This window comes from Cuculus canorus, chromosome 12 (assembly GCF_017976375.1).
Source record: "Cuculus canorus isolate bCucCan1 chromosome 12, bCucCan1.pri, whole genome shotgun sequence".
Taxonomy (NCBI): domain Eukaryota; kingdom Metazoa; phylum Chordata; class Aves; order Cuculiformes; family Cuculidae; genus Cuculus; species Cuculus canorus.
In genome coordinates, this window is record NC_071412.1 from 10,074,885 (window position 1) to 10,363,242 (window position 288,358).

Below are 288,358 nucleotides of genomic sequence, written 5' to 3' on the forward strand. Positions count from 1 at the left end.
AAATTGAAAAGTACTTCTAGGTCACCGAAAAATGAAATCATGCAGACAGTTGCTCCACAGGTGAGTGGGCATTAGTTAATGCCAGACAGGGAGGAGACCTACAGGCAAAATCATTCCTCTGCTCCCGTGTCACACAAATACTGTAACGTTGGGTGCTCTGGGGCTGCCTAAAGCAATCTGGCCCTGGAACCTCTTGTCCCGGTTCCCTGGCTGCACTGCTCTGTCCTACAGTTCTTCCACAGGATCCTTTCCCAGCTCTCAAAGGGAGGGCTGCCACAGCATGGCAGGGAAAGAGCTGCACAGAAGAGCTGCTAAATTTGCCCAGTTGCCCTACGGCGTGCAGATCAATGATCCACTTGCCATTGGGAGTGTCCCTAGGAGTCTTGTGCCTGCTCCTAGTCCCCTTCTCCTCCAGCCAAGAAGTGCTGGGAGATGCATTAAGGGAAGTGCAGAGTACCCACATGCCACAGCAGATTCCCAGTCCTAAACCTGTTCAGGATATCTAGAGTCCCTCCTTAAATAGATGCTGTAAGTTCAAACCTAGCCCCGACCATCTAAAACAAAGGAAAGACAGCAGACATTCTCACTTGTGAATTTTCATGTGCCGGCAGAGGAGCGAGCATAGATTTCATAGAAATAAGAGTTTGTTACGCTTCCTTGAATAATCCACTCTTGTCAACAGAGGTTGCTAACAGAGGCTCTGCCTGGGCATTTGGATGGAAATTAATGCATTGAGGAGACAAAGCCTTGTGCATTTTGCAGACATGACACTAGCTCAGTGAATGGAAATGATACATCGAGTTTTATTATAAAAGATTCTTGGTAGATATGTTTACTAAATTGCTTGCTTGCCAGAAATGCTGAAGTTTTCACTGCTATTTTCCTTCTAGCTTGCTGTATCACATATCTCTAGGGCTTCAGATGGAGCATCTCCCCATACACTGTAGTTTTTAGGCTTTTACCTCCCCTCCATGGCATGATCTTAATAAGCATCACCTTTGAGACCCATAGGCATCAGCAGATATGAAATTTCCAATCTGCCCAGCTCTGGGATTCATTGCATTAAGATATTTTCACTCCAAGTTTCTGGTCTATCCAGATTCCTTTACATTATCTTTCTGGTTTCCCTGGTGTTTGTGATCCCTTTCAACTTCCTGTCACTTTTGAGAATGCCTGTCATCGTTTTGTTCAGTCCTTCTGTAGTCATCAATAAAAATGTCAGAAAAGACCAAAGACCTGATCTCTGTGATGCTCTAATAAACATAATTCTATAACATAATAACTCCCTGTTTAGTATTCCTCATTGTCTGCAGGCGCTTAGCTGTGATTCGGTCCATGGACTATTGCATTCAGATCATCCAAAGAGCTAAATTTTATTATTTGATATCAAATGCTTTGCCAAATCCAAACATGCTCACAGATTTTTAAGAACAGAAAGAAGCATGAGAATATCAAATCTGCTCCTTTCAATCCTCAGTTCAGCATGCTAGCGGGTATAACTATAGCATCTCTTCCAGGATGTCTGGAGTTGAATACCCCATGAGATGGGAAATCAAATACTTTGCTTCATTAATCACACATATTCCTTTTTTTTTTTTGCTTCAAATAACTTATTGTTAAATTAAATCAGGCATTACCTTCTAGACATTGTTTTTGTGTCTTTTTTCTCTACACTAAAGATTGTCTAGTACCCCATTGTTTCTCACTATGCTTATTGATGTTTCATGCAGTGATCTTTTGGGGCTTATTCTTTTCCTTACTAACACTGCTCCTGATTCTGCAAACTCTGCCTTTTATATAAACCTGTGTGTAGAAGTCAGTCAGTTTCTGTGATGAGGAGGATCTGCTTTCATAGGGTGATTTGCAGACTTTGAACTAGAGTTTCTAATTCTATCCATAAACAGACACCCGTCAATTCTGGGAAGGCTCTCTTTCCTGCATATCTTGCTATCACTCACTTGTGAGTCTCCTGATACATTTTATTTTTCATCTTTTCATAGATAACTCATTTTCAATCATTTAAAACCTTAGGTAAGGTTTGAAACTATATTTAAACAATGGTCCTGATTCTCTACTTACTCAAACGTGGGCAAATGCAGAGTAACTGCTTTGAAGTCAGCGATGGAAAACAGGTATAAATGTCAGGGGAGACAGACACAATCTCTTTTTGATATCTCTGCAGCAGGTCATGCAGAAATAGCATCCCAAACAATATCTATGACCAGCTGTTCATCCTGTGCCCCCAGTCATTCTCGACACACCTCAGATCCCATCTCCCAGCTGACAAGAAAACCAACTAATCCAAAAAATGAAATTACCTAATTTTCTTCCCCATTATCTGAGGCTCATAATAGAAATGTGAAACGACCTGCTGTATTTCAGCAGCAAAACCGAAGATGCTCGTTGATTCTCAGGTCTCAATTCTCACTACATCATATTTCCATTTGCAAAGGTCAAGGTCAAGCCTGGTGGGGCTTTTTGTTCAGGAAAAGCTCCCTACAGATTAAATGGGATTCTTTCAGAATAAAAGAGGCAAGGAGGAGGAAAAGGAAAGAAAGAGCCACAGGATTTATTAAATGGAAAAAGTCTGCTTCTCAGGTAGTATAATTGAGGGTAGTTCTACCGACTTACACCACCTGAAGACTGGGAGCATCCCGTGTCTGTGCTTCACTGCCTCACCCCATGAATTGTGGCCAGGATGATCTAAGGCTTCACTTTGTCTTTTCATTTCAGCCAACAAGGGCTGTGCAGTGCCTTTCCTGTGGGAAGGACAGTCACTCACCTGCCATAATGTGGATTTGGGGATTCCCCAGAGCCATCGGTGGAGGAGAGACAGGCAGCTCTCTCCTCACACTGGTACCTGTGATGAATAGTAATCCCCTAGACAGGCAGTCAAGGGGAGGGAGAGATAGTTAAACATTTTCTTTACTTGCTCAACCTCTGAGTCCAAATAGATGGGTGTCTAAGTCTGGGCTTCAGCATGAGAGCTGTAAATAAGGACCTGTAAGCTGTCTTAAGCTTGTAAATCTCCCCACCATCCTGAGAAATCAACTGACGTCGTCAGTCAGATCTGCCACTTCATTACAATCATTATTCAGGGTCAAAAGGAAACTACAGCGCAGCCCACAGAGCTCAGACCTTGCAGAGCAAACAGAAAGCAGGGCAAGCACTGCACCTACAAGGAGTCCGTGGACCTGGTACCACAGCCATGGCAGATAGCAGAGCTGAGATCCTTCCTCTCCTGGGCTGCGGCGTTAGATGAACGTGGCTGCCAGCCGGCTGCAATGCTGAGCCCTGGTACTGAGGTTGCCAAGGAAGCAAAGTCACAGGATCTCCCCCACGACCATCTGCACTGTCTCCTAAAGCATCAAATATGTCAAGAAGATTTCTCCCCTGGGCCATCATCTAGACACTCGCCAGTGTGTTTGACTTGCATGGTAGTGAAATGTCACAAAGTTAAATGAATTATTCCACAGCAGGTGAAAAAGCTCCTCTCTGAGCTCAGTGTCACAGCAGCGGGAAATTATTTTGTTCTCAGTTTTGGGTTTCACAGGGTCAGAAAAGTCCATGTTTTTATATCTGAGTACCAGAGCTCTACCCCCTTGTCACCGTGCCCCAGGCTATGAACACAGGCCAAGGCATGTTTGCCAGGGCCCTGCATCAGCTTTTCATAACGTGTTGCTCTCAGACCAGCTTCCCTGGCTGCGTGGCTTCCCATGCACAGCACTGCTTCAAAGGCATGCAGGTGAGGGACGGTACAGGACCTGCCTACAGTTTAGTGGCGGCAGCAGCCACCCCTGGCCACCCTTTCACAGCAGAGGCTGCAGGGGGACTGTGGAAGGGCAGGTTTCCTGGAAAAAGTGAAGCCTGGGGGCTGAAACAGATGAGGTTCTGCGGAGTAAGTCAGGCAGGCAGGAGCACTGATCCACATCTTGCACTATGAAGCTTGGGAACAGCACATCAGGGGGCTTTTTTGAGGGAGAGAGGCCAAATCCCAGCTGGCAAGTTACATTCAGATAGTTGGAGTGATGAATGGGATGTGATTCATGCAGCAAATGTGATCCTGTGATGGAAATCATTTTGCTGGAGAACTGATGATGCTCAGCATAGGTCAGTTTATCTCTCAAGGTTCCCTGTCCCTCTGCTGTAGATCCAGATGCAGAGACCGTAGCTCACCCTTCACTGGCCCCAAGCATCACTCAGGAGTGACTCAAGGCATCTGCAGGGTGTTGGCTCTACTGGAAGGATGGAAGGTTGTCCAGATCCATTGGTGGGCAGCTGAGAGTTGCTTGGGAGCTTCAGGAGCGAGCCTGAAAACAGCTTTGCAGCCCCCACCAGAAAGCTGCCCACAGCTGTAGGGAGGCTGCAATGACTTTATGGCACAGTCTATGAAGCAGATTGTGAGGGAGCAAAAGAGAGTAGAAAAAGGTGGTTCCTGATTCAGGCTGGAAATAGGGGTGGAAGTTGCGATAGGGAAAGTCCTTGGTGAGGAACAACAGGAGGAATGAAAGCTAGAGACTTCTGTGCTATGATGTGAAAAGGTATTTGGAAGTCTAGGGGTAAGATAGTCCCTTTAAGCTCCTACTTCATTCTGTATCGGGGGCAGTCAAGAAACAATATGAGAACAATTATATGACCAGGGGACAGGGCTGCAGTTCTCAATGAATAAGAGGTTAATTCTAAGCAATATTGTAACCTTCTTTTCCCATGTTCAGGACCATCTTGTGGAACATTTGGGGATACCAGAAAGAAATTTTCCTCCTCATTGGAAGCACCATTGCCGTGCAATGCAGGCAGGCTGGGGAGAGCCACGGAGCCGCATGTGGTGGAAGAACAATGCCAACCTGCCTCAGAGATTGGTGCTGCTCCAAGCTTTCTCTCCTGCTATATTTCAAGAGGTTTTTAGTAACTCCTGGGTCCTCTTAAAACAGATTGTCTGATTCTTGGCAGTATATTTTGAGCGCCCAATTTGTTTCATGGCACAGAAGCATTTGTGGACCATGATGTTTCTATGTCAACACACGCTTAAGGAGGTAATTTTTTCAGCAGAAGTGGCAGGTGTTAGAATCCAGATCAGAGCTCTCTCTACATCATTATTTTTAGTAGAGGACTTTTTTAATAAGACATGTTGATATGTTTTCTCTATGTGGGATTAAAAGCACTTTAGGCTCATGCACGGAATTTTGCTTTATAAATCTGTGGGAGTGCAGATTTTCTCCACTCTTGTCCACTCTTGTTATATTGCCTTTGTGGAATGGGAATAATAAACCTTGTCTGCCTCCTGAAGGGGCAGAGAATTAACTCTTTGAAGTTTGTAAGACCATATATATGCCTTGCTATTATTAAAGTTACTACTACTCGGGGCTTTTAAACAGCTGCCACATTTCACTTCAGTGGAGGTTGCCTTGAACTGGTAGGTAAAGTGAACACAGTATATCAGGGTGTTGTGCTAAAAAGAAGCTTTAGGATCTGTTAGGTTGAAAGGCACTATATAAATATGAGTTATTTGTAGAAATGGTTTTTATAACCCTATCATTCTTCTCTGGTGTATCTCTTAATCTAAGAGTTTCCGTACCCTTTATGGATGCTTAACAAGACTATATTAAGCTTCAAGCCTCTTCAGTGCACATATTTTATGTTCACATTGAGTCAATGCAGTGAAGACAGATCCATTTTTTCACACAGCTCACACAGCAGGTCAGTGATGGACCTGACCAGCCTGCTTTGATAATGACCTTCTGCACAGAAAATGGCAAGAGAAATGCGATAGCTTTAGGAAGAGATAGCCTCTTAATGCTGCCATGTTTTTGGAAGATCTGCCGTGTCTTTCTATCCTTGCAGCTTTTCTAGGAATAGCTGAAGACCAACAGTCTCATTAACAAATGTAGGCTCCCGCTAAGTGGTTTTGGATGACAGGCACAAGGGCCGGGCTCTGAGCCTGGTGTATCAGTGTTTGATCTGCATACATCTGTTCCCATACCTTTCATAAATACTGGGAAGAGGGAAATAAGTGAAAGCCTGTGTTCCAATTAATGCAGTTAAGGAGACACAATGGGTAAATTGTACAAACTGAGAAACTAAGGCAATGAGCTGGTACCTCAGGCAATTCTATAATCGGAGTTCCAGACTTCTGGTTGCTGGAAGATGTAGGATTTAGACCCAGATAAGCAGTTCTTGAAAGAAGATGCTGAGGACTTCACTACATCTAGTCCCTACATTTCTACACTGAGAACCTTTTGAATCTGCCTTGAATCTTTGTCAATGGAGCAAACCCTTTTTTTTTTAATCTTTGATTTGGTATTTTCACTTGAGGAAGACAGTATCCAATTTTGACCCATGATACCTCATCAGTGCAGAACAACGCTGATGAACAGAAGCTGTTTCAGCCTTGTAACTCCCCCTGAGCTTTCAAAGCCACAGAGTGACAACAGGGCAGTGCAGCTTTCTGGCTTCTGTGCAGGGGAAGTCTCTTCTCGTCATGTCCTCAAGACATTGTGTATGGGAAGGCTGCAGTGTGTTAATGTTGAGTAGAGGAAAGCCAAGAGTTTAGTCACTTGATTTTTCCGGTGTCAAGCTTAGACCAAGCTCTGTAAGGCAACAGAGGCCCACAGCACTTCTCTACACAGAAGGTTACAGGGAAGTTCATAGAATCATAGAATCATAGAATCATAGAATAGTTAGGATTGGAAGGGACCTTAAAGATCATCTAGCCCCAACCCCCCTGCCATGGGCAGGGACATCCCACTAGATCAGGCTTGGTGACCCATCCTTCTCCAAGGGAAGCTTCCAGCTCCTAGTGCTGGAACATGGTCTACATGCACTGTCTGTCAGGGGATAGAAAGGGCCAGAGTCCTTCAAGTCATCCCTGCAATCTGCTTTCAGGCCTCCCAACTTTATCTTTATCCTTCTAACACTTTAAAACGAGCAAACATTAGGTTTCCTGTGTGGTTGTTAATGAAGCCCATGTCCTTGGCCATAACAGACAGTAAATTTGTCTGGTGTTAACTCCAGTAACTCAACAGGTGCGTGCAAGCCACAAATTGGTATGTGCAAGGGAGACGTTGCGGGGAATGGACTCTAAACTCTCTTGCTGGGAAGGTGCAAAGCAGGCAGTCACCAGAGCAGGGTGCTGCCCACAAAAGGCAAGCTGCCAGTGGGGTTGCGGGTCCTCTCCTGCTGGCTGTCCTTGCCTTGCAGGCTCATTCTGACTTGCCATGGAAGGTGCCATCCTGCCCATTTCTTCTTTCTCCTGAGTGGGAACAGCACAGCACAGGGAGCAGGATGCTGCTGACAAACAGGATTATGTTTTGATCCCTCAGCCTTGGCCTGAAGGGACCTTATCTATGGCCAAGGGCAGGGCTCAGTTAATGACTCAGTTTAATCATGGAGAGCTTTTTATTTCACCCGTGCAGTCTCTGCTGACTGCTAAGTTAAACATCAAGCAGCTGCAGACCAGCTAACTCCTGAATTGCAGCCGTAGCCACCATTTCTTACATGATGCCTAGGTCTGAGAAAGTGTTTTAGCACTGAATGGTTCTTCATCCTACAACTGCTTCCCAGGAGCCCAAGACATTCACTCCTTTCTCCTTCTGTTGTGCCTACTAAAACTTTTCCCACTGTGCTAGCTCACAACTGCTACATGCTACATCCGCTGCCTGTAAAGGAGAAACTGCTTGAGGCAGGAAAAACTGTGAGCCTGCTTGGTCTGTGGAATGATACACCCATCCCTCACAAACCCAGACAGCTTCAGGGCATGAACGGTCTGATGAGCCTCTTCCCTTGTCTGGGAGAACGGCTATTGCTTTCAAATTTATTATCTGTGCAGCGGAAGGCTGTACCAACACACCCCTTATCCTCCTGCAAGCAGCAGTGGGCACATTTATAGGGGGGTGCAGGGGTATGTGCTCCCCACTATGGGTCAGGATAAGGACCCAGGTATCTAAGTTCCTGTGTGCTTCCATGCTGTCCAGGTCCCTTCACTAGTGTCTTTGCCAAGTATCTATTGATTTCAGACACACTGAACACAGACCCTTAAATGCATTTGCTGCTTTGTGCCTTCAAAGTACTCAACAAGCATTACCTAATTAATCCTTCTTGCGAGGCCTGTAAAATAGGTAAATATTATTCTTGCTCTGGAGCCAGAGAAGTGAAAACAAGAAGATACATGGCTTCAACAAGCCAGCCCAGAAAATTTTGTTAAGGCCAGTAGTGAAGACTCCTGACGGTTGATGGCAGTCATCATTTGTGCTGCCATAGGCACACATCTGTGTGGCATCCTCTTCTAGAGGTATTAACAATACAGACCTCATTCATCACCGTGGTGATATGCTGAGATGCAGCTCAAATTCTGATTTCTAGCCCTGTAACCCACATGGGTTTCACCAAGCACAGAGTTGCCAGAAGGGACAAAGTGAAGTGTGGCCCCAGTTCCCAGCATCGGTGTATTAGATGCTCAGCTCTCTATGCTTAGTTGCATTTACAGGTGTCATATGAGTTAGAAAACAAAATACTGTGAGATAGCCTCCTCTTCTACAGCCATTTCATTTACAGCTGCCGAATGAATTGATTTTGAAGAGGCATCTGAATTTAGGATGTTTCTTCCCAACAAATCATTGCATTCCCAGAGAGCTGAACTGCTGAGGCATGAGGGCATCCTAGATTTGAAAAATAAAGCAGTTTCTATTGCTGTTCTCAGTTTGAGCTAAAATTTCCCTATAAAGAATATGTTACTGCAAACACTGTGGGTGGAAATTATTTGCCTTACTTTTTTGAATAACATAAACCTTAAAAAGAAAAAAACACAGCCCAAGAGCTTGACATCATTTTGCCCAGTTTGATGATCAAATGTGCTTTTGTTCTTTCTGCTGCTCCTGTTGTTTTACATGGAGAAGACTTTGGTAAACAGAGAGCAAGGCTGCCCAGGCAGCAGCAGAGAAGGGGATTAAGCTCCAGGAGTGAATCACAGACGATACCTGGAGGTGACATGTTTTGTACTTAACATTTCATTAGCTCCCACAACACTCTCTAGCTGACGCCTGTTCGTTAGCCACATACATCCCAACCCAATTGCCCATGTAACTCTGCAAGGGATCCTATCACTTTATCCCAATAGTGCCGCATGCAAAGCAGGAAAGCTCCAGATTTCAAGCTAGCCTCTCTGTAGGAGATATAATTAGGGAGCCTGGTCCATCAATATTTCACCACATCTCTACTTCACAAGGGAATGGGCTGTGGGATGTTTCTCTGTAGCTCATGTGCTTCTCAAACTTGTTTCCTTGACAACTCTTTAGTTTAAACAAAGATTATTTTGGAACTGGAGCTGTCAAAAACCCTAGCAGCTCCAGGAAGTTTTCTTGTTAAAGTATGTTGGCTCGGCAGCACCATCTTCTGTTCTGCCCTTTAAACAGCCTTAGATGTCACACTTAAAAATGAGTGTGTGCGCCTTGGTTAGCTTGGGGCAAAAGAACAGTTTGAATAATATTGAGTTAATGTTTTCCATGCTGGAAGTCGAAATCATTAAATGGATATAGCACAAGAGATTGGGAGTGGGAGACCAGCTCTGGAGAGCAACTGGGAGGCCACAGGTCTGCAGCAGGGACAAGTACACCCTGGCCAGAGTGGCATCAGGCAACCGTAGCCAAGTAGCTCCAATACAAGTGGTTTCCCAGATGAGATCCCTTCCCTTTGGTGATTGTACTCTGACTGTGGGATTTTTCAAGGGCCATGACTCCCTACTGCAGTGGCTTTGTTGGGGTGGGGACTCACTGCCTGCTCTGCACAATTCATTTTGAGTGTTTGCTGAGCCCTGCTTTCCCCAGATTTTTACTGTTGGGTTTGCTGGGCTTTGAGGTAAAGAAGTTCCTCCTTGCCGGAAAGGTTGCTTACGGTTGCTGTTTGGTCATGCTGCATAAATGCAAGGTTCCACTCAGTGAAGATCCAAGGACAGAAAAGGGGACAGGAAGAGGGCAGAGGGAGAAGGACTCAAAGGATCCAAGGCAGTCTGGGAAGTTCTCATAGGATGGCAACACCCCAGAAATTACCAGAGAAGCTTTTCCTTGTCCCACTGTTCCACAGTACATTGGGATTCATGCAGAGATCTGTGGCATGAAGGTTAAATTAGGAGGGCGGCTACACTAATTTCTTCTATATTCTTCTGGCTAACTGCTGTCTCCTCTCTATGTCCTGCAAATATTCTCTGGGCTGGCAGCTCATCTCCTTTACCTGCCGAAACAGCTCTGCTTCTTCAGCCCATCATACAGACAACTGCCCTATGTTTCCCTATAGTGTGTGTGTGTGAGAAAGACAAAGAATATCTGTATTTACTTTTTACTTTAGAATAATGTTGCAAGTCCTAAGTAATTAATATCTGAGCAGCTCAGATCCTTGTGTAGCAATCATCACACAAGAGAAAAGTGTTCTTATGAAAAATACAACAAAGACATTAAATCTAAAACATAGCAGCTTTCTTGTAAGAGGCACTCCGTGGCAGGATTCCGCAACACAGCAATCAGTCTCGCTTTAATATACAGACCAGCATCGTGTAAGAAATACTTGGAAAGCAGCCACAGCTTTCACAGCAGCTGCTGCTACATTTTTGTCAGGATTAAGTTCAATTCAATTATAGAAAGGCTTGTGATCACCTGCTAGGAGGTTTTCAGCAGTCCAGGAGTCAGAGGGTGCATGTACAACTATATTTAAATACCAAATGTGTAGCGGACTCTGGCACCATCCCATATGCAAAGCACTCTGCAGACATCCTTAATTAAGTGTTTAAGCATAGATTCCTTCTTCCTTTATCACTTGATATGAACAGAAATTTTTAAAGATCCACGTAAATGCTAATTTAATTTGGAGACAATTTCAAGGAATTGAGGAGCCTGAACAAAATGGACATCATGCCGTGCATCCCTTTGTTACTGCTGCATTGCTCAGGCTATGCCAGAAGAGGGCTAAACATTGTACTTTTCTGTGCTGCTTCACACAATGAAACCATGAAATGTGCTGTCCCTGTCTAAGTGCATAGATGCCAAGGCAAGCCTCAAAAAAAAAGGGAGAATTTTATTTTGCACAGAGGTTGTTGGACAACACAGCCAGTGAAAAGGCTGAGAAACACATGTGGAAACCTTCAGGCCCCCACGCAACCTCATAAGGAGAAGAAGAGGACTGGAAGCTGGGACAGAAAATGAATATCCAAGAAGTGATCTATGTTAGAAGGATGCACAGTTTCACATGGCCCTTCTGCCAATGACTGACAACAAAGATCTCTTCCACGGTGTAGCTGGGCCACAGCAGACAGAGCCTGGTTGGCTGCAGTGTGAAAGAGAAGAGGCTTATGGGGACTCATCAGAGTTTTAATTGTGAGTTTTGCATAGTTCTTGCAGTCTGTGCCATTTTCCTCCCTGCTCCAACTCAGGTACAACCACAAATTCAGACCTTTGGAGATCCCCAAGTCTAATCATACTCTGCCCTTCTGCTCCCTTGTCTGTGGGAGGTTTGCAGAATTAGCAGCAGATGGTCACACAAGAAATACCAGTATCCCTGTCTGACCGCAGGAGAAGGCAGGTATGAAGAAGGGAAGCCATTCACCTCCTGCTTCACCTCCTGCTCCCAGTCTGGCATCAATACGGGATGTCACATTGCAGGGATGGCAAGCAAGGTCACCACTGATGCTCCCCCTTCCTGCCATACCTCTCTTGTCATCATCAGAGCCCACAACAGCTGTGAAGGCAAAAAATGGACAGAAAACAAAGAGGCCAGAGGAAAACAGTTCAGGCAGAAGGGAAACGTTCCAGGGCAGCAACAGCTAGGGTGTGGCAGCTGTGGGAAGTAACTTCTGATGAGAAGGTTAGGTACCTCATCTTCTAATGGCGAGGCTGCCAGGTAAGTCACAGGTATCAACTGACCCAGGGAATGATGTGGCTTTATTGCCCTTTTAAAAACAGATTAGGAAATGGCTAATGCCAGTTTTTAAAAAGTGTCAGAACAACAGAAGCTTCCTAGCACTATCCAAAGTGCTGCCAGAAGGTTGTTCTCAAAGGAATTAATTTTATCTAATTAAATATCTCCACAGAGCTCTTCAAGTATCAAACCAAAACATCAACAAACAGCACTTTGCAGACTAATCAGAATCACACTGGAGACTGGCATCGTGTGCTGAAGTGTTAACAGATGGAGTGGATGGTCACAATGGAAGAGTGGGAAGACAAACCTTTTCCACTTCTGCCCCAAATGACGCGCTTCATCCCCCATCTCAGCTTACCCATCTGTTAAATGAACAGAAAATACTTCCTGTAGCATGTATTTACCCAGAGGGCAAGCTAGCTGTGGTCATGGACCAATGCAGCAGAGGCTTCAAGGGAGCTGAGAGCTTTGGGGTTTTTGGATGAGCTGGTGTAGCAGCCCTGGTGGGATCCGGAGGATCACTGCACTGCACTACAGCAACAAGACTCACATTGCTTGCAAACTCTGAACATTCAGGCCTATCAGAAGCCAGCTCCCACGCCTCTCCTTTTTGTTCAACATTGCAGCAGAGGTGAATGGGAGGGTTGAGCTGCAACCTGGAGGCAGAAGGCTGCTGCCAATCCTGTCCTGGAGCATCTTCTTCTTGCATTACTAATTCACACCAAAAAATCAAGCATTTTTGCTTTCAGCTTGATTCAGTTACTGTCACTGTGTCCTTTTTAAGTCCCTAGGAAGTGGAACCTTGTGTTACAGCCAGCTCTGTTGCTGCCCCCAAATTGTTATTCTTATCTCCTCCTCTTTATTGAAGTGTTTACATGCATGGCCATGTTTTGGCAAGCTGGAGAGATTTCTGACACTTGGAAAATAGAGCTTTTTAAAATATTTTTTTACTTTAACACCTGCCATTTTAGAAAACCTGGACTATTCATTTCAAATCAGGTTAAATGAGAAAAAAAAAAAAGTGGGAAATAGCGAAGTCCTCAAAAAAGTAAAAATAGCTAGTTGAAATTGCTGGTGCGGGATGGCATGTGGTATAATACAGCCTTTCAGTGCAGGCTCAATTATTTCTCAAACTGTTCTGAAAAGCACACTGCTTTGCTACCTATTGAGCCTATTAATAGGAGACATTTCTACATAGTGCAGACTCTGGATGAGATTCGACGTGGTGGCCTCCTGATGCCTCTGGAAAGTCCTCCCTGAGTCAGCTGCTGCAATTTGCAGTGCAAACGTGGTGCCTCAGCTGAGCACAGGATCAACTGCCTGCCAGACAGGGCATCTCACCCTCTTTAAGACTCTCAGATTACTGATCCCTTGCAGCAGACAATAAAATTATCCTAGGATAGTGGAATTTTGGCTTTTTTTTAGTGGAGTGACTGTGATGGATGCGTTGTACCACCATGCCCTCAACCAAACCAGCAGCAGTTTTGTTCAGGCTCCAGAGGAGGTAAATGCCTGCCCACAGCCAGGCACCACAGTGAACACTGATAAGGAGCCTCACATGCAGTTTGATTATGAGTCAACCCCTTTTTTTCCCATAGATATAACAGCCAAAGTGAGCCTCCTTCGTGTTCTCCCTTCTGGGCAGCGAGGCTGCTTGGCAATGGTCTCCCTTCACGCTGGGACCTCTCTCAAGGGTGAATCTTGAGGCAATGAGATCTTTTACCAAATGCAAGTCGCTGGCAAGCCCCATTTGAGTCCTCCTTGGGTGGCAGCTGGACTGCACGACCAGGCAACTCTTCTCTTTAACAGATTAGCTGTTTAGCCTAAGTGAGACTTTGAATTGAATACATCGCTTAGACTTAGAATATTGTGTGATTTGGTATGCTGTTTGCTTAGCTTTCTTAGCAGGAGCAGCCAGCCTTGTTCTGAATCACTAGGCCACAAGCTGGGAATTTCCAGTTAAAAACTTTCCCAGCGTGTATAACCTGTTCAATCAAAATGGGGCCGCCACATTCAACAAAAAACAGGAAAATACTGAGGCTTCAAGGGTACAGATCATTCACACAAGGCGCACAAAGACAAGGTAACAACCTGTCTGAAAGACAGTGAAGGAATCCAAGGAGAAAGGAGAAGTGCCCAGATCCGAATATGATCTGGACCCAACCATCATGTGATGGGGAGGTAAATCGTCAGCCCTTCTCTGTGGAGTCAACCATTCTGTTGTAGCTTTCCACTAAATTATTTATTTTATGAAACCCGATGCCTGAGAGTCTGCTTCATGAAACCTGAATCTAGACTTTGGAGTGAACTGACACCTGACAGCGGCTGGAAGAACATCAACATGGGAGGGGAGTGCAGTGGAGATGCAAGATGAGACTTGGAAATTTTAGCTAAGTGACACAGGGAATTAGGTGTACACGTATAATTCTTTGGTTATTAACACATATAACCTGATTTTCTCTCACATATTTCCTTCATGCAGGAAGCAAGTGTGACCTTATCATCAAACTCTATTAAGTCATGCTTTTATTTAAATAGGAGCTTTATGTTAAATAACTTGTTTGTGACAGTGGCAGACCCTCAGCTGAATTGTTTGCATGCTGGATGATTTCATTGACAGAGTTAATCTTGCTGCAGTAGGAGAGAAAAGCCAAAAAATGACCTTTCATTTTATAAAGCCATCGCAAACAATAAAGGAGATTAACATAAATTACCAGTGCTGTGTATCTATATCCATTTAAAATTTTCAATTTATAGCATTTCAGGTAGCCATCGGCCTTATCCCCAGAAATGCTGGATAACAGCAAGTCTCCCAAGGGTGGATAGGGGCTAACAACGATTTTCAGCAGGAGAGGGAGCTCTTTCTGCACCAGCTGCTGGGGAACCGCCGCTTGCTCCAGGCAGAAAAGGATGGCACGGGAAAAGCTCTCTCACCAGTTTATTCTTTATGTGTTTCCTCATATGTTTGTAAGAACTTCACAGGCTATTTACCTGCAGTGATTTGGCTTTATATATATAGGAATTCCCTGTTTATAAATCTAGTAGTAAAACAAGCTTCCATGGAGAAGGAGAGGAGAGGAGAGGAGAGGAGAGGAGAGGAGAGGAGAGGAGAGGAGAGGAGAGGAGAGGAGAGGAGAGGAGAGGAGAGGAGAGGAGAGGAGAGGAGAGGAGAGGAGAGGAGAGGAGAGGAGAGGAGAGGAGAGGAGAGGAGAGGAGAGGAGAGGAGAGGAGAGGAGAGGAGAGGAGAGGAGAACTAAATGATTCATTTCTTTGGCTCGGTTTTGTGCATTTACAATGGACACAATCCTTGTTATCTGAACCGGAGGGCTCAAACAGCTGGGGCGGTTTCCTTGTTCAGAGCTCCTGGCCCAGATCTTGGTCAGTCTTTTGAGCATTACACAGTGTTTCTTGCTGTGCCATAACCCCTCATTTCTCACTTTCAGTAAATCATTTCTCACTTTTCGGCCTGCACCGCTCTCCCGCTCTCCCTTCAGCCGCCCAGCACCCAAGCTTAGGGATGCGGGTGTCAGCCCTGTTCAGCCCCACCAGAGCTGCTCTTGGGCTCCATCCCGCACGCTCCAGAGAACAAAGCGCTCCTTTTTCTCCTCCGGGGCTTCTCCTTGGATTTCTAGGCGGGGTTCCCGCCGCTCCAGTGACCCCCGGCGCTGCAGCAGGGCTCGGGCCGCGGGGCCACCAGGTGGCAGCAGCCGGTTGGCGGCGGGGCCGGCGGCTCCGGAGCCCGCGGCAGCCCCGCCAGGGAAAGGGGCTGTTCCAGCAGCCCTCGCTGTGCCCCGCGGTGCCACGAGCCTCAGAAAGGGCGGCTGAGGGCACCGGGGGGGTTTGCCTAGAGAAAAAGAGGCTGAGGGGAGACCTTATCACGGTCTGCAACTGCCTGAGAGGAGGTTGTAGCGAGGGCGGTGCTGGTCTGTTCTCCCAAGTCATAGGATGAAAGGGAATGGCCTCAAGTTGTGCCAGGAGAGGCCCAGGTTGGACATGGAGAACTGTTTCTTCCCTGAAAGGCTTATGGGGAACTGGAACAGGCTGCCCAGGGAGGCGTTGGAGTCACCATACGATTTAGTAGTGGACAGGTACAGCTGGGCTTGATGATCTCAAAGGTCTTTTCCAACCTGGCGATTCTATCAGTCTGTGATTCTATGACTCCTCGCTGCTCTTGCAGAGTGGTAAAATAGGTCTCTCCTACCTCTGTCCTCTGGACCTGTGGAAGCTTAGCTGTATTTTCTCTCCTATTTCATGCCTCATTTCACCCTGTCCATTTGAATATCAGATGTAGTTTCATTCCCCTGGCTTAGCAAGCATGGCAGATCAGCAGCCCTTTCACTTGACTTCCTAATTACTTCCCTTCCTCTCCCTCCCATTCTTTGCAATAGGAATGTCTTAACTCATATGTGAGAATTTCTTTCCAATTTACTGCTATGGACAAAGCGGTACGTGGCAAAGACGTGTTTCATTTTGCACATTGTGTTGGTTTTGGCAGGATATCAGATCTGAGCTCTCCCTGCATGTATGCAGGTCTATACTAGGTGTTTATGCAATACTGTGGTTGGTGCTAGACAGAAAGCACTGCCAGACAAGTACGCATTCTTTTTCTCCTTTTTTTTTCCAAGGGCTTTATCTTCAGCTCAGAACAGTAGGGATTTAAGTCTGCTGGTATCAATTTGATTAAGAACATGGAACATTTTTCATTATTTCTCTTTTTTATTTCTTCTCTGTTGAGATTATCTCAAGCACCAGGAAATTATGCAACCAAAATGACTGTATAACTCATAATTGCAACAACTCATAACTGCAACAGCCTTTGGAGTCAGCTTATGCCTGATTGCTGAAATAGTTTTGTTTACTGATAGAATATTCTTGTATTTAAAGAAGAAAGCCTATGGTACATACCCTTCAAGGCATCAGTTATGTTTCAGACTTATAAACAGATGAGAAAGACCACTGCATTTGTTCCGTTCCTTAGCCTAGGAGAGCCAAATTCACCTCAGCTTTGGTCACAAAATTCTTGTCACAGTAACACTATTTCAGGACTGATTTAATGTCTCTCTATTTCATAGTTCCTTCCATAAGGCACACAGGGGACCTCAACATTTCACAGTGACAACAGGACTGTGATGTGGACCTGCCTGTGCAAATGTCCCTCAGCCAGTAGCAGATAAGAGTCCTGGGGCCAGAGCAGTCTCAGCCCCACCTACAAGAAGGAAATGGGGTCAGTACACCATGTCGTAACCGGTTCCTGGCAAACCTCCCTCTGGAGAGGTCCACCAGGTTCCAAAAGTGCATGTACAAGACCTGCAATTATGCATAAAGGTGGTCTAGTTAAGAGACACCACACATCTTATCATTGGCCAGGCTCCAAACACGTGTGGAGCAGCACCACGTTGCCTGCCTGCCTTTCACTTTAATGGTAGGTTTAACAGAAACTGGACTAGCAGGGATGGAAATTGATGCAAATCTCCCAGCAGGTCTGGTCTCATTAGGTACATATTTAGGAGGAATAAATTCCAGCACTGAGCCAAACCACAGCATTAGAGGTGAAGTTAGAGTCCCCAAGAAACCCAGTGTCCTCTGAGCACTGCTTTAATCTCTTGCCTACCTTTGGTATTTACATTCATTACAGGTTTTTTGTTTACCCAGCATAACGTGTCATGCTTCCCAGTGGAGCTCAGATTTTAAGTCAGGTGCAAGTCATGGCAAAGCTTTACCAAATGACCTGCTGCACTGTGCTTCATGACATAGGGACAACTTCAGTTCCTTAGTGGAAGAGAAGAAACCCTGATACCACCACTGCTGGCATTTACTGGTACGGCCATGCTAACAGCAGGATGCGGGGATAAGGCTGTGATGCTCATTTTTGACCCAGCCTTCTGAGGGCCCTTCCTAACTTCCAGTGCCCTTGTGATGGAAGACATCAGCCAAAATACCAGTTACCCCTTACAGGTGCTCTCTGGGGTGTTAGAATGGCATTACGTATGTCTGGAATATGCATCCTCTACCAACTTCCTCCAGATTTACACCATAAAGCAGACAACTGGGACATGTTTCTCCATAAGCAGGAAGTAAAGCCTCATTTCCTGTAATTTGTGTCCTGTATTACTAGACTCCACTGCAAAAAAAAAAATCCCCTCCCATGTCTCCTGTCACACCCACACCAAGCACACAGTGTGTGATGATATGTACACTAATTAGCAGGCTAAAATGCACGTGCAGGCTGGCCAGGCAGCTGCCGCTGAGTGGGATGGCAGATGGCCGTGTTCGCAGACTTCCTACCCCAAGCTCAAGTGTTTGGAGGTCAGATGGGGGAAGGGGTTTGCAGTAGACACATAGAAACTTCTTTGCTTCTTCTACATATGGTTGGATTCAGCAAAGGAGCTTGAAGTATTGTAGGAGGCACTGTCATGTCATGCAGCACAGCATTCCCATAAGAAAGCAGGATATCGGGGCTGGGAGGGGCTGTGCTACTCTCTCATCTGACTCCACAAAATCTCTACTTTCTGCATCTCCTAAACATCCTCAGCAAGTCTGGGCTTGCAGATGTCTTCGCACCAGAACAAGCTCCTGTTGGCTGGAGCCTGCAGAAGTTTCCAAACTTTCCCTTTTCTGGGGTAACACAGCAATACATCCTGGGGTTAGAAAATGTATAAAATTTGAAACCAGAAGTAGAGCAACTTTGTTATAAGAGCGAGGTTTGGTAGGATCCCTCCTATAATACGTCTTCCTATAGTTCCTCTACATGTACCTGCCCCCCAAGGAAGTCAGAGCTCACTCTGGCATTAAGCCAATACAGAGTAAGCTGTAGGGTCTTTCTCTTCCTGGGCTGATTTCACAGAGCGCTCGGTGTGTGCTGGCTTAGGAGAGAAGAACCAGTCAAACTGAGAGCTGTGGCACTACAGGCCTGTTTTGGGGTCAACATGCACCAAGCCAAGTCTTTGGTGCTGCTGGTAGGAGGCACCTTGCACTCCTCTGTCCCAGTCCCCCATTCCCACTCCCTTTGTGCTGGCCCTTGTGCTCAGGAAACTGATCCAGCTGAAAAGTAGATGAAAAAAAGGAAAAGGGTGGAGTTTGACTCTAGATTAATTCACCAGTCTGGCTGATGGCATGACCACTCAATAGCAAGCATCTCCTCAAGAGAAGGGGCCGCTTTCTCCCTGAGCAGCAGCTGATACAGAAGCCAGTTATTAAAAACACAGGCTGAAGCTGTAGCCAGATGAACATCTTCCATAGACACATGCGCTGGTGCCAAGAGCAATCTTGCTTTCCTCCAGCCCAGCCGCACTTTCCCAACACCACAGTGCCCCTGCTTTGTGCCGAAGGGTAGTTTCAGCCAGATCTGAGCTGGCTGGAAGCTCCTGGTTAGTTGTCAGCTAAATTAGTTCCCTGACCCAACATCCTGGGTGGCCGCACATGGCTGAGGATGGTGAGGACATCCGTCTCTCCATTCAACACTACCATGGATTTGTGCCCAATTAAAATGACAATTAATTGTGCCCTTCATTAGTAGGATTGACAATGGCAACTTTTAATCAAGCATTTGGCTTGCAGAAGAAGTGGAGGTGGGAAGGGATCACTTCTCCATTTACCACATAAATGCTTTGAAAAAATAAACTAAAAAAAATTCCCCATGAGTAATTTCAGTGTGATTTTACAGCTAGATTTTAAAATTCAGGGTTTAGGCATGGGAGGAACAAAATATATTTTAAATCCTCACTTTCTCTTCCCAGTCAGATGAATTTTAGTACAGATCAAGTTAAGGTGGTGACTGTTTTCCATGTTAGCTCTTGAATGCTTCTGCCAGAACTGGATTTTTACGTCCCATTTATAACGGGGCTGGAGCTGGGGAAAGGTGCTGTAATGGAAGCACTGACACCACATCAGCACAAGGCAGCCCTGCTAATGATGCCTGTGAAGTTGGAGGAGCCAACTTGGCAGCTTATATGGGGCCAAGCCTGATAGAAAGGCTCTTTGAAAATGACTTACTGCTCTAAAAATAAACACAGAAAGACTAAACTTCTTTGCACTGAATAGGTGGCAAAATTGCTGTTGGCTGTATTGGAGTCCCAGGACATTGTTCAGGGCTTCCCCAGCCAGTGCTGCCCCAGGACAGGGTTAATTGCATGAGGTGTGGTGGGAATTGTTTGGTGTAATTTATTAACACTCTTTGTCTGAAATGGGAGGTAGCTGAAGGAGAGAGTTAAAACAAGCTAAGCAGGAATAGCCTTGTGGCCTTGTGGAGGGTAGAGGTATGACTAAACATGTCTTATCTCGTCTCTGTGGGACTGAAAGAGGAGAGCTGCTGGCCACCAAGTGTCCTCCCAGCCCCACAACCCAGCTTTCTGGGGTTGTGCTGGGCTGGTGAGGTCCAGCTCTAGGCTTCCTCACATATTTTTCTTGACTGTGATCCGTTTTGCTTATGTGAAGTGGAAACACAATCCTGGGCAGAAGAACAAAGGCTGAGCGCTTTAAGCCACCATACTGTGGTCTTCAAGGAGTTTCTGATTACTTTCTTGGAGGAGACACCTTTCTCTTTTCTCCCGTTGAAACACGTTGTGCCACAAACCACAGGGCAAACGGTCAGCAGAGCAAACCAACTGCAGGTGTAGGCAGCAACTGCTCTGCTCGGTGCAGGGCACACAGACGCAGAAAAGAAGTTGCTATTTAACACCATGTGAAAGCACTTCAGCTGGGGACACCACCATTTATCTTGATTTTTCAAGAAACCAAGCCCAAAGCCGAGTTTTGAGCAGAGTTGAACTCAGTCATTTGTGGTGAGAACTGTGCAAAACTCAGGAAGTTCTAAGGCTCACTGAAGCAGAAAAGCCTGTTCAAATCATAAAATCTGAAGGGAAATATAAGGGAGCCTGGGGCTTTTACCAAGAAATTATTCTTTTTACATACTAAGAGTTCTCCTTGGCAACGCACCAGTATTTAAGCAGGGAGGTGACACCTAGCACAAGAAACACAAGGAAAGCTGGGGAGTGGGAGAGCAAGGGGTGCACTGCAACAGCTGGGAAAATTAAATCAGAATACGTATTTCAAGTAGACTTCTAAGACTTGGAGAAGTGTAGCGGCTACTTGAAAGCAGGCTATGAACAGAGATTTTAAACTAAAAACATATTAAGGTGAAAAGCCCCAATGTAGCTGTGCTCAGTGAGGCCCCTGTCACGGTGCAGCACATCCCTATCGCAGTGCACTGCCTTGATTTGGAAAGCGTATTTATTTAGTGGTGGCCAGTGTCTCTGTTTACCTATTCCCCTCTGACAACAGTGTCCACTGTGTGGTTGCATTAGTAAAGCTAGAAACCTAACAAAGCCGGGACATCTTTGCATTCACTCCCTGTGTGTATTTACTGAGCTTGAAACCTTTTGCTTTCTTTGTCTTAGACCACACAGACTTGGAAATGCAGTAGAAAATTCCAGCAATTCCCTCCAGCAGAGCAGAGGCTGCCATGTGGGCAGGTCCATGAATGACCACCAGTCCTCTCCACCACCGGATGTCTTCATGTAATTCCAGACTCAGATCAAGATAAAGTTTCACCTGGAATGCACATTTGCAGTTCTTCCAGGGAGTCTCTATAGGAAGCCTTGTGTGCTGCTGAAGGGTTTAATTTCATTTCTCTGTACAGCTTGTAAAAGGCTCTTGGAAACCAGATCTTTGCATTTCACTTGAGTTCACTTATCTGCCAAAAGCTGTTTCAAGTTACTCTTTCCAAGCCATGTTAAATGAATCCTTAGGTAAGAAAGAGGTAGCAACAACAAGTACTGTATACCTTTGTTGAGAAGTCACCGCTTCTAATTATATTCCCTATTTATAAGCTTTAATATCGAGGACTACAAAATGAGGTCAACCTCTATTAAATGTAATGACTTTCCCTGCGGAGCTTGCAATGAAATCAGCTTCACAACAAAGGTTTCTATTTAAGGAGGTGGGGGGAGTTTCTGTTACAAAGAAGTCCCCTAACTGGGTGCAGGGGCTTTATTTTAATTTGCTAGCTACAACAAAATGAAAAGATTTTGAATGAGACTTTAACCAGTGCTTATCTGAGAAAAACAGATCAGAGAAGATGAATTAAAACAGGAAGACGGGCAAGAGCAAAAGCCACGTTGCTGCAGGAGTTGACCTAGAACCAGTCTAGGCAAGCAGCACTTTAAGTTGCCGGGAGCCCCAGAGAGGCCAGAGAGCACAGCTATATCCTTTAAGCAAATCAGGGCCATCATGAGCCACAGCTGGATGCACTGAGCAAAAAAGGTAATAGATAAGGAGCAGGTTTGTCTTTCTGTTTTTGCTGCAGGCTAGACGTAGTTGGTTCATCCTAGGTGCTCTAAGGAACAGTTGGTCTGTTCCTTGAGATGAAATTAAACTTGCAATAGATCTAGGAGCTAATTTTAATCCCTGCAAAGGGTGCTGTTTGTGCATCAGTGCTGTGACCCTCTGGCTGGGCTGCTCTTGTGGCCCTGTGCTGGTCAGGCAGATGTTGCCCTGCCCAACCGGTAAGTCTGCAACTCTCTGATTTTCAGGTAAAAGTGCAGTAGCTTGAATGGGCTGTCTGGTGTTATGGTAGCAGTTTGTGTGGTTCTTTAGCTTGATATTTTAAGCTAGGTAGGCACTCTGCTGTTTTAAGAAGTTCTCTCTTACACTAGAAACTGGAGGTAAACACAGCTATAACTTTTAAAAATTACTGCTGCCCCAAGAGTAGTCTAACAACTGGCAGAGTAAGTTTGCTTTTTCTTTAAAAGCGTTTTTTCTTCCTACAGCCTTACAGGCAGGAAGTTTGCCAGGCAGTTGTTAAAACATTATGCCTGCCAAGTGTAAAAGGATTATTTTGGCATAGGCTCTCAGCTAATATAAACTGCACTGCATTCAGGTCGCCATGTTTGAGGCTGTGTTGAGAGCGGTTTTAGGAAGGCGGCTGCTGGCTTGTTCACCTCCTGCCTCTGGCTGCTAGGCTCTTCCCCCCCATCACTGCACTGCTTAGCTCCCTGCTTTCCATTTTTCATCACTGCAGTCAGTTGAAATATCATGCAAATGATATCTGCCTTTATTAACGACCCAGCACGCTGGTGATGCGCTGCAGCCTTTCTTGCAGGAAACAAAAAATTACCCTGGGGTGCGCTGGGAAGCAGGATGCAGACCAACCCTCTCCACCAATGGAGGTTCTCGCCCTTTAAGAAAAAGTCTGCAGTAATTTTCCATTACCCTGCACAGTCTTGTCTACGTGGAAAGAATTGTTTGTGGAGGCTGGAGCATTACGGGTGAGACGCAAGCCCCGATCGGGCTGCCGTTGCTTGGCTACGCGCTCGGCATGCCGGCAGCACGCCAGGCTCCTGGGAAGCACCTTTGTTCCCGAGAAGGGATTTGAGTTGTATTTTCATGCCGAAGGCAGGGGACAAATGCTGCTTTTCTCAAGCAGCCTGGCAGAACTGGGGTTTCCAAGTGGCACGAGCCAGCCAAACTACTCAGTAATAATAATGTGTTCAAGACTCATCTCCTGTGATGGTTTCTCTGCCTTTCTGCAAGCAAATGTCTTATAAGCGTTGTTTGTTTGCTGTTGCACTGATCAAAATAATCACTTAATCAAGGCAGTGTGTTGAATCAGGGAGAAGTAATGTCAGCAAAATCTGCCCCTGCTTCTGTTGTTTCCATCTACTAAACTAGACAGTTACTTGTTGTTCTGCAAGTTGATAAACAGATTCTTTTTTTAATGTGAGCTCTGGAGTCCCGATGGGCGAGTCTGTGCTCTGGTCCACTGAGGGTTTTCTGAAATGCCTGAAATATTTCAAATGCCAACAGCAGAATCTGCAGCAGCATGGAGGGAGGGTTGGCTTTGCGTGCTTTCCCTGCTTGCTGGGGCTAGGCTTCAAGTACGGCAGCAGCATGAGTCCATCAAGCACTTTCATTATGTCTTGGGCATGCCTTCAGCCCCAGAATAGCTTATTTTATTTGCATGAGGCTTGATACTTCCATTAGTAAACAGCTTTATGTTTCTCTGCTAGCAGCCTGCATTGTCAAGGACTCTCCCTGCACCAGCAGCCAAACCTACACTGATAACTGTTAAGCAAACAAATCAATCTTAGGTAAAGCTGCCATTTGCTTTCTGCAGCAGCTCCAGGTGTGCTATGCAGCTGGAGAAATGAATGAACTAGTCATTTTGGGGTGTTGGGTTACCACTGGAAAGCTAAGACTTGGAAAACTTGCTATAAGGTGGAACACAGAGTGTCAATCTTAATTTTGTTTCGCGGAGTATGGAGCCACAGGGGAATTCTGTGCTCATAATCTGGCATCCTGCATTTCGCAGATGAAAGAACCTCACCCAGCAAAGCCCTAGCACAACTACAGAGGGGACCACCTACCCAGCCCCACTCCTTGGAGGGCTCCATATGAATCATGGCTTTCCCTGGGTACAGGTACAGCCACATCTGAAGCCCTCCCTGTAGCCCCATCACCCAGCAATGTTTACCTCCTAACCACAACCTCTCTGAGGTTTATGCTTTAAAGATGTGGCTTCCTGGAGTTTCTCCAGAAAATTAGCAATGTTTTCTGCTTTCTGTGCTCCTTTTTTGATCCTATTTCCTCATATTCAGCCTCTCTACCACCACCTCCTCGTCATCATCCCTGCTGCTGATGGTGGCACTGCTGCCACTCAGCAGCTCAGCTGATGCCCCTGCTATCTGGGGACCTGCACAGCACATCCCTTGTCCCAAAGTGCCACGCAGGAAGGGTGGAGCTGGACATTTTTAGCAGCTTGGCTGTATGCTGCGTTTTGCCTGGGACATACTTGTCCCTCATCAGTGAAGTCTGCCTTGTATGTTGGGGATGACAGAGCAGATATTTAGGATGATGAGTTTCCGTATCCCTAGGTCCAACTTCCTCATGCGAATAACTTTATGGTTAGAAACAACCCCTTATCCACCTCACACACCACTTGGCTCTGTTCAGTTAACTTGTTGACTTCTCTTGCATTGTCTAAAAACAAAAATTAAAAAAAAAAACAAAACAAACAAAACCAACCAAACTCAACTCAACTACTGCCCCTTAGCAGTTTTAGAAAACCTTGGTATCTGAGACAGATGAATTTGGCCCTCAAAAAGCAATTGCTATTAGTAGTCTTTTTCCTTTTAATTGTGTTTTCGGATGTGAAAAGCAGAACTTCTCAAATCTTGAATCTTTTCAAGAAGGCGAGTTAATACAGTGGCTTGCGAGGGAGGATTCCTTCCTGAAATACATTTGGCCCTGTGCTGTTTTTGTTCCAACGTGCTACTGCCACGGTTTGCCTTCACTTGGGATTTGCTCTGCTGAGGATCGGGTCTGCCAGGAGGAGGGTTTGCCTCCCTTCTTTGAGCAGTTAGGAATGTGGGTGAGTCACTGCCTTGTTAGAGGAATGAAAGCTTCCATCCTAGTTTCTTATACCTTTGTTTGCTTTTAGAACTGCAGTGTTGTTGAAGGTAATTCGCACTCCTGGGGTTTCTCTGTGGCTCAGTCTTAACATCTGGTTTCATATTTTGTATTTCCTTCTGAAAAGCACATGAGACTACGTCTTTTAGAAATCCATACCATCCAGCAGACTTTGACATCAGAGCAGGCAAAATCACTTCTGTCCCCAGTGAACAAGGCTCCTTTGCAGTACAAGTGCTGCAGCAGAAATTTTTCAGGGTGTAGTTCTTCTACAGCAAAGCTGCTAATTAAAATAGTGGTGATTTCCAAATACAAAATTAGAACAGTCTTTGGGGACAATTTGTTTCAGGAAGGCAAGAAAAGCAGAGAAGGAGAGAATGTGTAGAGGAGGCACAAAATCCAGCAAAACTTGCTAACTTTTCTAGCTTTCAACTGCTTGGTTAAGCTTAAGGACCTCTGGCCATTTTGAGAATGAATTATCTGATTTTAAAGATTTTTAATACTTCATATGATATTAGTCCCTTTGAAAATAAGGTTGTTGCTGTATATGAATGCTTAAATATGAGCTTAGGTTCTTTCTTTCATGTTTGCAGACTGAAAAAAGGAGGTATTAAAAGACGCTTCATACATGCACTGTGCTGTTTTCCATTCCTGCAATTTGACATCTAAAATTGATCTTTCTTCCTTATATAATAGATAGCTTTAATTTTGGGGGTTGTTTTTTTTTTTTTTTTGCACTTTAAGTCTGCCAGTTATTCCCAAATGCTCATAATTTATATTTATTCCACAGCAAGCATGTGACTCATGTGACTGCATAATTATATCAAAATGAATTTGGGTTCCTTTAGTTGAAAAATGTTCCAGGGCTACAGATACGATTTGAATGCATGATAAGCTTTGAGTATTGAGATTACATTAAAAAGTACCTACAAAATCCTATGGATTAAGGTCATGCATGAGATATTTAGTTCTCCCTCCTGTGAGGTTCCATTGCTAGATGTAGTCTGTTTCCACTTACTTTTTAAAATGAGAAAGCTTGAAAAATTGACCAGATTCTGTCAAATTTGCTTTGCTGCTAAAGGAGCTGGAGGTGTTGAAGAAATAGGGAACTGTGAGGAAAGGAAGAAGCCACAATCAGGAGGGTCAAAATCCCTGCTGGCTCACAGCTTGAAAGCAAGGAAAGCCACTAAGATGAATTATTCTGACGGAATACGATCCACTGGAGAATTAACTATATCGGAAGGGGCAGCTCTTCTCCCTCTTTGCTACTGATTGCAGTAGTGCTCAAGGCTGTTGGGACCAATGTTTCATTTTGCTGGGCCAAAGAATCTATGTCCTTACAAGTAACAGACGCAAGATGAGAATGGGAGACGTGGGGAAAAGAAAGGAGATGGTCGGGGAAGCACCTTGGCCCTATGGAAATTTAGCCACAGGGTTTCCCCCCCCCTCCAAGGAAGATACGTGGTCATACAATATGCCACAGTTAACAGCCTTGACCTGATGGAAGGTAAAATTGGGATGGCTCACTATTGGCCAGCCAGTCTCTGAGACACTGAAGACCACTGCTCACCTCTAAATCTGCTAGAAGCAGGGTTTTTTTTTTCTTTTATAGCACTCACCATTCTTCTTGAATTTGCTCTGAGATCACCATTTTTTTTCCTAAGCTATTGAAAAATCATCTGATGGCAATAGCTTGCAATAATCAAATCTGATGTACAAATATAGTTTATCCTTATGCAGAACAAACCACACTGTTTTCAACAGTTATGTATTGATCGGCTGCATGCACTCCCTCTCAAAATAACCTGTGGATGTAAACCCTGTTGCAGACATGGTTAGTCTCTTCTGTCCTTCATGATGCCTATAACTAGGGCACTGCTTTTGCCTGACTGCATGTCCCAAGGGAGCCTGGTGGTGTTTGTGCAAACCTGATTGGGCTGAGAAAGGGGTGGAGAAATGCAGTTCTCTACCCAGGATATATTTAGTGAATCCAGCTGTGGGAGGCAACAGCAACAAGAGAGCTCTTGTACTGCCAGAGCTCTGACAGCTCACATGCCCAAGAAATCTATTTTCTTAGCAATACATTTTCCCCCCTCTAGAGTATTTTTAATTTGAATGTAAAGTTATACATTAATGTAGTCAGAATTCTTCCTGGAGCTTAGAAGTGAGATGTGTTATGGTGCAGCCTTGCTATAGCCGTTCAAGGGGAGCAGCAGGTACCTTCCACATGCAGTGGACCTTCTCTGTGGCAAGGAGGGAAATGTGACTTGCATTTTCATCCATTATAGAGGCTAGTGGAGTAGGAATACACCTTTCATGTATGCTGCAGCACTTGCCTGGGCTGGAAGCAGCCCTGCAGCACTAGTACAGCACCTCCCAGGCAAATAAACTCTGCTTCTTGCTGAAGCTGATGAACTGGGGTGGAGAATCTGCTTTTGGTATGCCAGGATGCTTCATTGTGCTGTGCAAACTCTGCTGGTCTTCCTGGCATCTCTGAAATTCTGGAATTAAAAAAAAGCACAAAAATAGGTTTACCGACCTTCTTGGTCAAATGGGAGCATAGTACTGTTGCTCTGCATTAGGAGTAATTTGTCTGTACTCCCTGTACATGTTCAGACTTGCCCCTGGAGGAAAAAAAACAAGGCTGGGAATTACCCATGCATTTTCTTCCCTGGCCTGTTCAGCAGCTCACAAGCCACGGGCTAGTTTTTCTCTTCTGGTCTTATTCTAATGTAGTTAAGGTCTTAGAAAATTTAAGACTGGTTCAGGGAGGTCCAAATCATGTTTCGTGTCCGGGCATAGCCCAGGTGTGATGAAAACACGTGTGTGTAGAGGGAGACAGACTATGCCATTGCTTTCTTGGAGTTTGCCCCTCTTTACTGCATTTTCCTTGTCTAGAGCAGTGCTGCTGGGAGAGGCTGCGATGCCACAGCCAGGTCCCTCTGTCAGGGCAGTACCCTGACCCTTCCCACTCCACAGCGGGCACTGTGGATTTGCTGTCCCATGGCAGGGACTTGTACCCATTCAAAAATCTGCATCAGAAGTGATGCTTTTGTAGGTGGCTCTCATTGTTCCACCACATAATTCCAGAAATGCATCCAGCTTCTATTAAAATTGTGCTGTGTAGGAGTTTGGGCTGTGGTTGTCCTGCCTTTGCTCATTGCAACCTGAGAGAGTTTCGATAGTCAGTTCGTATATTGCAAATACATACTGAACTGTAGAAAAATGCATCTGCGAACAAATCTGCACTGAACTCAGTGCCCTGGGTACCCATGCAGTCTTTTGTGTCCTTAATCCCAACAGCCTGTGCCTGAGACTTGATGTTTTTTCAGCAGTTAAATGGTTAACCTCAGGACTAATTGGCTCTGAGAGCTCCAGCCCTTTGCAACAGATTATTGGCATGCTGGTAAGAGCAGCTCCCTTCCTTCCCTTCCCCCATCATTATAAAAACATGTACTGTAGCGAGAAACCAAATACCACATGGCGCCCTACGCGGAGCCCATCAGTGCTCCAGTTCAGTTTTTTTAGCACAAAAGTCCCTTTATATTTGGGAAGCGGAGGGAGAAAATTCTGGAAAAGTAAGATCACGGTGATAGCGGCTGGATCGGCAGATTTCTGTGCCCTGTGGTCCAGAGCCCAGGCTGCAGCATCCTCTCGCCCCACGCCATCGTGGGGAAGAGTCGCGAGTGTCTCTGAAAGCCGAAGCAGATGGGAAAGGCTGCTCTGTGCAGTCCCCATCACTTCTCTGTTAGGTTACGACTTTGCGGAGGGCTCTCAGGGAGTCCCTGAGGGGCTGAACGTAAAGAGAGAAAAATGAAAGCAAAAACCAAAAAAGTTTGGTTTCCTGTGTGTTTTCAGCCTGCAGAGGCAATCGCCATTTTGTGAAGCAGCATTATTGCGGCAGGAGGAGACATGTTGTGTTCAGGGACTTTGTACTTTAAAGGCTTTCTTCTTCATTATAATAAAGTTTATTCACTCCACTTTCACCCTCTTTCATCCAAAGGCTTTAATTTTTAAACTGAGGGCAAAACCAAAATGGCAATAAGAAAAAAAAAAAACAAACAGGAAAACAGACAAAGTTCTGCATGTTTGTGTCACAGTGTACAGCCCAAATTGGGCATCTCTCCAGGAGACCTCAGCAATTCTAGAGGTGTAATGTTGTTCCAGGAATGTCACCAAGCCCCTTAGCGAGGATAACCAAGATGATAATGCTGCTGAGCTCCCAGCATTGTGGAAGCATAGCTCGAGTGTTCAGGGAAAAGGTAGTATTTGAGGTCTGTTTTAAACAGAGTGTGTGATTATGTAAAAAGATGTCTGGCTGCACACACGATACCTTTTTGACTTGAATGGGCTGACTTGTCTTCCAGGTATTGAGACACTAGTTTTGATCTAAAAATCACAAACTACTGCTAGTGCTGCAAAACTGCTCACTTGATCAAAAGAGAAAATACCAATCGTGGCAGGAGTGAGGTCAGATAGAATCCCTTTCAGTGCAAAACTCTTAGACCAAGCAACAGCATTTCCATCAAGGACATTCAGTATTGGAGTTTACTTTCTCTGCTTTGAGATCTTTCACTTGCAAAGCATGTTGTAAGGCTTGTTTGTTTAACGAGCCTCTGGGAAAGGTAGTGTTAATGCTGGCAGTTGGGAATACAAGCGATATTGTTGCATTTGATTTTGGTTTCATATCATTATTTTCTTGTTTCAGATTGGAGAAAAGCTGCTTATTTATTTTTCATGTAGCTGTATTTTTATCCTGGCCTCTTAAGGAGGCAGGGCTTCTGAACTCATCCTGTTAGAGGCATTGAGCTTTTGATCTGATGTTCAGTTTGAACAAATTTCAGTTTCAGAGTTTCTGCACTTTGGGGTAGGCTTGCATGTTATAGAAGCAAATAGTGTTTCCACTAAAGAAAGAACTACAAAATGGATTTAAAGGCTGTCTTTTCTGCTTTCTTTGCTGACCAAGCAATCGGCATCTATAAGCCGGTTGACTGGTCAATAATGTATAGCTCAGAAATGTCACAGTCTCTGCCTGAATACGGTGCAGGAACGGGGATGCTGGAGCAATGCACTGCTAGTTGGGCATATGGGCTGTTGACTTTAAAGATAGCAGGCCTCAATATTTTAGCAGCTTGCAAAACACTTGATAAATTCTAACCATGATATTCAAATCCAAATTAGGATTTCAAAAAGTTCTAGTCATTTTAAAACCAAAAGCAAGTCAGCTTCCTCCACTTCAGCTACAGTTCAATTTTGCAAGGTCTTTGATCTCCTTGCTCTGGGTCTAAGAGAGTCTCTCCTTTTCGAGTCTGTCACATCTAAGAGAAGATTTCTCTGAGACAATGACTCCTTCATTATAGAAAAGCATTGTAGAGAAACCTTTTTGCTACCTCAAGATCATTATTTTCCTGATTGCCCTTTTGTAATCTGCTAAGGTTACATTAAATTTGTAGTGAAATATAACTTCAATGCAATGTGCACTGATGAGCAGCGATACCTATAGCGCATAGGTCTATTATGCACATCTTTGATTTGTTCGGATAAGACTATGCATTATAGCAACAATATAAACTAATTTTCATACATAAAAATTACTTTTACAGGATATAATAATATGCCTCTCTGAATCTCTTAATTGGGTTATATTTTCTCCTATGATTAATTCCATTTTATTAACATTACTTGTGAGTAGAATTTTTGCATTTCAGTAATTGTTCTTAAACTGCATTTTTTGTTCCAATTTTCATGATCTTTAGTGTATGTGTTTTATATATGTATATGTAAAAAACTAATCCTTTATTAGCCTTTTGAACAGAACAGTTTTCATTCATGCAGCAGAAGTACTGTCCCTGAATATTCATTATCAGCACCTGATATGGTAGCCAGGAGCACAATATCTTAATAAGTGGAGTTTAAGGTAGGGGAAGCCAGTTATTAAAGTCCCAGTGTTTCATTTTTCTTCATGTTGTGATTCTGAATTATTCAAGCACTTGACTGTCGCCTACAAACTCATGCTCCACACATTTTTTTCGCTCCAAATTGTTCTATGGTCTCCATTATCTCACATGGTAGGTCGGAGTGCTTAATACCAGCAACGTGTATGGCTTGTTCCAAGAAAATTTTGGAGTTTCCCAATCAAATGCATTTTATTTTGACCTATTTGATTCTACTTAACTCTAATATTTGGTATTTTGATAACCAATGTTCTGATGTATAAAAGTTTTTAAAGGTATACTGAAGGAGATGAGTAAGAGGTAAAGTACCTAGTACAATTTATATTATTCCTTTAGCCATCATTAATAAAAACAGGGAAGAAAAAGAAATGTTGAGGGGAAATACAAAGAATAATGGTGCAATTATGCCTGCATGTGCAAAACTATGTGCTTGTTTCCACTCTTGAAATTTGCAGACCTCTGCTTTATGTTCTCTTTTGCTTCTATGGACAAGGTTAGTTCATGGCAGTTATGTTTTCCAAGTATTGACATACATGTTCCTTCCTAAATTCACTTCATATGTTTCCAAATCCTTAGGATAACATTCCACTTAGACACACCAAGAAAAACCTGGAGTGATTCCACTGACCTAAACGCCATCACTCAGAGCTGAATTAAAGGCACAGGCACATAACTTAAGACCCATATATTTGGAGTAACTTCAGTAAGAGATCAAAATCCCAGAGTTTGCTATTAATTTCTAGACCTTAAAACAAGACACATTGTAGAGAGTTTCTTTTTAAATCCACTACTAAATCTTGAAGCAAACAAGTCATCTTTTGGGCATGTAGAACCTTGTTTGCACCTTCTGCTGGGTAAAATGGCAATGCAAGTTGCAGTCAGATTTTTAAAAAAGCGATCAAGCACTGTAGATGTCCTGCCCGAGATGTTTTGTGTTCCCTCTGCTGCTTTAATTGTTCAAAAAGCCTTTGACCTCATTTTGCAACAGAACCCTACTGATGGTGTTTTAATGGGTTGCTTGCATCTTCTCACCAGCTCACCTTCTATGGCTACTCTTTGACTAAATATAAAAAAAAAATTACACTGTGAATGTTTTCAAGCTGAGACAAGATTACCGCCATTGATGGCTTTGTCAGAGAAAGTATATTTGTTTCAGGATGCAAATCCATTGCTCGCAATAAGTTAAAAGTGCTAATTCTGGAGTTTAGATAGATGACATGCCTGATGGGCACAAACCTGCTTGTAGTCCTTAGGCTGATGAGCTCTCCTAGCTGGATAAAGCTCTGGCAGGAGCCAGTTTATAGTGAATCAACTGTAGGAAGAAAATGAAAAAGTTCATGGAAAATATCAGTCTGACACAGAAGGTATTTCTGTTCAGGTGACATTCTAATTCAAGTGTGTCCCTGACACAGCATCACTACATAAAACTGATTGGAGTCCACATATAACCAGTGTTGATAAATATGAAAAAGTTTTTTTTCAGCTACAAAAATAAGGGGCCTTCTCTTTTATGTATATGGTGCATTACAGCAGAGTGATTCAGTGCTTTGTCAGACTGTCTATAACATAAAAATTGTATATGCTCGTAACATTTCAGAAAAAAGCAACGGCTTCTTTTCACTGCATGTGGCAATTTGCTTGATAATGCATCATTTTGTCAACTATTATATAGCAATCAATAAAATAACCCTACAGTGCTACCTGCACACAAGAGACAAGAATGAAGATCGTTATGGAAACAGGCTTGAAACTTGCTTGAAATAAAAATCCCAGTTCTATACTTGTGGTTTTGGAGGCCTGGGTTGGTTTTCCTTTTCATTCTAGAGTAGCTGCAATTCATCTTGTTCAATTTGAGAGAAATTCATCGTGTTTGGAAGGCCCTGTGCCTCCAGCCCTCCAAGGAGACTTACTAAGAACGTATGCTTGTTGTTATGCTCATCATCTACACTTTCCTGAGTCTCCCCTAGAACTCAAATGGAGGTTTAGTCGAAAATAAGAATTAGAGCTTATTGTCTGTGTGTGGGAGGGGCGCTGTCCTTCATTTTGATGTGTAAACACGCATTTGTGCAAAGTCAGTTTTCCCTTTTCTGATCATATTCCTCAAATGCTTAAGCAGTTATGCTTTACTGGCTTATGTTTACAGCAAATAAATTTCAAGGAGAGACAGATGAATGTCTTTGGGAAATGAACTTTAAATTTGAACAAGGAAGTAATCAGGCTAGAATTTCAATCTATCAGAGTTAAAAAAAAAAACAAACACAAATTACTATTAATTTCACTGTCTAGATCTTCTAAAAATGTTTTTTCCCTGCTACTTTTAAAATCCAAATATTTTGAAGATTTTGCTTAGAAATTATAAAATGTCTTCTTCTGACTATTTGCGTACCAATTTTGCGGTATATTGGAAGCAGAAAGAACAATACCTTTATTTTGAAACATAAGATCGGCACTCTTCATCTTGCCGAATAAAATGGTGAACATCTCCCAGCTCAGCAGAACGCTCCTATAGCTCTGCAGACCATATTTACTGCCAGAATGTTATGATAAATAACACTGTTTGCAACTTCTACCATTTAAACAGACAAACCCTACCAATATGTCTAATCTTCATGTTTCCAGCCCTGCAAGTTTCCAAGCAGCAAACTTTTTCAGGAGAGAGAAATGAAAGCATGTAAGTCAATTCACAGAACCTGCTTTGGCTTTCTGTAGCTATAGATATTAAAGTTCCTGGGAAAGTGAACCTTAGCGTCTTAACTTGCTTTCCAAGGTGACTTCAGTAACAGGCAGAGTTGCATTGTCCTTTTTCATGTAAGGAGGCATGTATTTGGGGAAATTCTAGTGTCTAGGTAGGTACAGTCAAAATGGTCAATCAGTATTTTTTCTACCCTGTCTCAGTCCTCTTATAAAAGTTTGTCAAGCCAAGCAGAATAGTTTGTTATCCAAAAGCCAACCTTAAAAATGCAGATAACTTCGTACACGTAGCAGGGTTTTAAAAAAGGAGAAAAGAAACTTATGCTTTCAAGTTCTAGTGGCTTACTCTAAGAAGCAACTAAATGTATTATTAATCAACCACCCACATTTTTTAAGTTCAAAATATTTTACAGTTTTAAACTGTCATAAGTTTTCCTCAAAATAAGGGCTACTGTACCTTTCCCACTTTCCTTATACCTCTAAGACTGCTGTTTAAGGCAATCGCTGTGTGTGAGATATTGACCAAATGCAGTGAGTGTACCTGGACTGAGATGGTTGCCGTTTCTTACAGTTAAGACGGCAACAAGGGATAATTTGAAGATGATATGTAATAATAAAAAAGAGCTCCAAGTTAAAACCTCCTTAAGAAAAGTGGACTTGATTTCTCAAGAAAAATATAGGTATGCTCCTTAGTCAAGCTAATATTAAACACAGTAATTAATCCTCTAGCTAGACAACAGTTACTGGTCTCTTATTTGCATTTTTTTAAACAGGAACTCATACAAAACCAAAATAGTGAGTTGGGTAAGTTGTTCAGGAGCTCTTGGATCTAAAATTTGAGCTCAGACCACGAGATAATGCATACAGAAACAATACTGACTTTTTGATGCATTGTGACCAGCAAGTTAAAAATTTGCAGTTAAATCTCTCAAAAGATACCGGTTCCATGTCTTGCTTCCATTATGTTCTTATGCTTTTTATTGATAACATTATTTTTTTTGAAAACGGGAATAAAAAGAGCTGGATCTTGGCTAAAAGGGCTTAATTTTGAATAAGCTGAAAAAGCACTGGAGTTTGGCTTAGCAGACTGAAAGATTTTTTTTTTTACCATATGTTTATGACACATAAGAATTTGTTTCTAATTATTCTTGGTAATAAATCTTTTTCTTGCTGCTCACAAGGTTCGTTGTTCTCAACGTGAGCACTGAAAAAGTGCTAGCAAAGCTACCATATTAACATAATCTTAGTTTTCAGTGTTAAACCCTAGAAACAAAAAGGGCATATATAAAAGTTCACTCTGTGTAGATGTGTTTGCAATTATTCATTACGGGCTGGAACAAAAGTCTGGATTTGAATTCCAGTTCCAGACCCAGAGCAGAATGAATAGCATGAGCTGATTGCAATAACTGGTTTTTATGCTTGCTGCTGCTGTTGATATTGCTTAGCTTGTGACAGCAGCAAAAGGCTTTAGCTAGGATCAATATCCCACAATCTTCTCCACCACTCACGCAGGGAATTTGGTTCCATGCTTAGGAGAACTTCGTCTTTATTTATATTTCTCTCTGTTGATGTTACTCTGTCACTGCTATGAGAAGTCCACAGATGACAGCAGTGCAGGCATAGCCCTACTCTTACAGCGTATTTGTGCATGCTGCTCCAAAATCCCAAGTTTGAAGAAGCATGATAGGAGGTAATTTTTATCTGCCTGTACAATTACTGATTTTAATAGTGCATTCCTAAGGAAGGAAACAGAAGGGGGGAAAAAAAAATTAAACAGATAATTTGTTTTAATAAAATAAAAGAAGCGGGAAGATTTATGTTAGACGTAAGGAAGAAATTCTTCATGATGAGGGTGTTGAGGCAATGGAACAGGTTGCCCAGAGAAGTTGTGGATGCCCCAGTCCTGGAAGTCTTCAAGACCAGGTTGAATGAGACATTGAGCAACCTGATCCAGTGGGAGGTGTCCCTGCCCATGGCAGGGGGGTTGGAACTGGATGAGCTTTAAGGTCCCTTCCAACTCAAACTACTCTATGATATTACAGGTTACATACTAAAATAGAAAATAGGACTATATTCAGGACAAAGTAACAATTTCTGTGAACACCTAGTTTGGAGGAAGTTAAATGTCTACCACAGAGCAGCTTGCTGTGTTCAAAGGGCATTTGATATCCTGTTTTCAAAATAATAGAAACTGTTATGTTTGGCTTAGGGCCTAGAAAATTGCTACTGACTCTCCTGAAAAGTGATAGAGTTTTGGTTGAAGAAAAGTTTGGTGATATGGAGTGTCTCAGTCTTATTTACACTCTTATTGTTAAGCTACAATACTTAGCCTTTTTTGTCAAATATTGGTGTAGGTTTGCTGGCTTTTACTTAATTTTTGTGTCTTGGAAGAGCTGTGCACCTACATTTGCACCTATTGTATTGTGAAGGACAATCTTTTGGTTTCCTCTAGTGCAGAGGACATGTTGGGGCAGGCATGGAAGGGATGATGCTTCCCTGTGAAATTACAGTGTGCTTTTGCATGTTGTCCCTAAGGGATAGTAACAATCTTCATGGGAGCTGGGGGGAAGGAAAAAAGATTGTAAAAGAAAATAGTTTGGGTGAGTACCAGAAAGCGAGGTTGTGTGTCTTTGTCTGGAATTCTAGCTGCAGATGCTGTCTCAGAAAATAGTTCCCAAATTAGTAATGGAAGCATTAAGTTGTCTCATTATTATCAGACATGTGGTTCATAAAACATGGCTGAAGTATTTGGTCTAATGATACACAAAGCAAGAAAGTATGCCATCTGAAAGAGAGAAAGAAACTGTTTGGAGGAATTTGCAGTCGTGTAGAACTCCTGAATTTAGAAGAGGGGAAAAAAATAGGGTAACTGCAGACACAGTAGAAATGAGAATTTTATGTGTTTGGGTTTTTTTATGCAGAGCTGACCATGGGAGATGAAATATGAAAAAGAAGACTAGCACTGTTCTATTGTTTGATTAGGAAAGAAGAATGCAAACAGATAAGACCGTTACACTATGTGAACAGCAAAGTTTTCTGGTGAGTGCTATGGCTCTGTAGAGAGAGAAAGTGCTTACGTTCATATGTGTACAACTCACTTGAAGCCAAGAAACAAGAGATAATGGATACTTGTGTGAGCTTTTTTGGAGCTGCTTTAGGTCTTGGTGTCCAGCAAGCAAAAGAACAGCATTGCACAGATCTAATGAGGACATTAGACTTCCAGTAGTTTTTTTTGTTACACCTAGAAGCAACACATGAAGAAACTTTCAAAAACATTTCTGTCTGTAAATATACATGAATATTTTTTTCAAAGAGGAATAGTAGTCTATTATACTAGACAATGTAGTATTATTAGAGAGAATCAAATATGTTTGAGCATACAGGCTAGATTTTGTTCAGTTACAATCCCCAAACTCTTCTGGCTGGAATCATACTACTCTTACAAAATGCAGTTATATCTTCTATGTACTTATCTCTTCTCCCTTTCATGTGGTTATTGGAATTGATCACACTTCATGTATTTTTTCATGAGATGTCCTTGTATTCTGAGAAGAAATAATAGAAAGGCCGGAAATTTTAACTGAACTGCTCATCTTGGTCCTTGCTGTGAAATCATACCTGTCGGAATTGGCTGAAAATACGGAAATAAGTAGAAGAGCTTTTGCTGCACCTTACTTTTGTCTAGTTTCTGCCTTGTCCTTGGTTGCCTTTCCCTTTTCTTCACTACTGGTAGTTTTCTGAGGAGGACAGCATCTGCGTTCTGTCCATGCAAACACCTTTACATACAGTTACACAATTTCCACTGAGAGCGAGAGGATTAGCCTTTGCAAGAATCCTAATGGGAATGAAGTTGCAGAACAGGCTTTTTGCTCTCCATAGTCTCCATAGACCAGAACTTCATATTACTTTTGTACGTAGGGGGGGAAATGCCTTATGCCTTTTCCAGTGGGATGCAGTATCTACTGTTTTGCCCCACCATGGATTCCTTGGCTGGAGGCTCCCTTGCTGTGGTACCTTTAGGGAGGCCATCACCATCCATTCTTTGAAGATGGTAACCACCTTCTCAAGCCAGTAGATATGCATTCTTCCCCTGCTGTCCTATACAGGGAGGTCAGCTTTCTGGGTATTTTTAAAGGAAATTCATTTCTCTGTTCAACGTCATTTCTCTGCAGGGGCATCAGTGAGTGATTGCTTTCAGCTGGCCAGCTGCTTCTGGCTTTTCCAAAGGGCCTAGCTCAGGAGGGCTGCTAAAACCTAACTGCGTGATTTCAAGTGCTGGGTTTGCTCCCAAGTCTTTCCATAATAGTTTTAAGCGTTGTTAGTTTAATTGCTGCTATAACTACCCACGGTATTAGTCTGAAAAAGGAAGAATGGGCTATCCTTTTCTCAGCTTTTAAGTAAGCTGTGCAAATAAAAGGAGAAAAGCATGCACATCATTCAAAGTGACTGCTGAATTCAGTGAATACTAATTAATGCTGTTTTGTCCCATTTGCTGGGTGTGCCTCTTGCAGAGGAATATTGTACCTGACTGGCTTGGGGGCAGGTGTTTATGAGAGAGACCAAGAATGTGGCGGATGCCCCTTTGCTCATAGCTGAAGTGGTTTCCATGGCAGTAGTCAAAATAGGAGACAGGGGCCTGGTGAGGCTGGCATACGAGACTGTTTCTATGGTGTTGGCTAAAAAAATACCTGATACCTAGTTTTATTTGGGTGCCTGTAGTGTTTTTGAGAGATACTAATGAAGGCTGGGATAGATGCTGCAGGTGATGCTGTCGCTTTGGTTCTTTCCACCAGTGGCGTTTAGGAGCAGGTCGAGAGTGTGCAATGCAGAGCTGGGTTCTACTCAGGTCAAGAGAGCACCACTCGCTGCGATGAGGGGCCAGGCTGGGCTAGGGAGAACAGAGGCACTTGCTGCATGTATGGCTGTGTAGGGTGTGATAGTCATAGAAGAAGTAGTTACTATTACAAAAAGAGAATATTTTGATTTGAGCTAGAGTGAAGTTTCATCTAAGTAATTGTATTTTTTTAAAGTTAGACACTTTAATAAGTGTCTGATAGCACATGTTGTTTTTTCCAACCAGTGTTTTCCCAGACACTGTTCATTCTTTGGAGATGATAACGTCTTGTGTTAAACATGGTCTGTGCTGAACAGATGAGTGGTCTTCTGTAATCACCTCTGTTTGCAGTCTCTCCCCATCTCAAATACAGTGTCAGAGAACTGGCTCCAAAGCTCCGAATTAGCAAGAGATTTAACTGCTGTGAAATTCATAATAACATTTTTAGTCCAGAGGAGGGCTACACAGATGATCAGAGGGCTGGAGCACCTCCCATATGAGGACAGGCTGAGAGAGTTGGGTTTGTTTAGCCTTGAGAAGAGAAGGCCCTGAGGAGATCTTATAGCGACCTTCCAGTACCTGAAGGGGCTACAGAAAAGCTGGAGAGGGGCTGTTCACAAAGGCTTGTGGGGATAGGATGAGGAGAAATGGGTATAAACTGGAGTGGGGCAGACTTAAGCTAGACACAGGGAAGAATTTCTTCACCATGAGGGTGGTGAAGCGCTGGCACAGGTTGCCCAGGGAAGTCGTGGCTGCCTCATCCCTGGAGGTGTTCAAGGCCAGGTTGGATGGGGCCTTGGGCAGCCTGGGCTGGTGGGATGTCCCTGCCCATGGCAGGGGGGTGGAACTGGATGGGCTTTAGGGTCCCTTCCAACCCAAACTATTCTGAGTCTATGAAATTTCCTCCTTGGAAAGTAATAGAATATACAAAAGTTTTCTGGGAAAATTTATCCATATGGATGTAAGTGTGAAATCCATCCTGTCCCAGCTCTGGTCTGGCTGCATACGAATGGTAGAGATTGCTCCCCTGCGTTGCCCAGCCCTGATAAAAGGTGCTTGCGTTCTATAACTCCAAAATGAGTTTATTTGCCGGCAATTTCGGTGTCAATAGCAAACTGGACCATTAGGTGAGCGGGTTTTACAGCCCGAGTTAGCAGAACCCATGCAGGTTGGCGAGGGCGCCCCGGACAGCGGGAGGTTGCTGAAGGCGCCAAGCGCAGGCGGCGCTGAGACCCAGCGGGGTCACGGCTGAGATGAGGCGGGGCGGAGCCGAAGCGGCCGCGGCCAGCGGGGCCCTGCGGGGAGGCTCCTTCGGGCGGGGCGGGGCGGTGGCCAATGGGGATCGGCCGGCGCCGCTCGCCAATGCTCGGCGGCGGGGGATCGGCGGCCAATGGGAGGCGGGGAGGGCGCGGCGCGGCCAATGGGAACGGTGCGCGCCCTCAGGGCTGGAGGGGAGGGCGCGGCGTGGCCAATGGGGAGCGGCGCCGAGCGCGCGCGCAGCCGAGGGACTGGGGGGGGGGGGGCGCGCTCGCTCCGCGCGCTGTAGGCAGGGGGGCAGGGTCGCGGGCCCGCCCCTTCCTCGCCGCAGTGAGTAGCGAGCGGGCGGCCATGTTGTGCGGGGGGGGAGGGGAGGAAGGAGTTGAGAGGAGACGGCAGAGACTCCCTCACACACACGGCACAAGATGGCCGGGGAAGCAGCCGCAGCTGCCGCCGGGCTCCCGCCCGCCGTCCCCGCCGCTCGGAGCGGGGAGGGCCGGCGAGCCGCTCCCCCTCCTCCCCGCGCTCCCAGTGCCGCTGTCGGGGGTCCGAGCAAGGGCCGGCGCTCCGGGGGCTCCGCGGCGCGGAGGGCGGCGAGCCGGGAGCGGGGCGGGCGATGGCGCCGGGCGATGGCGGCGCGGGGCTGCGCGGGCTGCTCCGCCGCGGGCAGGGCGCGGAGGGGAGCGGCGCCCCCGCCTCGGCGCTCCCGCCGCCCGCCGAGGGGCTGCTCGTCGCCGGGTAAGTGCCGGGGTCCCTTCGCTTCTCATTGTCCTTTGTCCTTGGGAGGAAAAACAAAATGTCCTTGGAGCCGGGAGGGGGAGGGGGCGCCCGCCTCTCCCTGCCCCCCTCTCCCCCCCCCGCCGCTCCCTGAGGGCGCCCAGAGGGATCCCCTCTCGCCTCCGGGACCCCGTTGGGGCGCGGGGGGCGGCGGTGCCGCGGCTCCGGGGCTCCGCAGCCCGTGCAGCCGCCATGGGGCAGCGGCGGGCGGGCTCCCCCAATGCAGCAGAGCGGGGGGGGCTGCGGAGCTGTTCCCCTCCGGTGCAGCGGGCGAGGAGGGCATCTGCAAACCAGCCCGCAACTCCAATGCAGCAGTGTGGGGGGGGGGGAGATGTGGGCTGTACGACATCATCTGTTAAATGTTTAGCCCCGAGCCCGTAGCTGTTTAAAGAGCGTTTGTTGCCCTTGCAGCTCGCAGGGGGATATGTTTTCCTAGTTTGAAAGGACAAAGACGCCATGTCCTTTTCTCTTAAAAATAAAACTTGGTCTTTTTTTTGTAGGGTGTTGGCTTTTAACTCTTTCTAAACCAGTTTAAAAAAAACCAAACCCATAGGCTGCGGATGAGACAGCTCAGTATTTTACTGAAACAATAGATAGAAATTTACTTCGCTTAAAAAACGGTAGCTGAGGTGCAGAACTTTAAAGAGAACTCTTAAGAATTACGTGCACTATGATTTTGCAATTAAAACGGCGATACCAAAACTTACAAGCTAAAAAAAAATAAAGCTCGGTCATGCCAAGTCTACAGTTTAAAGTTGGCAAAATACTGCGGTTGTGATTTAGACGACACTACGACAAGAAAAGGTAGTTACTTAAATTTGAATTACGTGATAGCGAAACGGGTTAGTGTGTGACATTAAAAGCTTTTAAAAAGCGTTTGGTGTCAGTTTTGGGTTTAGTATTCAGTTTATGCGTTTTTCAGGAAGCTTGCAGTTATTTTTGTTCACATAGCATTTTTATCGTTTCGATGGTTAATAATTTAGAAGTTCTACAACACCTATTGCATGACTTTCTAAAATGCAAGTTTAAATTAAATGCCCGATGTTTGTTTTGCGTTGGCTCGCATTCAGGAGTTACCAGTTTAAGGGTAAAATTGTAATTCGGAATGTTTAAAAAGTCACTGTAGTAGAGCTAGAGGGGAATGTTAAGAACTTTAGCTTTAATTGAAGATCGTGTATAGCCATATTTGTTGGATTTGTTTTGTGTGCACTTGCACAGAATTATAAAACCCTGATTTTAAATATTGCAATTGGAGGTAAAGCTACATTTTTCAATACTTTGTGAATACAAATTCGTCATTTCCACAGTGAAAGCTGGCTTTTTTTTTTTTTAAATGCAAATACAAGTTTCAGCAACCATTGGACTTCTATCACCTTTATGTAAAGTGTTTGGTATCTTTTATATTAGATTTGGATTATGGTGGTTTTATAACCCCACCGACGGTTCTGCAGTGTAGAACAGGTTCTGACATACACACTTTGCTGAAAAGAAAGTTCTAGCTTTAGGTGGGTGTCTGCTGTATCTTTCTTCTTTTAATATATTAAGGGGTAGCTTTTTAAATAGCTTTGACTTGTTTCTTTCAGCTACTGAAAATAACAGCTAAGTGTCTCTAAGAATTAAGAGCAATTTATTTTCAATGTGTTTTATTTAATAGTTATACATTGTTGATATATATGTAAAAGGTGTAGGAATTTTAATTTTTATATAGACATCTTTTAATGTAACATTAAAATGTGATTTTTTTTTTAAATTGCCAACATTTACAGAATGATTCGACTTATTTTAGAGTATGTAAATAGTGGTGATAAATAAAACTGCTGCAAAATAAAATGTTAAGCCTTTTAACAAAAGCAGAAAAAAGTTGGCTAAAGGTAGTGCAAATATGGTGTTCCTTGTGTTAAAGAGTGTAGTTTGGGATCTGATTAAAGGTTAAAGAAGCTGAAGGTTTTAAACTGTATTTTAAAGAGCAAAAATGATACCTTTTTGGGGGAGATCAAGTCACTTATGACTTAAAACTCAGAGAAGCTGATGACAGAAGCCATTTTAAAATCAGTTTGCTCTCACTAGAGGTTTTATTTAATTTTGCATAGCCTTCTTCTAAAGACTTTAATGTGGAAAAAAGTGCAAGGACTGAGAGATATTGTGTGATATCTTACTCTTAAGAAAAAAATTTAATTGGCTAGACATTTGATCTTCAAGTTGTTCAAAGTTAAAGTAATGGAGGATGAGCAGATTGCAGTTATTCATGCAAAAATATAGATCACGCATGTTGTATGTCAGTCACTCTTCTTCTCCAATGTTTTCCTTGAGCCAAGTATGTACAGCTACCCGTACTTTTATTTTTAGAGTTGAGTTGTAAAGATACTGTTACTGCTATCATAAGTTTTTCCTAACTTAATAATTACCTGAAAATCAGTAAATTTCAAACATCTGACTTGTTCTGAGGCTGTAATGCAAAATGCTGAAAATTTCTGTACTTCCTCTTTTTTAGGTAAAATTCCATGAACAATACTTTATTTCCTGACTGGCTTCCAGAAGAATCGTTGATACCTTATTTTCTTAGGTAAGAGTGGTTATAGCTTGTGGCAATATGTTCATTTCCCTGTTGTTTTTTTTTTATCTCGGGATTTGCTTTTTTTCTTCTGTGCAGACAGGGAAAAAATACCATTTTTAAATTGGAGGGATTGCGTTTTATAAATTACCTGGACTTTCTAAAAGCTGGTTTTTTGCAGATATATGGGTAGATTGTTTTACAATACTGTGACGTTTATGCTACTACTTCTGAATAAATTTTAGTTTACTAAAGCTATTCAGTAAGTGGGTAGGTTTTTTGTGTCTATACATGCACATATATGTTGTATTTGGTGGAAAATGGCAGTGTTTTCATATAAACCCAAAAGTTTCGTATGTCCCATTTCACAGTGAAAAAGCATTGAACTTCCAAAATTATTTGGCTTTTGTACTAACTGAGTTTGTAGCGTTAGCCCTTGGGGAATTTGTATATAGCTGTGATAACCCGAGACTTCAGGTGTTCATATAAAAGGAGATTTTGGGGGCCTGTATGTCTTTTTTTGGCAACCTGAGTGCTAATGCTTAGCAAGGGTAGAATATGACATTTTTATACTGTAGGTGGATTTTTTTTTTAATTGTAAGACACCTAAAGTGTTTTGAACTTTAAAATGGTGGGTAAAATCTATACGAACCCTTGTTTTCAGACAAACCTGGTTGTGTTTTTTTTTCTTTAAAGGCCATTACTGGATATTGTCCTTACTTGGAAAGGCTGATGGCTGGTTGGGTAAAAGACCTTGAGCAAAATTGTGTCCTGTGCCTACCAGGTATGTTACACTGTGTCAGTTTTTTGTCTTCTTTAATTATCCTGGAAGTAATTTTTTTTTTTTTTTAAAGCAAAATAAACATTTACAATTTAAGATACAATATTTTACTTTGTTGAATTTTATTTCAAGTTTGGGTGTATTTGCAAACTGTTCTTGTGTACTAAATACAATAACGGTAATCTCTCTTTACACATCATCTAAGATTTTTATGGTCACTCTTAAATAAGACTTTAAAATTACCATGTCAACACGTTGTAAAATAACGCTGTGTTTATGAAGATTGCCATCTCTACCAAGGACTTTCAGTCTAATTGCTCTTCAGAAATTATCTTCCTTCAATTCAAGGTATTGGTTCATTAGCAATTGGCACAAGCCTTTCCTTTCAAATAATTTGTTTTTATACAATAAACTTAGCAATTCTCTCTTCAGTTTAATCTTTACTCTAAAAGCCTAAACATGCACCCAGTCCTTGTGAAGTATCTTGCTGTCCATCTTGCAGCATAAACAAATAAGCTTTCTAATGTTAGATTATTATATTTCTTTTACACCTGAAGTTCTTCAGTTGGAGACAGAATAACATGTTGGATTGGAGTCATGCTTTCACCATTGTGTAATTAAAAGTTGGGGATCTTGTTTGCCTGTCTTAACTGGTTCGTTTTCACAGCTTACCATGCTAATATGCTTCAATACATATTCAGGACCTCAAAGCGTAAGGCATCTTGATGAAGATATGTGTTTTGGGAGTCTCAAAAATACTCTTGATAATTCACTTTTAAAAATTACATAATCAATCATGACAACTTAAGAATAGAGATCTTATGAACCTCTACCTGATTACAGCACTTCTCTTTGACTTGGATGAAGGCTTCAGCCTGTTCATATAAGAGAACTTATGCACTGGTTTTGCATAAGCTTTTTAAAAATGTCTGTTTAGATTCTAATAAACCTTTATCTGCAGTAAGTCGCTGCTAGACAGAATTCATATAATATTTAGAGATGATAGATAGGCTGTATATCATGGATGTCCTGCAACAAAACACAGCTAACCAACAAGGTTATTAGGTATTTTCTAGAACTTGTACCTGTCTGATGTGAAGTTTGAGAATTACAAGTTTGTGTTAGAAATGATCTGGTACCTTGAGAAGAATGGCAGAATGTATTTGAAACCCTGTGTGCATTTTCAACTTGGAGGATCAAAACCACGAGATTTTGAACAATCTATTATGACACAGGCAAGACTAGCCTCAGTCACTCAAGTCCAATAGTAATGATGGGACTGAACTTGTCAAACTGAAGACTTATATTCCTAATGTCTAAGGCTGTAACTTTTAATTGTCCCGCTCTTAAAAAAAATAACCCCAGTGCTTAAGAGTAGGTGTCAGCTTGAGTGACCTGAGCATTTTATGATGAATATGAAATTGAGCTCTTCCATTTCAGTGTTCTTACGTATTCGCTGTATTGTCATGATACTGTTTGTGGTGAATAGATAGTATAATAAAAATTGTTTTAAATGTCCCTCATTACTTTTCTGAGCTCTTTGGAGCTGCCTTTTATTGCAAGAACATGTTTTCATCTAGTAAATGGCAGTTTGATCTTTTGGTTAGGTAGACCTCAGTAGGCTAGATGCACACTGCTGGGAACTTGAGGAAAGTTTTAAGTTTGTGACCACCCTATGACATGCTAATGAGGATTGTCAAGGTCAGAAGAGTGGTCTCTGGTTGAGTCTTAACTTTTTTAGCAGCGGAAGCTTTTCTTCTGTCGTCATTATAAAGCCATGTTAAGAATTCTCTTAGACTTGATTTGTGGCATTGACAGCTTATGTGGAAAAACTTTGGTGTGGTAATATATGTCGTCTTTGCTAAAATACTTTTATTAAGAGAAAGAATCTGTTGTCAGGTAAATAGTTCTGGACCATCTGGCCTCACCTCATGCTGTAAAAGATGATAAGCTTTCCTCATTTTTAGAGCTAGCAGTGCCAGGCTTTTGGCAGAAGTCAAGGACCTGTGATTCAAGGCGTGTTTTATGTGGCGTAGGCCATGCTGTACTTATGACATCTCATTCTATAAATTAAAATTAAAAATAAATACAAGCCACAATTATGTCTAGCTGAAAAAAAAGTAAATCCATGCATTTATTTTTAAACCGGACATAGATTTATTTAATTACACAGGACTAGAACAATTACAATAAATACAAGTGTTAATCTGAAAGGCTAATTTTTTTAAGCTGAAAGTTGTATTTGTGAGCTTTATAGTTTATGGCTTTTAGCCTAAGCCTTCAGCTTTTGTGGTGCATTCTGTATTTTAGAAGTGAATTTGTTTTGGATATTAAAATTTGAATACTCAAAATACAGTGGTATATTTTATAAAGATAAAAAAATGATCACTTGTGATCTTATGAATGAAATGTAATACGTTCCTATGATCTCGGTATATTTTTTTAAAACTCGCTGTTTGGTTCATCCGTTCACTTCAGAGTAGAGCATTCTTACTACTACCAAGTGATACCATCCTGACAGATAAAATTCCTTTTGCAAAGTTTTGTTAATGTCAGAAGAATGCATTCTGGTTGAGTCTTAACTTTTTCAGTAGAGGAAATTATTCGTTAGTGACGATACAAAGCCATGTATCCTCATTAAAGCATCTGTGAAATCACCGTAACTGGATGATAACTCCAAAGTTAGAGAACAGGAACCAACTTGAATGCAGATTATTTATGTTCAGCTGTGCTGGAAATATTAAAAATGGCTGAGAGCTCTAAGCTGAAAAATCTTTAAACCGTTAACTGTACCTAGTCCTCATATATTAAATTGTAATTTCCAGCTGACTTTGAGTGAAATGGTACGTACAGGACAGGAGGTTTAAAGGGCCTTACACTGACATGACTGATAGATGCCTCTTGGATGATCAAAGTCCAGCAACCATGTTGTGTTTCCTCTACAACGTGCCCATCCACCATTTTAGAAGTGCTTCAGTTTTGAGCTTCCATTTACTAACAGCTGTTGGACCACACTTGAAATACATGTTTTCAGCCTCTAAATTTCATGTTCGTTTGGATGTTCTACATGTTTCTGCAAATTTACTACTGTAATTTTTTATTATTCCCCTTTCTAAAGGGATCTTTTTTCATTTTAATAATTTCAAGTAAATTGTATCAACAAAGAAATTGATTGTGTTCATCACAGCTTTTGTTCTTTATACACATCTGAGTTGCTATGAATTTGAAGAGAATTTAAAAGATTGTAGAAAACTATGCACTGTGTGATATCACTCAATAGATTCATTAATTTTTACATATTTGAGGCTATACTCTGATATACATAGATTCTGAGAGATGAGAGAGAAGCAGTTGAAATTTACAGTAAAAAGGGAGGGGAGTTTGAAAGTCTTATTTTAATTTTACTACTTCTGCTTAAAGTGATTTCTGTTAAATGTTCATTGATGCAGGTTGCCAATAAGCATTTTGAGTTTTAAAGTTTGGCCTTGCTGTATGCAGATAACTTTGATGTACAGCATAGATAACTTGTTCCATACTGAAGTGTTAAATTTTACTGCATCTAGTTAATACCACTTCTTAGTAAAATAAGTAATTTAATTACTTTTATGAGAAGGGCAGATCAGTTAGTGTCAGCATGCTTTTACTTGATGCTCAGCTGATAATTTTAAAAATTTTCAAAAAAGAAATTTTTCTTCTTTTTGCTGCTTTTGTTTCTCAAGGAATTTCCATACAGGAATGAGTCTGAATCTCTTGGGTGGTTTGCATAGGTTCTTTTGATAACAGGTTGCCTAGTGGTACTTCAGGCTTATAAAATGTCTTTTGCACTTTATGCTGTGATCTGCTGGCAATGGTTTTTTGGGTTTTTTTTTTTGTCATTTGAGGATAGGGCTTTTGTAATAGTCTTAGGCTAGTGCTCTGATTTTTATTTTTTAATTTGTTTTTAATACAAGCGTTTAATATATAATTTTCCCTACAGATGTGTTGAGGAAATTGATTTACTCACTGTAAGCAATATAACTACTCTTGGTTGAAGCACTGGTAAGTTGTTATTCCTAATAACTTTTACTTTTTAGCTTTAAAAAAGCCCCAATGAGCACAAATGGTTGTAATGTTTAACTCGCTGAAGTTTTTGACTGAATATGTCCTGAAGTTCTTTAAAGTGTGTCTGTGTGCACGTATGTGTTTCTAGAAGGCTCTGTTAGAAGGATCACAGAAGCATTTTTGCTGAGCTCTTAGGAAATGAAACTATGCTTGCATAGTACTCTCAACATGTCTCGCTGGAGAACAGCTTTTTTATCTAACTGTAGTTCTTTGGTCTTCTGCTTCTGTGATTTGACTTCATATTTCATTGAGGATTATTTAATAGGTTTGCTTGTTCAGAAGGGTTTGATGCACAAATGTCTGTTGCTGCAGAGAATTGCTACATACAATTTGGATAACAAATGGTGTAGAAAGCGTAGCAGGAAGAACTTGTCTTGCAAACATCTTATTGTTGTCCTTTCATGCTTCTATCTTTGAGCAGACAGTAACTGTCTTCTCTTCTATGATTGTTCTGTTTCTGTTCTTCATTCATAAAGCTTCATCTTCATGGAAAATGATATGTAATGTTGATATAGTTTCCTATATTACACTGCTAGCTGGTAGACTTCATTTAGGAACCATTCCCCATACAGCCAAAATGCAAATTTGGCATGCCTGAGTAGAAAAATTTTTTCAGTTCTATACTGGATGAATACAGGGATAGGATTTTCTCCAGTTTCCTTTACTAGTAGGAATTTGGTCTTGATGACCTCTTGTCTGTAGTATGGTCTGTGACACTCTTGGGAGTTGTCTCTAGAAGGACCCAAGTCCTTTTGTCTTCCTGTCTGCTTAAAATTCAGACTTACTGAGTCTACATTTTTGATTAGGGATTCTGTTGGATTTTGTGTACATGAATTAACTTCATTTAGTGTAAAGCTCTATCTGTAGAACTATGCTTCAGAATATATGCTTTTCTTTAAAAGAGACAGTTTCTTGGAAACAGTTCTTTTAGTATGACATGATACCTGATTGAGCAATGCCTTCTTTAGACCGCAGACAGATTGAGAAACTGTTGTTCCAAGATGTAAAAATACTCTTTCATTTCAGTGGATAGACAATAGTGATTTTAACTCATCGGTGGCCATGTATGTTAGTAGAGACCTTCAGTAACCATACCTACCTGCTACAAGATTCCATCTATGCTGGCTCAGGTGCTAGAAAAGCAGCTACTCCCTGTTCTGTACTCCCCGGTCCCATGCTTTCTTGTGATCTGCTCACATGATCTGGAGACAAAGGCAGAGTGCTTTTGAAAGGAAGGAATGTGTGAGGCTAGAGGTGCAAACCTCACTAGGCTGTGTTGTTGTGGTCATGTGCTGCTCTTTGGTGTGTTTCATTTTGAACCATTTTTATCATTCTGTTTTCCATTGCGAAGCAAAACAATAGAATTCATGAACTTTGATGAATTCAGCTCTAAGCGGTGTGTACATTTGCTCGCTTTTGGTGATCTTTGATTAGTGTTTCATCTCTTCTACTACTGTGTTCTGTAAGTTGCATTTGTTCTTTCAGAAGTCTTAAGCTGTTTTCCCCACTGCAGGTATCTGCAGAACTCTCTTTCTTGCTGTGTTAGAAGTAAATGTTGTTCCTTCCAGCTGTTCCTCAGAACTCTTATGCTGTCCACTGTTGCCTTTTTTTCCCTGGTCACTTGCTACACTCTCTAAACATGTAACTTATGTTCCATTTCTATATTAATCTTTATCTGTTTCCTGCATCTTTCTTTGTGCATTTTTTTCCAGTTTTCTTTTTCCCTGATTGGATTGTTGTCAGATTTGGTTTCTTGAACAGGAATTTGGCTTTTTCGTTACACACTGAGCAATTCTTCCATCCTTTTCTGTTTTCTTATCTTTATCTAGAGGAAGGAGTGAATGTGAAACTTTTAATTGACTTGGAAACAATTGTCTTCTAAAGAATTTGCTTCAAAATCCATTTGTGAAAACATCCACATGAATGGATCTTAATCCATCCACATGTATGGATCTTAATCTAGTATTGCACTCTCTGTTTAATGTAGATAATGTCCAGTTGAAGCACTGATTTTTCATTATTTTTTTAATAGAAGGAGTAAAATAATTCAGAACACCAGGAACTGTATTCAAGTTGGCATGCTTTGCTTAATGCGATGAAATATGTTATTTAAAAATAACACCCACAGAAGAGTGCATCTGTTAATGAAATCATGGCTTACCTGAGATTAATATCTAAATCTGGGAACCCTGGCGAACAGACTTTCTTAGCTAAAACAACCTGATTCTACATGAGTTCTGCTTTTACCACTGTGCTTACTGAGCGCTTTATAGAGGTAAAAGTGGATTTAAGACTGTCCAGAGTACTTAGTTACTTTTGAAGATCGGAGGGAATGTAATTATTGACTCTGGATGTCAATATGGGGTACATCTGCTTTTTCCTCTAGTGTAAAAAACTAGAAACGTCTCTTTGAGAATTAAATATTACTTTAACAAAATTGAAAGTGTAGAACTTCAGGTTTATTCTCTCAGAACCTCATTCTGTCCATTCAGCTCCATCTGTTGGGAGTGAATTCCCTTCACTTAGCAGTATGTCACTTTGGGATTTAAGTTTAAACCTCAGTGTGAGAGGTTTCACTGGAAAACTTTGCAACTGTTTTGGTGTCTTTTGGCTTGGGCTGATGTGTGGGTGTTCCTTGTGTTGTCGTTGGCCTTCAGTCTCATGCTTAAAGAAATGCAAGGCTTTGATAAACATAAAATTGCCAGAGCCATGGTTTTGATCATGAGGGATGTCTTTTTGCTGTGGCCTTTTAATAGGTGGAGCAAAAATACAGGACTTACAGGAAAAAAAAAAAAAGAGAAAAATATGTAAACTCATGTTTTTTGAAACTGTTGCCTTAAACTCTTAGTGATGAACCATTGCTGTCTGTTGATGTGAAATGTCAATGTTACCAGTGTTTTGAAGGAAACTTTGAAAGTGTTACATGATTACCCAGGTGCTTTATTTTATTTATCAGGATGTGTTTGGAAACAAACGCAGTAAGGAGTGGATAACAAAGCTTGCAAAATGGGATGCTGCCTAGCTGATGTTAGGAAAGGCATTTAGTGTTGGTGTCATCTAGCAAAAAATTGGGTTATTCAATGGCTACTGTAAGCGTAGGATCGCTGCACATCTCTTAGTGGAGGAGTATATTTTTGCAACATTATTGGATCTTATTAGTAAAATATGCCTTAATACATAAGTAAACAAGTGCTGTGAAATCTTGTAAAACAAATGTAGATTTCACATCAAAAAAAGTGTACAGATTGCTGTTAATATTTTGGCCATTATTGTGGGATCTTTTTGATGGATGAATAACTTATAGAACAAGGGCTGTTGTAGCACATTCTTAATTATAATACATCATCAGTTCTGCTTACTGCTAATTATTCTACAAGGTCAAGAGAAGAGTTGAAGATGTATGTGGCAGGGTTACTCGTGAGGTTTTTTGTTCAACCAAACATAGGTGAACCTAAGAGGGAAACTAGCCCTTAAATTGCTTTTGGCAGATCTCATTAGTGTCTAAGGCAGAAGGCAAACCCAACTGAAAAGGGCCTTTCAAGGTTGACTAATACATGGCTGAATTACATTTTTGAGAGGTGGGGAAAGCTGATGCCGGTAATTAAATTTACTTATGTTAGGTTCCTTACAATAACTATTTCTAAAAATAAAAATTACTTTAAAGGTCATATTCATGGGATTTCCAGTGCATTCATGTTGGTACTTCTGACTGTGACAATAGTGGACAACTTTGTGGTGGTTTTTCATATTTTGGTACTTCACTCAAGGCATTAGCATTAAAAAATTCAAAATTTTAATTTATCTTCAAATGCCTCAATGGATTTGCAATCAGGCTGGTATATACCAATAAGGACTAAAAACCCTAAACCAAAACGAAGCCCAAACCTGTTTCTTCAGTTTAGTGCAGGCAGGGGGAAAGTGTTGCAAAATATTTAATTCCAGTCTTAATTGAGGATGAGTTGAGTGCTTGAAACACAGAATTTCTACGAACTTGAATGTTCAGTTTCTGGTTCTGAAAATAAGATGATCCCATGATTGCATACTATTACGATTGCTCACGTTCACAATGCAAAGTAAAGTGAATTACCAGATCATGCATTCCACTTCTGTGTGCTGTACTTGTTTTCCATTGTATTTAAAACAAGGAAGTCTGTAGAGGAACATAAAACAGGACATATGGGCTGTTATGACGAGTCAGACTGAGGCTTGTTGCGCTGGTTCCATTGCTGTTTGCTTTGCTGTAACTGGTTATTTTGCAATGGGAGTGGGGAAAATAGAGTAATAAGGCAGAGACCACTAGATGGCTCCACTGTTTTTTGCTGTGCTGTGGGCAATTCCTGCATCACTTCTGAGAATCTGCCTGGGATCATCAGGGATACAATTTAGCGGTGGAGTTGGTTTTCAGACTAAAATGAGGTTAAAGCGATACACATTCAAAAGAATAAATTGACATTGGAGTGCAAATATGCAAAACTATGAAGACTTTTTAAAACTTTTTTTTTGAATGTCAGTCTCTTCTGCAATTAGCATTGGTTTAAAATGGTATTTTTAATACTTAGTAACTTCCTGTACTTGATTTTTGCACTTTAGGAGGAGGAATAGTGGGGTTTTTTTAAGTGCATGAGCTTATATTTCTTGGAAGAAAACTGTAGTGATGGGGGTATTTGGTTTGTATTAATCCATGTGAACTGATGAGTTTGGTTTGCTATTCAACTGTGGGCTTGGTTGCTGTTGTGTGAGAAGTTGCAGTATAGGTCAGGAGTAGTATGGTGGCCTTGCTAAAGGCAACTAGCATAACTTGTTACCATTTTCATCTGACTTCTGACATGTCCTTTCCCACCAGTAACTAAACCAGTCATTCGGTTTGCTTGTACATGTGTGTTTGCTGTTGCTCTGTATGCCTTTCATGAGCTGGAAAACTGGGTTAGGATGGTGGAATCTCTTGTCTCCAGTCACTATCTGTATACAGGAAACCAGTTTTCATGCCTGTTCCATTAGCTTTGATGGATCTATGTCTTTGAGGAAAGGAGCATGGACAGTAGTTAAAAAATTTGACTTATTATAATCTTGGTTTTCCACTAATCAGTATCAGCTTTAGTAGATCAGTCCATCTCATAAAGATGATTGCCAGGACAAACATCTCCAATTCCCCACAACTGATTTCTCTAGTGTTTCATGGAGCCTGAAAGGATTCTTGAACTTTTAATTGTTCTTTCCCTACTTCTTTGTAGTTTTGATTAAAGTTTATATTTTTAACACTTGAACTGATGATTTGACATCGTTTGTGATAAAAGTAGATGTTCTGGAGTGTGTAATAAGGAATTAAGTATCAGTTATATATTTGTACTATTTTCAAGGTACAGTAGTTGAATGTCTTAGTTTAAAGATGTGATCTATATTCCAACAGCATTTTTCTTTTAATTTTCCATAAAGAATCCAATCAGATGAAGAGTGTCAAAAGGAGTCTACGAATGAGACACCAAGATGGCAGTTCCACTGTTGATTGAGAGTTTGAGCAAATGGACTAATGCATGAGTGCTGTGATGTGTCTGTCCAAGAAAAGGATGTTAAAACATGGACTCTCGTGTTACTAAACCAGAGAAGATCTGGGTTGTGATCATCTTATCAAAGTGGACTTTGCACTTGAAATAATCAGGGGACTGTATAAGTGTCTATCCAGTGATGGATCTGTTGAGGACTGGGCTGCAAAATTTTACTTTTGGGTCTTATATTCCTAACAGGCAAATTCATTTGGTAAGAGATCTGTTGCTATTGCCTTTGGAGAAAATGTAATTTTTTTGAAGTGACTTAATAAAAGGTTTTGGTTTCTTTCACACTTTGTGTTTGTCCTTTCTGGCTGAATATTTCTTTGTGTTGATATTGAAGTGGGTTACATTTTTGGTTGCTGTTAAAGTGAGAAATACTTCAGCTGCTAAGCACTAAAGGCAAGGTAATATTTTGTGCTCTACTTTACTTAAAATGTGGTTTTCATTTGCAAATTATCTTCGCTTTACCATGACTGCCAGTGAATTTTATTCACTTTTGTTTTTAATTCAGGTGCCTAATGTTAGGGTTCTTTCAGTACTTGACTTATTGTCAGGGTATTTCTGCTGAACTTTCTGAAGTTATTTTAAGAGGAATTGATACCAGCTGAAGGCTGGGCAAATGTGACAATAAAGGAGTACCTGAATTGTTTTGTGTAACTTTTTGAGGTATGCTGCTTTAGTCGTATATGACTACAGAAGCTTTTCAATACATTTCCTGGACAACATGCTTTCTAAAGAGTCTATTGTGTCTTAAAATTGTTCTGCACAAGTGTCCAGTCTGTTTCACTGCTATTTAATGTGGGCTTTGCTGTGTGATACTGTACCATGTATTTGATGCAAAAAAGTGGGGTTATTCTTGATATTGCCACAGATGACATGTTAACCTTTACAAATTAATTTTAAAATTGATCTAATGTTCAAGAAACAAGTGTCTTTCAAGTTTTGTGAGGATCGAACAGTTAAACTGTAGCCACCTCCGTGTGTGTGTTTCACCTGAAATCCCTAGATGTCTGTTTTATGCTGGAGGGCCAAGATGACAAACCTGGTGCTGGGATAACCTAGGTGTTTTCTTTTGGAATCAAAATACAAACAAAACCAAAGCCCACTGTGTGTTTAACCGTTTGACTTTCCTAGATTTCTCTGTAAATATCCGTTTTTACTGTGGTGTATTGTTCATACTTGTTTAATCCAGCTGTTTTGGTGATACATGGTTGCTCAAGTTTGGTTTTGCCATGTGTTGTATGGTGCAGTTGGATACTGGTATGAACCTCAACGGGGATCCCTGTTCAGATTAATCAATTTCCTTAGTGTGGTCCAGAATTGCTTGGAATGGTCTTGCATTGTGTTTTTAGTAATTGTACTTTAGGTACAAGGGATCTGCTGTAAATAATCGCTAAGCTGAAATTCTTTAAAATGGGCTGTGGCAACAGAGCGTATCCACTCAAACCTCTTGATGTGGGAAGGTGATAGGTTGTTGGAGGATGTGAATGACCAGTGTGTGGAGGAGTTGATGGAGACTACCATGTTTCTACTGATAGAAGCCAATGTTTTCACACTGTTGGGATGCTGTGCCATGGATGTCCCTATGGAAGCCCAAACTAGCCCATTGCCCTGGGCCAATCCCCTAGTGTCTGATTTTGCTGTCTTGTGATGCTTACGGATAGATTTCCAAGATGTCCTTGTGCGTTGAGGAGTCTGTTGATTGTGGGAGGACAGCTGTTAGCCAGAGTATCAGAGGCTGGACAATGCTTGGGTCACCTCCATTTCCTCTGTGATACATCCTCTCAATACTAGGATGTTACACTTGAGATGTTGCTTGATTTCTAATTCTACAGATTGGCTATCATATGGCTTTAAAGTTCAGTTGTCATGCTAAAATCTGGTTTTGAGTGTCAATGGGTTAAGAATGGGCTTTCAAAGTGACCATTTTAATGGTGCCAGACTTATTTTACAGTAGTGCTGTTGCCTCACTGATGAAAATAGTGTAAGCTGTTGGATATTTGTTGTTGGGGAGAACCACTAGGGAGGCGCTGTGGAGCTGGAGGGGGCTCTCAGCAATGTGGAGCATTCTTCAGAGTGCCCAATGCCTGTGTCCCAAGCCTCATGTGCACGTGTTGGCTCATGAATGTTGGAGCTGTTGTCTGGGGATACTGCCCCTTAGTTGAAAAAAAAGCTACCCCTTGGGTGGGGTAACCCCCAAGTTGGATTGTTGCTGGCTGCATGGCTGTTAGCTCCACTTCCATTCTTTCAAAATGGCTTGTAACAGCACCACTTCCTGTCCAGGGAGGAAGTAATTTTAGCCCAGGCACTGAAATATTTAGCAAATCTTTAAAACAAAAGGCACAAATTCCATTTCTTTCTGGTTTCAAAAGGGTGCCTGAGCCACATGGGGTTAAGGAGCCCCTTCAGCTGGGGTAGTTGGAAGGAGCCAGGGCTGTAGGGGTAGCAGGCACCCTTTAGGTGGAGGCTATCTCTTTTTTTGGTAGAAATGAAGGGGTGGGTCTATGGTACATCACCTGAGTTGTGGGGTAAATGTAGAGAGTGTCAATCAAAGGCAGAGCTCAGAGCTGGGAAGGAGCTCTAGATGGCGGCTGTGCCTTAGAGAGAGCGCGCTCAGCTCCGTGCCTTCCCCAACACTTTACGCAACTTTCCCTAACTTTCGGGCAGCCTCAGGGGGCCCCCACAGCCCCTTGCCTCTCCTAGGCACTGATCGGGGGCCGAGTGGACCTTTTTCGGGCAGAAAAGCAGCTTTTGAGGGCTCCCTTTTCGTGCCTTGCTGGAAAGAAGAAGCCGTGGAGAGAGCCCAGGTCGTTGTTTTTCCAGCTTAGAAGCCATGGCGTACCTCCATTTTTGTGCGCTCTCCTAATGAGCTTTTTCCCCCGGACATTTTTGTACTAATTATTGCTTCTTTTGCTTTATCGGCAGCATATTTTTGGGATTAGAATATATATTTTTTTTCATTCTTTGAAATTTGTATTTTATCATTATAACTGTAAATATTTTGGATCTAATGTTTTTCCACTACCTGAAACTAACATCGACTTGGTCCTGGCGGCGGTGCATGGATCAGGTAGGTGAGCAATTAATAGTAATAATTTTTAGATTTCTGCCGTTTTGAGTACTTTGATTTTCGACCGATTTGAGCTGTATTGGGATGACGCAATAAGATACAGAGATTATTTGCATCCAGTGTTACTTTGGGAAAGTTTGCAGGATGCTCCTCTGCTGTATTTATTCACTGATTTTTCTTCTAAAAACGATTATTTGTTTTAAATCTCCGTTTTGCCGTGTTGATCAGTGTTGTGTATTGTTATAACAATCTCATTGCAGCGTCAGGACTTTGTTCCTGATAATGAAAGCCAGTGAAACGAACTGGGACCTTACCTTTCTTTCAACTTTTGACAGTAAATACCTGGGCACAGGACTTCAAAGCAAACAGACACCCCTGACCCCCTCTTAATATTTAAGAATAAAAAGATGATGAGAAATAAGGACAAAAGCCAAGGAGAGGAGGGTTCAGTCCACAGCAATGCATCGAGGTATGATCTATCAACTTTCTTTTTTTTTTTTTTGTAAAACCTGTGAATAGCCTGCTTACTTTGACAGCCTTGGTTTACTGTCAGTGCTCAATACAAAACATTTTACTGATTTTGCTTCCTTTTTAAGGAATGACCTTGAGATTGTTAGCATGCCACACCCTGATTTTTTTTGGTAGCAATTTCTGAAAGTTGTGTTGTGACTTAAGGGCCCATGTCATAGTCAAAAGGTACTGTACCTCTATTCAGGGGAGCCCTTTCCTCTTTACTACGTTTTTCTAGCTTTTGAATTTAAGTTTTCAGGTTTTTTGTGCTGTGAAAAATGACCTTGTCGGTTTAGCCATTGCTGCATTGCACCATTTTACATACAAGGCAAATTTTTCTTTGAAGATTCTCAGAAGTCTAAACTTTAACTGAGGGCCATACAGAAGCCTGGTGTAGTAGTAAATTATAGTAAATAGACAGAAGAAAAAGTTACATGAATGAAAAAAAGCTCATTTTAAAATATAAACTGGAAAGTGCCTGTTTGTCTGATACCCCTTACTTCAAATTTTATTTAGGCTTGTTGAACTTTGGTTCTGTTTAGGTATTTTAGAATATTTTTATACAATTTAACCAGACTTTCTCCTGCTGGTGATAGCATTTCGTATCATAAAAAATACACTGGGTCTGTTACTAAGAGGCTTCAAATGCTTTGCTTGTGTGTTTAATGTATGTTTGCTTGGAGTGTTTTTATTTATTTTTGTTGAGTAATGAGATTCTTTACAGATTTTTATGAACTTAACCTTGATGTGGGAAAAGTATGAAATACTGGAAATGTTTGTTTGTGAGGAATGCAGAAGTATAATTACTGGAATTGCTCATTTTGTATTTGAAGGGTCTGCTTTTTCAAAAATCTGAAATTAAACAATATGCATTTTTGTTTTCTGGTTTGTAAATACACTTGAGTTTTGCATTTTGTTAATTTTAATGGAATCATGGCCTGTTTCTCTTTCTCTGGTTTTGTCTACAGTAATTTTTAACCAACATTAATAAAAAAGAATTCTTAACTGTCTGTTGTATCACACGTGCTCCATGTGATGTTTGCAGGTGTTTGAATAGTATTCTTGATGTCCAGAATTTAACCTTCCTTAAACACAGAAACTTGAAATACTGTGGGTATATATATATTATGAAATGACTGTAACCTAGCGTAAACTCAGATGGTATTCTGAATATATTAAAAATGCAGTCAAAATTTTAAATCCTAAAATGGATATGGCTAAATTTGTTTAATTTGAAATTATTATGAACTGAATTAGCCTCAGGGACTGTTGAAGCATTACCATATAGCACCTATACAGAACCTTTATAATAATGCTGTTTAAAAACACATCAGACTTTCAAACCGTGTTCTCTTTCAATTACTGTAAATACTGCACACAAAATATTGCTTGAAGTCAATTTTAAAACAAAATTACTTACGATTCAGGTTATTTAATTCCTTATGCTTTTTTAAAGTACAGATTATCAGCAAGAGCAATAACAGGTATACTTTGTTCAGGAAATATAAATTGAGGTATTTTGTCGGTGTTAGAAATGCTGTGTTAAAGAGCAGATGAAATTGGAGACACATAGCAGTAGTTGCACAGGAAGAAGACCTTTGGGGTTTTTGTCCTTAGGGGTATTGTATTTGCATAGTGTCTCATATGTGCTTCTGATGTTTTCATTGAAAGGTTATTTCATGAAATTGATCAGTTGATTTACATGTAAAGGCTGTTGTGTGAGGTTACCCTTCTCCCCCTTCCCAGTTTGTTCTCAAAATAAACTTTCTGTGGGTAACATCCACTCACCTGAAGTGTGGGAACAATCAAGCACAGGATATTTGTAAGTTAGCCCTGTTGAGCTTATTTTTGAGCTGTGAGTCAGCTGAATGTTGTAAAATGGGCTTCACTTCCTGAGGTTGACTTGAAGTTGTAGGGGAAATGATTTCTAGGAAGTAAAGCCACCACTTTTCTTTACTGTAGCCCAGAAGTGTTCTGATGTCTGCACTTCATGTGCTACTGGCCTGCTTTCTCCCCAGTTATGAGACCAACCTGGCATCCATGGAGATACATGAAGTCCTGTTTCAGGAACCCTGGTGGGAGACCTGGGTGATGGGGATGGGTGGAAAGGGTAGATATGGTTGGTGCCCATCACCTGGGCTGGAGAAGCAAAAACAGTGGACTAGAGAAAAGTGTTAAAGCAGAAGAAAATGCAATTCATGTACCACCATAGTGTGACTAACTGGGGACTATATGGAATTCACTCCTGTCTTTCCAGTCTGAAGGAAGTGCAAGGGTATATGCTGAATAAACAAAAATACCTGAGAATTGTCCCCAAACAGATGGTTATCCTTGGAGGAGGGAAATGGTGTTAACTCTTCACAGTGTGTAAGCTGAGGGGTGTACTCTAGCCTGTCTAGAGGAACAGCAACACCTGTCCTTTGTGTATTGACAGTAGAGATTTCCAAACTTCAAGTTGATTGATTTCATGCAACTTTCTCCACCTAGGATAAAAGTTGAGATGCTGCAGCTACTGGTGACCACCACCTCTGTATCTGGGACTTGCATTAAATATTTGAAACGAACCCTGAGATATTTTCTAGCATCTTCTATGCTGCCTTTCCAAAAGGCAGGTGGTGCCAGAGGGTGCATCCATGGTGTCACCCTCTTGGGAACCTCAGAGGTGAGAGGCAGGCTGGGCACCCCCTGAAGTTCAGGAGTGAGTTTTGTAGGGAAGTAACATGTGGTGGATACATTGTTCCTCTACCTGCATATGTTGCAGTTGCTCTTGCACCTCCTAAATACCCCAGTGTGGGAATGGTTTTTTGATACAGAAGCTGCAGGGCTGAACAAAACCCTTGCGTCTGTATCCAACTCTTGCATTTGCTAATACTAAAACACTGGGGGTTTGGGGAATAAAAAAGACTGTGGTGGGTTAGAGCTCAGCCTGTTTTTTGTTCAGAGAGCTGGCAGTCTGAGGTCTGAAATGGCGTGGTTTTGCTCAGCAGCCACCCTACAGAGGCAGAGCGCTCTGCAGCATGTGCTGCAGCCTCCACAGAGCAGAACACGCTCCTTTTGCCTGGCAGCCATTTTATGAAGATGTAGTTACATGTGAAAGGGGACTGGGGAGGGGAGGGAGGAGGGAAACGAAGACATTAAACAAAAATTGCCCTCCCTTGCTGTTGCTGAAGGCAGAGGGCATCACTTTATCGTTTCGGTAGGGCTCAGGAATCCCCAGTTCACTGTGAAAGAAGAGGAGAAGGCTACACTGCCTGGCATTTTGGTGCGGGTCCAGTTCAGTCACAAAATGGCTGTTCCTTTGTGCCGCATAGCTGACAGACATACTGCATTGCACTGTGTGTACTCTAAAAACAGCAGGAAGTTGCTGGTGGGGAGTTCAAAGGCCATCTTGTGCTCGCTGGGGACGGCGATTGGCTGCGCTCGCCTGGTAACAGTGGACGGCAGTGGCGGCTGGTGCGGAGGCAGAGCTTTGCCTGCGCATCATGGCTGCGCATGCCGCACCGCCTCTCCCGTGCCTGCCTCGGCACCCCCATCCTGGGCTGCACTGGGCTATACTGGGCTATACTGGGAGCATGGCTGTGGAGTGCACAGCCGCTGCCTTCTTTTCTCGCTTCATCTCAACTGGTGGGCGCAGGCATTTTTTGTTCTTTTTTTTTTTTTTTTTTAATAGTGCAGGCTATTTTGAGAAGTGACTTGAAAAGGAGCATGGTTATTTTTGGTGTGGCTTTTTTCTCTTTCTTTTTTTAACTTTGAAAGGAAATGCAGAACATCGTAGTATTCCTGGAACATCTTTTTTTACAGCATTATGGCTTTCAGCATCCTTAAATCACTAAAACTCACTCTCGCTTTTACTGCGCATTTTGCAACTGATTTTCTTTGAGCTGAGTGCGAACATTAAACACATTTATTAAAATGCCTCCAAGTGCGTGTTTCAGGTTTTCATCCAGGCTGAAGGGTATTTATTTAGCTGTTGTGGCCATCGTGTATGTACAGTCTTTCGATTTCATTTGCACTGTTTTATTCTTTAACAAGGAGGTTTTTTTCTCTTTTTTTAAGCTTTAACCCTTTATGAGATTGTCCGGAAGGTTTTTTTGAAAAGGGAAATGCTGGACCAGTGCAGAATGTGCAAGGAATTAATATGAATAATGATGTAATCTGTGTGCAGCACAAAGGAGAATGTCTTTCTTATTTTGCTTTGTTACTTCTGTTTCACGTTCCTTTCAAGAAAGAAATTTCTCATCTAATTAGGAATGCATAATTCGGAGACTTTAAACTTCTCTATTTCCTGTTCTGAGATCGTTGCCAGGAGTTGATAGAATATACACAGAGCTATAAAAACGATTCACGAATTGCAAGAAGCTACGTTTAGCTGAAATTTAATCTCTTCTGGATTGTTCTCTTTAGTTAAGCTAATTAATGAATTTGTACGTATTCTTTAAATGCATGGCCATTTTGCTTAACAAAATGGGAAAAGAAGGAATCAAGAGCTCACCTGAGTAATTCTGTAACCCTGCAAAAATGCTCCTGCACACAGCTTGTACAGCTTGTGCTGCCAGGGCGTTGCTGTGCTTGTGTGCACGTGCATGCACGCATGCTCCCTCAGCACTCCTTCCTAAGCGTGTTAGTGTCTTCAGCCAAGGGGAGCTGACGTGGCTGAGGTTGTAGATTAGAGCCTGTTCGTCTTTCTGTTGGATTGATGTTTCACCTGCTGTACTTGGAGGGCAACAGTTGCCCTTATCTCTGCACCTTCCCCCATTTCCTGTCTGAGCTGAAGCTGAAGTCTCCCACCGCTTGCGGAGAAATAATTTCCTGTGCTGCAGGGTGATACCCGGATCAGCCATAGGGGCTGGCATTTGTGAGAACATGGATCTTGTGTGTGTCTTGGAAGCAGTGTGGCTGTCCACATATGAGCTACAATAAGTGTTTTGTGTTAAAACAAACGTTTCCACTTAGCTTCATGTTAGACCTTTCAGAGGGCTCCAAGGGAGGGCCAGGAAAGCAGTGCTGCTTAATCTCTCCAACTCGATATAGTGAGAAACCAATTCCCATCTTTGTTTTCACGTTTCACCCCTCTTCACAGAAAGCTGTTCATACGATTAGCAGGTTACTGAGTTGTTAAGCCTGTCTTGGAGGAATTTTTGTACTGGCAAGTTTAGACTTAGCCCTGCCAGTTTTAAGGAGCAGATGAGGGTAGCGGCTGCAGATGAAGTGAGACTGGCCTTGTGGTTCAGGAACTGTGAACAGGTGTGTAGGGACTGAACTGAAACTTCTGATGCCATGGCCTTGCTGCTTTTGAACTTGAGAGCTAAAGTAAACGTGCTTTGGGTGGGTTTGGCAGCTTATGCTGAAATTGCATCTCCTGATACATAACCTGGAGGTGTATATATCAACTGTACTTTGTTTCATGTTGCAGACAACAGTTCCAGCAGAAATTGCAATGTTAAATTAGGCTGTTAAATTCTGAAGAAAAATTCTTTCTGAGAAGAGCTTCTGAATCTTTCATTGTCCCTAGCTGAAATCCAGCTCAGGGAGATGGTGATAATGGATGGAGAAAGATTCTGTTCTGCATTCTTTCTCCTCTCCTCTCCTTCAAGGAATGTAAATACAAACAGAATAGCACTCAGGGAGGGGATGGCCTGAATTTCTGTGTTTGGATATAAGCAGCCTTCTAGCAAAGGATGTACTGTTCTCCTGACATGATGTCTTAGATAAATTTTTCTAGTGTGTTTTTATTAAAAGAAGTGTGCTGAAGTGCCATTTGAAGATGTTTTTTCAACAGGTGGTGTGTGCTTGTGAAGTCTGCCTTTACATCTTCTAAAGGATCCTGGAAATGAAAGCAAAAAAGACTAAATGAAAAATTTGTATCTCTTGACTTGTAATGAAGCCTTTATAAGCCTGTCATGCTGTTAATGCCTCCCTTTCTTGGAGCAGGGAGTCTCTTTTGGATATAATAAAAAGCAAAATGATGATGCATCTTTCCTAATGTGCAGTTGCTTTTATTACATCACTGCTTGTGCAGCACTGCTGCTGAATTATAATTTTTGATAGGCAATTTGCTTTGTATTTACCTGTGGGCTGAGATACATGCTGTAGTATAGGCGTATTTCTGGCCTTGACTTCTAAGGTTAAAAAAAAGTAAAAAGTTTGAAATGGTGGTCTCAGGTTCCCTTCTCTTGTGCTGGTAATGCTTGCCAGGGCCTCTGTAGAGGATGCTTGCCAGGCGCCGGGTTCTTCACGGATGGGATGCTGAATACTTCATTGCTCACCAGCCTTTATCCCGGCTATGAACAAGCGTGCTGCATTGTCAAGAATCCATTGACTTCAGGACACCTGGCCTCCCTAAGAAAAAGTTGTCTCCTAACCATTTGATTCTTTCAAGTTTTATTGATAGTTATAGATGACTTAATAGAATTGCTAATGTATTGATTATAGGAGTCATTTGCATCTCTTTCCTGGTCAGGAACCTCTGCTTTTAACTATGGAGCTGCCACAGCTGAGGGCTTTGAATGCTGTCTGTAAAACGGAGGCTTAATGAGGAGCCTTAAATCTCTTGGTTAAAAACAGCCTTTAACAGTCACTTGGGATAAAACCCTCAGGCCAGGCTCCCCTTTTCTGAACAGTAGGTCATCTGGAACCAGAAAGGAATTTGTGCACCTTCATATTATTGGTAATGATTTGAGGTCCTAAATTTCCATGTTACTGCATTTCTTTAATCAGTTAGATCTTAAAAGAAGTTTGCTGATGTTAAGGGATAAAATCCCCACCCTTTCTGTACTGTTTTAAACCAAAATTGCATGTGTGCCCTCCAGCTGCCCCTGTGTATCTACAAGGCCTTTGCAGAAAGGGGGATGCTGTCTGTGTGCAGCATTCCCTTTGTGCAGCCTGGCTCTAGCCTGGCTGTCCTCTGCTGTGACAAAGCAGAAACTGGCTGGCATGGGCAGTTAGTTAACCCCTGCCTGCTCTCTGAGCCTCATGGGGAGGTCTGTGTTCCTGGGCTTCTTTGGGTGCCTGCCTGTGAGGAGGGTCCCGGTGGTGGGTGCTGTCCGGAGCGAGCCTGGGACCTTTCATGGATGGTGGATGTGGAGCACTTGAAACACTCTGCCTTCTGAGAGGGGGGCAAGCCCTTTTCAAACCCTGAGAACCGCAGTTGTCCTTCATTTTCTGTGCAGGGAAGGATGCTGCCTCTGGAGATTCTCAATGGCGCTCTTTAATCAAGCAGACAGGTTTTGACTCCTTTTGTCCCTGTGCAGGATTTTTTTTAATTCTTTTTCTTTTCCCACTAAATATCCCAAGCATTTTCAGCCTCTGGCTCAAAGATCAGAGAGCGAACCAGCTCTCCCAGTCATGAATGAACTGCTTGCTTTGCTTGCTTATGCGAGCATAATGTGGTGTCTTTGTAGTGGAGAAAAAAAAAAAAAAGTGCTTCTGAAAAGCACTCTTCATTCAAGATAGCCCAGTGTTCTTCCAGTGAGCTGCAGCAGAGCAGCGAGGGATAAATTTAGCTCCCTGTATACTCAGGATTGCCTTGCCTTTGGTGTTTGGGAGTCCTGTGCTGGGTCAAGTAGCCATGCCCAGGATGTGTGTAAAGATTTTCCTCTGCCTCCTCCACTTCCCCTCCTTTGAGCCAGCTGGAAATCCAGCACAACCCAATTCAGATGGTTATTTAGATAGGATACCTGCTGAGTCCATAATTCCTCTGTTATTACAGTAGGACCGTGGCCCTATTGTGACTGGTGCTATGTAAATGTCATTAACGCCCATCTTCTGCCAGCAAGGTTTGCAGTCACATGAAGAAAATGTGTATATTCTCCATGGTAACGCTTCTTACTTAGCTATTTAAGACAAAAAACAGCTAAGGGTCACAAAATGGGGTTGGGGGAATATTATTCTGGGTTTTGAAGGACACATTTGTTATCTGGCAGGGGCAACTCTGTAACCTTGGGAGTGTTTGTTGTGCTCCTTGAAAGCCTGCTTAGTGTTGGCCAAATTACATTGTAAGTATTCAAGTCTTACTTCCAAACAGTAGGGAGAGCCTGGCTGTGTTTAGTATATTCCAGTTTAAATTCCTGCTTTGAGACAAATCACTGTTAGAATTACATACTGTGCGTGGGTATAGATAGTAGAGTAGCAGGAATATTTTTCTTCCTTCTTCCCCTCCCGTTGGGAGAAGGGCAAGCACCACTCACTCTTCAATAGACTTTCAGAATAAAAGGAAGCACAAAAATCCAGGAATGAGTTTGTCTTCAGAGACTTCACAATGAGTGTCATTCACGCAGCTCTCCTGTAGGCTGTGTACTGTCTGCGTGGCCTTGGCTATGCTTACTTAGAGCATTTGCTCATGTGTTTTTTCCAAGGCAAGTGATAGATCCCATGAAGTTCTTCTCAGTCCTCTGTGGTCCATGCATTAGCCTCTCTTCATCAAATGTTTTTTGCATCATCTATGGCCAGAACCAGTCTTGTGGTGTTATCTGTGACTTGTTTAGCCTAGAAGTGAAATTTACTGTGGTTTGGTGTGTTTTTATGGCTACTGTGTGACTTTGGTGCATGATTTTATTTGCCGTATATGTAGTCATTTCATGTATGATTACATAGGGAGCATCAAATTTATAGATCAGATATTCAAAGGAAATATTAAACAGTGACACAGTGTCCAGCAGGGTGAGTGTGTTAGCAGCTGCTCTGATTTGGCACTGTGTTTTGCATGTACAACAGTTTGCACGTAGGCCACTTCAGAAAGACACGCCTGTTTAAATAGTGTTGGATTTGTGGCCTCTACTGGCTTTGCTGAGCTTTTCTTTGGACTAAATCTGGAGCCAATGCCTTTGGTGGGTGAGTGAGGCTGGCAGCTGGCCTGAAAAGCTGTAGGACCCCACCCCAAGTTGTAGAACAGGACCCCACTTCTGTAAGTGCAGTTTGCCATGGCAATGGAATGATTGGGCTGTGCTCAGACAGCTGGCTTGGCTTTTCCAGAGAGGAGTGTTGTGGACCCAGTGGTGGCCACGTGGAGTGGCTGGCTGGCTTGCTGCTATTCCCAAACTGGGGTCTTACTTGCCCCTTTTCTCCCCTGCAGCTCCTCTATGCTGCCAAGCACAGCGTATCTCCAGGGTCTCTGTAAAGGCTTGGCCCTGATTTTAGTCTCGTCAAGCTGGCAGAGACCTATTTTGTTGATTCTCTTGGCTAGTCTTCTGGTACGTTAGCAAGTTTAGGGCTCCAGCAGCCCAGTTGGTGCTGGCCATAAGGACAGGGTGAGTGCTGGGAACATGAGCTGTAGTGTGAGGGTGGGTGAGAGAGCTGAGGGGCTGTCTCGCAGCTTTGGTCTCTCCGTGGCAGTGGCTGAGATGTGGGCAGGCACCTGGGTGTCAGTTATCCACAGGGCAAGTGCAGCTGTGTGCAACAGCGCATAAGGTATGTTTGCTGAAGTGGAACAATAAACTTGGCTTCTGATATTACCCAGTCCCTGATATTATCCAGCCGTGGGATACTTGGCAAAAATCTTCTTGAGCTTGCACAGAGTGGTTTTACTGGTGCTGAGTCCCTGCTGAGCTTGTGAAGCCCAGTGGAACATGGTTTGGATTCAAACTTGTTTAGATTCAAAATGTTAACAATGATTTTAAAGCTAGGAGGAGCTTGGCTTGTGGGAGGGTCTTGGGTCATTAATCCTCCCTTACCCCACTGGCTGTATTCAAGTTCTGTCCCTTAAAAGCCAAATTTTAAAGTCAGGAGCGGAATGGTTGCTGTTATAGCTTATAAAATATTTTCTTGCTGTTAACAAAGACGATCCTCTATAAAATGAAGTAATATGTGAGATATTAAACGCTGAGGCTGGAGGCTTCGGGTAGGCTATAATTGCCTTGTAAACTTAGATGCCTGATTGTAAAGGGTCTTATCACTGCTGTTCAGCTACTTATTTCTTGGAAGGAACATGTCCTTCTTGGTAAGGGGTGATTTGGTTTTCTTGCCTCTCAAGTCAGGAGTGGGCTCTTAATTAAAACAGAATTATAGCCTGAAGTATTTCTTAGAAACCAAGGAACATATTTGGCTAAGTTTTAGCAGATCTTGTTTTTTGTAGGAGTTTAGGAGTTTCTCACTTGAAGGAAGTTACCAGCAGTCCAACTGTAGCTTTCTTGATGTTCCCGGTTGTACAGTTGTTTCTCTGCTGTATTTGGAGGGGGATGGACTGTTTGAATTGTGATTTTTGCAACAATTAATTACAGCTTATCCCTCACTTTTATTTTAATTGAAAGTAGGTCTTATCTAGATGTTTGCTTAGGGAAGCTAAAGCAGGGCATGTTCCAAAAATAGCTGCTGAAAAGAGGGCTTAAATATCCAGTTATGTACAGTGTAAAGCTTGACTTGACATTCAGTGTTGCTAAACCTTTATACTCTTTCGGCAGGTAGAAATGTTTCCTGAATGTCTCTACGATAGTTAGAAGGGATTCTTTTATGGAATTAGCCTTTTCTGTTCTCTTTTTTTATTCTGTCAGTGTGGAAATAAAGACAAGCACATATCCTTTTGCCTTGATAACAAAGTGTTTCAAAAGGACGTACCACATCTCATCTACAGTTCTTTCCTTAGCAGGCCAAGCACATGCATACCTGTTCTTGTAGAAGTGTGTGTCATGTCTGTATCACTAGAGAAATCTCCCTCTTTTCATATTACTAGTTCCCATCTTGAAAATAAAGCATTATAGTGTCCAGATGATGTTGTGTATAAATCACGTGAATTATGGCTATCGATGAGCAGAGAGTCCTTGAATTAACACAAGCCCTTGAGAAACAGAGCTCCAGAGTGAGAGGAGGCCAGTCGCTAGTGTTCTGCCTTTAAACAAATACTGCCAAAGCTGTCTGGCTTCAGTCTAGCCTGGGTTATTATAGTATCTTCCAGCTATTGCTAGTAAATTAATGTAAAAAATCGTCTTCCTCTTTTGTAAGTCCCCGTGGAACATGGGATGCCAACATGACTCAAACAGAGCCTGCTGTTGGCACTTTGCGTCGTGCCAGTAGAGGTTTGGATGCCTCCAGATCCCATTCTTTCTTGGAGGTCAGGTCCCTATAACTGTAGGAGGCTCTGTGGGATGGTGTCCTGCTGAGCCCTGTCTGTGGAAACCATCTGTCCATAGAACTGCTGGAGCGTTGTTTCCTTGAGTGGTGTGGCAATGTTTCCTAATAAATTCCCTTGGTTTTCTTGAAAAAACCCTGAAAATTCTTGAACAGACAAGTTTCATCACTTGCTTTAGGCAGACTGGGTTGCAAAGGGATGTGGTTGAGTCGGACATTGGGGGCAGATGTCAGCAGATCTGTGGATGTGCTCAAAGAGAAACCAGGCAGAGAGCTGCAGGCGAGCAGGGAGAGATGGGGTGGATGGTGCTGGCCATGGGGCAAAGCAGGAGAGCACAGGAACAGAAGGCTGTGGCGGAGAAAGGGGGACTGGAAATTGCAGAAAACATAGAGGAATAGACAGGCTGTGTCAGGGTGTAACGAGCAGGCTATGCGGAGCTGTGCCTTTGGTTGTCATCGACAGGAATGGGACAGGCAGGAGCAATTGGGTGGCCTGGAAAGGTCATAGTTTGGCTTGATTTTCAAGCCTTGGAAAGTCTGGGAGTCATAGCGTACCCCCATCTCCTTCAAAACCAAGCTGGGACAGTGAAACCAGTGACTGTCAGTGGCAGTTCTCTCTCTGCTTCATGCTGAAAAAGCTGTGTTTCTGTTACTTCAGCCTTAGAAATCCTCGGGCACCACTGTTCCTTTTTTCCCCACACGTGCTACGCTCTTCCATTTTAGGACTTGCAGACAGACTCGAAGAGGCAGCCACCACTGTAACAAAATCACAAGATGGTGGGAGAGGGATGGCTGTAAAATGTCGGCTGAAGCCTGGCTGAACGCCCTGTGCCGGAGGGATTTCTGGAGCAAGTTCCCGCAGCGCTCGGCTGCCGCCCTCTGCCCGCTCCCTGGGAGACAGCTGGGAGCTGAGCTGCTGTGCGGGAAGGCCAGAGCCACTCTGCTGATGCATGAGCTGCTGGGCTCAGATTCCATAGGTGTTTGAAGAATGAGAGTGGGGAAGTTATTTCTGTGGTGTAAGTCTGTTTGCATTGGACATAGTAATGAATAGTAGCTGACTCTAATGATCTTGTCTCTTTAGCGTGCGTTGGTTTCTGTAGAATTTGCTGTAACTGTACCTGTGCTTTTGCCTTTTTGTCTTGGTTTTACTTCTCAAACTGAATTCTGAGGAGAGCCTTCGATGTATCTTGTTACTTTTCTGGTTTTGTACAAAAGCAGAAAAATAAAAATTATGATTTCTCTTTGCAAAGTTTTCCTGTCTCTTCTTTCCATGAAGTTATATCTGCAGCGTGCCCTTAAATATTACAAAGCTGTGTAGCTGCAGATCAGGAGCTGGCTTGGAAAGAGATGGTTCAAACAGTTTGCAGTCTCGTTATTGCTGCAGTGCATTTTGGTTTGCAACAGAGTGGGATTTGTAATGTTGCCTTACTGGCATGTATGTTGTATGTGGTAATATATTTTGTATTTTATTTAATTGGGTTTTAAGTTAAAAATAGACGTTGGAGTGATTGGGCAAAAGTATTTGAGTATTTCAGACACCTAAAATAGTTTGACCTCTCTTTGTTTTGTTGAGAAGCCTGCATTTAAGTGAATATTCTGTATATAAACCCATTTGAAGGTAAAGGAAAAAAAGAGATAAATATGCATATTTGATGTTTGACTCCTCTGTTATTGGATGCTTGAGAAGTGCAGTCTGTACAGCATTGATGCAGTCCTTTACACAGGAACTCCCCCAGCCACGTGCCTGCATAAGCCCCTTTCTGCTTCTCTGGCACTGAATTTGTTCTTTTTGCAAGAAAAATATTTACTATAATATATAATATGCATATTTGGTACTGTCCTCTTTCAGAAATTGGATGTCTGATTTTTGAACCACTGGCCATACCAGGGTGTAGTAGAGAGCCATGCCAGAGCAGCTGCTTATGCTTAATATAGCTTGCTTCCTTAGAGCAGCCCAAAATGCTCCCTGGAGGACCTGTGCTGCTGGTATTGTTAAGGCTTCTCTTTGCCTTACCACCACTCTTTTTGTTTTGGCTGATGAGCAGGAGATACTGTACAATGACATGGAGCCTGCAGTCTTGCCCATGTGTTCAGTGCCGGTCCTGGGAAAGAGTTGCATCTGCTTCAACATGCCCGTTTGGGACTGTGTTTTATTTAGGCCCTTTCAAGCCTATCATTGTAGCTTGGATATGGCTCGGGTTTACTCACAGCAAATTTCAAAGCTGTGACAGTACAGTTAAAATGTAATCTCTTCTTTCTCTACCATCAGTCACTCGGCATCCGAAGAAGCCTCTGGCTCTGACTCTGCAAGCCAATCTGAAAGTGAGCAGGGCAGCGAGCAGGGCAGCGAGTCAAACAGCAGCTCGGAGTCCTCTGAAAGTCAGTCTGAATCTGAAAGTGAATCAACGGGTTCAAAATCCCAGCAGACCCCTCCTGAAACCAAAGAAAAACCGGCCTCTAAGAAGGAAAGGATAGCAGATGTTAAAAAGGTATTGCCCCTACTGCTCTGCGTAGCTTTGTACCCACCACAAAAAGGCAGACAGCAGGACCTTCAGAAAGCTGTCTTCAACTTCCCTGCTACTTTGCACGTTGACCAAATAGCCTCCGACCTCTGGTGTCCACACATCACTCACTGGATGTTTGATCTGTGTGTTTGTGCCCTGCTGGTGTCATCCTTGTGAGCAGGAGCTTGTGTTTACTGGGACAGCCCTTTGGGCACAAAATAGGCAGTGATGGAGCTGACTGCTGCGAATGAGGGGCAGGCACCTGTCATCAATATGTGACCCTGTTATTTCATCCTCTCCCTTCTGTCTTTCCACTTCCCTCCTGTCTCTCCTCTCCCTCAGATATAGTAAAGCTTTCCCATGTGAGAATGCTTGTCTAGCATTTTGGCCTCTTTGGTTTTTTTCCATCACTGTCTTCCTCTTTGAAATATGTAAAAAAAAGTACCTTTTTTCCTCCCCTTTTTTTTTTTTTTTTTTTATATTACTTATTATGTCCAGAGCAGTGGTTCTTTATTATGTTATTTTCTGCAGATTCTCAGCTGCCATTTAGCAATCCCCTCCCTCAAATAGCCAGGTTTGCCCTCCACCTGCTGCTGCACTGGAGGAAAAGGGATTGTAGGTGTCTAATGCATGTGATATCCCTCTAGTTGGGAAGCATCTACCCAGTGCAGAAGCTGTGCCTTCGGTACCTGCTTTACCAGAGAGATGGAGACACCTGAGTAACACAGTGTAGTGCGAGTTGGGAAAGAGGAGCCCACATACCCATTGGATACAGGAACTTGGAGAACTGAGTTTACTTGGGGGGAGGAAAATCAGTTTAGGTCAGGTTTTTGTATGTTTTGTTGGTTTGTAGTGTGTAACTATCCTGTTGTGGTTTGTACTTTGTGCAGCTTTCTCATGAGAGTGTGCTTTATGCAGAGAGTTGCTCTGTATGTAAAGACTAAGAAGGAAGGGCAGTGCTTTCTGCCTGTGCTTCCCATGTACTTGCAAGGATTTTGTTACCACCTTCTCCCTCTCACAAATCTCCAGGCTGTCAGCTCAGACTGTCTAAATCTCCCATATTCGAATGGGCAAGGAAGGATACATTTATAAGGCAGTTGCGGTAATGCTATATTCAAATTTCTTTTTTATTGTTGATAAGTGGTGACTGAGGGAAGTTTTCGTTTCCTCTGTGGGTTTCTAAGAGCATATCCCTGACAATAATCATTAAAGTTATCCTATGAGATAGTGCATCCACGTACAGGGCGATAATTAGCACGGATGAAATATAAAAATTCAGGGCATCCTCTAGTAAGAAAGCCTTTACTTTCCTTAATTTCTCTGTTGATGGGTGTTTTCCTTAGCTAGGTCTAACCTGGGCATGTTGATACCTGTTCTACTTGAATAACCAATGCAATTAATTATCATATTATTGTTTATTTTGTATTTCTGTCTAGATACACCCATGAAGGTGAGGTTAATTTGCATTAGGTGCAATTTAGATTTGTCACGGGATTCAATCCCTCTTCCAAAAATCTGTGCCGTTTAAAAGATGAAAAGATGAGTTCTTCAAAGGGTTTGGGGAGTGTTTCAGTTTTTCTTTCATGTGAATTTATCTCTCTGTACTTGCATGCCTGGCAGATATACACCTTTGCAATCTGTCTGTTGTGGTGTTATCCTATTGCTCCTTTAACAGTAGCAGAAAAATTGCCAGGCTGCAGCCTCGTATTCATCATTCTGTCAATCCCACATCGCTGCTGCATCTGGCAGTGCGATTTGATTTCCTTTTCCTGCCGGTGGCTTGCAGAGACATTTGAAGACCGGAGGGGATAGAAAGGCAAGAGAATGAATAGTTTTAGAAAACTGTAAGAGGATAAGCAGTGCTGAGGGAGAGAGGCGTTGTTGGTGTAGGTGTTTGAAAGCTGTGTTGGTGGTTTGTATGTGCCCCGTAAATCCTCTGGTGTCCTGTGTCACCAGCTCAGCTCTGCTTTCATATGCCTTGGGGCATCAGTTCTTGTCTCCCCCTTCTGTCCATCCGACAAGAACAAAATGCATGCTGTTGTACACACTGTATTAAGCTGTTTAGGGCTTGGTTGAAACAAATAGAGCACACCCATTCCCAGTAGTTGACTCTGTACATCCATATGTCCTGTGCTGCCAAACTCATTTGCATCAATGCATTCGGGAGAAGAGCCAGCAGTCCTGCCATCTTGCCTTGCCAAAGACAGGGTGCCCTGGTCAATTTGCCATCCAGGCTGGGACACAGAATTCACTTTTGAAGTTGCTGCTGGTGATGTCTCTCTCATCACTGGGCTTGTCAGCTAGCTGGTGGGGTTTTCCCTAGGGAAGGGAATTGTGATGGAAGCTGTTAGTGACAGTGAGTTGTCCCTTTGAGTTGGTAGGTCCATTCATTCCATGTGCAAGGTGTTGCCTCCTTCAGCACTGCTTGCAGAGGCTGGCTGAACACTGTCCTTCAGCCTGAGTGAGCTGGAGAGTAATTTGTGCTCTGGTGAAAATATGGCTCACTATAAAGAGAATACTGAGATAAAATATGCTGCTTTAGAGTGTTACCAAATACCCCAAAGAGTAATAATCCTTTTCAGCCAGTGTTTTTAAAGTGTCCATCTACTGGTTGCTGATTCCCTAATGGTTTTATGTTGATTGTTTTTAAAAAAACATTCACCATCAACCTTCTCTAAAGTGTCAGAAATAATTGGGGTGAAGCAGGCCTTCTCATGGTCTGTTTATTTTGCAGATGTGGGAAGAATATCCTGATGTTTATGGGGTTAGGAGGTCAAACCGAAGCAGACAAGAACCGTCACGATTTAATATAAAAGATGAGGTAAGAAAACAATAAAAAAAAAAAAAAGAATGAGGGATTCCTGAACATATAAACCCAAACAAACACAAAGAGCAAAGGCAAGTCTCATCTGCATTGCCTTGTAAACATGGATTCCTAGCCTGGTGCATGGATGCTGGAGCTCACAGTTAAGGTCCCAGCCCTGCAGTTGGATCCACTTAGCCTGAGACCTCTGGAGTCAGTGGGACGCTGCATGGATCTGATTGCTGGAATAGGGTGTAACGCAAGACGTGCTCTGCTGTAGAAATGTCTTGGAGCAAATGAATCTGTGTTAAAATAACAAAACCAAGCCAGAACACAACACAAATCCAAACAGGAATAAAGGAAACTTCCCAGAAGCACCTCACAACAAAACAGTCGTTGTTGCCCATCCCGGAATGGATCACGCTGATAAATGCATTTGTGTGTGTTGTTCAGCTCTGTGAAACATCACTGTTCTTTGGTTGAATACTGGGGAGTCTTTTATGCTTCAGTTGGAGGCGACAGTGGTCAGAGCCTGGCAGACAAACCTTCTGATTGTTCCTTTTACAGAACACTGGGTTTTTTTCTGTAGGAGTTAGCTGCCACCTTCATTTGCATCTAACAAGGTTTCTACATTGCAGGTCTTCAGGAAGGTTGAATAGCTATAAGCAGACAGGAACCCATAGAGAGACTTAAGTCAAAAGTAAAGCTTGGGGCTTAGAGCTAGGTACAGAACTATGCAATTGGAAATCTATAGATAAATAACCAGATTTTCAGCAGAGAGAAGCCTAGTCATGCTCTCTGACGATCAGGCTATTTGTGCTTCGCTGTCAAAATGCACATTAGGATACTCAAGAGGTCTGAGTTCCATGGCAAACACAGGTCTTTAGCTCCTTGCTCTGGTGTGTTATCATAGAGCCTTGCGGCATCTGCAGTGCCACCCCTAGCCCCGGAGACTCCTGTGCTGGATGTCCCACATAGCAGCAAGTTAGGGAGGGGTTTGGGGCATATCATTGACTTAGCTTTTGTTTTCCTTTTCAAGTTCGACAAAGCCCAGGCTCGCTGGGCACCTCTCTGTGCGATGCCCTGGCATGCACTGTGCTGGCGATGTCACACCCACCACAGACCTCCTCTGCAGCCCCGAGTGTCCTGTTTGGGGCTCAGGTAAGTCCCGTCTTTTTTTGTTTTACAATATTACGTGGTTTTGCAAATGTTGTTTTCTTTTTCAATATCTTTATTTCTGACTACTTAAGGTATGATCAATTTTTTTAAAAAAATCCAAGATATAAAAACTTTGCTATACCACAAAATATTGTAAAAAACAAAAAAAAAAAGTCCTCTGAATGACTCCACTGCCACATTCGTGAAATGGAAAGTGAAAATTGACAAAATTGGACTACCCCCTTTCCCCTTCTCTCCTAAAGCAACACTGACTGGTCCCCATAGGGCAACTCCCATCTGCAGCAGAGTCTGATGGAGGGTGTGACATGTCAGGAGCACAGTGCTGGCACCTTGTGAAGAGCAGGAAGAGATGGAAAGTCTTGCTTTTGGAAGACCTAAATGCCACAAGAGAGGAAATAGCATAGCTGGAGCCTGCATGGTGCTGAGCACTCCTTGCTGCTGCTGGAGCTGGCAGAAACCCAAGGCACTTGAAACCTCTTAAGATTGCTTTTTACCTTTACAGGGATAAACCTGTCGCCAATGACCTGCTCTTGTCGCTTGCTGCTTGGGACTTCCAGCACAGTGTCTAGGAGCTCTTAATTGCCTTCTTCCTTAGCGCTCCTCTGCAGTGTTAGCAAACAGCATCACCCAGGCAGCGTGTCAGGCTCAGAGCACAGAACAAGAATCAGCCATCACAACTCCCTGCGTGCTGTCCCGTGACTCGCCCTACTCCAGGGAGCTGGCGCGGTGGTGGTAGAGTTTTTGGGGCACTGTTCAATCACTAGTCTATCCTATGAGACCAGCAGTTTGGGCAGGGTTATTTCTGTGTTAGAAATGTTTGCCTTCTCGGAGCTGCCTGGAGGTCACCGGGCACGTTGTGTAGGTCTCTGAGCTGCAGTCAGAGATGGTGATAACGTACAATCGATACCAAGGTGTAGGCTGAAATATCAGGAAGCGAAAGTGCAGTTTTGCATGGGGCTACAGAGCTGCTCAGAGAACTACAGCTGTCTCCAGGAATAAGAGCACATATGAATATTTCAGTAAAAACAGTACTCGTCCACACGTTTTCTTTGCAGTTAATAAATCGCCTTCAGGGGAACTGAGAAGTGCCAAGCCAGGTGCCTTTCAGAGTATTCTGGGGCAGTCGAGAAACAAATGTGCCTAAACCAGACACAATCTTTTCATTATAAAAATGATGGTTTGAGATTGGAGTTAGTAATAAATGGCATGGTGCATCTCCTCTGCGAGTCATGCATCAGAGATGTTCCCTAAATACACATGGTTTTATTATTGGAAAAAAAATTCTGCTTATTTACATTTTCATTAACGCTTTGCCTCACCTCTTTGCTGAAAGTTCAAATGCTGCCAGTATCACTCGGAGAGAGATGTTCTGCAGACATGAGAAAACCAAACTGTCAAGCTGAGATTCTCCAGCTTTTTTGGAGCTAGGCTTCTGTTAAGCCCAAAATAAGCAAATCTGCACTTTTACTTTAGTCTTAAATATTTCTTGCCTCTGTTTAAGTCAGTCTTCATCTCTCCTAGTAGGCATCAGGGACCCACCTGGACCATGGCAATGGTCTTGAGTCTTCGTTTCTCCTGCTCTGGGCTAGCGGCGAGGACACTCATGGGCAGTCTGAGGGACCAGAACTTTAAAGCTGCTACTGCGTTGTTCTGCTTGGTGCTACATACACAGCATCATTACGTTTTGTACAGCACTGTTCCATGGCAAAATACTGCATATTTAATCTAGTAAAAGTGTGTGTGCCTTAAGTACCAGGAGAAAGAAGGAATAAATTAGATAGGAGGCATCAGCGAGGCATGGAGAGGGAAGGCTGATCCCTCCAGCTGGAGGTGGGGAAAGCAAATTGTAAGAGACCAGTTCTTAGTCCAGTTGGAGGTAGTGGTGCCGGAATAATGTTTATAGTGTTTGGTAGGGGACAGGGCAACTAGGGACTGTGAGTCATCTTTCTCCTTGGTCAGAGCAGCAGCACTCTGGGGGGAGGCAGCCTGAGCCCAGCAGAGTTTGCCAGTGCTGGTACTCAAGCTCTGAGTGACAATGTGCCACCAGCTTCTTTTGCTGGGCTAACAAACGCCCTTGTGGGACTGGAGACAGATTTTGTCAGCTTCACTTGTGTCATTCAGGGAGGTGACGTTATTAAAATCAGAGTTGCACGTGATTTTCCAGCCAGTCTGCTTCCTGATGAGGGTGAGTGGCAGACAGGACATCAGGTGTCCACTCAGAACCTGATGTGCCCCCAACTCTCTGGTTATCATCTGCGTTCCCTTAACTGAGGAGTTTACATCAACCAGAGTCTGTGCGTTGATTTTGGTAACGAAAGAGTTATAAGCACAAGGTCTGTCAGTGCTGCAGAGTCCAGGGCAAATGTACACATCTCACCCGTGGGCTGATGTGAGCAATTCAGTGTAGAATTTTGCAGCCAGGTCCTGAAATATGGATCTAAGTGGCATTAAGAGGTTGCTAATGTGCTTGATCTTTTTTTTTTAAATGTTATTATTTATGTATAAAATGTTAGAAGGTAGTTTTCAGCCAGCGACTGGAACCTGGAAGGTCTGGATTAGGATGCCAGGAGGAGCTGGTGAGAAGGAGGCAACGGGCTGGTGGTAGGTGAGGGAGCTGGGAGGAAAGGCTGAGTCTCCCGTGGCTGTGAGAGGCACAGTACTTCCTGCACTCGTGCAGGGAGGATGTGGGAGCACGAGGCAGGCAGATGACTCAGGCTGGGGATGGGCTGTGTCAGAGGAGATAGAGCTGGGCTTGACGACATGCATTCAAAAAAGACAATGGTGTCTTTGAAATTGAAAAACGTAACTGAAGGCAGCTGAATTGCAGTCACAAGTTAAGTTTTCCAAGGTGGAAAGAGGTGAGGAAAAGACATGTCATTGAGAGATGAGCATCAGCTTTGTAGAGACAGCAACAGAGTAGGGGAACAGTAGAGGCATTAAGAGTTAGGAAAGTGGACACTAGAAACTTGAAAAACAGGATTTTGGCAAAGAAGTGGGATTCAAAGAGCCAAAGGTTGTATTTGTTTTCCTCTAAATCTGATCTTCTCTGACACAGAGTGGAATAATTCACCTCTCTTTACTTGTGGTTTGCTAAAAAGCAGCAAAAAGCAAACGTGTTCAGGGGCCAACTCTTGAAAAACATCCTAAAATTGGAATGGCAAAGCAGCGTGCTTCAGAAAGCAGAGAAGAGATTAAAAGGGAAAAACTGAGGACTTTTAAACTTTGCTAAGTCGAAACTGAAATCTGTGGAATGCTTGGCTTATGTTGCAAGGGTAGGTGGGGCTCTCTGTGGTGTTTGCCAGTCACTGCTTCCTGGATGCTTGGTCTATGAGACGGGGTTTTCGTGCAGGGCTGTAAAACAGATGGACAAACATGTGCATGGTAAGATACAGTGCAAAAGGTTTTACTGTTTCACATGTAAATCTGAGAGCAGACCACAGTGAAATTCAGCAAAGCTCTTTGTCTAAATTGCTATCCAGTATTTCAGTATATTTTAATGGAAACACTGATGCAAGTGAGAAGGCAATTTCTGTTGGTGAAGGGGAAGCTGGAAAACAGAAATAAAGGATGCAGAAGGAAAGCAAGAGATGTGGGCCATGGCTCTCTAGAGCCTCAGGATTTTCATGTCATAGCTTCACCATTTCATGAAATTCATGTGTGAACAGCTCTTGATTTTAAGCTTTGTTAGCTGTAGCCAGCAGGATGGTGAATGTACCAGGATATGCAAACTGTGGTAGAAACTGAAGTGGTGGATAGACATTATCTGGAGCTGATGCTGAATACTGCAGCAAAAAGAAGTAAGTCCGTAGAGCAAGCAGCCTTGGAGGTTACTGCTGTCATTTTAATACCGGTTTAGAAATTTCTAAATAGTTTCTTTGCTTTTCTCCCTGACAATTTGTGTTTTCTGGAGCAAGTGTATAAGGTGGAATCATCTGTTGGTTGAGGGGTGCTATTTAGGGCTGACTAAGTTTTACAAAGATGGGATTGTGTACAACCTGCCTAAAGATTTGGGGTTTTTATTTTTAGCAATTTCCGTCTGTAGGAGTGAACGAATCCCACATTTAAAATAGTACATCAAGTAGTTAGAATATCTCCAGATATATTTAGCCAGCAAGACTTCACTGGTGGAGACTGGAGGATTAGGAGGAAGGAATGCAGCAGGGCATGGCTCTGACCTACTCAGGTACTCAATGACTCAGGAAAGCAAGGACACTTGTGATGAGAATATTATCTTTTTATAAGAATTTCCTTCCTTATAGGAAGTTCCCCTGATGGAGGCAGAAATCATAATGCATTTGTGTGGCTGCAAAAGTTTCTACAATCACAGAAACTAAGCCTGAATGCCCCCAAATATTGCAGTATTCCTGTTGAAATGGCAAGTATGGGTGCTCATGGAAGTACATTCAACCACTACACTTTCAGTTAAAAGCCTTGTAAAATACCTGAGCCTCAGCACTGGGGCAGGCCCTGAAAGTGCTGTCCAGAAAGCACAAAATCACACTGCTGCCTAATCCTTGAGCATCAGGCAGGAGTGATGCTCACCTTGCATCGTCAGCAGAAGCAGCAGCAGCTGAGCTGCCCTCTTTCTCTCTCTCAGTCTCTCTCTCTCTCTCTCTCTCTGGGCTGCCGGGCAGTGCAAGATTTTATGGGTTAAATTCACTCTGTGGTTTTGTAATACTCTGGGTATCGCGCACGCTGCAGGTCTGCCTGGCCACTGCCACTGCTGCGAGGGCATCTGCCGGGTACTGGAGGTTGATGCTGAGGGGTAGGTGGATCACAGCCTTGTGCATTCTGAGCTCGAGGAAGAAATGTTGTAGTAGAGCTCTCTAGCCTTTCTGCAGAGTTGCGTTCTTCACGCTGAGAGCACGACATTAACCTTGCAGCTGAGGAAGCTGACTGCTCTTTTGCAGCCCCTTGCACCAAAGCATCCTTCCAGCGCTGCAATGAAAGAGCAGATGGGCTGTGTTCGAGCTCAGACTGTGTGCATGTGTTACAGTTGTGTCCTTGAGGAGACAGTCCAGAGTGAAACCTACAACCTGATTTTCTTTCTTTTCAATTAAAGGCAAGTAGTGAATCTGAAAATGAGAGCCCAAAAAGAAGAGGCCAGAAGCAAGTGAAAAGACTGTAAGTTTCTAGGGAAAGGGTTTTGAATGATGGTACTTTGTCTTGTTTCATCTTTCAGAATAGTAGTATTGGATTGTTTTATAAGTGTTGTCAACATGGAGAGCTTGTAAAGTAAAATATTTAGTATTTACAGTAATAACATTTTGGATGACTAAAATTGAAGCATGAATATGGATCTACAGATGGATGCAGTTTCCTAGCTTTTCTTTTGTTGATGTTTTCCCTCTTTGCCTGTGGTGGAGTCTGAGCAAGTCAGGTTTGCTTTCTGTTGTCAGTCTTTCACTTCTCCATCAAGTTACTTATTCTGCTTCAGTTTAATCCCTGCTGCTCTCCCCTTTTTGATAAATGGACAATGAAATGCCTAGTTAGTATCATCTTTTATCTTCATAACCCACTCCTTCAACAAAAGACCTTTCACAGAGGATGTTTTGGATGTCTGATTGCCATAAACAGGTTCACTTACAGTCATGTTTTATTGCCTTTTCCAACTAATAAGTTCCTCTTGGTTTTTCCAAACGCTAAAGTGAACTGAAGGGAAATACAAGTTGCCTGATTGAGAAAACTTAAACATAGCCACATGATCGAGCTCCCTTTCTCCTGTTTCATGTCTTTTACTTTCTCATTTTTGTACACACCAACACAGAAAAGGGGGGAGGTAATAAAGCATAGGGGAATAATTCCCGTGGACTCCCTATATGCCTCTTGGAGAGAAGAGGGGCTCCTTCAAAGGGTATTTTGGAGCTGCAGCTTTGCTCTGAATTGCCCACAGATAAACCGCTGCCTACCACTAGCGGTATGGAGTGATTTGGCTTCATGCTTGGAGATTTTAATTGCCTCAATTTAGATGGCAGGAGACTTTTTGCTTCATTTTCCAGGCTACAAGGATATCATGTAACTGTATGTGTTGTGGCTTATACTCCATAGGTGAAAGTGAGAATTTCTCCTAAGTTTTTTTCAGCTCACTTCAGAAATGCAGAAATGGAAAAGAAATATAAATAAATGGAAGCACTTGCCCACCCAGTTGTAAGAAGTACAGCTCTGCCACAAGCAACATTGTAGTATGTGTTAAGAGCCACTCACTCAAGATATACTGTCACTACTTGAACTAAAACCTAGGTGACTGAGGCCTCTTCCTAAAAGCAGAGAATCACACCATGAAATCCCTATGCATTTCACTGAACAACCAAGAGTGTGGTTTTAAACCTTTTCTTGTACTTACAGCCTGCTAGTATTAACCTTGGTGGCTTAGATGCCTGCTTAGCTGAGTATTTGTGTTGAAATATGACTGCCCTTTGTGACTTACCTTTCTGACCATAGAAATAAATGGAAAAGAGAGATTTCTGGTGAAGAAGAGGATGAAGATGGGGGGGATCAAGGCACCAGTGGAGAGAGTGAGCCTGAACCGAAGAAAATTAAAGCAAGAAGACCTGTCCAAAGGAGGTAAGGAGTGGTTGTTTCAGTCTGTCTCTTTTTCTGTATATATATCTTTTGTACCTCTGCTGGGGGTGAGGAGAAAATCTCTATTTGTTGCTAAAGAATATTTTGGGGATTTTTTTTCTGCAGTGCCTACTAAACCTAGGACCTAGTTACTCTGTCATCTACCCATTTCATGCTCCTGTGAGGGATGCAGTGGTTTCCAGGGTAGTGAGAACAGACCAAATCCCTAAGAATCTAATACTTGAGATTCATGCTTTCTTGAAGACTTATTAAAATGAGTGTTTATGTAAACCACACTGTATTATAGCTTTCTATTAATTCTTATTTTAGAACAGTGGCCAAAACCAGTATTAAAAAGCCTCACAAACCCCAGCGTGGGAAGAAGAAAAAGAAACCGGACTCATCTGAAGATGATGATGATGATGATGATGATGAGACCCCCAAGAGACAAACTCGACGAAGAGCGGCCAAAAATGTCAGGTATCAAGAAGTGTGGGGTTGCTTGATGATGAAAGCTGTCAGGCTGGGGATGAAGGGACACTCCACATTCCTTGCCCTAAGCACTGATCCCCTGTGTGATCCTGCAGAGACTGTCTCCTCTGCCCTGCAGATATTCTTTGGCTGAGATGTGGGTTTTTTGACAGGTTCATGCTGTGAATATCTGACTTCTCTTTGCCTTATTTTGCCATCTCTAGGGGAGGGAATATTTACCAGTCTCTCTTAGAGAAATGTGAGGAGGTTTGCATAATGTTTCTAAAGCACTCTCAGATGAGATTAAGAATTGCAAATAGATCAAAATGAGTAAGAGGGAGCAGCTGTGCTGGACTGGACCACTTGTCTGAGAGTGGCTGATAAGTAATGCCTTGGGACAGAGCGCTGAGACATGGTGGAGGTGAAGTGTTCTCCATTCCCCAATATACCTTCTCACCTTTTGGCATTCCTAATAAGGGACTTGCAAAGAGGCAATATTTTTGAATAATATTCTGAATAATATTTTTTGGTGGTTAAGTGGTCATCGAAGATGAGAAGTGTAGTCCCTAGGGCATTGTAGGCACCCGTGCAGCCTTTCAATTGGAGCTTCCATTGTTAAACATAAAATAATCTTTCACTAGATAGAGGAGACTTCCTCTGTTGATGGGTTTGCTTCTGCTGCAGGGATTGTTCCACCTTGTTATGAAGCATCTGGTGTTGGCCATGGTCAGAAAAACTATATGGACAAGATAGAGTATTAGTCTGATACAGTGTAGCTGTCTGAGTGTCTCAGGGAAAAATACTGAGTGGCTAACTTAGGAAATGTGTGTGCTGAACATGCACTGAACCCCAAGATAAATTCTGGAGAAGCCTTGCTCCAGTCCGTGCCATTCTGTGTGTTAGTGGACTGTGAAGAGTCAAGGGATTTTATCAATTTGGTTTTGATCTTGTTCAGTTACAAAGAAGATGATGATTTTGAGACGGATTCTGATGACTTGATAGAGATGACTGGGGAAGGAGTTGATGAACAACAAGACAACAGTGAAACTATTGAGAAAGTCTTGGACATCAGGATTGGGAAAAAAGGAGGTGCGTAGTTCTGGTGAAAGTGTTTATTTCTAATGTCAGTTTTGCACTCATGGTTTCTCTTGAGTTTTTGCTGCTTCAAAGTGAAGACAAGGATTGTTTCAGTGCTCTTCTCTGTGCCTCTTGTTTATGTCTTCTAGCAGCTTTTGTAAAATCTAGTATTAAAAACCCTAAAATGTCAGGTTTATGTGCTTGGCAGCTTTCATTTAGCGTGCACACATTTTAAAGATGCAGTCACTGTTCTGCAATTCTTGTTTTTCTCTTCTTTGAAATATAAAATAGGTCTTCCAGTAGAGTCAGTTTTCATAGTTCCATTGACAAAGCCATAATGAAAATAAAGCCCATGTTTTGTTCTCATAGCCTTTCTAAACTGTTTTTGTAAAACTGAATTGTCGTGAACATTTTCAAGAGACCTTTGAATTACACTTAAAGAAAAAGCATTTACGATAGAGAGATTTAAAAAGATTCCGTTGTTTGGAAAACTTTTGTGTGCCTGTCTTATTGGGTTGCAGAATCTGTAGGATATTCTTTGTGCTGTCACAAAAGATGTATTAGAAGAATAACTTTCTGCTCTAATGCAGTTCACGTCCAGTGCTTGATAACAAAGGTACCAACCATGGCCTGATTTCTTTTGCAGCCACTGGTGCTTCCACCACAGTGTATGCAACCGAAGCCAACGGCAATCCAAGTGCTGACTTTGATCCTGAAAAGGATGAAGGAGAAGTTCAGTACCTGATCAAATGGAAAGGCTGGTCATACATCCATAGCACATGGGAGAGTGAAGAGTCCCTGCAGCAGCAGAAAGTGAAGGGCCTGAAAAAGCTGGAAAACTTCAAGAAAAAAGAGGAGGAGATCAAGCAATGGTATGGTTTCCTTCAACCAGTGATTTGTCCTTGGGCTGATCTTTTTTTAGCCAGAGGTGTGTGGAGTCATGACTGAAAACATTTGATTTCTTCTTGCAAGTGATGTTTCATCCAAAGCAACTGGTTTTGGTGCACAACACACGTCTTTCTTTGCCTACTGGTTTTGAGGCTGATTCTTGCAGCAGAATAACGCATCAGCAGGGAGACAGTGTGAACATCTATGACATTTGCTGCTCTGTAATGATTTATAATTATAGGAAGCTTTAAGAAATGTGTCAGCTAAGCATTAATCTGCTTCAGTGACCCGTCTGAATGACAGAACCATATAGGAAAGTAGAATTTCTACATATGGCCTCCATGGGCATTATAACAGAAGCATTATAGTGTTTTTTTGTTTTGGTTTTTTTTTTTCTCTAGGCTGGGCAAGGTATCACCTGAAGATGTAGAATATTTCAACTGCCAACAAGAGCTCGCTTCAGAGCTGAACAAACAATATCAAATAGTGGAGAGAGTAATTGGTAAGTGAACCCATTTTTGTAAAGGGGTGGAGACAGACGTGGGAACTGTAATCTTGAGCAAGAGCAGAATGAGTGTACAGCTCTCTTGTCTTCCATGATCTCCAGTATCTCTGGAGATAAAAAAAAGGTGTTAAGTATATTTCAGTGTGTGAAATTCAGAGATTTGAACACTGGAAATCCAGATTTACAGATTTGTATTTACAAGCAATACAAATCAATCACCCTCATTGCCTGGAGTATGGGATGATACACTAGTTTCCAAGGGAATGCTGAAGGTGCTGTTGCTGAAGTTCTTTGACTTCAGCCCTTTGGATGCAAGGTGTTTGTATCCAAAGCAGCAGTAGAGGCCTGGCTTTTGTGAGGACTGTTTTCCATGACGTGGTTGAGGATGTGGTCAGGCTGCAAGGTAGCTCAGGGGTTAGATTTTCATGATTACTTACTAAAAATAAAACCAGGGCTTAGCGAGTGCTTAGTATCACAGTCATGCCAGTCAGAGGTGCCAGCATCCAGTTGCTTTGGGAACTGGCTAGGGGAGCTGTCGAACGTACAATTCCTATAAAAACGCCTGTGACAGCGTGCCTGCTCTGCTCCCTCTGCTGGCTGCCAGCACTCTAAACCCTTCCTTCCCTTCTGTCTCCAAACACAGCTGTGAAGACCAGCAAGACTGCGACAGGGCATTCAGATTTCCCAGGTAAAGGTGCATTTTTGGTCCCTCTAAACCTTTTTTACTAGCTGAGACCTGTCTTGTGGTTGTATGGGTGGTTCAGACTGCCCCTGTGAACCACACTTGTGGTTCAGCCACAGAACCACAGCTGCTGAGCTTTGGGCCTGTTTGCATATTTTGCAGCAAGCAGTCGCAAAACATCCTCGAATGACCCCGAATACCTGTGTAAGTGGATGGGGCTGCCCTACGCTGAGTGCAGCTGGGAAGATGAGACTCTGATAAGCAAGAAATTTCAGCACTGCATTGACAGCTTCAACAACCGTAACAACTCAAAAACAATTCCTACCCGGGACTGCAAGGTTTGCTTCCTTCACTTCTGTTTTATTGCTCCGTTTGTCCAGGCTGGGTGGTGACACAAGCAGTGGGAATGTGAAGTTTTGACAGGATAAATGTCAGAGAACCTTTTCCCATCCATCCACTACAATTTGAATGATTGTTTGCAGTTATTGTCTTGTACTTTAGGCAGTGTTATGAACCCCTTTTGGTTTAATTTACTCCATGCACAGTGAGAACGTTACATCATTCTGGGGACTGGTAGGATTAATTAATCCTTGCAGAGTGCTTCCTCCTCAGAAGGAACTGCTGCGGAAGTACAAAGTTTTAATATCAGTTGAATGAAAAAACAGCACACCTGGGAAAAGAGAAAAATGCAAGATGCTGATATAGTGGAGGAGAGGGACAGAGATAATGGGAGAAAAGATAATAGGACAAAAAAGGAAGTGGAGCCTGTTCCATCTAGTGTGTATTATGTATAGCTTACTGCACTCTTGGGGCACACTCATGGCCCTGGTCCTCAGAACCAGAGGAAAGCAGGCAAAGCATAACACTATGGAGTGTTTTTCTGAACTGCAGATGTAAACACTAGCTAGATAAATGTGGATAGACTTCAGCCAATGAACAGATACAAGTTCACTGCTGCATTTTCAACCTTTGTCCTTTTCTTCAGTGGGCTTAGAGTGTCTTCTTTTCCAGGTATTGAAGCAGAGACCGAGGTTTGTTGCCTTGAAGAAACAGCCTTCTTACATTGGCAGTGAGAACCTGGAGCTGCGAGATTACCAGCTGGAGGGCCTTAACTGGCTTGCTCACTCGTGGTGCAAGTATGTGCAGATGCTATGTGACGTTCATTTTGTCTCCTGATTTTTGTCCCAGTAGGATCTGGCCCTCTTGTTTTCAAGTGAGGTTTTACCAATCCTGCTTCTGCAGCCTGAAGGATTTCAAATGTTACCATGCCCAGCTGCATTGCAGACACCGCAAGCAGGAACTATCTAGAGCATGAACTTAAGAAACCTTGTGCGAAAACAAAAACCAATTTCCCTGTCTGGGCCTGTTCAAACGCTGGACTTGGCTGCTGTGTGAACCTAGTGCATATCAGCCATTTTTTTCCATTGCCCTAACTGAAAAAAAGGTTTCTGGCTCAGCGTGCATATATGCTTGTTGAAGTCTTTGAGAAATGTCCTTCTAAAATTAGGTCATTGGCTCCCCTTTTCCTTTGTCATTGCTTGCCAGTTTGGAGTGGTCATAGTCTGGTCCTTTTTTGCGAGTTATTGTGCCACGTACAGTCTGTATGTCTCTGGGGTCCACTTGAAAGTGTTCAGATAAATGTTTTTGCACTGCCCCCTTTCTGTCCTTGTCATGGATTGCTATTCAATGCTAGAGCACAGTAAATTAGTAGAAGCGAAAACATGTACTCAGACAGGATTTATGTTTGTTCTCTTCCTTTTCAGGAACAACAGTGTGATCCTGGCTGATGAAATGGGCCTGGGCAAAACAATTCAGACAATATCGTTCCTATCATACCTCTTCCATCAGCACCAGCTTTATGGCCCTTTCCTGGTGGTGGTGCCCTTGTCCACGCTCACCTCATGGCAGAGAGAGTTTGAAGTGTGGGCACCTGAGATAAATGTGGTGGTTTACATTGGAGACCTCATGAGCAGGAATATGGTGTGTAATCGGAAATCAAAGAGTGTGAGGTTGGGTAGAAATGCTGAGTGCAAAGCAACAGCTTCTGTGTAACACGTGTGGCACACATTCTGCTGGAGAGGCGGGCGGATAATACTGGCAGTACTGAAGGCAGCTAGAGCTGGTGTAGCTGAGTGCTTGGGTGTAATTCGCTGCTGCAGGAAATTTTTTACCTTATTTCCCTTCTTAGAGTGAGCACAGGAATACTGGCTTCTCTCACAGGGTTTGGAAACCACTACTGCACTGGTCTGAAATGTGCTTCAGTAAGGAATATAGAGTGAAAAAGTGCTTGCTTACTATGTTCTGAATTATTAAGATGACGAACACAAATATTTTGAGTCAATAAGGAGATGGTATATTTATTTGGCGGAGGAGGGTAATGTCACAACAGCAAATTGTTTGGCCTTATTTTGTTACCTGGGCGAGGGTAGCTGAACCATGTGTGCATTCCATGGACACACTGAGCTTGTCAAATGGCACCTTGAACAAAAGGGTTTTGGACTTAGTTGAAGTTTCTGGCTTATAGCTACACTAATATAATGATTGTTAACTCTTTCCTTTTGGTAACATTCCTTGAATTTAACATTTGTCTCCTCTCACAGATACGTGAATATGAGTGGATCCACTCTCAGTCTAAAAGGTTGAAATTCAATGCACTTATCACAACATACGAGATCCTTCTCAAGGATAAGGTGAGTAATGGTCCAAGGATGTTCTTTAGACTTTCTCTCACTTGCAAAGGGGGAAGCCAGCCCCCAGCTAGTGAGTTTCACCTCTTTCCTCTGTGATGGTAGAAAACATGTAGCTACTGTTTGCTTTTGCTTGTAGAAGGAGTGTAGGACACCCTTATAGCATCTTCACTCTTGTATTGCACAGTTGTTTTATTATTTTTATTTTTAAGACACCAGGCAGACCATTAGCTGGATTATACCTGGTTTAATTTAGGCTAGTTAAGAGTTCAAAACATTACACTGAACTGCTGGCCACAGTTCTAACAGTATCTGGATTTTTACATTTAAGTGAAATCTGTCTGCTGAGCGCTCATCAGCCCTGTTAATGCATCACTGAGTCCTAGCAGAAAAAGCTTAATACTAAGATCCCCCCACCAAAAAAAGTCAAAATTCTTAGGTTACCTTAACTTCGTAGGTTTGTTCGTCTGCTCTCCTGCTGCCTCTTTGGTAGGACTAGTGCTACAGCAGGGCCCGAGGGCATGAAGAAAGGGAGTAGGGTGCTGGAGGAGGACTATACTTTCTGGGTAAAGCGAAAGTGGGTTAAAATAGGTATGCTCGCCAAAAGACTATTCACTGTAGCAGGAGTGCTATACAGCGTGGTTAATTTTCACGTTTCCTTTCTGGGGAGGCAAAACTACTAGTGCAGGCGTCTTGGTACCAAGGTTTTGTTAACAAGAAACTCTTTTGAGCCCAACTCCTCTGTTGGTGGGTCCAGCACCAGGGATTAGGCAGTTCATCCCGAGAAGCACATGCTGCAGTGTGTTCTGCCCATGGAGAGTGACATCTGCAAGGTGGTGGGGCGTGTCTGACTTAGCATCTCCTTGGGGCCTATTTTTCTTTATTCTTTTCCTCCAGGCTGTTTTGGGAAGTATTAACTGGGCCTTTCTAGGCGTGGATGAAGCCCATCGGTTGAAAAATGATGACTCTTTGCTGTACAAAACATTGATTGATTTCAAGTCAAACCACAGGCTGCTGATCACTGGCACTCCACTTCAAAATTCTCTCAAAGAGCTCTGGTCTCTACTGCATTTCATCATGCCGGAGAAGTAAGTCTTCTTTTGGTCCTTCAGAAAATACCTCTATATCCATTCTTTTCTGTTAAATAGACTCGAGAGAGTGCAGAATGACTGAAATCCTTGAATTAAATCCCTGAATTGAACTCTGTGGAGTTAGAGCAATGAAAGCGGAACGAACATTGGTGGGGAAAATCAGAGGTTAAATGACTAACACAAAAAGTATTTCTGGCAACAAACTGAATGGGGAAACCTAATCCATATTTTTCAATGTCTGCTGTCTTTGAGCCATCTCTCAAAACCTAAACTTGTTTTAAGCAACCATCTCAGCTATTTCTGAGCTTTCCAGTACACTGTGGTTCAGCCACCCCCGCCAACCGTTTTATTGCAGTCTCTAGGAGTATTGCTCAAGGACACTGCTGTCTAGCCAATTGTTCGTGTGTCTGCATTATTACTAATGTGTTACTCTCTTGAAGATAAAATCGGCTAAGACAAGCAAGCCCCCAAACTCACCAAAATTATGTTTGATTTCACAAGGAACTGTTCCCCAGGTCTTCTGCTGGATCACAGCAAGAGTGAAGGAAAGATTTGAAGTCTCCTAAACGGAGAAGAGGAACAGATCTCCTAGTTTTAAAGGAGCTGCTGAAGGAAGCAGCAATCTAAAAAAGCTTTCAGAGCAGTGTAAAACATAGTCCAGTTGTCACAGCCCTGCCCTAGGGGAGGGCACTGTGGAAAGCTCAGAAACTGCTGCCAGGTAAATGCCAGCAGGAGACAGCAGAGCAGAATACTGGAAATCTTTGGGATTTTGAGACCTGGGAGCTGTCAGTGTGGAGCTCGAAGATAAGATTTTAGGAAGGCACCTGAGATGTTCTAGCTTTACTATCAGTCTGTTTAGTTAGCCAGAGTGGAGTGAACCTTTTATCTTCCACTGTATCTCCATCAAAATTGATGATTCTCTGTCTTGTTGTGCAGGGGGAGCGTGTATGGTAGATAATGTTTGGTGTGATAAGACAAGAGGTACTCTGACTCCTCTTTGCTCCTCATTTCTGTTGCTAGATTTGAATTCTGGGAAGATTTTGAAGAGGATCATGGAAAAGGTAGAGAGAATGGCTACCAGAGCCTTCACAAAGTCCTGGAGCCATTTCTTCTACGCAGAGTGAAGAAGGATGTGGAGAAATCTTTGCCAGCCAAAGTGGAGCAGATCCTCCGCGTGGAAATGTCTGCTTTGCAGAAACAGTATTACAAGTGCGTCGTTTATTATGTTAGCAGGAGTGCCGGTAGAAATGGGCACATCTATCTATGTGCCTTGGGAATATCTTTCTGTGTACTTTGTCCTTCAGAATGCAACGTGGCAGCCATCACATTTAGCAGCAGGGGCTTTTTTTTGTGGGAGGGGAGGAATAGAGCACCCCACAAAATTGTGATACTGCTTAATATTAAACAATAATAATATTAAAAGGGAGGTATCAAGATTTCTAGTGAGGAAACAGCAGTATCCTGTAGAAGTGAAGAGAGATGGAGGGAGGGAAGTAGACTGATGCCTGAACAAGATGACCCTGAAGATTTTATTCCTCCCAGGCTCCAACATGCCCAGTCTGCACTGTGAAACAATTTGGACTTTTTATTTTCCTACCTGCAGGTGGATTTTGACAAGAAACTACAAAGCTCTTTCAAAGGGAACTAGAGGGAGCACATCTGGTTTCCTGAACATTGTGATGGAGTTGAAAAAGTGCTGCAACCACTGCTACCTTATCAAACCACCTGAGGAAAATGAGAGAGAGAATGGCATTGAGACACTGCAGGTGAATTTGGTCTTTGGTTACTGTTGTTTTTCCTTAACATTCTCCTTTCTTTGATCCCCCCACCAAGATAGGATCTGGTAAAGTTAGCTTCTGTTGTTTCTTCATTAGAAACAGTCCTCACAGCTGAGCCACTGAATCTTCTGCCCTCCCCTTCCACTGTAGGCAATGGTTTGTGGCCATCTAGAGTGGGAGGTGCGTGCAGTGTAAGATTTGTCTTGGATGATTCATTTTTTCTGTGGCCTCTGCTGTGTAAATCCAAGTTATTTGATTAGGGGCCTATGGGGGAAGCATGACGCCAAAAGAACCAGATCTCTTCATGTCTCTGTGTAGTATACATAAGGGTAAGGTTGGGAAGTATCAGGTGGAATGACGGTTACTTCTTCAGTCTCTTGTCAGGAGCAGTGGAAAGCTAATTCTCTTGGACAAGCTGCTAACCAGGCTGCGGGAGAGAGGCAACAGAGTGCTGATCTTCTCCCAGATGGTGAGGATGCTGGACATCTTGGCAGAGTATCTGACTATCAAACACTACCCTTTTCAGGTGAGAAACATCAGCATGGAAAACAATGGGGTTCGCTTGAAAATTCAAGAAAATGCAGAGGGAGCCTGGGCATTGGGAGTCAGTTGAGTTTCCCTGAGGTTGGTGTCTGGAATTTCAGGTTACACTTACTGAAACACACTGGAGGGAACTGGGAAGTCCCTTCATTTCAGTGCAGCCCCATCTCTGCAAAACACCTCCTCTGACAGGCCCCTGCTTTGGTCTTTGTCCTGTGATAAACCCTGAGGAGAGAGGATAGCAAACACGCAGAGACCCTGGCTGGCAGCCTGTAATGGGAGCTGCAGTGTCACCCGCTGTGTGACCAGTGCCTGCGTATACCCCGCCCTGGCCCTCGCAACACAGCAGGCTAAGGCAGCACAGTTATTTTTAATTGGTAGTTATTTTTAATGATTAAATGCTGCAGGCAGGGAAGGGGGCTGTAGGGCTCTCAGACTAGGGTGCAGCAATTCTAGGCTCCTTTACCTTCTTTCTTTTATTATTACTGTTGATTTTTCCAGCGCTTGGACGGCTCAATCAAAGGGGAGATCCGAAAGCAGGCATTGGACCACTTCAACGCTGACGGCTCTGAGGTACTGCAACTGGGGCTGTCCTGCCTTAGGAGGGTCCGAGTGGGCTGCCCGAGCTGCAGGTGTTCATGGCTGAGATGCAGGTTGTGACTACCAAGAGGGGATTAATTTAGTTAATTTCTTTTTACAGAACCTCAGATACTTTGAAAGGCATAGATACAGCTAGTTTTGTAGCTAGCCATGTTACTTATTTTAAATCTCAAACCTCCAAAGAACAGAACTGCACATCACATCTCCAGAAAATCCCAAAGAGGCTGGGAAGAGCCAGAACTTATCAATTCTTTCCCCATGATCTGGAGAATGAGATGGTTGCTAAATGATTCCTCTAGCCTGAAACTTGTTTTGGATATGAAATGGCAGAGGCAAAAGGGAGATTATTAGTGTCGGCAGGCATAGAGTCTGATGTTGACGGTGAAAGTCTCCAGCGTAATAGGAGAGGGCATCTCAAGCCTCTCGTCTGGGCTTGCTGACTCACAGTGACTGGTGCAAGGCACTTGTTTTGTGCCAATCAGTCCAGCTGCGAGAAATAACTTTCCTCGCTCCGGAAGCTTGGACTGGAGGGGGATTTTGGCTGACACAGGAGATACAGCTAGATGGTACTTTGTTGTTGTGGGAAAGTTAACAAATAAAAATGAGGAGACAGCAGTGCAGGTGGAAAAGGAATGCCCATAAAAACTGCTTTTTCCCTTCTCTTGGGGGAATCCATGGCAGATCAGGCATCCTGGCTGTAACCTGGCATCCCGTGCCCTTGGGCAGCAACTCAAACAATCTGTGTTAGTTGCTGATCTCACCCCCAGCACGCTTCAGGCAACAAAAAGCACTGTGTTTGCCTGCTGGATTAGTAGGAGTTTGATGCCAGTGTGGTCTGGCCTTCAAAAACAACTCCAAGGTGCCCTTGTCCTGAGCTGTTTGCGTTGCTCTCCCATAATGATGCATGATGCCTTCTGAGCCCTTCCTGGAACAGCACCCCTTTCACCCCTGCCAGCACTGCCTCACCTTGTGCCTCAACTTACAGACCAGTGGTACTTAGCCCTGTGTGAGTAGAATGTGGACCAAAATCCTTTTTTAGCTTAAAGAAGCACAATTGCAACAGAGCCTTCCTGCTATTTCCTTGCATATCTTTGATATTATTGCTATTTTATGTCCACAGTTACAGGTTAACTCATGGATGCTTTTTTTTTTTTGCCCCTAAGGACTTCTGTTTCTTGTTGTCAACACGAGCTGGAGGGCTGGGAATTAATTTGGCCTCTGCTGATACTGTTGTTATCTTTGACTCGGACTGGAACCCTCAAAATGATCTTCAGGCTCAGGCTCGGGCTCACCGGATTGGACAAAAGAAGCAGGTCAGAAAAGTAACCTGGATCATTTACTTTGTGGCTTCAGTGTGTGTATCTAAATGAAATCCCACCTCACCAGAGCTTCTGAAAACATGGTCTTTTTGCACCTAGTCCTGAAGAAAGTACTGCCAATCCAAAGGAAGCTCAGTTAAAAGCCAGGAAACAAAAATTCAACCCATATTTGCCAGATCTTTCTGTTAGCTTTGGCTTCTGGGATGGTTCAGAACCAAGAACCCAAACAGGGGTATTGCAGTTCACAGCCATGTGAAGTCTATTCTTTCTTGCCCTGAAAAACTTAGACGGTAGACATCCATCTTTACTAGGGTTTCATTAGATATATGAAAAATTTGATGCTAGTTTTGACTTAGAGTGGTTGTTTCAGAAGATTTTTACTCTGTGCTCAGGCACACAACAAGATCTGTGTTAAAGAGCCTGATTTTAACAGATTCCCCTTAAGAACGTGCTTGTTTTTCTTATAAAAAACTGCATCTGTATATGAAAAGACAATGTCAGCACCCTTGTCTCCTGCAAAACAATTGAATGGTGTATCAGTGTGTCAGCAGATCATGTTCAGGTCTAGGAAATAGCTCTGTTCTTTTTTTGCCCTTCAGGTGAATATTTACCGCCTGGTCACAAAGGGTACAGTAGAGGAGGAGATCATTGAAAGGGCCAAGAAGAAAATGGTGCTGGATCACTTGGTAATCCAGCGTATGGACACTACTGGCCGGACTGTTCTGGACAACAACTCCGGGCGATCTAAGTAAGTGATTGTGTCAGGAGGTAGAGATGTCTGGTACAGCATATGGCATAACCAGCTTCACCTGTTGTTATTTCCCCAGCATGTGTTTGATAGGGTACAGGGCAGTAGGCTAATAAAAAATGGAAGCTTCCACTGATTTGTCTTATGCAGCTGTTGACTTGGACACATAGGATAAAGGCGACCAGAAATAAAAAACTAGTTTTAACGCATTACCTATTTTTCCTTCTGTCTTCCTCACAGAGATCATCCTGGTCTGAGTGAACCTGGTGGTGGTGGAACAGCTGCACTTTTGGCAGCAACCTCAGATTCTCCCCGTTTTCCCTGAGTAGATAGAGCTTGTCCCGCTTATGGTGGTTGTCTTGCTAGAGTAGGAAAGAGAATGAATAAAAAAGCTTTTTATACTTACTGATGGGTAGAAAAATGACTTCTTGCTTTAATTAGGGAAAACTTTGGTATGGTTTTGTGCTATAGCAATGCTGACTTAACAGCTCAGAACACATTTTCTTTTTTGTTTCTTCTTGCAGCTCAAATCCTTTCAACAAAGAGGAGCTAACAGCTATTCTGAAGTTTGGAGCTGAAGATCTCTTCAAGGAACTTGAAGGGGAAGAGTCAGAGCCTCAGGTAGTTTGAAAATGAAATCACTTATCTGTTTGTAGTCTTTTACAGGTATGAATGGGGGTTCATGTGTGTTTGCACCCTCTTTGTACTTGTCATGTACATGAGAGCAGATTGGTAAATAGGGTATGTGTGAGTCCAGAAATCTGAAGGAAGAGAGTTCTGGGACTTGGGGGATCAGGGACTGAGAAGAGCCTTATTGTTGGGGGTTAAATAGTAATGGGCACCAAGAGAGTCCCCTGGTTCCTGAGGATTCGTTAGCTAGTTATATAGCACAGTCAGCTGAAAGCTTCTCTCCCTGCCTTCTCTGAGCACTGCTTCAGGATCCTTTTTCATTTGTTCCCATAGAAAGGCAGGAGCCAGAACAGCGAGGTTAAACAGGTCACTCTCTCCTGACTCAGCGCAGCATTGCTTGACAGTTTAGTATCAAGTGGTTTGACCAGTTCACTGAACAGCCTGAGCAGCAGGGCTTCCCCTGAGGGAAACAGTCCACAGTTAATACACCTCGCTGTCTGGAAGTTTTCCCTGCTGCTAGCCTTGATATTCCTTTTCTTCTGTCCTGTCACCCTTATTTATTCTCTTTTGTACCACTTGAGATAGTTCATCCCTGCCCGTGAAGACACCCTGCAGATATTTGCACTTTATTTAGCTTGTATCGGCACAGTGTGTATTTAGCTATTGCACCCCACGAGTCTGTTCTCAGAGCCTCTTACTCCCTGCTGTGCTTGGCACCCTCCGCTTTATTAGTCTTCCTTTCTGACTGGTAGGAGATGGACATTGATGAGATTTTGCGTCTGGCTGAAACACGAGAGAATGAAGTGTCCACCAGTGCCACCGACGAGCTCCTCTCCCAGTTCAAGGTATGGACTCCTCGTCTCTGTGTGGGGTGCGGGAATGTGGCTCCCCACATCTTGCCATGGTGGTAGATCAGTAACAGACAGGACAAATCAGGCCTGATGAGAGGAGGAGACCTGTACAAGACAATGTGCTGAGGGGTTGTCAGGGTGTGGTAGCAGGGGAGATGTGTAGGTGTGGATTTCATTTCAAATAAGAGGTTTTGAAGGCTGTGAATGAAATGCAGAATTTACCAAATTTGGAAACAAAACGGATAACTTACAAAGGCTCAGCAGTACTTCTTAAACTGCACGTACTTCCTCGAAAGCTGTTAGCCCAAAGATGTGGCAAGGAACCAGGAATGTAGAAACATAGGGATCAATTATAAAGTACTTATGGAAATGTTGGCAAAACTCCTGTGGGGAAGGAGTTGAGGCTTAGCAGACAGCTCTGAGGTATTTCTGCCAGGGAAGGGAATTTCTAAAAGTGTTTCTTTGCTTATAAAAGGTGGCCAACTTTGCAACCATGGAGGAGGAAGAGACAGAGCTGGATGAGCGGTCCCAGAAGGACTGGGACGATATCATTCCAGAAGAACAGAGGAAAAAGGTGGAGGAGGAAGAAAGGCAGAAAGAATTGGAGGAAATCTACATGCTGCCTCGAATCCGGAGCTCAACGAAAAAGGTACTGCCCGTCTCAAGGACCCGACAGGCAGGAGGCAAGAGTTGGCAGAGGCAATGCTCAAGGGAAGCCTTCTTGCCATCTGAGTGTTTCCCTCCCTTGAAGTTGGTTACGAGTAAAGCACAGAGGTAGCACGTTTACATCTTCTTGGCATCTTGCATTGAGCCCATGGTTTGTAATGCAATGTGAGGGCCTGTACTAGATTTGGTACCATTCATTTTGTCTTATTGGGCAAAACAAAGTGAACCTGTAGTAAGCACAGGGAAAAGTTTCCAACTGTATAATGCAAATTTTACTGCAATTTATGCCATTTTCTGGATGTTTCTTTTCCTTGGGCTCTCTAGCAAACTGAGCTGCTCTTGCCTAAATGTGGCTTTTGCAGGCAAAGGGATGACATCTTCCCAATCCAATAGAAAGCAGGCAGCGCAAGGAATTTCTGCAGGGATATGGGACTTTAAGGGGTTATGACCTGTTCTCTGAGAAGGGAAACATTAGAGTGAGAACTAGAGAGAAGGATAACTCATTATGGATGGTTCCAGATTAATTTCTGAGGTGTCTTGGTTTTCAGAACAGCCTAAGGGTCTGTGACACAAAACCACAGTAATCAATGTGGATTAATGTATTGTATACCTAAGTAAAATGTAATTTTGAAACTGCTGGCTAGAAGGCTGTGAAGGGAGGATGACCACCAGAGTCTTAGCTAGCTGAAAACTGCAAGGGTGTACAGCTTCTCTGAATTGATTAGATGAGCTTCTGCATCTTCAGGAAGAGATATTGAGATATTTTACAATCTGCATGTGAAATAGTGCCAGTGTGCGGGAGGGACAGAAAAGGTTGGCAGATGAGCAGCTGTTAACTGTACTGCTTTTTTTCTGGTACATACAGGCTCAGACAAATGACAGTGAATCAGATGCAGAAACTAAGAGAAGGCTTCAGAGATCATCTGGATCTGAAAGTGAGACCGATGATACCGATGATGAGAAGAGACCAAAGCGCAGGGGGCGTCCTCGGAGTGTTAGAAAAGATACTGTTGAAGGATTTACTGATGCAGAAATCAGGAGGTCAGTGCTGAGCACAAGGGACGGTTCAAAAAACAAATATAGAATTCTCATGCAGGTGAAGAAAACCCCAAATTAATCCAGGAGGTGTTCAGCTGTAAGCATGTCAGTGATATAAATAATAGAGCTGGTTTACTGGACCAGCTTCCGCACCTTTTTATAATTGAGTTTGCTCCCAGCTGGTGACCTTAACCTTCAGATCTATGCAAAATGGACTAGATTGTCTTTAGTCAGGCTGCAGTGAAACTGGTATCTTCCTAAAATTAATTCTTGTTTTTAACTGCCTTTCCTGGGACAAGGGAATTGAGCTAGTTCCATATTACATGTGAGGTCTTAAGTACCATGAAATACGCAGCTGGAAAAGCTGAGGACTCTGGCCTTCCTGACATTTTTCTGGCATTAGTCCTGCTGATTTAAGCTTAAGTGAAAGGCAGGCTCTAGCAAAATAATCCCATGAAAAGCACTGGTCCAGTTGATCCCAGTGTTTATTACCCTTTTCTGCACTATGTCTCTGAAGTCAGCTAGGGGCTGAATTCTGGAACATTATTTTCTCACGTCTTCTAACTCTTGAGCCTTTCCCAAAGATCTTTGTCCTATGACTCTGCCTAGATGTTCAGCCAAAGATGGAAGAGAGGCAATTGTGAGTTTTCCTTGACTCTCTCTCTGTCTCTTGAGTTGATGTAATTTTAAACAGGAGGTGATCAGACTTTTTGGATTGTGGTAGCTGCCCCGTACCCAGCCTGAAACCATAGATAAGGTGTTGTGATGTGCAAAGTAGCAGCCGTTTGGGTTATAGTGATTATAGCAGAAAGAGGCTGAAAGAGCACAAAATGAAAAAAAAAGGGGGAAAAAAATAACTCGTTTAAAAAGTAATCTCTAATTGAAGCCATTGGGTCTACTCTCAGCACAAGGCGCTGCTCAGTTGCAGCAACAGTATCTGACTCTTGCTCTGAAGTTGTGTGTTAGCCACAGCAGTGATTTACACAATAAAAATATGACATAAAAATAAATAGCAATCCTTGTCTGCGGACCCCTGTGATGGATTGCACCACGTCTGGCTCTTCTGTGATGGTTGTTACAGTTACAGCCTGAGCATTAAAAAATTACTAATGACACTGATTTAATGCCTCTTTTCTCCTTGGAAAAATGAAGTTAATAATTACCAACATGGTCTGAGCCAATGCTTTCTTTCAGTTTTTTTTACGCTACAGCTATGACTCTCCTCTTTTTTTCCTCATCCAACATTCATAATAATGTTGTGTTCTTCTCCAGTTGAGGTCACAAAACTCTTTGTGGGGGTTAATGGATTAGGTTTCCCAGTCCTGAGTGATGCTTAGCTAATCAGTGTGGAATGTAAAGTTGATAAATATGGCAGGCTGTAATTAATATATTTAAGTGTATATGTGATATTGGACCTACTTTTGCTGGCAGTTGGTTTAGTTTCTGGTTTCTTTTTTTTTTTTCCTTAGGTTTATCAAGGCTTACAAAAAATTTGGGCTGCCTCTTGAACGGTAAGTCCCAACCTGGCCCTGCTCCAGAGGGTTATCACGAAGGGAACGTGGTGTTTCTAAGCACAGCCATACACACACTGCTCTGGGTGTTTGATACAACCTCCGCGGACAGCACAAAGCCTTGCTGTCGTGTGATCAGTAACCCAAGCACTGCCATACATTCCTTCATGTCTCCAATGATAGGCACTGATGACTGCTGGCCAAAAAGCAGTCTGAGCAGTAGTGGCGCCGGGCTGTACACAGCATCATCCTGCTGGCAGAGTCTGGCCCTTGGGGCATTTCCCCTCTGCCTAGAAAGGAGGGGGAGCAGCTGCCTCAACAGCAAGTGCTTGCCAAGCTTCTCTGTACATATTAGTTTCAAGAGTAAATTTGGAGCATCTTGCTCTTGCTGCCATATCCCTCTTGAAGGGGAGTGGGGAGAGGCACACACCGTCCTCTAGCATGTGTTTGTAGAGCCTTGCACAAGTTTTGTACCCCAACATAAATGAGGGAGGAAGGGAGATGGGCACATGTACTGTGTCTGGAATGCTGTAGCCCTTGCTGAGGTCTAAGAGCTGAGGCAGGGGTCCTTGCATGGATTGCATAAGAAATGACTGGGGTTTTTTTCAGTTGATTGTATTCTTCTGTTGTGAAACACAAGGCTCGTGTGTAGGTCTTGATGTTACTAACTTCAGCAAGGCAAGAGAAACAGCAGATGGCAGCTTTTGACCATCAAATGGAGTTAATATATGGAATTGGGAAGGCATGAAGGAATACTGGCCAATCACAGATCGTGCTTGTTGTTCCCAAGATAGACAGTTCTCACCTTTGCTTTAATACTAAAAAATCTGAAGGACTGGATTCCGGTATACTACATCTACACTATACTACAGCTGTTAGACCTAATAAAAGACTAGAACTGTGTTTTTCCTGCACAAACTGGGCTTGTGCAGATTTCGTACATTCATACACAGACAGCATTGACTGCTAAAAGCTATGAAGCAATTGCTCAGGATGTGACTGATATGCTGTATCAAATACAAAACTTGCAATTCTTTTTTCCCCCTTTCCCAGACTGGAGTGTATTGCCCGGGATGCTGAGCTGGTGGATAAGTCCGTGGCAGATCTGAAGAGGTTAGGAGAACTCATCCACAATAGCTGTGTGTCAGCAATGCAAGAATACGAGGAGCAGCTGAAAGAAAATCCAGGAGAAGGTAAGCAAGAGTGTTATGTGCTGCTACTGTGTTTTTGGGAGTGTTTAATGGAGCAGATGAGAGAACCGTTCCCTTGCTGGACAGAGAGACATGCTACACTGCAACTTAAAAGCAAAGAACAAGCACGCACTTAAACCATCCCATCTCTGCCAGGCAGCTCTCACCAACAGAGAGAAACCCCTGAGTCCTATGTTCAGACTGAAAGTGCCATTTGTGTCTGTTGGCTTCAGCTAAACATGATTTTTCTTGGGGAGAGTATGAAGTCGTCAGCTTCTTTAATGCTGGACCACAAGGCAGAACAGATCATATTTTAACTGCTCCTTGGATTGAGAATCAGCTGGTGCTGTGTACTGCATGGTAAAGCTGGATCTACAATTAGCACTTCCCAGAGCTGGCATCATTACCCATTCTCTGTAAGACTGTTCTGTGCTGTTGATTTGGAGATACAGTGGGTAGACCTTTTTTCACAGAGGCACTTCTTTCTGTAAGAGTTCGCTTAGGTGCTGTGTTTTATTATTGAGCAGGGAAAGGACCTGGAAAAAGGAGAGGTCCTACTATCAAGATCTCCGGTGTTCAAGTGAACGTGAAATCCATCATCCAGCATGAAGAGGAGTTTGAAATGCTGCACAAATCCATTCCTGCTGACCCAGAAGAAAGGAAAAAGTGAGTTTGGCTAAGTAGGCAATGCAGAAAGAGGCTCAGTGAATTTGGATTTTGTAGTGGAAAAAGAATAGCCTAGATATATGGATTTGCTTTATCTTCTGCAGCATTAAAAGTAGCTCTTGTTTGAAATGCCTTTAGGTACCGCCTGACATGCCGTGTCAAAGCTGCCCATTTTGATGTAGACTGGGGAGTGGAGGAGGATTCTCGCTTGTTAGTGGGAATTTACGAGCATGGTTATGGAAACTGGGAGCTAATTAAAACAGATCCAGAACTGAAGTTATCTGATAAGGTAGGTTGCTTTGCATGTTACTTGCATTGGGTCCTTTGCAGTGTTCATAGAGAACATGTTTGATTTACTCCAGAAACAGCAGTTTATGTTTGTAACTGCTCCAATAATAATAATAATAATAGTAATAATAATAATAGTAATAATGAAGAAAACAGTGACCTCTGTGGAATGTTGCAAGCTTGATGGAAAGCAGAGTTGTGTTATTTGATTGGCAGTAAATTTTCTCTGAACAGTACCATATGAACCACACTGAAACGACTCAGGAAGAAAATGGTAATGCTGACATGTGTGGTTATACGCACATTATAGAGGGTGCATTGCATAATCGTGACTTGATATTTCCTTGAGCATCTCACAAGAAGCTGAGTCTGAATTTCTGCGTGGAAATAATTTGCCACAGATTTGACACTGTTTATGTCAAGACTGGTCTGTGTTAGCTTTGAGGGTGTAGTTCCATGATTGGCTATGGCTACAAAGCCAGCTGGAGAGCCTCAATCTAGTTCTTCTGTTCCTCAGTCATTCCCATAAGAACTGTTTATGGGATTAATATTGAAATGGTCCAGGTTAAAAATAAGCCACCATCCATTTTGTCAGCACAATGGAAGGAGAGTGAACTGCAACACAGGGGTGAGGAACATCGAGAATCTCTAAACCAGCTTTGCTGCCAATGTGCGACACTCCCATGACATCCCCACTAGTGTTTTTAGCAGAGATCAGACTGTGGCTGAGAGCCCTCCTGTATGAAGTTCAGAGTGGTGTTTTAGTATGGAAACAGCTGCCTGAGACATGCCATCTAATTTCCAATGAAGTATGAAGGTAACCTCGTTGGCAAGCTAAGATACTTACTCCACAAACTGGCACCTTGCAGCCTTGTTTTTCACTAAAAAAAAAAAATAATCTGTTTTATTGCTGTAGCAACGTCTCAGGTTACCAGAGGGGGCCAGCCTGCTGTGGCAAGGCTGTCACAAACAAATCTGATGTGTCTAAGAGAGTAGACTCAGTTTTGCAACTCAAGGTCCCAAGCATTGTTTGCAAAGGTTTTTTTTCTTCTTTTTGCACACTTCCAAGGAAGATCATAGATAATCTAAAGAGCTGCCTTGAGGTCCTTTCACTTCTGCAATAGGCCAAGGGGAGGGATGTTTGCTAGGAGCTTCACTTTTGGTTAGACAGGGAGAGTCTGTGGGAGCTGGAAGAAAACTTATTTTCCCCAGAAGGTGTAGCATCTCCAATCCTTTGCTAGGCCTGGAAGGACTGCTGCTACTGTGTATCTCTTTTGTCAAGGTTTGGTAGGTTCATGCGGGTGTATTTTTTTTTTTGTCTTTTTTATCAAAGATCCTACCTGTTGAGACAGATAAGAAACCTCAGGGAAAACAGCTCCAGACCCGTGTTGATTATCTACTGAAACTGCTGAAGAAAGATCTGGACAAGAAAGAAAACATGAAAGATGGGGAAGAGGTGAGATGTAGCTGCTTGATTCTTAGGGTTTCAGGATGAGTGGTTGGTTGATGGCAGGAGACAGCCTGTGTTTCCAGGTCACTCAACTTCATCTTCTTGAAAGAATATGGACTGGTCTGTTGTCTGTTTGCATTGTGATACTAAAATTATAATTACTAAGAGGCAAGTAATTATTACACTAACTGAAGGACTCAGGCTCATCAGGTTTCCTGCCACCCTGCAAGACCTGAAGCTATTTGTGAGATCTTTAGGAGATGGAGTCTGTCCTCGGGAAGTAGCTGTAGCTATTTTCTTGCCTTGACTTGTTCTGTGTTTTCACCAGGGTAAGTTAAAGAAGAGGAAACCACGAGTAAAGAAAGAGAATAAGGCTCCCAAAATCAAAGATGAACATGGGAATGAACTCTCCTCTCCTCGGCACTCAGACAACCAGTCAGAAGAAGGTGAAGTCAAGGTGAGTCAGCTTGGTAGAGAGCAGCTTTTCCAGGTTTCTTTGAGTGATATTGTTACTGAAGAAACTCACCTTGAGAAGCACCCCTAGCAAATGCTCTGTTGAGTCAGGGAGAGCTACAGAGTGCATTCCCGTAAGAGAATGGCAAACTCGCAAAAACATATATACAGCTGTTGGGGTGAAACAAGGACCTTTCCCACCCACTCATTTAGATTAGTGCTTTAAATGTTTTGGGGGATGCTGGAATGGCCACACACATCCACATATTGACTTGAAGGAAAAACCTTGTCTCAGGAAAAAGTGTGTTGCCCTTATAAAGGAAGGAAGAATTGTTTCCCTCTCCTTTTCAGTATGTCAGCCAGTGGAGAAGCTGGAGTTTACCAAGGTCATGCCGTTGCTTAGAAAACCTTCTGCCTTTGAGCGGTTTGGCCTGTAGTCTAAGGGTTTTTGTTCATGTGCTGATTAGTGTCTACCTTAGGGGCTGAGCGTTCTCTACCGCAGCTGGCACAGGAAAGCAGTGCTTATCTACAGTTTGACAGCTAGTTACAGGTTGGGGCTCATCTATTTTCTTATACCTTTTTGTCAAGTGTTGGGTGGGTGGATTGCAGCTGGTCAAGCAGGGGTCGTTCTCTGGTTAAAGAGATGTGAGGGCAAATTTGAATGGACCTCAAAAAATACCTGTGTTTCAAGAATGTAAGTTTTATGCAAAGAAGTGTACATGAGTTGAGGGACTAAAGTTTTGTGCTGTAACTGATTTTTCTAGGAGGATGGCTTGGAAAAGAGCCCAGTGAAAAAGAAACAGAAGAAGAAAGAGAACAAAGAGAACAAGGAAAAACAGACTTCCACTAAAAAAGAAAAGGAAAGCGATAAAGAGAAAAAGAAGACAAAAGACAAGAAAGAAAAGGTATGTGGTACTCTCAGGAGCAGTTTAAGAGATAGGAAAGTCTCTGGGCAGAAGGCAAGCTATGAAACTTATGATTTGTTAAAGGCCCTGTGTGAAGAGACATCAATGAGGCACTGTGGATTGCGGTGGTACTTCTTTTTTAACCCTCCTAAATACTTCTTGTGAAGAATTGTGACAAAAAGTGGAAAAGGCAATCTACCCTAAAGCTTGATGAAATGTGAGCAAAAAGGAAGAGATATTGTCAGACTGCTTTTAAAATATAGCTGTCCCTGTGACAGCAGTATGGCTGAATAGCTTTATGTTAAGGAAGAAAAGAGGAAGAGCCTGGAGCACTCAGAATGAAGTTCCATTTAGCTGTCATTTATCATAGGGTTGACAGCTCCTTGTCTGTATTTCCCTCTAATTTAAATTCACCCCAAGTAATCCAAGTCTCCACCCTCTCAAGACCGTGATTTGTCCTTATGGCTGTTGAGGACTCACCAGAATGAGTATTTCAACATCAACAGTGTTCTGTGGACTAAAATGTCCCTTGGCTTTTGGGTACAACTGCCTTGAGGCTGGCTTCTAATTGGAAAGAGGGTAAAAGCTTCCATAATAATAAGCTGATGTACCTGTCCAAGGAACAGGTATGTACTGTATGCCCAGTGTGTTTTGACACTGAGGTCATAAGTACAAACCGAGAAGTTTTGCAGCATTCGTGGGGGAAAGTTTGCTTTCCAGTGAGTTTTGGTGTGACTGACTCTAAAGAACTTTGACTGCAGATGAGTAGAAATTACACTAACAGGCCACGATTTGAAGTTGCTTTCCAGATGGTCTGAGGACTAGTGATATCACATGAAGTCTCGGCTCATCATAGATATGAGACTGCTCTGAGTGTTGTCCTTTGCAATATATTCTTTAGCTTAAGCTCTCTTCCAAGTCTTCAACATTGATTTTCCCTCCGAGAGTATGACTATGGTATTCAAGTCCCAAATGTTGGCTCGGATTTCTCTCTACTCCCTCAGGGATGATGTAAAGCTGAACAGCGGCATTGCAGCTAAACAGTTTGAGATCTTGGGAGGAAAGTTGTAGGAGTGGTGCCCAGGGTTTAACAACTGCTAGTAACAATAGCATTGCAAACAAAGTAATAATAGTGTTGCTAACAAAGGTTGTTAGTTGGATCACTTAGGATTCTGCAGTCTGGCTCATCATCTGATGTGTGTCATTTGTCCTTATAAAGCCTAAAGGTGGTGAAGCCAAATCTGGAAGTAAAGGGAGGAGATCGCAAGGTCCCGTCCACATTACAGCAGGGAGTGAACCAATCCCCATTGGAGAAGATGAGGATGACGATCTGGACCAAGAAACATTCAGCGTAGTGAGTATTTTCCTTGGGAGATGGGAGGGCAGTGGCAGAGAGCCCCGCGAGGCAACCAAGGTTTGCTGACATGTCATCCAAGGATTTGTTTCAGGTATTCATGTTGAGCTCTCTCCTAATGCCCCACGGTGATTTCCTCTGGTCAATCTGAGACCATGGCAGAACAGCCCTGTGTGACATTGTCCACCTGCTGCCTCTGTGCCTACCAGCTGGCTGCTGTAAATGGCACTTCAGCTGAAAGAAACTTCAAAGCTCTTTCAGCTTCTGATTCTCACCAAGTAATTGTGCTGTTAAAGGGTTCAGATAGCTCTCTTCAAAATTCAGCCTTGCATGAGTGCGTGTGTTCATCTTGTTCTGCCAGGGGTGCCAGCCAGGGCAGAGGAGGGCAGCATGTCAACAGAGCATGAAGAAGGGCTTTCTTCTTCAGCTGATAAATTCCCACTGCTCATCTGACAGGCATGGGCTACAGAAAACCATGCAGCCTTATGTAGCAGTCTCTCCTGTAGAAGCCAAGGAGCCATTGGGGCTCTTCCAAGTGGGGAAGTACAGGAGAGCTCTGAGGGTGACCTTGTATGGCTGTAGGAGGTGCAGAGTTGTCTGAGCTGTAGGCACTTCTCTAGTTGTATAAATGCTCTTGCAGCAAACACAGCTTCAAGGCTTTTAAAAGTAGCCTTCAGCAAAAAGTCATTATGGCAGTCTCTCCATGGCCTAACTTGCCCAGGGAAATGCTGAAATATCACTTTTTAAAAACAGTTCCCTAAGTTCAAGTCTTTGTATTCACTGCAGGTCCTGTGTTATTTTTGTGTGTTTTTTTCTTTAACGTTCCCTCTGTGGTGCATGAAAGGTCCAGTCAGGCAGTAGAAACCTGTCTGATTTACTCTCTGTGCACAAAGTTGATGTGCGCAGCTGAAAAAGTTAGTGCTTTCATCTCGTGACTTCCAGTTTTGATGAAAGTGATAGATTAAAGTGACCATGGATGGGGATGGACAGGGAGGCTATTGAGTGAGCACTCATTCAGCTGGGGCTGTTGGCTCAGCAATTCATTGCTTGGTTACGCTTTCCCGCTGGCCGTGGGATCAGTGCAGGAGCTGACCGTGTACAATTACGGTTTTCAAAGCAAACTGCTCCTCTCTGTAATGGGGTGCAGTGAAGATGGGGAGAGTTTTGTCTCTTCCTGATTATTTCCTCCAGCATGTCTAACAAATCACTATTTTCATAGATGATTTCTCCTTGCCTAGTGGTCAGATAAATCTAATAAGTCATGCTAATGAGCTTCTTCCTTCTCTGTCTGATTGACAAGGGAACAGTGTAGAGCCTTGTGCCAAATGATTTGCTTTCTCTGCTCTCTGTTGCTTTCTCAAGTGCAAGGAAAGGATGAGACCCGTGAAAAAAGCACTGAAGCAACTTGATAAACCTGATAAGGGACTAACGGTTCAAGAACAGCTGGAGCATACACGAAACTGCCTGCTAAAAATTGGGGACCGCATCTCCGAGTGCCTTAAAGCCTACAGTGACCAGGATCTTATCAAACTGTGGAGAAGGTGAGGGACAGTTTTGTTTCCTTTGAATGGTCTGTGATATTTAAAAATGATAGGGGCTGCTGGATTTTATGTGGATGGGTGTGCTGTTTGTCTCTTCTTTATCATAGTTTTGGAAGAGGAATCTTGCATTCCTCAGCCCACTCAGTCATGACCAGTCTCAGAGGGTTTTGTGTACAGGTTGTGCTGCTTTCATTTAAACTGATCTCAGACCTACTTTAGATAAACCAGTGCAAACCTCTTTATTTTGCTTTGAAGCTCTTCCTTCCAGCTCTCTTGTTTGTCCTGTCCTTAGCTGGATTGGGACTGTTTTCCAGAAAGAGTAGAACTGATTTTATGTTGATTTGAAAGCAGATGGTAGTTAAACTGCTGATATAGCAATTAACAGGAAATGTTCATGTCCTTCTAGGAACCTTTGGATATTTGTGTCAAAATTCACAGAATTTGATGCCAGAAAACTACACAAACTCTACAAGATGGCTCATAAGAAGAGATCGCAGGAAGAAGAGGTGAGATCTGAAGTTCCTTCCCTCCCTGCTGTCTCTAAAGCTTCTTGCACTTGAAGTGTCAATGCTTTCTGCCTCTTCTCATGGGCTTCCTTTATTGTTGTTGGTGGTCTGTGGTATTCTTAACATGTAAACAGTCCTGGTTGTATTTGCCTCCACTTTCCTCTCACTGAACAACACTGATCACTTTGTCTTGGCTGTTCTAACCAAGAAAAAGCATTGCTTGATGTGGCACATAGTGCTGAGTTGACCTTTAGGGTGAAAAGCTTGTGAGCGCTGTGCGGTAGGTTGTAGGAGCAGAGCCATGTGAAGCAGAACTGCACCTGTCCTTCACCACACTTGTACCGTTGCCATTCATACCATTCTTGGGCACAGCTGATTCACAAAGCCCTCACGAAGAGGTCAGTGGCCCACAGCATGGATATTCTCCAGACGAATCTAGAGCCTGACGGACAAAGCAGTTGTTCACATAGTCTGAGTGTTTTGGTAGAAAAGCAGTTGAGCTGTAACCTTCTCTTCAACTTTGTAGGAACAAAAAAAGAAGGAGGACATGTCTAGCATGAAGAAGCCATTCCGCCCAGAGCCTTCAGGCTCCAGCCGCGATTCAGTGATGTCCCAGTCTCACATGCCTCACAATCCTCACTCCCAGAAGATGCATCTGCCTCCTTCCCATGCCCAGCAGCAGATGCATGGGCACCCACGGGACAACTATGGCCATCCAAACAAAAGACATTTCAGCAACACAGGTGAGTGCTGGCAAGCCAGGAGAAACCATCCCTTCTAACGTAACAGACAAAATTTGGACACAGATCTTTATGGGGCTTGTGGCTGGTCAGGTTTAAAGGTGAGGGGATGGAACACATATTATCACTGTGCTTATTGCTGAACTGGAAAACATGATGATATAGTGATGAAAAGAGTATTAAAAACAGGACAGAATAAGATTTGCTAGAATGATGATAAAGAAGTTTAAATAAAATTGGGCCCGCATAGTTTAGAAAATAAAAGGGATACAGCAGATTTCTTTTGAGAACTTGGCAAAGTGTAGTGGGCTCGAACTAAAGTGTGAAAGACACTTACCGGTGCTTTCCTCACTGCAGACCGAGGAGAATGGCAGAGGGATCGAAAGTTCAACTACGGTGGCAACAGCAACCAGATGTGGGGTGGGGAGCGACATCACCAGTATGAGCAGCACTGGTACAAGGACCATCACTATGGGGATCGGCGATCTCGTGGAGACCCTCACCGGAGCTCTGGAAACTACAGACCAAATAACCTCTCCCGCAAGAGACCCTATGAACAGTACAACAGTGACCGAGACCACAGAGGCCACCGAGATTATTATGACAGGTAATTACCTTTCATCTCAGGAAGGCTGGGAGGAGTTTGCAATGATGCTGCCAGCCACGGTGGCCAGGCTTTCCTTGGGAACTGATTTCCATTTGTTTTCTCTTTGCAGACACCACCATGATTCCAAGCGTCGACGATCTGATGAGTTCAGACCTCAGAACTACCACCAGCAGGATTTCCGACGGATGTCTGATCACCGACCACCCATGGGATACCATGGCCAAGGACCTTCGGACCACTACCGGTCCTTCCACACGGACAAATCGGGAGATTACAAACAGCCTCTCCCTCCACCTCACCCTGGAGTGTCAGACCCTCGCTCGCCCCCCTCTCAGAAATCCCCCCACGATTCCAAGTCACCTCTTGATCACAGATCACCTCTGGATAGGTCATTAGAACAGAAAAACAATCCAGACTATAACTGGAACATTAGGAAAGCATAAAAGTGACAGAGACGGGGAAAGCGCACGTCTGAAATACTTGGTTTGATGCAACAGCAGCTGGTTTCTCCAAGCCAGCAACCAGAAACTCTGAACATGCTGCTACCGTTGTGCTGGGTCAAGGAGGATTTTGGAGGAGCAGGTGGAGGAAGATTTTTCCCTAACTTTTGGTTCTACTTTGGGTTCCCATTTCCTTTCCTCTGTTCTGCTATTGAACGTTGGAACCAACCTTGCTGCCTCATTCTTTGTGTTGTTTTTGTTTTCCCCAGTCCAATGGACCCAAGGGAATTTTCCCCAGCCAGTGTTTCCCCAAACTGAGAAGGCAGATCAATGCTGCTTAGGATTGTGCAGAAGGCTGTGTGCCTCCTCTGACTCGATGTAACATGACAGATGCTGCTTTGGGATTGGGGATAAATTGGTTGGGCTGCGCTTTGTGTGTAACCAGCACAGGGCAATGAGATTAAGTATTCAAGGAGGGACAGGAAAGTCCTTCAGTAGCCAAGCATGGTTGAAAAAGGGACTCGACATCCCTGCAGAGTGACTCCAAAGGAGTTGGAGCCATACTGGTGACAATCCATTGCTTTTCTGGCTGTATTATCATTTCTTATGTCTTTATCCATTTCAAGAAACAGGCTCTGCTTTGAGTGCTGTTGTGTCCCCTGCAGCAGAAGAGGTGCAGGGCATCCTCGTCCCACCTCAGGGCTGGAACTGGTAAATCGTGACTCCAGGAGGCTTTGGGATATGAAAGGGTTTGAGGGGAGAGGCAGACTTCCTTAGTAAAGGCCAGTAGGAAAAGAATTGGGGTGTAAACACTATTTCCCAGTGGACAGAGCTCAGGAATTTGTAACAAAACTCTTCAGAGCTAGGCAGCTTGTATGGTCAGGAACATATAGATGTTGTCTGGGAGCTGCAAGGTTAAAAGATGGCTTGGGCATCTGGGGATCCTGAAGCTCCTAATCCCCCTGCCACTGAGGTGCTCCAGTCTTTGGGCAAGTTATTTTCCACTGTGTTTTAACAAACAGTGATCACAAACCTTTACTGCAACTGAAGGATAAGGAGTAGTAGAGCAGAGTTAAATAGGAATCCAAAGGACTGATCACTGTTCAGCAAATGGTCACCTTCCTGCCACCCTTCCGGCAGTCAGCAGTAGCTCCAAATTGCTAAAAGTATCTGCATGGGATGACCACCTGTCTGCCTAAATTGGAAATGTGCCTGGGGACTTAGCACCTAAGTGAGCAGGAAGAGAATGAGGAATTCATTCAAGGGTCCTTAAAAATCCTGGGAACAAATGTCTTAAGAGCCCAGCATGGCAGAGGGAAAAGAGGAATCTGCAGCCCAGCTCAGTGGGCTTCAGAGCAAGCACTCCACCGCATATGAGCATATGATGCAGAACAGTGTCTAGCCTGGAGACTGGTGTGGTGAGAGGGGTTGCACACAGACTGCTGGCTGGAAGTAGCTCGGGTGATTATTTTTCAGGTCTTAGATCTTTGTTTATAGAGTGACATCCTGGAGCCCACAAAGCTCTCCCAACAGTCGGGCTGCGCAGAGCATGGTGTCTGGGGATGTGTCACCTCCTGGAGCTCAGTATTAAAGACCAGGCTGTTCCAGACTTTTTTTTTTTTTTTTGGTGGGAGACAGAAGCTGAGCCTCATATTAAGCTGCCAGCATCTGACCCTAATAAGCTGTGATGTCCTTTCCCCAAAAGACTGAGAGGAGATGGCTGTTCAGGGCTGGCTTCCTGACTCCAGCCAGTGCCTTGGAAGGCGCGCATAAACCGACACTATTGCCCCCATGTCTCCCTCGATGCATCCCTTGAAAACTGCTACCTTCACTCACTCCTTTCTGAGCCTGCTGCTGTAATGGGACACGGAAGTATTTTCCTCTCCTTTTTATTTTGCAAGATTTCCACCAAATGCAGGGCAGTTTTGCTTCCTTAGGGGCACTGTACTGCCCCAAGAAAGTGTTACCCTTGTGTTACCTGCGAGGGAGGAGGTGAAGGCAAGTCTTCCACAGCCCCCTTGAAGCTGCCAGGTGATGGGAGGTGTTAGGATAGCACGTTTCCGCGGTGTTTCTCACTAAGCTGTGATTGCAGACGTGCTTGCTGTGGGATTCAACAAAGAGGTCCTTTCTTTTCAGAGGTATTAGCTTTTAATGTGAAAATGGAAGAATCCTCAGAGGGGCAGAGAATTGCTCTTTTTGTTCACCAAGCGGTGCTGTCGTGATGGGAAGTTCGTGCCATACACTTGTAGCAAAAGGCAATTCTGGCCAGACCAGTGTTAGGGTTGGTGCAGGAAAATGTTGAACCCCAGCAAGAGGCATTTTCTGTGACCATACTTGGGGGGGTTCTGCTTGTCCCACATTCCAGGTGTGAGGTTGGTTGGGGTTTCCTTCTTGTGCAACAGCAAAAGCTTTACCCATATCCACCCAAGAGCCGTCTCTACTGTCACGTTAGCCTGGTACTGAAGCCACACAGTTTTGTTCACTCATGGTGGATGGATCTTCACTGGCTTTAGCTTTAAGGAAGCTGGAGAACTACATTTGGGAGGAAGTCCTCCCTGAGGGCACACGCGTGCGCGCACACACACACACACACACTTTATATCCACTCACCATAGGGACCATAACCAGACACACTCACTTGGGTGTGAGTGGGAGGGGACAGGTCCACAGCCATAAACGTCAATTTTTCTGTGTGTCAACATCTGGTACAGCTCTTTCTGCCGAACCAGCTGTGGGGTTCTCTCTAGTCTCTTTGCAGGAAAAAGTAGCAACTTGCCGAGGTTTTATTTTTTTTTTTTAAATGAGGTTTTCAGCCTGACCCCTTTGGAAATGGTGTAAAGTTGTGAGTTCACGCGATGGAAGTCCTGCAGACTGAAACCTGCTGTGGACAGGCAATGTGGTGCCCAACCAGAGTGGATACTTACCAGGTCTCTGAAGTCTGAACAGTTTAAGTGATCCACACAAAAATACTGCTCTGCTTTCACCCGTTTCCTCCTGACCTCCACCTCCCCTCTGGGGAGAGAAGGACTCTTACTGTAAAAATGGACTTTTAAACCTGTTGACTAAAAACAGTAATTAATATTAATTTATATTTGTGAAAAAAATGCCACTGTCTTAGTGATTTCTGATGTAAATATGTTGTTTATATAGTATGTATTAAATTTTCCTACATTGTAAAACTGCTGTACTTTTGATTCTTGTATATTAAAAAGTGTTACTGAGATTTTCAGAACCGCGCCAGCGTGGTGTGTCTGGGGGTCCTGCAGCCCCTCGGTACAGTGGCACATCTGGTGGAAGCACAGGGTGAGTGCCTGAAACTAGGGCTGTTATGGGATCACAGGGCGCTTTCCTGCAAGCCACAGGCGTGCTGCGATGCCTGTCTTCACCGTGCAGGAATAAGCATGTTCTTGGCTGGTTTACATAGTTTCACACTCTGTAGTGATAGAGACTTGGAAACTCCTTTTGATGGGAATTTCCACCCGATCAGGAGAAGACATGCATTTCATTACTCGTTTCCACCAGGATTTTTCAGGATGATACCAATGCTTATGGGTTTACCCAACCTCCATTTTTTTTATGGATCTCTGGAGATGCGTAAACCTCTTTTGGACCCTTTCTGGGGAGAATTCTCCTGTCTTTAGAAGAAGTGTGGCTCCCACTGCATCTGTGGTGTCTGCTCTGTCTGCAGTCCCTCCTGGACAGGACTTGCCTCTCCCCCGGTGGGATGCAGATGGCATCCTGTGGGCTGCTTTGATTTGGTCTTTCCCCTCCAGCCGCTCACGCGGAGGCCCGCACAGCAAGACGCGGTGCAGGGGTTTCTACTCGTTTCTCCCAAGTTCTAAGGGCTCTTTGTAAAAAGGGTTTTTCACACCTGTAGCCGCTGGGTCCAGCCCTTCCCACCCTCTTTGCTGCTGAGCCAAGATTCAGCCAAGAGTGAAATTTCACAGCTGAGTTATACGCCCCTGAAAAATGGATTTCCTAATGGAAAGAGTGAGTGGCTGTTAGCCGTGGGGCCACCGCAGGGAGAGGGGCTTGGCTGGAGGAAGGCGCAGGGACTGGGGGGAGCTGGTCCGGCTGTCCCCGCTGGCATTACAGGGGGTGAATCCCCCTGAGACGAGTGATTTTTTTTTTAATCCAGCACTGGCTCATCTCTTACCCACAGGTAACCCCAGGAAAGCTGTAGAAGCAGAGGCTTGAGGAGCTGGAGCAGTGGGCAGGTAAGGATATGGGTACCCTGATGTCAGGGCACGTTGGCATCGGCTTCCTGGCAGAGCTCAGCCTGGCCAAGCTGGATCTGCCGAACTACACTGCAAACAGTTCAATCCAGAGGCCTCTTCACCAGCCAATGACCCTATAGCGTGGCGCAGCTTCCCACATCTCAACATCAGCCAGGTCCAGTTGGTCCCACAGGAGCGTCTCCTCCATAAGGATGTGTTCCATGGCTGTGGCCACCGCAGGGTGCTGGGCAGGGCAGGCGCCAAGGCTGGGCTGTGTCCGCGTCGCACAGCCTGGAGCAGTGGTCGCTGCATGGGAAGGGGATGCATGGCCCATGGTGGTCAGCAACGCTGTGGTGCAGCCGCAGGGAGCCCCAGCCCTGCCTCACCCCCACCCCGGTGAGGGGATGGGGAGCCTGAGAAGCCCAAACTTTTTGCTCTATGCTGCGCAGGAACGGACCCTCTAGAGGGCAGCTCGTTCCCAGCAAAAAGCCATTTTTTTGGACAATATTTGCAGTTGTGGTTCTTCCCAGAACCCGGGTGTGAAGACCAGCTGGCGGTTGTGGTGTCCCTGCTCACCCCGAGCAGCTGAGGGGAAGCTCAGAACAGCCAGGGCTCTGGCCTGAGGCCAGGGGATGGGCAGGCACAGCCCAAATTGGACTTAAAACCATAGTTGAGACACGAGGCTGCAGCACCTAAGCAGCTGTTCACCACAAGACAATGTGCCTTAGACAGAGGTGGGATGGGATGGGACCTTGGAGTCCCCAGGGGCTGCCTGCAGGAGCTGGGGCTGCACCACCAGCCAAGGAGCATGACCTGGAGAGCAAGTTGAACCTCTCAGAGATGCCATAGGGTCACCACTGCCCTTGTTCCCTGGTGCCCCTGCATGGCTTGTGCCTTCCCCACTCACCTCCTGCAGAAGCTTCAGTGCCATACATGATTAATGGTGATGGGAGCATCCTGGTCACCCAGGGGTCACCATCCCCTTACATCCAGCTCTTTGTCCCACCAGGAGATGCAGGGGATGTCTTGACAAGGCAGCGCGGGAGGGAAACCCCCGCCCCTCCCTGCTCTGGGCAGTTTTTAATAGGACTTTGCAGATTTGGCTAAAACCAAGCTCTTCTGAGCTAACGCAAGAGATAGCGGGGGGTGGGTTTGGCTCATTCCAGAAGTTGCTGGTTCTTCAGGGCTCTGAAGGAGAGGGAGGTCAGGTCTGATGGTGCTGGGTGTCTTTGCATGGATTTTCCAAATTAATATGTGTTTTAAGTTTCTGCCATCCGACCTCAGCATTTCCCTGGCCCCAGCTGCAGGGACAAGGAGCCCTTCAGCCTTTCACAAAGAGAAAGTGAACAAAAAGCTCTGCAGTTTTGGTTTCCCTCATTAGAGGGCAGTAACATAGAATCATAGAATCGCCAGGTTGGAAAAGACCTCTGAGATCAAGGCCAACCGTACCTGTTCTCTACTAAACCATATCCCTAAGCACTTCATCTGCCCGACTTTTAAATACCTCCAGGGATGGTGACTCAAACACCTCCCTGGGCAGCTGTTCCACTTCCCGATAACCCTTTCTGTGAAGAAATTTTTCCTCATGTCAAATCTGAACCTCCCCTGGCACAACTTGAGGTTATTCCCACTCATCCTATCACCTATCCTCTGGGAGAAGAGACCAGCACCCACCTCTCTCCAGACCCGACTGGGGCCAAGAGCAGTGCCTGGAAAAGACTAAATCAATGGGGTGCACATCCCACCTTCTGGGATGAGGCGGAGAAGGGCAACATGAGGTGAGGCTCCAATAAGTTTATCATCTGTATTTTCTCCCCCCAACTCTTTTGTTATTTCTGATTTGGCTGTAGATAAATAAAACCTCAAGGTAAAATTCTCAGAATTTAGGACAGAATCGAGCTCTCAAAAGGGTCCTTGGGTTACAGGTGGAGGAAATCTGCTTTAGAGTGAATACAGTAACAAGGCACCACTCCAACCTGGAGTGGCAAACAGCACCACTCAACACACTGGGGAAAAAAACCAACACGCATTTATTGTCAAAAAACCTCAAACTTTACTTGCATTTCTCTCAATAAATAATTTACAGTATATACACGCAGTGACACTCCCGTGGGTCTCAATGCAGGGAGGAAATTGGGGGGGAGCTTCTTGTAATGCCTCCCCCCCCTTTGCCTACGTATTTCTTTTGTTTCCAAGTATTGGGTCTTTCTTGGCCACACTTCACCTTTAACCAGAACTGGGTCAAACACAACCAAAATAAAGTGCTTCACTGTTTGCTTCTAAAATAGGGATACCCCAACCAATGTGCGAGAGCCGGCCACCGCTGGAGCGCTCACCTGGGCAGTGGGACCAAGCCACATCATAATCAAACAGACTTTCCTTGGCTGGAAATTACCCCAAAACCACAGCACATTGTGCCACAGGGTGATCACTTTCTAGGAAAGGGAGGTCTTAAGGGAAGTACTGACTTGGTGGCACCTTGTGGCACAGCCAGCTAAGACTGCTTTCCAAAAGGTGTGCATCTTCAGAGCGACGCTTTGCACACCTCCTGCTGTCTATGGGGTAACACAGCAAGAAACAAAGGTTTCCTCTTACCAGTGACAAATTCTGGCTTTCAAAAGTTGGGGTTTGAAATTCTAGGGAAGACAAAAACGTGGTGCTTTAACAACTGGGGGGAAAAGAAAAAGTCCAAATCAGCATGGCTGAGCAATTAGTGCATTGGGAAGCTAAACTGTCCTGTGCTGCGCTCCAGTGGTTGCTCTCCTCAGCGCCTCCAAACTGTGATATCCTTATTTTAAAATCTCCCTAAACAGAATACCTGGGGCACCAGCAAACCAAGCAAGGAGAAAAGTAGTAAACACATTTTTTTTTTTTTTGTTTTGTTTCTTTTCTTTCCTTAAACATTTAAAAACCAATTACATCTCTTCATCTGTACAGTCACACGAGATCAATGCCAGGGCTCTATATATTAAAGAGACAATATAAATTACATCCATTGACACAATTTTGCATTTCTCTGCTGCTTTACAAATGGAGCTCTAGAGGTGTTAGGACACAATGAATAGTCACGTTGAGTATTTACACCAGGCTGCCTCTTGGCACCAGTTCAGGCTGCCAATCATAGCCTGCTCCCACCTCTTTCGATGCTAGCTTGTCTCATCCTGTCCAGAGACCTTCCTTGCGAGCAGGAGGTACCCCCAAGAGTGACACGTGTTTTGGGGCTGGTTTCTGGGAACTTCCCCCTGAGGAAAGGAGGGGAAACCCATCAGGAGGTCTCAAAGGTACAGACTAAAGGTGGTCTTGTTTGTTCAGTGAGCAATGAGGTGAATAACAGAGGAACATGGAGAGGAGGAGATGGGCAGCACTACGTGGTGGGGGAAGGAGATTATCGATCGTTTCGAGGCAGGGAACAGATATCTGGGGCTTCCGAGCGGTCCTCTGCTGCATCCCATCACCTGGATGGATTTCTAACATTGCCTTATTTCTATTTCAAGCCCAGATGGGCTAAAGGTGCAACTGGTCTGCAATGGGGTTGCAATTCGTGGCTGCTGGACAAGGAGTGGAGCAAAGACCTAGCAGCAAAGAAACAGAGCGCAACGCTCCTACTCCATCCCAGGGCCTGGCCAAGGCATGGACAGGCAAGGGGGTGCAGGGCTGGAGGGACGCCTGGATCAGCTCTCCCCACTGAGCAGCCTCCCTGCTGCCAGTTTTCGGGGGCTGGGCACCAAATGGCACGAGGACCTCATCCAGCACCACACAGAAGTTACAGAAATCACTTGAATACTGGCCAGGTTTCTCCCATTGCCATCAAGAGTCCTCGGTGGGTTCAGGCAGAGACAAGGGAGCCAGGAACATAACTACTGAGTGAATCAGCCAAACGAACTGGCTAAAAGAGATGACCTTCAAACCACAGCAAACTCAAGGCAAGGCTTGAGGAACGTGTCCCCTTTGCACCCAAAAGACGCCTGGCACTGGCAGCTGGGCAAGCATGGGACCACTCCCCAGCGTTTCGGCCCCTTGCACCACTTTCTGCAACAACGGGACTCCGGGGAGAGCAGAACATGTCCGAGAAGTGGAGCACAGCCCTGGCAAGCAGAAAGCTGAGCCCCATAGTGCTGGCCCTGTCTTGCTGCTCCGCGCCCTCCTCGCAGGCTCTGCTCTCTGAAGACAAAGCCACATTCATGCACGCCAATGTCACAGCTGTCACGTGCAATTTCGGGACCTGGGAGAGAGCTACAAGGAGGTGGAGGCTCCTCAGCACTCACTCTACTGGGAGGAAGAGGAGGAGAGGGGGAGGTGAGGAAGGTCCAGACAAGGTACAGTCCAGCAAAAATTCCTGACCGGTCCCACTGGCAGCACATTCCTCCCAGGCAAGAGGTGGGAAGGTGGAGGGACTTGGTGCCAAAGAGAGGGGCCAAGGTTTGAGGACAAACCACGTGGCTCTGACATCCAGCCTCCCATTGTCAGGCACCGCCACCTCATTCGTGGTCTCCTCCTGCTTCCCTTTCCCTGCTCTCCACAGTGCGAAAGAGCAAACCTCTATAACAAGCCAAACCAACACTGACTCAAACACAGCAGTGCTACCCAGAGGCCATGGGGACTCCCCGAGGGAGCCGTGTTGCCTGCGGCCAGGTCCCGTGTCCTTTCATAGAGGTGCAGCTTGTCTTTGTTAGAGTGAAGCATCTTCACGTCTTCAAAGGCATAGTAAGCAGCCAGCATGAAGTTGACATCCCCCGTGGTGAGGAGGTCAAAGACGCAGGACTGGAAGTAGAGGTCCTCCACGGGCAGCTTTTCCCTGCACTTGGCCGTGGCCGTTTCGTACGTGAAGGCTTCTGGGGCGGCCGGCAGGCTGGGCTCCTTCCTACGAGCACGGCCTTCTGTGGCCTGAGCCGAGCGGATGGTCTGGAAGTCAATCTGTTGGTTGAGTGGACAACCACGGAGGCACAGGTAGAGTCCCTGACTGTCCCGGTCCTCCACAGCATTGACCACCTCCTCTGGCATGCGCACAGCGAAGGTGAGGTACCGGCCCACCTGCCTCACCACGATGGTGGTGCCAATGTACTTTGCCTGGATCTCGATATGCTGGCCTGACACCTTCTCAGTGATCTTCAGGCTGTTGGCTCCATGCTTGTCCCCACCATTCTTGGAGCCATCGGCAAAGGCAGCAGGGAGCTCGTCCATCTCTGCTTGGTACACTTTCTGGTCCACACACTCCTGGAAGCTCTTGAAGATGATGGTGAGCTGTGGGGGAGGAAAGGAACAAGATTACAACCAGCAATGACCACCTGAGAGCACACAGCCACTACAAGAAGCAGCATGGGAGGTGGAGGAGCCATCTGTCCAGCCCAGCCAGGAGTGCGACCCTTTGCTCCTGAGCAGGTGCTTGATCCTAAGAAGTTGCCCTAAATTCTAGGCACCCAGACCCGGCCATCCTACTTCAGCACAGGGATGAGGACACTGTGTGTGGACCTAAGACTCAGACACTGGACTAAATGTACCACCTCAATCTGCAGTTATCTCCACGCCCAACACAGGAGCTCCCTTGTAGCTCGAATTGTTCTGAGTATCACTACTCACAGGCTTGTGGTGGCATGCCTGTGCATGCAGCACCGTCTTGCCTCCAGGGCCTAGCAAATGGCAGAGGCGGAGGAGCCCTGACTGTCCTAGAGCTGGTGGAGCTTCTTCTCTGGTTCCCATAATATCTACCTCCCTCTTTCTTTCTCTGGCCACTGGCATACCAACAGTCTTCTCCTTTGTGCCCCAGAACATGTCACGCTCCATCCCAACAAAGCAGACACACACATGGTTCAGCATGATCAAGTGGGAAGGCCCTTCTAGGGGTGATATGGGCATAGGTTTCAGCCCATCGTGGCGCCCCATCCTTGGCTGGGCTCAAACACAGGTCCCTGGCTGGAGGAAGGACCTCACCTTGTTCTTCCCTTGCTGACCTGGATGTGACAGGATGGCTTGAAGAGGAGGGTAGAGTTTGCATGGAAGGAAGCGCAACTTGCTCTTCTTCTCATGCAAACTCTAAGCTTCCTCTTCCAACTCTTTCTATGAGGGAAAAGCAGCAAGAGGGGCCTCCCCGGACATGGCCCCCATGAACACTGAGACCTGGCCAGAGTCAGGAGGGCTGGAGGAGGGATGGCTCCAGCAGCTCTGTGGCAGGTAGGCCTGGAGGCTAAGTGTGAAGGGGAATGCTGAGGCTTCCCAAGGACTAGGCTGAGCATGGTGGTGGTTCCCAGCACCTCTGCTCCCCGTGGTGCTGGTGAGGAGTCCAGAGCTGTCCAGAGCCCTAGAAATGTCCCTCTTTCCCCCTCATTCCTCCATGGAGTGCCCAGATGCTCCCAGTCCTGCTATCCTCTCCTCAGCCATGTCAGCACACACCACTGTGCCCTGAGTTTGAGGCTGTACTACCCTCGCACGGATTTTTGGGTCATGCAAAAACTCAGAGAGCCCCACGGACTGAGAGGCTCCCATCCTTTCTAACAGCACATGGTCCTCTAACAAGGACCCAGTAATGCTTTCCACAGCTCATGCTACAGATCTCATGACTAATCCTTCCTTACCACAAGCCCATGAGGCAGACAATGGGTGAAAAAGACCAATTAAGATGGTGATCCTGGGATCCAGTCTAGAAATTGCAGGTCCCTGGCGTCCTTAAGGATCACTATCCTCAAGCTAGACTTTCTTGCAAGCTTCAGCAGCTTCTGATGTCTTTTGGTAGGTAAGGAATTGAGAGCATCGCTAAATATCTTTAAGGAGGTTTTTTTAGGGACACCAAAAATGTCAGCTCCAGCTCAGGCTAAAAAAAGTCACCTCCAGAACTGAGCAGCAGTCCCTGTCCTACATGAGCTTCCCTTCTCTTCCCACACAGAGGGAGAAGCAGATCTCCCAGACATGGCAGGACAGGACATATTCCAAAAGCAAGAAGATGCCTCCTGCTGAGCCTCCCACTTTTTGGCACAAAAAGCAGCCTGTTAGCTTTAGAACTTGTGCACCACAGAACAACATATCAGCTCCAGGTTTCTGCTGAAGCTGAGGCCGTGTCACACATGTCCTGCTGTATCACAGCAGCACATTTTTATTTCGCCGTTTCGGTTTTCTCAGTGTTTGCCCTGTCCCTTCAGGATGTTTATTTAGGCTGTCAAAGCACCACTAGAACAGACCGTGCCCTACAAAATGCCTTGACTCAGCTGCAAACCAGAGACACAATTACAAGCCTGGGCAAAGGGAACGCACTGCTAGATCATCTGCCTCCAGGACATTCTTGCTGCAAGCTGAAGCCTCCCCGGAGGGCAGTCTTGAGTTTGCTTGGACCTCAGGTGTTCCCCAAATCGTCCCACCATTGTTCTTGGTTTGGCTGTTCACAGCAACCTGGAGTCCCCCAGGTGGGAGCCCTCCTCACTTGCCATCCCTGATTTTGGCCACCATCGCTCTCTTGAGCTGCTGCACCTCAGCCTGCTAACTATGACAGTGCTGGACAGGCTCAGGAAGAAACCACAGGCCACCCAAGTGAAGGTGGCCAAACACTAATTCAGAGGAGCTCCCACCCGGTCTTACCCTCCCAAGGAGATGTGCAAATGGGAGAGGAGAGACAGCGTAAGCAAAGGCTGCTCAGAAGCACCTCTGCCCTCGCCCACCTCTGCTCACAGGGATGGACCCGAGGCTCACCTTGCTGGTGGCGGTGGCTGTGGAACCAGGCAGCACAGGCGTATTGGTGACCTGGACATTCAGGTAGTTATTGTCTATGAGTGGCCAAGCCCCTTGCACCTTGCAGGTTTGGAAAGTGTCTGTGAAAGTCCTGAGGTGGGGGTCCCCAAAGAGCCCGCAGTGGGTATAGTTGGGGGCAGCCGAGTGCTTGTGAAAGCTCTTCTCGTAGTGGCAGATTTCGGGGCTGTCGGAGCGCTCCTGGCTATCCCCGGGAGGCAATGTCCGCAGGCGGGGCTGGGATGTGGGGCCATCCTTGGAGCAGTTGTGTTGCACCATGAGATCGTCTATGCCATGCACGGCGGAATGGTAAGCCAGGTCACCCCTGCAGGTGCGGGCGGTGCGGCGGGTGCAGTGTGCGTAGGCACGCAGTGCCGTGCAAAACTCAGGTGCCTCTTCTGTGCCCAGGTGGTGGGAGCCCGACGTGGCCGCCCAGAACTCAGAGTTGCACTTGAGAATCTTGCATGGAGACGTCACTGTGGGAGCAGAGGAAAAACACAAGGAGGTCAATATGTCTGTGTGTGGAACATCCAACTCTAGTCCCATCAAGAGGTTGGTGTTCTCCTGCAGCCCAAATTCATGACACTGGCTCTACCGCGTGATGAGGTCTCGCTCACCAGACATGACCCTCTCACATGACCCAGCTCTCACGCATCAAAGTCAAAGAAACCAACAGGATCTGCCCCAACTTAAGCCAAGAAGGGAAAGAGTATCCAGGCCTTGAGATGAATGCTCCCAGGGGGGAAAAACAGGGTGGAGAAGAATGGGATGCATTCATTAGCAGGGATAAGGCAGAACCATTAATGTGGGGGGAGATGTAATGCGTAATGGGGTTTTTAAGGTCTTTTCAGGGTATGACATTTAAAGCTCTGTGCTGCATGAATTACAATACACTGTGTCCAGACTGACCTCTACCAGGGCAAATATCTGCCTGCCTTCCACTTCCTCCTTCACGGGCATGGGGAAGCCCAGCTCTGGCATGACCGTTGTGCCCCAGACACATGCTGATGTGCAGAAATTAGAGCAGGATCTGCACTGTGACCAACCCTGCAGCAGAGCCAGCAGCCACCCCATCACCCTCGGGGTTGAAGCGCTGCCAGGAACAGTGCTTGCCTGTCTCCTTGTACCCCCCTAGAAAGAAGCAAGAGCCAAAAAAAAGCTCTTTCTTGCCTGCTGTGCACCTTTGCCCAGCCCTGGGAGCCTGTTCCCCGCCACGGCTCGCTGAGACAGAACAAGAGGTGGAGGAGAAAAACCGGCGCAGCAGGGTGTGGGGGCGCCAGCTGAGCCCCCGCCTCCCCTTTGCACCCGCCTTGCATTGCCCATGCAGAAGCAAAGCCAAAGACGGCAGAGCCTTCGCCAGGCTCAGCCAGAGCCCCGGTGCTTGCTGGTAAGGCAGAGGAAGGCAAAGCAAATTCAGATCCCGTTTTCCCTCCCCAACATCTGCTCCCTGGGGCAGTGCGGTTCCCCTGAAGCAGACTTGAAAGCAGCTGTGCAAAAAAACACATGGCCATCGCTGAACATCGCACAGACACTGCTTTGCCAGTGCCAATCTGCAGCCTTCCTTGGTGAACCCATGCTCACACCATTTAAAATTCATGGTGTTGTCCTTCCTCTCCTCTTAATTGACCTCCTCGGAGGACTTGGAAACAAGATGAACTCAGGCATAAAAGGCAGCAGAAGGAGAAGAAAAGCACCACCATTTTTAGATGCTTTTGTAGTGCCTCTCACAGGTGAACACGTATATTCCTGTCTCAGGATTTGTTTAGAAGGAGGCTGGCAAGGCATCTGTGCCAAAACCATTTCAGATTTGTTTAAAAAGAAAGTTACAAGCCCCAGTATTGTTTCAGGGAAAGCAGTATGTTTTAGTTTTAAACATTGCAGGGTTGGAAACTAAACATAGTTGGGCTGGAAAATCAGAAAGGGAGACCGAGGCTATAAAACACTAAGCAGTCCAGCTTTAAGAAACAAGGCTGACTCCTCTCCCTTTCCAAGAAGAGTGAAGTGCAAATAGGAAATGGTGACAGGTTCCTCAGAGTTCTAAAATTTATGTTTAACAAACTCAGCTGCTAGCAACACCAGCGAGAAACCAAGAGCTGTTTTGTCTTGGCAGCATCCCATTTAAACCTGCAAGAAGCCTTTAACTCATCATTGACCAGAGGTGACTTGATAACAAGCTTTTGACCTGGGATACGAGCTCATGTTTCTGTATTAAAATACTTATTATTTTTGTCCCTTTTCTGCCCCAAGACTGTGATTTTCCACTAAAAACCCTTCACTTCTCAGTGGACTACTCATCATAGCCACTAGCTTGCAATGGAGTGTATTGCTCAGCGTTCCTCCTAGATAAGAGATAATGTGAATGATGTCTTGTTACCAGCACAGAGAAAAGCCTGGCTTCCCAGCACTGCCCGCCTTGGCTCCGGAGGCCACACGTTCAAACACGGCTGTTGCAATATGCTAGAGCTGGTGCAGTGCCTAAGCTCAGTGGGAGAAGTAATGCAGGCGATGGCATACGGCAGCACAGTCAGAGTGAGGGGATCAAGGGAGTCTGCCGGCACAGGGAGCGCAAGCAGGGACATTGCAAGGCAAAACACTCTTGGTGCAGGTTTATCAGGGTGGAAAATAAGGAAAATGCATCTCACTCCCTCTGACGATAGCCTGTGAGCACAGCTTTGCAGATCCCCCAGGACCATCCCGGTGGAAGGCAGGAGTCAGAAAAGCATGCAAGAGTGTAACCAGTGTCACCACTGCCAGTTATCCCAAACAGTTGTGGCATCAGGCAATTAAAATCATTGCTCTCCTAGTAGTTATGCTAATGTACAGCTTGAGGATGCCTTGAGGTCGCATGCAGCTGAACGTGCTGTCACTGCAGAAAGACTTGCCAGCACAGCCCCAGGAGGAGCTGGAAGACACGTCCCTGGACATGCAGGATGCACACAGCCCACTTCACCCGACAGCTCTGGAAGGCAATGGGACACGCTGTGCAACGCGGTCCGTCCTGCGAGCAGCTCGCAGAGCCCAGGCTGCAGCACGCTCCGGCTACGCCAGCCCTTCAGCTGCCGTGCAGAGTGGATTTTTTTTTAGTAGGACTAAAGCTATCGCCTGTTGCTCTTTAAGGACACACTTCATTGCGTGGATGAGGAGATGCGGGCGTGAGTTGTGGCAGCCTATGGACAGAGCCGGCTGCTGCACAACAGCCACCCAACACTCGGTGCGAATCACATCCCCATCCTGAGGTCCTCTGCCACCACAGCACCTCGGGGACACACATGACTTTATAAGGTATTGAGTTTTTTAAGAAAAAAAGAATCTCAACAAAACCGAGGGCAAGGAAAGCCATCTCCTTCCTCCCAGGGCCTGAAGGGGGAGCATTCTTCTTTAAGATGTTATCGCTCTGGTTTTGGCACGGGTCCCCTTTTCGCTCAGGGCCCCATATAAGGCCAGGTTTGCAAAGCCAGGTGCCGCAGAGCAGTGTGCGAGAGGGGCTCCGCACCCTCCCCAGCTGCTCACACCTGCCCTTTCCCATAGATGCTTCTCCAACCACACTGGTGGGTACCGGGTTTGGCAAACCCCTTGCGCTGCCAGGGAAGGACCACAGCCGAGGAAGGCTGTGGAGGAGCAGAGCTTACCCTCTCCCCCTCCTGACAAGCACACCTTCCTTCGTCCCCTCTGGCAGGAGCTTTGGCACGGTGGTGCAGGCTCATTTGTACCCAAGCCAAGAAACAATGTTTATTCAATTTCTCATAATCTATTTTCCATCGACTCACAATGGATCTGTTTTGCAACCACAGATGACTTAGCACGGAAACAAACCCCTCTCAAGCAGGAACACGGCAAGGCTCTCCCAGGATCTCTGTGACACCTCCAGGTCTGGGTGATGCCACCACCCTTCAAAAGGATCCTTCGTCCTAGGAACGGGTGACTTCAACCCCTGGTAGTCCAACCACTTCCAAACCTCCCCATCATCTTTTCTCCATTCAAGATCTTGGTGCCACTCAAACCAGCTACAAAATTTCCTTTGGTATCAATGGGTTCGGAAAGGTTAAAGCCGGAGGAAATCATCAAATCACCTAGACTAAAACAGCCCCCCTTGACTCCAGCACAGCATGGTGCTCTGCGTTTGTTCAGGTATACCTCCCATGAGGACTTCTGCAGTCTGTGCAGTCTGAAAAACCACCCCTCTTCTCAGCAGGCTGTTTCAAGGGTTTATCACCTTTACAAAACACAGGTCTTGGTTCTAAGTGGATTTTATCTGATTTCATTGTAAGGACATAAAAAGAACCAGTGATTTTCTCCAAAGCAGTAAAAGGTCCGTTAGTAACCAGTATGTTTCCCACAAAGATATTTACACACTGCAATCAAATCACTTGTCAGTCCTCTAGATAAGCTAAACGGTTTGCACTTTTAAGTTCCCACTGAAAGGTGTTTGCCCAGCCCCACCACCAGACCTTCCCCCGCCAGGCTTGTTTCCTGCAAAACCTACTACTCTGAAGAGCAATACTGCTGCAGGACACACGCTCACCACCCCTTTCACCAGGGCATTACACCAAGATGTGCTGTTTGGCTGTGACCTTCCCCCACGCTCCCTGTTTGCAAAGCACCAGTCCTTCCATCCCGCAAGCATCCCACAGTCCACCTCCCCCAGCTTAGGAACCTGGGATATCGCACGACCTGGATCCCATTGCTCTGCCCTCACAGTTGGTACATTACTGTTAAATTAAGTGTTCAAACGTATCACCTCCACACATCTAACTTTAACAGCCTTTTAATTACAAGTGCCCCCATCTTCCCTTCAGATGGTGTCAGGTTACCTGGATTTCATTTATCCAAATCACACTTTTCCAGAAAACTAGCTGGAAATTGACAATTCATCTGTTCTCCTGTAATTTCTCTAGCAAAAGGAATTACTGGAAATTAATTTCAGTAGGCAAAAGCCAATTCTTTAAGACTCTTCAGTGCACGTTAACCAGACCTGTTAATTTTAAAACATTCACTGCCAAGAGATGTTGTTGAATATCTTCTTGGTTACTAACAGGCTGGAAAGTATTTCATCACCCACACGTGATGCAAATACATCATCCCCCGTCCTTCCAAATATATGGATTGAAATGTAGATGTGCAACCCTCACACTCGCAGCAAAAGGCTTTTTCAGAGAAGACAGTAAAACGTAATTACCTTTGGCCTCAGATCTGAGCACCCAGACTTAGGCTCCTAAACACATATTTATTTAAGTAATCTAAATAAACATATTTATGCTGACATCTCAATGGGAAAGACACGATTCTGGGGGGGTGCTAAATACCAGCAACATCTGCCAGCTTCAAGATGTGGGCTGCTCAGCTCCTGGGTGGACAGCAGTAACAAAACAACCCCAAAAGAGTTAAAAGAAAAATCACATTGCTCCTCAAAAACCTGCCTGATGGGATCCCTTCCAGCAATACTTCAGGTGTCCAAAGCAAATCCAGAGGGGATGAAAACTCAGCCCTTTGCATCCAGCCCTTTGCGTTGTCCTTGTCCCAGCAGGGAGGTCTACACAAGCCACCCTACAGGCTGACCATGCTGGACCCACATCTTGGTGCCTGCATGGGCTGCGAGATGCATCATCCAGTGCCTTGTCACACCAAGGGAGAGATATGAGCCCATGGGTACCATCCACAGCCCTGATGGATGGATGGGGTGTCATGGGCTGGGTCAGCCCTTCAACCACCCAAAGGGCACCTGACCCAAGCTTCGAGAAAGGATTTGCGCGGATGGCAGTGCCGGACTCTTCCAGCGACCTCCTTTGAACTGTTAATCAAGCACAATCTTGCAGAATAATAGCCTGGTTATTATTGTCTTGTTTGCATAACAAAGAGGCCCAATAAAACTGATTTGACTGTGCTCAGAGGGGGTGTGAAAGATCAGCCCTGAGAAAAGAGCTGCAGGAATGCAGCAAACTGCTCCAAAGCCTCAACCCAGGAAGAAAGACAATGCAATTTGCCATCAAGAAAAGCCCAATAGACCAATAAATTACCCATGTGCAAAGGGATTAGATCAGGTTTCAGTTCCACTGAAGTGGGGGGAGGAGGACCAGGAGGAGGGAACTGAAGGAGAAAAATAAACCTGACTCTCTGCAAAGCGCTGGAGCTCATATTTTGCAAGGGCGTGCATGGGGAGGTTGGCTCGCAGGGGCCACCTTCCACGCCGGGGCCCGGGGTTTGTGCTCTCCTCCACTGGCAAAAGCAGCAGACGCATTAAATCCAGGCAAAGCCAAAGGAGGTGCTGACAGAGTGACTGGAGAACACACCTCAACCCATGCAGCTTCTTTTAACCCAGTCCTTGTCTTGCTCAAGAGGATGCTGGGGAAAGGCTTTCTCCAATTCCTTTAAGTCACAAAAGGCACACTGAAGGAGTCTTCTTGTTTTAACCCGTGTCAGTCACTACAGCACCTGGAGGACCTTTCACAGCTAACTCCCTTTTGTCCTCAGCACCAAGTTCATGGACCCCATCTCTCTTCTGGCAGTGCAGAGACACAGGGCGAGCACAGGAAGGAAAAGAGCAGAGTCAGTGTCTTCACCAGCTACAGCACAAACCGTTGGATGCTGCTGAAGGAGTCCTTGATCATTCCTGCCACTTAGTCAGCTCTTTGGGCCGGGAGAGTCAGCTTACCGCTGACCCGGCATGCTTAGCGGGGACAAATGTGTGTCTCCTCAGCCCCTGAGGGCCAGCACTGCTCTTCCATGTTCACCTCAACATCCCCATGGAGGGAGTAGGATGAACAGACACCACTGGAAACGGCGGAGCTCATCAGCCAGGGCCGTGAGTGGCTGCAGCTGCTGCTCTGAGAATTACTGGCAAATCTTGGGATGTTCTGGAGGCATGATGGGCTGAAAGGAGGAACCAGCCTTGACAGCCAAAGCAGCCAAAAGTTGCAGATTTGCTCTTAAAACTTCATCCTGGGATTCAGGCTTCAGTGGTGCCTTTGCTGCAACTGTTGAGCCTTCACCAGCCTGGAGGAAGCGGCACAGGTGGATGGTTTGGAAGATGCAGGTTTTGCTCCACGGACACATACCGGGAGCTGGCAGATGGAGGATGAGGAGGGAGGGATGTGATCTCTGATTCTCCACCTGCAGAACGGTGCTAATGAAGCTGGCTCCCCGCCACAGCATGCTGCGGGCTGGAAAGTGGTGCTGGAGCTGCACACCTGGGCTCTCCCAGCTGGGGAGCGCAGAGATGCTTTCACCAACAGTTCTCAAGAGCCAGGAATCTCCTTGAGGGGAATGGTCCATTTTACAGATGAGGATGCTGAGGATGTGAAAGGTTTCACCCAAGACAAGCCAGGTGGAAAGAGGTGGATTTGCTCTCTCATCCGCCACATGAAGCATCACCCTCATCTTCCTCCCCCAGCCAACACCACCCATGTCCTCATCCCTCTGAAACAGTATTAACTGGACAAAGCCACCTCTGCCAGCCACCCCTCCAACACTAAGTGTTTTGGGTTTCCAGCAGACATCACATCACCCTCCCCATGCTGAGCTGTTTTCCCAGGGTGCCTTTGAAGGCACGGCTGCCACCCACTAGCGCCTGAGGGCCCCCCAGGTGTGGCAGCAGGTCCCTCACCCTCCTCCCCTCGCCCGGGCCACGGCAGGGCTGGCAGGGAAATGCTTTCTCCTCACAGGTGTGGATTCCCTCTAGGAATAATCATCCCGCCATGCTCTTGTGAAATTTCAACCCTTCAAACGCAGAGGTAAATGAGACACGAAATGAGGAGATGAGAAAAGCCCGGAGCACATAAATCTGGATGAGGCAAATTTATACAACTGCCTGCCAAAAAACTGCAGCATCTCAATCAGAGGCGTTGGTTTGTGTGCAGGGCGTGGGGTGGCAGCTGCACGGCTGGTGGGCAACAGCACCACAAGCCCACCGAAAACCCATGTGGGCACCTGACCAATGCTGGAGATGCACCCAGGGATACATACAGGGGATCTAGTGGGTTCCCTCCTGTGGGCTGGGTTCCCACCGGGATCTAGTGGGTTCCCTCCTGTGGGCTGCGTTCCCACCCAGCACCAGACTTCCTCCTTTTTGCTTGCACCCCATGGAAACCACAATATCTGCTTGTCCTTCACAGCCACAGACCTTCAGAGGTTTGTCTATTTTTAAATGCATCTGATTGCTGCCTGTCCTGGCACTCGGGTTTTAATTTTAAGAGGAAAAAGGAACTTTCTAACTGGAACCCACCAGGCCAGTCCTGCTGCTCTGCACGCTTCCATCCCCAGCACACAGCAATGCTCTCACAAAGAGCAAAGCCTTGAGCCTGCAGCCAAGATCCATCCCCAAACCACATGTCCTCATCATCTCAGAAAGGCTTAAGTGTGGCTGAAGTGTGTCATATGGCAAGGGAAACAGGTAGCTTGTCCAAAAACCAAAACACTGTAGATCAAGACTAAGGCTCTGGGAACCAAAATCAACAGCTGTCCAGGAAAGAAGAGAAGAAACTGAGGGAGAAGAAAATACTTCGGGCTCAGGTGAAGCTTGCTCTCTGCCTGAACCATGAAAACACTGTATATGCAAGGACAGCTCTGCTTGCTGGGAATTAAATGGCTAAACTCCCTTGGATGCTTATGCAGCGGAAAGCGGGACTCAACACCCTTCTGGAGCCCCACCCTGAAGGGTTTACTGTTCTCGCATCTGCAGGGACGCCAGCCTCCGGCTGCCCCACACACCACGGCCAGGCCGTTAGACAGAGTGGCTCAGTCTGCGCCTACGAGGGCTGCGTGTGTGTAGGAGCCAGCTTGTTCTCCGCAGTAAGAGCCCGATGACTTCATCAAGGGGATGGCATCTGGTTTTGCAGTTGGCCATAATTCAATTCTCCCCCTTGCTGCAGGAATTTCAGCTGGTGAAGCAGTGATTTACTCAAGCGGGCTGCACTTGAGTGCAAAGCAATCTTGAGGCTACAATCGAACGCCCTGTTATTTTGAGAGCTCATGGAAAAGGGAATAAATATCCTCTTCTTTTCATCCCAGTAGTTGCCAAGTGCTGGGTACAAAGCTTTTTAAAGGCATTTAGGGGCTCTCCTCTTACAAGTGTGTTCCAGATGCCATGCATGGCCAGGCAGGGCCCTGCCTGCACAGATCATTCCTGATTTGCAGTATCAAGACAAGATTTGCCAGGACAACCAGAAAAAGGCCAGACACCTCCTCACCTGCACGATCACAGCTGCACCTCGGAGCATCCCCTATCTTCCCCGAAAGCTATTCCTTGTTGCCCCAGTACACATCACTCCTACCTGACAGAAGCTTCAACTTCACCCCAGCAACCTTCAAACTACCTGAGACCCTAATGTTCTTGGTTCCCTCACACCTCTTTGTTCAGAGTTTGGTGTCTGCTCCAAAAAGGCAAAGCAAATCAAACCCATCCAGATGGACCAGCTCCCTCGTCTTCGACCTTCTTCGCTGTCCTGCCAACGCTCACCCCTTGGGAGCTGCAGGACTTGGCTGAGGAGCCTCCTAAGGGGCTGAGGAGGGGCTCTCTCAGGCCGCGCACAGCCCTGCCAGAGTCTACAGTTGCCTTACTTGATGTGCCCATCAGGGAGCCAGAAAGGAAACCACAGAACTCATTGTCACTGGCACCTGATGCAGCACCACAGCCCATCATCTCTCTGGGGACGGCAGGTTGGTGCAGAGCCCCCCATCACCCCCGTTAGGAAGTTTTTATGGCTGCCCACCCCCGTGAGCGCTTTCACGTGCACATCCAACTCAGCACAGCTGTTCAGGTCACAAAGAAGGAAAGCTCAGCCATAAAAACCCAGAGTCACTCTTAATATCCTCTTGTTCCCAGTAACCAAGGGCTGGGAATTGCAGGCTTTTCCGTGGAAAACAAGCAACATATCCACCCCACCTGCACTAAAAACAAGGTGCCTCCTTCCAGCCCCACAACAAGCCTTGCTGGCAGCTGCAGAGAACTCCCTGTTCCAAATTCGAGACCGGTTCTGAACGAGCAACAAACGCAGGGAAGCCAAAATATTTCCAGGTTTACGTTTGAATCCCTCCCTTCTTCTCTGCCCTGACAACATCCCCGCACGGGCATGCTCCTCCCCTGCCACCACCTTTCCCGTTCGCGGCGCTGGGGAAGGCGTTGTTTTAACAGCCCCTCAGCCCCCCTTCTCCATTTCAGCTTAACGCTGCCATCACGTCCCTCCCCGCAGCTGAGACAAAAGCTGTTTGTCAACCGAGGCTCTACACCTCTAGCAGGGATGGATCTGGAATCAACCATATTGCTCAGATGGACAAAATAGTCCCATATTAATTTTATTTTCTTTTTTTTTTTCTTTTTGGACGATAGGAATGTTTTACAGCCGAAATGGCAAAGCTGAAGACAAACCGGGAAAGTCAAAACAAACCAGAGTACAAGGCGGAGAGCAAAGCCTGACATCTGGAGCAAAACTCAGGGCCAGATTTTTAAAGGAGAAAAGGGTACAAAAGGATTTGCAAGAGAACTCGGGAGACATTGTACACGACCACAGGCAAGGGTGAGCCAAGCACCCTAGAAAATCATCCAGGGAAGGGAAGGGCATCCGTGAGCATCCAACACTGGCACCTGGGAGAAGCTCCGCACAAGACTTATGGCAGGAAAAGTGTCAGCAGTGGCCTGCTCTGCCCAAACCTCCTTTCCCAGCTGCTCAGAGGTCACCCTGACCCGCTGGGGGAGACCCACCCCGGGGGACCCCCACGGGCGCCCCCAGCCCAAGGGTGCTTCATCGGCGGGGGCCACCCAGGAGGCGGCGGGGCGAGGGCAGCAGTGCGAGAGCAGCGCGAGCGGGAATCCAGCCCGGGCTCTGCACGTGGTGGGGGAAGAGGGAAGCAAATAAATAAATGAAGCAGGACTCGGCAAAGCACCAACCTGCTGAGCGCCCTGCTCTCCCGGCCCTTCCCGAGGGGCGCAACGCTTCCTCAAGGCTGGGAGCCCACAAATTCCCAAGCAGAGGAAGGAAAAAGGGGCAAAGGATATGCCAGGGGAATAAACCCTTTTCCCTACCTTCCCACCCCAAAAAAAAAGCTTTCCACGCAAGCCCCCGGCATGGTCCCAGCCCTGCGCGCGGGGAGCCCCATCTCCGCCTGCGCCCTTCTCCTCCCGCGGGCTCCGGATCGCCTCGTTCTGCCAGTTCTTTGCACCTTATTTGACTGCTGAAGGGAGAATCAAACAAAGCAGGCAGCCGGATCGCCTATCAAGTTCTTTCTTGCACCGTAAATCTCACAGCCTCGAAGCTTTGCAACTCAAAACGCTCCGAAAAGGGCGTTAAGCAACACATATGGGAGCAGCTCCAGAGTTTCCAGAACAAAAAAAAAAAAGGGGGGGGGGGGGAGAGGTTCAAGCTTCCAACCTGCTGTGAGAAATAGGGTCTGGGGGGCGACACACACTGCAGTGGTGAGGGCAGGGCTGAAAAGGCTCGCTCTCCTGCAAGAGGGCAAAAAGGGGGGAGGGAAGGGCGTAAAGCAGTTATTTATTTATTTACTGCATGCGTGTGCAAGAGTGCTTCACCTACGGTTATGCAAAAGAAAGGCAGAGCCGATTTAAAAGTTAATAAATTAAAAGGAGGGTAAAGTGTTGCTAAACTCAAGAGATAAACGGGGAGATTTAAACGTTAGGGCTTTTCTTTCTCCCTCCTGTTTTCCTCTCCTTTCCCCCCCCCATCCCTTGCAAATGAAAAAAAAAAAAAAGGAGGTAAAGAAACTGGAGAGTTTTGGAAGGAACAAATCCGCCTCTGTGGACTGGGTTTCCCCTCCCCCAACAAAAACAAGCACTCAGGGCTTGAAGGAATTTGCAGGCAGAGATCTGCCAAAAACATTGTGAAAAACTATGGGGGATTCATTGGAAACAGATGGCGTTTTCAGCTGTAATTCTGAAATTCTCTCCTTTTCTGACACAATACAAACAAACTGGGGCTGGGGAGGGGGAGGCAGAGACCCGCGATAGGTGTGAGCGGGGAAGGGCTGGCGGGCGGGGGCTCCAAGGACCATTTGGTTGCCATTCCGCCCTCGGATAGCCCAACAGCTCCCTGGCTCAGCCAAAGCAAGTTTCTTTTTTTCCCAAACGAAATGATGCTGCCCCAAAGACCCCCTCCCGAGGCCGGGGAAGGGGGAACCCGCTCCGTGCCGCCGCGCATCCTCCCGGCGCGCTGCCTGGTCCAGGTGAAACCCCCCCGGACACCCCACCTTCCCCAAATCACAAAGCAACAACCTCTGTAAAGGCTCTTTCCCTTCCCGGGGGGTTAAGAGCGGGGACTCCTCTTTGCACTGAAGGGCAAAAAATTGGCATTTGGGGTGTTAATGTGTACGTGACCCCCTCCTCTCAACCCATCCCTCCCTCCAAGGCACAAAGCACACCCGGGAAGGGGAGAACAACGCAACCTGCCTGACACTGTCAGAAACAACCCCCTGGCTGCCTTCGACGGAGATTGCTTTGATTTCGACCTTCCTTGTGGGATGAGGCAGCGGGGAGACAAAGAAGATGAGGTCAAGAAAAAAACACCCACCGCAACTGCTTGGGAAAAGGGAATTGGAGGGGGGGAGCACACACCAAAACGGAGCCCTTAGTTGCTTGTTTTAAACATGTGGCAAACTGCTGCAAAGAGAGAAAGAGGCCCAGGGACGGGGGGAACCGAGGCGGCTCGAGAAACACAAGGGAAAATTCTTCAAATAAAGAGGCTGTTCCTTACCTGAAGGGAAGATGCAGAGAAAGACAGGGAGGATTTGGAAAAGTCCCAGGGCTGTGGATCCTGCCCCTCTCCCCATACCCATCCATCCAGCTCGAGCTTTAACCACTATCCTCTCCCTGGAAGAAGAGTTTAAAAAGGGAAAAGAAAAAAAAAAGGGGGGGGGGGAGGAGGGAAGAGAGGAAGAGGAAAAAAAAGGGGAAAAATAAATCAATCGAAAGAAAGAATTGGGAAAAAAAAAACCCAAAATCAGAAGCCCCACATGGCTCCACGGAGCGATGCAGGGACGAGCGGCCCCAGCTCCGCACTGAAAGATTACACAGACTTTTTCTGCTTCTCCTCCTCCTCTCCTTCCCCTCCCATTACAAAACAGCCCAAACCATCAATCATCGCGGCTGCCTTCCAATGCCTGCATCCTCTCCCTGCGCCTCCTCCAGCCCGCCTCCCCGGCCAATGCTCCTGCGGCGGCGTGGAAGGGGCGGAGAACGAACAGCCATGGGAGGGAGCGGGGAAGGAGAGAGCCTGCCAGACCCGCACGAGGGGTTTTTTGCCCTGGGTAGAGCTACCCAACCCTCCCGTGCCCTGGGGGGAAGGAGGTCGGGGTGGCGGTGGTCCCATGCAGGAACGGTTCTTGAGATTTTGCCTCGTCTGGTCACCATCGGGCATCGCAGCTCGGTTGCAGTTTAGGAGAGGGGTGTTCTCCCACCCCACTGGGGTCTCGATGCCCAGAGCACCCTCCATGCCTCTTTCCCATAGGCCAAACAAGAGCGATTTTGATTTCCCCAAAATTACACAATTTGGGTTAAAGGGGCCATTGTAGAGCAGAGCGGGGAAACTGAGGCAGGGCGATGCTAGGCAGCTTGTGCGGGGCAGAGATTGCAAAAGTGATGCTGTGGTCCTCAGCCTGCTGGGGCATAACCCCCTGCACAAGGAGCTCCTCCACGCACGATAGCTGTGAGCATTTCACAACCTTTCCAGGTCATTCACCTGCACTGGCACTGGCAGCGGTGAAGTAAGCCCAGATGACTGGGAAACACCAAGTCTCATAGATCCTTAGCTTTAGGCCAACACTCCTTGGAGAGCGGGATAACTATTGGGGGTCCCTGAATCTAGTTGCCAGCCCACTGAGGACTGATGCAGGGGACTAGATGTGTTCCTACACTTTTTTGGGACCTCCACCACAGCCTAATCTGCACCACCAGCCCAAGTATAACATCTATAGGGTGTTCAGCTTTTTCTGCAGTCAAGTCTCACCAGTTCTGCTAGTACAGTTGTCCTGGAGGTCTCCCTTTGTAAGAACTTCTTAGAGACCCTTTGGCCAGCACCCTCTCTGCTTGTGGGCCATGCAGATGGAGCAGCAGCTTGAAGCACACAAGCGTTTTCCTGGTATACTTCAAATTCCTGCTCTTTTCCACTTCCTGTGATACCACAACTGGAGGAGGTGAGCAGATTGGACCTGCAGCTCCACCATCTCTGGTGGCTGCTCCACCCAGGAAAGGGCTAGGTCAGGAGGGAGACATCCCCTTAATAGCTGACTTGGATCTCTTCCCTTTAAGGATCTTTTAGCCACAGTGAACTAAGGCAACTTCACTTCTGAATAAGTGTGCCCACGGTTGCAATATACTTTAATTTCCCTGTTTTAAATCATTACGGGGGCATGCTTTGATTGCATGCCCCCATACCATCCTGAAAACATGCTGTTGGTTTTACACAACCCTTCTCCCAACTCTGTAAGTGCCCTTTAACAACTGGCCTTTCTTCCTGCAGTTTGTTATAGGTCTGGGATGTTCCTTGACTCTGCTTCTAGTTGTCCTTGGAAATCCTTCTCTTCTGCCTCGCAATCATCCTTAAGGATGCTTTTTGGAGAGATGATCACCTAAAGTCTCCAAGAAGAGTTTGTGATTTCCTCCTACTGTGCACTGAATCTGTGATTCAGCTACAACAAATATCCTCTGGAAGGTGAGGTGAGGAAGAGGAGCTGTTGGTGAACATCTAGGAAGCAAAGGAAGCTAACACCACCTATCTAGTTCTCCATGGGGAATTTGAGACCCCTTGCCTCAGAATGAAGGAGGAGCTTCACTGAGGCTTTACCCAGGCTACCACTGGAATGAAAATGCTGAAGCTTTTCCATCTGGGTCCCATATGGGATCCAAAAATCCTGGGGCTTTGCTTGCTTGACTAGAGATCTGTCTTGGTCCTGATCCTTCTACAGCTGCACTCAGATGATGTCCACTAAACTCAGAAGGAGCTCTGTGTGCAAGAAGAGCTGCCAGACTAGGCTGAGCCGGGCAGGAGATGAAAGCTGCCAGGCTGGATCCAGACCTGTAGCAAAGGCAGTGTGGGAGGAATGCCTACTCGAAGCACCTCTTTGTGGGGGAATGTCAAACAGGAGCAAATACATCCAAACCCTGCCAGCTGCTGCTACCACCCAAGAAGAAATGCCTGCTGATGGGATGTGTAGGCAGCTGGAGTTCCAAGGGGCCTGGAGAGAGGAGGGAGAGGGTCATAAGCTGGGGAGAGCCTAGGCAGAGCAGAGAGAACTAGGGGATGGGATTTTAATTCCAAAATCCCTTCCTTTTGCTTTCACATTGTCCTCTTGCAGTGCAACTTTTGCTTTTATTTCAGTCGAAAAACATCACTTCTGCTATTACCCCAGTGACGTACAGCATGATCTGCATTACTGGTGACATAGGGCATGATCTATCTCTTTTTAACTCAAAACCCCATTTGAATTACGAACTTTTAAAATCCAGCTGTTGAATAGCTGCTGCGAGGCTAGTTTGATTGTTTGACCTGAAGAGCCACTTCAATATTGCCATTTTGTGGGAAGCTGACACATTGCAACAATAGACTGGAATGCAACTTCAAGCGTTATTTTTAAAATAAGACCATTGTTGGAGTTTCTGCCTTTGGTGTAGGGTCAACTGTGCTGCCATAAAGCAATGATTCAATGCCCCTGACTCCAGTTTGTAAAAATTTCTCCTTGATTTTGCTCAGTTGCATCATGCATTGCAAATGAGATTACTGGTTTTGGCACAAATTGAAGCAGAGGATTTTGCTGGAGAAAACAACAGATGTGTCCAAACCATAACTGCAGAGCAGGAAAAGGCCCCAGATAAGGTGTGTTTCTGAAATCCTGCACCTCCTTCCACATTTTTTTAAATAGCCTTCACCTTTCAGATTAGCTGAATCAAAGAGCTGGACTTTAAAGCACCTACTGAAATGCAGTTTATGTGAAATTCGGATCCCTGCCCTGCTTAATGGGGATGTCTAGGCTTGAAAACGTGGGGTGACTGCGTTTTCCCCTGCTCCTTTAATTCTTGAAGCCCTGCCTGGGCTCCCCGTTTAGGCAGCAGGAGCTCAGTGCTCTTTGCAAACAGTAATGTGGGAAACCACCCACCGCTAAAATGCAAACACCTCTGAGGCACAGCAGAGTGAGGCTGTGCAGCGGCTCAGCTCCAGGGGGAAAGGCAGCTCCGTGGTCACATACACAGTGATTCTCGTGTTTGGTGTCATTACGGAGTGGTGACATGCAAATCACAGCCGGCGTTAGCCGACAGCATTCTCCGAGGTGTTTGCAGGATGAGCAGGAAGATCCTAGTTCCCAAGGGAAACTCAGCCAGGATCACTCGCCTGAACTTTACTTTTCTCTGCTCTCCATCACACCGTGCATAGCTGTGGGCTTCAACAGGGCTGAATGAACGTGTCTAATTTGAACCCTAAGGTTTACAGATGATAACCTCCCCTTACAGTCTTCCTAATGGAATTATTCACTACCTGTAATTATATGGCTAAAATAGTAAACATGGGTATTTCTGAGGACTCTAACTAGTAGTTAGAGGTATGGATGTCAGGGCTCCTGGTCCGCTTCTGACTCTCCCGTGAACTTTCTACGCGGCCACTCTTCACACCACTATCTCGGCACAGCTTCCTCGTGTGCCTTTCCCTGCTCTGCCTCGGGACATGGGTTAAACGAACACTGCCTGGGGCCTGGCTGGGATAAACCACGATCACCCCTGCAGAAGCTGATGCTGAAACGTTCAGCGCTGATATGCGTTTGGGATAAGCATCGAAAAAGCAAATTGCTCCCTTAAGGAGAAGAAAAGTTTGGAGTGGAAACCCACATGTTATCCGGGGAGGTTTGACAACTGACCCCAAAATGTTCATGGATGAAAAACCAAACACCTGTGCTCTGAATGGGTAAACAAAAAACCTCTGAAGATGAAGAAAACAACAAAAAAACCCCACAACTCTTCATCTTTCTGTAGTAACAGCCACACCTCTCAAGTTTGCGATACTGGGAAACGCTGCAGTTCATTTTAAAGACTCTTCTATTCCTCATCCAATTCTTTTTAGTCATTTTACAGTTTCCCTGACTGACACGATGAGCAGATGCTCTTCCTGAGCTGTGAACCTCCAAGCTGCTGAATATGTGGCTAAACCCCCTTCCTTCCCAACGTCCTGCCTTGTAGTAGAGTGCCAGGCAGAGCAGCTGACAGGGGACACATCCCCCCACTTCTCCCTGTGCACTCAGCTTGCACGGTGACTGAAGGGGGCAGGTGGAAGGGATGGCACGGAGTGGGGCTTTGCAAACCAACCCACTCCTGCACAGCGAAGTGCAGAGAAGAGTTTGCCAGTTTAGCTAACGCACCTCCCCACAGCTGCCTCGGCGAACATCAGACACACCAGTGGGGTGATGGAAAGAGAGGTCACTGGGTTGAAGGGGGAATAAAATACAGCTTTGTAACACCAAGAAATAAAAGAGCGAGAATGTTTTGTAGACCTGTATCTTTGCACTCCCAGATTAACACTCTAACTGAAGTTGCTGTGGGTATCCCTGCTCTGGGCTCTCTCTTCAAAGTTCCTGGTCTGAGTTTACAGCTGTAAGTCACCTCTAAATACTCACTACCAGCCAGGCTGGACAGGCAGAAGGGAAGATGGGCTGGCGGAAAAATATCAGTCTCGTGCATGATACAAAGCAAAACAAGCAGGGCTATTTTCAGTCAAATAGAGTTCATCACATCAACTTCTTTTTGACTGGTGGCATTCATTGGTGTCTCTCCCCTTTTCCTGCAAAGCCTTGTGGGGTGAAGCCTGACTCCTAGCCATGTAACCAGCCCTTCTTCAGCAGTGTTTGGAGGGCTGACTGGAATTCACCATCTGTATATTTAGTTCTCTGCAGGGAGCTGGTCCTCCTGGCCCAATCTCCTCTTTGGGGTAAATATCAAGCAGTATCTCTTTAGTGCATCTTCTTCACATCTGGGCTACGCTTTAAAAAAAAAGGAAGGTGGGCTGGGAGGTTCCCAAGAGCAAATTCTAATAGCCAAATGTCAGCTCAACAGAAAAGATGGCTAAATCTGAACCTCCAAAAAATAAACAACGCAGTAGGATTGCAGAGAGCCTCGTGTTTATCAGCAGAGACAGAAATCAGTCTGTGTAATGGGGCAGTTTTGCTCCGCTGCTTTTAAAAACTACTGGTATCTTGAGAAAGTTCAAACATAGCTCCTTAATTGCTCCCTCCTCCAACTAAGGGGTCAGCTAAGGACATCTCCTGGGTCTCATTTAAAGGTGGGAAATGACATGGAGTGCTTGCAAATTTACATCCTCAACTTGTTGAGAAAGGGATGTTTGAAGCATCCTATGCAAAAACCTCTGTGAAGCCCAACCACCTTGCCCAGATCCCCATGTGTCAATTCCTGACAGTGATGACCAGAAATACAACCCCACTGCTGGACACCTTTCCTGTGCTATCAGTCATGAAACACTGACAGTGTCATCAGCTGATTTAAACCTTTTTCCTGAATATCTGGCAGAGGGACACTCCTTCTTATGGGAAAAAGCAAACCAAAACTTTAACCCAGTAACTCTACAGGTATTTTGGCAAATGAAACTGGGAGTTTTGGTGGAGGAGGAACAGCATCACTGGGAGTCCTCCCGGGTGAGCCCTACTCGGGGTTTGGAGTCGGGGCTGGGGCTGGAGCCTGAGCTGGGGATGGGGTTTGGAGTCGGGACTGGGGCTGGGGCTGGAGCCTGAGCTGGGGATGGGGTTTGGAGCCGGGGCTGGGGCTGGGGCTGGAGCCTGAGCTGGGGATGGGGTTTGGAGCCGGGGCTGGGGCCCCACTGGGTGGTGCTGTTATCCCTGCGCCGTCTGCTAAAGTATCTAGTTTGCAAAATAAATGCAATCCAACGCCGCCTTAAACCACATGACATAACAGCAGCTTGCGAGCTCCCATTAAAATCTCAATTTGGGGAAATTGATTCTACCTCTGAGCAATTGCGATGCAATTACTCCAACAGGCAGCAATCAAGAATCACATCAAAACAACACCAAACTTTCATCTCCTGCCTCGCAACCACCACCACAACAAAAAGCACCTGTCTTGCAAACACAGCCCGGTTTCCTTAAATATATATTGTTTAGAAAGGGCATCGTGCAGGTCTCAATGTGGAAGCAAGCCTCGACAGGGGCTGCTCTGGCTGGTGCCTCCGAAAAGTCCTGGCTGGGAGGGTATATTCTGCCCCCTCGGCTCCTGGATGAGGTTATGGGCTATTTATGGACTCGGTTTGTCAGGAGTAAAGTCTCCTCCTGGCCAGACGTCCCCGAGCTGCCTTTCCTCCCCCTGCGGACAGATGTGCCCCCCCCCCGCCCACGCTCCACATCTGTCACATCCCACCACCTCCTTTCCCTCCGAGCTTGCAAACACCCGAGCGCTTTGCAACCGCGGAGAGTTGGGGAAAAGCTGCCCAGGGAGGTGTTTGAGTCACCATCCCTGGAGGTATTTAAAAGACGGGCAGATGAAGCGTTAGGGATGTGGTTTAGTAGTGGACAGGTACGGTTGGGCTTGATGAGCTCAAAGCTCTTTTCCAACCTACTGATTCTACCATTAAGCTTTGTGTCCCCGCAAAAGGAGCGCTCTGGTCGCGCTCAGCCCCGGGATGAGCCCATCCAAAGGAAAATACCGGGGAGGGTATTTTTAGTCTTCATCAGGGGTCTGCAAGGAATTATTCGATTGACTTAGCCCAGCAGGGTGCATTTTTAGTGGCAACCGTCAGGAGGGAGGATAAATGAATAACCGCATGCACGCCAGGCTAGTATCGAGCCGGACAAGAGGGAGAAAATGGCAAGAATCGAGGTGTCTTACAGAAACGGCTGGGAAGGGAGGGAGGAGGCAGCCGGGGGGGCCCGCATCCCCCGCCCCGCTTACCTTAGCGGCCGCATCAGCCTCGCCAGCGGGGGTCGGCGCGGGGAGCGGCGGCTTTATTTATTTCCAGGAAGGGGGGGGGGGGGGGAGAGATAAAACAAAAATAGAAACCCAAATAAAATAAAACTCAATAGTAATAAACGCGGAGGGGGGAAGGGGGGGGGGGGGGGAAGCCAACCGCAGAGCGCAGGCAGCCCCCCCTGCCCTGCGCAGGGGAGCAGCTCAGCGGGACGCGAGGAGCCGCATCGCCCTCCCGGAGCATGTGAGACGCAGCCGAGGAGATAGAGCCAGATAGGGAGGTTCCCTCCCTCCTTCTTCCCTCCCGCCTTCCCTCCGCACACGCATGCAGCGGCGGCGGGGGGGGCAGGCGCTGCCCCCTCCAGGCGGAGAGGAAGATGGGGCGGTCCCCAATGCACCCCCTGCCTCAGCACCCCCTTTTCCTAGGCAGGCAGCTGGGGCTCGGGGAGGTGGAGGGGGGGTTGCAGGATACAGCCCTCCTGGAGTTGGGGGGATCTGCGGGAGGTGGATGGGGGTTTGCAGGATACAGCCCTCCCGGAGTTGGGGGGATCTGGGGGAGGTGGATGGGGGTTTGCAGGATACAGCCCTCACGGAGTTGGGGGGATCTGGGGGAGGTGGATGGGGGTTTGCAGGATACAGCGCTCCTGGAGCTGAGGGGGATCTGGGAGAGGTGGGGGGGGGGGGGGGGGGGGTTTGCAGGATACAGCGCTCCTGGAGCTGGGGGGATCTGGGGGAGGTGGAGGGGGTGTTTGCAAAGTACAAACCTGGAGTGAGGGGGATCTGGGGGAGGTGCGGGGGGTTTTGCAGGGCACAGCCCTCCCGGAGTTGGAGGCGATGCTCCACCTGCAGCAGGAAGGTGTATAGAGGGGAAGGCGGTTTGGGGGAACCCCCCCCCTCGCCAACCACACGGCACATACAGGCACTAGAGAGTCTTCCTGTTGACAGCGGGATTGCAGCAAGGACTGGAGTTGGAAGAGGGAAGGGGATCCAGGCAATGAGGCTCCCAAGTTACCCTAACAGCCCCTCGGTGTAGCCCCCCAACCCCAGCTGCCCCAGCACCCAGCATTGCCTGCAGTTGGGAAATGTGGCATCTTCCAGCCTCCCTCAGCCATTGGAGTGTGCCTGGAGTGAGCACCTACATCCCACAGAGGCCTGAGGGGACTGATTTTGTCATGCATGGGTACCAGGGTGCCTGCTTTGCTGCTGTGATGGGAAAGGTCTGGGTGCAAGGCTATGCCAGCCAGAATGTCAGACACACAATTAATTACTGCAGCCCCAGAGCCACAAATGTGCTAAGTATGCTGTCGCCGTAGTGAGTGCATAATAGCAGCCTTTTTCAAACTGTTTCTTTCTCCCCTTTCTTTTTTTTTCCAGCATGGGATACAATTGCAGAAAGCACAGAGCAGCTCTCTGCTGCTTGATTAAGTCAGCAGCGAAGACGAAATGTGCCTGCACAGCTCAGGCTTAAGGAGGGATTTGAGTGTGTGTTAGATACAAATTAGAAAATGGATGTGATTTAATCACAACAAATCTAAATAGCCCTGCTATGGAAACCCTGCCATCAAAGACATCTTTTTCTTAATAGTGGATACTACCGGTATATAGTCCTGACAAAGGAACAACGTGTTTGGGGATGAATAGTTAAACAAGAACAGAGAGGAGGCTGGGGAAAGCCTGATGTATACCAGATAAGTTATCAGCTATAGAAGGAACGGCTTCCTTCCGTAATAATAATTTGCAAATCAGTTCACAGTTCTGGATACTGTCATGTCTGGATACTATAGTACAGACAGAGCTGCATCTGTCAGGCCAGGGATGCTGCACAGACAGGAAACCAGGCACAAACCCTGCCTGAGAGGAGGAGGTAAACTGCTTCTTCAGAGAAGCCCAAGTGAATGCAGCAGACAAAGAAGAGGGAGGGAGACGTGATCGCAAGCCCAGGCCTTCCTGCAGGTGTGCACAGTGGGTCAGGCTCGAGACCCAGGCTGTAAAATACTGTACACTGGAGCGTTACTAATCTGAGCACTTGGGGACTGTGCCACCGCTGCTGGGGGGGGGATTGCCAGCCTCAAACACATCGTCTTTGGTTGTACTGTGGAAGGACTTCCCTGAGAAGACAAAGCACAAGACAGAAGAAATGCTAATGCACAGGGCGCTGCAAGTGCCTTGGTAACAGCGGTAGAGCATCTCGGCGACAGCAGATTGGTGCTGAGCCTGGTTTCTGTTGGGAACTGGGAGCCCTGGAAAAGGAAGGCTCCAAGTGAAGCACAGCTGCACTTGTGGGAACTCTCAGAAGTCTCCGCTGACCAATTCCGCCAGCCCTTATCAATGTGCCATTAATCTTTGGCATCACAACAGGAGTTGGCACCTTCGGTTCCAAGTGCAAAGTGCGTGTCTGTGACCTTGCCGTTTCCTCCATAAACACCCACGAAGATGTAGAGAGTAGGTGTAGGTGTAATGGCACCCCTCTGCCGGCTCCCTTCTGGATGAGCTTTGCCCCAGGGGTAAGCTGGCAGGACATTACTGTAGATGCAGCAAATGGATAACTCTGGACTGTGGGAGAAGAGAAGGACTTGATGGACAATGAACTATACCCTTTCCAATAAGCTCCAAGAGCAGTGTTGTAAATTTGTTCCTGGTCTGTAAAGTCCATCCAGGTAAAAATTAAATCTGGAAAATTTGGATTTCCCTTTTCATTGCTTTTCCTGGAAGTCCCCAATTCAATGTCTGTGACCAGTTTCATCTACTTATACCAAAGATGAATTTGCCCCCCTCCCTGCACAGGGAGCTGCTTGGCCACAAAACAAACAAAGGAAACACTGCCAGTACACTTTGTCCTTCCAGAAACAATTAAACTAACACAACAGTGTAGGCAGTTAAAGGAGGAGCTTGGTCATGGGAGAAGAGAGATGGTAGTGCAAGATCCAGAGTCAGCAGGCAGGTGGCTCTCCTGAGGAGCAGGAGGGTGCAGGTGACTTGGGGAACATTGATGGGATGAGGCATGTGACAGACAGCATTCCACAGCTCACTGAAGCTGATGGAAGTCATCTTCAGGAGTTCGTGGACATCACCAGGTTGAGATGCAGGGGCAATGGAGAGTGTGGGACACACGAGCTTTTTCATTTGCCATTTTCATCCATGCACAAGTCACGTAAGCCTATTATTTTGAAGGCATTTTCTACACTGCAGTTATCTTCCTTGACCTCTAAAAGATCTGGCTGGTCCTAATCTCAAGATGAAAGATTGCCACCTCATGGGCCATGAACACCCGTCCGTGAGATTAGGCTCTGAATTATTAATACAATCAATGACTACCTCTTTTCATCCTGAAAGAGGCACAAAGGAAAGCTACAGGGGCCCTGAAAGGGAAGGAGGATTCTCAGGCAAGAGGGGAGAAGTCACCAGTGGAAACTGGTTTTATTTAGGTGGAAACACCTCCTGTATCTGTTTTATTTTGGAGGCAGGAACAATGGCACCATTCAGGAGGTGACAACCCAGCTGCGTTGGTAGGACTCATGGTGGCACTGAGAAACCTGTGGGGTCTGTGTGCCTGGAGAAGGACATTCTTCCAGATCCTTTGCTGTGTTCAGTGCATCATGGGCTAAATGAAAACAGGGTCCTCAGGAGCCCAAACTACAGAGCTAAAGCGCATGTCACCATCGAGGAGAGGAATGGCTGGGAAGCAAAAAGGTGTGTTTATCCTTCCAGTGCCACAAAGCTACCGACATCTCTGCTGTGCTACCCATGTAAGGTGGTGAGACCTGACCCCGAGGCAGGTAATGGAGCCTGTGTTTTGTGGCGTACATTTAGATCTGTGTGGGGTTTCTTTACCAAATGGAGGACACAGATGTCTCCAGATTGGAGCCCAGCAGTGAACCAGTGCAGGATGGACTGCAAGGCTGCACGTTTGCTGCCTGGAGTGTGGAAGCCTTTCCTTACCCCTCTCCCCTGTGAATGCAGGTATGTGGAGGTACTGTCAACATGTACCGTTGGGTCTCTGTTTTGATCTTTACACTTTCCCTTGGCTTGGTCCTGACCTACTCATCTGGGACATCTTGGTGAAATTGGTCCCTTTCTGTCCCTTTCCCTGTTGTATTTGGGAGGAAGGTACCATGGCCTCATCCTGATCCAGGAGCGGGGAAAAGGCACAGCTCCCCAGTTCAGAGCCCCACGTAGAAAATGAAGCCAAATGGAAACCAGAAATAAAATACTATCTTCGCTCCATTTTTCAAGAGGTTAAAGAAAGGCTATAGTGTTAATAGAGCTATTCTTTCCAGGTAGATAATTCAAAGCATTGCTTCAGAGCTCGCCAAAATGTCTGAGAAACATTTTTTTTTCCTAATTTTCATTAAAATTCATATAAATATTGCAAATAAGATAAGAAAAGAAGTGTACAGTTACAATTATATAGTGCTTTGTGATTGCAAACAGATTCTGTAATCCCTGCTCAGGGTGGGTTAGAGCTGAATTTACCTTATTTCAGAGCATAAAGTTGAACTCAGCCAAGGCTGCTCTACTCCATACGATCCTAATCTGTGCTCTGGTCACACAAGAGACCCATGGCAAGCCAAGCTGTACAGCCAAGCAAAATCTCACAGATGCATCAGCTGCCCTGGCTTGGGACCAAGCCTCCCTTTTTTTTTTTGCTCTGCAGCCATTTCTTAGTGTTCTTCTATCTGTTACTTTTAAACCAATGTTTGGTTTAAGCATCAAAAAGCAATACTGGTTCAGCTACGGCCTGAGCAGTAAATGCACAGCACGGCTACTGAGAAACACCAGAAGTCCTTTATTTTGCCAGGTATTGCTAAAGAAAATATTTGAGCCTTGGTTCAACAGAGAATTTATAGTTCTGCCATGGCAGGAGTTCACCACTGCTGAAAAGCTGCAAGTTGGCACATCACTCGTCTGCGGAGTCCCTAGTGAAGAAGGCAAAAGTCCAGCAAAGATACTGTGGAAAAGGCTGTTGAGCTTCACATCTCTGGATAAGAGTCCATTAGCGGCTCCTCGCTATGACTAAGAGTGAGCATTTATGGGCTCTGACCTGGTTAACAGTTTTCTCTCCTGAGTGGGGCCATGGCCCATGGGCAAGAACAGGATCCTGAGCAGGTGGAATTATTCCTTCTCCCTCACTTGTGCTTCAGAACCATCTGACCCCAAGGTATTTGAAACAGGCATGGGAGTAATCCCTTGGGTTCTGCATGGCCATCCCATGTTTAAATTTAGACAGAAGTCGAAATATCTGGCTGAGCAGGGGCCTTAGTGTAACATTTATAGCAGAGCAGCGCCTGTCAATTTTATGGACTGAACGAGCAATGCAATCCACGGGAAACATTACATTCAGTGCCAGGCTTTGCCCAGATAAAGACAGAGAGATGGACAGGAGTCAAGTGTATCTGGGCTTCTGGGGAGCAACCCTAGCTGCTCATGGCTTCTGCTGTCATTCCTCGACTTTACATCACAAGATAGAAAGAGCAAAGCATATAAGGTCAGTGGTGAGAGACTGCCCCCTCAGCAAAAATAGCTCCTCACTGTGGTACGGAGCTCTGCCTCCGTTTCCAGGCAGCTGTTAGATTAGAGAAACTTTTATATCATTATATCTCCTGGAGCAATCTGCAAAGAGTAGCTTGGGGAGGCATTTGGTTTTTTATATGAATTTAGGTTGTAGTTTGCAAAAGCGCTTCATTCCTAAAATGCTGATTAGGTTCCCTGCCGAGTCTGGTGCATTACAGGCAGATCTGGCTAGAAGGTCCATAAAACAGCAACTGATGAACAGTTTAGAGAACCTAAGCCTCCCTAGATAATTCAGTCCCATTAGGTGCCTTATGCAAGACACCAGCCTGTGTAGTTTTCAGATCAGAAGGTTACATCTGAAGACAGAGTGTTGAAGAAAAATTAAATTCGATTGGAAAATTCAGTTAATGATTTTGGTGTTATTCTGGAGAGATAGTGTTAAATTCAGTCTCAGTCGCTTCCAGAGCTGATGACTTAAATCTAGAAATAAAGAGTAATGGAGGTTGGAGCTCAAAAAAAGCAAAGTAGTTGCACAGAGGAGTTTAATACCAGCAAAATTGCATGGAGACACTGAAGAAGCATTAAACAATTAATACTGCTGGGTGAAGGCATCTAAGACCCTTCTCCTCCAAAGCAGCTTTTATCAGCTTCCGTGCAGCCTGCCCCAGCAGAAAGGTTATCCCTATCCCCACCAAGCCAGCATGGAGTTCCAGTGAGCACGGCTGCCGTGTCCCCCTCCCTGGGACCAGTCACCTTCCCCTCACTGTTGCCAGTGGCTCACTATCACTTGCTGCTCCGCTCCAGTGCCTCCTCACCCGGGGAATACAAATTGGGCAGCACTAAGCATGTGGAGGCGAAGAATGCTCAGCTGTGAATTTGGGGGCAAGTATTATACAAACCCAGCCACCAGCACAGCACCTTTTCAAAGGCTTCAAATCTGCTACAAATTGCTTCTGAATGACAATGTGAATTTCCTTCCCTTCACAAAAGCCTCCATATATTAGCGTCTTTATTGAAATAAACCACCTAATTTCTTCTATTGGAAGGCTGGCCTGGAGAATCCCTAATTCCAATTAGATGGATATTCATTAGCACCTGGACTTGCGAGGCAGCAGGGAAGCTGGTCCAGCAAGTGGCTCACCACCTGCCCAAGTCCGGATCAGAGTCAAAGAGGAGGGGAGCGCTTGGTCCCCAGGGCCAGCAGCAAAGCAGGACATTGCAGGATCTGAATTTTTTTTTTAATCCTCAATTTCTTCTTTGTGGCATTTGGTAATTCCCAAGCACAGGATTTGGAGGCTGAACCTGTGCATGCAGGAATAACGATAAATCTATGCTCTTTGCTATCACTCAGATCCATGTATGATAAATAAACGTACTGACTGACTCAGATGGACTGAAGCATTCATGGACTACAAGGCGGTACAGACTGTCTGTCTATCCATCTTGAACAACTCTACGGCAGCTTGTCATTAAGTTCACCATTTATCTTGTAAAATGGTTAATGGGATTTCTCCAAACCAAGGGCTGATGTCTTGCAGTTGGCAGGGTTGGAAAGATGGAATTTCTATTCTGTGGCTTGTGACAAATTCCTTAAACAGAAAGACTAAAGAAGAAGAGAAACTCCTTATCTCATATATCTTTGATCTAAAACTTGATGATCTTGCAGGTAAGCAGAGCTCATTTCTCAATATGGATTAAAAATGTGAAGACTTGGGAGGGCTTTTCTTAGATGTATGCTCTCTGGAGCAGGATTTATTTGCGCATTCACACTGCAGAACTGGACTGGTCCATATCTTGGATGGCTCAGGACTGTCCCAGGACTGTCTTTACAAATAACCCTGAGCTATAGCCGCGTACTGCCATGCTGTAGTAACTGCAGGGTAATCAGAGGGAGCAAGGAGAAGACAATGCATCTTTTTGCCTATAGTAGGTATTATTCATCTCTGATTTGTTTGGCCAGAAGTGGCTCAGATCAGTTGGATTCAGTGACTCTGACTGTCTACAGGACAATCCTTTGTTTTTATGTCAAACTCTTGGATTTAACTTATGGGCTATGGTTGTCAAGGAGCACCAGAGTCCCTGTGGTGTCACTTAAGGGGGACAAGTCCTTTGGATTTTATTCTATTCCAGTGCCAGACTCTGTAAAGGAATTCTGAAAATGTCTCATCTCTGTGGTGAACAAACACAGCCTGAAGGCAGAGCGGGGCTAGTTTTGACACTATCTATTTAACCGTTGGGATAGCAAAAGCCCCCCAAGATGTGTGGTATTGGAGGCAAATCTGGCAACTTCAGGGTTGTTATTAATGCGCTGCCTCTCCGTGTGCTGTGTACGTGGAGAGCAAGCCCATGGCAGGTTGCTGTCTCCATGCTTCCCTCATTGATAAATATTGGCTCAGCCCGTCCCTATGGTGTTGCCTGAGAGCAGCTCACTGCCCTTCCAGAAGAGCACCAACCACCCAGCGTGACAAGCCCATTCCTGATCTCCCTCCCACCTCCTCTGAGGGTTAATGGAAACAGGAGATGGGCTGCCAAAATGCCAGTAAACAAGGCTCAGCTGCTGAGGGGGAGAAGGTCAAAGGACAAAAATTAGGACAAGTCTATACGCAGCCTCAGCGGCTGCTGCTGCCACCTGCTCCAGCGTCAGAATGGAAATTGCTGTTTGACTCTCCCTTCCTCCCATTGAAGGTGTCACCCTTTCCGTAGACTGTGCTTATTTGGGCTAAAAATTATTTGTTGTATTTTTCAGAGGGCTTCTTCTCCACTAGACAGGTGTCTCATGAAGCTCTCATGGATGTCTTGTTCGAGTGCTTTTCTGAAACAGAGACACAAAAGTTCCTGCTGAGGAGGGGATTGAATCCGCTATGTAAGAGCAGTGTGCATTTGCTGTCCGTCACACAAACCACCGGGCCACTTCCTTGCCTCTGTGACATGTTACACAGGTAGATCGTGGAGTCCAAACCATGGTGCTGTGTGCTTTGTGATCTTGAATGAGCTCTTCTATGGACCTATTTACGATGGACAAATTATATTTGAGAATAGGTTCACCAGCCACTGATAGGCAGCCACTGCTGGGGCGAGACGTGGAAGCCTTGGTAAGACTATGGGCTTTTCTATCCCTTGCAAGTGCTCCTATCACAAGTATTAACCATCTTTCAGCAGTGCTCTGGCCATGGGATTAATGTGCATTAGGAGGTTTTGTTCTCATCTCTCCCAGGGAGGATCAAATGGAGTGAAATATCTCATTTTGCTGGTTGCTTTTTGAAAAATGCATGGTATGTGTTAACGTTAGAAAGGCAAGGTCAAAGGAACAGGACCATAGGACATGGTTGGAAAGACGCTTTTAGGACGTGGAGTTCAATCCATGTTATCGTAGCCCTGTTTGCACTGCTTTAGAAGTAGTGCAGTTGTTTACCCACAGCACACGAGCTGCAAGGCTGTTTGTGGATCACAACTGTTTTCTGTGAAGAAATGTGGAAGAAAAGCTGTGGAACTTGTGTTACATCCTTCAACAGAAGACCAAACCCTGTATCAAATCAGCACAAAATCTGTCTCCTGCACCCACAGGATTTATTCTTCCTGGGGAGGTTTTCATTGTACACAAGGAACACTATTTTGGCTGATATTTATCCCAGAGTTTTACATTGGCCATTTAGGCTGGAGGATCGTGAACTTGAGTGTGAGCGATGTTTCATCAGAAATTAGCACTGAATGGAGACCAACTTCAGTTTGTAGGAGACAACTATGGGATAGTTTAGGAAGAATGTTGAGAGTATCATATCCAGCTGAAAGAAGCACTGCTGCGGGCAAGTTTAAACACCAAAAATTATTTAGGCAGCACAAATGTATGAAGCATGTTGTTGCTGGCACCAGATATAGTTGTTACCTAAGCCCTTTGGTGGACAAAGGAGCCCATGTGATATCCCTACCAACTATGTCCTGCACATTGGATTCTCTGCAGATCTCTAACCTGTTTCTCTTCTGGGGCTGATGTACCCAGCCTGACTTGGTCAAGCTCAGAGTCATCTCAGCTTGAAGCTGTTCCTTGTGTGGAGGAAGAAGTGTTTTTAGGTCAACTGCTTGGCGATAATTTATGCTGTGGTAGTACTAGTTTGGTACGTATAGTATGGAGAGCTTTGAAGAAGACCCCTTATAATAGTGCCTCATACATTGCTTTTCTTGGCTTTTTGCTCGTGAAGTTCATCCTCCTCCCTGTATCACAGTAGTGCTGGGGTGGATCAGTGCCCAAAGAGGGTTGCAACTTCCTCTGAGCAGATGTGACACTTAGCAGTGATTGGAGGTGACCCTCAGGTGGATCTGGGTCATGCACCTGCTGTATGGCTTGAAGTGAGTCCCACACTGAATGGTGCGAATGGGAGGGTTATAAACCCTTTCAGGAAACAGATTTAAAAAGACAGGTGTTGGTGTGAAATTAGTGGTAGCAATGGCAGAAGCATTGTTTTTGTGGTGAAGAAAACACTGTGGACAATGCCAATACTACTCAACCAGCTTCCTGAAAGACTCCTCTGAGCAGTTTGTTTCATATTGGCTGTCGGCACCATCTCCCAGGCATATTCTGTTTGCTAATGATTTTAGCTGAGCTGGTGTGCTTTCAAAAGCCTGGGCTCCAAACCCAAAGTTGTTGCTGAATCAGAGGTAGATTTGCCAGAAATGCCTGGCCTCAAACCTGACTGTTAGCTCGCTCCAAACTGTCCTGGAGCAGAGCTGATATCCCACCCAAACCAGCAACCACAGATGGAACAAGGATGGCAATGGATGAAGTGCCACAGTGGTACCGGCTGGTGTCTTCACTGCTGGGCTGGGAAGACACAGATTATGTTTTGTGAGGAATAAATCTCCTGTCCCCTTCCCATGAGTGTTGGCTCTAACTCCCTCACGCTGAAGGTTTTAAAGGTCTGATCGCTGGATACCTGACAGGCACCCGTGGACACAGACATTGGGCAGATCTTTCTCCAGCATTTCTTATAGCAGGGATGTACTTTGCATGCCTTTTATGTTCTTCGTGCCCACAGAACCCCAGCTACACTGTGGGATTAAAATTGACTGGGGTGGACAGTTCTTGAGGGAGTGTTACCTGGACCTGGTGCACTCCAGCAAACTGCACAGGGGCTAAGGGGATGGAATAAAGGAGCTGGTGTTATTGTGAGGATGGAATACAGTCCCTGGGGAATAAAATATGAAGGCAGATGGGGCAATGGAGGGAAACTACTCACACAAGCGTTTATCAGGACACTGTGATTAGCAGCCGTGACTCTGCTTGTGGGAGATTTCCATTTACAAAGTTAGTAATGCACTGGCAGGAGGGAGCAAGGAACCAAAAGCTGCATTTTTCAGCTGTTAATTATCAAGATCACATTGCTTTTTTGTTGGGTTTTCCTGCTGTTGCATTTTAATTTCATTTGTTAATTTTCATTTGTTCATTAATTTAAGTTGCATTTGTTAAGATGTAGCTGGTATGAGCACAGAGGAGCACTGAGAGAATTTCCCCTGCAGAACATGCTCTTTTTCTGACCAGGCAGCTCATGCATTGCTTGTTCATAGCAGCATATTTCTGGAAGACAAGCAATTTTCTTCCCTTTAAAAGGACCTGGGGAAAAAGGACCATCATTTCCAGGCAGAAATTTTTCTGAGGAAGATATTTTTGTGCCTGGTTAAGGAGAGACACAAAAAAGTCAAAGAAAATTAAAATCACATGCTCAGAACATTTCAGGGCAGGTGTTTTTCTTAAGCCAGAATTCAGCCTTTGGAGGGTGTGCCCCAGGATTTATGCTCCTCCTAATGTTTCACCTGCTACCCTAGTACTGGAGGGCGAATGATTTCTTCACCTTAGCAGCCTGGTTTCCCTGGACCCAACTCAATAATGTTACTTTAAACACGTTGCAGTTTTTGCAGCTAGAGTGAAGCCTTATACAAGCACTCCAGTGTGACTGCTCATCACTGCATTTCACTTGGCATGTAAGCTACAGATGAGGAATGCACAGAATTTCCTCTTCCACCCCATCAGATCCTCTGTCTCGAGCCTGGCCCAGCCCCAAGAGCACAACGGATGCAGCTGGAGAAGGGCAGGTCCAATCTTGCTGCTAAGCTCCAGTGACACTTAACCTCCTCTGCTGTGTGATGAGCCAGCAGCTGGAGGTGGATGCTAATAAGTGGCCGAGCATCAGCTGCTGCCTGTTGAAATGAGTCCTTTGTGAAGGAAGAGGAGCTTATTTCTTAGGCTGGAGGAGTTAATGGAGGCGAGGGCTCTTGTGGGAGAAGAAGAGGTGGCCTTGAATCTGAATGAAGGTGGTTTCCTGATTTTGCATTTTGATTTCTCCATAGATGCTGGTCTACTTGAGCAGGTAATGGGACTGTAGGCTTTCCCTCTGCCTGCTAAAGATTGCTGCCAGCACTCTTGCCCCAGTGTTAAAACTGACTGCAACTCATTATAATTTCTTACTATCAGCAGTAGGTGGGAATCAATAGGGAGCTTTGAGCTATCAAATAATGAGACTAGTTAATTCCTTATGTTGCTCCAGGAAAGGCGTTAGGGAGGAACGTTAGCCCTTTGGGGCAAACTGTCTTCTCCGTGACACCTATGCTCTGTGAGACAATGAGGTTTTCCCACAGGTCTGTTAGCTTGGCCTTGGTTGCAATGGGAGCTGTAAACACAGGATCGAATTCTGTCTTATCTCACCCCTAAAAATTATTTTTCTTGGCCTGGAATGGAGCATAACTGGCTTCTTTCCTAAAGCAGCTGTAGAGCAAAGATGGGATTGAATGAACCTTGTTCCCTGGAGCTTAGGAACAACTCAAGATGGATAGAAAACTGTTATCACATCACTGATAGAGAAATAACTATAATTCACACAGTGTACAAAGATAAGAGTCTCATTATTAGCAGCAACGGCTGTACTGGTCAAAATTATCTTTATTGCATCAGGAAAACAAGTTTTATCCCAGGGATGCTGCTAAGAAATGGAGAAGAGGATTTTGTTTGTTTTGTTTGGTGGTGGTTTTTTTTGTTTGTTTGTTTTTGGTTTTTTTTTGGTGGAATCATCTCAGCAAACAGTGTATAAACTGCTGGAGGAAGGTCAGACTTCAAAAGGCATTAGAAAATATTCCTCTTCCTCCCCAGACTATAGATTTCATTTATTTGAAGGACAGTGCCTTGAAAACAGCCTGTAATCAAATTAGCTGTTTAATTAGTCTTCTTTTATTTACGTATTTAATTTTGCTGGAATGGTTAAAGACTGTTCAGGTTGAGGGAATTTCCTTTTTCTTCTTTTGCATGTTTCCTTATCTTAGAACTTTTAGGACTGTCAAACATTCTCTTCTGATTTTGCTAGGAGGTCTTCTTTGGCAGTGTAAAGGCAGGTTTGCCTAATAATATTTATTAACTTAATCAAAATATTAACAAAGACCTCTTTTAAACAAGGTGCTGGCCAGGCTCTGGAATGAAATAACTGTTAATGAAACCTACACATTTAAACTAGAAAGAAACTTTCCTCAATCATTCAGCTTTGTGTTTCTAGTAGTGTCATTGTTTTGCTGTTCAGTAACCATATAGATATTAATTTTTGCTTGGATTTTTCACATTAAAATCAAAGAGAAATCAAAAGCTGTTTATAGAGAGACGTTTTTCAGGCTTTTCTCTCCAGCACAAAGGAACCTTATCTTAATTCTCTTACATATTGCTGTCTCTGGCCTCTTGGCCAATTATGTTCAGTTGGATTTAGTTTAACCCAAAGTAATCATCAGGTCATGGCAACTCTGGAAACAATTTTTATTTTTTTTTAAACTGAACTATTTTGTTGATACCTTCTCCCCTGCCCCCACCCCCACAGCTGCTATAAAGCCAGAGGCTTCAGTTGTCTTTTTCTCCAGAGAGATCAGCAACAGAATGCAAAACACAGGCTGTGCTAATGAAATTCTGTCCTGGTTTAATTTAAACAGGGATTTCTGTTAAACCGTGATTGTTCAGTGACTTCCCCAGTGCAGAACTGCCTTGAAGATGGCTATGGGACAGTCGTGGTGAGACTGAATCTGGGGATGAACCCAAGCTGTGGTATCCCAGTGCTAGTCTTATCTCCAGCTCCTGATGCTTTGCTAGAGACGGAGCAGAGCAGAAAGCATATCTCTGGTCTTATCTATATTCCCAGGAATAGCTTTGTAATGTGAACAGTCACCCCAGTGATGCCTTGTTACCCTTCTCCCAGTGCTGGAGATGCTGAGCAGGTGATAGGGAGGAGGAAGGGCGCTGCTCCGCTTGAGCTGTGATCCTGCTGCTTGGCAGAGCATCCCGGGAGCCTGAGCAGCTCGTGCGGGTTCTGTGTGAGCTGTGTCTCATCTGCACTGGGAAGGTAAGAGCACAGCCTCACCTTGCCAGTGCGTGGTGTGCAAAATTCCCTTCCAGACTCTGAAGCATGTTACAATGATGCAGGATGTACAAAATGGACGGCATTTGAAGTGTTTTCTTATAGGATAATCAGAGGAAGTCATTGTATTAAATATCCATTTGTGTCATTAGCCTTTTATTTGATGCTTTGTCCAGACATCCTGTTTGCTTCCCATCTGAAGTAATGAATATATTTCCTGTGTGTCAGGTCCAATGTAAAAGTAAGACACTGAGCTGAGATCGGTCATGTACTCAGTGGGGAAAGTCATCTCCAAACTCACCTTGTCTGAGGAGTTTTGAGATAAATCTAGAGCAGTGCTTATTGGCTACCCTTAAAACCACACTCCTTGAGCTATCCTGCCCAGAGGTCACAGCTACCTGCTGCCCATGCTAAAGGGGATAAGTTTCTGGTGTTTGACACCTCGCAGTACATGGTGGGACATTGCAGCAAGATCACTGTGTTGTCCTGACTGGTTCAGAGAACTGGTTCAGCTCCTGGTGTACACAGAGCAAATGCTAAGCCGTAATCCTCTGTATTAGGAGGTATTGCAAAGAATTGGGAGCTCTCTCCATCTTTAAACGTGGGAAGTGCAAAGCTGCTCCACATTTGCTCTCCCTTCCTCCCTCTAGTTCTCTTTGAGAAGGTTCCCGCTGTCTGCCACGCAGGAAGGATCAGTGTCCAGCTCCTTGTTTGCATTATTTGCTTCATACCCGCTACCTTAGTCATCCTCAGAGCTTGAGTCTGGGATTGCTCCAGCTACCGGCAAAGCCACTCTGTTCCTAAACCTATACCTGGGAAAAGAGATAGAGGCTTTGTGTGTAGGGCCTGGAGGTGGAGGCATGACATATGCTAATGAGTAGATTATAGTCACATCCAAGATACACATTAAATACCAGGAGGAATGTTGTGCCAGCATGTGAGATCCTGCCCCAAGAAACGGCTGGAGGAGCTGCATAACCCCTTCAAATGCCTCTTCCCTCTTGACTGCAGGGACGAGGGCAAGGAGGAGGGTATCCAACTATTTGTGTCTATAGAACAAGCGCTAGCTTCTTTTGCTGCCTGGTTGGAAACGGTTAATCAGGGCAGCACACCCCCTAAGGACTAGGATTGTTGTTCCATGCAGACTGGATTGTTCTTGTTTCTTCTATTGATCGTGCCTGTAACAAACTGCCTTAAATCATTGCGATCATAATAAGCACACCTTGGTAAATAATGCATGAGATGTCCGTAAGCCTATATTCATTAGAAGGAAGGTGCATATAGAGTGTGGTAATCAGCTGGGCTTGAGTGGGAGCTTGGCTGGTTGGATTGAGATGTAGTAGCTGCTAGGGATCAGCCCTGAACTGAGTTGGGTTTCAGGCAGCCTCCCCAGCCCCTCAAGATGTTGGAAATATAGACAGGCTCCTTTTCATGTTCATGAATTTTGCACGAGATGTTTAAAATGTCTGCAAGGTTCACAGCATAATACAGGTTGGGCGGAAGTGGGCTTGTGGCAAGTCTCCAAATAGCATAATAGCAAGGCATCACAATTAATAGTATTTAATATATCTTAATGACAACAAAACACATAGTGGGTAACAAGTTTTGCTGTGAAAGCCTCATAGCTAAGTTAATGGTCTGGATATTAGAAGCCTTTGTTTTAAAATGCAAATTAAAAATTGTTAGTTTCCCATTTGTCTTGAGCAGCAGGTGTTAAAGTCTGGAGCTTCTTGAAGGCAACTTTGTCTGCTCAGACTGGGAGTTAGTGTAGTCCTTGGCCAGGGCCCACAGCAGAGCAGGCTCAGGTGCTGTAACCTTCTTTAGAAGGTTCCCATGGCAAATTGCAGGGAAAATTAGTTAGGCAGTAATTTCCACCTGCCTTTCATCCTAAGGAGATGATTATTACTCTCCTTTTTTTTGTGAGTGTGTGTTAAATGACAGTGATAAGGACAGTTTGGCTTTTGTATGGTTAGAAGAGATGGAAGCAGAGGCAGGAACATTCCTGGTTCTATCAGACAGCTGCGGATAGCAATGGGTCATTTCACTCCATTATGGTTTCTGGCAAGTGAGTATTAAAGGGTGTGTAAGGGTATCATTTCTCAGCAATGACTTCATTTGGCTGTCTAAACAAACAGAGGCTCCTCACCAGGTGCAAAGGGCCTTGTATTTGTGTTTTGCTCCATGAAGAGAAAAGAAATACCTCAAGTGAAAATAGCACCAGTGGATTGTATCTGCTTCACAGCTGCGGTGGTCTGTACCTCCTGCAAAACTGTAGTGATGTGAGCCATGGCAAGGAAAACTCACTCGTCCATGCTCAAGCCCGGTGGGGTGCCTTCATGGCCAGATGGGTGGGTTCAAAAGCCTGGACCCCCAAACTCACAGGCTTCTCTTCACACTGGTCAGCTTTAGGTTGTCTATATCCAACATGCAGGTCTGCTGAGTGGTACCCACAGTGGGTTGAGTGAGTAAGGTCTGAGCTTGCACAGGGTGTGAGATTCTTGTAGGAGCAGTACGTGCTGGAAGGAGGACTGAGCCTATGGTGTGCTTGATCTGTCCAAAAGGGACTGGCTTCTCTTAAAACACACGTGTGGGAACTGATCTTGTGTATAGTGGCAGAGTCTGGCCTTGAGAATGGGTGGAGAGATAAACCTGGCTGGTAACTGAATTATGCAGACCTCTTCGAGCTGTCCTCCTGCGCCCCGTTCTTCTTCACTGGTGCAGCTTCTTGCATCTGGATGCTTATCCTTCATGTGCACCAAATCTCAGTGACATCACTTATCTTGAAGTTGGGAAGCAGAAAATTTGGAAGTGCTGGGGAAACTGCTGTCTCTGGAAGATGCTCTCTTGGAGGGTGCCAGGCGATCAGGTGGTTTATAAGATCATCTCAGTTTCATTTGTTTATGAACCAAACCAGGGCATTTTATAGATGCAAACAACTTAAGCTTACTTCAGATCTGTAAGCAGGCTGTATCCTAGATAAATTTTAAACCCCAGCTTTCCTATTGGCAGCCACATCTTAAACTTTCATTAAACTGCTCTACCTTCGTCTCTAAGGCTGTATTTTTGTCCTTGAAACCCTTCCTGGAAGGCTGTTGCAGAAATGCACAGCTGGTGGTTACGGTTGAATATAAGGAAGAAGAGCAAAACTTTTCCTCTCTAAAAATACATTTCTGAGTGTCAAGCTCAGCCTTATCTCCATGAACAGTTTGAAGAACTTGAGATGATTTTTTGGTCCTGTTCTTTTTTCCAGAATCAATTATTTTTGCCTCTTTCTAGTGTAATTAAAGAAGTAAATCCCCTAGCAGCTCAGCTCCACATACAGCAGAGCCCCCCAAAGAAAAGTGATGATCCTATTTATTTTATAGTTAAACTACTTTATTTTTTTTCATGTGCTTTTAGCTCCATCATCTATCACAGAAGCAGAACAAGAAAAAGAGAAAGGGTCAGTAAATTTTAAGCTGGTCCAGTTGGACTGGAAAGGAAAGATCAGCTAACCTGAGGGAAAACAGATAAACGGGGAAATGTTACCCAGCCTTCCTTCACCTTCACATTGTGCTGCCTCAAATGCTGCTTTGCAATGCTCAGGAGATGAGGCCGTTTGTAGCGATAAAACTAGCAGTCCTGTCAAGGTCCTCTGGAAGTGGAGTCCCACTATGGGCACCCTACGCAGGAGCACAGGGTCCTAGGGGCGGATCATCTTCACCCTGCAGACAGTGGTTAGAGCCCATCAGACTCACTTTCTTTGGTAACCCTAGCCAGGATTTGAGCTGAGGCCCCCAAAGGTGAAAGGCTAATACGCTGGCCTCCCTCCTTGCCACTGAGCCCCCTTTGCTTTGTTAAGGTTATGCACTAACTTTGGGCAATCGGTCCTACAACCCATAAATGATGAATGAAATTAGAAAGCACTGCTCAGTGCACAGGGATAATGTGTTGGCTGCTGGGCTGTTTGCTCTGTGATATTTAGCAAACAGGCTGCAAAGAAAGCTCAGCAAGATCCTGAACAAAAGGAGAGGACAATCAACTGAAAAACTTGCTGGGTTCAATTATGGTCTGGAATTTAATCCCAGTAGGTTTGGTAGGGCTTCCCTCCTAACCATTTGCACCCCAGGCAAAATCCATCTGGCAAGTAGGTTTCTCTGAGGTCTCAGGGCAGCCTGCAGAGGTGTTAGACTCATAAAGGGTTTCTTATTCACAGAAAGCCTTGTAGATACCACAGAAGCTTGTACAGATTACTTCTGGGTGAGGCTATAATGCTGGAAGTGAAAGGGGCTGGGATGTTCCTGCGGCTGGGGAATCCAGGCTGCAAAGAAGAAAAGGGTGGTTAAAGCCCATAAATAGTTCTCAACTAATGAAATTGCTGGGTGGAGAAAAAGGGAAAATAGCTCCTTTTTCAAGCAGATGAGGCAAACATGCCTCCCAACATATTTTCTGCTCATAAAACTCGGTCTGGGTTTCTAGGTAACTAGTGGAGAAACCCCAAGGAGAAGTTTCTAAGGGTTTCCCACAGTTGCTCGATTTGAATAACTGAATGGAAGTGCTGAGCATCAACCTCATCTCACACAGATTGCGCCTTACCCCATCCTACCTCTCTTGAGGCTCACTCGTGTGTGAAGCAAACCTGAAAACCTTGAGGTCCTTCACATTAGGAGACCCAACTGGGATCCAACATTCACTAAATGCAAGACTAAGAGACAGTTATATACAGTTATTCTGATCTCCTGGGTATCTCTGCTTAAATCCTGGTTTTGCTCTCTGTCTGATAGTAATCTTGGATTCTGGGGCTGCCCATTGTCTTGCAGAGCCATCTCCCTTGGATGGCCTGTTCACCTGCTGGATGAGGATTCAGAGCCTGATGGGCATTCATAAAGTACTGATCCCGCTCTGGATATTACTGTTGCTTTATCTTGTTTTATTTCTAAGCACTTTAATTTCATTTCTAAGCAGCAGTTACTTTCTGGAGCACAAATTCTTTGCTGGTCTCGGGTTCATCTTTAGCTCTGCTTATGGCCTAGCTGTGCTTTGTAATAAGGTAGTGAGTCAAATTAATTATCAAAGGCACAGAGAGGCTCATGCATTGAGGTAGACTTTTTCCTTGCTGGCTGGGCTTTTTTTTTGCAGGCACAGCCTGATCCTGCAAGTACAGTAAGGGGATAAGCAAGTAAAAGGATTCCTTCTTCCTTCCACTGTGAGGGATGGAGCTGGGAGTGAGCAGTGGACCTCTTAATTAATTTGACTATTTCTGCGTGACTCTTTAAGATAGTTAGGCTTACTCTAATTATTATTGCACTGGAAATAAGCCTTTGGGTCCCATCTGAGCCTTGATGTGAGCACAGGCAATACATTGAAATCAAACTGGATGAACACTTGGTTTACACGAGGCTTTTTCCATACTGGCTCCGTATCTTTACTGGGGTTCAGACCAGCTAATCGGATGTGTGAATGATGACTTGGTACATTGCTGCGGTCCAAAACGGTATAGGGTTCTTGCCAGTTACAAACTGCATCTGGAGTCCAGGGAAGCCTTAGTTGGCAAAGCGGGGAATCCAGGTGGGTTAAATACACTAGTGCTGTTTGGTGCACAAGAACAACTAAAATCTAAGTAACAAACTTGATGCTTTAGTCACTGCTGTTGAAAAGCAGCTATAGAGAAAATAACCAGCCAGCTGATCATCCCTGCAGTATAAATGGTCCTCCAGATGGTGAAGGTGCAGACACTTTTCCTGTTTTCATCTGGTGCTGTGATGAGCAGGCATGGATGCTGAAGGGACAACAGCACAGAGATCCTTCACTGTTGTGATTAAATTTTACCCACATGTCCATGGGAATTGGTAGCCACTCACGTGAAGGTGCAGGGCAGTGCCTGTATCCTTCTCCTCATGCAGAGGAAGGTGAGCTTCTGATGTGTGTGGAAAGGGTAGGTTCAGAGGAAGGAAATGACATCCACTTGCTTCCAGAGGGCTGTGCCTGTGCCAGCAGGATGGCTGAATAGGGCTGCAATGAAATCTAGTGATAAGTACATTAAAAGGGGTGAGTTGTTCTGCAGATGCAGAGGTCAGGAGTGACTGTCTACAAAGACTGAGAAAACTCACAACATCTCAGGATTAATTAACACAGGCTGCTAATCTCTGCAAACACAAGCTGCTCTTGTGTTTGCAGAGTAGAAAGAACTGTAAATGAAACACAACAAACCGTGCAGCTGACAAGTGAAGAAAAGAGGTTGTCTTATTAATCAAAGTCTGAAAAAACATTGCCTGGTGAGCCCGTTTTAGATCAGTCTTGCCAGGCCTAGGACTAGCCAGTTCACACCACTGCCACAGATGCTGGGCAGATCCTACCAGCTGGTCTTGCCTTTGCATTACACCATTTACTGCAACTCTCTTTCTGGGTTCTTGCTCCCAATCACTTTGTCCTAGTGGAGAATTTCTGCTTCTCCTATCCCTGCCCTGAAACAACCTTCCCTACCATGTCCAGGTGGCCTTTGTCGTACAGGGACCTCCAAAAAGCCAGGCTTTTGCAGGATGGTCTGGTGTGACTGAGCCTTTCTCTGACCTCGCTCTTGTTTTCGGACACTTGCCTTGGTCCCTGATCTCTCAATCTGTGGTGTTCCTGAGCATCCCTCTAGCCGAGGCTTGCAGTTTAGTAAAATCCTGGATTTCTGTTTCCTAATATCAGCTCCCAGACCAGTTCCAGTTGGGCTCTAGCCACTTAGGCTACCTGTATTCTGTCTTATCCCACATGAGCTGCTAATACCTGTTTAGGGATTTAGCAGAGGATGACTTGCACTATAAGGAGAGGACTATATGCTCTGTACATCACTTCTGCCCTGAAGCCACTGTTTTATCTTCAGGTCTATTTTATTCCACCCACTAGACGCTCTTTGGGAGGACAGGTATAAATTTAAAGCAAATTATGCAACCTGATACCATCAGTCAACAGACACCTATCTCTGCCCATGTTCCTTGAATAAATGAAACCACCACCATATCTGACTACAGACTACGGAAAAGCTGCAGTGGGGGTTTGAAGGTCAAAACACTCAGACACAGTATCCATCATGCATTTGGGCTGATTTTGAATAGTGCTGCATCAAGCAACTGTCTTTCCATTTGCAGTTGTGCTTGGAAATGCTGGCAGTTTCAGGTGACAGGCATTGGATCAAAAAGCAGAAGTGGTGGCACAAAATTCCCCTCAGAGAGAAGACGGATGATGTACGTTTCTGCTCACTGTTCCAAGTACATGATGCGGTCTGGATCTGCCTCTCATTACAGGGAATATTCTCTCCTGTAGCTGATGATACAGACTTTCAGAGAGTGCTGACAGCCCCGAGAGGACATCTGGATGATTGGGGTGCAGGACACCCATTCTTCCTTATTGTGGGAAAGGAGTGCATGATGCCTTTTTATTTTGCATTGACACCAAGGTACGTAACCCTCCTGCTCCCCAGGTGCTCGGCTCCTCCTGTGCTAGAAATCAGAGTTGGCTGCATCTCGTTTTCAACCACCTTTTGACCAGTGGAGGGATCTGGTGTCTCTGGATCCGTCCAACACTCTGCACTCTGGCCAACCAGCCGCCCCCTCCTCCCAGCTGCAGTTCAACATCACCTGTGTAAATGCGGTTCCCCATTAAGTCCGCGCTTGCAAAGCTTTATAAGACTCCAGGTACTGCTTGGGGGTGTACTGCAACAGCTGGGTGCTCTTTATTGCCCCAGAAGGCTGTCTAATTGCAGGAGCTAGCGAGGCAGGGCTGGCTGAAGGGCTCGGCTGCAGGCTCCTGTTACATCAGAGGCAGCTGAGCACAGCAGTTATCCTCTCTCGTTTTCTCCCACAGAAGGATTTTGTGTCTGAGGATGAGATAGAGGTCTGGCCACTCAAAGCTCGTACAGGAGCCCTCATCTCACTGCCTTCTGCGCCTGCCTTCTTGTGGGCAGCACGGGGCTAACCGCACACTGACACAAGGGATGCTCCAGCTGGTGTTCCTAAAAGAGATTCCCCCATCTTGTGCTTCTGTCCTGTTCTCTACAGAGCTGAAGAGTTAAATTTTCCTTTGGAAACCCACTGTTCCTCTGGAGAAGGGTGGGACCTTACTGAAGGTGAATGCTCTTCTGTGATGGAAGGTGAGGCATAAGATTAGGGAACTGAGGGAGCTAATGGAAGATGAGAGTGAGCTCCAGGGTTCACCTTGAGGGTCCCATGGAGCAGAGCCCTTGAAATAGGTCTCCATGGGGCCAAGGACAGCCTCCTGCGTGGTCTGCCCTTCATCAGTAACTGCTAAGCTTCTCTGTTCCCAGTTCTGTTGATTGTGCTCAGAGAAGCTGTGCTTGTAGTGTGTCACTGTTTCTGGGGATGGCATGTTTGCTTCTACGGCTGCGCTGTAGGAGCGGGAGGGTATTTGTTCTGCTTGATTGAGAGAAGCACCCAAGCTACTGTCTCCTTCATATGGCCGAACAGTGCTGATGGATGCAGTGGGTGGGATATGCCCAGATTTTCTTTAAATCACCAAATTCTTTGCTCTCAGTGACCTCCAGACAGCACTACAGTAACTGTGCAATTTTGAGGCACCCTCTGACCACAGCTCAAACAAACCCATTGGATTTCAGGTTCCCTGTGTAACTTCTCCAATGACAAGCTAAGCCCACAAATAAGGCTTGAAGGATATTACTGCATTTCCCAACAGCATCCAGCTTTTGAAATGCCATTTACCCTAGTACTAGGAGTTCTGGAAGCTGAAGCCAGCAAGAAGATCAGTATCTTTAACCGTATCATGAGGACTTCTTTTGGGAAAAGGCATTTGTATAACCAATTGTCATAGGCGTGTGAATGAAGTGTTGAAAAATCAGCTGAGGTGCAACGCGTATGGGGGGGGAAGGTGTGTCTCTGGGTGTGCTGAAAGGAAATGTTATCTGCAAATTGCTCGTTAAAAACTTCATTTTCATGTCCTGATTCAGATCCTGTTTACTGCAGCGCAATCAGGAGTAGCTTCCCCGAAGCGAAGCCTGTACCTGGCGATGCCAGCCAGCGGGGACGTGGCAGGAGGATTGTGACAGCAGAGTCAAGCGCCCCATTTTGAGCTCCTTACTCTTTCTGGAGCACACAGCAGTTTTAACCTGGCCTTAAGAAAAGCCCCATTTAAGGGAATTTCTCTGTCAATACTGAATATAACCCCCAGCTGTTGATTCTTTGGTCTACCTGGCTTTGACCATCAGCTGGTCAGTCGCGGGTCTGCTGTTCTCAAGATCCACTAACACTGCTTTGGCAGGTTTTTGAAGCTGTTCACACGCAGTCATTCAAACGCTGTTCAAACCCCTCATCTCATAAGCTAGTAGCAAAGCAGCTTCCCGAGCTGTACTCTATTCCAGCAACTCCCTTTGCCAGCTAGAAATTACACTATTTTCCGATTTCATTATTACCTCTGTTTTTTATTATAGCATCATTAGAGTGAGAAAACTGGAAAGGAAGTGGGGATTGTATAATGCAGGAAATAGTGAATTAATACCTCTACCGTACGATGGAACGGTGCAAAGCTGAGACAGTGTCAGGAAAACAGAAGGCAAATAAAGACTGTTCTGGCCTGATGGGGATGAGATTTCTCCACTTGCTCTGAGGAATATTAACTCGCAAAAAGAATTCTTTCTCAGAAATGCAAGATCTGCATTTTCTTTTTGCATGCACGTGTGCCTGCCTGTGAATACAGCCATCACAGGGATATGACGGGGGAAGCTTTTATGGTACGTAGAAGGGCTTTAGCACACTGGCAAAAGCAGGCTGATTTATTGCCTCAGAAATTGTGTCAAGGCGTTTTAAGAAAGGAGCTACAGACGATGATAACAAAGAATTGTCTATTCCTTACCCTGTGTTTCTCCAGTGCTAAACCCTAAAGTGTTTATTAGCTCTTGAGCATTTATAACTACCACCCTCAGAGGGCTGAGGTCTGAATAGCAAAGTGCAGCTCTCACAGCCAGGAATGTGGAGAGGTTTGTCCCTTTTTTTCTGAAAGGGTAGGCAGCACTAAATAGTGAAAAAAGCACCGTGTTTTTTCTTTTTGCTTTTCCTGCCACTTTTCAAACGACATGCATATTTTCAGGCTTGCTGACCTTACACTGACGTGCATAAATAAGACAAATAACCCGCTATTTACTGTGCACCCTGAAATATCTGGTGGAGCATGGAAATTCAGTTGTTATAATACATGCAAGTGGCATTTCCTGCAGTTTCTGCAGATGCTCGGATAAAAGCCTTTGTAAAATATATCTCTTAAATAATTTCTTTTGTAGTAACGCCAGAAAAAAAATTAAATACAGGTATGTATCATTTTTATTTTGATGCTGTCTTTTGAGAGTTAAGTGATTAGTTAGGGTAAACAACTCTGCAGCAGAAATTGTATGTAGTATGTTGTGCAGTTGTCAGATCTCAACAAATGTGCTTTTAATAGCAGCTTCTTGTTCAGTTTGCTGGGTTGCAAATAGATGCAAGTTTTAGAAACTACTTCCGATTTATATATCTTCTGATCATTTTGAACGCCTGACAGCTCTGCAATAAAAATGCCTCTTAGCTGAGTAAATGTCTTCAAAGGAGCGGCAGGCAAACCAATAGCGAAGGGGAAAACACAAATATCTGTTGGAAAGCATCAATGAGCAGGGAACTATGAATTTTTAAAGTATTAAATCCGGATTATACATTTCTAGAGCCTCCTGAAGCTTTAAACTCTTTACAGCCTGTTGAGAGCAGAATGATTTCTGACTTCCTGCGAGGAGGCCAGCGCTGGGGTGGAGAGATGCAGCTGCTTTACTGGCATGGAGCAGCTGGGTAAGGCTGGAAGGGATGAGAAGAAGCATTTTACATCACCTGAAAATGCAAGGAGGAGGTGGAAGGAAGCTGGCTGCAGTGACCTAACCTCGCACTCATCTGCAATGAGTCCTGAGAAAGGCAACGGCTCTTGGGCACGTTCCTGCTGCGACTGCAGGGATCTGTGTGGCAGGCTGGGACGACCCCCAGCAATGCTTTGAAGGTCCAAGAGCTATATAGGAAAATTATGGGATGTGAAATAAAATACTAGGCGATCGATGGAAAACATACATTTATTGAGATGTAACAGTCAATTGCATGGCTGTTAAAGAGCTATAACTATGTATTAAATAATCAGTTCAGCTGGTATTTATTTAATATAATCGCAGCCTATTAAACCTGAATTAAGTACAGAGTTAAGTGTCTCTGGGACACACAGCTGAAAATGGTGCCAGGAACATTTTATGTTGCCTGAAACCCTTTGTGGAAAACTCCCATAAACACAGGCTTTGCAAAATTGTCCTTCATTTGACAAGGGAAACACAATATGAGATTTTTAATTTTTATTTGAAGTGGTAGTTATCTAGCAGCTTTTACCTAGACCGAGACTTTATGGAGATGCATAATTTCTGTAGATCAAAAAAATTGATTCTTTGGAACTGTTTCTTTACAGAGTTTTGTATGGGTTATTTTGCTTTACTTGCACATCTTTGCTCCCCTGATTGCCTGATACTTATGCAGTTATTCACACTGGCACAAAGTGAGTCCAAAGTAAATGTAAAATGCTGCTAAATCAACACTAAATTTGCTCTGACCTGGCTGAGCTCACAAATAGGAGATGTGAATAAGGAGCGACTCTCACTCTGGAAATGCGAGGTCAGAGGCCCCATGGGGTTGTATAATCCTCAGCTCTCAACAACTTCTCATTTTCTTTCTATCTGCTTGTGGAGTTTTGTGCCCTGGCTCATGGGCATGAGCTGTTGGTGTGGTTTACTCCATGTGTGTCCAAGTGCTGCTCTGAAGGGTACTGATGTCAGGCACCTCGGAGCTAGCACACACTGATACCTGGGATGACATTTGTATTTGTTATTTGGTGAAACTGCTGCTGTTGACGCTCTGGGTTTTGGTCAAAGCATTTCTATTTTTGCTTACTTTATTCCTCTTCTTTCTCCTTTTTAGTGACAAATGACATCAAGCAAAGACACTTTTCTTTCAAAATGAATATCCAGGCTGAATACCACATAAGCTGTGTATGGTGTGCATTAGTTTTCTTTTCATGAGAGTTTGCAAAGAAAAGCTGGTGAAGTTGGGGCAGACCCTCACTCGTTATCCTTGGATGTCAGGGCTGCCTGTGGTGTTTTACGTCCAGGTTATTTGTGTTTCTTTTACTGGGCTTTGTGCCTTCCCTGGCTTCTGGAGCCAGTATGTCATTTCACCATTCCCGGGGTGTGGTGGGAGCGCTGTGGAGAGCTGATGGCAATTTATTCTTCCCATCAGAGATGTATCCTGTGATAGTGGCAAATACAAACAGAGAGGAGGTGAATGAACCCACGCAGGGTGGGATCCTGCCTCCCAAAGTCTTTCCCATCTTGCAGTGGGGGCAGAAACCAGCCAAGATTGTGCTAACCGGGAATATTCCGGTTCCTGTGGAACCTGAATGCCTCTGTGTAATGAATGCTGCTGCCGCAATCCCTGTTCCCCTCCTTCCGGCTAATTAGTCTGCATTTAACACCCAGACAAAACCCTGCTGCACCTGCACTGCCTTGGGAAGCACAATGCTGGGACAGCCAACAAAGCGGCATGGCAGGGACCCCAATGCACTGAAAGCCTTACCATCCCTTGCAAGCGCTACTTTGAAAAAGGATGACAGAAAAGAGGGAGGGGGGAAAGGAGGAGGAGTTCACTGGCTTGGACTTTTTCACTATTGGAGAGAATGGGTGAAAGCTCCACAAAAGCGGCTTAATAAAGAGGAGAGGGAGAACAAGGCAAGAGGGGAAGTGCAGGGCAGGCTGAAAGGAAGGAAGGCTTTCCAGGTTGTATTGTCCCATCTGCCCTCCAGAGATCCTTAGTCAATGTCTCAAATGACATCAAGTTGATTGGTTTTGCTGAAGCTGTTAAAAGTAGGCTGGAGGATCAATGTGGCCATCTTCCTCGAGCAGGACCCACTTGTTTGGAGGACAAAACGAATCTCATTCATGGGCACTACAAAGGGGTGAGCTGTGCTTTGATGTATTGATGGATGGCCCCTTCACCTGTTTCTTCCTTTGGGAGGAACTGTGCGATGCATTTTCATCTGGCCAAGTTCTTCCTCGAAATAGCTGCAGTTCAGCGATAGGTGAAATTATTCCTTTTTGAACAAATACTGGAAAGTCTTGAATGAGATGAATATAAATAAGTTTCTACTTCCCGTCCAAGAAGGGTAGACTTATTCCTTCCTGCCCATTACACATATGGAAGGAAATGTTACGTAGAACCTGTATTTCTTTATGATAATTTGGTTCACTTTTAGGACATGACTTTTAGAAGATGCTGCTTTACCATCTGCTGGTGGGATTGGGGAGAGAATTGGAAGGGTAAGGGAAGAAAACTGGTGGGTTGAGATAAAGACAGTTTAATAAGTAAAGCAAAAGCCATGCATGCAAGCAAAGGGAGACGAGATTTAGTCACTAATTCCCATCAGCAAGCAGGTGTTCAGCCATCTCCAAGAAAGGAGGGCTCCATCGTGTGTAATGATTACTTGGGAAGACAAACACCATCACGCTGAACGTTCCCCCTTCCTTCTTCTTCCCCCAGCTTTATATGCTGAGCGTGACATCATATGGTGTAGAATACCCCTTCGAGCAGTTTGGGTCGGCTGTCCTGGCTGTGTACCCTCCCAGCTTCTTGTGCACCCTCAGCCTAGTTGCTGGTGGGATGGTGATAAGCAGAAAGGGCCTTGACTCTTTGTCAGCACTGCTCAACAAAAACATTCTTGTATTATCTGTGTTTTTCAGCACAAATCCAAAACATAGACCCATACTAGCTACTATAGAGAAAATTAACCCTACCCCACCCAAACCGAGCACAATAGAGGTTAAGTCCCAGATGTACCATGAGGGAGGATTCAGGCTCCCAAACCGATCACTCTGCAGCTGATGTAGGCAGCCTCAGGAGAGAGCAGAGTGGAGTGCATTGCTCACAGACACCTACAAGACACCCCGAATTGCTACAGTTCTTTGCGTGATAGATGAGCTGTGCTACAGGAGGGAAACCACACAAGGGATGGTTAAATCACTTTCCTGAGATTGCTGAGAGGGTAAATGTAGAGGATGGCTGTAGATCTCACGAGATTCTTATTTCCAGGCCAGTGTGGCTGTATCTTTAGTCATCTTTTCTTGTTGTTATTTGTATAGGATGGATGAAGTGGAGACCGTGAAACCCAGTCGAGATCACAGGTCTGTTGTGCAAGGTGCAGCATTTCTCCTTGCCTGAGTTAGCGCTTTCTCATTTGGGCTTTGATGCAAAGTTCCCAAGAGAGATCTTATTAGATAAGAATCCCTTCCCTGTGAATGGGCTCTCTGACTTAATGATTCACAATTGTCTGCACTTAGCAGGTTTAGGACACCTCAAGCACATCCACATCACCTTCACAGCATCCCCAGGGACACCAAAGCATCACAGACATGGGTGGGTTGCCCATGACTGACCAGTTGCAGGATAATGCCCGTGTTGATGGGATGTCTGGCATCTGGGACTACAGGACAAAGGGTCAATTAGGAGATTCCTCGTAAAAGCAGTAGTAACAGTCATTACAGGCTTCAGGCATAAAATGGTTGATCTTGAAACACGAGCAAGAATACATTCAGGCTTAAATAGGAGACTGATCAGAAGGCCAGTCCAAACAAGAATCCCTAGGAGTCTAATGCGTGGGACATAAATTAGCATCATTGGTTCAAACGCCTCAAAAATTGGAAGTAAATTAATTCAGACACTCAAGACAGATGGTATCCATGTACCAGGCAGACCCCGAAAGCCCATCTCTCAAGGCAACGCCAGTTCTTCCCTCTCCTGTAAGCTGGTCTGCAGCAGTGAGGTGGTGGGACAATTCCCTGAATCTTCTGAAAGAGCAGATGAGAGAAAGAGAAAAGAAAGGGATCTGTGCCTGGGAATTGATTATTTTTTTCTGGAATTATTGCTCCAGTTTCATCCAGAATGTGAGCAGCTGAGAGAAAAACTAGTTCACTAACCCAGTCTCCTGCTGCGTTCTCCTACAGTGATATAAATATGGCTGAAAAACGTCCGTACTGTTTATGACTTTGAAATCAAAGACACGCCAGCTATTTTCAGAAACGTGGGAAAAATAATGCCTTCTGGCTGGCATGAGTTGCTAGGTCTTCTGACAAATTTCCTTTTCCCTGTCCCTTTGCTTTTATACACACATGGAAATGCAGACATGGATATTTTAATGTATATATTAAAACTAGACCAAATGTTTGTGTGCAGTTTGGAGGTGTGTGGCATAGAAATAAATCAGTGAAGAAGCAAGGAAAGAACACGTGTTGCTCCCTGGCAGCTTTGGTTTGCTCTGGGCTGCAGAACCAAGCACGACACAGCTCCTGAACAAACAGGTAGATAGATGGATGCAGATCAAAACGTATGGGGAAAAAGATAATCCGTCATCTTCCTGTGTGTTTGGTAGGGGGTTTAAGGAGTGTTTAGGGACTAGGTGGTTCAGCACAGTGCTGGCAGCCTCTAGCTCGGAGAGGGCTCATGGCAAGGAGACAGGGAGAGGATGGCTGGTTTCTTCATTTTTCAGGGCTACGTGGTTAAACAGGAGCTGCAGACTTGGAGGACCCTGCAGAGGAGACTGCTATGGACGTGGTAGAGGAGAGGACATAGGGGACAATTGGGCAAGCTCCCTGCCTCACCCAACTGTGTTGAAAGTGTCCCAGGACATCAGATCTGAACAGCCAACCAAAGTAAATCAAGACTTTAAAGAAAATACAAGGCTAAAGAAGATTATCAAGCTCTTTTGTTTCCAGCATATCGTGTTGCTATTATTTGTTTTCTGACCCTTATGATTAGATAAAACAAAAAAAAAAAGACCTTGAAAATGTGATTAGTTCTACTCAGGGCAATGAAAAGTGGAGGTGCTTTTTTCACAATGAGCTATTTGACCTGGCACATAGCAGAAGACACCAGGAACTGATCCCCTACCTGATGCCACCAAAAGCAAGCTAGATCTGTGCGGGGACACCCTGTACTTTGCAAATCTCTGCCTTTCCATCAAAAAGCTAGCGCTGCCCTGTCTGTGACATGTTGGTGAGGTTAATTGCAATGTGGGAATGCTAGAACAGCTATATGCAAAGCTTCCTGAGCACACAGCCTGCTCAGTACACTTATTACCATTATCCGTGCCTTTCCAGACATGTGATGGATGGACAACCACATGGCCTCGAGAGGGTTTTGTGCACAGACCTGCACACTGGCAGAGAGGAGAGCTGTAATGGGGAGGAGGGCAGGGCCTGGGGCTGTCTTAATTGAGTGTTAATGGGTCCCAACTGGGAGACTGACACTGGGAGGCTCAGCTGGGTGCCAATTACACTAATTGATAAGAAGCTCTGATTGGGTCCTTGGAGGAAGCTGGTTCCTCACTGAACTTACTAAATGGCGGGGTGTGCTGGAAAAGGAAAGCTGTTGCTCCCCTGCAGGGAGGGTTTTGGTTATTGATTTGTTTGTTTGTTTGTTTGCTTGCTTGCTTTTTGCTATTTTGGTTTGGAAATCTGCAGTGAAGCAAGTAGGAAGATTGAAAAACAAAACCAAGAGACGCGTGTACCAAGAGACGCGTGTGTGGTGGGGAATGACGCTGCTGTGGAGCAAACAAAAATGCTTGGAAGAAAGTTTTCAAGGGCAGGTAAGAGAGAGGGAGCCTTGTCAGGGCTTCCTGAATGGTGTCTACTTCTTCAGCTAATTGTGAGGAACGACTAGAGCTGCATCTTTCTGCCGTTGTGCTACCCCGGCAAGAGTGATGCTGGGAGGGGAGCGTATGGAGGCTGTAGAGAAGGTGGTGGTGTGGTTTGGCTCCTTCCTTGCTTGGCTGCAGCTGCAGGATACTGAGCTGTCTGTATGGCTTGTAGAGGCTGGTGTGTGCTGGGAGGCAGGGTCCCCAGTGGCCTGCACTAAGATATGGCTCACCTATGTGTTAGGATGACGCCTATTTGACCTTGGAATAGCTCTGTACTTGCTGCTGTGTGAAGTATTGGGCTCTGTGTCAGTGTGGCTTCGAGAAGTGGGGTCAGGGGAGAACAGTTTTTTTTCTATGTGGCGTTGAGCGTGTTAGCAATACCCATATGAAGGGCAGGCTTTGCCTTAAAATAAGATGTTTTCCTTCCTCCTGGGACCTGGTTATTACAGCTGTTGCTCACAGTTGGAACAGATGGGTCCAAAGGAAATAAGAACTTCTGATTGTCTTTGAGTCTGTGTTAACCCTTCACCAATAAGGAGGAAACTGAGTTTGTGTACCAGATGCAATCCGGCAAGTCCAAATTAGCTCCATTCTGTAAGATAAACCAAGACTGTAATCACACGAACACATCTGGTGGTGGAGACTCTTTGCTGTTTATTTTGCTTTTGTTTTGCTGAAAATACTAGAAATTTTTCTGTTGTTTGTCACATTGATCCACTGACTCTCTCTAGAGACATAGTACCTTTAATGTCTTGATCAGTGTCCTTTAAAGGCTTCACACAAAGGGTTTTGCTTTCTTGTAGGAGGAAGAAGTGCAGAAGGCATTGTACAGCCTTGCTGCAGTGCCAGGCACTGGTAATAACCTCATTAGAGGATCCCCTCTTCCTCTGTCTTTTCCTTTCTAGGACCATAAAGCACTTTCAGATGTGAAGGCAGCTTCCAAGCATGGCTCACCTGCTCTTTGCACCTCTTGGTCTTGATGCAGCTCCAGGGAGCTCTTTAGAAAGCCCTCGAAAAACTATCAAAGGGATGATTGGATTTTTTTTTTTTTTCTGTTAGGGTGGATGTATTTCCTCTGATATGGTTTTCTGTCCCAGGCTTTGCATTATTAAAGCTTTATTCTTCCACTGGTAGCTAAGGTACCTGGGCAGACCAAAGGTCTAGTTTGCCCAGAACCCTGCCTGTGAAGCTCTGTTGTCATGCTAATTAGTACTGGCTTTGTGCATTGGACCAGTCAGTGATACATCTGATCCAGATCACCTGTTGGCACGCACAGAACTTGCACCACTTTTACACTTGTATGCTGAGGAAGAAGGTATGTAGAAGTCAGGTAATATTTAACGCAATGCAAAATGCAACGTGGATACCTAATGTGTCAAAATTTCCACATTTTTGGAGCTGGAAGAACAAGGCTCTATTGGAATGATACTCTATACCATTTTTTTTCCTGTCTTTGAGCTACAATTGGGGCAACAAATGCTGGACTTGATACATTTTTTTTTTAATTTATTTTTTTAATGGTCAATATTAGATGCTCTGGGAAAGAAGATCAGAAAGGGGCCAGAAAGGAATGAGTCTCCTCATGTTATTCTCTCAGTTATTGTTAACCAAGCAAGACTGGCCATATAAATTTTATCTGCCTCTGTGGGTGAAAAAATACAACAGAGACACTGAGGAAACCAGCATAGTCTCATTCCTGAGAGTGCGCTGCTGACTTATCAGCTTTTAAATTGCTGACAAATGACAAGCTCCTGTAATGATCCAGTTCAGAGGGTACCTTCTTGGAGAAACACAGAGATCCTCCTGGCAGGGTCATTACTGGAAGTCGTTAATCACTGATTTGATATTCAAAGCTGATGGCGAAGTCAAAGCAGGTCAGCATGCTAATGGTCATCAGTAGTGGCAATGACCAATTTCCACAGAATTATTGTCAGTGCAGGCAGCAATAAGCAGCTCCGAAAAGGCAATCTTTTATTTTTAAATAGGAGCCAGTATGGGGTGGGCTGTAGGGGCAGAATGAACCACTGCCTGACAGGAGGCAGATTTGCTTCTAATTGGGAGAGGCAAGCAGTCAGGAGAGATGCAGCTGTAACTCCAGGGGCAAGGAAATTTCCCAGCTGAGGCCATCTGCTGTCATTTTTGACAGAGAAATTAAACAAGGTAATGCTTCTGGTTAGCATGAGGGAGTTGGGTGTGCATCACGGGTGAGCATGGTGGGGGTTGTCTGCCCTAGTGATGGGAGGGCTCTCCTTCCTCTACTGCCTCCTCCAGTGTGGGAGTTGGGCAGAGCTGTATGTTGCCCATTTTAAAGGTGGAAAATAAATGGTTGGCTCTCTTGAAGTCATTGCTCAGCCCTTGTCTGGGAGCACATGGTCCAGGAAGACTACAAGATGCCATTTTATGTGCAGTATCAGTGCCTTAATAGCACCCCTGAAACAACTAAGGCGGGTTCACGGTGTGGTTTCAGCTCGTCCCACACCGTGGCAGGAACGTACCACCTGGAGCCCAGTTGGTGCAAACTGTTGGTTTGCTAACATGGACAATTTGCTGTGGGCACTCTTGTTTGTGTTCAGTAGTTTCCTGCTCTGTTAAAGCATCTGAGTCACTTTTCCATGAATGTGAATTTAGAAGTATTTCACTATTTAGTTTTATTTTTTAAACATTTTGGTGAGTGGCTTTTCCTCAGACGTTTTCATTAGCTTTGTTTAAAAGAGAAATGAGGGTATTGTTTCTTACTGAGAGCTAGAAGTGCTACCTGGTTATGGCTCAAAGCAGTGAGTGGTTCTCCAGTCTGTACTTACTCATGCGCTTGTGGGTGAAGAACTGCTGTGCTAATGGTTGTGCAAAACTGGAACAAAAAGACTATCTCTGCCCCAAAGATTTCCTCATCTAAATCCATCCTGTTATCTTGGGCTTTATTTTTTGGGAAAGAAGAATTCCGACATCACATTAGGGATTACTCGTTATTCTGAATTATTGACTCTGGGTATGTCAATCTGAGACATCTTGAAATTATTTCAAGCACACAAAAATTATTTCAAGACACAAAAGCATATGCGGTGTCAGAACAATACCTCTGGAAATGGAGAGAGCGGGACAACACGCACTATTTGATCACACTGACCTTTGCCGAAGGCAGGTTTCCATCTGGAGATGCAGCAGGAGCTTCATCACCCTTCACTTCTCTGTCCCTGTGCTTTAAGCGGCCTTTTGCTGGTGCAAGTTTCACTGAAATGGACACACATGTACTAGGAATTGGACTTGAGACCAGCAATTAATTTCTCATAATACCTTTATTGTCCCTGACTTGGACCAGATTTGAACTGGTGACCCAGAGATGAAAGTCACCTTAGTCCCTTAATAGTCCCCCGAGGCGGGCAGGCAAGCTTCTTACTGGCCAGGCTGTTTCCCTGCCTCCCTCAAGTTTAACCCTCTTCCACCTCCCTTCCTTCTCCCCACCTCCTCCAAACTCTCCTTTGCCTGCTGGTCATGACCAGGATAAAAGGAAGAGCAATGAGAGCCATATGCAAAACCTTTTAACCCCTCTGCAGTGGCCTGTGGAGGGTCTGGCTGGGGGGGAGTTGCCCTGGGGTCCTCTGGGTGGCTTGAGCCTCTGGCTTTGAGGGGGTTGCATCCAGCGGAAATGTATTTGCTGGGAAAAGAATGGGAGTGTTCAGGAGAAGACCTGTAACTGGCATCCAGTTGAAGAGAACACGGCTCTGCCTTTTTCCTTTCATTCTTCATCTAATGCTCACAAAGTCTTTATCCTGCTCTAGTTCCTTGCATCGCCCCATGTGGTGGTGTTGACTGGTGGGGTCAACTGGAAAGCAAATTCCTAGCATCTGTGATGTTGCCAGCCTGAGTGCAAAAACAAGGAATTACCCTTTCTCACAACACTATCTTCAATCTTCCTAATGTAGACTAGGAAAACCCCTCTGGCCTTGCATCTTTCAGACAAGAAGGCAGATCATCCATTTTCCTGTCCTCTGCGTTGCTGAGCCATAAACCTGGAACTTCAGAAGTTGATGTAATACTGATATGTCCTCAGGTGTGTGTGGGGGTAAATTGAGTGTGGCTGGGTTTCACTCTTTCCTTAGCCAAGAGGTTCGTTTGAAGCTATTTTGCCTCGAGGACCTTCAGAAATAGTGCTTGAAATTTATTTCTAAAAGGGGATTAGCCAACCTGACTCTATTCCTGAGTGGATCCGAGTGAACAGAGCAGGCAGGGAGTGCCTGTTTGTGTCTCTTACCTTGATTTCTCTTTGGCCCATCTCCTTGCTGCCTCTTGATATCCCAGGGCTCCTTGTCTGACCCTGGCTTTGCATGGGAAGCATGGGAGTGTGATGCCTTAACTGAAACCCAGCCTGGGTAAGGAGGGAATCGAGACTGTTGTTATCTGATAGCTGTGAAATTATCTTTGTGGAGTATCAATGGCTGTCATCTTGTTCCCAGCAATACTCAGACCTCCTCTGGCATGAGAAGTAACCCCTTGCAGCAAAGGTGCCACGTTTTAGGGTTCATCCTCACCAGTGAGAGCTGGATTGGTTAAGGGGTCAAGTCTTGTAGCTGTGGCTGCGAGGTGGGGTTCTCCAAAGTGTCCTTCATGAAACCTAAAGTCCACGTGAGAGGAAGGAAAAATGAACTGTATCCTAGAAAAATATCACATTTTGATGCTACCCAGGAAGTATCTTTCTGTGGTCTGGTGAACACCAAGAAGACAGGCGTGCTTTGGCAGCAGAAGGCATCAATGAGGTTTGCACTGCAGAAAACTCAAACCCTGGAATGCATAAGATTTTATAGGCACTAATAAATTAAACCTCATGTGTTGACTCTAAAAATGCAGTGGTAATGAACCAGCCTGAATTTACAGATAAGCAGAGCGGAACACAAAGTAATGCACTCATCTCTCCGAGGTTGCAGAACGATCCAGCAGTATGGTGGGATGATACTTAGGAGCCCGTTTTTCCTGCACAATGGCCTTTTCAGGCCCTTGCTCCTCTCCACAACATACCCAAATATTCTCTTCTGAAAAGCTTCCTCTGATTTTTATCTAGCAGTGCTTGGGATACTTGTTAGTTGTCTTTGACAGGTTTCTTTGAAAATTAGGCTTATTGTTGTTAGTCAGGCATTGTCTATCCAGAGGAAGGCCCCTCCACTGAAGTTAAAAAAAAAAAAAACAAACAAAAACACCAAAAAAAACCAAAACAAAAAAGGATTCTGGAAGTAAGAATAATACTGGAAACTCCATATGTCCCTCTCTGTTCACCAGAGCTGTGGCTGCTCAGCAATTCCCCCTTCGAGGGCTGGATGCCAGATTAGTGACATGAGTTCATTAGGAGGGGGAACGCGTTTCTGCAGGTTCCATGCAGAGAAGTGTGCAGGCAGGCAGGAGCTCTGCAGGGCCTTCCATACCACCCACAAGAACAGGAGAGGCACCCTTTCCCCATCTATTTTTTCCCCTTGGTCCTCTCCATCTTCCACAGATGTCTTAAGGACCTTAAAGTCTTGCATGTGGGTTCTTGGCCCTGATGAAGCAGAAGCTGCCTGCAGGCAGAATAACCTCCTCTTGGACAGCTGGATGAAGACATCACTCATCAAGCATCAGCCCTCTCCAGGTAACAAATCTCTTGCTCCTGCTTTACAGGAATGTCTGCAGTCCCAGGCTTGCACCTGAGGCTGTCAGCCTTCAAAGCCCCCTCTGCCTCACACCTCCTGCGCTGTGGGGCTGACACCCTCCCTGGGAGGAGGGAGGATGCACGCACATGCTGGTTTGGGATTTGGCCCCGTGCAGTGTGAATGGGCTCCAGTCCCAGCCAAAAACCTCCCAGCTGTCTGGGTGGTGAGAAAACCTCAGCGCAGGGCAAAAGGGAATCTGGTCCTGTAGGAAGAGAACAAACTTCACAAACTTCTACTTCCATGCTGGAAGACGTTGTTAGGATCTGGCACCACCTTCTTTCCCAAGCTTCTCTGCAGGCTTTCTTCAAACTCCTTCTTCCTGCCTCCTCCCATCCACCCAACCTGGCTGCTCCGCTTAGCCCCCGTTGCTACCTATGCCTTCTAATCTCCCCTGCTATGTAATAATAACAGTGAACACTTTAATCTTTTTTTCTCCCCTGGAGGTCACGAAGTGAAATGGAAGAGCATGAGAGAGGATTTACATGAATGTGAAGGACAGTAGTTCAGGAGGTTGGTCCCAGTCAGTGAATTAGTGTCCCTTAGTGTCAGCCCACAGGGAGGTGATGAGATGACAACTCGGTCCTCAGCTGTCACGCAAGAGAAAAATGAAGAGTACTCAGCAGGAGGAGTGAGGTCTGGCAGTCCTGAGAGGGACCATGCATGCTTTATGTTGCATTACAACAGGAGATGGAACCAGCTATGAAGGCTCATCTCTCTGTTTAGAGACTGGTTTGAGGTTTAAGTCCATGGCCAGTGGATTTTTGGCTAGTCTGCTTCATCCAGGCGAGAAGGTCATATCCCCCTTGTGTAACAACATGAAGTGCAGTAACAAGGATTGTATTTTGTCTTGGAAATTGTGTTGTGGGAGATTAGATGATTGACTTGTTAAGCTTTCCGGCTGTCTGTAGGGTTTTCAGTACATGTGTTGTCAAAAGCAGATTTCTTTGAGTGCTGTATTTGCCTTTTGTGCTGTGCTGTACGTGGGGAAATGGGGTCTTTGAAGCGCTGTTATGTTTTTTCCTAGAGAAGTCTCTCCTTAGAACAACAGGAAATATTTCTGCAGTCCTTGCCATGTGTCCCAAAGCATGAATTGCCTCTAGCACATGGGGAGGGCACTGAAAATAGCAGCATGCAGACCTTCCTTGAAAAAAAATAAAATTAAATGGACACATGGTAGGCACCAGGAGAGAAGCAGTGATGGAGCCCTTCCAGGGAAAACAACCCTCTGTTATGGGTCACGGAGTAAACACAGATGTCTTGAATTGTAAGTAGCTGGAGGAAGCAGAGCCATCGCGTGGTTTGCAGAAGAGGGTTTGCCTCACAGGCAGACCTGCGGGATGTTTGCCACAGTGTGAGACAGCAGAGCCTGACTTGAAAATTAGCTCTGGGGATGGCACAGCAGCCCTGCTTGGGGCCAAACATCCTGGCCCATCAGCTGCCTGAGAGCAGGTTCCAGGTTGGCTTTCATCCTGTCCTGCAGTCTGGGAGCTCTCTGCTTTCACCTTTGCCTCCCTGTTCCACTGCCATTGCTAATAGCTTTGATTTTTGGCTCGAACTTTTGGTAGGGAAAGGAATGAATGGCATGGAAAAAAGCAATGAACTTGGCCAAAGTCGTGCCTCATACGCGTTTTTAACAGAGTGAAGAAACAAGATTGATCTCTCAGATATCGCTGGGCAATCACACCTGTGCTCGAAACCTTAAACCATGAGAGAGAGGAATTTTAAAACAAATGAAAATTAGTGCAGGTGAGAATTGGGACTGTGCCCTGAGAGGGGAACAGAGAAGAACTACCCTTTCCAGACAAACCTAGGTCCTGCCAACTGGCTCACCTTTGCTGTAGGAAAAATTGTTTATATTTCAGTTACCTAAATATGAAAAATAAAAGGAAGGAAAAGCCCACAATGGTTAAAAAAAATAAAATAAGATAATGAAGCAGTGACAAATAGCGGACAGACTCGCTTCAGGTTGAGCACTCGGGGAGGATGGGGTGTGTAAGTGCATGGCAGTGGTCTTCCCTCCTATGCTCTTGTAAGCTCTGAGGACTTGGCCAATTCCAGCCTTTTTCACCATTTGCATCCTTTGTAGCAATTGAAAGAGAAGGGAAGATAAAACTTGAAAAATAAAGATGAGAGCTATTACAAGGAGATCATCCTTTTGTTAAGTGTGTACTTGGAGATCTTTTGGAAAGGTTTGCTGTTGAAGCTGAACTTGGCTATATTTTGTATGGAAGGGAAACAAGAGCTGCAGCTGCAAAAGTTCTGTGCAGTGAGACATGGAGCAGCTCAGCTCACTGCAGCAGAAAGGGATGTGGATTCTGACCTCACCCAGGCTGCAGGCAGTTGCAGGAGGAATAAAAAGTAAATCTGGGCTTATTGCCATCAATAATATGATGTCTTTACATCCTGACCTAATTGTATTAATTCTTCATAGCAAATATCATATGGAAGTGGCTGATTAATACCTAGCAATGAGACTGGTATTGGCCATCTGGTGTGCTTGGCTTGGAAGAAAAAAAAAAAAATCAAGATGAAACAAAACAGAAAAACATAAGTCTTTCAAATAATGAATTAGTGAGATTCATTAAATTTCAGTCCAGATTAGTCTCTGCCACTTGCGTACGGGCAGGGCATGAGGCAGTTGCATGGCTGTATCGAGGAGGAAAGTGACCCCTCCAAGCTGACAGTGCAGTGATTTATGGTTATTTTGCAAGTATAACTCTATAAGAAACAGTGGCGTTGTCTCTTTTACCTGACTTACTGTCAGTTTTTCCTTTGTTCTGGGCAACCTTATGTTAAGTTTCTATGAATCCTTACCCGGGGAATGGAGATTGCAAGGCAAAATTACAGTCAACTTCTTTTTCCTTCCATGAGTTAAAGTAGACAAGGAAATTGAACTTATGTCTTAGCTAGGCTTGGAAAAAGCATCTGAGCTGGGTCTGGCAAGACAGGCATATAAATCCTTTCCTTTAAACTCTGCTCACATCTGGCTGCACAATGACAGGCAGCTTGGAGACAAAAGACCTGTCTGTGCTTTTGCTTTTTTTTTTTTTGCTTTTTTTTTTTTTTAATGCTGCAATCCTGGGAAAAGGAGTTATGAGAGAATGGCCTTCTGCATTGACCTGAGGAACACTGCAGCTTCTCTTGGGGTTCGGCAGTAAAGATCTCCCAAAAGATCTCCAGAGGCTGAGGGTCCTTATTGAGGCGTGCATGTGTGCTAAATGAGATTTGGCTTCAGATGCTAAGAGATTGGGACTTGCTGAAGAATATTTTTGTTGTTGTTGGAAGTAGCTAGGAGAAGCTCAGCTTGGTTTGGAAATCAGGGTGAGAAGCTCGACATGAGTACTAGAGGGCTCCGGGGGGATGACGGAGTGGCTAGGCTCCTTGGATGGGTGGGGAGAGCAGTCAGGGAACCTGGGCTGGAGTCAGTGGTTTCCATCTGTGTGAGGGTTGGCCAGAGGTGAGCTTGAGCTTGCTCCTCAGCCAGTTGTCCTTGCTGGACTGTCCAGTTAGAAAAGATGTGCATTTGCTAAAAGTTTGCTGTGCTCTGCAGTGCTTCCTCCTGGAAGGTTTTGAGGAAAAAGGTTTCATTTATTCATTGCCAGAGACTTTCCTGCACTGCACCTGTGTGGGCTGAAAACAAGTGAGTAGTGGCAAGTTTGTTTGGATGGCAGGGCGCTGGAACTGGTGATGGAAAGGGGATGAGACCTCTCGGCTGAGACTGTAGAGGCTGTGTCTTTATGCTTGCTCAGCTAAGCCCATGCCAAATCACTGGAATCAAGGAGGCCTTGAAGGCAACATCAAAGATGGTAAAAAGTGATGCATAAATTTCTAAAGCAATTGAATTTGAAATGTTATTCATAGACTTCACTGGGGCAATTCATTCTGCTATAGATTCAGGTTCAAATGTACAGCCAGTTACTCCCATGGTTTTGACTATTGGTCAGACAAACGCATCTCCAGTGTTGGCATTCTGCAACATTTGTGTGGTAGTTTGCAAATTCAGTGCCACTGTTATGATGCTGCTAAGAAGGAAATAAGACAAAGCAGGCATGGCATGAGGGCTGGTTCTCACCTCTTGGAGGAGGTCGTGTGCTTGGTGTTTTTATTGAAAAGCATGAAAATGGACATTTTGGGGCAGTCTAAGTTTTACCTGAAGTCACCACAATAGGCATTATGAAGCATGACTGCAAGTTGCTGCTGAGTTGAAGGAGAAGACAAACACTTGGGGAAACAGCTTTCCTCCTTTTCCCAGGCTCTGCTTCAGTTCTCACCTCTCATTTTACCTCCCTGTACATTTGTAGCAAGCACCACTTAGTCTCCTGAGTGACTGCAGTTTTGGAGTGGAATGGGTTGTTTGATGTGGCTTAAGAGTCCAAGGGAAGTAGCGGTGTCTGGCCCTGGGTGGTTCACAGCCTGTCCCCCCAGACACCCAGTAGCCCCAACCTCTGTTTTAATTCCTGGGGTTGCAGAATAACTGAAAGTGGTACATGTATGTGGTTGTTGCAAAAAACTCTAAATTTGTGGTATTCATGGAGAAGACAAGTTCCCAGGACAAAGCAAGCACCTTGCATCCCCTATTTAAGCATGTACTGGAGGATCCAACCTGATGATGCGGCAGAATGCTTATGTGATGTGGGCTGGGACTGTGCAAATACCCCATCTTCCCAATCTGGCTCCACCTTGACTAAGATAGAGTCTTTCCACGGGTTTATTTCCCTTAGTACATTAATGATGGATTTAGGACTTCTATTGGTTAAACCGGTTCCAGGGAAGTATTTAATGGCTGTGGCTGCTGATGGTTGCAGTGAGCCAGGGTAAAGTGATCCCAGCATATCTCTGACCTGGACTGCCAGTTTTGTTCTTCCCAATGCACAGCAGTGTCACTGGAAATTCAGCTGTGGAGCACTGAAAGGTGGCTGTCAGGCTGTGGGCAACTAAGAGCTGGAGTGAGACTTTCTTATTTATTTTACTTAAAGATGCAAACACCAATCAGGTGGGAACCACTTTTGATCATTCACAAGATCCATCTGGGTTTTGAACTGGTGACCTGCAGGTCAAAGGCTTCATGCTCTCTTCAATTGCTGGAGAGCTGAGTCTATGTTCTTCACGAACTGCAGGTACAGCCTGGCTTTCAGTGCCCGCTTCCTTGTGCAGCTCCTGAGTGTCCCCTTATTGTCATACTTTGATTTCTGACACTGTGTTTTTGTTTTGTAAAGCTAACAAAGTGGGATGGGAACCAGCAAGCCATATAGCTTGTGATGGGCCAGAACTAGGCTCCTTCGTCCTTCAACTTCTTCACACGTAGTTGTCTTGGGTAAAGCTCTACCTAATGGTAGATCTGATCAGCCCACCATCTCCTGCAGTCTGTCTTGGAGATCATCTCAAGAAATAAATACCACACATCCTCCTCATCCCCTGCCAACCTGGTTCTTGTTCAGTTTCTATCTATAAGCCTGTAATTTCATGCTTTGGGGAAGCATCTTTGTGATAACATGCCCAAAGGTGGATGGTATGCTGAAGCCAAACTTGTACGTTATTCCACTTTTTGGATGGACTGTGTGATGTGATGAGCAGTTAGGTGTTATCTCTGTGCTGCTGCTTTCAGTGACAGCAAAGGACAAACATCTTGCTCTAGGATCACTCCATTTCCTAGAGAACTGGTTCTTCCTTTATTTCTCCTATTGACTCCTAATGTTTGTTCATTATTAATCTAAAAATAAACAGCATCTTGCTTGAAAGCAAACCTTTGCCAGCTGATCATGGGAAACCTAAAATATACTGAACTCTGATTCATCAGGGCATGATAAGATTTGATCCTTTTATAACAGGTATGTGGATGGCTGACTTATAAATAATAATATCATGTGATTAATATGAAAAATAAATTATAATAACATTCCATGGGGTGGGAAGGGTGGATTCAGCCAGACACCTTTCCCACACCATCCCCATCTGAAACACGTCTGTGGCAATAAAGCAAGTGTTAAAAGTACACCTGGCATGGTGCAGCTTATAATAAATGAGTCACAAATAAACAAAAAGCTTCCATTGACAACAAAATTAGGAGAAAGATAACCAGCAAGTGACATCAGCTACAACTGACGGCACTTTGCAAATATGCATAATTATGCAAGCAATTTGCTTAGCATTGATGGTATCTGTTATGAGGTAGCAACATCCTGGTGCACTGTGGGAAGGCCCATGCAAATCACAACAGAGCCAGCGCTTGCTAACTTGATTTAGAGCTTCACTGAACTATGGGCAGTCCTTGCAATGGCTTAGCCTCTGGGGAACTAGAATGGTTTCGGCTACCTGCATTTTCCATGTGTTTGCTACAGCTGTGACCAAGGCGGAGATAACTCCCACCTCCAGGGATAAGCAGACTAGGCAAATATATGCTTGCATTTATTTGATTAAAACCCCCCTATACCCAACCCTAATATGTTTGTTCATTTGTTCCTGTGTTAGCAGGACCCAAATGTATTGTTTTCAAAATATTCTCGCTTCTCTCCAGCAGTTTTATTGCTTCCAAGTATGTTCTGTGCCCCTGCTCAGCAGTAGGTAGTTACTTAAAACAATACATTTCTCTTACGCGCAGCGCCTTCCTAGAGGTCTTGGCTTGTTCAGATTTTAACTAGGCTTTTGCATGCAAATTTAATGTGTCATTGTGGGATACTTAGGAATAATTAATATAGAAAAGTTACTTGTAAATTAGTACGAGGGACAGATTTGTGAACCTAACCCCGACAGTGTTTTTTCTTTAAAGGCTTGAGCTGATGACAGATTTGATGTGAGAGTGTCAAGTGACATTTACTAGCCAGGAGTATTTATATTTTGGATGTGTGTGGTGGGAGATTCCCTCCCCCCTCACTTTTTTCTGTTCCCAAATTTTGCAGCTGTGCTTTGATTTGCATGAAGCGGACAAAGCTGCAAGTTTAGAGTGTTCCAGTTCCTTCCCTCATTAGAAACCAGAATGGCAATTCCAGCCGCCCATTGGGAAAGGGGCTCTGATATTTTACATACAATATGAAGGCAGCTGAACTTATCTCATGAAGTCTTGGCTAAGATCTGGTGAATACAGATGTATCTGCTATAACACGAAGCTTTTCTCTCTTAAACATGTTCCAGAAGGCTGCAAATATTTTGGGGGTGTAAGAGCCAATTCTTTTACTGCCCAGAAGAGCTGGCTGACTCCTTATTAATTGCAGTACCCTTCTGAGAGCCCGGTGTTTAGGAAAAAAAAAAAAATTGGGATTTTTTTTTAGAATTAAGAAAAAAAGGGAAAGCTGCCAGTTCTCTCTTAAAAGCTTGGAGGGGAGGGGAAAGCCCTCCTGTTTAAGGATACAAACTGGCTTGTTACGGAAGGGGATTGGGAACAAATCTCCCCTGAAATAGCTAGGGCCAATCCCCGTTGGAGTCAGGATGTTGGACCAGATGGTCAGATCTCCTCTGACAATTCTATTTTTTATTTACATGAAAACACACATTCACTTTGGGGGGGCGGAAAATTGTGACCGCTTCTGCTGTGAACAAAAGTTATGAAAATGTAGTCCCTATTCTGAGAAGTCCACTGCCTACCTGACTGTCATATCACTTGGGTATCAAACAAAGAACAAGTGGATCTAGAAGGGAAAGGATCTGCTTTTTTTTTTGGCTTTTGGAGACCAGCAGAAATACAGAGGAAAAATGCTGATAGTTGATATATCGACCTGTTTTCATTGTAACTTCAGCGTTTCTTTCAGCTGAAAGAGGAGATACACTATGTCTTGATTAAATGAAATGTCATCTGAGTGTGGAATTAATTATGCAGAACATGGGCAAGGACTTGGTATTGCGTTAATTTGGCTGCTCTGGTGAAAACATCGGTAGGGTGTTTGTGAATGATAACTTTATACTCTATCATCATCTTTGTAGGCATCTCACAGCTTTTTGCAAACATTGATGTATTAAGCTTGGTAGAGGCAGGAGAGCATTAAAATTTCCCTTTCATGCAAGCTAGAATAGCACCAATTAAGGCTCTTGCTCTGCAGTTCAAAGGCAATAGGAGTTTGATACGTGAGGCTGTGCAGGAGTGGACCATAAATAAACCACTGACAGCCTTTCTGATGCCTCGATTTGAGCTCTGAGTTGCACAGGACTGGAAGACCTGTTGAGAGAAGACCAGATTTCCATGGTTTTCAGTACTGAAGTTTTTAAATGAGTCTTAAGTCGTTCCCTGCCTGGTGTTGTATTAAGAACCAGCCACAGCCAGGATTTGGCAAAGATCAAGATCATTTTTACAAGCCCAGGCTGACTCAAATGAGTTCTCACATATTGCTTTCTGGGAAAAGGCAATTATAACTCAGTAGGTTTTGATTTGAAAATTATTTTGGCAGATACGCTCTTTTTTAATATATGCACACTAAAGAATATTGAAGATAAGATGATGGGAAAGGTGAATCAAAGCAAAAGTCTGCCTGAGTTAGGGTCATGTTTTGTTTGAGATGCGCTCAAACCAAATTTGAAGACATTTCCCTCAACTTGCCACCACATTTAATAGGTCATTTAAGACTTGACTGAATCTGACTCCTGGAACTTCGTAAAAGTGCTTGAAACCTTTTTTGAAAGACCCCATAGGCAGAGATGCAATGATTGACCTACCCGCAGCATCTCGGCACTGGTTTGGGTTATACTAGGGGCAAGGCAGGATAATAGTGCGAGGTTGCTGCTTACTCAACCCTTCACCTTCTCAAAGATGGCTTAAGCAGATTCTGTTACGTATCTAAGTGTGGAGCCCTCCTCAGCCAGGTAGTGTAGACAAATAGCAGGAATCATTACTGGCAGTCTGTGAGATTTTATAGTGCAGACGTGGTTTTATGGTTATTATTTATTTTTATGGTTCACTGGATCGAGGCCCCCGGTTAACTTCGTAGCTCTCCAATGTCAACAGTTATCAGGCAGCTGCTAATTGGGGCTGGATCGGAATCAGCCTATCACTGAAAATCTCCGTGAGTGACATTTCTGACACTCGCAAAATCAATGGCAACAAGCCCAATGACAGTGAGAAAGCCAGAAACTTACCCAGCTCCCCGAGACCCGTCTCCAATGATGGGTCTGCAGAACTCTGAACAAATCCTGGTTTCCATACTGATAAAAGCTAATAAAGCATGGAGGAGAATCATTAAATCGTAGGCAGTTTTTGCATTAGTGGTTGGATGCGAGGGAGGGATCAGAGGTGGGTTTTTTTGTTAGTGGTTGTATAACTGAGTAGGACAGTGTTCTGGAGAATTCAACCTTTGGATAACGATGAGAGAAAAGCAGAGAGAGATAAAAGATAAAGGAAGAAAGAATGATAGCATCATTAAAAGAAATGGGAAAAGAGTAAAAGCATTAACTTTTTTGATATTTCTTAAACTTCAAATTCCTGAAGAAGTAGAAAAAAAAATGTACACTTGGCTGTATTTTAGTTCAAACAAACAAAAAACCCCAACAACAATAATATCATGCATGGTATTTTGGGCTCAAAAGATTTTTTTAAAGCCTTTAGTTAAATTCAGTATTTCTATTCATCTTCTATGGGGCAAAATATTAAAAAAATGGTGTTCCTTACCTGCTTTAACAGTGCCAGAGACCAACACATGCTGTGTGACCCTTGCTGTCACTGTTGCCACCTGTCCTGTTCCTTTCAGGTGGCAGAGCCTGCAAACCTCGCGACAGCTGTAGTGTAGGAGGGGCAGGAGTCTGGTACATCCAACCTATCTCTTCTGCAGGTTTAGACGGCAGATCCCAGCAATTTTTCTGAGCTGTGCAAACAATTGACATATGTGCACTGAGAACAATTAAAAATGTACATTTGAGGGATTTTAAAAATAGGCTGCTGCTGTTTGGTGGTGGTTTTCAGTCCTGAAAACCGCTAAATCTTTTGTGCTCTGCTTGTGTGCCATGCAGGGAGGTTGGAAACACCACAGAGCCAATTCCCTCAGCCCTATATTTCACCTTTCTTTTGATTGCTCTGTCATTTTAAGACTTTACATAATAGGCCATTATTCTCAGAATTGCTATTATATTTTATTAATAGGATGGGGGGAAATTTATTGTCACAAACTCTGCAAGATTTGCACTTGGAACACTCTCAGCTCTTGAAAAGGGCAATTCATTTAGCTTGCCATGTTTGATGGATGTAGACTCTAATCTCTTGCTTTCTAGCTTTCCAAGTCCTACCAGCATTTGCAGCCTGTGGGGTTCAAGGTCAGTGGCAGGACCAGCAGTTTGGTCTACTGATCTCCAAGCATTGCCCAGTGCAGATCAGCCACCGCGGTGGGTTATGGTGATGAAGGCTGGGTTAGTGATGGTGGCTGGAGACCAGAAGATCTGAGTTTTCCTCTCGCATCTGTGCGTGTGGGTGTGTGTACGCATATGTACAGCCAGAACAAGTCTGTTCCTGTTTGGGAGATCAGTGTCAAAAGTGTATTTTGTAAGAGCTGGCCAGGCTCCTGTTTCCACATTACTAACCAAAAGCAGTTTGCTGTTTTTTTGGGGGCCTCTACTTTTCCAAATCGGTGCACAGCTCTGTCTCTTCGGTTAGGAAAAAGAAGGACATGCTCCAAAGCTTTTTTTACAAAAAGTCTCTCCGTGAAGGTGTGTCAGCAGTTTGTCCTGGTTTGGTGAGGTTGGGCATCATATGGCAGTGTGGACAACAGAATGCTGCAGCAGTAAGGGAAGGAAAAACCCGTGCTGGGGGATGGGGACCAACTTGTGGAAAGGTTTCTGCTCCCCTGGTGCTTACAAGGAACAAGTGCAGGCACGTTCGACCTAGCTGAGTCTCTCCCTTTGTCTCTGTACATATCATACCTTCTCTAATCCTCCAGAAACTTAGAGCAAGGAGTTTTTTTTTACCCCAAAGTTCCTGAACACCTGAGGCTGAAAATCCTGTTCTCTCTTCTGCCTCCCCTTCTTGTTCACCCAAACTGGGTGTCTCCTTAATTCGTTATCCTCGATGGGGGTAAGCTACTAATTGCAGCGTCCTGCAAACGTCTGTTATTTTGTCCACACGAGAACATCATCTGGGGGTATTTGAAGTATTATTATACAGCTGGGAATGAAGAAAGGAGTAAGGTGTGTTGGATAGAAGTGGCTTTCTGAGTCCCTTGGTGGCTGTGGGTATGTTGGTGGTTGGCCCGCTTCTGCTAGCGGGAAGGAGTAAGGAAGGAAGGAGAGCATGACTTGTTCCAGTCAGTGCATTAACTCATCCCACTGCCTCTTGAGTTGTAGCATCTGGAGTGGAGGGGGATGACAAACAGCAAAAAGTGGCCCTCAGGGGAAATAAGACACCTGTGGTGAGAATCAGCTTTTAGTTACTAACCATTGCCTATTTTTTTTTTCTTTGAAACATTTTTCCCCAGCTCCTTTTTCTGTCAGACCCAGGAAAAAATGTTATTTAATCTGCAGATACAGCCTACAGCTGGAATAAATGTATGCATACCTGCACCTTTGACTAGTTTTAGGTATTTATCCGGGCAGGGGTGGGGGAGAAGGAAAAGTGCTTCCATATTCTTGGATGATGGTCATGCATTTTAAACAAAGGAGCAACATAAATTCGTAGCTACCTATTAGAGATGTAGCAGCTGGTCCTGCTAGACTTCCATATATCCTAACTGATCTTTTGCAGTCACCCAAGTGCTATTTTACAGTCTGAAACGGGATGTTGCAGCCTGGCCTATGGTAACTGGAATACAGAGGTGCTGTATCAATCACCCAAAGCCAAGCTTAGTGATAGTGGGTGCTGAAAAATAACTGTCCTGACACCCAGCCTTGTGCCCTGAGCTACTGGACTCCTGCCTTTTTGTTAATGCAAAGACCTCAGTGTCATAAACCAACACTGACAAATAGATGTCCCTATGGAAGGGTTTGAAGATAATCTTTCCTGGAAAAAAGGCTCCCAAATATTCTTCTTGACCGAGTTGGAAATAGAAATGGGAATTATTGACTCCCTGTTCAATCTGCAACTAACAGATTCGACTGTTGAAAGAAATCAATTGGGAAATCAGTGGGTGCTTTACAATATTTTAGTGGTTCATTTCCAACACTTCCAGTCATACCCTTTCAAATCTCAAGCTTCAAATATCCTTGATTGGGCACTAACAGTACGGTCTGGTTTTCAAAGCTGCTGAGCTGTTAACATTTGGAAAATTAGATGTCCAAATACGTGCTCAAGAGCAAGCACTATGGGTCCCAGTTTTCAAACACAGAACCACTGGTCTCTTCTCTCAAGTGACGGGTGATAGGACAAGAGCGAATGGCCTTAAGCTGCCTCAGGGGAAGTTTAGACTGCACATTAGGAAAAATTTCGTCATAGAAAGGGTTATCAAGCACTGGCAGAGGCTGCCCAGGGAGGTGGCTGAGTCACTGTCCCTAGATGTGTTTAAAAGTTGGGTAGATGAGGTGCTTGGGGACACGATTTAATAGGGGACAGGTACAGTTGGAGCTGATAATCTCAAACATCCAACATAATGATTCTATGGTAATTATTTTTGTTTCTTATTTATCTCTTAATAGTTACGACAGTCCAATTAAAACTACTGTGCTCCTTGCAGGTGGCATATTTCTTGATTTGGATTTCAGGAGAGGTAAACAACAGCATGCAGAAGATATCTTTCTGTGAAGGGAAAATTCACTTTTGTTTAAAAAAACAAAAAAAGAAAAAATGCAAAGCCTATGGAGTGATCACAAGCCTCCAGCAGTGGAGATTTAAGATGGTAAATATTTTAAACCTTCTAATAGCCTTTATATCATGACTCAGTTTTAATGATATTGGATGAATGAATGAGATCTTGAATTACCAAGAACTTCTGAGAAAAGTGTCAAGAGAAAGCACATCTACGCATGCTGGGACAAAATGTGTTTTAGAAAAAATAGTTTTGTTATTAAAAAAAATCACCGTTGTCTTTCAAGTGGTTCCTGAGAAAATTATCTTTAAATAACTGAGGGAAATTGGTATAATGATTTAAAGTCAGACTGGAAAGCTGCACACTACATGTGGGTCCTAACAGTGAAATTAGAAGTAACATATACGCTGAGCTATGAGACAGATATTGCTTTAATGAAAGGCATAACAGTGACATTGCATGAACTTAATATTTAGCCAGTGACGTTTACACTTCACAAGAGCCCAGGGGAGGCAATTAGGAAGGCTGTAGAAGGAGGGAATAATTTTACCCGTCAGGTTTGTAAGTGGGCAGCTCTTTGTACGTGTGTGCATATGTATGCATATTTGTATGTGTATGAAAAATCCAGAAACTAATGAAATAGAGAAGCTTGGCAGGGACTGTCAAGCTTGTGGTTAGAGGTGAGGAAGGGACTATTTCCAAACCCACAAGATTTATTTGTGGAACTGGTGGGTAGGTGGGGGGTGAAGTTAGCAGGCCTTCAGAAAGCCTAGAAAGTTAGAAAGCCTTCAGGGCTTTCATCTGCTTTAAATTCAGTTTAAATTGCTAATTGTAACAACAAGTTAAGGTAAGTTACCTATGTACACCTTATAGATGACTTAATTATATTTTTATTTAAAAATTGTTCTTTTTTTTTTCCTCCCTGATTTGTCAGAATGCATCTGGGCAGTGGTAGGTGGAAGACGCTCCAAATTCAGTGCTTGCAGCTCACGGGCCTCCAAATGACATAGTTCTGGCCAGAGATAACCTGGCAAACCAGAGTTTTCCTTTCGGGATGGAAAATTAAATGGTGCTAAACCGATGCTAGGAGCTGTATAAAAATGCTTGCAAACACCAGAACTTCAGTGTCACACATGCTACTGCACTCACAGGAATGTCTGCCTGAAGTTTGATTGCAGCCTTGTGGTCACCTTGGTTTTCAACTAACGCTGAACACCAGATCTTTCATCACTGTGCTTTAGGAGATGAGGATCTACACTGTTTCATGCCCAGGGCAGATAAAGCTGATGAGGTACGACAACAGCACAAAGCACTAAAAAGCCAAATCCAGAGAGTCAAGTTCTCAATGTTTTTACATTTGTGGAGATGTTTGAAGGGTGATTCTTTCCTCATCAAACTAAACTTTTGCCCCATTTTCTTGCTGAGAAAGAGTGCTGGGAACACCACTATGGATTTGCCAGCCAGCCTGAGCCATCTGAGGTCCTCTCCTGATCTGCTGACTGGTGCAGCTGGGGGCCAAACATTACCGCAGCTGCTGGGGGGGATTTCAAAGTAGAGGTCAAACATCTCAGGAACTTGGATCTGGTGCCCTGAAGCAAATAGCAGTGTCCAGGTGTCCTTGCTGCTTCTTGTCACTCATCTAGTTACCTGCCCAGCCTCTTCTAGAAGTTGTTGGCTCATATCAGTTGGCATTGTGAATGCATGGATCAGCTGCTGCAGTGCAGAAAACTCATCATCAAGCAGTGCTCTGAGTTCAAACACTACTGTGACTCCGAGGCAGTTATTTTTTGGGGGGAATGTGTGTGAACTGGAGCTAAAAACTTGGCTTGAGAGCAGAGAAGACTCCTCACCTAGCCTGAGGAATGCTTTTGGCAGAGACGTGGTGTCACCAAATCTCTTGGCTGGGAAAAAGTTCTACCTTTCCTGCAAATTAGGAGTCCAACTGCTGTAGGAACAGCAGCTTGTCTCGTGATCATGTTTTCGGTTTTAAACCCCATTTCTAGCCCACCAACGAGAAGAAAGCGCAAAGCTCATTCAAATGAATTTATTAACAGAAGAAGTCGAAGTCTAAACCAATTGAATGATATCGTTTGTGAGTTGTGACGTTTTCAAAGACCAGAGCTGCAGGTCGTGTTAGCCAAGCTAAATAGTTATCTGTGGCTAGAAAGGTGATGGTGGGGGATGGCTTGTGGTGCTATTTTTCCAAAGGCCTGATGTTTAGCTGTCTAATTTGGGAAGCAGGACTATCTCCAACTGACTCTTATCACCCTGTCAGCGAGGCAGATAGCAGCCAGCACATTACTCACCATTACCCCATAGATATCTGGTGTCTGAGTATGTGTTATAAAACGTGGCAACCGAAACAGTGAAACCTCTCAGTGCTGGGCATGGGGAACTGGCTTTAGCCCATACAGAAGGAGGTGGATGGACTTGTCCTTGTCACTTGCTACAGAGGCTGAGAAAGTCTCAGTGGCTCTGCTCTGTTGTCACTTAATTAGACACTTCTCCTGCGGATTGAAGGGTGAGGAGGGGGTAAACAGTGCTATGGGGAAGTTCCCTAACTTATGTTACTGTTGCCAAAACTGCAATAAGCCTGACTGTTAGAGTTAGAAAAGAAAAAAAAAGCCATTCTCAGTCTCTTGCTGTCTTCCTTCTGACAGCTGGTTGTGAGATACTTCTTATGAGCACTTTGCAGCTTTATCTTCTGCACAGAGTTTCAATTTGCTTACCTTGTGTGGGTAGCTTTTATTCCTGTTTTTGCAGATGGAAAATAGAGCCATACAGTTCAGAGGTCCCAACAGCTACTTGCTGGAAATCCAGTGTCCCCTTGGCTCTGGGTGAGCTAGTGGAGCAGCACAACGTATAGCATGGATCCCTCTACGCTAATCCAGATTTACACCTCAAGGTGTTCACGTATAACAGATTTTTGTAGTAAATCTGATTAAGCAGCGAATAATCCCATCCATGGAAACATTCTCTAATTTGCTACTGGAAAAACTATAAGATCTTGCTGCTTAACTGCTCTTCCAGGGCAAAAATGGGAGTTTTCAGAAGATGGGCTGAAGCTTTCCCTGCAGTTCTAAGGAATGTACTATGGTCCTTTCTAGCAAAGGTAGGTAAACTTCCTTTTACTCTCATTGTGAGTGTGGGACAAGGAAAAGATGGAGTGGAAAGTGATTTCCTTCAAGTATGATAGGTTTTTAGGATGGTATGGGGCTCTAGTACCTGCTATTCGGGTATAAACTGGAGAGGGGCGGATTTAGACTGGACATTAGGAAGAATTTCTTCACCATGAGCGTGGTGAGACACTGGCACAGGTTGCCCAGGGAAGCTGTGGCTGCCCCATCCCTGGAGGTGTTCAAAGCCAGGTTGGATGGGGCCTTGGGCAGCCTGGGCTGGTGGGATGTCCCTGCCCGTGGCAGAGGGGTTGGAACAAGATGATCTTTAAGGTCCCTTCCAACCCAAACTATTGTATGAGTCTAGACCATGATGCTGGACTTGCTGAGATTGTGACAAATATGTGAAATGCATATTGCACACAAGCCCCCAAGCCTCTTTAAAACAGGGCTCATGCTTTAATCTGGGAAGGTTAAGAATGGTTGTTAGAGATTTTTTTTTTTTGAACTATGGTAGAAATGTTTTTTGTAGACCATCGTCTGACTTGAAAAAAACCCAACAAAATCCCCAACCTGCTCCAAAATAATTTAGAAATTTGTTCTTGCAAAAGTTCAGCTGGACCCTATGGATATTTAGATCTATTTACTTGTGGATGCCTGTGATGTGCAAAAGAGTGAAAATGGACGTTGTGGAAGTTGGAGAGCCATGAGCTGGGTCTGTGGCAGGAGGGTGCAGGGTGTACTGGCTCATCATGATGTGTGAGGCATGCTGCCCTGACCTACGTTAATGAGAAGTACCCGCAGTTTTGTTTTATCACCCTTAAATCTGTCCCAGTGCAAACTGGGCTGTTAAGCAGGAACCCACTGGTTTTTGTGTGTGTGTAGTAGAAAGCACAGACAGAAATGAAGTAATACTGAGTCACAGCAGTTAAGAAGGATCAAAGATTGGCAATTTTCATCACACAAAAGGATAAGTGATGCTGAACTCTTTTCTAAACTGATTCCAGTCGAACACAAAGCATTTTAACCTCTTAATCCTCACTTCTGGGTTATGGTTGACATTCAGGGCTTTGCGGCATTTCGGAGATTCTCTGCTGTGTGTGACCCTAGTCCCAAGCAAATAGCAAGATGCCCCTGACTGTTGCATGGCATGTGTTGAATGTTGATTGTGGTGTTAATCTTGCAAGCTTTTTGGTTGTTTAACTCCTTTACTGACTGTGAAGGGAATTCATAGGAAGCCTTACTGACAAAGCAGCAAACCTGAACTGAACAGGAGTGTAATTTCATTTCTCATTTTTATTTGTGGAAACTAAACCCAAGTCGCACCTGACTGTTCTGAGAAGACCCCTAACATTTCTGTGCTGCCTTCAAGGAAGCTGTTCCTAGCTCTCCTCTTTAGTTTTTCCATCTAAGCCATTTGCTAATCTTCTGACCAAATGCTGAAAAGCCCTTCTGTGCTTCTCACTATATGGATTGTTGTGACTATAGATCCATATATATTGGTTATAGATATGAATACACTATTTAGTTCTGAGTCGTTTGTATTACTTTTGGTTTGCATATTTGGCCTTGACATAAAACCCAGTGGAAAGACTCTTACTTAGCCAAAGCCATTTCTGCATTCAGCACAGATGAGCGTGGTGCTCCAGGGAACCAGTTTTATTCCAGGCTTCGCCAGTCGTTCATTTCTGGACGCTGTCTGTGTGATTCCCTCTGGGCCTCAGTTTCCTGTTCTGTAAAATGGAGATAATACCCTTTTATGGCACAAGACTTCTTTGAAGCTTTCACAAAATACTCTGATGTGTTTGGATGAAAGTTTCTATAAAGCAGATTTAAAAAAGCATGCAACTCTCATTGAGAGGCTTGTATGAAGTGACCGGGACTCCAGAATTACTCCCCAGGATGAATGTGTCTGTGTCGAACCCTCGGACAATGCTGAACGCTGAAACAATATTTGTGTAGCTTTTCTAAAAGCACCCACTCTTGGTGCCCATGGCAGGGTTTGTTGCTATTCATTCTTTTTGTGTATTTTATGTAAATCCTTTTTCCTTCTCATTGAAAACACAAACAAAAAAAAGAGGGGATGACGAAAAATAAAGAATTTTTCTCTGTAAGCCCCATAAAATTGATTCATCCCAAAGAAGTTTTTAACAGCGCCAACCCTCTGCCTGTCTGGCTAATTTTGAAAGAAACTCTCTTCTTTCTCCTGACTGTCATATTATGGGGAAAAAAAGATGTGAAAGCAGAAATGAAAGCGATGCAGAATTTTTGTCTCTTTTCTCATTCTGGTGCCTTTATGTGTGCTCTCCCACCTCCCCCTCCTCCATTGCCCTCCCTCCTGCTCTGCCTCAGTTCCCATTGAAATGTCAAATGCAGCAGTTGTCTGCAAGTGAAAGAGGGGCTCCCTGGTGGGAACAGCCTGCCCTTCTAACCTGAAGGCCTCGGCTGTTCTCTTCTCCCCTTTTTGGTGTTTCCCATCCCACTTTCTCAGCAGATGTTGTGTGGGGCAGCACAGGCTGTAAAGGAATGAGTTTCTTTTCACCTGGCCATGTGAATGGGCTGGCACAGAAACGCTGGCTTATTCTCTCGGATTCTGGCAACAGCTTACACAGAAAGAGATTGTTTCTAAGAGCTGTCTTTTTTTCCTTTTCTTTCTTCTTCTTCTTTTTTTTTTTTTTTAAGAAGATAGGGAAAAATAGCTGAGAGACGCTGGCTGTATTTTAAGCTTCCTCCTTGGGTGCCAAAGGAGTCTGTAGAGTTTTGTTGCAGCTACTTTTGTTCCTTTTATAGTTTCAATTCAAGCCCCAGGCTTTCAGTTCCCCTTTGTCTTAGCCTTGCTTTTCCCAAGCAGTTGACATGAGAATCGGTTCAGCAAGATGATGGAGGTTCATCCAGGAACGTTGCCCTGGTTTAGTCCAGGGCTGTAGTTTTTGAGTCTTTCTGCATCTGGGTGGTGGAAGTTAGCGAGAGAGTGATAATTCACATGCTTCTGCAGGGAAAATATTTTGCTTAAGAAGACTTCTGCCTGAAAGTATGTGACGATGTGGTGGAAAAATGCTCAAACTCTATCCTAATATTGAGTTTTGTCACTTTGCTATTTGAGATTGGAGAGGCACATTAAATGTAGAAATAATATAGAGGGTGTGTGAAGTTCTTCTCTCTTTTTTGGCTCCCTGTATATCTGACAATGTGGCTGGTTGTTCCTTGTAGCCTGCTCTCTCTCCCTCACCAACACCTCGGGCATCTAGGGTTGGTCAAATGAACTGCACCAGAGAGGTACGTAGAATAAATATTCTCCTCGCTTGTGCAGATGTCTTCTCTTGGCACCTCCAAAGCAATGTCACTTATCAAGCTCACTTTTGGCCATATCTCTGTGCTCTGTGCCCAACTCATTACCTGAGACTATATTCAAGAGCAAATTATATACCTGGGATTGTGGATTGTTTGACCCTTGATGAGGGAAATGCACATGCAGCTGATCCTGAGAAACGGAATTGTCATTTACTGATTTAATGAGTAAATAATGAGCTATTCTGAAATACTGTAGGGATATTATGCCAGTGGTTCTCTTTGGGTATTTATACACATTTTAATTCCAGTTGTTTTTTGGTGTATGTGTGTGGTTTTTTAAAAATCTGAAGTTTATTTTTGCAGTGGTGCTTGGAAAGCTGTAAATGATCCACAAGGAATTAACAGACAAAAGTCCCTGGCTCTGCTCCACCCTATTGAAGTTGATGGCAAAACTCCCATTGACTTTAGTGGAAGTAACAACTAGGGCCTGTGAGAGTAAACAATAAATCAGCTTTATAAACAGAATATCTGTCTAAATCCCGTTCTTGGTGCTTTATGTGTCTGAGGTGTTAGGTGCTTGTATGATGATGAAAGGCACAAACAAATCACAAAAGCGTCTTCTCAGGTGAAATACAGACTTGTGAAGGTGAAATTTCTAAATTAGGAAGCTCTGGGTAGGCTTTACCTTTCAGAAAATATTTTGGAAACTTGCAGTCAAATTCTTTTAAGAAGAATACATGAAATTTATTTGGCAGTTTGAACTGACTCTCAATCCATTATGTAGCCTGCAAGTGTATGAGAACATTTTCCCTTTCCTGTTTGTAAAAAGTGCGGCTTTTAGAGACATGGGACTGGAGAAGTCAGCAAACCAACCTCCTGCATGGACGAGTGGACATGTCACAAATCCTATTAAAAAAAATAGCCAGGAGGAAATGGTTCATCTCCAGTCACAAATATTGCATGTGCAGTGCTTGTGGTTGGAAGTTCCTGGGAGCTTTTTTCCTGTGTCTGTTCTGGCACATATAGCAGTGTTAAAAGTACTCCTTTAGATAATAAGATGATATTTAAATGGTCTGAGAGCTGGAGCACCATGAGGACAGGCTGAGGGAGTTGGGATTGTTGAGCCTGGAGAAGAGAAGGCTGCCTGGAGACCTTAGGGCAGCCTTCCAGTACTTAAAGAGGGCTTACAGAAAAGATGGGGATAAACTTTTCAGCAGGGCCTGTTGTGACAGGATGTGGAGTAATGGTTTTAAACTAAGAGATGGTAGATTTAGACTGGATATAAGGAAGAAATCTTTTACAATGAGGGTAGTGAAACACTAGAGCAGGTTTCCCAGGAAGGTAGTGGAGGCCCCATCCCTGGAAATATTCAAGGTCAGGTTGGATGAGGCTCTGAGCAACCTGATATAGTTAAAGATGTCCCTGCTTCTGTAGGGAGTTGAGGTTGGACTAAATGACCCTTAAGAGTCCTTTCCAACCTGAAGCATTCTATGATTCTATAACTAATGCAGAAGAATAGTTCTTATTTAGCGTGTTCTGTCAGTGGGCTCCCAATGATTTCATGGAGGAAACAAATGCCATTATGTTACATTTTACAGGAGGGAACCCAGGACTCTATGGCACAGCCACATATGCAAGGACAGAGTTCAGCCCTTTCCTAAATCCTACTCTGCATCTTATCCCCTGTCTTTTAAAGGCTTTATCTCTAAAACATGTCTTGAGCTAAGGGCTCTGTATTGTAAAGTTTTCCTATTGATTCCTTTCCTGGAGTTTTTGCCTTTTGGAGGAGATGAGGCATTCCTAATTGCTTCAGCTGTTCTTGACTGTTGCAAGGCACTTAAGCGGAACTCTGTAGCTTGAGTGTTTGTTCTTTGTAAAAGAACCCTTCGGCCTTGCAGAATGGAAGGATTAACAAGTTTAGCCTTCTTGATTTGTTTGGAATTATTTTGTACGTGATATTCATCTAGGGCACAACATAGTTGAAGGTAAAGCAAGGTGGTCACTAGATTACCTAAAGATGAGTACCATGAAAATAAAGTGCTATTGTTGCTCTTCGAGCAATGACACTGAACAAAATAAAAGATATCTGGGTAGGAAATAGCAGGCTGCTTCCAGGGAGCATCCATGGTGTACCTCAGATGGCCGTGAATACTAGCCCTGCTAGGCAACCAGTAAAGAGAGCGGCAGGCAGCCATAAGCCAGGCCAAAAAGAGAAAAAGAAAAAAAAAAAGACTAACCCTGAGAAAAAGAGGTACATTCTTCCTAATCATTCTCTGGACTGGAAGTCTTTTTATTTTTGTCTTTTGTTGCATTTTCCCCTCTTCCTTTTCACACCCCAGAGGAGCCAGTACATCTCAGTGCTGGAGAGCATTGGGTGGCCCTATCCCACCGCTCCTCCTCTGCTGAACCTTCAGGTGGGTTTGGGCTTAGTTACAGGAGAGCTGCAGCATACCTGAAGGGCAGGCTGTGCCACACGGCATACGGCCACGTAGGGAAGGTCAGACTGTAATGCTGACCATGACTTGGGAAGGGAGGCTGAAACCCACCACCTGCTGAAGGACACAGAGTCTGAGTCTGGGTCTTGGCAGAGTTAGGATTTCACCTAATGATAAAGATGCATGCATAATGGTCAAGATTGTCTGAAGTGGCTGGTAGCTTACATCGTGTTTGAAGTCTTTAATAGATATCTCTGAATGCTATTTTGAATAAGGCAGTGGTGGCCAGAAAGAGGTGAAATACGTGTGCCTGTAGTTGGATGAGAAATCGGTGGTACAGGGAAATAAATGCAATTCTCTCCTGCCCAGGCTATCACCCTCACTTCTGGGCTACGTTTTCTCTTGCCAGTCTGTGCAAGCAGACTGAACATCAGTTATAATCAGCGTGTGAAGGAAAAAAAGGGGAGGTTGCTCAGCAGAGAAAGGAAAGGCTGTGAGCAAGAGCTGAGGAGAGCTTCAGAGCTAAGGAGCTGGAGTGTGGGGTGTGAGCAGTGGCAGCCCCAGTAGAAAGTGCTCTGAGGCCATGAGGAACTGGACACCAGGAGCCGTCTGGGCATGCAGAGAAAGCTCCTCGTGGTGATGGTCTCAGACACATTTCGTGGTGTCTGTTTTGTCTTTGATAGTTCCCTGGGCTCTCTTTCTTTATTATAAGATGTGGATTGTCAAGAAATCAGTTCTCAAATTTATCAAAATTCTTGATTTGATTAATCAAAATTTAGCATATATGCCTCCCATCTTTAAACGCCGGAGCAGTGATACCCTTTGGAGATCAGGAGGTGCTGGAAGTAACCTGAGGTACCACCTGCCTTTTTGCAAGGGCTCGGGGCTGAAAGGCAGGGAAGGTTGTGATCATGGCCAGCTGTAGCTCAGGAAGCAGCCTCAAGAGGGAGAGAAGGCTTTCTCACAGGCTTTAGCAACTGACGTTAGAAGAGAAATGCCTTTAGAGAAGAAAAGGCTGGGATTTCCAGCCGAACAAAACTCAGCCCCACAAATCTGTAGCTTTGTTTTCCTTGATCCTCCTTTTCTACCTGATCCTTTCCTTTCTCCTGCTGATGACTGGGAACTACTTTTTAAACCTGGGGTCTATAAAGCTTAGCCAGCGATGAGGATCCTCGCCTAAGTGGATGCAGGTCTGCATCTTTTCTCCTTGGTCAGAAATTCCCCATGTGTGACAGGACAAATAAACTGGACAGGAGAGTAATGAACTGATTAGTTCCCTTGAGCTGAAGGATGCCCTGGCACTGTTTGGTTAATCACTGGACAGGCTAGCACAACTGGACAAATCACCAATGCGATAAAACAAATGGAGAACACACTATTTCCAGCAAAGGAATTGGCTATTTAAAGGCAGCAAGCGGTGTGCAGCACTGGCCTTAGCAACAAGGCCAAAAGTTATCCCAAACACATAAATGAAGCAGAGCTCCAAACACGTGAGGCCAAGCCGTGGTGAAACCACTGCATCGTGCTATTAATAGGAAGGGGGGCCTCCATTAATTTCTTAAAGGGTGACGCAAAAGCATTAGAAGAAATTTGTGGTGTACGTAAAGAAGCAGCATGTTGCACCATATCTAATTGCCAGAATAATTATTTTCTGCTATGCAAATTACCAGGAGCAAATTCACTGCAGTAAATTTATGTGTATTTAATTATCATCAAGAGCTGGAGTTGAGGGACTAGATTTAATAAGTTCATAATGAAATAGCCAGAATTTGTGTGTGTATTTGCAGTGAACTCATTATTTCACCACAGCTGGATTTGCTTATTTTAAATAAATCATTATGGCAGATACAGTCTCTGCGTGTTTGCCTATTTGCCGATTTATCGTAAAAATTGTGGTTTCGTTGTGTGAGTGGTTTCTATCAAGCACATCACCCCTGTGCTTGCAGGCTGCATGTTTCTCTGTTTTAAGGAGGAGCTCATTGCAAAGATGAGACATTAATTCATGTGTAAATCAAGAATAGGGGTGTAGGAGGCATTGGGATGACCAGGATGCATTAAGGTTTTGTAGTGGGCCATGGGTCTTCATGGTCATAGGTTTAAAAATCTTTAAATTTGTCAATCAAAGCTGTTACCATTTGGTTATTTGGTGGCATGCATGAGGCAGATTAGTATTTTCGGCTTCTAGTAAATATTTTATATTTTCTCATCATAATAAGAAACAAAAAAAAGTGGATGTGGCACACGGGATTACCACTTCTGATTCTGAGGTGGTTCTTCCCCTCTTAAGCTTTCAACTTTCTGGACAAGAGCTGTTCTAAAGAGATTGGATACAAATTCAAGGTTCAAGTTATAAAAAACATTAAAATTTTGAAGAAATACTTTTGCCACTTAAACTTTGTGCTTTGCTTATTGTCTGTTAATGAAGCTCTTGGAAGGAAAGGTCTGAAAGTCAACAGCTTAGATGGCTTTTCAGCCAAGAAAACTCACGTTGTATAGTCCCTAGAAGCAGTGTCTATGACCTGATCCTATTGTAAACTGGGGATCTGTTCCTCTGGAGATGGTGCTTTGTCTCAGTCCAAGCTCGGGTCAGGAAGGCTGATTGCTAAAGGACAGCTTTTTTTTTTCTAGGTCTCCTGCCTCCTAGCTTTGCTGACCTTGATCTGGAAGCAGCGACCTGGATGTAGTTGACTTCTGCTTAACACCCAACTGTTTGCTGTGGTCACTGTTCCAAAAATGAGGAGGGAGGCCCTCAGGCTGGCTGGTTCACTGTGTTACACATGGGTGCCAGGTGAAAATGTGGCTGCAATGCAATGAAAAACAAAGACTATTGCCAAACCTTGCTTTGTCTTTGTTTCCTCTTGTGGATTTCAGCTTACAAAATAGACAATAAACCAGGGGTAATGAAAGGTCATGAAGGTACCACGTTGTGTCACGAGTGGTGGGATGGAGTAAGCTACTGGTGATGTCTCTCTGAGAATGCCCAGAGGACCCTTATTCACGTTGTCACTGAGTTAGTTTGTGCATAATTGATGGGTACCCTGAGGTTCTGCCTCCCCCTCCTCTCCAGGACGTCCTTTTCTGTGTTAGTTTATTTTTTAAATAATTAACAGACTTTGTGACTGCCTGTCTATCCGTCCCTCTGGAATTCCTCTCCAGCTGCTCTCATCACTCCCCACAGCCCCTCCCTCTCTTCCCCAACTTGCTTTTCATTTCACTGTATCTTAGAGGGGTGTCTTTTGTTTTAACTTAATGCAATTAAACCTCCAGGCACATTTTGAATGGGATGCCCTTTGCTGCTCACCGGTATCCTGAAATCTTCCTTTTTTCCCTCTCAAATGCAAAGGGAACCTTCCACTCCTGATGAAGAAACTGATTTCAGTCTGAGTAATTCAGTGCAGGGTAACTCTTGTCTGATGGGCACTCTCTCTCTCCAAACAGCTGTTATAAATTGCCTGTCTCTGTAGCATGAAGGGATGGATGCAGTTGGGGATGGACAGGGAACACTGTTCCCACCCCATTTGCCCCTTCCTGTGCATCCTTTCTGTGGCCAGTGGTGGCTGTGGTTCACTGCGGTCTGGCCCACGTGTGGGTTGATATGATTGGTGTAGAAATGAGGTGATTAACCCAACCCTGCATGCATCTTCTGCAGCTGCTTGTAGTGAGGACAAGAGCTGTTCCAGTGTATCTGCCATTGGCACTAGCAATGGTAGAGGCAGCAGAGAAGCTGTAGCACACTTCACGCTACTGGAAAATGGGCTATCGAAGGTGCTGGCTTCCCTTATGCTATTTGCTGGCCTCTGTTCTCAGAGGAAAGCATTACCAATAGAAGAAGGGGAGCACCAGAATGTAGTAGGGCTGCTGGAGACATTCACTTCATGTTTTATGCTTCGTATAAGCGGTCAACAGCAAAGTTGTGGCCAGATGGAAACTGGGTAAAAGCCCAGGGAATTGGTGTTTTTCGGGCATGTATTTGGAAGTGACAAGTGCCAGGACTATACTTGTTGAGCATACTCATTGTCAACAGAGGACATTTGTTGTATTGTTCCTCTTCCACCTGATATGAAGACCTTCCACCTATTTTAGTAGCTTTATAAATAACAACATTTCCCCCCCGTCTTTACTTGCTTAGGCTTGCTGCTCTCCAGATCCACTGTTTCGGCTGACACACAGCTTGTGGCGTGGCTGGAGGCTATGCCAATAATGCACATATTCATGGCATGGCAAGCAGATAGGCCCCCTCCCTCAGACACCATCATTCAAAGCAAACATCAGACAAGCAGCCAGCTTTGATGTGGGTCCTGGGTTTGCAGCCTCAAAAGAGGAATTTTTGGAGCCCTATTTGCAGTGTTCCTTGTGCCAGACGTTGCAGCAATGTCATAACAGCCAAGCAACTGTGTCCTCAGCATGGTGGAAAGAGTATTTTGCAGTTCCTCAGGAGACATGGTTGTGTTAGAGAATAATCAAGAGCAGCTTGGGCTTTACAGGGATGGATGCTGTGAAAATAATAACAATAAGAGATAGGGAGTGGAGCAGTGAGGGTGGATGATAGGGCTGTTGTTGGACCATCTGAGGCCCTTGTCAGAGGACATTAGCCTTGCTACTAGGAGAAGCTGAAGAGGAGGGAAGGAAAGACAGCATGAGAAATGCTGCAGTGGGGAGGGCTTTGTGTCAGCATACAAAGCTTTTTTTCTCCTCAGTGGCGCTGCTGGGATTTGCTCAGGTCTCCTCCCTGATAAATTAACTTTGTACAACACCTGCTCATTTAATATGGCCAGGTTAATTCCCCTGCAGACCTGGCCTTTCTTTCTTTTTTTCTATTTTTTTTTTTCTCCTGAAATAACATAGAAGCAGCCTGTGAACTCCCTTCTCCTGTTTTCTTCCGCCCTAAACCCCTCTTTTTCATGGAGGGTGAGACTGTTTCCCGCAGAAGAAAGACTGGAAAAAGAAAACCAAACCAGTTAAAATATTTAGAACAAAACTCCACCAAAAAACCCCCAAGCTGGCAAGAGGTGAAGGGTATGTAATTGCTATTCCTTATGCAGCTCGCTAAAGCTGCATGTTTTAACCATCTGAGTACAGCAGGGAATTTTCTTTTCCAAGAGACTCAAACGTGGGGTTTGCATTTTCTTTCTTTTCAGGAGGGGTGTGGAGAGAAAGAGGTGGACTTCATTTTCCTTGGGATTAGCTAAAGCTCCTTCCACTTTTATGTTGGCAATGTGAGGTTTTGTCAGACCTCTGATCCCGCACTGAATAAAAATATAGCATTACCATCGAAGTGCAAAACAGAGGACTTCAACTTAATTGGATTAAAGCATATTTGAGACAGCGTTCTTCCCTTAATGGAGTGATAGTGGGGGTGGCTTCTGCTGCAGTGCCTAAATCAGACTTTGTGCTGGAGCATAAGGGGAGTCCTATTCACTGCCACTGACCAGTGAACCTCAGGCAGAATTTTCTTCCAGGACATTTCCCTCGATGTTCAGATGTCCCATTGATGCAATTCTGTAGATTTATTCTTGACAATGCACCATTGGCAACAGGCTCGCTAATCAGTAGGGTGCACCTCATATTCATGAAGATGTATGCATGAGCTTTAATTGCAAATAAATGCGCCGAGCCACATTTCCTTATAGTTTGGTGTTTGTCTTTCCCATATGAATAAACATCCCTGGCTGCTCGTCTCTGTCCTGCATGCATTTTGATAGTGCTTTCGCAGCTTGTTTGCCACCATTTTCTACTGGTTTACTCTTTGGCCACTTTTCTTGCTGGATTTTGCAGGCTTTCCCCCTCCCCTAGCAGGAAGCAGGCTTTTTCTGATCTCCACTGATGATCCAATGTATTGTGGGTAGGATGGTGTATTTTACAATGGAGCAGAGGCCTGGGAGAATCCATTCATGCCATGTTGTGTGTTGTGCCTGCATGCTTGGATGTATCCCCATATGTCCAGTAATGAGCATGGGCTAATTGTCTAGGCAGATAGAAAAATAGATAGGTAATTTGTAGCTATTTAATTTTACATTAGGCAGAGGGATGTAGGGGCAGAGGCTAATGTTGTTGGCGTTTCTTTTCAGGGTTGTTAACCAGATATGCTGCCTCTGGGGCATAACAATACCTCCCTCAGTAGAGTTCGCTAATACTTTTATTACGTTCTTATTAATTTAGCAATGGCCTAAAGTCTGTGAGGCACCTTCCAAGGCATGATCCTTGCCCTGAGGACCTTACAGACTAATTCCAAAGCATGATACAACCGAGGATTACTCAGTGAGGGCAAGGGCCTAATGGAGTAAGAAATGGTTTGTATTAGATAAATGGATAAGAATGAATCAGTGGAAGAGTTAATCACAGCGTTCCTCGCAGGCGTGCAGGGATAAGTGACTCCTTAGAAGATCTGTGGTGTGGCTGGTCGGCTTAGCAAGGTCTTTCCAAGCAGGGAGCACGGACAAAGGTTGTGTCTCATCCTCCAGCTTCGTTTTGCACCAGCTCCACATGGATGACTGCTCTGGGAAACAACACCCTTAGAGTGCAAAGCAGCTATGTAAGTACATAGTCTGGTCAGCCAAAGCATTGGCTGTAACTTCCAAACAGGGACAAGTCCTGTGCTCCCAGGAACTCAAACAGCTCTCACCTCGTCACCACTCTTAACTTGGGGGATTTTTTTCGATTTGCAGTGAAATTGTGAAGCCGTGACTTTCTTGCCATGGATTTCAGTTCTTTAGAAGCCACAAACTGATGGTTCCCCAAGAAAGAGCCATTTAGGAGGCTCAGGAAAGGGCCAGAGGGGAGGGGGTCTGGAAAAGGGCTTCTATTCAGGGGTGGCCGAAGGCCCCCCTCCCCTTGCCCCACAGCACCTGTCCTCCTCATTTGAAGCCTGTAAGCTGCCCAGCGCAGCCAGTGGCTTGTGGGACAGATGGGTCTGCAACAGCTGAGGGAGTTCAGGACAGGAGGGATGAAAGCGAGACGCGAGCTCTCCCCTCAGTGCCTCGGCAGCGCGGGCTGGTGTGAGCCGGTGGGAAACATTTGGTGTCCATGTGGCATCTGGCAGCAGAGTTTGCTTCTCTGGCATTTCCTTTGGTGAAAGGAAGAACAAAGCAATTTGCTTCCAAGCAGCTGCTCTGCTTCCCTGAGAGGGAACGGCATCCTCCTCCTCCCTGCCCCAGCCCTTTGGTAGGGTGCTACAGCACAGTCCCCTGAACTAACATCCCCGGCCGCAGGTAAATGTCCTTTGCCCTTACTCCCTTGTTTTTTTGTAATACTGAGAAAAGGAAAACTCTTTGCATCACTTAGTTTTAAAACTAGTTGCTGTGGCAACTGGATGTGGGGTTTGAAGTGGCTGGCTCGTTCTTCTTGACATCATTGTTTGACTTTCAGTTGCTGGAGCAACAGAACTCTGGGAAGAACCATTGAGGTCGAGGTTTCTCTTTCTTTCTTCCTCCACATTGCTTTTCTTTGGGGCCTGAGAGCACCAGCGATGGTTTGCTTTTCACTGAAGACACACACTGTTAACATATGATGGGAAGATGTCAGGCAGTATTAGAAGAAATGGAAGTTAGGTCAAAGGCTTGTTACAATAGGAGAATTTGGACAAAACTGAAAAAAGAGAGAGAGAAGATGAATGAGCCATTGTATTTCCCAAGATCAGAAGGTTAGAGAAGACATAGCTTCAGCACACTTAGTGTTAGGCATTTACCACGTAACATTTTTTCAATCAGTCGTTCTGAATCCCAAGTTTTTGTAAAACAGACATAGTTGTGATAATAGGGCAGATAATCAGGGACTATAAAATGCCATCAAATGTAACTATATAAGTCAATACCATAACATAGCTCCTTCATTTCTTCTTAATGAAATATTACGCTTATAGCTTCCTTTGAAAACATTTTTTTTCTGTCCTTGTCAGCCACAAGGGTGGTGGGAGGATGCTGTGAATCAGATGCACCTATATCATCTCCTCCCAATAGGGAACGTATCCCTGTTGGGACAAAGGTATCCTGAAGATGATGTACCAGGATTTCAGTAAGCAGAATATTGTCCTTTATTGAAATGCTTAGAGTCAGGAGTGTTCAAATCAATTTTCCTCGACGCTCTCCTGTATCTTTGTGCACTGTTGTTAAGGCTAACGGCATCCAAGTCCTGTCTAAGCTCTTTGGGTGAACAAACACTGTGTTCCTGCACGGAGCTCTTTGTGAGATTTGGCTGGCTTTCCTCTGGGGTTAGTGTTTGCAGAGCTCAAAAGGACAATACCTACTAGCTTTTAAGCCACTGCTGAATTTGCAGTTCTCTTGGTTTGAGTCTGAATTTCTTCCTGGCATGAGGCTGACCAGGAGCGATGTAAAGGCCAGAGCAAGGGGGAGGCTGGAGATAGGATGATGCATGCAGTGGAATACAATTTTGGCATTATGAATTTAATTAGTAATAAGTGAAATGTCAAAACGGGCTGGTTTTTGGCAAACACTTTATGCTTAAAATGTAAATGATGAACTACTAGTCTTTCAGGAGGCTAAATGTGTCCATGGTTACCTGAGAAAATATTCACAGGATTTCAGTTTCTATCAGTAAATCAGGAGTTGCCTTAGGTGATGCTGTTGGATAGAACAGGAGAACTGAAATGTAAAATGCAGTTTTTTTAATAAAAATGCAACCGGAAGTTAAAATCAAATTTTAAAAATAAAAATAAATAGTTAATTAAAAAAATGAAATCTGTTGGTGTCAAGGTAAAGGAAACTGTCGTTAAAAGGTACTTTAAAAGCTGAGCTTTTCTTGTTCTGAAAATTCCTGCTAATGTATTTGACTGTCCAGCTCATTCCAGGTTTCCATGTATATATAAAAAAGTGCTAACTTTTTTCACAGTGAAGTTATGGTTTCAGTATTACACCCTCACTGCCCACAAAATACACAGAATTCAAATTAACAAATATACATGCCTCAAAGTCTACAGAATGTCAGCCACAAATATGCATGCAAGAATGCTGGTTGCTAGAGTTTGGAGTTAGCTATTAGTGAACATTTGTATGGTGTTCAGATAATTTGTTCTTAAATGCCACACACGTACCACATGGTTCAGATGTGGTTTGGAGAGCAATAAAATGGGATTTCAAACTGGTTCTGTCCCTACTCTTAAACCCGTGGCTCAATTAGGGCTCAGATGCATCTCAGCTATAGTGCTGGCGTCCCAAGTCTGGGAGATTGTGACTAGCTGGGTTTCGTGGAGGCTAAAAGGCATGGACGCAGCTGCTTATTAGTGAATTTGTGCACGTGCCAGTCTGCAGCGAAATGTACTTGAAATAACCTATCCTAGATGCCTCTATGAGGATGATGGCTCTGATGATTTAGCTATTTTGGTTCCAGCTTGAATTATTCATGTATTTGAAAACACTCATGAATTATTTGTGTTTTCACTAAATATATAATTTAAAAACCCAAATCCTTCCGATGAAATATAAAAATGAAATTTATTTATATATTTTTGCTGCTCTGAGATGCTGCCCCCGCCCCAGAACAGCCCTTCAGCTGCAGGCTCATGGGGAGCTGCACTGTCAGGGCACAGTGATGTCTCTGGCATCAGCATTACTGCCTTAACCTGTGTCGACAGGGGATCAGCCTCTGATTCAGCAAGAAAAAGGAAGACTTTTATAAAACTCAGCTCTAACCCCAACCTGTTTTCTTCACTTCTGGGTACTGGGTTTTCGAGAACAGCGAGTGTCTTGCTCACGTGGATTTAGGATTTAGTCTTTCACAAGCTGATGCATCTGGATTTAAGGTACCCAGCAATGGATCAGAAGAGTTTGACCCTTGCAATGCAAAATCCTAATCTGGTACAAATTCACAAGCTGGTTCAAATGCATTCAGCTGTTTTGGTGACATAACTTTATCTTGGCAACCTTTATACCAGGTCCAGTACAGTCTATCATCTTCAGGCTGACCTACTGTGGCCAACTAACTTAAAACGGGAGCACATCATATCACGTACTTGGGCTGATTCAACAAAAATGTGTTTGTGCTTGATCCAGATCAAATCTGTCCTGCCATGAAATCTGGGAAAACAACAGATGTGATATTAATAGATGTGATAATAATAGGCAACCACAGCCTAAGCCTCTCCCCATCCCCAAACATCTGCAGCGGAGGGGCACGGCAGCACTGGTAGGAGGCATCCTGTAGGAACAGCAGTTCTGCTCTCGTTTAACTGTGTGAAATTCACAGTGCTTACATTAATTTTAAAGAAAGTACTTTGGCCTAACTGACATAAAATCTGGTCTCTTCACCTCCAGGGATTAGTTTCTTCCAGGGGAAGTTTGAGTAGCTGCACTCCAATGAAGCATCTTGACATACAATGTAGTTTTTCTCATACTTTTTTTTTCCTTGTAGCTCTTTCTTTGCAGTAGAACTGCTTTATCTAGATGCTAATGCAGTACTTTTTTAACCACTTTGGGCTTCTGCTTGTCTGAAAGATCTAGCTGGTTCAGAGGCCTCGATTTCACCTGGATGTGATATCGCCCTGAACTGCTGCCCGGTGGCACTGCTGAGTTCCATTACAAATTCTCCCTTCCATTTCATTGCTTTTGTGAGAACAAGATCTGTGCTTTTCCCTGATTAAAAAAAAAACCAAAAACCAAAAAAACAAACAAAAAAGTATGCCTCATAGTTTTCCATCTGATTCCCTGGTCTTCTTTTTTTCTCTTGTATTGACTCTACATTCCACTAGAAATCTTTCACTTCTGTCATAAGAATTTAGATTCTCCTCCCCTATTAGCTGATTAATGTGCTTTCATTTTCTCTAAAGTACCAACTGCTTACGCTGGCTGCTTGTGGGGTGTGTGAGTGTGCTCAACAAAAGCCTTTTCTCTCGTCATCTCTATATTCCGGGACTGAGGCCAAGTTGTGATTGTAATAATGTAATCTCTTCTGAATACTTGAAGTGATGGGAAAAAACCAAGATTTTGAAACTGAAATAGATTAATCTATACAGCTAGAGGGGGGAAATCATGCATTTTAATTAGCTCTTGAGAGTAATTTTCCTTAATGTAGTACAAGCCAGGTGTGCAAAAGTATCCTTTTGCCTTGAGATTCTTGCCTTTCCTTCTGGAGTCCTTGGAAAAGATGGTGCCAAGTGGCAAGTTCATTTGGGATGCTCCTGTTGAAGGAATTGAGCATAAGGAAACTTGATGGGACCTAATTTTTCAGATATTGCACTTATGGTACTGTGTGAAAATCAAGCTCCCCTAAAAATGCCTTGAAGATTGAAGCAGCTGCTCAGTTCAGCACGCAGGAGATCTCTATTTCTTTGTGTGCTTATGCACACAGGGGAATGGTGATTTATCAAGTTATTTAACTTTTGTTCAGGATGAGGTCATTCCCTAAAAGGTGTTTGCAGTTTATTACCTTGCTGACTGGGGCTGTTAGCTGTTCTGAATTGCAGGAGAACAGAGGAAGAGGATAACGCAGGCTTTGCACTGGGTGGGGCACAGGGCATATATTGGAAGAGGAAAGTTGACCTGCTGCCGTTCATGGTGTGCCTGCTCGTACTCTGCCTCCTTGTGAAATCAAAATTGCTTGCCCGCAGCATGGTGGTTGTGCCCATCCTTGCAGCCTTGGCTGAGAGAAAACACCTGGTTAATGTCTATCACTTGGCTGATGAACACCATTTATTAAGCCAACATAATCCAATTAGTTTTGGCTGTGTGCCAACAGTCTTCAAAACCCCTTCTTAGTTGTGAAGTCACCTAATATTCACCCTCATTTCCTTTTAATGTGGAAGGAGCAGTTTTCTGATGTTACACCAAATAAAGGGTAGTATTTGAGACTGGAGAATTCTTTGATTCCATGACAAAGAGGTTTATTGCCCAGAGCCTCTCACACTTCCCCTGTGCCAGGTGCAGAATGAAAATCTCCCATCCTGGAGTGCTAACAAGCTCTTCAGCCTCCTCTTTCAGCCCTGACCTACCATCAACTGCAAAGGACACATGATTTTAGAGAATGTGCTGCTTTACCTCAGTCTGAGTTTTATATCCCAGTTAGGCATACTGAATTTTTTCAAACTTCCTTTTCAGTCAGCCGCTTTGGCATTGTAATGGCTTGGGCTGTTCTTTTCTTAAGTCTGCTTTAATTCTTTACCTTTGTATTTTAGCAGCAAGTTGCCTTGAATTTACAGTTCCTGTTGAATTCCTCTATGAATAGCACCTAGGTTTCCTACTCTGCAGCTGCAAACAAGGTTTAAAAGCTTTTGGGATTTCTTGGCAGCTAATAACTCCCAGATTTGAGCATAGTTCATTTGCAAAATGTTTCTCATGCTTCAATCTGGACAGCGTTATGCAGGTCAGGGAATCCTGTCAGACTGGGGGCCAGGGAATGATGTTCCATCAAAAGCTTTTTTGGCAAATTAAAAAAAAAAAGGCCAAAAGGACCTTTAGGAATACTGCTTAATACACTTTCCATCTAAAATAGGAAAAGCACCTGTAACTGGTGCCAAGCACAGGACAAAATAAATAAAAAAGAATCCCCAAGCAAAGACCTCCAACTGGAAATATTTCCTGAATGATCTCACTGAGAATCCCGTAAGTGGCTGGATCAGTTTTAGGGAAAAGGGAACACGGGCTTCAACTCCATACTGAAAGACAAGAAAAAGCTTTAGTTAAGAAATGAGCCAAACCCAGATGCAAGCTGTCAGAGGTGCTAGGATTTTTTTCATTCCTGGTTGGGCCCTCTTGACATTTGCACAGAAAATGTCGTAGGCATACAGCAAGACTTGAAGTGAGGAAACAGGTCTGAAAAGTGACTTAGAATTATGCTTGTGGCTTTCATCCTGTGTCCACACTGGTACAGAGGTACAACCAAGTATGGACAGAGCCCAGAGGAAGAATATCGTCCTTACAGACCTGGTATCAGTACCAAAGGGAAATGGCATGTGGTGGATTGAGCAGCAGAGGACTTGTTTCATGCCACCTTGGACTTAAGAAGTTCATTCAGTTGTGTTGTAGAGCAAATATGCACGTGTTTAGCGTGTTGCCCCACAGAGAGAGGAACCTTTTAGACTTATGCCATCACCTAAATTCCAGCATCCCCTTTATTACAGATTTGCATTGTTAGCAAGAACAAGCTGCTCCATCAAACTCATCATCACATTGGGGTTTGTCCTTAACCACAAGTGGATCTTTGCTGGAATCTGACCTAGAGTCAGATACTGTCTCTACTTTTTAATGATGTGTCTCCAACTAGTATTTGTTTTAGATTAATCAGCCGGTGCATATCAGCTCATACCTCAGTAATTATGATCTTACTGTCAAGGAGGAAGGAAATAAAACCTGCAAAGGTCACATCAAGATTGTGAATCTCATCTCAGTGTAGCCGGGGTCCTAGGCAAGACTGATCGTATTAATGAGGGGCAGACACTTAGCTGTTTTAAAGGCATGATCCAGAGGAAAATGCACAAGATTTTTTCTGTATATTTGGGCCAAACTGAGTCACTAAAAGACTGCGTCACACCTGCTCAGAGCTGGATCTCTGTTGTCCAGAATTTCTGTGAGTCACACTCTGCTTCACTTCTGCTCTTAATTTTATTCATTCAAAGATGTTAAACTGACTGTATCTTAAGGAGCGAAATCCACGAATCTTTGCTTCCAGCTGCACTGAAAATAGTGCAAGGCATTTTCATGTTGCGGTTAAGAAATGTAAAACAGCTGGATCATACAGATCAGATGTTTTCAACCTGTAAATTACAAATTAATTTGAGAGGCCTCAATCCTATTTTAACTGCCAGGAAAAAGTCTTGACATTTTTCTTTTCCATTGCAACATAGGACCTTGAGATAGAAGAGACTGAGACCTGCCAAAACAAATCCTCATTGAAAGTTTGCGTGTAGCTTTAGAAAAGATTAGAAGAATTTATCTGAGTTTGCCTAATCCTAGGCAAACTGAAGATGTTCACTCCTCTCAGTTATACTGCAGGCTGCGTGTTGTGGTACTTAGACACCGGCTGAACAAGAACAGAGAGTCTCAGTGAATTTCCATACCACCATACGAACACCTTCAAATTGCCAGACCAGTGCATTTCATCAAAGTGGACTTTTCTGTCACAATACAGCAGCTGAATGAGACATACAAGCCTGCAACTGCCAGTGCGTTAAGAAGGGAAAATAATGCATATGCCATATGGTAGAAATCGATGTCTGGTAATAGATGTTTCATATATTCCAAGAACATCATTTGCTCCAAATGAAAATTCATACTCTTTAACTCTTTTTTTTAACTTACAGCTTGGTTTTTTTTTTTTTTTTTTTACATTGAGATCTTGAGTAATTCTGTTTTAATGGTTCTGCTTTCTCTGAGACTTCATAGCATCACTGCTGAATATGATACCTTTCCTCTCCGAAAGCTCTCTGGTCACAGCTTTATGCTGCCCTTCATCCCCAGTGCCCCGGCTAGGAGGGCTGTGCAGTGCTGACAGCTTTTAATGAGCTGCAGAAATCCAGGGCAGAGAGGGTCGCTTTCAATGGGGAGGATGAGCTTATCTCTTTATTTACAATCTCAAAAATACTTTTGGGTCCTGGGAGATGAAGGACTGGTGCATATAAATGTAAAAGGCAATTACTGTGGTGTTACTGGCAAGTGAAGATAATCAAAACACCATGACAGAACCATTCTCTGCAAAGCTCTGGTTGGAAAGTGCAGTTCTGTCCCAGGCTCAGTTTGCTCCAGGACTGTGCCCATTCCATTGAACAAAAATTTAGAAGAAACAGAGGAAAGAGGTTCTAGCATTATTGCACAGTATTCAGTAATTCAGTATGCACAATATTCAGTAATTCAGTGGGTTTGGAGTTTCATGTTTTGATGCTTCATTTTGAAAAATCCTTTTTATTTTAAAACCTTTATGGTACTCAGCTGTAAAAAAAACCCTTGAGTTTATTGTGCTCTTAAGAAAAAGAAAAAGGAAGATTACTTAACAGTTTGTAAGGATCAGAGTAAGGCTCAGTTTTATTTTCAGGAGAGAAGTGACCCTTAAGCACTTGATAAGAATGGTGTTGATAAGTTTTCTCTGGACAATTTAAACTTGACTCAGTTAAGCAAAAGCAATGCCTCACTCTACAGATATCTTTAGTAAAAATTACCTCTGAGTCCTCTTTATACATTGTCCTTTAGGAACAAATACGGAAATGCTGGTGAACGGTGGTAAAGACAATGCTGGCATTGCTCAGCACTGAATTTCCTGGGCTGGAAATGAACAAAAAATGCCATGTTCTCCTGAAGCTCTTCAGGGCGTGCAAGGTTGCACTCAGTGGGTGTTTTAGGAAGAACTATGTAAGTGGTGGCACTGGAGAACAGGCTGGGGTCTCCTCAGAGATTCAGACAGTGCCTTATGTATGGGTAAGTGTTCCCTGCTTCTTCCTGACCCCTCCAAGCCTGACCAGGAGAAGAAAGTATCTACCAAACTATCATCCCAGCATCTGCAGCCTTGTACGGACATCTTTAAAGACAGATAGGCTCTGGCTGTAGGATGGACTAGTGAAGGTCTTTACCTAGGCAGAACGGTCCTTTAGGTTCTGCACACCCCTTATATATATATATATATATTATAATAGTCTATATATGTCCTGAATGCAGTTACACTTTTCTTCCTGACATATTTCCTTTTCTTCTTCCCTATATATGGCTCTGATCGTGCTGTGTAACTTAAAGTGCATATGTGTGGAGGTCCTGTGAAGATGCACGGCCAAATTCAGAGGCATTTTAAGGCACTGGAGCTTTGCACTTCAACGTGGTACCTTCTGGTGCCAAAGAAATTCACAGGTTCTTATGTGAGCTGGAGGGATGTGTGGTGGTGTTATATGTTTGCTTTGGAGGGCAGCCTTCAGCCAACCCACGGGGATCACAGTCCATCGTGCTAAGCGTTTTGCACACATGTAAAGAAAAGCTGTATCTGCCCCCAAAAATGTATAATGCCTGTATAATGAGTCACTTCTGAGAGGGAACATCCAGTCATGTGGAGAGAGAAACAGTTAAGTGAAAGTGCTGGAAATTGGTCCCAAAACTCAACTGTGCTTGCAAGGCAATTCTTGCTGAGATTATCTATGCAGGTCTGCTTTCAGCTTAATTGCCAGCTGCAGGTGAATGTTTAAAGAGAGAGGGCTGAACAAAGTATTCAGAAAAAAGAAATAAGAATACTTCACATCTGCTGCTTCCCAATCGTACAAAAATAGCAGGATATTAGAGTTGGGATGCTTGTACTTCCTTCATGGACAATGTGCTTGCTTTCAGCTCCAAAGAAGGTTGTAAAGAAGAAATGTTTTCTGCTTGCTTCTGCACATATATATTTCTGGAAGCCTCAGGCTCACTACTCTATTTCTGTATCTTTGCATGTCTGTCTTCTGTCATCGAGTCACTTTTGCACCATGCAGGGGTGAAAATTAAATGTCAAGAAGGTGAATGTGCTGGACATGCAGTAGAAGTTTAAAAAGTCATTTGTTTCAGTCTTGAGATAGTGGGTGGAACTGATCCAAGGCATAAAATCTTTTAATTCCAGTGAGGCAGAGGACCACGTGGTTCAGACCCCCATTGAACAGGGTGACAAAAGTTGTATCTGATGAAGACCAGAGGGGCACGTCATTGGTTCAAAACAAGGGAGCAAAACCAGAGCAGAGAATTGCAGCCAATATGCTGGGAAGGACTCCAAAAAAATAGTAAAGCTGCCTCTTTGTGGATGAGAAATTTTAACTGGACAATGGAGACCTTCATTTGCTGAGAGAGACCTTACCCAGTGTTGTCGTCTTCTTCCTCCTGGACCTGTGCGTGCATGTTTTGGCTGTTGCCAAGAGAAGGTGCAGAAGAGGTCCTGGGATTTTGTGATAGCCTTGGAGACTGTAGCTCTCTCTGCTTTGTGATGCATGAATCATATATAGCAACAGAGTAAGGTTTTCAAGTCTTCTTTTCCACCATTTAATGAGACCCTGGCTGCAGCAAAGAGACTCCAGGGCCCCTTTCCATGGATTATTTGGATGTTTTGCTGGAATGCACAGACCTAGCTTTTTCCCAGACATTAGGGGAAGAGAAATTTAGGGAGAGAAAAGGAGAGAGAAGCTGTTGAGAAGGAGAAAGCCTGCATATTTCTTAATTTATGAGAAAGTAAGCAGCTCACTGTTATAATAGGCATAGATGTTGGCTTGTCAATTTTGGTACGGTGAAAAGGTGCCTATAATGATAGATGGACTCCTATTAATAGAAGAATTGTCTGTATAACTGCTAGTAATAAATAGTTATGTAAATCTCCAGCAAACTTAAAGGCATGTTTAGCTTCCCGAGGAAGATGTTCTTGGTTTAAAGATTTTTTTCCCCAATGACAGTACTATTTCCTATCAAAATAAGATCTTAACAGGGAAGAAGAATGTGAGGAGTGTTTCTTGTGCTGAGACAACGGAGAGACATGTCCTTAGCCTAAATCTTTTAGCTGGCCATTTAAAAAACTTTCCTACTGCAAGACATCATCTGGCTTTTGGCCTGCCTGGTGTGACCTTCTGCAATCACTCTTCTCATTTCTGCATTGACTTAACCAGTCAATCCAGTCAGTGCTGGCAAGCTGCATTTTCCTGTCATTTTTCTCAACCCATGGGCCTGGGATGAGATGAATATCTGTCTCACGGTGGCACAAAGAAGAGGAGCTTCCAGGACTTGCAGCCGGCAGATGTACAGATAAAGATGAGAGGACATCTGGTCTCACTTGTAGTTTGTTGCTATCTGGCTGCGGTACCAGAGAGACAGGCTCTTGGCAAAGGTTTCTAAAGTGCCTCAAAGCAGGGAAGAGGGTGGAGTTGCTGAGGATTATACATCGTTATTATTTTGGAAAAGCAGAAGAGTCCTGGGGAGAGGGCTAGGTGAGAGAAGCTGAGCCAGAAGAAAACATCCAAAGATTGAATCTGATTTTCTGAAAGAAGGTGCGCACAGGTATTCCTGTACAAAGCTTACATGTGCTTCTCCAGATTGGCCTCTCCTCAATATTTCTTGCAATAAGAAAGGCTGGTGGTACACTTCCTCATCCTCAGCTCCCACAGAATGCACATATCAATCAAAGAAACAAATTTTGGATCTTCTTCATGTTACTTAAAGAGACAACTCAAATAAGGACAATCTGTAATCAATCTGCAAAAGAACTTCAAGGTTTTGCTGTGTGATAAGCACAAATACAGACTGACTATCTAAAATTCAAATATCCTCCTGAAGCCCCCAACTCAGAAGTACAAACATCTCCCACACACGGAATTGCCTAGGGTCAAATTCTCTGCTGGTGTAAATCGGCAGAAATCCATTGAATTCTCCCATAAATCAATTAAATTAAAAGTGTCTTCTGATGTGTCTTTGTTTAGTGATAATGTTCATTTGAGAAGGTGTTAAGGTAGGAAAACAAATCATTTCTCTACACCACCTCCTCTCAATCTCTTGGCTCAATTTTAAAAATATTTATTTTTTAAAACTGGAAGAGTAAATATATTGTTCACATAGAACCTTTTGTTCTGCCAATACATTTGCTCAGAAGAATGCTTATCTGTGGTTGTGTATTGGAGAGTGAGGAGAGAAAGAGCTGGTGCAATATGTAATGAAGATGAGTTCACTTAATAAAGTAAGACCACCCTCCCTGCTAAACTATAGCTGAAGCATGAAAAAATAATGCATTTCTGAACTTCTGAAATAATGTGATTTATTTGAAAACATTTTATTTAGCTTCTCTACAAATCTGACTATTCCACTGGGACAAACCCCTTAGGCTCAATTCAGTGAAATGCTCCAAAGCTCAAATTCACCAGCAAATCACTTAACCACATGCTTAATTTTAAGCAAAAGCTTAAGTCTCAGGCATTCAAACCATTCGTGTGTGATTTATTCCTGGCCTTTTGGAGAGCAGAAGGAATGTAACATGGCCAATCCACATCCGATAAGGAGGTAAAACTGAAGTGACAAAGTGAGGTGTTGGGAAATATTTGCTCAACTCTGAATGTGTGTATTGGCTGGAAAGGGTTCAGATGTTTTCTTGAATTCTAAAGGGAATCCTCATATTTTTCCTGCTTTTTTCACAGGCTTTAGCCAGCTCATGGGATCCTAAGTCCTACGTGCTCTTGCTCAGCACTTGCACCTTGACAGCATGTCACACGCAGCCTTCAGGACTGCTTTGAAAAAAAATTGGGAATGATGGTCAGTCTGTTTGACTGCTTTGGTTGTCCAGGATCAGCTGTCAAATAGGTCTCTCTTCATTTCAGTCTTCAATGCATCTGTGATTTTAGGTTACTTATACTGCATGGAATATGTGTCTTCATCATTTTCTAAACTTCATGTTGTATTGGGTCTCCTGAAACCCTAATCTTGTAATGTCAGGTGTCACTATGCCTGTTCTTATTTGTCCTGTGCCAAGATAGCCCTAAAACTAAATTGTGCTGGAGACTGTCAGTTCAGACATTCTTGTAAGCATCCTTGTGATCATTCCTCCAGTGGAGGAGTGATCCCAACTGTGCAATTGGATACCAGGTAAAAGCTCACATCCCTGTGCAGCAAAATGATATGGTATGTCTGCATTGTATATTCCTCTTGTTTTGGTCCACCTGGATCTCTTCCTCCTCATCTCTTTCACCAGGGAGGAACTGTCACTCAGCCATCCTTTCTCTTCAGAGCACCCCAGGGGTTCACAGCCCAGCAGGCGATCCAGTGCCGTAATGAATGGTACTATGCAGTGGTTTGCAGCAAGAAGAAAGTCCTGGCTTCCTGGAGACTAAAGAAAAAACTTGGGGAAATATGCAGATATTAAACATGTGCTCTGACTACGAAACTAAAGATATAACGTGCTAATGCAGGGATTTTCTTGGGGGTACAATAGACTTCAGCTCCCTCTTGGGGAGATCGGCTTTGAGGGATGGGCTCCAGTCCTACCTCCACAGCTCACTTCTGCCTATGGTTTCTCCTCCAGGCAGATAAGGTCTACATGTTCCTCGATCTTCACTTTTGTAGTCCTCACTGAATACAAATGCACATTCTTTTATGCATGAAAAAGAAGGTTGTGTCAGTGCTGCTAGAGTGAGATCATCCACTGAATCCATATTTGCTTTATTAAATCCATTTTTCTCTGAAGTTTCCCCATCACATGCTGGCTGTGTCGATCTGATGAAACCTCATCAACTCCTAAGATGTTTACAGACTTCAGTAAAGAATATGATGGACAATTTTGTCCTTCGAGAGCAAGGATTTAAATTTTAGACTGCATTAAGCAGGGATACACTGGGAAGTAAACTAATATTTCTTACTTAAAAGTCGTATCCAAAGCACCTTATTTTTCAGAGTTGAACATTACTGCTGGAAGTAATTTTAAATTTGCACAACATTAAATCCTAAGAATAGCTTTGAACTGACCTTACAAATGTATATGTCCTTTTGGGGACTGAAAGGGGAAAAAGAATCAGTAAGGGAGAAAAAAAGAAAAGACTGCAGGAGCTAAAATAAAAAAAGACAATCCATTCATCACCTAAATAAAACCCACTAAGTGTTGAAATGAGGTCGAAAGATATTCGTTAAGACCGTGAAGCAAAAAGGCAGCAATTATTTCTTTGGAAAGTCTCTCTTAAGGACTTAAGTAGAAGCCTGGAGGAGGCTGCCTCCAGCTAGAAGGAATTGCCCCTGGCTTTACCAGGAGTGAGGGAAAGAAAGGAAGCAATTACCCACTGAACAATGGCGCATTAAGACGCTCCTTTCTGTTTTCAAAACCAAGCTCCCTCCCCAGTGTGTTTTCCAGCTGGGTGAGAGGAGGAGATGGCCTCCTGGGGAGGCAGCCAGCTGCAGGAGGGAGCTGCGGGTCAGGCAGCCGCTGGAGATGGAGGGGAAGAAAGTGCTGTGGGAGCTCTGAGGTTTGCTCCTACCTTCCAGAAGGCTGGAATAAGGTTATCCTGTGGGCCCAGTTTTGACAAGCTTTTTATCATTCTTGTTCCTCTCCATGCTGTCTCCTCCCTGCCCAATGACTCGCTCACCTGTCCATAGCCAAAACTCATACAGAAGCTTCTTGCCAAGAGGTCTCTGCGTCCTGCTCACTCCTCACTTTCCCTAGTGGTTTACCAGCTAGCTGGAAGTCCAAGCGCATGATGTGGTTTTGCCATGTTCCCATCTCCCCCCTCCTTTCCCTTTGCCCAAGACAGGGATGAACAATGCATGTCTGTTCCAAGAAACCAGTCTAAACTTTGCCACAGCTCAGAGGCAGAAGAAGGATGAGCTGGGGATGAAACTATCGGTTCAGCTGGATTCAGCTCTTAGGCTGGGAATTGGCTGAGGAAGATGTGAAGGTGTCTGATTGACCAGCAAGAAGAGGTGGAGGACATAAATCCTCCAAAGCTGGAGCTGAGCAGCCACACAGCCTGATCTTGAAAGGCACTGGAGTTCCTCCGCTCCTCTGGAAATTGTAGGAGTTGAAGAAGATCAGCCAAACACCCCAAAGAGGCAACTATGAGACTGTTTAAAAAGCATGTCAACCTTTTTAATTAAAACCTTGGCCAAGCCTCTCAGGCCCCCTCTCAAACCTGCCTTGCTGTCAGAGCAAATTGCAGAGTATTTTGCATGCAGCACAAAGCTGTCGGGTTTTAATGCGTTGCTACAGCGGTGTCCCTGGTGGGGTAAAATAAATCAGCAGCACATACAGCCCCGTGTAAAGGTCAGCGAGAGGTGTTAAAGACAAGGGGCCCTTCCAGCCCCATCCACAGCTTCCAGGGCAGGCGGTGGAGGAAGGCACCGCTCTGTTAACCGCCCACGCGGGAGCACTAACAGTTTCGACACACACATGTGCTCTCGGCCGCTGTGCTGCACATTCATCTTCCAGGAGCTGGGGATTCACCCATCTCCATGATGCGCGAGTGCTTGGCTTTGCAGGAACAACCCTGGAGTCCAGTGTATTGGGCTGAGCCCGGCGAACAGCTGGAACCCAGTCTGTTTTACATGATCTGTAAAACTTTAGGCATGGGAGCCTTCTCTGCCCCTTCTCTCCCCCTGCAGCCACATCTCCCCCTCCTCCCTCGGCCAGACACCCAGCCTTGGCCTCTGGCCCCATGGCTGCGTACAACTGGATGGTATTTTTGGGCTGCTTGGAACAGCTGATTCCCACTGCCTTTCTCAGCCAGCCTTTTCCCTCTTTATATATAACCTTAAAACCATCTTCTTTTTCCTCCTCCTTCTGTCTTATTCTTACACCCTGCTTTTCCTGACACATTTCTGCACTTTTTCTTTCATCATCCTTTTGCAGTTAGGTCAGAACGGTGCTTTCCCATTTCTAGGACACTTATTTCTGGTTATCATCTGTGAGTAGTGTATTGCCTCCTTCATGACTCTGTCCCTAGCATTTTTGCCAAGGTCATATGAAGCACTTATGAAGGCATTTCTGCAGCCATGGGTTGGTCTGCAGGCTGAGTGACTGGAGGGATTTGCTTATCTGGGTGAAACCCCCTTGCAGCGCCTCGGTGGTATGCATGCACCCTCCATGCCTGTCAGGCTGCTGAAAGTTGCTGCCTCATTCACTTGTGTTCTGCTTCGTGTGAGTTGGAGGGCATTTTTCCCCTTTCATTCTTCCTCTGGATATTGCTGACTTCAAAGAAATTTTCTTCTCCATATCTGTAGGTCAAAACACTTGAGCACATAATGTGAGTATGGCTGACCCCTGTAACGATGGCAGGTCACAAGGTCAGCAAGGCAACCAGTTTTGTCCTCTGGTCAAAGGGAACTTGTTGCAGCCTCTCTTGGGGCAGTCTCTACAGGAAGAGATATAATGGGAAAACCAGTCAAGGTAGGGCTGCAGTGGCCCCAGGGACATTAGTGTCCATTCAAGCTAAAAGAACTTCATGGCTGCAATGTGGACTTTGAACTCATCTAATGATCTGACCTTGATGCTCTCTTAGACTGAATCAACCCTTCTAGACAACACCCTGGCTAGTGTCATGGATGCATCCACTATTGGGCATCTGTATTAAAAGCCTTTGACGTATTTATATTCTTTATAGCATGTGTCTATTCAGTTCATGAAAAAGTGGGTCAGATGTGCTTTTGGGTCTCAGGAGCACTCTCCTCCCTAATTCAAGCAGTGATGCCTGAAGCTCACACTAATTACCACCTGAGCCCTGCTTTGGGGCTTACTGGTGGAGAGGACCTGAAGACAGTGAGGACTTTGAGAAGGTCTGGTAAGGATGAGAGCAGGGTCACAAGTAAGCCTACCCACAGATGTCTTAAATTAAGCTCCTCTTTGCTAAGGTGGTGGGAAGGAGATAAATGGCAGGCTGAGTGGAAATCACAGAAGGTATGGAGCTCAGCTGCTGAGATGATGCCCTTGCTCAGAGAGTGTATATATACCTACTCAGCTTCCTGGGACAGCTTTGTTTGTTTTGCTCAGTTTGATGGGACCTGAAAATCATGGTTCATCCTCCCTCAAGTAGGACTAGTGCTATGGCTCTGCTAATATGCCTTTTTCTTTAACTTCAGGACAGATCTATTGGTCTGTTCTCCTGTCTTGCCTGTGTTCTACTTGTAGCTGGGAGTAAAGAGTAGAGCCCGTGCACAGCTGTGTGTGGCTCCCCTCTGCATGCTCCTCTGCCTGGCAATCTAGAATCCCGATAAAGCACCATCTGGGCCATAAGCATGTGGATATCCAACATGACAGCACCTCAAATGCCTAGTTTATGCTTATTAATAACAAGCTGTAAAAATAGCAGTCAGACACGATGAGATCATAAGGCTGATTGTGGGATGCCGTATGCTGTCTGTTTCACTGAGTGAGCCTCACACAGAGGAGACCTGTGCTTTCTTGCCAGAGCACGGTGGGATTGGGGGGTAGCGTGGGGGTGTCTGGGCTCTGTCCATTTGGGGCAAGGCACATGGGAGCAAAGAGGCACTGTTGGTAGTTGCTTAAAATCTCCAAGTCTGAGGAACGGCAGCTGTGTGGACAGGACACATTTTAGGTTTTCTAGGGTTTTAGGTAGCTTTACCTGGCTGTGCCTCCAGCTGCTCTGTCCTGCTACAGCATACACAGTGCATAGAGACCTTCCAGAGCAGCATTTCTTTGTCTCTTTCGGCTGATGTACCTTAACAGAAGCTAAAGGTTTTTCCTCTTTTTTTTTTTTTTTGATTCTATTTACTGTGAAATTAAGAGTTAAAAAAACCCTGGTGAGAAAATGCTGGCCCCGTTTACATTTGTACATGCTTCAAAAAGATGATGTAGATCTTGGCCAGCAGTGGAATAGCAATGTTTTCTGCACTTAAAGGAATGATATTTCCAGCACCTAGCAGTGTCCTATTTGTCTTTCACAATTCTTTGGCTGAGAAGTGTTATTCTAGATTAGGGCTCTTCAAACTTTGATAGCTCGTGGACAACTGTGCAGTGTCAGTAAAGCATGAAGGGCAAGAACCTGCTCTCTGCTAGCATGGGCCAGGGTGCTGGTGACTTCTTTTGCTCAGGAGATTTGCATGTGTTGCCCCTGGGCTGCAGTTCACGGCAAACAGCAGAAACAAACTTTCTGAACCCTTCCTTCTGTTTAAGGAATTACTTTTCTAAATTATATTGTTGCTCCCTTGGTAATGCCGCGGTCTGTGGAGCTGCATGTTCAAATACCCTACGGAACCTTGTTAGGTTCCCTTAGAGGGTATTGCTGCCTCGCCAGAGGGGCTGGTTTTGGGGGGATAAATGTAATACTCAAACTAGCCACTCGCTTGCCTGACCTAAAGGAGGCTCAGGTGCTAATTAAAGCTTGCGCAATCAAGGGAAAGTGGGACCTTTGGTAATATCCCTTCCCAATGCCGCAGGTTCTGCTGTCCCAGGATGTGCGTATGAGTCATTGTCTGGAAATCCAAGTGGCCAGATGTCCGCCAGATACCGCCGAACTCCTGGACTTGCTAACTTCAGCAGAAAGGGTGAAGGAAACGTGGCTGTTTCTTCCCTGCGGAGGTGGCGCGCAGGTGAGGAGCTCCGCACACCCCTGCGGGCGGTGGGGCGAGGAGCCAGAGCTTGTGGGGCCTGCCCCAAGGGAGGCATCTGCCGGCAGCTGGGCCATCCCTGTGCCCCCACCCGGCCCGGGAGGGGAGCTTGTTGTAACAGCTGCCCTCGAGCACTCGCTCTCCAGCTGCTTTTGGCTGCCGTGGTGGTGGCTTGCGTGGAGCAGTAAGAGGGACCCCTGCAGGTCCCTGCTCCAAACAGCTGGAGAAATGCTCCTTCAGGTTTTGCTGGTGCCAAAGGCTTTTATTTCTTAGCACAGCACTAAACGGAGGGCCCTGCCCCTCGATCCCCTCATTGCCATCTCCACGCAAAGCACAAGCGGAAAACGTAGCTGTAGTTTGTGTGTGGAGTTTTCTGGAGGGAGGCGAAGTCCTGCCTCAGGCCTGGGGTGTGTGGTGGCTTTGCAACCAAGGTGGTATTCCTTTATTTAAAAAAAAAAAAAAGTGTTTGTTATTTTTTTCTGAATTTTCCACATTGTTGAGAAGCCTAGTGGCTCTACAAGATGTAGATATCCTATTGCTGCTACGCAGTGGGGCAAGAGATTTTTATTGAAATCAATAATGTGACTAGTGTTGAACTTAATAAACTCTTTAAAATGTTGTGAAACACTGGGGAGTCCTGTTTTGAGGAAAGTCACTGTTTCTCCAGGAGAAAAACAAACACAGCTTTCTGAGGAAAGAAAGTGTGTCTACATCTAGCTGATAACTTGTTGGCCAAGGCAACTGATCTCTCGTTTCAGATCTACATCCAGCCTGCCCCATAGCCCTGGGCTCAGCTGTACCATCAGTGCGCGACTGAGTCCCATCAGTCTTCATAGGTCAGGGAGTGCTCTCCCTTTCTTGGAAAGAGGAAATGAGCCAAAGCCAACAAACTGTTGTGATGAATAGTGCACCACAAGAAGCAACTCTGTTTTGGGGCAGCTCCCCCTTCATCACCACTGTTATTCTGTGGCCACGTTGCTGGCATACTTGCCCACCTGGGGGGATGTATAGACTGGGGCTCCACAATGCATTGCCACACTCTAGAGGCACAGCAGAAAAAGCCTTTTTGTATCTGTCCCTGAAGAAGTCTTGCTGGAAGGTGAGTCAGGGCAATGGCTCTGCAGGAGTCTGTTGTAATTTCCAGATTTAGGGTGTTGGACTCTGAATAAATCCTAGCATTTACTTTGCTGGGATAATTCAGGCTTGAAAACTGAAGTGACAGTTTATAGCCAGGCTTTTCAGTTCTGTTTGTCCAAGATTGCGTATGTGGCTAAATGCAAATAAGCTGCTCCCAGAAAACACACAGTCACAAATGCTTAAACTTATTAGCTGCATGGGCTGATGGTATGAGAGACTGAAGACCTCATAAATTACCTTCTTTCTGCTCAGAGTGAAAGTGATACTCATGCTGTAGTCCCTGACAGTAAGGAATGGCTCCCTTTCTGGTTGGACAGGTTTGATTTGCCACTAATTTACTCTCCCTCCTCTTGTAATTCAGCACAGCTTTCCTGATGCACTCTGCCAGCTCTCACCAATTTGCTGCTTGGAGGATTTTCATGCAAGTGAATTGCAGATTCCAGTTAAAACATGTACAGAGCACGCTCCTGCTTGATGGCTCTGCTCTTAGATGTCACAGGAAGAGACAGCGTTTTGTATAACTGCAAGAGAAATACCGTGTTCTAATTAGTGTAATTTATAGTCCCTTGCAGGCTAAAACAACAGCTGATGAGTCATGAAAGTTCCTTCTTCTGACATTTGCTGAAAGAAATGTTATTTTAGCTCCCATGACTTTTGGGGAGGGGGAAGGAACAGGGTGTGGGGAGGGAGCAGTTGGTCTGAAATACTTTATCCCTTCTCTTGTGCCTACCACCTGCAACATTTTTCCTGTTAAAAGATTTCTTTGGCGTGTTGCTCAGCAGTGACGAAACATTGGTTATGGCCATGTGTAATTATCAGTCATGGTGGATCCCAGTCTGAGTGGTCATATATAGACCGGAGCTCCTGAGCCAGTTGTGGTTGCTGGGACAGAAAGATTCGGTAGCTGCAAAACCTGCAATCATTGAGCTTGGTGTAGCTGAGCAGAAAGAAGACTGGACACTAAGGTCCCTCTGTATGCTATAAGTAGGCACTTGTGTGCTGTGAACGTATTCGCTGTGGTTGGGTGAGGTCTGAGCACAGTATGGTTCCCTTAATTACATTTTCAAGGATGGTCTTGACTTACACCCTCCTCCTGCCCCTGTTCAAGATTTTGTTCAAACTAGTCTCTGCAAAGATGAGACAGACCAAGATAAACAGCTCAGAATTTGCTTGTTCTTAACTGCAGGAGCGACAAACACAAGGGTGTGGGATCCTTCCACCTTGTCCTGGAGACTGTCCCTGTAAGTCTGGCTCCGACCATCAGAGGTCAGCAATGGACCTGCCCAGCAGCCAGCTTGTCTCCCTGGAGTACAGGTCTGCAGAGCCACATCCATTGAAGTATAAGGTATGCCATATGGACTATCTTATTCAACATGTGTTGTCCATGCATGTGTTTGGAGTGGTTAGTGGCATAAAATAAGATCCCTGGAACAGTGGTGTCTACAGCAAGCTGTATGAAAGGCTTTACCAGCAGCAAAGCTGAAGATTGCTTTAATGATTTTTTTTCACCCTGGTGGCTTTTTGTTTGGCCACCATGATATACAGACATTCTTCAGTTTATTTTGTGGGAAGACAGACTGTTGTTCTCTGAGAATAAATAAAAAGATATGAAGTGATGGGTACCTTACCCTCTTCTCTCTGCACTTCAAGAATTATGGAGGCATTTAAAATGTTATGCTGGGAAAGAAAAACCTGTTGTAGAAATCTGAATCTTTCAGTTTGGATTAAAACAGAGCTGCAGAGAGTTCATCTAATGACATACCAGTTATGAAAGATTCTCAGACAGCGACCAAGGCGATGGCTATCTGGTTTTGCTGAAGGGCTAGGTTGGTCCACAAACCTCACAGTTCTAGAGGTTCAGATTTTGGCTTTGTCCATGACTTTGGATGATTTCTTTAAAATTCTGTGTGCTTGTGGCAGAAAAATCATTGCTGTTTTGACTTGGCTGATAGACAGTGGCAATGGGCACTTGAAAGCAGGTGGAGAGTCAGTAGCAGGAGAGGGAGGCAAAGGTGGCTCTGTGAAAATAGGACTGAGCCTGGTAGTAGGTGAAGGTGTGAGAAATGAGAATCTGTAGGGAGAGGGAATCTTACTAGGGTGCAGGGAGTGCGACATCCCCGCTCCCCCCACTTCCTCAAGAACTTGGTAGAACATTGTAGGATTTTTGGTGACCTCTGCACAGCTTGCTGCATCTGGAACAATGTGTGACCCTTATTTTTTTGGCTCATCAGGGTCAATAATAAAAGATCAAAAAAGGCGGGTAAAATACTGTTTTGCATCCATATGCAAATGCTTTGTATCTGTACAACTGTCCAAACTCAAAGTAACTCTTCAGGCAAAAGGTGGTCTCAGCTGAGTTTTGCCAGATAGCAGGATTTCTGGCAGACAGACACAATTTTAAGGTTATTTTTCCAGCTATTTTTGTGGCTGTTCATGAGATGGTATATAATCCATTGCTGGCACTTGCAACATTGAATGGCTTTAGAAAAATGGTGAAAGATTCAGTAATTTCCAGAAGAGCTAATTTTTCAAGGGGAGGAAATGTCTTTCTTAAGGACTGCACTTAACCTGAAAACCCCAAATCCCCAGGTAAATTTATCAAGCTGCTGGTCATATAAACATATTGGTTCAAACGGCTTAGGGGAGGGTGGATCTTTCATAAAATGGCTATCAAGGTTACTGAGGGAATGTCAGAAAAAACAGCACTCAATTCAAATTAATCTCAATCTCCTCTTTACTGATGTATTCAGTTTTAGTTTGCATTTTTTTCTTCTATCCTCATATCAAGCAGACTCATTCCTTTGTTCACGTACTTGGACTGAAATTTTAAGGGTTGTGACAAAACCAGAAGCATTGGAAAGCAGCATCCTCAATGTTCTATTAGGTTTTTGGAGGAGAGGCATGATGCTTTTCAGTGTGATTAATAGAAGTTTGCAGATGACTTTTAGCTCTTTCCTTCTTTGTCTTATTCCATCCTTCTGCCTCTTCTTTCCTTTCTCTCATCAGTCACTGCTGTGTGAATATTGTCTCAGTCCCTCCAGGGCACCAAGTCAGCCTCTGAATAATCCCATAGAGAGTCGCTGATTTTGTTCTTCTGGTTAATTCTGTGCATGTATTTACAGACCCTGCAGAATGTGAACAGAAGCAGAGATTGCTGAGACATCAGTGGAAGACTTAATAGCTGCTTTTCAATAGTGTTTTTCCTTTGGGCCTATGTGTAGCAGCTGGGGTAACTTTCTGCAGCCAAGTGTGGCAAATATTTGCTATTGTGAATGGACATATTTTTCTTTCTTCCTGTTACATGTTAAAGATGGTGTTGGTGAAAAGGTTGATGCTGATGACTTGGAGGGCCTGCTTGAATGATAATGACATGCAATTATACTGTGTAGCTTTGCTGGGATGGCCCTTGGATTTCATAGGGCAGGGACATGGCTATGAGCTTCAAGCCTTTTGTTTGTGGCTCCGTTCCCAGAACCGGCACTGGTCTTAAGAGTTGCCCTCTGCATCTGTCCTCCTACTCGTACATCAAGTGATTTATCTTTGCAGAGACTTTCTTCTCTCTGACATCAGCAATGTTCTTGGGCAAAGCTACAAAAGTCTTTCCAGACACTCTCTGAACTACCTCTCAGTAGATTCCACGAGTTAAAGGCTGCTTGTTTCTTACCTTCCTACTTGAGAAAGGCCTTGATGATGGAAAGGAGATGTCTAGAACTGGAGGAATATAGGGTGATATTAAGCCAGGAGATTGGGATGAGGAATGCGATTCAAGTGGAGGCTGATGCTTTGAAAGCTGTGGATCAGTGCTATGTACTCTGGGAAAAGGCAAGACGAGGTTTGGTCAGGGTCAGGCAGCATTAATGCTGTAAAAGCTGTGGATGACATGAGACGGGGACGGTCACAAGATACAGGAGTGCACCTGCAGTTAAATAATACAATGAACAACTGCAATAGCACTGTTAAGATGTATGTTCAAGGGAGAGAAATCATCCATTACAGCTCTTTCTTCACTGGCACTATGTATGAGGCTGTCAGTCAGATAGATGGTTGGTAATCAGCAGGCTCCACAGCTTGGTTGCCCAGGACTAATTCAGCTTTAGAAAAAAATGGAATTAAATGAAGTTCTCGTGATGGAATTTCTTTCTCAATGTGTTGTCTCCAGAAGTAAGTCTCCTGAGGTGTTGATAGCTCTTGGAAGGGTCCTCGTCTAGGCTTGGATATCTGAGGGGTTAGTCTGGACATGTCAATGACATGTCAATTTATCCCTTCTGCCACACAGGCAGTGAAGGGAGAGCTCAGTCACTTGGACAGAGCCTAGAAATATGGATGGTATTTCTGCCTCTGAGGCAATTCCTTTGTGATCCCACAAGCCGCTCTTGACATTGCCAAATACTTTGAGAGGATTTAAGCCCTATATTTTAGGGAGCAAAGTCTAAAGTTGGTCTTCCACATACGGTGCCTTTCTTTCCTTGACTTAATAGTACACAGCTATGTGCCAAGGCTGTTGGAGGACACCATCCATGATGCCAGACATTGAGCCCTAGATCTTTTGGTGGAACTTGCTGTCCAATTGAAAAGATAAAATACTTTGGAGAGCTTTAAAACTTAAACCCTTAGAACATTCCTGAAGTTGTTTATGAAATGATACTAAGTAGATACCAAGGGCAATGTTTAGATGTGGCAAGCAAGGATGCCCTGAAGCTGTTGAGACTTGCCAATTACCTCTTCAATGTATTCTGGAACATCCAAAAAGGACTTTGTGTTTTTGACATGTGACCATACCATGCATGTGAAGTGCTTTGGTAACTGTCGCAATCTGCTGCTTAAACTGGAACATGGCATATCAATTGCCAGCGGGCAGGCAATACAGCTTTCCTCAAGTGAGTACCTGAGGAAAAATGTACTTGGTACTCTTAGAAATTGCTTTGCACCACTTGCCATGTATCATAATCACTGTGACTGGGGGAGGAAAGGGAAGAATGTCTCCTTTGCTCTGCTCTTTTGTGTTAAAGGAAAATCTTATCTGAAAAGCTTTAAATCTTTTCAGAAAGGTAGCCCTCCATTGGAAAGGCTGAAATAAGCCTGGGTATTACACCTATAGCAAGTGAAAGTCACTTTAAAATCCCCTATTAATAAATTATGGCACTCACATGTGGCCTTGTTCCACTAAGTATAATTTATACCTGTGCTCCAGTGGCTAAGCACTATATAAGACTCAGGGAGTGATAAGTTCAGCAACTTGTAAGCACAGCTTATGTTTCACTCTCAGGATGTTAGAAGGCATAACGAGAATAAATTTCTTGCCTAGGCCATAATTTACCCCATTTTAGGTGTGTCAAGATTCTAGTTGACAGAATCAGGTTGATGGAGCAGTTGATCAAGAATCTGAGCAAAGCCTGTATCTTAGGAATGAATTAATGAAGCAAGGTGAATGTCTTTCTCTGGAGTGTCTACATACTCTTGCTGGTGACTACGTTTTTCAAGTCTTATTTGAAGAGTTCCCTCAAACCTAATCAAGAAGCTCTGTTCTGTCTTTGTTTGTTTATTTGTTTGGTTTTTCCCCCAGCAAGCCATCAAAGTCCTGATTCAAGTTAAGGAGAAACTGAATTTGGTTTTAGCAAAGATGGGCAACACATACACTCAAAATGTTTATACATCTTGACCTTCATGCAGCCAAGCCAATAGTTCAGCAGTCAGATCGGAGGCTGTCATACTCACAGTCAAGCAGATCCAAGTTCTGTGTTAGTATGCTTTTGTAGTCAAATCTATTGTGCTTAGGTATGCAGACAATGAAAAACTGGTGCTCATGTTCTTAAATTCCAAAACGGCATCTGAGCGCTGGGAAAAGTTTGACTGTAAGCTTACCTTGTTAGGTTGCCAGCCAGTGTCCTGAAATAAAGTGGAGAAGCCTCGGGATGACAACTGCTTGCGCTGTCAGGGTGTAAAGAGGTGGCGTGAGGCAGGTTGAATGCACTCTCACAGCCATGTCCAGAAGAAGGCAGAGAATATATGATCTTAAGGGAACAGATGTGGTTACTTGTGGAATTGATTGCAGAAAGCTGTGAACTGGGAATGGGGGGAAAGCTGCTAGATTTTCTAGGAAAGATTCCTGTGGATCAGTGTGACGGTATAAGATGGGCTGCTTTTAATAATCTCTTCAGAGCTATTTCTGCAAGAACAATGAATCTCAGTGCCTCAGTCACTCCCCATCTGTTTTCAGATCTCATCTGAAAACTCATCTTTCCTTCCTTTCCTCTCCCCTTCCGCTCTCTCTTCCCTGTCATTTTTATTTTAAGTTTGCCTTTCTGATCTCCAAAGCTCTTGTGAGGATGGAGTTGGATGATGCAATAGGCAAGGTTACATGCATTAACCAGGGAAGCAAGCGCTGATTTATTTTTATTGCATCCATTTATTTTCCTCACACCACAAACATCTTTGTAAATGAAATAATTTAACCTTTTGAGTACATAGCATAAGCCAAGGAGTCCTGGATTCCTGTTCTAAAGCATTGTAAATGTAATATAAAAAAGGAAAAGCATTAATCCCTCCTGAATTTGATGCAGCTTTTGTGAGATGGTAGTGTGAGATGCTCCAGGTAATACAATTTGCTGTGGGAGACATTGCTGCCCTCACTCACTGAATAAATATATCTTTGGATTTCTATAGAGAGATAAAAAGGAGCAAGGAGAAGAACAACACTTTTACCTAGGTATGTCCTTCAGTGGTACTCACCCCCCTTCCTTACAGTTCATGGTGGAATTCAGGTTCTTTGAGAAAAGCAGAACATGAGTGAAATAAGGATGTGAGGTATTAATGGGTTGAAATCTCTTAATGCATTAATAGATAGGTTTAGGCATTCTCTCCTTATGCAATTGCAGTTACCTCACTCAAACTGCTGTCACAAATGTGCTTCCTCTGTGTTAGAATAATGGTCTCTCTGGTCTTCAATCAGAGTGCCTCTGTTCAGCAAGTATTTCCAATTTTTCATTAGGTTAACTTTACTGTGTAGATTTTTTTTTTTTTTATTCCTGCCAAAATACCCAACCATATGCTATTATTTTCTTCAGTTAAACTGCCACTGTTTCCCATTCCTGGGAGGAACTCTAGGAGCCTGACAGCCTGCTATCTTGATAAATGAGACAAGCCTAAAGGGCAGTGTCTCGAGCTGGTTCCTGGGCCAGCTGAGCGTGCATGAGTTAGCCAAGAGAGCTCAGGCATTCTTCTTGCTGTAGGAAGTTTACACTAAAGGTCACAAGAAGATTCATTGTGCATAATTTTTTTTTTTTTTCTCCTCCTGAAGACAGTACAGAAAAGTGCTACGTGCCAGGAATGGATGGTGGTGTTAAGGTTAGCAGTTTACCCAAGCTTGCAACCTATTGTTAAGAGATTTTTATTTGCAGTAGTCTAAAGCCCTTGCTGGGGAAATAAGTCTGAAAGACTGTCAGCTGAAAATAAAGCCAAAGAATGGTGCTTTATTTGATAACCTACATTGAAAGGTGTCTTCTGGATTGCAATTCCATTGTATTTTTTGTTTTAAGACTCACCTCCCTCCTATGGGCAGTAGGAGTGTGTGGTGTTAATGAACATTGCAGTTGTTTCTAGCACCTTCCATCCAAAAGCCTTAAACATTATGGGCTCTGATAGGGGAGGGGGAGTGCATTTGGGACAGGTAGACATTGAGAGCTGGAAAGTTGTGCTGTCCAACTAATTAGCATGAGCTGCTCAGGCAGAGCTTAGTGAAACAAAGCCTACATTTGTCATGTTGCACAATGGTGATTGTCTGGCTTTAAAGCTTGTGAAGCTTTACTGTGAGCTCCAGTAGTGAAGAACAAATTTCAGCTCCTCTTCTGTCCTGTTACCCTGTGCTGAGTTTCTTCATCCCTCCCCCAAATGAAAGGAAGACTTTTTCTATGAAACTCTGTACACATAGCTACAGATCAGGTGGAATAACTTGGACTCAATCTGGCTGTGAATTAAATTGAAAAAGGAGAAAAAAAAAAAGTAGGTGTTTAAATATAAAATTAAAGGCTGAGAACATAAAAATCAACTAAGAAAAAAAGCAGGTTTCCCTATTCTGATAATTTCTAAATAAATACCTTGATATCAGCAGCATTGCTGTGGCTCATGCCATTTTCCTGCTGTTGTTAGCTTGCAGTAATATTTTATCCTTCAATAATATTTTATCCTACCGTTCTCCACACTGTATTGTAAATGAGACCTTGTGTTTTTCCCTTCAGCATTCACTTTATTCTCTGCTTGCATTCACAGGCCTTCGGATCCCCTGCATGGGGAGAAGGGGAAAAAAAAATAGAGTTAATTTGCTGGTATCTGTTCTGAACATGATTGCAGTTAATTGTCAAGCTTGGCCCCTTCTCCTGTCTGCAAAAATAAGCTGGTTGGAAATAATCTGTGGTGTGCTTCTGTATTTCACTGACAACTTGCCAGCTACTGACTATGTGCATGATAAATGCCCGAATGTATTAAATTTCCAACCAGCTCTCCATTCTTGTGCTTTCAAAGCTGTGTTTTTAGTGTTAGGATTGTCATCAATGTTCCTGTTGCCTCCTCCACCTCTAACAATGAAAACTATATATGAAAATATAACTCCAAATCAAGTGGCATTTCAGACTTTTTGCCAGCCTGTACAGCCCCCTGAACCTGGGCACGCTGTTTTATGGTGATGCTGACAACCTGCTTTCCAGCCATGTCTTAGCGAGTTCGTGCTGCTTCTGAGCCAAGAGCCTCTTAGCTGGGCAGGCAGCGTGTTAATTCTGTACGGGTTTACAAGCAAGCTTTCTGTTTTTTTTGGGGGAGCATAGGGAGTGGTGGGGTGTGCGCTTAAAGTATTATTGAAAAATAATACTGAAAAGGCCATGTTTATTATCTGACCAGAATAATGCGATGGAGGATTTCTGCCCATTCTGTAGTGCCAAGTGAAGCAGTTGTATCTGGCAATTTAGGAAGGATGCGATACCAGCATGCCATGCACAGCTGCTGGCTGATAAAGGTCCTTAGGTCTGTTAAGGTCTGACCATTTTTGACGGTGTAAACCTTAGAGATGGGCATTGAGGTAGATGAACTCTCTGCATAAGCTGATATTGCCTATAACTATTCCCTTTTCATTATGTTGCTCCTGTGAACATACCGTGCTGTTAATTATACTCTGCTTTAATACCACGGTTACAGCTTTTGCTTCCCCCCTGGCTTTAAAATGATTGACCAGTTATTGTCCAGGAAGTGAGTAGCCTTGTCTTCCCTCTCTTTGGGAAGGGATGGACAAATATTGAGGCTGTGTACTTAATAACTTTTGCTTGTGTTATTTTCCCTGGAGACCCGTAAGCAATATATTTCTTGACTTTAAGGTAATGGTTCAAATGAAACTTTGGTGCCCTGAAGAATACCTGAAAAAGATAGAGCAAGGATCTACTCATCTTAACTGAGAGTTCTTGTTTGAGTCTGAGATATAAAATGCAGACGGGAATCTGATGTTTCTTTGAACCCAGACACAGTTGAAATTAAAGATATGGTTCAAAAGAGCTGCAAACAACTTGGCTGCTGTTTGAACACAGTGTGTTTCTACCTACTGGAGCAGAGAGAGCAAGTGAGGGCAGCATGCACAGATAATGTTGCTTTTTTGTTTGGTTTTTTGGTTGTTTTTTTAATTTTTTGTTAAAGTTGTGTCTTTATCAGAGTTTAATTGTACTCGGGGAAAAAGTGAGAAGAATCTGGGTGTGATGATTTGAAATAATAAAATGAAAGGTAGTAGGGTAAAGAGAAGACCTAATTATGGGCCTTTCAAAGGGAAGGTATGAACTGGGTCAGTTCTCTGCCCTCTCAGGGTTTTTTCTAATCTCATGTACTCTAGTACCTCATGCAATTTGATTAAAAATTTTCCTAGTAATGGAAACTCTACTCTTCCACACAGAAGAGACCTTACCACGCTGACCTGTAGCCCAGTCCTCAGTCTAACATGTCCCCACCTTCGTTTCATCCTTGTAATCTCATTTCTTCACCTCCTGCAATGATGAGACACATTCTAGCTCTTTCTTAATAAGAAATTTATTCTTAAAGAAAATTTCTACAACCTTTGTAGATCAGTTTTTTACCCATTTTTAGAAATGGAAATTTATGGCAGAATGGTACAATCTTCTCTCACTTCAGATTAGGGTGCGACATAAATATAAATGTCAAGGTTCTCATCTACATGATAAAACCTGTATTGAATTTTTTATAGAATTGTATTTTGAACTTGTGCAAGGGCAGCGGTTATTTCTGGAAATCCCTTATTACGTGCATTTCAGGAAAAATCGGTGGGCCCTTTAAAAACAAAAAAGCTTTTATACATCAGCATACTACAGTGCTTGCAGTGCAGCTGTTGATCACATGATAACATAAGTAGCAGGACAGACTAGTGGAGTAACATGAGGAATAAAGCTGACACAGACTTGAAGATAAAGGAAATTGAGGATGAAATCCGTGCCATGAGAGAGCGAAACATTACAGCTGGAGAACATGAAGGTTCCCAATCACCAACAATGGTGCTGTATGAGAAACAGTTAAACTTTTTTTTTTTTTAAAAAAAAAAAGGGAAGGAAAAAAAAAAGGGAAGAAAGGTCAGATTAATAGGTGAGAAGGGAACTACAGTGTGAACTGGTTAGATCTCTGACAAACAGCAGAGGAGCTTTAAGAAATAGAGATTTTTCAATTTTTTTTCATGATTTGGGCATTTGCTGTGGTATTTCTCTTACTGTGTAGGGACTTTTGGCTGAACATTGCTTTCCATTTGGATGATCAAGAAGAACTGAAGCATTCTGCTAGATCCGCTGTTACTGTACACCACCTGTTTTCACTAGAAGAGGAGCCACACAGTATTGTGGCAGTTTACCATACACAGTGCAAGTCTTTTATTGAGGCCTAATATGTCTCAGTAATTTGAACCCACTGTTTTCTTTTCCTTTTTCCTTCTTCCATGTGAATGGTGTGTGTTAGTGAAGAGAGGTTCTAAACAAGATTAGTCCTCTATGGGGAAATGGGACAGGGTAGCTCAGGGGGTTGGTTAATCTTGACTTTCTTGCATCAGGGCTACTTTTCTAATTAACAAATCTGTCTGGTAGTTTGTATTATCAGGAGAACACTAGGAGCTAGGCTGCATTGAGGGCTTGCCGGCAGGATTTCTCCTGAGCTCTGGGAGCCACAGTGCTGTACAGTGACGAAAGATACTGGAAACTCTATTGTGGCCTGGCAAGCGGATGGAGATGTTCAGCCACTTACCAACCAGTGTGAGCAAACTGATAGCAATTCCCAGGAGCTAGACCCTAATTACATTTCTTTGCTTGGAGATCATTTGAACCTTTAATGCGAGAGGTTGGCAAGGAGAGAGGGAGAGGTGGCTTTTTATTACAGCTGAGGAGAAGGAAAGACTTTGCTGCCAGGGAGTATGGTCTTCTTCCAGTGCCATACAAAGGCAGTTGTCTTTCTCATCTACTACAAAAACAGTAGTTGCTCCCTTTTCATTAGAGAGTGGACAGATTTTGTTCAGTTAATGGTTCATTTTCTCCTTAAGTTGCTTTCTGGCAGCAGGATTTGGCTTTGCAGAGTTGGTTTTGGCATACCATTCCCAGTTCTAATATTTGGTAGCATTTCTCACTTTTTGGGGGGTGGGATGGCAGGGAGCAGATACTTTTGACTATCACTTGCAATTTGGTAACATAAGAGGTGGATCTACTGTTGTACAGATAGTGGTAGGCCAGAAAGGATTGTTTTCTATGCCCTGCTGACTTCTAATCTGCCTACGATTAATTTATGACTAACATCTCCAGGTCAGACACATCAATGTTATGCCCCATGCCCCTCTTTGTAAAACAGAACCAATGCAGGGACAGAACTGAGTGCTGCCACAGAAACCTTAACAGGATTAGCTCAGAGATTGCTCCCTAAGTTGTCTTTAGACATGAACCCTTGTAACCGATTGTAACTCACAGGATTGTTAGTGCAAAGTCATGGACTGGCATTCTGGAGTCCACTACGCACCTACAAACTTTCAGATCACCTGATCGGGGAACAAAGTATCAGACAGGTTAAACCAACTAGATGGAGAACAGACATTTAAATAAACTGTTCCAGGAATGGCAGGAAGAGTTCTGGGATGTCCCTGATGAAACAGCTTAAAAAGCCTGCAGTTGCTTTATCGATGTCTCTTCAGCTTGAAGAATAGCAAATTGCAAGACCTAGCCCAGTCTCCTACTAAATCCTGGTATAGTTGGAAGCCTTTTGATGTTCACTCTGTTTTCTGATTACTTAAAAATCCTAATTAAATTCTATTGCTACTATCAGCATTTTGGGACTTTGACCATCTAAGGTTTGTCAATATCGTTCTGGCCACTCTGCACTAATTTATCACAAATTACCTTTTGTTAACCATTGGTTTTCAGATAGAAGATCTTATAGTTCAGCGAGCAAACGCTGAGCACAGCATACGAATAGAAATAAGCTCAGCTGTGAACAGAAAAAAATAATTTGGGGTTTTCTTCTGTATCCCATCTTTTGTGATGCTGAAGAAGTGGCTGAGGAATGAATAATGTGAGAAATCTGTGGACAGCAGATGGTCCTTCTCAAATGAGGAGTCACAGTGTTCTTCAGCATCGTGAAAACTTCTGCCAAGGACATCACTGCATTTTTCACAGGAACAATATGAAAGTTACTGCCTCTGCTTCCTCTTTGGGGTGTTTATAGTCTAAATGTTCTAGCTGTCTGGTGCCACCATAGGAATGAAGACACTAAATCCTTGGCAGGGCCTCTGGGAATCTTCTGTACAGTGTTAGACTGATTTTCCAGACTTTGGGCACGGGGAAAGGTTTTGCTGCTCATCTTCCGTTGCCCTCTTTGTTCTCCAGACTCATCCTTACCTTCCTTTGTAAGTTTCCCACATGAGCAGCTTTATTCAGGCAGAGAACAACTAGAGAAGCTTTCTTAATAACACTAGCAGGCTTGGAAAGGAAAAGATAATCTCACTATTAACTAATCTCTGAATGGATACTAAAGGGAGTAGGCAGGTAGTTCTCTTCAACATGTTTTGTGCGATGGCTGTGGTCATTGGCAGAATATGCTGAGGAAGGGATCACACAGGCTTCATGTTCTGTAAATAGCATCTCCTATGGCTGCTGTTGGAGAAATGACATTGGACTACAGGAACCACTTATCTAATAGGAGATTCTAATGCTCTTCAAACAGTCATATCTGTCCTTTTCTGAGTATAAATCAAAGTCATGGAAAGTAATAATTTCTCTAGAAAGGCTGGATGTGTCTTGTATGTATATCTGGCACACTAACACAATTAAATCTCCAGCTGAGACCCTGACAGAGTTTGCAGCCAGATGCAATACTAGCTGAACCAAAATAAACATCTCAAGTCAATCCAGCTTGTATCCTTCTGAGTGTCTCACCTTTTGGCGTAACGGTCTCATTTACTCATGCTTGTTATTGTGACAGAGCTCTTCCTGTTGCTTGCAGTTCCTTTAACTATCATAATTCACACTGATGCCTGGTACCCAAATGGTTAAATGCATTTGGCTTTTGCTGTCCTCCTCAGTCCCTGTAGATTGTGTGGGAAGAATTGAATGAAATTGATAGAGCTAGCATTACAGTGAGCAAAACCCCCTGAAGAAAGAGTAGATGGGTGGATAGAAGAATGACCCCAAAGAAAACAGCTGTCAAGGGCAGCTATTGGTTTATCTTTCATGGAAAGAGAGACGTAATGAATTCTAAATTAAGAGAAACTAGAAGCAAGGCTGTTTATCAGCTCTCTGCTGCGGCATAAACAGGCACTTTAGAAGTATCGACTGCAGTCTCACTTAATGTACCGGTAGGTACGTTTCCTCGGTGCTTGGGAACACCGCATAACCATCAGGTTAGTCTAAGCTGTAGTATTTAAATTACGCTAGGTCAAGGCAGGAGGTGTTTTGCCTCATGATCTTCTTTCAGAGGGTCTTTGAACAGGGTCTTCTGCTCTTTGTAATCTAAGAGTGGTACATGCATATGCAGCCCAATTATCTTCCTTAAGCAAAAGGCCACGTGGTGCAAATGTAGATAAAATCCCCAGACATAGTACTATGCAAGGGTCTCTTTGCAGTTACTGGAGATGCTATAATTTAAAGGAATTCTTGATGCTGCAAAACATCATAACCTAGACAGAATCTTCAATTATTTACATAAGCATATAGTTTACAGAATATATGTTGCATGTTGCCTACCGAAGACATACATGAAACCTGATTTTGAAAGAGGCTTGTATTCCCAGCATCTAGTTCACAGCAGAGTGACTGACATCTGAGCCTGTATTTGTCAACAATGTTCCCAGTAGCAAGCTTTATAAGAGCTGACATAATACATCCTATTAATCTGTTTGATAGGTTGAAGAATATCTCTTAGGAACTAGTGAGCATTTAGTGTAACATTGCTTTTGCTTACATTTGTTGGAAATGTTGATTCTACTATGTCTTGAGCTCCAGTGTTTCTTTGTCTTATGTTTAGAGAAACAGCCATGGGAGGTTTCTGCAGCCAAATAACCTGTTGATTTTCTGGCTTTTGCATATCATCATTATTGAGCTGTAGCTCAATTAATGGCTAAGCCACAAAGCCAAAGATGCTAGAAGTGCCTACTCCATTTCTTCATCAACACCATTTTCCCTTGGATGAAGTGTTGAAGACCAATTTGTCTCAATGCATCATCTTAATAAGGTTAAAATCTGGATGCCAAAGATGAATATGGCTCATTACATTATTTCCTTGTGAAGACAATCCTTGCTATCCTCTGAGGTGCTTTGATTCTTGTCCTTACTTGGCCACTGGCTCTTTTGTCATTTTTGTACATTTTCATGTCTTTAATTAAAAGAAAAGGCCTTCCCCATGGAAGATTAATTAGGATAAATGTGCTACCATTAATATCTGCCATGTTTGGAAGGAGATGATTCACCCTGTGATTAAAGCCAAACGGAATCTGGAATCTGAGGAGTAATTAGCCCTCAGCGACTCGTAAGTCTGAAGAAAGCACTATTTATCAGTGGCAGTGCTAATGCAATTACTTCTCCACTGAAGCCTCCTGGACTGATAAATCATAGCCTGAGCATTTGGAGAAGCTATCAGTTCAGCATTACGTTTCTCTGAGTCCACAAAGAGAAAAAGAAGGGAAACAAAGGGACCATCAGCTTCTGAACATCTCTAATTGTATCAAAACTACGGAGGCCAATGGAATCTGAACATCCCTTCTGAATCCATCTCCTCCTATACAAAGCCGTGAATGTTTACAAAAGTCATCACAGCTGATAAAAATTATGGCTTCATTTTTTTTTTTATTTTTGCGAGGAATTGAGTCCAAGAGAAGCTTGTATACAGTAGCTGTGAAAGCTGGACAGAATGGCTTATCTCTCTTGAAGCTGAACTCTGAATCCATCTTTGCTCAGAGCAGTTTTGCTTGCTTTTCCTATGAGGGGTTCGTTTAGTAGTGATTGGTGAGCATTGTGCTTTAAGATGGTGCTTCTTTGCATACTATTTGTGTTTGTTGTGTGGTTGAGTCTTTAGGACTATTTTACAAATATTGGAACAGCTTTCCTGTAGGATCTGAAAGGACTATGTAAACAAAATTTCTCCTTTCCTTCATACACACATGTATGTCCACTGTTCCAGTCCTTGAATTGAGGCAAAAAGTACTGAGAACTTATCTGGGCCACTTTGACAAACCACTTGCGTCCTTGATGATGCTCTCCTCACTTGGTTAGAAGTGTGCTTTTTTTGCATGAAGGATTTGTCCTTGGGACTTCCAATTCCCACTTTTGTAATAAAACTATTATAAAGTTTTTTTGTTTCATAGGTGCCGTTTTTGAAGTCTGAATTACTCAGCACTCTACCACGTTGAAAGTAAACTCAGCTCCATCAAAGAACCTGGGCCATTCCTAGAGGATTTCCAATTGATGCTGTGCCATGCACCCTTCCCTTAACACCTCAATCCCTTCTATTTCCTGTAATGCATAGCATGGAATAGACCAGCCAATAAAATGTCTGGAGGATATGGATGGGAATATGATATGTTAGGAGCTGATTGCTGGCCGGAACCACAGGGAAACAGCTTAGTTTGTTGCATTGTGTTTATATACAACAAGTATGCTTTTAAATTTGACTCCTTGTCTCCGAGCGGAGCCCAAACAAACAAGCACAGCTGAGGCAAGTGAGGATCAGACTAGATGAAATCTATCTTCTCACAGCTGCAACTTGCTGATAAAGTTGTTCTAGGATCATTCGTTCTATTTTTCCTCTCCAACATAGAGGAATTTTTGTCAAGACCCAAGCTGTTTCTTGCACCAGCTGAAATAACCTGTTTTAAGTGTTGTAGGAGCTGAAGTCTGTGCAGGATGGAAGATCTAGTCAGTATTTTTTACTGACCACCTTCACAAGTACTTTCTGTACTATTTCAGATCTGTGCTTGGGCCGAAGATGGGAATAGGATTAATTGTGGAGCAGCAGTGTAAAGATAAAGTTTGTCCTTCAAATTCCAGGCAGGTCTTCATTTAGGAACACAGAACACGAAAAATGTTTGGGATGCTCATGTGGCAGGTGTTGTGTTGTTTGTTTGTTTGTTAAGCAGATGGGCAAACAAAGACATACTGAGATTTCTTGAAGGAAAAGATAACAGATAAAATTGTTAGCAGCTGCTGTGTTGCACTTGTTGATGTGTTGGCTGAGTATGATACATGTCACTGTGGAACTCCAGCATCAATGGAAGAATACTGATTTTTTTTTTTTTTTTTTTAATGTGTTGTCACCTTTGGCTGCTGTAGAAAAAAATCTATTGGTCCTCCTATAGAAAGGACCTGACACTTTGATTCTTTTTGTTTTCATAGTGCAAATATAGTTTTGATCACTGGAGAATGGTTTGCCTTCCTGTGTCCGGTTCTCTCATGTCAAATATTTGAGCTAGTATATTGTTCCACAAATAGCTTGTTACATATAACGTTGGCTGTCAGACACTTGTGAAGATCAAAGAGATTAAGTCCAAAATTCAGAAAAAAAACTTGGAGAGAAGATAAGGACTGTTTTTTGATGTTGAAAACAAACCAGTATTTAGATAAGTGCCTCTGTCATAGTGTCATGATAGCAACCAGTAAAAATCTTTTGGTGAGATATCAGCAGCACTTTAACTAGAGCTTGGAACCACGTGGTGAAATAAGCCACGGACTAGTGTAGTGGGACTGGTAATGATAAATTTCTGTGTACTTTATACGTATTCTCTACAAGAATGCATTGCTTAGGTGAAAAAAAGATATTATTAAATGAGTCCCAGTATCTGTTGGTATTAATTCTGTCGTAGAAAATTAGCTCCAGTAAGAAAATGCGGAGTGAGAAATGGTGGGTTGAAGTGACCCGTTGCCCTTCCTGTGTTATATACTTCCTTGGGTAAGCAGGACTACATAATTTCCTTTCTAGAAGGTCAGTAGTGGGAGCTATTGGGTTACCAGGGAAGTGGATTTAAAGAGACTTTTGAAGTGTAATTGCTTGACTAGTTCTGGTTAACCACGCAGTTGAGTTTATAAAAGGGCTGCAGTGGGGAGAAGAATGACCAAGACTAGTGAAGGTGGACTCAATTTAAAGAAAAAAGAGAAAAAGGTGTAAGGATGAAGAGCCTTTGGTTCCTGGTGCTTCTGTTTGAGGCTCAGTGAGCCAAAGGGAGAGATTAGCAGGATTACTCCCTGAAAGTCTAAATTCCGCAATCCATCTCAAGCACTCCTTTTCCCTGTTTATGGCAGCAGTGGGTAGGGAGATGTGCTGGGGGTGGGAAGGAAAGCATTCCACCCAGCCCTTAAGATGATCTGCTATTTTCTTATGTATATTCTGTGGTTTGAGCTAGTGTTAAAGCCCTTGCTGACTTTGCAGTGGTAAATAATACTAACGAGCTGAAATGTCAATACCTCATAAAGCTAGGGATGTTTCAGTAATGGACGATGGGAAGTGAGAGTGAGACTGGATTTAGATGTAATCTTGACTCTCAAAGATCTTCTATAAAGGCTGATTTTATTTTATTTTTTCTTTCTGACCCTCTTCATCAATTGAGATGGCTGAATGGATTCAAATAAAAAGACAACATAAAATGTCTCTTTCCAATTCTTCATTCCTAGCTACAATGTCAGATTAAGCAGAGGTGGGCTCACATTTAAACTGAAGTCACTTATTTTCTCTCTGTTTAGCAAAACATTCAAAAAATCAAACCCAAAGAGAGTTTTGAAGAGATGCTGAAACCAAAGTCTATTCCTGAAAGCAGTTTAGACCTGTGGCTGCTGAAACTCTAATTAGAGAGGCAATGACATTTAGCTTGCTAGGTTCTAGGCTGCCTTTGCTGGCCTCAGAGTCAGTGAATCTACCTAATCTGTTCCCATACACAGCACAGTAATCCCAGAATACTTCATATTACACTTGGCTGGAATACACATTTTAAGAATTTTCTAGGTGTTCTTTAGTCATTATTTAATTATTTGCTACTAATGACCAACTGTAGTCCTTTCAGGAGGTAGAAATTGGGGCTTTTTGTTCACTTCTGGCTTTGTTCTTGAGGCTTCTGTAAAACTCTGTTAGTATGTCGATGTTTTTTTTTTTTCCTTTTTTGTTCCTTAATGCTTCAAATACTGCCTGTTTTGTCAAATTCTGGCTGAGGTTGGACTTGGAAGTATTAAAACAGTTTTTAACAGAACTATCTGAGTATTCTGAGAAATCTAGGGAGACATCTTCCTCTTAAGAGATTTGAAGCCCTTTCCTGGAGTTGCAGTAGAGTTTTCATTGCTGTAGTGAGCTTCCTCTCGCTTCCCTCTGTATCAGACTAGGTTTATTCATTACTTGGGTTTCTTTCTTCTGTGTTATGTTTTCTTCACACCTGCTAAAACAATCAAAATTCATCCCTGTGTGGTTTTTTTTTTTGGTGTTTTTTTTTTTTTTTTTGAGCTTGTTTATTTTCCTGATTTCTTTAGAGGAACTTGAAATGTTAACAATTCAGTTTCTTTAAACCTAGTTTCACACCAAAAGCCTTGTGTGCTGACATGGGTATGCAGTTTGGAGGTTAGCTACAGAGCTGCTGGCTTGCATGCAACTTCCCTGTTTTGTACGAATAACTGTTATGATTGAGTCCAGTGTGCAGTTAAGTTTGTGCTTGGGCTACTGAGTTACACGATGTAAGGGTGGGGAAAAAAAAACCCTCAGAATTAGTCCAACGTTTTTACAACTGACTAACAATTGTTCTGTCATTCTCAGAAGGCCTGAAAGAGTCATTATTTGTTTCCCTTCTCATATCCCTGCAGCACAACATATAGTAATTTCTAGTTGGAAGTGGCTTTGGGCATGTGGGTGGGAATGTGGTGTGTTGATTGGGTGTCACTGACAGCCTCATACCAGTAACGCATGTGACCAGAGGGACTGGTTGACTTAAGTAGAAATGAAATCTCAGGTTCCCAACCATGAAGGTACCCCTGGGCTTTCCAGCTGCTTGCTGCAATTTAGTTTTGTTGGCAACCAGAGGTACCTGTTGGTCCTGCACTTCTTTACTCTTCTATTTAGGGTTTCGTTGCTTTATACTAATGTATCAAAATGCTGGATTAAATGTACTGTATATGGACATGCTTCAAGACATGCAGTAGGTGAGTTATTACTCTGTATCTGCTCTCAAAAGAGCTCATCGAAGTTGCAGGCGCTAGTGGCTTCTGTGCACCTCACTGGAATGTGCAGTGTCATCTTGTCTTTACAGATAGACAAAAGCACAGAAAGATTTTGGCCCTGCCTGAAGTGGCAGTGCATAGGGAATAGAACCTCATGATCTCTCTTTCTTCCCCCTTTTCTGTGGGCACCCTCAACTCAGTAGGGCCTTTCAGCATCCAGTAACCACTATCAGAGGGTGTAGCAAGAATAAACTGTGTGTACTATTCAGCCTGACAAGAGCCCAATTATGATCTTCTGCTCACTCGTTAATAGCAGACGCCCATGATGCTTGGCTTGAATTCAGGAGGAAGGCAGCCATCAACGCTCGGCAGCTCTGCAAATACAGCCAGCACTGCAGATGTCTTCCAACAGCATCCAATGTGCCATATTGGGTCTTTGAGCCAAAGAGCCCTTTGCTGTTTTCTCTCTGAGCATGATCTGGTTGCCTTCATTGTCAGCCCTGCATAAATAGATTAGTAACTGCCCTTTTAGCTGGAAGGAGCAAGGCAGAGAGTTTAGAAGGAATGTGATATGAGTGGGCTAGAAAGCTCAGACCTGAAGGATCACTGTGAGTATCAGCATTCCCTCCTGGTCAAATGACAGGCTTGGGTAGTATATCACTGTAGGTCTATTTAATCTCTTCTTCTATGCCATTAGAAAATGGAGAACTGTGAATTTCTTGTTCAGTAGTTCATTCTTTGCACAGATGGAATCAGAAAAATGTCTTTTAGGACCTAATATTATCATAATTGTTTTACAATTTGGTATATTTGCAGATGTACCAACCCTGGGGAAAGAGATGATATTTTTACCACATGTGCCACTCCAATGTTTCTGCAGTCAGTGGAATTTGTTATTATTCATTATTATTACACTGTTAGTGATAAATGTTCTGCGTTAGTGAGGAACATGGGAGGAATTAACATTGTTAACTTACACATCACATAACTGGAGCTGAATGCACCTGATCACGTCCTTATGTCTCTATGGTGATTTCTGACCACTCTAATCTTCTTGCCCCACCTTGTCCCTTGACCCACAGATTTTGTTAGTAACTCCACCTTGGTCTGGTGGCTTTGCCTGAGGCTTGGAACGTGAAAGCTTTCTGTGTCTATATGGCTCCAGTAGAAAGAGTTTATTAATTTCCACATCTCACTGGAGAAAAAACAGACGAGGTATCTTAAGGAGTTTGTTTAAACGTTTGGCTGGTATTAGTCTGACTGGAAGATTGAAAACTAAAGTCACGAGTGGAAATAATACAAGTTAGGGGAATTTTGAAACCCTGAAAGCTGCACGTGTTGTTTGCCAAAACCCACACCTAGGTACATCATGAAAAATATCCATAAAATATCTATCTGCTTAAGGATATGTGGATAGTAGTGTTGCAGTGAAGATATATATGCATTTACATTAGCCTAAAATATGTGCTTTTATGATGCTATAACACTGTAGTCACTCATCTAAATATTTATCACAGCATTTGGAACTGTATGCAAGTCTGTCTTTCTTTATCCACGTAGCAAGCAATTTTCCCTTGTGTGGCATACTTTATGACATGACTCAATAATTAAAACGCAGTCAGCTCATCAAAATGGTACCAGTGAGGGTGGATGCTCTTAAATTTATGTCTTTCGCTACATCATACAAGATATTTTGTAGGCCTTTCATACAAGATATTTTGATGACAATTGCTTTCTTTTATTTCATTTTGCTCAGATTGTAAATGCTGTGCATAGGGAAAAGTCAATTTTTTTTTTTCGTACTGTAACCTGCAAAGATGGGGTGACCTAGGCTTCTTGGCTTTCTCATGACACATGAAAGCAGCAGTAAGAACTCCTTAACTAGGTTTTCTGTCCCTGGGAATTTGAGGATGGTTCAGTTACAGGGCAAAACCAATTCTGTGCAAACTTCTCATTTGAAAAATATTACAAGAAGGAAATACACATCATTAACTCATTTCTGGTATAAGAATAACTATTTCTTCCCCTTCATCTTTCCTTCAGCCAGTAGTTTTGGGCATCTGTCCATATAATTAATGACATATGATTTATGTTATTCAATTATGATGTCTTTCTTGCTATGAAAAATGACTGTATTATCCACACATGTACTTACCTTTCGCACAAGGCCTCCAAAACATGCTCACTAGAGTAAGACAAAAGAGTACTATGCTTTAATGCCTGTGCTTGACAAACGGCAGATACACTCAGGAAGGACCTGGAAATTGAAAAGTCAGTTCCTCCTGCCTCTTGGGGATGAGGAGATGGGAAGAATGGAAGATAGCAGGGGAAAGACAAAGAGAGAGGTTACAAAGAAGGCTAAAAGGTTAATTTTCTGTCCTTGCCCTCGTTAGTGGACTCTCTGGCCAGCAGTCTCTGAGGGATGTCCAAGGACTGCATTGAATGGATTTTTTCACTGTTTCTAACAGTGTGGTTTGTTAGGGTAGGTTTGAAGCCTGCTAGGAAGGAAGTAGAAATTTCTTGACTATGAGTGCTTTCATTGCCTATGCTGAATCTTTCCTGAAGGCTGCCAACACAGACTATTTCAGTGGAGCTAAACGCATTTCAATTAAAAATAGATGTCACAACTCATTTGGCACTTTGCTCTGACCATGTCTTATTTTATCTACAATTATTTAGGAAAGTGCTTAAGACAGAATAGTGAGGTGTAGAGTCTTTGCAAACTGCAGTATGAATCTAATTTTGAGTGACATTTGGCAGCACATGCAAGCATTTGCTTGAAAATTTGTTGTCTTCAATCCACTTAGAAAAGCTTGTGCTCCTGGCACGAAGTAGAGACATTGCCATGTCTGAAGCCATAGGATAGATGCTTTGTTGAGTTATAGCTATGTGCAGGCAGCTCTACCCACCCCTCTGTGCTGGACGATGTACGTGGGGAAGTTTTTTGTCATTCATATGTGGATACAGCTTCTGTGTTGAGAATGTGAGGTAAGCAAGACCATGTGAAATAAAAAGACAAGGGGAAAGCTAGATGAAATCCCAGAAGCATGACTAACTTTGGAAAACTAGAATGGTTTGATTAGTCACCTATTATTTATTTTTTTCATCTGAGTGATACCACCCACAGGCTTCCAAATTATCTATGAAGACTGAAAATGGCAGTAATCAACAAAGACATCAACAGAGCAAGTGTGAGAGTCCAGGGGTGAGAAATCTGAATTGAATCTAGTCTGTGTGAACATGAATTTTCCTGGAGGTAACAAAGTCCGTCCATTCCCTTTTAGTGTAAATCATGTCAGAGTTTGTTGTGCGCAGTCATCGGTCTATCTGTAAGTGATATGCTGCTCCTGAAGCTTCCTTAGTATGTGCTGTGGTGTAGTGAATGCTCTTTCTTCCACTAACGGTCATCTGGTGCAGGTTGTGGCCTCCAGCCAGTCCTTTTCCTCCAGAAAACCACAGCTGTACTTCCCTACCAGAGGAGTTTGCAGGCTTATTGCATGTGTAAAAAGAGGGAGGACTCATCACAGGGATATCCCGAACTTTAGCTCTTGTTCAATAGTCTTATAAGCTGGATTCTTCTTGAGCAAAGGCTATGCCAAGATGTACCTTCTTCAAGTACCTTAGCATTGCTGTCCTATTTAACACGCATGGGTAACTGCTTATTAAGAAGAATCTGAACTAAAATGTAGCATCTGGTTTTAAGTGAGATTTCTATTTCTCACCCAGTTTTCCAGCTGGATTGATTTATTATGGTATGAAATGGTGAAATGACTTGCTGAAGGCCACACACTGAGTGACTAAACTAGGAGGAATATCCTCTGTAGCGTTTTATTCCCCTAAATGTCCTTTATAACAAAATCTCATTGTGCTACCACTGACTCAGGTGTTCAGTGCTACAAAGTGTCAGCAGCTCCTACAGGTTAATTAAAGGAGCACATCTGGTCTTTCAGATGTGGTCTGTCAGTCTGACAAACTGGAAAGGTGCTGTCAGGCACTGGTATCCTTACCTTGCTGTTGGCTTTTCTCAGGTGGAATCCGTGTCACGTATTTTGTTTTTTAAAGGGAGAAGGTTTGTTTCTTCACGATTTCTTAATAAAAAAAAAATGCTTTTTATAACTCAGAAAATAAAACTAAGGGAGAGCTGGTTGGAACTGGCCTTTGGCTGATGTGATCATGAAGGGATGTGGCCAAGAGCTGCCGGCAGTGGAGCAGTAACAGCAGCTGGCTTATCCATCCTCTTCACTGTCCCTTTCTCCTCAACTTGTGTGTCCCCTACTTTCCAAGCTGTGACACATCACGGTACTAGCCACATCTTCAGCCAGGTCTGCACCTCTGGAAGCTTGTTTCAGGCTGCTGGGAGGATTTTCCAATGACCAGTCCTGCTGTATTTTTGCAGCCTGTATGCAGTGGTGGAGAATTTGGCCAACAAACTAAAGCCTACCCATGTATCCCAAACTTTTGCAGCACCTCCCTTTTGGCAGGACTTTTTATAAGACTTTTGCATTCCCCAGCCTTATTCCTCCTGAAACCTCCTTCCCCCACTAACACCTTTGGCTGGCTGGGATCCTGGAGTTTCTCTCTTCCAAATGAAGGTTCTGGCAGAAAGAAAGGGATTGTCCCCCAGAGCCAACTTGGTGGCGGTTTTGGTCATTAGTAGAGCCCTAAATTAAGAAATTTTTCTTGGCATTAAGTCCAGGATTTCATAATTTTCTGCTTTTATTAGTTTGTTTGTACTTCCTTAGCCCCTGGATGATAGATTTAAACCACAGGCCTTGCTGCAATCCATCTCTGTTCTTTCTTAACTGTGCTGTTTGGCTCAGTCTGATCCCACAAGACGCTCAACAGAATATCTAAAAAGCTGCAAAACTAGAAAAAAAAAAAAAGCAGAGAGGAAAAAGGGAAGAAAACCTCCTCTTCCCCCTTTTACCTTCCAGAAGTTTTGGCTCAGCCATGCACAGCCCAGAAATGAGGACTTTCCAAGACAAATAGGCTGCATTATCACACCAGACTCCCCTGGCAAGAAATGAATTTTGACAGCCTAAAAACATATTTTTAGGTGGATGGGGGACAAATAGTTACAAAGCAAACAGTGAGAGCGTGTTCGCAGGTGCTGTGCTCCATTGTGTTAGCCAACCAGATGTTCTGTGCTGGGACGCTGCCCTGGGCTTTTCTGGGATGAAATGTCACTCTCTGGATGAAATAGAGCAAAACTCTGTACAGTTTTCTAGAATGAGCTGAGCGTTTACTTTGTAAACTATTAATATAACTGTGTCTTTGTATTGGGCAGAGCACCAGTCAAAAGAAACATGTAAAATCTGACCTTTAGAAAATGAAGTACCATTGGACCGTAAAAAGTCAGATTTGCTACAGTAAGCTGTGGCACATTTAAGTACTATGGCAGCATTTTTAAAAGCTGTGTTGCCATATGTCACTGTGGGGTTGAGAAGATTTAGGGGAGCTGTTTGTGCGTGGCATCCACTTTGAATGCACGGAGAGTTCGTGATGTTGTACCTTGACCTTCTGTAGCTGAGTGCTGCTGTATGCATCTTGTGGCATCAGGGAAAGATGACAAAATGTGGACCACTGCATAAGCCAAGTATTAAGGAAGTCTGAGTATCTCACTTAGAGTCATGTTTTCTGTATTACTTTTGCAGCAGGCTGAATTTGGGAGAAAATATCTCCAAATACCAGAATAGCGTTGCTGGGTCTGTAACCAGTGATCCAAGAGGGAGTTTTGACAAACACCAGGATTTGAGCAGCTGAGAGACTATGCTTTGGTAATACAAAGATACTCACTATAAAGGCAGGCCCTTTCTGAACAAGTGTGACTGAATACAGCTACTAACTGCTGCTCTGCATCAGTGAAACAGCTATTGCTTCCACCCTTGCTCGTGTGGTGTCCAGTGTGTGTTTCTTTCCCTTACTAGTTTTGCTGTTTCTTCAGAACGACAGCAAAATTTATTGTGAAAATCAGGCAGACTGTATTCGGCCTTTACCAAAGAGTGCAGAGGAAGAGATTGGGATATTGACTCTCAAGCTGTTTGTTCCCTGTTGAGGCCAGTGGATGCTTTTCTCTATTAAATGGTTTGTCCAGCAACGTCCTAACTCATGGTTTTCACTTGACTGAGCAGAAACCTGTTCTCCCTGCAAGGAAACCGTCTTGGTCTCACCCTCAACCCCAGAAATTCTTCCTGTTCCCTCTTGCCTGATGTAAAAGTGAAATGCAGCCTCTCTTTTGTTACGTTTATCACAAGGGCCACAAGAGGGGCTTCTTTGTTTTTCCTGTTCTTTCTGATCTTATTTCACACACCCCTTGTGTTTGAAGCAGTATTGCTAATGGACAGGGATTTGAAGGAAGCATAGTCACGTCAACTACTGTCTGCTCTGGAATCTCTGGAGAACATTAATAGCCATCAATACCTCTTATTTGGCATTTTTAGTTCTTAGTTTGGAAACCTCTGCTGTTCTGCTTTTGTGAAAATGATCTGTGAGAGTGGGGGAAGCCCTTCTCGTTTGTGCTGGTGGATACTCTTAAAGACTTTCTCTGTTAAAATACCACAGGCCAGGTTGTCACGTACACAAAACCCACATTTCACCTCTCTAGAAGTGTATGGCATCCTAGGGTATTGAAGTTCTGTTTGTGTTCCAGTGTAATGTAAAACAGCCCTAAATGAGAAGTCAGGCCTCTGTGTGAGAGCAGGGTGCTCAGACCATTAACAAAGCGCTATGATTCTGCCTATCCCCATACATTTGAGTGCTGTCAGTTCCTTTCCAGTTAATAAACCATTTATATGTGGTCTGCTTTTAGCATGGAGCAAAATATACTTTTTCACTCAAGCTGTGATGTATAATTATATAGCTGGCATCAAACATGAACAGATACCAAGTCAAAGAAATGAATTTGGTCCTGTTCCTGTAATTCCATTTCCATTTTAACAATTTTTCCTCCTCTTTAAATTATATTTTTATTGAAAGATTCAAAGGTCAATTTAAACATTCAGAGAGAATTTGTAACTTGGGTTGTTTAGTATTCTCTCATACAGCACAGCCCTACATTACTCTGTGGCAGCAAATTAAGGAAATGAAAGTTGTGGCCAAGGATTACAGTAGTATTGGTGTTAACCTTTTGTATAATATGGTATCCTATCAATTTTAGCCACAGGAGAAACTTGCTGTTCATGTACAGCAAGTAGGTGTTGAAGCTTTTAATCTAAAAATGAAATCTTGCTCTAGGAGAGGGATATAAAGACCATAGATCTTTTCAGCCAAACATTTTTCCTTCATCCAGTTTTTCTTCCATTCTTCCTCACTTGGGCATAGAGTGACATATATTTGACTTGACTAGAAGGGCAATACACTAGCGTAGAGATGTGTAGGTGCCCATATATTCACAGGATTGAGAGCCAAGGAAGATGCATAGATAACCTACAGACTTCTGCATAGTTGCAAACCCCCCGCTTTGCAACAAGGTCTAGCAACACACATTCGTGTAACATCAGTCTTCTGTGTAGTCAAGGGAGGTTAATGGGATTGCTCAGCTGTTTAAGTACCTTGCTGAATGGATGAGATAATTAATCAGGCTGCTAATTATTCGGAAGAACTGAATTTTCACATTAGGTTTCCTTTACACAATAGTTGCTATATACTTGCTTAGGGCACACTTGATGCAGCTGAGCCAAGAAAAAATTTTTAGGCCAGTTTCACTTCATTGCTATTCAGTGCTGGTTTTTGATTTCTCTGAAAGTGTTTCCCTTTCTGACATGGGATTTTTTTGACCTGCCTTTCTCTGCAACAGTAAAGTTTTCACCTCAAATCACAGTGGCGTATATCATGTAGTGTTTGAAAAGCTTTATTTTGGTCTCTAAGCTTAGAGGATAAAAGCAATGTAGAGATGGTCCTAAAATGTCAGAAATAAATTTCCCTGGGGGACTGTGTAATAGGGTCAGAGTTTATTGGGTAACGCTCAGCTAGTAGATGGTTCAAAGATTAGATTGGGGTATGAATAACAGAGTTGAAGGCAAACTGAAGTCAATGACCCCACTTATCAGGTTCTGTTACGGTAGAATATGATCATTCAGTCTTTCATGTTCCACGGAACTGGTGTTTAGTTAAAAATGATATTGCTAGCTGGGCAGGTGAGGTACCGACAGAGGAGCCTGTTCGTGCTGTCAGGCCTAGATGCCTGGGCTAGGTAGTCTGTAAATGCTCTTTTGGAGAGAGAATCTTCTTCAGACGGGATTTCACAGCCTTGATTTCATCTCCTGCTTTGATTTGCCTTTAATGGAGGTTGTTTATGGCTTGTCTTGCCTGCACAGCCTCACCTCAGCAATGGGTTGGAGACTCATAATTGTAGCTGGACCAGGTTTAACATCCTTTCCCAGTCCTGAAGACAGATGTGTTTTAACGGTAGTATGGGCATGCCCTTTGCTACCCACTGCTATGCCCTGTGGCTTCAGTCTCTGCTGGAAATATAGGATAGGCTGACCTGAGTGTCTTCACAAGCAGTTTTTAATGTGATAGTTCATTCAGACCTTGTCTAGCCCATTTGCCTTCCTTCTCCCATTTTCCTCTCCCATTTCAAGCACTCCATGTGCTGCTAAGATGAATTGCATATTGGACAGCCCCATAATTGATTGCTTTGCCAAGAGCGAGGAGGTGAGCCTTGTGTTGCTGTACTCCATTTTTAAAGGTAAAGCGGGATGCTACATGTGAAGCAGCCCTCCACGTTTGACACACTGGGAAAAGTATAAGCCATGCTTTGGGTCCCCCATCTGCAACGGTATCCAGGACCAATATACCACAGAGGGAAACACTACAGAAGTGCTTAAAATTGAATGTGTGACTTAGAGTACTGATCTTGACTTCTTAAACCTTCGGAAGCATTTGTATGCCCAGCTTAAACACTTGTGTCATTAGAAGAGTACGGTAAAGACAAATTATAGTGTGCCTAGGGTCATGAGGTTGGCTCTTTTATTTCTTTAAATGGGCTTTTGCAGGAAGGACAGAGTGGTGGGGGACAGAGGTTGGCTTGGTAGGCTGTGGTGAAATGGAAATGATCCCATGCAAGCAGAAGGTTTGAACTGGGATATGAGTCATGTAACTGGGAGATGAATCATGCTGTAACCCCTTGACAAAACTACTCATTTTCTACATTCATTCTTCTTCTGGAGTCTGTGAGCTGTAGAGGTTGCTGTCCCAAGATAATTGCCGTAGAGACCCTCATGGAGTTGCGCCTGTGATTTTAACTCATTTTAATAAAGATGATCCAGTTTGCGTAAACTCTTATGAGCTCATTTTGACAGGAAAGACTTAGCTAACAAAAGGGCTAATATCCTACAGAAGGAGAGTTGGAATGCACTAAGAATCATAAACTTGTCATCTCTCATAAAGAACATGGAGATCCATAAGAAGGAGGTTGAGTTAGCCTTGAAAAACACGTCTACTTACTTCTAGATTTAGCAGTTACAAAATCTACAAATAGAAAGTTTGTGGGGTTTTTTGGTAAAGAAATGCTGAAAGAAATAGGATTTTTAATATATTTTAGCTATCTTGTAATTTCTTCCTATGCAAAAAGGACCTAATCCTAGCACTTCAGATGTAAGGAATATTAAGATTTCACATAAACCATTTTCTAAACTGTCTGCTGTGTCCAACAGGAAATGGATATAATTTCTTCTGGGATGATAAACTGGCAGACATTAATTTGGTAGTCCAGTAGCTAACACTGGACTCGTAGATTCGAAATGGCAATGGAGAATAAACAGACAGGGAATTGTGTGTAGAAAACGCCTGTTTTTAGAAACTATTTCAGAGGTGGATTCATGGGATGGTGATTTGAAATAGATCCCTGATGCTTGGATACCCAACCTGTTCCATAAGGTTCAACCTACAGATAATGTTAGTGGTGTCAAGGGTCACATTGGATAACATCTGTCTCACACACGGAAGCCAGCACGCTTGGTCAAAGTTACAGCTGCCAAGATCAGGAGGATGGAAATTGTCTCTTGTGCTAGACCTTTGGGATGTTATCCTTTTCTATTAAAAATAATATGAATGTCTGGTCTGTGAAAATGTAGAGTTATTTCTTTTTAATGTTCCTTTTTTATTTTATTAACTGGGAGAAATAAGTCTTGATTGCATCGGAAATATAGCAACTTCATGCTAGGCAGGACTCGCAGAAGTGAAGCTGACAGGAGGTGGCCGGACTACAAATTAAAAATGAAGCAGACCAGCCTTTTCTCATTCCACCAGCTCAGAAAAATATTGAAAGTAAACTGCTGGCAAGTAGACAGTGAAAAGCAAATTAGATTTGGGACCAGATGGTGTAGATCAGTATAATGCAAGTTGATGTCAATAAAGCAGTGTGATTAACACTGCCAAGAATATCACTCATGATCTTTTTCAGTTTCAGGTGTTATTTGTAGCACAGGTGAGGCAGTTACACAGATGCGTGCACAGATCATTTTGGAAAGTGGGATTTAATTGAATTTCGTTTCAGGAGAAAGGGCTAGGTCTGTACCCAGATTAATGTGGAAATGTGCAGGCTCTGGAGACTGTCCTGGAGGGAGGAATCTGGGCCTGAGGAGAGAAAATTATCTATGGCTGACCATGAAGCTCAGTGCAGGACTTGATCATGAGCATTGAAGGCTTCCTTGCTGGGAGGGGTCCTGAAAGGGCTTTAACCTGGTGCTAAGTACACACAAGGCCCCGTCTTGACTTCTTTTAGTTTGCAAGACTGCATCCCTTGGCGCTTTGGAAGAGTTCTGAAGGATTCCATGTTGCTTGCTGCTTCTCTGTACAATTCCTTACAGAATGCCAGCAGCCTCCCTTTTGAGGGCAAAGTATTTACCAAAAATGAAATTCTCTCTCATCTTCAGTCAGAATGTGGATGATTACTTATTTAAGTACCGTTGCAGAAAGAAGGCATGGTTGTTCTTCATTTTTACCATGGTTTGAAGCAGGAAGAATTAGAGAGTCTCAAAGGAGAGGCCCCTTTTCCCTTTTCCCTTTTCCCTTTTCCCTTTTCCCTTTTCCCTTTTCCCTTTTCCCTTTTCCCTTTTCCCTTTTCCCTTTTCCCTTTTCCCTTTTCCCTTTTCTTTTCCCCTCACTGCTTAATTTAACATAAACTTTGTACTCATGGTCCAAATTAATAGAAGATTCAACTTCAGGGCTATCTATATGGTGCATTTTATAAATTAAGCTATTAGGGTTAATTTTTGATAAGAAGAACCATTACTAGTTCTGTGTGCCAGGTAAAACATGACCATTTGGTTGTGTTAAATACCAGTATGAATAAATTATAGCTGACATAAAGCTGTCCCATCTTGTGTATGCTGTTAAAAGTACTTGGACTGATAGTTCATATAAAGAACTACTAAAGAGTGGATAGAATATGTTGTCCTTTACATATCAGGGTTTTTTTTTAAAATTAGTGTCTACTAACTGGGCGGTGTCTATTAGGATGAGGGATGTGATTTCAGTATGCTTTATATCATTCCAACAATTATATATTTTATTACTGCTCAGTAAATGAGTGTATCTAAGTGAGGTGTTAACTCATCAATATTGGCTTACATTTGTCAAAGAAAAAACCCTACTTAGCTTCACTGTTGGTAGGTATTGCCTGACTGTAATATATTCTTGAGACTCTTCATTTTCAGGATGCTCTGTGAATTAATTATGAAGAATACTGCATATAGTCAATAGTCTCAATGTAGTAGTTCAGCTCCTGATGGCACATGGAAATTCTATATGAATATCTGATAGAAAGATGAGTTTCATGTAAAATGAAGGCCTCACTAGTGGTTTAGATACAAATCTGCAAAACAGAGTTGTAAAAGATGAGTTTGAAGATAGAATGAAGAACATCTTTAAAAATGAGTCACATCATCTTGGGTGATGTAACCGTTTTCCAGGAAAAATCTATTGGCAAGGATCAGGGCATCCTTGGCAAAGTTAAATGTGCAATCAAAATCCTTTCACAGAGCTAAACTCTTTTCTTTTGAATGTTTTTGTTAAGGAACTTGGTAAGACAATTCAGCTCAGTTCAGGAGATAAGTATCAGTCAAAAGTGATGTTTTTGTTACTTTTGCCCTTAGGCAGGTGTGAAATAGGCTAACTCAGTATTTAGGTACTTCGTTCTTATGTCCTATGTATTGCCATGGGGGTTTAGACAGTTCAATGGAAAATCTGATCCTTATAGATCAATATTTTTTTCTCTGACTCTGTCTTTTAAAAGACATTTTTAATGACATAATATGCAAATTCTTCATTCTCTAGATGCATCTATTTTCAGTGTTTCTTGTGCTCATTAATCACATTAGCAATTCCTAGTCTTTGTAGCACACCAGGAGTTAATATATTCATTCCCTTTTGTGTGTGTGTTTTTATAAGCGTGTCTCTCTCCTTTGGTTTGTATTGAATCTGAAGCCTGAAGTGACGATCAATGGCTCAGATTATTTCCTTGCTGTCAGCTATTGACTTTCTCTCAGCCTGCTATCAGAGCCCCTTTCCCAGGGTGATGCTAGCAGGTTAGAAATAGGAGGGGGAGAGCGGGCAGGAAGGTGAGGGGGAGCTGAAGAAAACCTTGTTAAAAGTCTTGCAGTTTATCTTAAAGCATCTTTAACTGAATATATGCGAAGAGGGAAAAATATTGCCATACAACTGCCGTTTGAGATGGAAAATCAGAGAGGCTGAAATTAGCTATCAATAAGCCAAAACTGTGATAGTTTTTTTCCCCAAAAAGATTTATTCATTGACATGATATTTTTTTTGTTCCCTTCAACTTATTTTGGAGCCCCAAAACATTTAATTATCTAAGCTACTATGCTGTTTGGGCTGTGTGTCTTACTTTCATTACAGAAGAAATAATCAAGTTCACTTTGTGAACACAAAGTCCTCCAGATTCTGCAGGAAGGTTTTTCATCTGTCCATCTACAAAAGTGTGGGTTTTTGATTCATCATTCTCTGCTCTAGCTATAATTACCCACACCAGAGCATAGTAGCCACAAATTAATTCCCAATTAGAGTAGAAGCATTTTACCTTTTCTGCTGAAGATAATGCTGAAGTGTCAAAATAAAGAAAAAGGTAGATGCTTTCAAGGGAAAGAGAATGTGTCATTGGAACGTTAATAGCTTCATTTCCTGCTATAATAAAAATCTTACTTCCACAGGTCTGTATTTTTTATGGAGCAGTAAGCATTTTTATCCTGAATTCTTTAGCATTTGAATGAAAAGACTATAAACTTTTAAGTGATAATATAAATGGAGGAGAATAGGTAAAAAATGATGGAATAATGGTGAAAGAAGACCTAGACATAGGTGACTCCTTGAAGGACTGGCAGCTGATTTTGGAAGAAGACAAGGTCCTGTGTTGGTCAGCATGTCTCCAACTTGGCTTCTTTCCCCAGCTCTATTGCTGAGGACTGGGACACTCCTTGAAGCCAAGAGAAAATTTTCACTGACCTCAGAGGACTGGAGTCTTTGGCATTGCTCCAGGGCTGAAAGACATAAAGGGAGAATGTGTGTGGCAGCCCTGACTCAAAGCCCAGGCACTGGTGTGGGAAGCTTGACAGACAGGTGGGATGTCTTCTTTCTCTGAGTCATGGATATTGAGTGTAAACTGGAAGCTTCTCTTCTGCTGGGTGCCTGGTGCCATGGACGTGGAGTTCATAGAGGAAAGGCTGGGGAAGGAAAGGATGAGTGAGTCTGGGCAGAGGAACCCCTTGGATATGATTTCAATTTGATTTAGATAGTGGTTTGCTCTGATTTGTCAAAGTTGGGGCTGTAATTGGGCAGTTCAAGGTGCTGAGGGTATATAAAATAAATGCATTGATTAAAGGCAAATTATGGTTTAGGCGGCTGACTGGAAAGTTGGAACAATCTCTATTTCGCACAAGGGAGATTTTATTCTGTCATAGATTTTCCTGGGATGGGATCCTATCCTCCTCCCTCCATGCTTATTGTGTTGATCAGTTCAACCTTACACTTTCATCATTACAGTGTGTCATTAATATGCACACATACCTACACACAAAAGCAAATACATAAGCTAAATTCAGCTAGGCTGGAAAGATAAACAACTACCTTTAAAAGAAGTTCCCTCTATTGGATCTACCTTAAAGCAGACAGTTGAGTTGCTTGTTTAGCCCAATTCAGTTTTCATTTAACCAGACCACAGAGTCTGTATTACAAATGACATGTGACCACCACAGTAGGAAAGTCACAGTTTACTTAATCAAACATGATTAATGCATTGGTTTTACATTAGTATCTGCTTTTCTGTATTGTGGGAGTAGTCAAGGGATTCCCTTTGTCTGCAAGCAAGGAAGAATATGTTTTTTTTAATCCTATTCTGCTTACTGTGCAGTCATGTCAGCACTAAAAAATGTCTTTAAACGTGCCTTCTTTTATCAGTGGAGAGATCAATACAGTAACTTTCTGGAAGCATAATTTAGTTGTGTGTTGTGGGAGACTAACACTAACTCTCTTGGTGAGACTGCTTTTCAGATAGTCAGGGAAAGACAGCATGGACTTTAATTCTGAAGAGAGTAAGATTAAAGGGATTTCAAATGTGCTTTGAAAGTATCTTATAAGGGAGGATGGTTCAGGCTTACAGCAGGGCCTGCACTGCAGAATGGAAATAAAATGTTACTACTGATAAGGTTTGCCTTTGCTTCCAGTGGAGTCAACAGAAAACCTCTGCTGCTGTATTGGACCTAAACCTAACGATGACAGTGGTGAATGATGAGGACAATGACTAGATAGATGTGTTGACTTCAAAGCCACGACTGCCGTGGGAAGTTTTTACTGAGGAAATAACTGGAAGGGTTAAACCACCCTGTCTTGAGATAATATGACTTTGAGAGGAGTTGATCAGATATATCCTCAACTTTGCACTTGGTAAGTGAAGCATACAGAAACTGGTTGAAGAGGGCACTGAGGTGCACCCTGATCTTTGCTGCTGCTCTTTCTTGGGTAGGGCATGCTGTTAAAAGAAATACAGCAGCAGTATTTGATAGATTTTCCTGGCAAGAAAGGGAAATGAGGAGCTGACCTGAGTTAGTAAGCAGGCTACCACAGCAAAATTATAATTTGTCCAGGACATCGTGACAAAGGGCTTGAAAAATATCTCTCGGACATGGTAGAAGAGGATTTTGAACCACCACCCATTCTAGTTTTCAAGGAATTACTTTCTGGATTTTCCTCTTCTGTTCATAAACATCAAAGAGGTTTTCTTCCTCCCTGGCGGATGCACGAGTCCTCCTTGACTCCAAGAAACAGTTGGCCACTATATTCCCTAAATTCAGTCATTCTCAGACCCTCTATTACCAGTCAGAATAACTTTAATTGCTCGTGACTAATTTTTTATAACATGCTCACAAAATCACTTATTGAATGAGAAGACATCCATAAAAGTTACTGAAATTCATAATATTCATTACATAATTGACTAGAAAACATTTCTTCCTTCTTGCTTATGATTTTGTTGTCCTTAGCACACTGTTAGCCTTGTCATACTTCACTACCTCTCTGCAGAAACATTTTCACTTCCAGACTGATTCCTGTACTTGTCATAGTCATTAACATGTGAATACATCCCATAAAGTACAGAAGTGAACTCGTAATTATAGCTTTTCCAGCCATTAACACGTGTGATAGTTAAGTCCGATTATGAATTTTGTCTGCCCACATTCATTGGCAACCTGTTCCTGTGGGTCTCCATGTTTTTTCACCCGCTCTGAGCTGGACTGATTTGGGAGCCCATGAAGCTGAAATCTAATTAAATAGCAGTATTAGTCCTCACGTTGTGCTTAAATGTGCTAGAGAATGTTTCTTTTTCCGATTTTCAAATGTTTTTAACCTGGTTATTAAGAATATCATCCTAGTAATATGAATCTCTGACTTTGAGAGATGCCCTGGAATTTAACAGCCCATTATTTTTCTATGGGCAATTTATTGCAGTCAGAAGTGATACAGTTCATGGAAAGCGGGTGGATGGATGGCTGAATCATTCCATCACCTGTCATGACTCATTCCCATCATTTCCATCTCTTCATGAAGGGTGCATAAACATGTCTGCACGCTTATTAATGGCCAAAAGTATCTCATTAAAATATTACCTTGGTTAGGGTCAGAAAAATGGTTATGTAGCCCCATGGCTAGACTGTAGGAGAGTGGGGGGATTAAGATCTTGACTGCTTCATTCAGAGCAGGATGTCTAAACTGAAAAAATAATGAAGGACTTCAGTCTGGGCTCATTTTCTTGAGCTTCTCACCTCTGCAGGTAATTCCCCAGATCTGATTCCTTCAGGTACTTTGTAGCATACTCTTTGGTCTGGCCCCTGCATGATAAGTTAGCATACACTTTGTGTGTATTCTGTCCTCCTTTGCCAACAGACTCTTATAGGATGAACTGTGTGACTCAGCTTAATCCACCTTCAAAGTGTGTTTGGAGGGTTTACCCAGGCAGTTCCTCCCAAAAATTACTCTCTCAACCCATGCTCCAAACTGACCTGCTGTGAGTTGACCTGACCAAATGCCACGTGGCCACAGTTAACTCGAGCAGAATTTATTATCTTGCAGAGGGCACTGCGTAATCCAGTTATGCATCTTTTGGAGCTGATTCCTGTCTGGTCAGGTTGGAAGATGGGCAAATGTCTCTGAAAAAAAGGCTTTAGCCTTAACATATGTGTATTTTTCAGAAAGAGCTATGTGTTTAGTTGGTTTGTTTTGGTGGTAGTAAGACCCTACCAAAGAATCTATCAAGTGCTTGAATGGAGGTGTGTTTGTACAGGCTATTTCTGGATGCAGCCAAAAGCAGAAAGATGGCTGGATTTTTTTTTTTTCAGGTATGGAGCTTTTATTACTGACTATTGCTGAGCAAATCCCAGACTGGGGGAAATGAAAGGAGGATCATTTGGACCACGTAAGCCAACCCCATCACCAAGACATGAGGGAAGAGAGAAAGAAAATTACTGGATAGTTGCATAAAAAGCCATTCAACGCATGCTTAAATCTGTGCAGATAAGGTTGTTATTACTGTAACATAAAAATCTTTATATTTGCTTGCTGTAATGCCTAAGAAACGTAATCACAGATTAAGATTGCACTAGGGTAGTGTTATCTCAAACAGACCAGCAAAAATACAGTGTATGCCAAAGGAGTTTATAATCTGGATGCTGCATACTCTCGACAGCGTGGTGTCTCCAGGCTGAGCACAGCAGTGAATAAGCTTATGCACCTGTTGGCTCTGTGGATGAAACAGTGCCAGTGGGGAAATGAAGGGGTTCTGCAGGTTCGTGGGTAACACAGCCGTGGCTCAAAATGGAGTGAGGGATGAGACACACACCAGATGCTTCCCAACAGACAGAGGCTCTGGGGCTCTATCCCTGGAGTGCAATGAAGCATAAGTAGGCTTGAATTTGCCATCTCCTGGCCTCTGGTGGAGCTTGCAAAGCACAGGCAGTCTGTGCCCAATGTCTTCTCCAGGTCTGTGCCTCACAGACATCACCTCAGCAATTGTTGTTGGCTCTTCTTGAGCTGATTCTTCATCCCTGGCTGCACGGTGATGTGATGTAATCATGTGAGTGCAGTCCCTTTATTGCACTGAGAGCATAATGCCCCATTATTCTACAGACAAGGGTAGGGGGGAACAGCTGTTTTACTGATTAAATAAATAAAAGCACAAGGCTCCAGTCCTCCCTCCTCCAGCACACAGTAATCTGCTCTGACTCTGCGTATCGTCACCATCCACTCAGTTCTTTGCCCCTGAGTGCCATGAAAGCGGGCAGTGCGTGGATCTGGAAGGCTGCCCTCGCTGCGCTCGCTCAGTCCAAGTGGTTTTGTGAGTCAGGCCCGTTGCTTTTGCACAGAAACCCGTCCTCTGTGCTGCCTTTCCATTTGCTCATGCCCATCTCTTGCCAAAGTAACCATTGCAGGGACGATGTGGGGGGGGGGGGTGGTGGAGAGAAGAGAAGTGGTGTTGCCAATCTCTCATTAATTTCTAGATGCAGAATGATGATGGAGATGCATGTGAGTGTTTAAAAGTAATGAGCTGAGGTCCCAGAGATGGTAAGCAAGGCAAGCTGCTTTAACTAACAGCTTAATTGTAATAAATTTGAGTCTAAGAGCACCAGGTAAGTAAATCAATCAACCCTTGCAGGCGGGCTCATTAAAGCTAGTAAAGTACAGACCAAAAAGGTCATCTTATTAAAAGGGATTAGCATTTTCCAGTTAATTCCTTTGCTGCCCATAGGTGCTAGGAGAGAACTTGGATTCTGAGCCTGTCTGTTGTTGCAGTGGTAAAAGGGGTGGCCTTGCATGGCAATAAATACCTTCAGTCCCTGTGGTCAGGCCCTTGGCTGGCTGGTGCCAATGGACAAGGCTGTATAAATGCTGGTGGACTTCTGCCAGTCTGGTCCAGCTGTGGGTTGCCAGCTGTCCAATGGAGCACACTGAAACATGATCCGGGTTAGTTCTTTCTTGCAAAACACGAGTAAGCTTGCTCTCCAGGCTTTTCTCCAGTCCTCTGCCTTACCGACTGAGACATCACCTCAGTAATTGTTGTTGGCTCTTCTTGCAATGACTCTTCCCCAGCTCTATGGGGTGTCTCTTCTCCTGTTCAGGTCTTAATATATTGTAGCCCTCAAGCAGCAGTTTCTGTCTTCTTTTCTTTCTTGGCTGCAGGATGCAGTACTTTGGGTTTTCTAGTGCTTTGAGAGGCAAATTTTCATAGACCCTATTATAATCTTGTTCCTTTAGGAGAATATATTTACCTTGGAAGAAACATTAAAGTGAGAACAGCTATCCAAACAGCTGGCATCCTTCTTCCTGTTTTTCTTTTCTATCAGATACCCTGTTAGTGGTGGGACGGATGTTTTTTTCCTTTTCAAATTTTCCTTTACCCACACTTGCATTCCAGTAGTGACTCTCTCTGTGCACCACTCACTGTTGTCATGGAAATGTGATATGAAAATTGCTGTGTTGTTCAGAGAAACCCAGTAGCTGGAAAGATGGGGCTTGCAGGAGGTGATGCTGGGGTGCTCTTTCCTGCTCCTGCATTGCATTTCTGGTGGTGACTGATTTTATGGTGGAAAAAACCAAGTGTCTCAGTGTCTGTCAATGGTTCAACAAAATACCTAGAGCCAAGATGATCTTTTCCACTAAGAGGAAAGTGCAATTAGGAAAGTGGAGAATGGTAGGTCAAGTAGACCACCCCGTATCTTGCATACCGACGGCTCTGTCTCTCTAACCCAATTCTTAACAAGCCTGCTCTTTCCCAAAGAGGAGTCATTTAGGTGGTCACTACCTTGACCCTGATGGAGCTTCAGCAGCTTGGTCAAATAGCAAGGCAAAGAGGGACATCAGTTGTACAGTCCTATAGACTGAGTCCAGTCTGAGGCTGAATATAATGTGTACAGCTCATGGCACACTTCCTTTGATTCCTGCTGCACTCAGGCAGCACTTGAATTGCACAGCAGTTTGCAAATAAGTGTACTGCATATGACGGAAGTTCCCTTTCACTATTTTTGAAGGCCTTTTCCTTTTAAGCCCTGGGAGGCCCCAGGGGCGCGTAGGAAATTAATTAGAGAGACTTGCAGCAGTTCAGGAGTTCACTCAGAACAAGCAGTTATGTGTTGGAAAATATGGTGGGAGAGGTAAGTATGAGAAAAAGATTGAGCATCTCTTTTATCCCCCTAGGCTTCCTTTTTGCATAGGAAGTATCGAGATTCTTTCCAGCTCTGCTTGACCCATCAGTAGAGCGCATCAGTGAGTGACCTGCTGCTTAAAGAAGAAGAAAGAGAAGGGAGAGGAAAATATTTATTTTTTATTGTGTTTCTACTCAGGCTGTGCTCTGGCAATTAAGGATGCTTGTGCTATTTCTCCCTTACAGCATAACACTGCTGAGCATAAGGTATAGGTTTTGAGCTTGATGCTGGCAGAGAAGTGCTGGCAAATGGTCTCAGGTAAGTGACTATCAGCATATCCTCCCTCCTCAGCTCCAAGAACTTGCTGAGGAACCTTTGGATACTGTCACTTAACTTTTCTACATCAGTTTTACAATTTGGAGTGTATTACTGAAGTGTGGGCATATCAGCTAAGATGCTTAGATGAAAGCCATTATTGGCTACATGGCTGTATTTCTGCTTTGCTCAAGCACTCAGGCTCCCTCTCTTTACAGTGTATTTGGGCTACTTTACTCTGCAGCCAGGTGCAGAGTCTGGAGCCACTTTTTTATGCCTATGCCTTCAGGAATCTTCAGTTTCATGCATCCCTTGAGTCCGTGAATGCCACTAGCTTTGCATGGATTTCTTGTGTTGATAAATGGGTTTCCCCAAATAAGGAGCATCCCCTTATCCTTTCTATCTCTAATAAGCATCTCCTACTTCCACAGAGGCAGGGATGAATTCAGGACAGATATAGTACCACCATCACGGTATAAGTTCTGTCATCCACTGTGATCAATGCAGGACTCAGTTGTACAGTTTTATTTGAATCCTTTAGAAAATACCAATTCTTGGTTTAATTTGAATACTTTAGAAAATACCAATTCTTTTTCCCCCTCATATTTTCCATTTACTGTTCCATCTTTCACATCCTTTTTACCTTTGCCCAAATTTCACCTCAAACCACAGGCAATTACTCTTCTACTTTTTTTTTTTTTTTTTTCCCAGGAGGGAAAGGGTTAAAGCAATAACTATATTGGTTCCTGTTTTTCCTCTCTGGAGCTCTGGGCTCCAGCTGGGTGCAGACATGGAATAGTAACAAGTCCATGGGAAAAGCTCATCTTCTCACAGCCCTTACAGCTGCACTTTAAGCTCAGTATGAACTTCCCAGAGCACAGTGGCGGAGCTGAAACCCTTGTTGATGCTGCCAGGAGCCTTTTGCAGGGAGTAAAGCAATAGGGTGGAGAGGATGCATGTGTGAACCCAAGCTAGGTTCAAGGTATAAACGAAGAATGATGCACTCAGTCCCCCACTGAGTTTAAAAAATATACTAACCATTGGCAGTTGGCTATTGCACACTGTGTGTCTCTGGTAACTTCAACCCTTGGAAGAAAATTGCATTTTGGATGTAAAAGATACACGTGAGGCAGCAAGATCAGCTCAGTGATGTGTTCTGCTATCCACACAAATGACTGTTAGTCAGTTTTGCCTTTCCCCTTTCACAGCAGGTGCTCTGTTTCCACAAACCATAGCCTCTGGGGGCAGGTGGACAATTTCTGCTTACTTACACTTTCCTGTCTGAACTGGCTCAAATGTTTCAAAAGAAGCATAGCCAAAAGAGGACTTTGGTGACCCGAGGGTGAAGGGGTGAGGGACAGAAGTAAAACCGAGCTCTCACAGGGTAATCTGGCCCTGCTAGCCCCAAAGGCGTGTGAAGCAGTGACAGATGCAAGTGCACGTTCTCCATATGCAGCGAGAAAGCAGCCACATCTCAGCACACTTCTTGCACACCCGGGTGCAGGTTAGCCACAGTCCTGCAGTGCCTGGTGCTGGGGCAGCCAATCCCAGTCTGGTCCCTCACATAAGGAGTAGGTATTTATTTAGTCCTACTAAATGCTTTCTGTTTCTCAGTGATTTCTGATGGGAGAGACGGAATACTGCATATTTCCAGATCAATAGGTTTGCTTGAATTGCTATCTCATCCTGGAGAATAGCAAGAGAACAGAGAGGGACATTCTCACCTCTGCGTGAACACTGGCATGGTGCTGGCAGCCTGGGTGGTCTCTGCTGAGTGCAATCCCATTTTCATTTGGCTCCATGTGTTCTCGTGAAGAGTTACTGCGGCTCAGTTGTCATTGCTGTTTAGCTGGAATAATTTGATTGTTGTCTCAAAGCCCAGTTCTTGGGAATGTGAGTGACAGCCCTGTTCCTAACCCAGCGTTAGTAAGGAATGCCAGTTCACAGGGAGGTCTTCAGAATGTTGTGCATGGCTCATCGGCTGGGTGTGCAGCAGAAAGTAATAGCCAGGATGATGGTGAAATTGGGGCAGAGAGGTCTCACCGGCTTGGCACACGTATATTGGCACTGTGTTGGGACAACCTTACGTAGTGATGCTTTTGTTTTGCTAAAAGTTGGTAAAGCCCAGAGTCAAAAGGACTAAAACTGAGGTGGGCAGAGATGAGAAAGTGTTGCTGGGTGTCTATGTCAGCTTAAAGGGAGTGCAAGTGGCAGGAAGCTGAACCCAACAGCATGCTCCAAATTGTGCCTGATGCTATCAAGCACTGGATCCCTTGCTGTTCCTCTGATAAAACACAAAAAATACATCTGTTTTCACGCATTATTTGTGGAAAAAAATAAAGGGAAAAAACCCAGGGAGACAGTCTGTACTTCCCTTACCCCTAGCCAAGCAGTAGAGAGCAGTGGGAAACAGTGAAGGTGTCAGATTTTCTCTAAGGGCAGCCACAAGGCTCTTGTGCCAGATGCTATTTGACATTTAATTTAAGACCCATGTAAAGTAACAGCCAGAGCAGGCGGCAGGCAGAACGTTCCAGTTGACAGACTGGCTCTATTTGCTTTAATTTCCTTAGCGCGATGGCCAAGTTTATCTGCAAGCAAGAAATACTGAGAGTATTTTTTTTTTTTTTTTTTGTTAGCTCATCGTGAAAAGAGAGCACTGTGTTGTGTTCAGACACCATTTCAGGCTTCAGGTGGCCTTCATTAGGGAACATAATGTGAGAGAGCTGTGCCTCAGCAGCAGAAGAGCCAAAGAAAGTTGTGCCTTTTTGATTAAATAATGCTGAAGTAAAACATTGGATTCCTTGTCTGCACTGAGCCATTCAGCAGGTGTAAAGATGGAGAGAGAGGATCTGTGTGTGGTGGTTAGCAGCCTCACACCTGGGAGGTGTGGAGGGAGGACTTCCTTCTTCTTTAAACATGGATGTCATGAGTGCAAAGGGGTTTGCATGGAGATGCTGTCACATGCATGTGGAAAGGGACCATCCACACCTTTTCTGCTCCATGTGGTTTATGCTAGAAGCCCATGGATAGGGATGGGAACATGAAGGGTGGTGATGGGAAGATTGCAAAGGGGTTATTTGCATTATGGTTGTTTTTGTTTTCCTGCTGTTGCAGGAAAATGGATCTAGTGTGCTGCTAATGAGGTGAAATAGGAATAAAACCTACCTTTTTATATGGAGGGAGCAGTGAGGGTTTCTGGCTGAGCCCTCTGTGAAGAGGAAAGCAGTAGTGGAGGCTGGGCTGACTGTGTAGCTAATGTTGGCAAAGGGGCAATGCTGAGGCAGATGTAGGAGCAAGTAGGGAAATAGTTACTTGAATTTATTTTTTTTAAAAGGAATTGTATTTGGTCAGTGGAGCAAAGTATGGTACCTCCAAGCGTGCAAATTTGGAGAGGGATTATGTTGGTTACATTGGTAAGGAATATCAGAGGAGGGAGGTCTGTGAAGTAAGAGGTTTGCTGCAGTGAGGACCAACGGCAGCTGCAGATGGCGGAAGCAGTTGGAGGAAAAGGGCTCCCCAGGCAGTGGGACAGAGACAGCAGCCTGGAGGCAGTGTTGGCTGGGTGAAGAAGAATTTGGCTGCTTTTCAGAGGTCATTAGGAAGTCTAGACTTTCCCATAAAAGGGTCCCATTTGCTGAAGAAATCCTTGCCCTACCAATGCCCCGAGGGCTTCACAGAGATTGTAAAGGCATCCAGAATAGTCTTGCCTACACTGAGGTACCTTCTCTGAGTTTTGCCATGTATATGAACCTTAGAAACTGCCTTTGGGGAAGGCTGCCATCTCTGCAACTGGCCCACTGGTTGGGCCACTGCTGCTCCAGGCTGGCTGGGTTTTGCTGCTCATCAGGTTCCTCACTTGGCAGACAGGACAGAGGAGCCAAAACCAACTACATTCCTCTTAGAAAGCCAGAAAGCAAAAAACTGCTTCTGTGTGCCAATGGAGTGATTTGACCAACTCTTTTCATGCAGCTGTTCATGAAACTCAGAAAGGAGATTTCCACCTCTGTGATAAACGTTTCCTTGGTGCCTGGTGACTTGGGGGTTGCTTGACCAAATCGTTGGTGTCATCCTATGACTTTAAGCACTTTAAATACCGTCCTCCCTCCTTTTGTGGACAGCATCTCTCAGTCTTACATAATCCACCTGGAGAGACCTTCTCTATACTGCTGTTCAGAGTAAATCACAAGTGCAGTCCTCTCCTGAATCACGGAGTATGCTTTTGTTCCTGTTGATGGGGCTTGCCAACTTATGCTGCAACTTATCTGGGAAAGAGAAACCACAGTGAGCTTCTAAAGGCAGGAAAAAAAAAAAAAAAAGAGTGCAGCTTTCTAAGTAAATCAGGAAAAAAAAAAAAAAAGATAAGTTTGAGAAATGCTTTTCTTGAATGAGGGTTTGAACACCCGGGACACTGGTAGTTATTGGATCCCATATTTTTTGCAAGGTCAGCTATGTTATCCTTGTCTTAGGGCCCCCTTGTGAAAAACAGTGTCAGAAAAGATTGGCCTTGTGGACTGAATCCAGCAAGTCCTTGTCTAGGATGAAGTATCTACTGATGTGAATGAGCACTAGGGACACACAACAATGCTCATCCTAAATGAAACAATGCTGGTGGCTGTAGTGGTGGATAAAGTGCGTCGTCAGGCTTCTGCCCAATGGAAACAATTTGCTGAGCGTAAGAAACCTCCTGGCATCTGCATAAACAGATGATTTGAGCCTTGAAGAGTTTGTAATCTAGCTGGGACCAGCAGCGTGGTTTGGACAACCATAATGCTGTTGGAGATGATGCTGTCTTGGGAAGATATGACTACCCTCGGACTATTGTGAAAAGGTTTCTGTGTGCATTTACCATACATTTTTGCTGCATGATTTCTTTTTTGTAACTGGGTCTTCCTAGATGACAATTGGATGGCTCAGCAAAGAATGTATATTAAAAGTTGAACAACCCACCACAATGTGGGAAGGAATCCTAAATAGCACTAGGGGACCTTCTAAAACTGGTGTTGATTTTTTTCTTTGCTTTTAATAATCCAATTTCTCTTTGTACATTGTGTGTGCTGAGGGGCTAATCTAACCTGAGCTTATCACAGCAGAGGAATTGGAGCAACTCCAAGCACATTGGCCTATATCCTGGAAATAGGAGACTGCTTATCCAGTTATCTACAGCTTATTTTCAATGGAAAAAGGAAGGAATTGAGTTTTTTCATAGGGTAAAATCCTGTTAGAGCGTATCATCTTGTCCAGTGGAGTAGGACATTGTCCCAGGTTTCTATGGGATGCTAGTTTTCCTCCTGGGTTTGTTGAAAAGCTGCTGTGTCAGAATGGAGGTCTTTACTGTTCATATGGGAAAGTACTTCTCAGCAGGAGTGAGAGATCAGGCTTAAAACACATGATATCCTTTATCCTACTGTCCCAACCCTATTCACCCACTGCCATGATTAAATTTGTGAGAAGAGTCATAAAATAAATTGACTATACATTATTGTGAGCAAAGCCTCCCAGGAGGGGAGGCATTGAGTGGTATAAAGGGATACAGGCACGTTTAACAATGAAACAAAGGGGTAGACTTTGAACATCAGGAAAAACATACTGAGAGTAAAATAAATTTGGCCACAGGACTGTTCCTAACAACAGTAGCAACAGCCCTGTTACCCCATCTAATTTTAAACACTTCTGTAGGCATCACTTCCATCTGGGCCTGGTTAAAGGATTTGGTCATGTGAATATTTTGGAGATGTCACCTATTCTTTGGCCAGAGATTTTCCATGGAAAATATTTTAAATAAATGAAGACAGTTGCTTTCCATTTCAGCCATTCTCTCTTTCTCTCTCTCTTTCTCTTTTTTTTTTTTTCCCTAGCAATGAATATTAAAAAGAAAAAATCACTTTGGAAAGGTGAGGCCAAGGGACTTTTTCAGCTGGTTGAGCACAGCTCTTCCTTTAAAGGAGTTTTGAACTGGCCATATTCAGTCCAGATCTTTTGCAGTAGGTCATCATCAGAATGAGCTGGAAGAAGTGATTTAAAGGTCAATACAGTTTTCCTTCCAATCCTTATCACAAACCTGCATCTTCTGAGTTAATAAGTGAGTTTGCATGGACTGGTAGCACCAAGTGCTCCTTGCCCTCGTTATACAAACCAGTCAGGAAAGGACAGTAAGTCAAAAACAACATTTGGCCAATGATGCAGATGTGCCTTGTCAACCACAAATTTGCTCCAAATTCTTGCTTCTTCCTCTGGTACATTTCTCTTTCTTGCAATCCAACTGAATCTGGTATGAAAGCTCTTTTACTTATTTACTGGGATAAAGCACTGGACAGAAAAGGTGTGAGAAGCAGGGAAAAGATAGTGCAAATGATTTGACCCCTCCTTAAGTGCATGTGTGGGCGTCAGTGGCTGTTGGTTGGGAGACCGTGCTGCTCATCACTGGGCTTTTGGGGCTCAGGAAGGACTGGATGGTGCTGGATGGTTTTGTGTTTGCTCCCTGGCTTAGGTCTCTATGGTTGGCAGCACATATTTTGTGAAGTGAGAATGTGCTCTCTGTTCACTTCTCATGCACCTGCTGGCTGCACAAACAAGCCCGCCAATTAAACACAGAAGTCAAATCCCACAAGGAGTTTGGTTGCATAAGCTAGGAGATGGATGTATGTAATAAACAGTGTTATGAGGTATACACCCAAGCCTATTTATGAGTTACCATATGAGAGAGAAAGTATAGTCAAAATACTGAATATGCTCAAATAACATATGAATTTATATGCTGGATCCACCTCTAGTCCCTTGTTTCATCTTGGACAAGTCATTTAACTCTCCGGGCCTCAGATCCTCTACTGGAGGCAGAGGTGATGCTTTGATTCCTAGTACTCTGAAACAGGAATTGCCTCTGTGCACATATTTTGTTTTGTTGAGACTTTTACCAATGCGAATTAACCCAGGTATTGCTTTTGCATTTCAGCCTGTACTCTCGCAGAGCAGAGATTATATAGAAGCAAAAGCAGCTTTAGTCCTTTGATTCCTCATTTCTGTTTCATCACAGGTTCTTCCTCTCGTAAGAAAGTGAACTGGATTTTACGCATCACATAAGAACTAAACTTTGGTTTCCATGGCAGTCAAGTATCTCTGTACTCAATAAAGTCCCGATCTTACTCAACAAGAGGTTAGCCAACATTGTACTTCAGCTGTAGCTGACAGGCAATTTATCTGCGATGAATCCCTTAACAGTGGACTTGAGCCCTTCCTGAAATCTTATCCTTTGCCTCTCTGCGCAAAGGGGCTGCTGGCTTCACGGAGCGGCTCATTTCAGACAGATGCTGACAACTGGAGCTGAGTAGTGGTGAGGGAATGTGACAGAAAGCTGTGGCAAATGTATTAATTGCACTGGCTGGGGGGGCAGGGCTAGATTATTTTCTTTTTTTCCTTTTTCTTTCTGCAAAAGCCTTGTGTGTGGAGGGAGCCTTGCTGAGTTTTCCTCTTGTACAGTAGTTAATTATAGCCCAGAGTCCTGAGCTTCTGCCTTGCATCCTAAGAAGGTGTGTTATTAACCTGAAAGGATTTGATACCCTCCTGCTGTGTTCTGTTTTCTCTGCTCTTGCCTGGTCCTCCTATTTGCTTCAGCCTTCTAGGTCCATTAAGGTCTTCTTGGTTGCCCATGCACAAACCTGACAGGATCATGTGGAGATTCTAAAATGATGCTGGTTCAATTAGCAGGATATAATTTGCCCTTCGGTGCAACCTTGGGCTCCCCTACCAGGTTAAGCACTTGCTGGCAGGGCACTTAGCGCAAGGAGGAGCGTTTTCATCACATCTTTCTTCCTGCCAGGTCGCAGAAACAATGAACCCAAGTAGCTGCAGTTAGAAAGTAACTGTATTTTCATCCCAATTTTATTTTTCTTCATGAAACGATGTTTAGAGATAAACAGAAACCCCGCTTTATTTATTCAGTCTGAATAAAAGAGCTGGCTGCTTTAGCTTTTATTTTAGTCTGGGAATCGTGCTGGCTAATTCTTTTTTCCCTTCCTCATGAACCCCTCTTCCAGTTTGAATTCTGCCCTGTGGCTCACAGACCTGCTTGGTTTTCTGTCTTTCTGTTGATCAAACGCTTTTCTGAATGATTTGCTGTCTGCTGTGGCTGATAACCTCCTGAGTACTCAATATTGCTTCTCTCCCTCCTTCTGTTAAAATATCTGAAGACATAGCAGTATGAAATCATCTATGTTCACAGTGGCTGTTCCCCATTCTGCTGCACAGACAAAAATTTTCACATGATTACCAAAAGTGGAGAGACAAGTCCAACCCCCTAGTGAAAGTGATGTTCAGAACAGGGGGAGGGGAGGAAACACGAGATGTAGTTTATTTTTTTCATGGTGTTCAGCCACTTTAGGTGGTAGCTGCTCCTGTGAGATCTTTTGGAAGTCAGATATATTGCAAAGGAATGAAGTTGTGTACTTTGGTGGTGGAACTTCTCACTCTAAAGGAGGCCTTCTGCTAGAGAGGATACGTGGAAAAGGCTGGTGGCATCTGCTGCTGCTAGGAAAGGAAAGAAATCTGGCCAGAGCTGCAATGAGAGTAGTGCTAGAGTTTGGTCTGGTTACGTGGACTCTCTCACACTGTGGGAAAAACCTGCCCTTAACTCTAGTCTTAAAGAATGCTTTATCTTTTTTTTTTTTTGTTTCTTCTCTTTCCCAGGAGACTTCCCTGGTTTATAAACGACTGCATTTCCCCTCAGTGTGACAGCTGCAACTTCACCTCTTCTCGTGTGAACCTGGAGTCAGGTCAGGCTAAAATGCTGAATCTTTCCTTTCTCCTTCCCGTGGTTCTCTGCCCCCCTCCTTCCTTCCCCATATCAACTGGCTGTATTGCCATAACTTGAGGATTAGCTTTTCCCTGCAGGACTGAGCTGAAATGCAAGTGCTTTACCGAGCAAAACAAATCTTTTCAATATTAGCAAGGCAAAGCAAAATGCTTGAGCACATGTGTTTTTTGTTAGCTGACTTCTCCCCCAGCCTCATATTTGGTCCCAGTGTCAAATTCCCTCTTAAGTGTGCTTAGGAGGTCACAGAAAGCAGGTGAATAGGCATACAATAAAAATCACATCACATCTTAAAAAAAAAATACATCCCCTCTTTCTTTCTTTCTCCCCTTATGCACAGTAGAGGCAACGACTTGATTATGCACTCAGTGGAAATGAACCAAAATGAGTTTTCCTAGTAGGTTTGAGCACAGTGATGCAGTCAACAGATCAGGCTTTTGTAAATGAGCATGGAGAATTATAGAGTGCCCTAAGTTAAGCAGGTAAATATAGGTCAGACTCTCAGCCAGTGTAAGTTGTCTTCCCTGGACTGATGCCACACTGCATCAGGGTCTGGCTTCCAAATGCGTGTGCTTGTGCCAACTGAGTATTTTCGGGAAGTGTATATTGAGTAAGACGCTGAGAAGATGGCAAAGGTATATATGCAGCACACACCTCTGAGTGTTTAGTGCAGGTGTGTGCAATAAACCTTGGGCAGGTTTTTTGAAACCATGACTCAGTTCCTTTAGGAAGATCAGATACTGAGTTTCTGTTATGTTAGCTAGGAGAGTAGAGCCAAGACACCCCTAGCACTTCTTAGCTTCTGCATACAAATCTCTCAGATTGATTAGACCTTACAAAAGCAATTCTAATAAAATGTTGAGGTTCTGGTCTTGTGCATGACTTTTACAAGTCACCCCAGCCAAGGCAAGACCTATATGTTGGCAGAAACGTCAACAAGCTCAAAGAAAGGTATCTTGACTATTGAGTCTCTCAATGGACCTGGTAGTGTGAACTGAAGAATATTCATTTATTTTAGAACCTTGATACTTGCAACACCCAAGAGTGACCTGCAGTGCATTGTATCAGGAGGCTCTGATGGAGCTGGGTGCTGGTTCCCAGCTCAGAGGACAGTCCTGTGAGCCCAGACTGGCTGCAGCCATGACATTCTTACCTGCCAGTATCCATCTGTCCTTGCTGTAATTGTAGTGCTCTCTAGATAATGTTTAGATGATGCTGTTACACTTTAGGACAAAAAAAAAAGAATGCCCAGGAACTCAGATTGATTGCATGGAGACCCAGCAGCAGGAGACAAGCTTGCCATGGGAAGGGAAGATTCTTAAAAAGTGGAACTAAAAGGGAGCATTGAATGATATGGCAGGATTTCAAACACAAATGTTTCTTCAGACCTATCAGTTGTAGCGTTTGCGATACATCTACACAGCATGCAGTTATTCACTTGGCTGACTCTTTATAAAGTCCTGAGGCATGAAGGGAGTTCAGCCCTTCCTCAGCAGTGTGTCCTGAACCAGAACCCTCTGGGACCATTGTGTTTTGTTGTTGTCAGCATCTATGTGGGCTTAATGCACAGATGATTACTACACAAGCACAGCGAGGGATGGATTCCACACAGAATGTCAACTTGCAGTCCAAATGCTTTTTCCTTGCTGGCTAGTGGCACATAACCAGTGCTGTTCAGCCACTGCCCAATAACAGCAGAAGCTTTAAGAAATCTGTCTCCCATGCTTTGCTGTACACCAACATACAGCAGAAAACAGTAAGCAGCTTCCTTCAGTAGAACAAAATCTTTCCTTTTCAACTCTGGGTTCTGTTTGGTTTATATGCATACCCTGATTTTGATGGCCAAGAAGAGAGAGAGTGAAAAATTAGAGAGAAATGTTGAGGAAACTTGGATATATTCAATTATTCATTACAGAGTTTATTTCTCTCTGCTGGGCACGACTAAAGTGTGAAGAGCACTAACATATGAAAGACACTTTTGAGAAAGATAGAAAAGACTATGATAGATCAAGACCAAGACCTGCCTCTTGTTTTATTGAATGGTGTGTTTGATTGGTATTTGAGGTACCTTGTGAAGGGGGAATGGTCGTGGTACGTGCAGGTGTGTAAGCTATGAACCTTTACGTAAACCAGTGATTCTATTGGAGTTAAGATTTGATCTCAGGAGTTAGCCTTTGGGATGTGAAAATAATTCTCGTTGTTATTCTAAGATAGCCTTTCCTGGCAATGAAGTGTTCTGGTTTTTATCATCTTGATTTTTTTTTTTTCTGTCACAGTCCTGTACTCTGCGCCTGAATCTTCGTTACTCTGTTGTTTCCAGTTTTTGCTGATGTAAAATAGAGGATGAAAAGAGCAATCGGAACAACCACAGCAGAGTAGGTTCTCAACCTTTAACATCTGTGTGTGTTTGCTGGCATACTGAGAGTCTTAAATAATGTGTTTATAAAGTGGCTTGATGTGTAATGCTTGGATGAATGCAAGTGTAGTTCAGAAGTGCACAGTCTTGCAATTTATGTAGTAAATACGGCTATCGTGCTCTGTAAATTTAAAGTCAATCACTATGTTCTCAGGATGACAGGATTTTAATATGTAGCTGTGCAATTCTACTAATTAAAAAGTTGGGAGAAAGAAAGGTCACAATAATTCATCTTCTATCTCTTAGAAAACCTTTTGGCTATGAAAAAAGAAACAATCAAAACTCTTGATGCAAAAGGTTTGACCTTTTATTTTTTTTTTCTTTGTGCATTTGGTCATAAAATCCATATAATTACTTCTAGGGGCTTTTGGTGATCACAATGATACTGTTTCAAAGCAATTAATTTGGAGCTTTGGTCTTATAAATAGTAAATGGCAGTTACTGTAACACTTGCTAAACAGACAGTGTGTGAACCACTGGATGTTTTCAGGGTGTTCAGCTGAGATTAGAGAAAAGAAGAGTAAGAAGTCTTTATGGTGTGTAAGAGGGTAGATGTGCTTGCATCATGTGTCAATAAAGATGTATTGGAAGTAGTTTTTGCCACTGGAACATGCAGATGGGGTATATTCCCTTTCTTTAAAGAAAGCTGTAGGGGTAAAAATGTGGAGGGAACTGACACGAACGAGTCTCAAAAATTCATCTTATAGAAATTTGAAATTATCAATAATATCAGCTTCTTGAAAGGTATGAGTATTATCTCACAAGGGGGGGCCCCCACCCCAAATATTAACATGTAGCAGAAGAAAACAGTTTTAAGAAAAATATTATTGTTTTTGCAATTTTTTACTGATGGTGTAAGTTTGCTGTTAGAGCAATTTACCTAGGAGTACGGTGGCAATGTCCTTGCATGGAATCATTGCTTGTATCAAATGTGTTTGTTTTTCCCAAGAATCTAATTTTCAACCAGGAGCAGAGAACAGATTGCTGTACAATATTATGTAGCATGTGTTACACATGAAGTCAAAGTGAAACACCCACTGCAGCCACCTTGTGCTTTTAAGATCTGAGAGGATGAAGCACAGCTCAGTTGCATGCTGTAACAAGAACTAAAATAAAGAAAGAAAGATAACTTTTTAAGGTAAAGTAATATGCTCCCCACACTCTGGGATTGAAAATGCAATAGTGTCCTGCACATTCCAAGCAGCCTCAGGAGGAGAATCAGGGAAGACTGGCTAAGTTGTGCTCTTTCTGCCCTTGGCACTGCATGACCTGCAAGACCTACTCTAACTCAGGTCCTCCGAGAGCCCGTGACATCCACCGGTGGTGGGGACAGTCCACACATTGAAATGTAACATTTTGCTGGACCAGGAGACTGGTCATTGAAGAGCTGACTGCTTTGATATGCTTGGGACCAGCCACATGGGGTGGCTGCATGCTGTTTACTACTTTAGATAGGAGCTTGGCAGCAACAATTGAACGGAGGATGTACTGAGGAGGTGAAGGCTGGGAATGATGAAAGACAGATCTGCCCACTCAGGGATGAGGCTGCTTTGAGGTAAAGTCCTGTTTGTCTCTAGGACTATTGCTGTGTTTTGATACTCTATTGCTTTTCTTTATAACCACGTTTTGGGTGTGGACATTTCTGTCTCAGCATCACATGCCTTTTGCTTGCCTTTGTGTTGTGACTTTAGCTTGGGAACTTGGTGAGTGAGGTTAGGTTTGGAGAAGGACCTGCTATGATGATAAATAAGGTGCAACCAAAGCCACGGACCCCACATAATGGCTATTCCATTTCTCAGGATGCACCAGTTTGAGGAGTTTAATTTCTAACTAGTTAAGGATCCGTCTTGTGAAAAATGACTTCCCATTTCCAACCTATAATGAAAGTAAAATAGTGGAAAGACAAATGAGTTAGTGCTCCTGGTAATCTGTTATGTAGCTGGGTGAGAAAGAAAACCATTTGTCTCTCCCCCTTGACTGACTTTTTTTTACAGCAAATAACTGTGTAATTGTCTTAAACCTTGAATATAGAATGCAGTCTGGAGGAGCGAGGTTCTTATGTTTCAGCTGGCTCACAGCTGTTCGTTTAGGGAGAACAAGGTTGTGTGTGTGAAGGGAATTCACTGGGAATGTGTTTCTCAGAGCCGTGACACTTTTCCTGTTTGTCAGATGCACTGATTATCTGGAATACATTTTCTTGCTAAGTATTGTGTGAGATTCTGGCAATATAGCTGCCTTGGAGCCCAAAAGGAGTCCTTAGCTGCCTGAGACTTGGGTGGACAGTGTGCAATTGTGCATCTCATGGACAGTGAGAGGAGCTGGATGGAGCCATGGAGTTCAGATGTCACCTCAGATATAACAGTGTTGGGGTCTGATGTACACAGGGATCAACGCTACAGAACAATCTGAGCCCTAATGGTGTTTGCTGCGAGGTTTGGTTCATATTTAGACTTTCTGAAACTCTAGTTGTTTTTCAGTTCAGCGGACAAAGAAAAAAAAAAAATGATTCAGTTACAATTGACTGAAAAAGTTTCAATCTGGAAGATATTTAAAAAATTCATTATTAAAATTTTTACTGACTTTTAAAAATTGTTGAAGCCCTGCAAAGGAATTTTGTGGGATCAAGACTATTTTTGCTGACTTTACTGGAACTGGATATATTTTTTTTCTTTCCTTAAATCACAATTTTAAGTGCTAATTCTGCATGTTCTCTGTATAGATCCAGAACCTGATTTACCACTGCATTATATAGGCTCAATTTTTAGAGCTAGGTATGGCAGTGGGCTTCCCATTGATGAGGGAGATTGATATCTTTTCTGATGGTACTGTAACCTGGTGGAGCTTGGATCAGGAGGCAGAAAAGATGTCAGGAAGCATCAAGAAGCCAGTATTTTGGCATGTGGCTTGAATGTTACCTTCTGGGATGGTACCTTTGAAAATTGTTTCCTTTTGAAAAAGGACAAATTCTATTTCTAAAAGTGTATTTTTTTTCCAGTATGTGGAATGTGGAATTCAGAGACTATCAAGTCTCTAAGCTTTATTCATGGGTTATCGATGCTGTGTCTTTCAACTCAAGCTTTCAAAACAATCTGGAGTTTATTGTGTTGAGGCAGAATTTTCCTTGTATGAGCGCAGAAACTGTTTTAATTGTAGTGGTGATAGTAACCTTTTTAACAGCTTGCAATTGTTAAATCTGGAGAAATGCAGAGCTCTCAGTGTAGTGCAAACTTCCATAATTAAAGCTCCCTGGTTGAGAAATGAATGACCAAAGGCTGTTTAGCTCTGTCCCTTCTATGTAATCCCAGTGGTGTGGAAAGTGCAGTCTCTTCCCAGAAATTAGCAAACAATTCAGAACAATGAAGGCACAGTGCAGGTCATCAAACATGCTGAATAAACAATCAGGGAGGAAGCTCAAGTTTATATAAATTGACAGGAGAGGAGGCGAGTCAGGAACCAACACACCCTCAAGAAACCTGTGGGTGTGAAGGGGATTTCTGTGCTTTCCTCTGCTGCAGAAACAAGTTGATGATTAAGAGTAGGTGTTGCCTGCAGTGGATATTGTGTGTATGTGGGAAACCTGCTGGGCTTCTTGCCAGCCTGGATGGTCAGGAAGTGTTGGGTCTTTTCTGTCTGTGAAATGCAGCAAGGTCCTGATATCACATACTGGCTCTGAGCAATGAGGTGACCCAAACATGTGGTAGAGAGCAGCAGGGAACAAGTTTGCTTTTAGGAGGGCCCAAGGATGGTTTAGGTAGCAACTTACTGACATTGTGGTATTGCTTTGGGGAAGGCTGTTACGTTTGTTTACCGTTGCATTCTTTATGTATGATTTTTTTCCTCTTCTGGGTCTGTCTTAAGACTTGACTGTGGCTTAACTGTGTGAGAGTAATGAGGGAAAATCTGTCCCCGAGCATGACACAGCAGAGCAGAACTTCATTCTCTATTTTACCTCCTGCATGGATTACGCTCAAGTAACACTTCACCAAATGAGTTTGGTCAAAGCATAGACGTATATGTAGAGGGGATCCTGTACTTGCCTCCAGTCTGCATCCAGCCCTGATGTAGGAAGGCATGAGCACGTTGGCAGCTTGTGTACAACCTGTCTATTTTGCCAGACCTCTCCTACTTGACTGTTAACTCTGTGTTCCTCTATGCACAAGCAAGATATGGAGTAAGTGACTGGTTGAATGGGAAGGAATGGAAAGGTACAAATGATTTGGACCATGAGTATATTAAGGAAAGGCTAATGACAGATAATTTGCATGGGAATGTCAATAAATATTGTATACATGCTTTTTACTGGCCAACCTGAAATGTATTCATAATGGAAACAAACTGGGTATTTCAGTCAAGCCAGTGCCTTTCATCAGTCTTGAACTCTATTTAAAAACAACATTATTTTAACGTGTTTTTAAAACGCCTATTCCTAACATGATCTGGGAGGCTGTGCAAAAACAACTTGGAATAGTCTTGAAACCCATACAAGGCCAAGCCAGAGAAAAGGAGCCAACACCTTCGGGCAAAGAAAACCAGAAAATCTAAGGAGAAGAGCCAGGAAGAAGGGAGGGAAGATATGTTCGTGGAAAATCTACCTCTAAAGCAACATGCTATCCAGAAATGGCTTTTTTTCCCCCTTGAGAATTCTCCATGTAAAATGAATGCAATGCTTTATATATTTATTCAGTTTTCTCATTGAAAGATTACTCCAGCTGTTGACATAACACCTTGTTCCAACAAACTATTGTCTCTGGAGCTCTCTCAAATAATGAGTTTGGTTATTTTATTAATGGAATATGGGATTAGGGAATTTGGATTAAATATGACATAGAGCAATAGCAACACTCAGCCTAGATTCCAGACTTGGTTTTGTATGATGCGTTAATCTATGAAACAAGAAGAACAGATATTTATAGTCCACATTCTTGGTTGTCTGAATGATGGTGGCACTCATGGAGTGTGAAAATTAGCCATGTAGGCTGATAAAATGATCTGTACCCAAAGCAGTCTCTTTGCTACATCATCATTACTTGAAACTATCTGAAAATGCAGTAAATAGTAGGTAGGTCTGTCTTTTCCAAGGTAAATATTTTAATTATGAAAGAAAATGAACCTGAAGGCTCCAGCATACTGAGGCTGACCTTCTTGGCTAGTTCTGTTGTACTGTGGAACAGTACGCGTTTGGAAATATGCTTCCATGGATGGGATGGGCAGGGGAGACTGTATTTCTTTTTACTCCTTTCTAGCTTAGTGCCAATACACACAAGAATAGATGGTCTGGATTTTCCTGTCATTCCTTCTTGTCACTCCAAACTGAATGTTGTTAGGGTTCAGCTCTAAGGGCTTGGACCCTGAAATTTCATGACCTTCATTTTCACTCAAGGTCAGACCTGAGAATCGCAGTTATTTCACTCTAGATTTTTATTGCTACTTCAGGTCTACATTTTCTCTTGGGTATCCATCACATACACCAGGCACCAGTAACTCCTCCAGAGGCAAGAGTTGGCGTTGGGACAGAAGGTTCATTTTTTGATACCCTCAGAATTCTGCATGAAAATCAGATTAAAATGTTCTCAAACAGCACAGTAGCCAAAGGTGGAACTGACTGCTCTAATCTGTCTCTCTTTTGTATTCCAGTCTATGGGGAAATATGATCATTTGAGGCAACTTCTAAAGACGAATTAAAGTAAAGCATAGCTGAAGGAAGTATCTTTTAAGAAAATGGTAACTCTAAAGTTTGTGGCAATCCTATTCTCTGCAAACCAGCATCTAAAAGACTGACAGCAGCAAAGATAAATGTAGTAGTAGTGCAGCACGGGAGCTGAGATGAATAGAGGCCTGTTCCACAGAGATGCTCTGAGACATCCTGAACCGCATCAGTGAGGAAGTCCCAAGATTTGCCCTGTTGGATTCAAAGACACTGATGGAGCCTGAGGCGAGTTCCAACGCACAGGCTTCTCCCTGACGTCTGTTCCCACTGGGCTTGAGTCCTCCCCAAATAGTTTCAGATCTGGCAATACAGGATCATCATGAGGTTGGTCTGTTCCTCTTTTTGTATTCCTGTGCTGTTTATATTTGTTGAGCCTCATCAGGACTTAACTTCTGTTTGAATGTAGGAACGTTGAACTCTGCTCTGCTTTTTCTCCGTTAGTAATATCTGGAGCAACCCATACTTGTAAAATAGATGGAAAGGAAAAAATACTCCTTAGGTCAGCCAAGACTTAGAAGGGGAAGAGTGTAATTTGTTACAATGATAACATTTTGTTATGCTTTTAAATTTAGGATCTATCCTTAGCAGTCCACCATTTGGAAAGTAGAATCCACTGCAAGGATAAGAATGTACTTTCCTGCCTTCCACTGACTTACACCTATTTAGTGAGTTTAGCTTGTAATTTGGGAATGATGGAAATTATGTTGCTTCACACATAGCTCTTATTTGCACATCTAGTAGAGGCCTCTATTCTGTTATGTCTCATAGTTGCCTGTTCTGCTTCTTTAGGTAAGGATATGTAACTGCAATATGAACAATTACTGAAGATTTGGGGGGGAAGGAATATCAGCCAACTGCAGAAAACTGTATTTCTTTTTGCTTTTCTCTGCCTATTTAATAATAAATCCAAGATTGTTACAAATAGCGATCACATCTGGTCTCCTCTCCTTTTTGCATTCTTTGACCATCTCAACATGCTAAAATAAACCATATATTTGAGAACTGAACTCTCAAAGAAATGTTATGATACAGCCTTGTATGATATTATAGCGAATGAGGGAAAACATTTATGTAAGAGTTAACCAAGCAACGTGTATATATAGCCATGCCTGTGTGTGTACTGTCTCTGCAGGATAAAAAGCTTTTGTGATAGTTTAAAACAATGTTGAGCTACCAAAGGGACTGTATAGCAACAGTTTTCTGAATAGCTGTGCTTTGCCCAGACAAAATTCAGAAATAACTTTTAACTGCTGAGGCAAGAAATAAACAAAATGCTGCACAATTATTCTGATGGGGATTGTTTGGCTTCTGCACAAGCCTGGGTGATGTGACTGGGCAGGGTTGCTTTGGGAGCTTCGCATTAAGAATGTGGCTCAAGAGCAATCCCCTGCAAATCTTTTTTAGAGTGCTGTATTTGGAGACTGCTAGGTACTGCAATCAGATAATGTTTGTAGAATCAAGGGAATAGAAAAAAGAGTCACGTTACAGCTGCCCTGTGTCTCAATGCTTGTTTGGAAACACTTTTAATTGCTCTATCTATCATGCCATTCATTTGGATTAAGAATAGCTACTGCTCTGTGTTGCCCAGAATCGATAATCTCAGCAAGACTATGTTCTTTTCACAGCTTCATTAACCTCTACAATAAACAGTCAAGGCTTTATGGTATAAATGTTCATGGAATAAATGTTCTGCAGCTCTTTGGGTGGGCCATCTGTCTTCTGAGGTAGCCATGGGTGAATGCTAGATAGTTATTTCCTAAAGAGCTCAGTTAAAAAAAATCAATTTTTCGGAGGCCTGCACATATTGCAATTTGACCCTAGCTCTTCTTTTGTAGATCCATTCCCAGAACGCAGTTGTGGGCTCCTTCAACAGAGTTTGATGTTATTTAAAAGACACACAAAATCATGAGTGTGTGCTTGGGATGTCTGCATACTTTAGGGTGGAAATGAAAAGACAGGTTGTGCTTATTTCCCTAGAAAACAATCAGTGCTTTTTGACATGCTGCATCTTGATGAGTTTGGAACCAAACTGCAGTATGCCCTAGCTGGAGGGAAGAGCTGGGTGGAGAGACCTCATGGAATGGTCTCCTGGATAAACTTGCCTTCTCATCTAAGTGCTTTGAGAGAGCAGCAAAGGGATAAATAGCCCGGTTGTGCAGGGACTTGGGCCGAGTGACCCACAAACAGAGCTGGCCGTGGGAACCGCATGCTCAGATGGACCTCAGATCGCACCTGAGACAAGTTCCAGAAAGGGGGAAAAAAACCCAAACAACCCAAAACCCAAACACAAGAAATATGACACAGTAACTGTAAATGTATTAGCAGTAATTGGAAAAAAAAATCCATGGCAAAATCCTGAAAGAGTACAAAATGACATCGGGAGAGAATGTGTGGCACCAGGCCCTGTGGTTATCTGGGCTTTACAAGAACAGGAAGAAGAGATGGTTTATGAGGTTAGGTTAAAAGTGGAGTTGAAGGCAGTGAGTTATGGTATCCCACGTTGAGTTTTGGGTGTGAAGTAGTTCCTCGAACTTTTAGGATTATTGCTTTGTAAATAATCCCACAGCAGTCCTGTAAGCCTCTCCTCTCACTAGCTCTGCTATGGCTCTACAGGAGAAGAATCCACAGTGCTCTGACTTGTAAAATATGCAATATCCATCTGGAGTGAGATTGATTCAGGCCATAATAAGGTTAGATGCATGCTGATAGAGATGTATTAGCTTGTTAATATAGCAATGCTGCTTCTGTCATAAATTGTTTTAAGTTCAGCTTGTGGCAAGCAACAAAAAAATGGAATAAAAATTTATTCATGCTCTGGGCTGACGGTACAGATTTCACCATTGGTCTTTGAGTCATTTAATACTAATTTGCAATAACGTTTTCAGGGAGAAACCTCAAGACAAATTCCCGTTTCTATTTGGGCAAAGCCCTTTTATGAATCTGACCCCTCTGTCTCTTGTGTTCATTCAGGTACTCACAGGAGTTCCCGTCAACCAGCTCAGCTGCCTGACAGACCAGTGGTCTGCCAGAAAGGAATAGGCAACTCGCAGGTGAGTTTTGGGATGGCTTGGAGTTTTATTGGTACCATCTATGCTTTTTGAATTTCTTCTTCATTCCTTTCCAGAAATGCTTTAGGGGTTGATCTGAGCGTTGAGAGGAACCAGTCCACAGAATAGCAATGAGCTGTTTTTCTATACAAACTACAGGACTATAGGCAGGACCTCTTCATTTAGCTGATGAAAGCAGAGATGTCATCTTCTAAATTCTCTGGGCCTTTAGCCAAATTAATCCCAAAGATAATGGGTACCACAGGTAATTTAATGAACAAAGAGCCTCTCCTCGCAGCTATATGCAACTGATGAGGGTTACATAATCCTGCAGCTGCACACAACTGCTGATGGTTTCATGATCCTATCTCCATCTATCTCAATGTGGTCCACTTGCCTCTTTTACACTGCAACATATCTTGCTTGCTGTGTGTTATAAACTAACCTGTGGCTGGACTCTGTCTTACAGCCCACTTATCTCTCTTTGCTCTAGATCTAATCAGATTTCTCTTGATTTGATTCCCCTCTGGTTATATGTTTTTCTAATGTACTGAGGAAATGTTCTTGAGTAAACAAGAGTGGCTGGTGACTGAGTCTAATTAGTATTTCCGAGTATCTTTGTGAGAGAATCTGCAGTCACCCTTCCTTGCTGCTCTTTCTTCCTCTCACTATTGCAGTATGCTTTTATAGCCAGTGAGATCATGCATTCAGAGATGCTGTCTTGGCGTAAACTTGTATCTATTAATATGTCTCTGTGAACTATTTCACGTCAGTTTTCAGCAGCAAACTGGGGTGTTGCCATTCTTTCATGTGTGCTTTCCTTGTGGAATTTTCCAATGATGAAACAAAATATATATCAGGTAGGATTTATATCAAGGGTGTAAAAAATTAAAATTAAACTTAAAATCTGACTGAACACTGGAGGTGTAAGTTAGTGAGACATTCTAAGACAGGCTACTTTTTTCAAGGAAAAAGAATTAAAACAGGTTTAAAACTAAAAGTCTTTGGTAAGTTAAACAGCAATCTTTCAAAAATACCAAAATACAAAAAGATGGAGAGAGGATGTTTATAATAATTCAGCAACATCTTTGCCCATGCAAGACAAACAGGTACCTCTCTGCAGATCTTATTCTGTATTTTTTCTGCTTTTTATTTTAGTCCTGCTTTTTATAATCCCTCCTGGCTTCTTGAATGGGAAGGATGAACTCTCTCTGTTAGTCATGAAACAAAACACGGGGAAATGCAGATTTACACTTAGTAGCATTTATGTTTTGGGCCTTTATGAAAGGAATATTTTTGAGTTATTGCGTGGCCAGATTCAGCGTTGAATTATGGACTTAGATTTGTAGCTTAGGTATAGCCTAAGCAAATCACTGTTGTCCTCAGCTGTTTTATTTTTCCTCTATCTTTTACAACATCTGCTGTTATAAATCTGACAGCTTTGGGTTGTTGCTTAGCTGGGCTAGATTTTTGATAGCTAAACATCAAGCCTTCTCTCAACTGGGTAGCTTGAGGAACTGCTGGCTTCAACTTCTCTCCTGTCTTTCATCATATTCTCCTGGAGACAGGATGGAATAAACATTTCATGTGGCGCTGTTTTGGCAGCTCCTGTGCAAAAGGAGAGATGGTTCAGTCAGAGAAACAAAAGAATAGTGGAAACATAATTTTGTACGATTAAGAACTCGAGACATTCTAGAGCCGGCTAGAGTTGGCTGCTGATGCCTGGCTTTATGTGCTTAGCAAGGAGCACATTAGCATAACTGATAAACACAGAGAAATCTTCCCTTGCTTGGCAAGTCCCTGTAGAGATTTGTTGCAAGTCAGTGCCATAGTTCACGTTTCTTCAGCCACGAAAGTAAGTAATGGTTCAAGCACAAGACTTGTATGACCGTTTCTGCAATGGAGTGTGAAGGTGAGGAAGAAACACTGCTCTCTCTGCTAACACCACCTGCCTGTTGGTGACAAATTAAATGCTCCAGCTCTGCAATGCTGAGCATTCCCTCTACTTGAGGGACACTGTGGTTTGCTACTCATAGCTATCTGTATTCATTAGCCATGCTGAGGGCAGAAGGAACAGGGTAAATGTTCTATTCGAAGAACCAGTAGCAAAATCTTAATTTATCTAGAAAACACAATGTAATGTTTCCATTTCTTCTTGTCTTCCTTAACTAGTGTTCAATATGGGCCTGTCATACCGTGTTAATGCCACGAAAAGGTGCGAGCTTGCCACTGTGCGCTAAAGGCTAATGCGGTGGGAGAGGGGGGAGTGAGCAAGGACAGCCACCCTGTAATCCAATATAACAGAACATTATCCTGGATAATATGACAGTGTCTTGAATTTATTATTTTTTTTAAGTAAATCCTTTGCTGATTGAGCAGATGAAGCAAATATCTGAAGACTTCTGTTTGCCCCCAGTGTAGATATAAGCTGATGAACTGTGGGCTTCTGTTTTTTTTCACCTACACAGAGTCTACTAATGAACCTTCATTGTGTCTTTGAAGAATCCTAGAGTGGTGAGAGGAGCAGCCGTAATGTCTGAGCAATCTGGTTTATGATGCTGTCTGCAGTGTGTTTTCCGTTTTTTTTTTACCTCTGTCCACAGTATGTTTTCTTTTTTTAGTCTCTCCTTTTTTTTTAACTTTGGCTTACTTGAAATGGGAATGCTCTGATGTTACTTCTTCAGAAGTCCTTCAATTACTTTTGCAAGAATAAGTAACAGGTTTGCACTATGGAAAATGAGGATGCTGCAGGGAATGTCAAGTTGCTCCCTCCTGACAGAACAATTTGACTGTGATGTCAATTGTTTTCACCTTTTTTATTTCTCAGGGGAGTAGGTCCACATTACAGGGCCCTGGACCCTGCAGGCAGGACACGTCCAATCACATCATTGTTGGAAGCAGCTCAGGAACTGGTGAACGCACAAAACTTAGAGCTGCAAAGAGAGGGAACCTCGTCGAGTTATGAATGAATTTCTTCCTGAATTGGATCTAACAACCATCAGCTGACAAAAGTATTGATAAAAGGAGCTGGGCGTGGATTTCTGAGGTAGCAGAAGTAAATAATAATGTGACTACAAAGTAACGTAGAGAGTCTTATAATAGTCCTGCCAAATAGTGGTACAAATTTTAGGGTCCTGCTATCTCTCTTTAGAAGGTCTTTCTGCAACAATCTTTGCCTGCAGGCTCGAACTTCAGTGATATTCTGGAATGTAAATACTTAATTGTTCTTGCAAATCAGGTACTTAGACTTCTAAATCCTTAATATCGTTGTTGTCCAGATTACGTGAACTGTAAGGGTGAGAAAAGGAGATTTCACTCTGTGAAGCTGTCATTCTGGCACAGTGCATACGGAACTGTAGCCTTTTGTAAATGCCACATTAAAAATCAGGGATAAGGTATCACCCAGAATTATTCTTAGTAGATTAATAGAGGTCCTCTTAAAAGTAAAAATGGAGAATGTCACAGTAGATGTCCCCAGGGCAACATGTTTTCCAGGCTGGGTGCTGTCATCCCTTGGAACAGTGACAGGACGCAAATAATTAATCTCCTCTGCTTCCCATTAATCAGAAGCTGCTAAGGCAGGTTGGTGAGATGAGGAGTCCTCACTTAAGAAGATGTCTTTTATAGAAGTTGTGGTGGGCTGCTACCTATTCTGCTGCCTATTCAAGACTTACTTCATTAAAAAACACCATAAGGACCAAGTGATTATTTCAATGTGTTTTAAAATGTGTGTACCCTTAGGTAACAATAGTTTAGCAGAAAGAATCCTTGACAGACTTAACTGGGATCTGGACCTTCAGCTTCATATTTATAATGAAGCTGAAGGTCATATAATGAATTTATATTATAGTGGGAGTGAATGGGAAATTTTGTCATAAATAAAGACGTTGCATATGGCAATGAACAGTGGCTTCTTTCCCAGAATATTAGCCTTCTTTATTTACTTTTTAAAAATAGAGTGAAATTCTTAGACTTCAGGAAAAAATAATATTTTATCATCCAGTGTAGTACCTCCCCTTTAATGAGATGCAATTAAAAACCCTCTTACCTGAGTAGATGTCCTCTCCAGGAAAAGACCAACTAGTACAGTAGGGCTTTGTACTTTCTCTTTAAGGCACTTCATAGACGATTGCAGGTGCTTTTACTGATGCATAGTGATGCTGTTCCCACTGGAATATATGTCAAAGTGAAGCCCTGACAGCTTAGAAATGTGATGAGGAGAACTTCTCCTGTTGATGCTGTCTGGGCATGGCCAGTTCTGTGGCAGTAAAATGCAGTCACATATGTGAAAATGTGGAGAGAATGATGCTATCATCTATGCATGACAG

General features: G+C 44.0%; 2 protein-coding genes across 15 annotated transcripts; one reads left to right on the forward strand and one right to left on the reverse strand.

Annotated features, from left to right (window-relative positions):
* The first annotated feature begins 22,137 nt into the window (after window positions 1–22,137).
* On the forward strand, window positions 22,138–111,916 carry CHD2 (chromodomain helicase DNA binding protein 2). 14 transcript variants are annotated; one of them, XM_054077557.1, is made up of 44 exons: window positions 40,872–41,622; window positions 42,226–42,323; window positions 43,310–43,381; window positions 44,066–44,153; window positions 48,127–48,188; window positions 53,685–56,867; window positions 57,203–57,336; window positions 70,705–70,924; window positions 73,674–73,760; window positions 79,984–80,045; window positions 81,363–81,485; window positions 81,813–81,962; window positions 82,909–83,042; window positions 83,677–83,902; window positions 84,320–84,420; window positions 85,067–85,111; window positions 85,268–85,443; window positions 86,117–86,241; window positions 86,869–87,085; window positions 87,706–87,795; window positions 88,690–88,880; window positions 89,904–90,092; window positions 90,487–90,649; window positions 91,035–91,187; window positions 91,703–91,774; window positions 92,965–93,114; window positions 93,720–93,868; window positions 94,393–94,489; window positions 95,251–95,343; window positions 95,825–95,998; window positions 96,881–97,056; window positions 98,523–98,564; window positions 99,618–99,757; window positions 100,279–100,420; window positions 100,559–100,709; window positions 102,042–102,164; window positions 102,487–102,615; window positions 103,376–103,516; window positions 104,736–104,870; window positions 106,233–106,411; window positions 106,818–106,917; window positions 107,444–107,660; window positions 108,015–108,264; window positions 108,374–111,916. In XM_054077557.1, exons 7-44 carry the CDS (start codon window positions 57,275–57,277, stop codon window positions 108,705–108,707), a joined length of 5,508 nt encoding a protein of 1,835 aa, XP_053933532.1. In that variant the 5' UTR covers window positions 40,872–41,622; window positions 42,226–42,323; window positions 43,310–43,381; window positions 44,066–44,153; window positions 48,127–48,188; window positions 53,685–56,867; window positions 57,203–57,274; the 3' UTR covers window positions 108,708–111,916. The 14 variants fall into 14 exon arrangements, with proteins under 14 accessions (XP_053933536.1, XP_053933534.1, XP_053933533.1 ...); XM_054077561.1 differs by lacking the exons at window positions 40,872–41,622; window positions 42,226–42,323 and adding an exon at window positions 22,138–22,161; XM_054077559.1 differs by lacking the exons at window positions 40,872–41,622; window positions 42,226–42,323 and adding an exon at window positions 22,250–22,403.
* Window positions 111,917–114,944: 3,028 nt separating this feature from the next.
* On the reverse strand, window positions 114,945–140,576 carry RGMA (repulsive guidance molecule BMP co-receptor a). Its single transcript, XM_054077841.1, has 4 exons — window positions 140,529–140,576; window positions 133,327–133,442; window positions 120,596–121,107; window positions 114,945–118,162 (listed from the first exon to the last, which is right to left on the reverse strand). The coding sequence occupies exons 1-4, from the start codon at window positions 140,540–140,542 to the stop codon at window positions 117,461–117,463; spliced, it is 1,344 nt and encodes a 447-aa protein (XP_053933816.1). The 5' UTR covers window positions 140,543–140,576; the 3' UTR covers window positions 114,945–117,460.
* Between the last annotated feature and the right edge of the window lie 147,782 nt (window positions 140,577–288,358).

What these genes read in the sequence shown, in the direction of transcription:
- CHD2 (XM_054077561.1), top strand. Translation starts at nt 57,275, where the DNA reads ATGATGAGAAATAAGGACAAAAGCCAAGGAGAGGAGGGTTCAGTCCAC. An exon ending in CAGAAGCAAGTGAAAAGACT is followed by an intron (nt 80,046 to 81,362) that starts GTAAGTTTCTAG and finishes TTCTGACCATAG; the next exon opens with AAATAAATGGAAAAGAGAGA. An exon ending in CATTTCATCATGCCGGAGAA is followed by an intron (nt 88,881 to 89,903) that starts GTAAGTCTTCTT and finishes TTCTGTTGCTAG; the next exon opens with ATTTGAATTCTGGGAAGATT.
- RGMA (XM_054077841.1), bottom strand. An exon ending in TCTCTGCATCTTCCCTTCAG is followed by an intron (nt 121,108 to 133,326) that starts GTAAGGAACAGC and finishes CTGCTCCCACAG; the next exon opens with TGACGTCTCCATGCAAGATT. An exon ending in CAGCCACCGCCACCAGCAAG is followed by an intron (nt 118,163 to 120,595) that starts GTGAGCCTCGGG and finishes CCTCCCCCACAG; the next exon opens with CTCACCATCATCTTCAAGAG.